This window comes from Perissodus microlepis, chromosome 1 (genome assembly GCF_051167445.1).
Source record: "Perissodus microlepis isolate ML-2025 ecotype Zambia chromosome 1, ASM5116744v1, whole genome shotgun sequence".
NCBI lineage: Eukaryota > Metazoa > Chordata > Actinopteri > Cichliformes > Cichlidae > Perissodus > Perissodus microlepis.
The window spans coordinates 26639810-26867958 of NC_140461.1; the positions used below are offsets into that span (position 1 = coordinate 26639810).

General features: G+C 39.7%; 12 protein-coding genes across 22 annotated transcripts; 3 read left to right on the top strand and 9 right to left on the bottom strand.

The window, feature by feature from the left end:
• Positions 1 to 1417: 1417 nt before the first annotated feature.
• Positions 1418 to 4887, bottom strand: LOC146393942 (coiled-coil domain-containing protein 42 homolog). The gene is made up of 7 exons (XM_084924141.1): positions 4637 to 4887; positions 4425 to 4530; positions 2765 to 2857; positions 2496 to 2687; positions 1900 to 2121; positions 1639 to 1797; positions 1418 to 1543 (listed from the first exon to the last, which is right to left on the bottom strand). The coding sequence occupies exons 1-7, from the start codon at positions 4672 to 4674 to the stop codon at positions 1424 to 1426; spliced, it is 930 nt and encodes a 309-aa protein (XP_084780267.1). The 5' UTR covers positions 4675 to 4887; the 3' UTR covers positions 1418 to 1423.
• Positions 4888 to 6268: 1381 nt separating this feature from the next.
• Positions 6269 to 26729, bottom strand: LOC146393943 (uncharacterized). Of its 4 annotated transcripts, XM_084923880.1 has the most exons (11): positions 26569 to 26729; positions 23080 to 23466; positions 19999 to 20118; positions 15773 to 15829; positions 13696 to 13842; positions 13410 to 13577; positions 13054 to 13182; positions 12352 to 12697; positions 11551 to 12274; positions 10515 to 10547; positions 6269 to 10184 (listed from the first exon to the last, which is right to left on the bottom strand). In XM_084923880.1, exons 1-10 carry the CDS (start codon positions 26612 to 26614, stop codon positions 10515 to 10517), a joined length of 2157 nt encoding a protein of 718 aa, XP_084780006.1. In that variant the 5' UTR covers positions 26615 to 26729; the 3' UTR covers positions 6269 to 10184. The 4 variants fall into 4 exon arrangements, with proteins under 4 accessions (XP_084780006.1, XP_084779930.1, XP_084780084.1 ...); XM_084923804.1 differs by lacking the exon at positions 10515 to 10547; XM_084923958.1 differs by lacking the exons at positions 10515 to 10547; positions 15773 to 15829.
• Positions 26730 to 31502: 4773 nt separating this feature from the next.
• Positions 31503 to 33303, bottom strand: LOC146393944 (cell surface A33 antigen-like). Its single transcript, XM_084924241.1, has 5 exons — positions 33027 to 33303; positions 32701 to 32920; positions 32241 to 32405; positions 31869 to 31985; positions 31503 to 31765 (listed from the first exon to the last, which is right to left on the bottom strand). Exons 1-5 carry the CDS (start codon positions 33210 to 33212, stop codon positions 31653 to 31655), a joined length of 801 nt encoding a protein of 266 aa, XP_084780367.1. The 5' UTR covers positions 33213 to 33303; the 3' UTR covers positions 31503 to 31652.
• A 27792-nt stretch (positions 33304 to 61095) lies between these two features.
• LOC146393945 (cell surface A33 antigen-like) lies at positions 61096 to 63163 on the bottom strand. Its single transcript, XM_084925430.1, has 5 exons — positions 63121 to 63163; positions 62513 to 62685; positions 62178 to 62397; positions 61815 to 61979; positions 61096 to 61244 (listed from the first exon to the last, which is right to left on the bottom strand). The coding sequence occupies exons 1-5, from the start codon at positions 63158 to 63160 to the stop codon at positions 61096 to 61098; spliced, it is 747 nt and encodes a 248-aa protein (XP_084781556.1). The 5' UTR covers positions 63161 to 63163.
• A 4098-nt stretch (positions 63164 to 67261) lies between these two features.
• Positions 67262 to 73008, bottom strand: LOC146393946 (cell surface A33 antigen-like). The gene is made up of 7 exons (XM_084924363.1): positions 72833 to 73008; positions 72074 to 72246; positions 71743 to 71962; positions 71255 to 71419; positions 70538 to 70654; positions 70295 to 70421; positions 67262 to 69902 (listed from the first exon to the last, which is right to left on the bottom strand). The coding sequence occupies exons 1-7, from the start codon at positions 72870 to 72872 to the stop codon at positions 69419 to 69421; spliced, it is 1326 nt and encodes a 441-aa protein (XP_084780489.1). The 5' UTR covers positions 72873 to 73008; the 3' UTR covers positions 67262 to 69418.
• Positions 73009 to 85201: 12193 nt separating this feature from the next.
• LOC146393947 (gastrin-releasing peptide receptor-like) lies at positions 85202 to 92344 on the top strand. The gene is made up of 4 exons (XM_084924476.1): positions 85202 to 85643; positions 86850 to 87201; positions 87515 to 87628; positions 88330 to 92344. The coding sequence occupies exons 1-4, from the start codon at positions 85273 to 85275 to the stop codon at positions 88597 to 88599; spliced, it is 1107 nt and encodes a 368-aa protein (XP_084780602.1). The 5' UTR covers positions 85202 to 85272; the 3' UTR covers positions 88600 to 92344.
• Positions 92345 to 97580: 5236 nt separating this feature from the next.
• vegfd (vascular endothelial growth factor D) lies at positions 97581 to 105834 on the bottom strand. The gene is made up of 8 exons (XM_084924586.1): positions 104885 to 105834; positions 101764 to 101968; positions 101564 to 101684; positions 100047 to 100116; positions 99787 to 99914; positions 99586 to 99698; positions 98555 to 98720; positions 97581 to 97850 (listed from the first exon to the last, which is right to left on the bottom strand). Exons 1-8 carry the CDS (start codon positions 104996 to 104998, stop codon positions 97832 to 97834), a joined length of 936 nt encoding a protein of 311 aa, XP_084780712.1. The 5' UTR covers positions 104999 to 105834; the 3' UTR covers positions 97581 to 97831.
• Positions 105835 to 106281: 447 nt separating this feature from the next.
• On the bottom strand, positions 106282 to 117982 carry pir (pirin). 3 transcript variants are annotated; one of them, XM_084924738.1, is made up of 10 exons: positions 117892 to 117982; positions 116736 to 116832; positions 116560 to 116652; positions 114991 to 115071; positions 112630 to 112836; positions 110730 to 110814; positions 109892 to 109936; positions 108392 to 108474; positions 107949 to 108015; positions 106282 to 107820 (listed from the first exon to the last, which is right to left on the bottom strand). In XM_084924738.1, exons 2-10 carry the CDS (start codon positions 116826 to 116828, stop codon positions 107702 to 107704), a joined length of 873 nt encoding a protein of 290 aa, XP_084780864.1. In that variant the 5' UTR covers positions 116829 to 116832; positions 117892 to 117982; the 3' UTR covers positions 106282 to 107701. The 3 variants fall into 3 exon arrangements, with proteins under 3 accessions (XP_084780864.1, XP_084780835.1, XP_084780923.1); XM_084924709.1 differs by having other exon boundaries at positions 116736 to 116854; positions 117892 to 117976; XM_084924797.1 differs by lacking the exon at positions 116560 to 116652 and having other exon boundaries at positions 116736 to 116854; positions 117892 to 117976.
• An 11709-nt stretch (positions 117983 to 129691) lies between these two features.
• On the bottom strand, positions 129692 to 134851 carry LOC146393950 (uncharacterized). The gene is made up of 10 exons (XM_084924700.1): positions 134764 to 134851; positions 134220 to 134430; positions 133410 to 133594; positions 133111 to 133326; positions 131804 to 132218; positions 131439 to 131560; positions 131104 to 131343; positions 130709 to 130870; positions 130432 to 130521; positions 129692 to 130344 (listed from the first exon to the last, which is right to left on the bottom strand). The coding sequence occupies exons 1-10, from the start codon at positions 134779 to 134781 to the stop codon at positions 130174 to 130176; spliced, it is 1830 nt and encodes a 609-aa protein (XP_084780826.1). The 5' UTR covers positions 134782 to 134851; the 3' UTR covers positions 129692 to 130173.
• Positions 134852 to 137960: 3109 nt separating this feature from the next.
• Positions 137961 to 148856, top strand: LOC146393951 (uncharacterized). Its single transcript, XM_084924965.1, has 7 exons — positions 137961 to 138937; positions 139068 to 139186; positions 140181 to 140277; positions 142103 to 142445; positions 142926 to 143051; positions 143219 to 143358; positions 146977 to 148856. Exons 1-7 carry the CDS (start codon positions 138926 to 138928, stop codon positions 147193 to 147195), a joined length of 1056 nt encoding a protein of 351 aa, XP_084781091.1. The 5' UTR covers positions 137961 to 138925; the 3' UTR covers positions 147196 to 148856.
• Positions 148857 to 148869: 13 nt separating this feature from the next.
• Positions 148870 to 160339, bottom strand: ace2 (angiotensin I converting enzyme 2). The gene is made up of 18 exons (XM_084924858.1): positions 160065 to 160339; positions 159827 to 159985; positions 159606 to 159699; positions 158820 to 158963; positions 158359 to 158474; positions 158093 to 158198; positions 157262 to 157359; positions 156926 to 157098; positions 154551 to 154777; positions 153725 to 153869; positions 152505 to 152603; positions 152199 to 152321; positions 151806 to 151978; positions 151158 to 151216; positions 150937 to 151034; positions 150739 to 150855; positions 150067 to 150261; positions 148870 to 149608 (listed from the first exon to the last, which is right to left on the bottom strand). Exons 1-18 carry the CDS (start codon positions 160251 to 160253, stop codon positions 149512 to 149514), a joined length of 2412 nt encoding a protein of 803 aa, XP_084780984.1. The 5' UTR covers positions 160254 to 160339; the 3' UTR covers positions 148870 to 149511.
• Positions 160340 to 164618: 4279 nt separating this feature from the next.
• nhsb (Nance-Horan syndrome b (congenital cataracts and dental anomalies)) lies at positions 164619 to 224527 on the top strand. 6 transcript variants are annotated; one of them, XM_084925318.1, is made up of 14 exons: positions 164619 to 165253; positions 211797 to 211949; positions 212035 to 212171; positions 214092 to 214139; positions 214368 to 214412; positions 214536 to 214577; positions 214931 to 214993; positions 215763 to 215955; positions 217021 to 217152; positions 217505 to 217657; positions 217937 to 219586; positions 219680 to 221125; positions 221337 to 221478; positions 221636 to 224527. In XM_084925318.1, exons 1-14 carry the CDS (start codon positions 164974 to 164976, stop codon positions 222267 to 222269), a joined length of 5118 nt encoding a protein of 1705 aa, XP_084781444.1. In that variant the 5' UTR covers positions 164619 to 164973; the 3' UTR covers positions 222270 to 224527. The 6 variants fall into 6 exon arrangements, with proteins under 6 accessions (XP_084781444.1, XP_084781214.1, XP_084781527.1 ...); XM_084925088.1 differs by having other exon boundaries at positions 217937 to 221125; XM_084925163.1 differs by having other exon boundaries at positions 164620 to 165253; positions 217937 to 221125; positions 221355 to 221478.
• The last annotated feature ends 3622 nt before the right edge of the window (positions 224528 to 228149 follow it).

Below are 228149 nucleotides of genomic sequence, written 5' to 3' on the forward strand. Positions count from 1 at the left end.
TACAGGAGAGGGAAAACTGAAGCTGGGCTTTGCTCTTCATGCCTTTGTTTCCTAGACTAATCAAAGTCTTCTCTAAGTCTTTCATAAAAACCTCAACAATAATAATCTGTGTTTTAGTGAAAACAAATTACACTCATATAACCACACAAAGATCCAACCTCTTTGGTATGTTCATATTCAAGTGTACTTACCAACTGCGCTTGTGTAAAACTATTGTAGCTTAACTGTTCTGAATGATCAGCATCATAATTTCTTCTATTCCAACTTCCAAGTGGAAACAGGTCTAATTAACCAAGTAAGTGAAACTGGAACAATTCACTGGGTTCATGAGTTGTGCACTGACATGTTTATTAGTAGGTGTCAGGGATTAAACAAGTGTCATTATTTCCAAGTTACAAGTTAACTAATGATTTGCACTGGCTCCCTGTCAAATACCATATTGAATTTAAAATATTGCTGCTTACCTTTAAAATCATAAACAATATAGCGCCTAGCTATCTCATTGAACTCCGTAGACCATACAGCCCTGGGAGAGCCCTCAGATCATCAGCCCAATTACTCTTGGTACAGCCTAGATCTCGGCTTAAGACCAGAGGTGACCGTGCATTTGCCCTGGTTGCTCCTAATTTGTGGAACAACCTTCCCATTGCTATTTGTGCGTCCGACTCCATCCAAACATTTAAATCATGACTAAAAACTCACTTATTTAACCTTGCTTTTCCAGTTAGTTAATACCCTATACCATCTTCATTTTATGTGCTTACCATTATATATGTCTCTTCACTTGATATCCATGTGTTTCTATTGATTATGATGTGATATTTACTCTTTATTTAACTTTTATTCTTGCCCAATTAGTGCCATTGACCCACTAGCATACTCGGTACATTGCTAATGGTCTTTAATTATTCATGTTTTAATCTGCTGTACTATTGTGAAGCACTTTGGTGTACCCTTGGTCTTTAAGTGTGCTATATAAATAAAGTTGTTAATTTATTGGATTAAGATCACATAAGAAGCTAAATGACTGTCGTACTGACCAATTAACTCATTATGTGTGTACTACAAGTGTTTGTTGTGCGTTTGTAGTTAGATGGAAAGTTGCTCAGTTCTGGCACATGGCTGCTAGTTTTATGCACCCCCTTATTACTTTAATCCTGACAGTACATAAATATACAGTAAACGCAAAGCAGCTGCTGATTGCAGTTCATGTTCATCAGTGTTTGCTGAATTCATTTCTGAAGTTGAGTCAGCGAATTACATTTTAAAGCCGTAAGCACTTATATATACACACATTACAGTACTTATTTCATCTTCAGTTAATTCATTCAAATCATAAACACACAAATGAACTTTAGATAAAAACAGTAATAACAATATTTAAACAGATCCAGTGTACAAATAATTTCATAAGACAGTCTGTTCACATTTCTTTATTTGTGGGTTTTTTGCTTTTCTGTTTTCCCTGATCGTTGTTACGCCTTTGTGAGTGAGGCTGATATTGTTGCACTATGTCCGTCTGGTCCTCGAAGAACTGCTTGACCTAAGGAAAAGACAGTAGGGAGGTGTGTGTTACAATCTTCATTTTAATGTTTCACTGTCAGCTGCTCACCGTCTCTGCTCTGTGAAGGTACACACCTGCTCCAGCTGTTTCTCAGTGTCATTCACATCCACACCTTCCTCTCCTCCTACCTGGCCACCAGTCATTTCATACAGATTTAAAATTGACATCTTAATCTGTCCCAGCTTCAGTGTTTTCCTGGCAGCCGTTTCCTGTATGTTATTCCATTTCTTCTCCTGCATGAACACAGGACAACCAGAGTTCATTCAGAAGACGCCAACATCTAAGGCCGTCTTAGCACTGAAGCTGGGATTTTGATCCAGGATTATGTGTCATACCCATATTAGACCTTCAGAGTGAGTTTTCTCCAGCTTGGTCTGGAGCTGAGACAGCTGGTTGTTCCTCTGCAGCAACAGCAGGTTGTGCTGTTGCTCCAGTGTCAGCAGTGCTTTTCTCTGCTCGTCAGCCTGCTCCTGTGCCTTACTCTCCCTCTCAGAGAGCTGGCATCTGAAGTGGAGGAGACTCTCTAAATGATCCGTGAGCGCCGCCACATCTTTAAACTGCAACACAATTACACTCTCATTAAGGATGTAGCCCGAAAAGCAAATTACCATCTATTTCAAACATGCCAGAGTTTGCCTGCGATCTGAAACAAATCCACTGCTATCATCAGCAATCGTTACCCCAAATCCCAAAAAAGATGGGACAGACTGTAAAATGCAAATACAAACTGAATGCAGTGATTTGCAAATCCCATAAATCCATATCCATATCCATCACATTCAAATTGAGCTGATATTTTTTATGAGACAGTCAAATATCTCACTTTAACCATATATGTTAAAAACAGGCATTAAAGCATCAGATGATGTACTGAATTGAGAATAATATTTGTCACATTTATTGTAATACTTGTATTCAAAAGCTACAGTACCTTAGTTATTTTGAGCAGCTGCTCCATGAGATCTCTGTACACAGAGTGTCTCTTCAGCTGATGCTCGAGCTCCTGTTTCTCCTCAGTCAGTTTGGCAAACTGCTCCTTCAGCCTCTCTATCTCTGCCTCTTTTTGAAGCACCCTTTGTCTCTCCTGCTCTGCTTTCTCGATTGCTCGATTAGCTTCCTCATCCTAGAAGCAGATTGAGGGCCTTACTTTTTTGTTCCTCCCATAACATTTATAGCATGTAACGTGATCTCCTGTCGTACCTTGTGATACATGTCAAAGCTTAAATGCAGGTCCTGTATTTCCTTTATCTTCTTGTGCAACTCCTCTTCACGCTGCTGCAAACTCTCCAACACCTACATAAACCCACATAATAGGGTAAAAAAAATAAATTATGCCAAAATTTGTATGAGACTTTTGCTACAAGAAGACAAGCATGTCGCAGTTCTGGGCTGTAATGAAAGTACAGTTTAGAGATACTTATATTTTACTTGCAAATCTGAATTCTTATGCTGTCCTACTCTTCTTCTTCCCTCTGAAATTATGAGCATGGGTAGCAAAATTAAGATATTTGTATACAAAACATATCAAGTGCTTATAAAATTAGTTGCTGTACATTAAGTTGCACTGTTTAAAACAATTAAGAGAAACATTTGATCATTACAGTAAAACACAAACTTAACGATCTCCATCTGTCCAGTTAGGAAGCATAAACCAATGTGAATCAATTTCACCTGCTTTAGCCCAAATGAAAGTGACAACAGGTACACTGGAGAGGCACAAATAAGACATGTCTCCAAAAAGGGAATGGTTTTGCAGGTGGTGACCACAGACCTCTGTTATTGTCAGGAAACATCAAAACTGGCACTGATTCACACTGAGCATATTTTACACACGTTAAAGAGTCTGGAGACACTATGGCAAATGTTATGCTGCCTGCAACATCAACCAGCATGACTGGTTTGGCAGTGGGTGCATGATAGTGTGAAGATGCCTTCATATTCTTTGTGAATTTCAATCCAGTTGGTCCCCCTCAACGAGGTGGGTCCCTCATGCCTCCCTCATGGAGTCTGATTCTGATAGTTTGTTCAGAAACATGCACGAGTAGCGTACTGGAGGTCATTTTGCAGGGCTTTAGCAGTGCTCCTCCTGTTCCTACTTAAAAGTGCAGATGCTGGTGCCCAGCTGGGTTGATGCCCTTCTACAGCCCTCTGGTATAGCCAATCTCCTATTATCCCTACTACTAAGACTGTGCTGGGAGGAACAACAGGCTTTTTTTGGGGGGGGGGGGGGGGGGGGGGGGGGGCACATACAGCTCCTCCAACATGTGTATTCCTGGAGGAGCTGCTCAACCAGTGAAACCTCAATGGGCTGAAGGAACCATCTCATGCAACCACTAGTGACAAGGACACTAGCAAAAACTAAATGTACAGAAAAATCTCTCAGGAATAAAGAGAGAGCAATGGCCTGTGACCACCACCTGCAAGCTGCATAGACATTACAATTCATTAGTGTTGTACTGCAATTAATGATCCCTTAATTCTTTTAAAGATTATGGCATTTATATGAATAGTTCCTGATATATCATATAATATAGTCATACACTTTTACAGCAAATAGATTTTATTTATTATTTAGAGTTTATTGTTAGCAACACTGAATGATGGGACAGTCCTGCCACTGCCTTTAAGTGGCAGATAACTGGCTGTTTAGATAATTGTTTAGGAATGAATAGATGCTCCCAATAAAGTGCTCTTAATTCGTTTGATTAAACTTAAATACATTTGTTCGTTTTTAAGATAAGAAATACTTATACATTCAGTATTGTTACAGTGCGTTGGTAAAGTTCACGCTACCCTTCAAACTGATCGTTCAGCTATCGCGAGAAGTGACTGCCTCGCGTCTCGAGAAATAATTCCGCACCTGTTTGCTTTCCTCGTACTTAGCTTTGAGCGCTTCCTGCTCTCGCTGTAATACTTGTAGCTCTACGAGGACATAGCTACTGTCGCGTCCCGCTGCTGTCCACATCCTGTTCACACACAAGCAGCGGCAGAAAGTTAGCAGCACTGACCGCTCAGATTGATGTTGGCTGGGCTTCACTCGCTCGGACGGGAAGAAGCAGCACACAAACTCACCGTGAAGCCGACTCCTCAGGCGTTAGCTGCGAGAACATGACTTTATGGGTTGTCTTTTCAAATTTCAGCCAGAGTAAACCGTACGGTCTCCAAGTTTTACTCTCCTTCCTGCAGAAGACTACATTCGAAACTTTCTAACGACGCACGCCTCTGTAGCGTTTCTATGGTAACAGTGCCGGGAACCTTTAAAGGCGCAGGTCTCCGCGGCAGCGGCTAAAGTTGGTGCGGGCCCAAAATGTCATGGCATCTGGCTGAAGTAGTGAAGACTCGTAGAGCAAGAGAGTAACCCTGAATCAGTGCTGTCAGCCGAGACCCGTAGAAAACTGTGCACCATTTTTGTGCATTTAATTTTATATCATACAAATGGAAACCTGCAATCATTTACATTGAATACTTAAACATTTGTGATTAAATTGTTGACTAAATAACTGAAATGCTATTGATTAAACAGGTAGATTTCTAGGTGTTTACCACTTGTTTAACCTACATGTGCAGTTTAATCAAATGACAGTAACCAAACAGTCCACTGATTGCCATAAGATTTTTGACCAGAAACAGTTGGTAGTGTGGACAAGAGATATTTTATTTTGTATTCTTATGGTGACAATTTATAATCAGAACTATCATTGATCAATCATTCATCATTGTCGAATCTGTTGATAGAATAATCTCTGAATTATATCTATGGTAATCTGAGCAAAATATTAATGTATGTATATTATCGTCACTTTAATTAGTCTATTGTTGTTCTCTATCATTCTTTCTATCTGCTTAAGCTGTTGCAAATGGTATCCATATCATTGTATTCACCCCTCTCGAAGCTGTGGGTCCAGTAGGGCCTTCTACATTCACCTACACACATATTCAGGCCTACACCAACATGCACATAGAGAGTCATGGAAAGTACGCACGTTCACTCCCGCACGTATTAAGAACAGGGAGGTCGTCTCAGGACAATCTCTCGGTTGGACACACAGTCTCACAAAGTTGCACAACATATCACACACTTGTTTGTCTCTAAAGTAGTATCGGATGTCTATATAAGGAGAACTTTTTGAACTGTTATCATTTCCAGTAAGATCTAACTGTGATGTCATCAGGGTAATATAAGGATGGGGAGCGGTCTGCTCGAAGAAGATTGTAAGATTGCTGTTGCAAGTTTCTTCCCACACTGTACTGTGTGTTTTAATAAAATAATTTGTGTTGACCCACTATGGACTTCCAGTCGTATGTCTCTTCCTCAAAATTCGAACCACGACAGTAGCTAATTACTTCCATCCACACCAAACCTTTAAGATCCATCCATGGCGTATGTTGATGTCATATTCCTCTGCAGCCATGCTTCATTACAGATGAGAGTTGCTCAACAGCATTCCTGACATTTCACAAGCTGTGAGTGGTCACTGAACCCTCCCATCACAAGCATGCAGTGAAGGAGCTTACATAAACTCACAGAATAATAGCTCAAAAAGTGAATTATTTCCTTCCTATTAATATCTTAAGTAATTACAAATTGTATCCAAATCTTTCACTTGGGTAAAAGTGCAACAGTAACGTAAACGTGCTACATCACGGCCACTTTTAAGTAAGTATTAAGTCTTTATCAGAAAGAATTAGACATGAAGGGGAACATTTCATTCTTTGGCCCAGAGTAGTTCTGCTGTTCAGTTCTTATTTATTTATTTGTACTGAACCTTTATGCAGCAATCACAGTGTTATGGGAACATTATGGTTCAGTGGTGGCAGTCTGTGGGCAGAAAGTCAAACTGCATCAAAAATATGTGGTACAACCAGTCAGTGGGCTAATCCTACTTGTGCTGTTGTTGGTCCATCAACGACCCATGGTGAAGAATGAAGTTATACAACAAGTGAAAAGTGTCTACAGCAGCCGCTGCTTGTACACTTCATGTTCTATTTTTTTGGTCTTTGATGGTCTTTTTGTGCTTCATCTAGATTGAGCGATGTGCAGCTGGGATTTTGGAGGACTCCACGGGAACATATCTGCAGTGGTTGAAAGCCCCTCTCTGTAGGCAAATACTAATGCAAACGGACACAAGTGTAATAGTGCAAACTAAGCATAATTCTACCTGTTTTGGATCTCCAAGGCTGCCCCCCCTTAAAAGCCACCTTTGTTTTGACTGGCTGCTCCTCACCTGCTAAACCCTCCCTTTGGAGGTGTGGCCAGATAACAGAAATCGCAACAAACTGATGTCGGCTTGGCACGCAAACAAAAATAAACCCCAAAAAAGAAAGAAAAAGCTTCCAATCAAAGTATTTCTTATGCAGGATTATAGATTTGATGATGTGTTGATTAGTATGGAAACAAATAAATGGCTATTATTGGTTTGTTTACACAGACATGTTTTTAGATGGACAACATTTTATAATCTCAACGTTCTGGTTAAGGTTTAAAATATTTATCCACTAAAGTAAGTAGAAACTACAATTACACAGTAAAGGCAGTAAAGTCTGCATACTTACGCAACAGAAATACTAACAGCATGAAAGAGAAACACCCTCATTCCACTGATGTCTCTGCAGTTTAAAACAAATAATCTGAACTTTCAATAAACCCTGGAGTTTTATTTCTGCGGACTTTATTTTGCTGCGTAGTCAAACACTGCTGGCCTTAATGTTTGCCACCCTGCAAGTAGGCACTTTAGCAACTTGCAAAGAAAAGCGTCTGGACTTCTTTAAGTTACTTGAGGCGATTAGAGGATCATCAGGGGGTCCTTTTGTCCCTCTGTGGGGGGATACTCCCACTAGGTTTATATCTGGGACTCTCCACCATTTGACCTTAGAACTGAAGAAGCTTCTCGGATGAGAGGTGAAACGTCTTCAAGTAACTTAAAGAAGTCCAGACGCTTTTCTTTGCAAGCTCCTTTGACTACGATGACCTGGATGACTGAGAACCTTCACAGACACTTTAGCAACCTATTGTCTGCAATTGTAACAAATGTGGTATGTCGGCGACAAACAGGGACAATATCTGCGGCTTAGCTGGAAGACCCGATATGTGAGTGTCGAGCCAGCTGTGTAGTCAAGACAGGCAGTCTGTGATTAAAACAATGAACAAAGACATGAGTCATACGCAATCACACATTGTGTCCTTAACAGAAAAATAAAGAGTCATCTCTCTCGCTCCTGCTAACTCCCGCACACAGAGTTGTCTGTACCAAACACAAGAGAAAACAAAGGGAGAATTTTTCACCAACCATTAAAAAAATAATTACACAGGTGTCACCAACATGGGAGCGATGAATTACTTGACAGTGTAATATTAGAACAAAAATATTTGATATGACCGTTCCATAAAGCACACTTAGTGTGTGGCTGCTGATAACACTGAGTTGGTTTAAGTGCTCACTCAACATTGATAAGCAATGGCTGAATTATGGTGATGGAAATACAGACTTCATCTTATGCACGCACTTGAGTGCTTACACACACAAGATCATTTACAAATTTTAAACACAAACACACCACGTGCACAAACAGTTCCGTACAAAAGTGTAGTACAAAAATCTTTCAAAGGCAAATTGCAGTTCAATACCTTTAAATGTTTACAGACAATACAAAATGTCAAAAAACTTTTAGTTATAAATTGTAACATGTTTTTATTAGAGGAGGGAAAGCTCCACAAAGTAATGTTACTGTCGCATAATAATCTTGACCTATGATTAAATCTCTAAAACTAATATGGGGGGAATTTCCAATGGGATTCATATAGTGAAAAAAAAAGTTGCTGTTGTCGTTTTTCTTTGCAAGGGGAGGGGGTCATTAACGATTCCCTAATTTTTCACTAATTTCATACAGTTTCAGTTTGTCATGTACTGCTGTATATTAAAATATTTTGATGGGAATCATGTTTTAGCATGTATCATGTAAATATATACCCGTCATTAGTGATAATGTTACAAAACTGCACATTAGTGTTCTGGGGTTAACTGCATCACCGCTGCTAATGCTGCAGCAAATGTGGGTCATATTTGGGTCAGAGGTCAGTATAGGTTAGTCCACACCTTCATTACTTTAGTGCTGCGTCAGTGCAGCTTTATGAGTTATGACTGATTTTCAAAACCATTTCTTATTTCTCACCATCAAAATATACTTTTGCTGTTTGGGAACAGATTATTAGGCCTCTTCTGGTGCTTCTACTTCTTTTCAGGGTGTTTCGTTCACACAGTGATGAAAAATCATTGTCTTTTTAATACAGTTTTTTTATCCAGACTTAACAGGTATTTTAAAATGTTTAAAAATGCATAGATTTCTGTCATATTAGGTCATTTACAGATTATATACAGACAGCTTAATGCTCACATTTGTAACCATCTACAAGAGGCCCATTCTGAGGTATCCTGTTGCCATAAACTTTTAATAATAGACATACGAAACTAAATCAATTCAGACGTTTCTAGCTGATACATGTTGCTACATGGAATTAAACCTTATATTACAAACCTCATTTGTATAAGTGACTATATCAGTCGAAGTTACCACAAGTTACCATTCATTTGGAATTTATGTTAGATATTCTTCTCGTGTAGCTCTGCTTGTTCCTCTCTGACTTCTGAGAACCTCCACTATGTCCACCATCTAATCACTAACTGTGCCTCTAGGTGATTTGGTGCTGAACAGTGTGTTTATCTCAGCTCTGATGAGAGGGAAGCTAAAGCGTTTAAAGAATTTGTTAGTCAGCATCACTTTTGCATTCGATCTACTACGGGGCAACTTGTTGACAGTCTTTAATTGTTTGTGTTGTTTCAGATTGCTGGTGCCGTGTCACATTGTCAGCACTGTCTTATTTCTCCTATTTTTATCCTTATTTTAAGTAGAAAAAGCTTTACCTCCTTTGGTCATTTTAGTTGTATTCAGATGATGGATCCACAATAGCTGTTGAGCTCTGACACATAAACACTGTTGTTTCATTAATGTCCACTGTCCCATAAAATAAATAAGCGTAAACATTTGGTAATACTGATTACTGCTGCAGAAGCTTTCTGACTAAGGTGCCTTAGTCCCTGAATATACTGCAGAATGACACAGCGGTCCTTTACAATAACCGTGCTGTCATACCGTTGTCATGCTACAGCAGTTCTTTTTCATTCACGTAACTCATCAGATGGAAATGAATGCATGCATTGTGCTGAAAGTGTAACGTAAATCTCTCTGCTTTAGAGCCTTTTCTGACAGGAACAAGGGGAGACCAACAGCACACTGCTCGCAGGAACGGTCCAGGTCATACTCCCTGCACGCATTAGCTCAGTCTTAGTCCACATAACACACAGCCAGTGACTTCACCATGACATCACAAGCAGCTGAGTAACAATCTCGGGTGCCTCTGCTGTCCTTGTCTTCACTCATCAGTACTGATTCAGCTCTCCCACAGTCTGCTGTCCTTGACGTTATCTTTATGAATCCAAGGTTGTCATCTTTTATCAGCTGACAAGCAGTTCCTGTAGAGCATCAAGGCTGCACAATGCTTTCAGTCTGTACTGAAGACTGAAGTCCATCAGACGATAAGGGAGTCTCGGCTGAGGAGAGTGCTCTGATGAGGACAAAAAAAAGTGTAAATGATCAAAGCAACAACACAGCTTATCTTATTGAACAGTGTGAGGCAGTAAAGAGAGAGTGGACATTAGCCAAACATGGTTATTATGGTGAAGTGGAACCTGGGACAAAGTGCCTTCAACTCTTTTGTGACTTGAAGATTCGTTTCAAGACCTTACTTGAGGTCAAAACACTGACTCTTCTTAATCGATGTGTTTTGTAGAAGACGTCTTTGACACGATATAACATTTTGACCCAGGTTTGTGAGTAAGGAGACAACCAGTTATTATTGTTATAGTGGAGTTGGAGATAGAACAGAATCTTCTACCTAGTTTTCATTCTGGTAGCATCTGAACCTGACCTGCCAAAGGTACAACAACAACACTTACTACAGGCCTACAAACCTTTTTTCAACTCTTCCCCAGCCAGTTCCCCGAAGAAGACATTTTAATACGAGGTATTTTCAATTATAAAATACATTAGCTTTTGTGTATAATTCAACTAGAGCTTTCTTCAAGTTCAGGTCACACGGAAACTTTGAGGCCTAAAAAGTTGCAAGTCCACATTAGCAATTTCTGCATATTTTAGACACTGTTGGCTTTATTTGAGGTGCAGAAATCGACCAGCCAGGGACCGGAGTCAGACAGTGTGTCTCATTTCAAGACTTTCTGCAAATGCAACAGGCGCACAGCAGCGTGAACAAATAGTTGGTAGCATACTCCCAGCCATATGCTATGAGCAGCCAAACTTTTCTAGCATGGGGTTGTGGCTATTAGCGAGTTCTTCATTGTGAGCGAAGACACAAAGTTTCCCAAAGTAAACCGTGGGGACAACCACCACGAAAACGTTTGTAACAACAAACCGAATGAGACACCCTCACTTTTACCAAGCTGAAAATGTTAAAGATGCTAACCAAAGATAAGCAGCTAAAGCTATAGCTACAGAATGAAGCTCTGCTTAGCTCTGCCCACTTTTTCTAGAAACTGAAAAGAACTTTAACCTAATCTGTAAAACCAGAATGATCAATTATTTCTTTATTTATAGAATGAAGTTGCTGCTGTGTTCGACTGCCCTTGTTAACGTGACACTTTGTCCTCAAACTATTGTACAGGATCTCTAAGCTCATGAGTTCCTCAACAGTTTTGTGGGCTCCTAGCCAAGTGCACTTTATGGGAAACACCCTCAAACAACGGGGAAATACAGCACTGGGTGTTTAGTGATTTGAAGCTAGCCTAAGTTATCATTTTTCTAGTCTGTATCTTCATTAATTACACACCAGTACCAAGAAAATATATTGAATATATACTCTATACTTTAAATCCTTAAATTTGCATACAATCCCAGTAATTCACAATGTTACTCACCACTTTCCTGGACTTGTTTCTGGGATCCTCTCTGTGACTCGCTAAGGAATGAACGGGCGGCTGAGGAGAGTGACAGTTTCCTGGTGACGACCTGTCAGTTCTTACTCGCTCTGTCTCCGTGTGAGGAGGCAGCAAATCTGTGTCGGGCCTGTTACTAGGTGAGCGACTGCAGTGCCGACTGGATTCCCCGCTGCTCTTTTTCAGGCTGCTCTTCGAGGGTGTGTCTGAATCTTCATCACCCCGGGCCCCAGTCCTCCCCTGGGTAACCCCTCGCAACTTAGCTTTACGCTCCAGCAGGCTGTTGAGGAAGGTAGCATCATAGTCCTTCTCTTGAGAAGAAGTTGAAGGTGGACCTGCTGTGGGAGGAGGTGGGACGGCGCGCTCCCTGTCTGACGTGTCCCTCCTCTTTTTGGGTGAAGGTAGTGGGCTGATGTCATGTCTGTTTTTCTTGATCCGCCTGGGTTGCTCTTCGCGGTCGCTGATGTCCTCAACCTCATTTTCATTACTGTGATAATGCTGAGGTGGGGCAACTCGGTGAGAAGGGTATCGGCTGTACTCCAGATGCTCCATCTCATACTCTCGCTGTTCTTCGTCCCTCCTCTCTGCCCCTCTGCCTCCTCTCTGCTTGTAACAAGCAGCAAACTCCTCCAGCTCGTCCAGTGAGCCGGTTCGCCCTGCAGTTCGGTATGTTTTCCTGTGAAGATGTTCAGAGCGAGGGTTCCACCTGTAAAATACGACATGAGTTAAGTGTACGCCTGTATCTCTGCATAAGGCATTATGTGTATTCAGACAGTCCTCCACCTGTTGTGGTTTTCCTCATTGTTGTGGTTTTGCTGCCGCTGATTCCGTCCGGGCCTGCGCGACTGAGACGAAGATGGAGGGTCATCGCTGTATCGCCGCGGAGGAAGAGGCTCGTTCCGTACGTGGCGAGGCTCTGGGTCAGGGTCATCCTGATAATGGTGGGGAGATGGGGGATTATCGCGGTAACTCTCTGGCTCCGGACTGCGGTTTTCACGGTAGCGCTGAGGTTCAGGCTGAGTGTCGTGATCGGGGATGGCTGGCAGAGCGTTCTTCTGAATGTTGCGATATGTTTGGCGGAAGCCACTTTCTCCCTCATGGAGGGAGCTCAGTTCAGACAGGGCACAGGCTAGATAGAACAAAATTAATGAATTAATCAAATAAGTAACACCTGCCAAAAAATGAATTAAAAGCGCCCTTCTCCCAGAACAAGACCCTGCAGATGAAGAACATCAAGGTTTTAAAGAAGCTGCCTTAAGTGTGAAGTGAGAGTCATTAAAAAAATACACTTTCAGGGAAGTAGGCATGCAAAACGGCAACTAGATAACATCCAGACTAGAGGAAATTTAGAAGGCAGATTTGCTGAGTGAAGAGAGTCATGCCAAGAGAAGACAAAAACAAATAAAAGACACTACCAAAGCTGCAGACAGCATCAGAACACTTTAGTAGTACAGTAAAGCCACAGAGCAGGTTTATGAGGCTTACACTGGTGGCTGGTGGACCTGGCAGGGTTGAAGTGAGCCAGCTGTTTCTCTACATACTGCAGCACCCTGAGAGAATCCTGATCCTGAGGTGAAGGCACGCGGTAGGGAACCCCTACAGCGCGCATGGGCACTGCAGATACACACTCGAGTCATCAGAAAGGGAACTTGGATGTGTGTTTTATTAGTTTGAGGACCATACTGGTGTTTTTCTACTTTACCATAAACTGAATAAATCACAAATAGTTTATCACAGGGACATTCGGGCTGACTACATTTTTTTTAACCTTTTTTTCTAGCTCAAATGACAAAAAATATAGTTAACACATGGCAATCAGGTAATCAGGAGTAAGTCCCCACCTGCTGTGAGTAGGGTCCCATCTGAGCCGGGGACTGAAGATATCTTGTCCACCAGAGAGGGAGGAGCAATTGGGACCATGGTTGGGACACCAGAGACGAAATACGGTGGGTAGGGAGGTGTCTGAGGTGAGGAGGTGGTTGTCTTTATACCTTTTCCTGCCTCATACACTTAAAGAAAAAAGAAGAAGAAGAAGAAGAAAAAAAAAGCAAAATATAATCTCATTCAGACATGCGTCAGTTCTCTGAGCACAAACCTGTGCATTTCTGAGTGTATGTTCATACTCACAGTGTCTGGGGCAGCAGCACGTGTCGGGGCAGCACCAGCAGCTGACGTAGCAGCAGCAGGAGTGAGGGCAACACTGACACCAACAAACTCCAATCAAGAGCAGGAATAACACACTGCCAAGTGCCACTGCCACCACAAACACCCACTCTGCAAGCACACACAGCACAAAATCCTGCACATAAATAAATACGTATGTCCTACTCAGCACACCGATACAGGATCAGGTTCATTTGATCATTCTGGAGCCATACTGTATTCTGAGAATGCCACGTGAAAAATAATGAGTAAAAACAAAACACAAAAAACTTTTAAAAATGAAAAAGTAGTGTAAAACAGTTCAAGCAACCTGCTCATAAACACAATGGCCGTAAAATGTAATGCTGAGAGAAACTGAAGGCTAAAAATGTTATTATCAGCAGCAGCCTTTATTCTTCATCCGTGTTTATATAATCTCTAAAGCAGGGGTGTCAAAAAAGGTAGGGACTAAAATTGGCTCAGCAAAGGCTCCAATCCAGCCCCAGTGCATGGCTTTGGAAATGTGGTAAGAGAGCATACATATTGGACTTTTAACTGTTTTCTTAGCTCAGCTTTGGCTACATTCATACTTCACCAAAGCAACTAAGTAACAGAAAAACAATTAAATGACATGCGGGTTCTGGGTTTTTTTTTTTTTAGTATCTACTTACTTTGTATCTAGAAATGGCAGGGGAGGTTTGTTCGGTAAGACAAAAACATTTGTTGTGAATTAACAGAACTCTGTTTTATAATTACAGGACAGTCTGACCAGTGAGCTACCAGAAGATTCAGGACTTTTATTTTATTTAAAACTTTTATTCATCACAACTGCAGCCCAAGGAGTCATGCTAATAGATTTATTTTAATCACTAAAGCAGCATTTCTCTATAAGGTAAAACACTGACATCTATGACTTTGTGTGTAGCCTGATTTCATTCTACCATTTTTTAATGTGATGTATTTCCTGTCAAAGCAGGAAAAAGGAAAAGTGAACTGGAGCGCGCTGGGACATCACAAAGGAACAAAAGGCTGGAAAGCTGCAAGTTTATGTCCCCTCGTAGATTTCGTAGATTTTCTTGCACTTATTAACCTTGTCGGGTTGTTTTTGGATAGGAAAATGGGAACAAATGACATCTTAGTTGGAATATGAGTTACAGGAAAAAGGAATGATTGTACAAACTGTTATTAAATACCACAGCTTTGGAGAGAAGGATAAAGTGAGTACAAGAGATAACCTACATGTATCTGTCTGGGGGGAAGGCAAAGGAAAGGGAAGGCGAGCGCAAATAAGGAAGTCTTTAACAATATAAAACTAAAGATGTTTTCTCTCATACAAACAAACTAAAGGACACCAGAAGAAAACACACACTCATGTGCAGGAAACCTGTTTTTGCTACAGGAAGGAAAAGGACAGTTTACTGAACGCTTGGCTGCTACCACCAAATTGCTTGTTATGTGATATCGTTTGGAACCGTAATGACTCCTTAACACACGCACAGATACACACACGCACACTGTGGGAGTCATCGTGGACAGCAAATCATGCTGGGAGTTGCTTCCATACAATCTGCACATTTATACATTTATACAAAAGAATCCAATGCATCATAAAGCCCTCCTCTCCTTTAGATTACTGTGTTTTTGACTGGATATTATCCAAATGGTGTGGGAATACTTGCTGACCACAACCACAAATAACTTTAATGACCATAATAGCTGTTTTCCAGAGCAGCTCATCTTAGTGGGAGCAACGACCAGCTCATTACTTGATGGGTGTGGATGAGTCTCTGAGTTAAAAGAAGGTGAATCACCAGCACTTGCTGTATTATTAGATGTTGTGGGTGAAGAACAGGTTAGACCATTGACTGTAGAAAACAGTCAATGGGTTAGACAGTGTTACAGGCAGTATTAGCACAGGAACCACTGAACATGGTGTAAAAAGTGATCTTTTTTTATTCTTAAACCCATCTACATAGTTCCTATATTCATAGTCTGAGCAGTCAGCAGTGTTAGTATGAATGAAAGAAAGCAGGTGCAGGGGGGGAATGCACTAAGCCCCTACCTGGCATTATCTTCAAATCAAAGTCTGGCAGGAGGTCTTCAGGAACACCTGAGAAACCTGGAGAGAGAGCACAGTGGACGAGAGGAGATTGGAAAAGAGAGAGGAGAAGCAATGGAGTTGATATAAACTGAAATGACTGATTCAAAGAAAGTTATTGAAGTAGCGGCATGCATGCATTAAAAGTGATTTAAGAGAAAGACAGAGCAAAATACGAAGAAGGAATGAAAATAGACAGATAAACAGCATGCATGAGAGGACATTGTGGTTTTTCACTGGAACAGGGGTGTCAAACATAAGGCCTAGGGGTCTGAATTGGTCTGGCAAAGACAACAATCCAGTCCACGAGACAACTTTCGAAAATAGGAAGGAAGATCCAAATCTTTTAGTTTGAACTGTATTTTTAATGTTTTACAGCTTCTATTAGTGATAAAAACCTTCCCCACGGCTTTTCATATCACACCAAAGTAGCAAAGATAAACAATTAAATGACAGAAAAGAGCTACCAGAGCTTAAACTTTGTTACACATCACCAGCACTTATTGTTATGTTGAAAAGCTGAGATCTACTATTAAAATTACATGTCTTTTTCTTATATCTCAGGGATTAAATATGTAGTTAAACATCTTTACACTGACAGAAATGGAAGTTTTACTGATCTGACACACTTAAGATCAAAGTGGGCTGTATGTGGCCCTCGGCGTACAGTTTATGGTCCCTGCTCTAGAAACATTTCAAATCAACTGATTAGAAGATTGATTGCCTGACTGCTGAAAAAAAAAACGAAAACAGACTGGAGTTTGAACGAGTCTCATCAATATAGCTGCCAAGTCAATGAGACTTTGTTTTTATAGAAGACGACAAATTTTCCTGAGAAAGTTCAAGTGTATCACGTAGCTTTTAGCTTCAAGAACTATAAATATCTTCATTCATAGTGCTGAAAGATGCACCTGAAATATTGAAGTATTTCCTGAAATGCCAAACTACTCCAACTATTCAGGTCAACCAAATGGTGAAGATTGGCTGCTGAGGTCGCTGCTATAGCAAAAAACACTAAAAATGTCGGCTGAAATCAGAACTCCAGATGGCTCTTCTTTTACTGATTCCTATTTATACAGTTACTTTTCTTATGCTGTTTGTAACATTTTGGAAACAATTTACCTATTAAGCAAAAGTTTTCTTCCAAGAACTTAATAATTACATTAATCCCAGGCCAGCTTTATTAGCACTGTTTATTGGGGTGAAATAAAGACATATGTTAGATGCCTAACTGCACAATTTTACTCTTTATTTAATTTAATGTTTTCCACTAAAATGGCAGTGTGCTTGGTGATGCATGTTAAGGCTGATGTGTTGTCGATAATATTACATATAGAGTTTGTGCCTTTTGTCTTCCTCCCCTCACCCCCAACCAGTCACAGCAGATGGCTGCCTACCCTGAGCCTGGTCCCACTGGCGTTTTCTTCCTATTAAAAGGGTTTTTTTTCTTCCCACTGTCGCCAAGTACTTGCTCATAAGGGGTCATTTGAGGTGGGTTTCTCTTCAATTTATTGTAGGGATCTTACAATGTAAAGCACCTTGTCATGTCTATTGCTGTGATTTGGTGCTATACAAATAAAATTGAATTGTACTGAATCGATTTTAGATCATTTTAAGCCTAGTCTAACCCTAAGTTTAGGGTTAGACAGATTAAAGTACATGGTAAATGGCCTGCATTTGTATAGCGCTTTAGTCAGTCCCTAAGGACCCCAAAGCACTTTACACTACATTCAGTCACTCAAAGTCATATCAAGATAAAAAATAAATACTAGTTTACTAGTTGTTTTTTAAATTTCTCAAATGTTCCGTAACACATTTTTAAAGAAGAAGTCAAACAAATGTCTGAATGTAACATGTTACATGAGAGGAACTGTGTCACGAGCTGGTGCAGAAATGTGTGTGAATGTGTTTGGTTTGGGTGCGCAAGTGAAAAAGCCAGCATATGAGTGTGTGATACAAACAAACACTGGTATTTTGCTGCTGAGTGTGTCATTCTGGCAAAGAGAGGAAAGGAGTGGTAAGTATAAAAAACTGTTTGGAAAGGGTGCAAGCTGGACTACTTTGGCCTGACTCTAGCTGACAGTGCACATACCTTATTTAATATCTTTCTAGTAGGCTATACATGTTCTTTGCTGGATTTGAAAACAGAAAAAACCTATTAAGGTTATTGCATTTAAAAACGATGTCGACATTTATATTGCTTTACTTCAGACCGCTGCAATTTTTGTTTTTATCTGCTGCTATGTCTTCTGTGATTCTCATGCTGTTGAAGGATAGCACTTGTCCAGCTTCTACTAAATCCTGAATTTGCCCGAAGGCTGGTGATAAACCAAGGTTTTCTTTCAGATATGCAGGGATTGCATACTTGACCCTACATGCGATCCTGATAGGTGCCGTTTAACAAAGCCATATATACATCTCCTTCAGAGATTAAATGTATGGGGAAAGTGAGACTATATGTTGGGGCTGTTTTCACACACTGAAACCAGACAATATTGATACATACTACTAGATACAATAAAATAATTCAAATCTTTGCATTTTAGGCCATTAAACATGTATCAATAAGTATTAGGACCAGATTAAGAAAAATAAATATATTACTGATCATCTTTTCAATGTCCTTATACTGATCATCACACTATGTTTATGAAGTAAAAGAGAAATTCTTTCCTTCCTTTTACTGAAACCAATTCTGAAGTACGATTTCACTAACTCAGCGGGTATAGCAACCGCAGCAGTTTGTCTTGAAACAACAACTGTAATCTTCACATCTCGACTTTTTTCTCAAAGTGGATTTTCCTTTTTTTTTCTAATGTGACCTAATACTCCATCGTAAATGTGCACTGTGAATTTCTTAGATGCTATTTTTGTAAATATCCAAATAGACTGTATATCTACCTTTCCTAACCCTCTCAGTTGCCTTTTATAGTCTATGGACTGATTTCTTTTTTAAGGATGGAGGTCGGACTTTGTGCAAAAATGAGCAAGCCGGCTGCGGGTATCAGAGAATTTATCTGTGTTAGCGGGTAAGCCAACACTAGTCAGAAAAGCCTGTATTATCTAATGAAACCAGTCTGGTCAAAATTTATCTGAAGGGGGAAAACTACAAATATCAACACAATATTTTAATTCAGATGTTAGCTAATGTTAGCTAACACGTCCTTGCCCAATGATAACATCTGGAACTGAAAAATGAAACCAATATCAAAGTCCCAAAAGAGACCACATGAGAAACGTGGACTGGCAGAGCTTGACCAAAAGAGGGAAGTCTAGCTGACCCAGAAAAGCAGCAGAAAATTGTTGAATTATTTTCTCTATGTGCATTTTGTTTTTTAATGAAAATTTTGTATCAGTATTCTGACTGTAAATTTAAAACCAGACTGTTCGGCTGCAGGATTGAGCTCTCAAAGGCCCACATTAGCATCACCCTCATCTATTGTCTATCACTGTGCTCTGCCGACCCTCCTCCACATCATTAAATCTTCCCTGTCTTCTTTGCTGTGAACCCATTTGCTCAAAAGACAAAAGATCCCCTCAGTCATTCACTGTGGCCTCAACTGTTGTTATGGAGACACAAGAAGCGCTTCACATGCCATATTAGCTACACTAAAACCAGAAAATATAGCATTTTAGCACCATGGTGGATTTAGGGTCTATCACATCAGGGTGAAAACTCACAGTTATGGAACCTGTAACACAACTATGGAGTGGAACTCACTCTGTCAAGAGGAAACTGTAAAAGCTTACTGCTGATTACCTCTGTGTATGTGTGAGTGTGTGTGAGAGAGACTGTGTCCTTTTGTGCATACACATAAGTCTTTGAGTGCCAGCCTAACAAAAGTTCAGCCTGAGTGTTTTAAGGCACCAAGAGCTACATAGCCTCTCAACAGTTTCTCTGGTAACATATAAGTGAACAAAGACAAGTACACTGTTACTGTAACACAACACCCTACTGATACATTCAAAATACACACGTGTGCAGACACACAGTGATGCTGAAGGACTTAGTTTTCAAGTCTAACATTGTACAAATTTCTGTGAAATCAATGACTTTTAACACAGTGTTTCAGTTGATTTACAAGCTACATATATTTGCAGGTTACATCAATAATTATGACACTTCTTAGTTTTGACTGCAAGTTCTTATCTTTCATTTAAAAATGCCATGTAAATTACAAGCAACTCACCAAGAACCAAAAGCTCCACAGACGCTTCGTTCTGTCCCTCCAGATCATCAGATATGACCACTTTGCAGATGTATACTCCACTGTCTCCCCACTGGACCTCTCCTATCCTCAGGTCAGCCTCTGAATTGGGGGAGTTAAAAGAAAAACAAGTGTCTTACAATTTTTGGCACTCTGGAATCAAAAATAATAATAATAATAATAATAATAAAAAAAGCATGACTTTCAAAAGCACATGAATGATGCATGGTTGGAATTATTACCCTGAATAAATCTTCCCTGTTTGTTTGCATTTCTACAAAGTTCAAAGACTCAGATACAAAGTACTACACACATTACACTGCCAAACATCTCATTGAATACCACAAGCATTAATTAGGCTAACTGCCATTGTGGAAAAGCTTTCAATAAGATCTCAGAGCCTGGCAGCAGGTTTGTTTCCTTTCAGCCACTTAATGGTCCCTTAGTGAAGTGGCCACTGATGTTGGGCAATAAGGCCGGTCTCACAGTCTGCGTAGCAAAGTAGTTCAGGGATATGTGTAGGCTAGTTAGGTTTTTCCAGTATATTGTCTGTGAGCTCAGGATAATGTATGAAGTTATTTGTTTTTATGTTTCCATGACTGTGAAAGGATTCAGAAAAATGTCATTTAGCATATTTGAAAATCCCTGACACATTAAAAGAGCAAAATACAGTTAGGATTTAAAGGTCCAAGCTAATCGTCTACACTCACTAGCCACTTTATTTTGTAGAACTGTTAAACTTCTTCTTAACAAAACTAAGAAATCAGCCAATAACACGGCAGCAGCTCAGTGCATTTAGGTATGAAGACATCTCAGTGGGAAAGAAAGGTGATTTAATGTCTTGATGCATGCTCAATCATCCAGGTAAGGAAATCCCAAAAAGTTGATTCTGTTCATTTGGACGTAGCGTTTTCAGTTGAACAGTAAGATTGGGAAAACATTGCTTATTGTCAATTTCTCTACCACATTCAGATGGTAGCAATCACAATTTGGCATAAACAACATTGCTGCATGGCTGCATCCTGCATTGCATCAACAGTAGAATAGAATAGAATAGAATTAAACTTTATTGTCATTGCACACGTCACAGGTGCAAGGCAACGAAATGCAGTTTGCATCCATCCAGAAGCTTTAGCCATACTATAGATATATCACAAATATATATTAGCAATAATATAGGTATATAGATATCTATAATACTGTATATATAGATATATTACAGTACAGGTTGGTGGTAATGGTATAATGATATGGGGGTGTTTTCTTGGCACACTTTGGGCCCCTCAGTACCACCCAAGCATTATTTAAACCCCACAGCCAACATGAGTATTGCTGCTGACCATTTATGACTACAATGTACCCATCTTCTGATGGCTGTTTCCCGCAGGATGATGTACCATGTCAACAAGCTCAAATATATAATAAGTGGTTTCTTAAACATGACAATGGCCTCCACAGTCACCAGATCTCAATTCAGTGGAATGGGAGATGTTTCTAGAAACCTGCTGAATCTATGCCACAAAGAATTAAGGCAAAGTGGGTCCAACCCAGCACAGCAAGGTGTACCTAATAAAAAAAAAACAGTGATTGTATGTTACATATAGAAATCTAGTGATAAAAGGAACATGTCATTGTCCATTGTCACAGTTGAGGAAAATCGCGGAGCTTAGCTAGGGGGGGGGGGTTTGGTGTAAGATGTAATATGATGGTGATATGATGTAAAGAGGGAGAGCCATGTGCATAAACATGATTAGCTTGCAGACTTTGCTCCATTTGGCTCAGGAGTCAAAATAAAAGACAATGTTGGTCCAATGATTCTATTGTGAGGAGGTTGACATATAAATACAGACAGGAAATGGGTTGTATAATTCACTTCCTTTTCCTGCTAACTGAGGAAGGGGAGGAGAGACAAGCTGCCACCAGTCTGGAATACAATCTACTTTTACTACTTTTTTCATTTAAAACTACATCTCCTTTTCTTTTCTTTTGATTCTTGCTGTCTTCAGAGTATGTTATAATTTCCTTTAAACTGTGCGCGTACCATGTACGCCATTTAGTTAGCAGAACACCCCCTACCCAGTGCATGCTGGCACAGACTCCAACCTCCCTGGGACCCTGAATAGGATTACATGGGAATGGATGACTGGGCGTCTCCAAAGGCAACAAGGTTGAAATTTTTCACTTTTTTTTGTCCATTTACAACACTGACCTGTTTCGTGATAGGAGGTGGAGTGGGGACAGAAAGAGGCAAGAAGAGAAGGAGAAAATAGGAACTCAAAGAGCCTTACACTGAGAGAAGTGACTGTTGGTAGGGTGGGATGTCCAGTGATCAAGAGAGTGAAACTAAAAGCGGGACATTGAGGTACATCAGAGGGAGGAGTCAGAGGTCAGAGTGAATAAGTGAACAGCGTGAAAACCATTTCTTTTGTCTGCAGCCCTGGCTGATGAAGAGAAGGCCAGTTCTTCAAGAAGCTTCATAAATCTGAGGCTGGCACACAAGACTACCTCTCTGTATTCAACAAGAACACACACATACAGGCACACACAACTACACACAATCCTGTATACACGGCGTTCAGATATTTATATACGTATTTTACGTCTCTGCTGATCTCTGAAAAGATGGTTTTGAAAAAGTATTCACACTCAGAACAACTGAAAGTGTTAAAAAGTATGCCGATTTTAGCAACAGGTTAATAGACTCCACATGTTGCAGCATCTGACTTGTTCCTTTTGGATATTTAAGTATTAAGGAATCTGGGAGAAAGGTGAGCCTGTGCCCAAGCTGTGGGTTTTATGAACCTTGCCAGGCTTGGCAAAACAAGAAAGAAGAACATAAGACTGAATCAATGCACTGAGGGAAATCTGTGATGCTGAAAATATTGTTCAGACATTATTTTACCTTTGCAGCCCTTGCCAATTGCAAGCAAGCGTGCTGTAATTCCTTTTATAATGCTGGTGAGCTCAATTTCAGCCTGTTATGCCACAAAAAAGTGCTGCTGTATGACCTGAATGTATCTTAGAAAATAAAACACAACCAGAGGTAGTGCCACAGACGCTTACTGTTAATGATGGAGATGTCTCTGTTCTTGTAGTACTCTGACAATGTGACTGAGGAACCAGAGATGGAAGCCACAGTTCGGACGGTCCGACTGTTGTCAGAGCAGTCGAGGTAGCTGGCTGTCATCCCCTTCTCGTACCCTCCGCTGATTCCTCCCGTTCCGCTTGTCAGCCCTCCTCCACCCAGGCCTCCGCCCAAGTTGTCGGGAAAGCTAAATGAATCCCTGGTGCGGTCACGACAGTACGACTTGTAGACCCACTGCACCACGGCGGTTTGGTAGGACACGGTGGTGTACTGGCACGGCAGAACCACTGACTGGAACAGCACAGCATACTTCTTCTCGTCTCTCACAAACACTTGGACGCCAGAGCTGGATGGAGGGAAGACACCTGTGGGAGAAGATGATGAAGGCTTAGTAAAGTGTGAGAGATGTTCTTCAAAACAATCCAGTGACAGCTCTCTGCAGAGCTGTCACTGGAGGATTGAAGACATCTCAGGATTCAGAAGGAAGACACTCCCTCTGCTTTTAAGATTAGACTGAAACCTTTCCTTTGTGGTTAAGCTTACAGTTAGGCTGTAATGTGGGAATTCATGTGAGACCACTAAGCACTTCTTCTCCACTCACCTCGTTTCACTCCCCCAGTGTGCTACTACAATGTTGTTACATTTTGTCCAATTTACTCTGTCAGCCATGGCAAATGGAGCCTGGGTCTGCTAGAGGATTCTTCTGTTAAAAGATAGTTTTTCCTCCTCACTATTTTAGGAATAGCACTGCAGACAGCAACACAATGATTCAGATATTGAATAGAGCCCTGAAGAGACACCTGCTCCTGTTTGCAGAGTTTAAAAATATCTGAAAAACATGCTACCAGAGGATGGTGAATGACGTCATCTAGATATACCAGCAGACTTAAAAGAATTCCCAAGAATTCTTTCCTCCTTTAGCTGTAATGAAATAAAGCAGCGTGTGTGTTGGTTTGAGTTGCTTCAGCTCAGTGAAATCTGACTCTGAGCTGACCTGATGTTGCTGTGGGGCATCTGAAGCTGTGCTTCTCAGGGTCACATGATGATGGTGGGCCTGGGATCGACAGTCCACTAACAACATTACACAGGAGAGGTAGTCATGTGAAATAAAACACATACACACACGCCCAGGAACATATGTGCCCATTTGTGTATATGTGTCAAGCCAAGCTGTGGGAGGACTGGAACAGCGAAGAAGGGCAGAGGTAGGAATGAAGAGGGAGGGGACTTGGCTTAATCAAGACCAGGCCCTTTTATTTTCATTCTGTTACTGAGAATGAAGCACGCCCGCTCCTGAGGGAGAGAGCTGAGTGAATTTATCCAAAATGCCACAAGCTACAGCAAGGGCAAGCACAGTGTTGTGTTTACTAGCGGTGTAACAACTGCAACAGAAACACTACACAAATGTTCATATTATACCAGAGTTCCAACATACCCACATATATCTTTTGAAGCTCAATTAAAGCATACCACCCTTGTGAAAGCTGTTGTGTGTAAAGATCGCTCAGTTTGGAAGAGAATACAACAGAATAATCTATTAGTACTGCGCAAAGTTTTAGGCAGGTGTGAAAAAATGCTGTAAACAAAGAATGCTTTCAGAAATATACATTTTTGTTCATTGGCCCCAAATGTATTCTGCAGCAGGACCACGACCTCAAACATTCAGCCAAAGTCATTAAGAACTATCTTCAGCGTCAAGAAGAACAAGAAGTGCTGGAAATGATGGTATGGCCCCTTCAGAGCCCTGATCTCAACACCATCGAGTGTGTCTGGGATTACATGAAGAGACAGAAGGATGTCTCTTCATTTATCTGCATCCACAGAAGATCTGTGGTTAGTCCAAAATGTTTGGAACAACCTACCAGCCAAGTTCCTTCAAAAACTGTGTGCAAGTGTACATAGAACTGATGCTGTTTTAAAGGCAAAGGGTGGTCACACCAAATATTGATTTGATTTATCTACTGTGGTTTTGGAGAACTTTTAGATTTCTAATGTTAAACAATGGCTTAGTACAATTTATTTACATTATTTTCATTACTTTACATTATTTAGTACAACAGGAACAATTAGTCAGCTGACTGATATGGACTTTTTTGGATTCAGAAGTTCAGCAAGCTGCAAAATGCTTGGGGACCACTTGGTTAGCTGATCAACCAAAAATCAAATGACACATTATTTACATGTATTTACCATTAATTCAATTATGCGAAAGATATTCTGGTTAAAATGATTATTTTCTTTGTTTTAAATACCTGTACGCTGAATATTTGAAGTTGTCCTCTAATTCATTTTTATTATTAGTATCATCAGCTCATATTTTCAGGTAAAAGTCTTAGGTTTTTAAATAAATGAAGCAATGAACTGACTCAAACTAAAGTCTGCTGAAACATAAATTCCTCAGGTGGGAACCTCACTCTGATTTCTAAGAACTGGAGCCCAAAAACAAACAAACCCACAAGTCAGCTCTTTCCGGGATCACAGACTGTGGGGTCATCCTGGCTTTATTAAGTTTTCAGAGCCGTTCTTGTTCCAGATGAGAAAATAAAAGTCAGAGGAGGGGCTCTGTGTTTTGGATATTAGTACTGAGGAGATGGGAGTGGCTAGCAAATGTTTTTTCCTGCTGTCGGTCAAACGTGTTGCCTTCATGTGAAAAGAATCGGATGAAAACATGTGGCACTTAAAAATCTGTAAATCTGCTTCTTAAATGATTTGCCATTACTCTTTCAGAGCTGTTCTCCAGTCATAGTCAATAATGTTGGTACCCCTAATTAATATAATTAATATATATGTCGGTTTGATTAAAGATAGCACTTTAAAAAACAACTTTAAAGCACATAACATTTACTTATAGCTGGCAGCTCCAGTGTGTCTATATAGTACTATAAATTTCATAAACATGTTACATAAACTGTAACAAAGAATGTAGGTGTTTTATGGAATATTCCACATACTCCTGATTACAGTCACTTTGCATGGATCAGGACATAAATAAAAATGATGAACTGCAGTTTTCTAGTTTTACTTGTCATTTGTAAACATTTTTACTTGTTGTTTGTTTTTTTAAGTATTGTAGGGATTTCTCTCTCTCTAATTTAGACCCAGTAAACGTGTCTGATGTTAGACCTCCTAATCCACAGCCTCCTTTAAAGCTTCTGGTCGGATCATTCACACATGACTGAAGCCCACAAAACAGTCGACTGCAGCTCAGCTAGCTCAGCGGACCTACAAGCATTAAAACCCAAGTTAAAAGTTAACTGATGTGACTATTAACGTGAGGGGAAATGTTTGCATCTAAATGCTTAATTCTCCCCCACTACATAGAGTCATTATCCCACAAAGTAGGCAGGGCACCTTACTTATCCACAAAGACTACGTTACCGTTACTCCAATCTCAGTTTAACAACCTGTTGCAGCGCTGTACACGCACGGGAATCACATTGGAATTTTTTAATGCTCCTCTTTCTTACCTGCCAGAAAAACAGTAACAATCCAGCACTTATGGGAGGACAACATATTCCAAATCTTGGAGTTGAATTTCGTAACTGTTTTCTGACCAGTGCCGCCTTCTCTTCGCCTCCTTCTCGCCCCTGAACCGTATCCAGGCTCCAGTTAACTGGCACTTAACGGGACGGCGTCTCCACAAAAGCGGGACCTCCGGCAAGTTTATCAAAATAAGACGACTTCCGGAAACTGCTTTCGAAAAATAAAAGCCCAGATAAACCAACATTTTTCGGTAGTGTATTTATTTTAGTTTACTCAGGGTGTCATGGAGAGCATTCTATAAGACTATATAAATACAAATTTACATTACATTAAATAAATGATAACTTTAGACAAGATTTTCAGTTCATTATACATTTATTAACCGACTGCAGACGAAGTTCCAAACTCCACTCAGTATTTAGGTTATATAAAAATAATAATAAATATTCAAAATATTCAGTAGTAACCACCTTTTTCAAAATATATTATTCTGGTGTTGTATTGTAATCACTCAATATTTTTAATATCTAATATCCTGTAACAGTTTTATATTGTGACATTTTGAAGTAAAACGTGTTGAGATAAAAAAAAAGCAGATCACCTCCATGGCTTCTCAGATGTTACTGAGGGAAGATTTTCACCGCTGACCGATTGTAATTTTATTCTGAAGTTCAAATGTTGCCATATTCACTATCAGTTGTGCAACTTTACACAGGCTCCCAGTTGTACCTTCCAGCGTCTGCAACAATGGATGGCGGCAGTGAAGTCTTAACCACGGTGAGTAAAATAAAATTAAAGTTGCTGTTGAAAATATGTCACCCTTTCCCACCCTTAGTTAAAAGCTCAGTAATCACTTTAATGATAACAACGGAAGTGCAGGTTATTTTGGTTATCAGCTGATGAACACAGCTTTTTGGGAGGTTCTATGTTGCCATCTAGTGTTTAGAAATCAAAGATATTGTTTTATTCATTAATGTATTCATCCTACTACAGCGCTCCATGTGTTTCTCTCGCCCATGATTCCTTAATCAACCCCCTTTCACCCTTCAAACTCCCCAACTTTGTTATCGCTGATATATTTTAATTATTGCTAACACTACATAGGGAGATAAACTACTCTGCTGGTTTATATTGTACTTTTAAATCCTTTAATTAATTAACAGATTAATTAAAATGAATTAAAAACAAGAAATTCATTAACACCTCCCTTGGTACAGGTGTGTCCTGTCATGTTTTAAGTAGGCTATATTTCTCTTCTTAAAAACACAGCCTGGACCCGACTGTTCTGGCTAATTACAGGCCAGTTTCGAAACCCCCCTTTCTCTCAAAAGTTCTGGAGAAAGTGATCTATTTACAGTTGCAGGCACATTGATCTTAATCAATATTAATTAATCACCTTGCTTGCTGCATCTTCAAAAAATAAAAATAAAATAACTGAGCCTTACAATGGAGTATGGTTGCAACTTGTTTACTGAACCGTCTTGTCAGTACATGTTCAGAACATCAGTGTCCATTTTTACTGTCTCCCAGAGGACACGCTCTTCTCCCACTTTCTTACAACATAAATGTAACACAGAACCTATACTGCCTCTCCTGGCATTACCATTGTAACGACACACTCATTCTATCTGTTTCTTTCAGATGAATAACAGGAACTTAGGATGTAGGTATCTATGAATAATAACTATTATGCATACTCATATATTTATATAACCAACTAATTTCTTGCGATACCACACACCTTGATCTCTGAAAAGCTTCAGTCTGGTTTTAAATCACTACACAGCACTGAGACAGCACTTTTAAGGGTTTTTAATTATTTTCTCTTAACTCTGGATTCTGGCAGCTCTGCTGCCCTCTTGTTGTTGGACCTGACAGCAGCCTCTGACATGGTCGACCATGATATGCTGCTATCATGGCTGGAGTATGCTAGGCTAAAAGGGTCTGCTCTCCAGGGGTTTCGGCCCTACTTATCTGGAAGGACTTTTTATGACAACATGGGCCTCCACAGCTCCAAAATAGCCCCTCTTAATCATGGTCCTGCCCTGTTTGCACTGTATATGTTGCCTCTGGGCTCTGTTTTTTCATGGTACAACCTTTCATTTCACTGTTTTGCAGATGACTTGCAGATCTATCTGACTTTAAAAGCAGGGACAGACCCACTTCAGCTGTTATTACGTTGCCTTGATGACTTTAAACATTGGATGGCTTTACATTTTTTTAAATGAATTAAAAACAAAACAGAAGTTGTCATTTTTGGCAACATTGTTAATAAACAGTGACAGTGCTCTGGGCCCCTTATCTTCCTACTGTAAGTCAAATGTAAAAAACCTCAGTGCGTACCTCGAAGGTTCCTTTAAACTGTGTAGGCAGCTGAACCTAGTAATCCAATCCAGCTTTTTTCATGTGAGACAGCTAGCCAAGGTTAAGCCATACCTTCCAGCTAATGTCTTTGAACATGTTATTCATCTTTTTATTACTTGCAGACTGGACTACTGCAATTCTCTATATTTTTGGTTTGAACCAGGCTTCTATCTATCGTCTCCAGTTGGTCCAAAATGCAACTGTTCATCTGCTAGCTGGTACAAAACAGAAGGAGCATATTATCCCAGTTTTGGCCTGTCTACACTGGCTGCCTGTTTCTTACAGGATCCTATTTAAAAATTTTCATTTTGTTTTTAAATCACTAAACAATCTGAGCTCCTTTTTATTTACGCTCCAGATAGAACCACGAGGTTCTGGTTAAAACTAACCTTATCTATTCCACAGACTAAACTTAAATCTTGTGGCGACAGAGCCTTCTCTGTGGCAAGTCCCAGATTCTGGAATAGTCTGCCTCTTAATATTAGATCTGCACAAACGCTCGAACATTTTAAATTGTATAAAGACACATTTTTATGGTGTGCCTTTTAGCACACATCAACCTAAATATTTTGGTATTAACAACCTTAGTTTTTGTTGCTGTTTTAATACTTGTTTCTTGACTTGTTGTATTTTTTCTCTTTTATATTTTACTACAACATTGTTGTGCATTTTATTTGTTAAGCACATCACTCCATGTGCTCACAGTGGGATGTCTTCATGTCAAACACAGGATCACCAGCAGATTGTGCTACGAGTGCACCAGGCATAGGTCACTGCTCTCTCACCAAGGGAAAGTTAGCTTACTGTATTTATAAGTGATCAGTAGATGCTGAAGTGCATGCTTATCTTTTATGAGTCTGTATATAGTTTTATATAAGATACAGCCATGTGTTTGTATTCATGTGTGATTAGAAATGTATTTCAGTTCAGTTTCACTTTTATTTGTCATATGCAAGTTAGGGTCAACACTGCAATGAAGACAGTCACTCAGCAGTATAGTGCAGTAAAAAAAAATGTAAAAGAGCAAAATATTTATAAAATATAGTACAACCCCCCCCCCCCCCCCCCAAAAAAAAAACAAAAAAAACAAACAAACAAAAGAAAAAGAAAAAGAAAACTAAGTGCCTTAGTGCTGACCATAATGAGATTCTTAAATCAATGCGATTGCACAAATTTACATGGACTTACAGATAATGTGCAAATGTGTGTTAGAAAAGCATAATTAGAAACCCAGGAGCTCTGGACAGACAGGAGGAAAAAGAGGAGACACTATCAGGGACTTCAATAGCCATTGGCTGCTGCAACATGTCTATCCAGCAGTTACACAGCTGCAGATGTGAAGACCTGCATATAGAAGGTGGGTGCCGCTAACAGGAAAACAAGTGGTTAGATATGTGCTAAAATACACACAGCCATCACACCACAGACTACATAAGACTGTCACTTCTTACAGTGCAAAGTACTATAACAAGAAAAATCACACTCCGGAGTAAAAATGTCACACAGGAGATCTCAATCACATGATTTTACATTTTAAAGCCATATTAGTCCCACGCTGTGGTATTAAAGCAGTAAACAAGTAAGTAAAAGAATAAATGTAAATAAAAAAGCTAGCTCAGCATCAGCAAGTAGACCAGCTTCTCATCAGCATGCAAACACACCGATTTGAAATGCATAAGTCTAGGTGAGGTCCGTCTGTCAATCGATCCATCTTCCTTTTGAACAGCCACCCTCACACTTTCCACTTCTTTAAATTTATTTCATAAAAAACGAAAACCACATAGATGTTGCAAACACTTCATTGGAAAGCCTAATGCAATTGCACAGTCAGACAGTTGTTTTACTACTATACACTGCTTCCCCAACTTGTGCATAAACATATGCAAATATAATTCAGGGGATAAATTGTTAGTGAGAGTACTTTGGCTGACAGTAATAACCATTTTGTGTATCTGGTCACTCTCCTGATGCTCTTGGGATTAAGTAATCGGAAAACGAAATCCATGTAGTTAGCAGCAGCTAACCGCGACTGAGTCCTGAAATTCATACAGTCAAAGAAAAGTAGAAGTTCTAAGTTTTGTTTCCCTAATACTGTGGGTTTTTTTTAAATACAGAAACAGAAAGCACTTGATAGAAAACTGAAGGTAGTCGATGTTTCTGCCTTTACGCAATCGAGCAATGACTCACATCAGAATGTGACCAACCCAGAGTGAACGGCAGCGAAGTCACAGTTGTACACAGTTCACAAATAAACCTAATGCATGTACAGAAATATCACACAGAAAGAATTAAATAGGCTAGTGGTAAAATTGTGTGATAGTAATAAATTCCTTAATTACAAGAAAAGAACAAACCTCATATATAGAGAAATGACACAGTGTTGGTCGCATTGTCCTCTTTCTGTACAGCTTGGAAAAGAAATATTCATCAAATATGTGTGTAGACTCTGGTCTGGTTGCAGTAAAGGCATCATAAGACAAATACGTGACTTTTTAAAATATATATATATATATTTTTTGGGTGGGGGGTGGGGGTGGGGGTAAGAAAGAACAGGGGGGGAGAAATGCACCGAATGTCCCTGCTCCTCTGAAAAGGATCCTGAAGTGTCTTCTTTCTCCCAGTCATCTCATAAAAAATGATTTAAAAAGATGCTTGAATCTTCCAGAACGAGGAACATTACCCTGCGGTGTAATTCTTCTCATTGCTATTTATTTTGGCAAAAGAAGAAGAAGATGATGATGATGATGATAATGAGAAAGATCAGGTAAGCAAGAACTCTGCCTATTATTCCTCCAGTAGTAATAGCATTCATGGATGCTGCAGGGTTGAAGACAGACAAGTTAACAGGGGGAACAACAGGGGTATGTATCATAATAATTTTCTGTAGAATTTTCTCTATGAAAAAACATGTTTCTCTTACGTGGCATGAGCGAGAGGGTGAGGTTGCAGGTAGCAGCGCGGAGCTTGTTCTGTGAGGTGCAGATGTACAATCCTGATGTATCTTTGGAGATATTGTACAGTGACAGGATGCCGTCCTCTGAAACACAAAAAATGTGGTTTGATATACAACAAATTTTATACAATAAATGAATAGAGGCTTTGATAGAGAAGAGTGACATTGTATATCTGACTGCTCACTTTCATGATGTTTAATATCCTTCAATATTAAATACCAAACACTGGCTGTGAAACAAAAGATAAGCTCACTTGTACACCAAGCGTAGCGTCGCTCTGATCATGTCCACATTTGTTCTTGTTAGCAAAGATTTTAAAGGATCAAAGTGTCACTTACTGTCAGTGGTTTGGGGGTCTTGAGGAACAGGCTGATTATGCTCACAATAACGTTTCCAGCTATAAGTGGGCGTTGGAGATCCTTCTGCAGACGCACAGGTTAATGTGATATTCTGGCCATACTGTGCTGTTCCCTGGATCTTACAGACGGGTGTAGAGGGAGCCACTAAAAGAAGACAAATATAAATGTAGTGTGATTACTTTAGTAATGGAATGCAAGGCGTACACGAGATGGACTCAGCAACAGTTTTATCTCTGAACAGCAGGTGGAAGCCGACAATCATTATGACCATTAAAAACATACATATACAGGATACAGTAAGTGTTGAAACATGCACAGACACTCTTTTCGATAATTAATTGCACTAAGAATAACCAACATATCAGAACATATAAAGGTTAAACATCAGAGTGTAACATCTCATAATATATAAAGGCAGAAACGACAGCTGACATATTACCTAGAACCACCAAGTTTGTGATGGCAGTTTGTTTGCCCTTCTTGTCACCTGGGATCTGCACACGACACTCAAAATTTTTATTGTCAGCTAGTGAGATGGAGGAAAGCTTCAGGTTAGCCTTTCCCTGAGTGACATCTACATCCAGGGACAACCGACTTTCATAGTCAGTGTCTATGTCAGTAGTTGGGCTAGCGCTGTGATAGTACGTGGCGATCACTGTCTGTTAGAAAATGACAGGAAGAAGAGTAAAAAACACAAGGACATGTTTGCATCTCAGGATTTTAATATTTATTTAGAGAGAGTCATAAAGATAGGTAGATGCCAACCTCTTCAGTGGTAGTTTGCTGAGTCAAAGAAGACCAAGTGATGACGACTTGTGTCTGGGAGGTTATCGAAGCTGTAGTTATAAAGGAGCAGGGCAGTGTGATGTTGTCCCCTCTGGCATACTCATACTGACTTTGGGGGATGGTAACAGTAACGGCACCGACACCTGACAGCACTGTGATGGACATACAAACAAATCAGACAGACCCATATAAAGCACTCTCAGCTATCCTGTATGTATAAAAACACAACATTCTGATATTGAATCATTTGTCTTCATGGATTCTTTACTAATAATCGTTCAGCAGCAGAAAATCAAAGTTGAAAACCTACTACTCCACCCTCACACCCACCTACTAAGTACAATAATCATCTGCAGTTTATAAACCAAGCCTGAAAAGTTGTGATGCTCTAAAATAACTATTGTTTTTTAGTTTCAGAATAAACTTTATTTATTTTTGATTTTGGGGGAAAAAAACTCATTAAAATCTCCTCTGCTGTATCATGATGCTCATTTTATTTTTGATTTTACTATTTTCTTTGCCAAATGACACAGAGAAAAATGTTCAGTAGTAAAGATAACGGTCTGTTGAAACCCTCTTCTGTGTGCTAGCTAAATTTTAAAGCAAGGCTTGAATCCAAAAGATAAACGAAAAATGATAACAAGAAGTCTGGCAAAATTGGTTTATAGGCGTCTTATTTCTACTTTGTTGGTTTTTGACTATTGAACAAGTACTTTAAAGCCCACCAGTAAGACGGATCACTTCTAAGCAGGGTTTTTAGGCCAGTTTCCTTTTTTACACAGTGATGTCGGTGAGGTTCTGAGGAAAGAGTTGAAATATTATTAGATGAATACTTACATAGACACAGAAGCGTACATGGAAAAATCCTCTCCTCCATGGCAAGCAAATTTTTTTTAAGCAGAACCCCACTGACTCTTCCTTGTTTTCTGTAAAATAAAAGGGAAGCGAAACTGCCCTGTGAGTGATGTTGTACCCGCTGGGTATGCCCTCTGCTGTTCGGGTAACATTTGTTTGTCCCACTTGAGTGTGACTTTTCCTTTAATGTAATATACCTGTCTGTTCAGGGCTATTCTTTGATTGAAACATGTGTCCTTAACAATGAAGTGAGATAATTATACGGAGCCTATCGTTTTGCTTTATTAGTTAACCCAGAGTTCTACCAGTACGATGTTTTTTTTTATATCTGATTGCAATCTGCTGTAAGCCTTAATGTTTAATTGGATCAGAATTAGGGTTTGAGAGCTCTCAGAGTGCACACAGCCATCAAATAGTTCACTTGAATTAAAATGTTTGTTTTTAATTTATTTTTTAAAGCTTTAATTGATTAATCGATTATTTAACCTCCATCATTTGATAATGTCTCTGTTTGAAGAAGGCAACACTTGTAGGGATGATTTTTTTTTTCAGAAGAACAATCACATGACACTAATAAAGACTGGCTTCTTTGAAGCCAGGAAAGAAAAGGGAAAAAAATGCTGATTGTGAAAGTCAACAGACCTGCCAATATCACAACTCTACCATCATAGGCATAGGTCCAACAAGACTGCCCAGGGGCCAGAGGGAGGATGGGTCCTTTCAAGACTGGAATGAAACATTTGTGTTTGTTTTTCATTTTTTAAATTTACAGTGTCATTATGAAATCGACTAAATAAATCAGTTGAGTGCCTGAACTTTGATTCCATCAGATTTAGTGGAGGCTGTCTGATTTCACTTCCTGCACCCTCTGCTTTATTACATCAAGGCGACTGCTAATGCACGCTGAGTCGTGTCTTTTTTCCTTGACGTATCAAGGAAGAAAACGAAAGAAAGGCGAGCAACAGGAAGAAAACTGGTGAACACAACTAACAGGTTGTAAGGATGATTTAACTACCAGCAGCTATTAAAGGCAGTGAAGCCACAGTCAGATGACACTGTAGCTGTGTGAGTCCCTTTTTGCGGCAACATTTTAGCTTCATAACTTTTGAAGAAAAAAAAAAAAGATTTATGTTTTATATTTTGTATAATTGTTTTCAATACTGACATGTTTAACTATATGAAATCCATTATGGTCAAGCATAGGGCTCGATAAAATAGTATTTACAGGTAGTTTTCTTAACCATTGCCTCTGAATGTGTTCCACCCTGTTAGGGACGTTTACATATAGACCAGAAATAGTTAAACATGTAAATATTGATCAATAGTGACTTTTTCTTAGACAAGAGTATGTCCCTTTTGTTAATATAATGTTTTATTCTTGAAACTGTAACAGGTAATTTAATTACAAATACTGTGTCATACAAAAAAACAATTGATTTTTAGCCCATTTTTTTCCAACAGCATGGAAAATACTTGCAGTTTTAAAAACATATACATAATTGTGCCTTTTAATATTCTTGACTTCTCAACATTCAGCCACTGCACCTAGTGCATTGACTCCCAAGCTGGGACCACTGTTACCTTCACCCTCCACATGTTCTCGACCTCTTCTCTGAGCTGTTGGTATTTCTCACGCTTCAATTAGCTTCAATGTGAGGAAATACATTTGAGAACACAGATGTTGGATCATAAGCTGTGGCTGAAAACTTTGGCATGGTGTATCAAGCAGTTTTATGCAATCGTAGAGTAACGGTTTAGTTTTCTGAGTGAACAATGAAATGAAAGTAGCGTTGTCCTCTTCATCCTAAGGGGTGCGCATCTGGCGGTTCTGCCCCCACTACAATGACACTATGATACTCCAATGTTCCCCATGTCATCTGATAGTGGTACCAAAATAAGAGCGCTCTAAGTGCATCTTCTCCTTCCTCGACCTCTTCTTGTCCTTATTCATAATCGAAGGAATCCCCCCCCCCCTTAGTCTTCTCTTTGAAATCCCGAGTTCAGAGTAGAAAGCAGCAAACTCAGCATCAAGACCGCCGTTTGCATCAGTGGTCAGCTCTTTTTCAAACACCAGGCTGGCCTCAGGGTCTGGCCTGAGGTCTATAAGCTGACAGAGCTCTTCTATCAGTTTGAGCAAGTCTGAGTGCTGGGTGGGGTCCAGGTCAAGAGACAGGGCTGTCTCCACCTGTTGCAACTGTGCACCATAGGCAGTGATGGCTGCCTCAAGGGATTCTTCATCCATGCTGACCCTAGGTATGAGCCAGGGCAGGAACGGGCAGCTTCACCCCCTGCGGGGGAGAGAAAAAAACAAAAAAACAACAACAATAACAAAACCAAACAAAAAAAACACATGCAAGATGCATAAGATATGGAAAAAAGATCATTTTGAAAGTCACACTTTATATGCCACCTATTTCAAGCAAGAGAAGCAATTTCCAGATATTTGAGTGACAACGGAAGGACAAAGAGGAAGCATAGCTTTGCGAATGTTGGTAAATCTGAGGAACACAACAGAAACAAATCTAAAAGCTGCGATTTCACTGTAATAAGAGCCCCGACTGTGTGTTCTGCTATATTACGAGTTACCACTCTTTCTAGAACTGAAGGAAAATGTGTCAATATGATAGGACAAATGCACTGCAGTGATCGGTTTATGTGATCACCTGCTGTCAGGTTTTGTCCACCTGACAGCATGGAGGATTATCATGGAGGATGTCCAGCTTCAGTCCAATGAGTCGTATCAGACTCCCTCTGCAGACCTGGGGAGGATCGGACAGCTGATAGTCCTTCGGACACCGGAGTGGGTGAAGAACACGGCAGAGAGGCTGTTCAAGATGATAATGTCGCGCACTTCAGTGCACCAGCACTGTAGGGTTAGGCCGCCAATGGTGGAGTTGGCCGATCAGCTGCTGGCCAGATATGGTCGGTCACTAACTGAGTGTGTAGGATCTCTACTAGAAGCACTGGTGGGGGCAATTAATGATGTGGTATCTGGAGTCAGAGAGGTTTGATTTGATTGATATTTTTATAAAGAAACAAATGAATCATAATTAATGGATACAAGATTACTGATAGTGCTGTTTTCTCCTCTAGGTGTGAAGTCACTCTCAGAGAGGTATCCCAGAGGAAACAGGGACACAGTGGCAGCAGTGGCACTCAGACCTTCACTGATCTCTTATCTGAGAATCTCCACTCTTTGGCCACCTCCCTACCCAGACTGATGAGGACCTCTGATGACCAGAAGCTCTTTGTTCTCAACGTGTTTTTGGGCTACTTAAAAATCTTAGGACAGCTTGTCTCTGTGGCGCTCAAGTCTGCTGCACATCTGGAGAGGTTTTCCAAAGCCTTAATGCAGGTAATGTAAGTAAGTGTATCAGATTCAGTTACACTGCTTTTGCTTTTAGCAAGAAAAAAACAAAAAACACAAACAAAGAAACCATTCACCAAAAGAAATAATATCCAACACTGTCATTTTCTTTTTACACAGCAACAAATTCTTGTCAAAGCTTTGGAAAATCTTTAATGTAAACATGAATATCTGTACAGTTTAAAATAAACTTGGATATCCAGATACAGTAAGCACAATAAACAATATAAGAATTATCATACATGTGGAAACAAACATTCTCACAGCATCATGTTATACCATGGAAGAAAAAGAAGCTTCTCCACCATTGATTATGCAATTTCATTATCTTTGAGGAAGTTAAGGTTACAATGCCAAATGAACTAGACAGAAAATAATATATACTTCTAAACTATTTGGTACTGAATACAGAAACATGGCAATTAAGGTTGCAGTGCGAATACATTGTTTAAGGCAAGACTTTACTGATCCCACTGGGAAAACATCTCTTATTAAGCGCCATCAACTGGTAGTAGTTCTGTGTGAGAAAGCTCCCTAATTGTTCTTAAGTGAATAATTTCTTAGCTGATTTAAAACATGAGTGAAGATTTGAATAAGAGAAGAGAGAGCCAATCTCACCTTATTATTTTCCTTTTTGATGCAGCAAACCTGTTCAAAGCTCTTTGCAGATGATACCACCGTGGTGGGGCTCATCTCTGGGGGAGATGAGACAGCATACAGAGCTGAAGTTCAGAGGCTGTCAGATTGGTGTGTAGATAACAACCTGGACCTCAATACCACCAAGACAAAAGAACTGGTAGTTGACTTCAGAAGGAGGAAGTCTGAGCTGCAGCCTGTCAGCATCAATGGCGAGTGTGTGGAAAGGGTCTCCAGTTTCAAGTTTCTGGGTGTGCACATAAACACAGACCTCCAATGGAGCTCTAATATCTCTGCGGTTTTAAAGAAGGCCCAACAGCGTCTCCACTTTCTGAGAATCCTCAGAAAAATGGACCTGAAGAAGGAGCTGCTGACTGTCTTCTACCGCTGCTCCATTGAAAGTGTGCTGACATATTGCATCGGTGTGTGGTTCTCCAGCTGCACCACAGCACACAGAAAGGCACTCCAGAGGGTCATCAATATGGCCCAAAAAATCATTGGACATCCTCTTCCCTCCCTGAAGGACCTGTACAGCACTCGCTGTCTCAAGAGGGCACGCAGCATCCTACGGGACGGTACGCACCCAGGACACCGGGTGTTTAAGCTGCCGTCTGGCAGGAGGTTCAGGCTGCTGAGGTCCCGAACAAATAGACTCAAGGACAGCTTTTACAACAGGGCAATAGCCCTAATCAATGCAAATAGCTGACTTGACTGGCTACCTACCTGGACTTTTTTTTTGGGGGGGGGGGGGGGGGGGGGGGTAACAACGGTAAAAACAGTAACAATAATAATATTTATATTTATAACAAGGTGCAATAACAATTAATGTGCAATAATAACAGTGTGCAACACAAATACACTTCTTCTTCTTTTTTTATTACTAAGTTATTATACTGTGTTGTTTGTGTTGTGATGTGTCGTATCGGGTCGTGTTGTGTTATATGTAGTGCCGACGTAGGACAGTTTTCCAATTTCATTGTACTATTGTACTATGTATGACTGTGCAATGACAATAAAGAGTTATCTTATCTTATCTTATCTCTTCTGAGCTCTACTGTCAGTCTTTTGCTGACTTCCAAATGAAGCAGTCATTTCCTACAGATGTCAGTCACCTTATTACTGCTGCCTTCATGTTTTCTTCCCTCAAGGCTGGTAATGATCACAAGATCACACAATTATGTTGAAGTTACCCAATTCCTTAAAATGAGAAGCTTGCAGTTGTGCATGACTCAGTTGAACACAATCCCAGTGATTCAGTCATTTAGCTGGTTTAGTTCATCTCTTTTTAAGACCAGAGTTTATAATTATTCATTATTAGCACACATCATTTCAGGGTTGGTAACATAGAATGTGTTTGTACTTTATTGTGTTACTTGTGCAAAGGTACCTACTAATCCCTTGACCCCTGGGGGACCCTGGACATTGGAGCCTGCATCACCTTTCTCCCCAGGCACACCTTTCCTTTCTGTAGAGAGGGAAGAGAAAAAAAGTCAACATGATAACTCAAAAGCGGTAGGGATGGTAAATGCTGAATAGTCAATTTACACATTAACTTCACTTTGATATTGACAGTGTACTTATACACACAGGAATGGTTTCATTGTTATCATCTCTTGAAGAGCAGGAAGCACACTGGCAGCTTTCTCCAGGTATGGCCAATATTTACAAGCCTCATCCACGGCAAAAAAACTGAGCCTTGGCTGGCACAAGCTCTTTTTGAAGATACATAGGGTAAGGAAATCTCTCTCCCCTGTACATATTGAGGGCTTTTAGTAGGAATCTATGTCTTTATCCAGTCTGGAGGCCTTCTGTGAAGTCTCCCTTGTGGCTGTCCACTGGTAATCTCCACATGTGCCTTATCCCTGTGTCTATGACATGTGACAAATAGAACAAAATAGCAAGGACAAAATTTTCTATTTATTTTAATTCAACAGTAGTCATTTTGCCAAAGACAGTCATTTGGTTACTATAAACAAATAACCTCAACAATGAGCACCTTTCGTTTTGCTGAAAGCGTTATAGCTTTCTCTTACCATTTACTGAAACCTCCAACATTTCAGGTGTGCATGCTGGGCAGCTGAAGTTCAGCTGGTCTTCCTCATAGAATGTATAAGAATATTCAAGAAAGCTGTGCTGCAGTCTGTAGGTACATAAATGTAACAGAGGAATAAATATTTGCATCTGCTTATGGAAAAAGAATATCAAAGAAATACTACACTCACCCTTCCCCCACACTTAGTAGGATGTTCCAACAGTTTTGCAAAAGCTTGACTGGAGAATCCTGGAGAAATTACTTTTAGTTCCTGGAAGGAGCTCGAGAGGTCTAAAGTGTAAAGAGTAGACATTGATAGATGCTGACCAATATACACTCCTTCAAATCAGGGCTCCACTGGTGCTGGCATGTTTGACATCTGTATATCGGCTGGTGCACATCATAACGTCCTTGGACCAAAAAGGCAAATAAAGAACATAACTAATACACTATTGCCTTCTCAAATGACTTCTGTAGTGCAATACCATGTTCTGATTGTAAAGCAAGGGTTGAAGACATGCTCAATCACACTATGTTCAAATCCTTCACAGAAACCTAAATAGCAGATTGCTCTTTACCATTAATGTTGATTAAAATCACTGGCCTTCCTGCTGACACTGTGAAGTTTAGGCCCCTACAGGAGCACTTTCGAAGCTTCACTGTTGGCAGAATGCAAGCTGCCAAAAAAGAGAAAACCACTTATATAGATTATTTCTAACTGGTTGTAGATGCATATGAAAATCAAAATTGAGGAGGTATTTCTCATTAGGAAATACCTTGAATATGGGTGCAATGTTTACCATTCACTCAGATAATACATGTGGCTGGAGAAATGGCTTTAAAAAACATAAATAACACTTTCTCTGTTGTGGAGTGGCTGATGTTTGTGGTGTAGAACATCACAATCCCCACAGAACCATTCCTCTGGAAGACACTCTCTGCACATAGACAGGACATTTTTTACCAAATTAAGCAAAATGTAATTAACAGTAGTATGCACACAGATTTAGCCATTCTTGACAAATGTAGCAGGTTCTATTTTCTATATTATATAAGCTCAGGGTGGCTCAGTGTACTTTACTATGAGCTGACAGTTCAAAGGATATTTGTGAAATTCATATGGTTTTAGAATTAATAAAGTTCTCACACGCTCAAAGACATAAATGTCAGCCAACAAGACATCGCTCAACAAGCTTAGCTATAATAGAAATGTATGTTATTCAGATGAGACATAACAACAGCAGGCTGAAGACAGTGGCAACACAGAGGATAACCAACAGTTTCTGTGTCCGTGAGGCATTTCAGCTGGTATGGCCGTGCTTCTTCCTCCAGCGCTCAGCAGCTTTCTGCTGCCGAAAGGACCGTGACAATGCCCAGTTAATTGACACATAACAGGACAGCGTCTCCACAAAAGTGGGAATTTACCAAAATAAGACGAATTCCGGCAACTGCTTTAATAAAAATAAAAGTCCAGATAAACCAGATTTTTTTTGGTAGTGTATTTTTTTATTCTACATTTCATTCAGGGTGCCACGAATAGCATTATATAAGACTGTGTAATTATCATATTACATTACATTACATTAAATAAATGATAACTTTAAACAAGATTTATATGCAGTTTATTATGCATTTATTCACTGGCTAGAGATAAAGTTCCAAACTCCACTCAGTTCTTAGACTGTATAAAAATAATAATAAATATTAAAAATATTCAAAGGTAACCAGTTTTTTGAAAATAATTATTCTGGTCTTGTATGATATTATTTTTTTTTAAATATCTAATCTCGTCTTATATTGTGACACTATGAATAAAAAACATGTTTTTAAAAAAGGGAAAAAAGAGAAAAAGCAGATCACCTCCATGGCTTGTCAAATGTTACTGAGGAAAGATTTTTCCACCACTGACTGATTGTAATCAGTCAGTGATTTTCAAATGTTAGTGAAGTCAGTAAAGTTCAAATGTTGCCATGCTCACTATCAGTTGTGCAGCTTTACACAGCAGGCTCCCAGGCGCACCTTGTAGCGTCGGCAACAATGGATCTCGGCAGTGAAGTCAAAACCACGGTGAGGAAGAATAAAATAAAATTAAAGTTGCAGTTGGAAATAAAGCACGGTCTCTCACACTCAGTTAAAAGCTCAGTAATCACTGTATTGATAATAATGGAAGTGCAGCTCATTTTGGTTGTATTCTGTTGCCATCTAGTGTTTATTACTTTACTATGTGATCACAGTGGGATGTCTTCATGTCAAACACAGAATCAACAGCAGATTGCGCTAAGAGTGCACCAGGCATAGGTCACTGTTCTGTCACCAAGGGAACTTTAAAAAAGATCTTTAATAAAGTTAGCTTACTGTATTTATAAGCAGTGTTGGGGAGTAACGGATTACATGTACCGCCGATACATATTTAAAATACAAAATATAAGTAACTGTATTCCGTTACAGTTATCGTTTAAAAGGGTGGTATTCAGAATACAGTTACTTTGTTGAAATAAATGGATTACAAGGCGGTCTTTTCCTGTTTCATATATTAGGCTATGCTCTCTCTATTTTGGGGGGTAATTCCACGCTGGTGGAAACCCAAACAAAACGCGCATTAAGAGGCTCTGATGCCTGTGTCTCAATCTAGCGGCCCATGTCAAGAAATATATATATTTTTTAATTCAAAAAAAATTATTTAATATGAAGGCAACAGGCAGAGTGTTACAGGCATGGCCCTAAAGCATGTAGCCTCATGGGCAGTGTAGCCGTGCTGCAGGGAGAATGGACTGCCATACCTGTTATGTGTCTGTGAGCGAGGGAGGGAGTAAAAGGAGAGTGGAAAAGTAGGAGTTGTCACCCACCAGAAACGGGAGCTGGAAGCATGTAAATATAATAATAACCACTGCAGCCAAAAAAGAGTGCCTGACCAGCCCAGTTGTAAGTACGCTATTAAGACTCGACTGTACACTGTGTTCGTGTTTTCCTCCAAAACAATAAGTTCCGTTGGAGCAGTCTTTCAACGCCTCTCTCTGTCTCTCGCTAGCAAAGTTGACCCAGACAACAAATGGTAAATGGTAAATGGCCTGCATTTGTATAGCGCTTTTCTAGTCCATAGGACCCCAAACAAAGTAAACAAAGTAAAGTAAAGCTAGTTTTCAGCTATGTGCCCGACGTATTACACATTACGGTTTTACGCCTTTATGGTTCGGAGCCGCGGACCTGTTTTATATACCCGTGGAATAGTTTCCTATACCAGATCGCTGCAAAAAGTGCAGCCTTACCTAATGTCAACCTACTGTTACTCATTTTATATTAAGATTTATAAAATCTAGTTGGTGTATGTATGGCGAATAACCTTCAGTAATAGTAATAAATCACACAGCAATAGTACATTCATGTAGTTGTAAAAAGCATGATAATATATTAAGTAATCCAAAGTATTCAGAATACGTTACTCAATGAGAGTAACGTATTCTGAATACGTTACAAAATACATTTTGGGGCATGTATTCTGGAATCTGTAGTGGAATCTGTAGCAGCCAAGTCTGGACCAGATCTGGTGTCAAGCCGGCACTGCTGGCTGACTTCTGGCATGGTAAGTGGTGTCATCCAGATATGGGCCAGGCCTGGCGTAGATGGCACTGTTTATGTGATGGCATGCCATATCTGGCTCGATTGTGGCTCATCTGGCTCATAGAAAACAGGTATTCCGTAGATCCGGCATCAATCTGGCGCTTCTGACTGACTGGTGTCATGGCAGGGTGTATGTCAACCAGATGTGGGCCAGGTCTGGCAATGATGAAACTGTTTATGTTCCTCTTTTAGTTAGAAGACCCAAATGCCATGTTGCAATACTATACTGCTCTATTAGCCAACGTTTCAAACGCAGGTTTGTGAGTGTGCCAGCTACATTTTGAAGAAAGTCTTGAATGTGTGGTGGCGCGAAGGAGGATAACCAGTAAAGGTGACTAAAGGATGTTGACAACGCCACTTGAAACACCCCAGAAGAGATTTCTATAGCCAATGCAAATGTTATACTAGTTACAAAAGCCCCACAGGCTCGTTATTAGCAAGCAGAGGTGAGGCAGGTCAATTTTCCAAATCAAAATTTATTAGGAAGAACTACTAAAAGCATAGAGCTATAAAATCAGAGAACCTCTTAAGGTAGCAGGGCTGACAATGCAGGACCATTAATTAACAAACATTAATTAAAAAGACAAGGCTGGCTGCCACAGTGCTACCCCAGTTAAAATAACAGCTTAGTAAAATAACTAAACAAAATGGTGGAGACTGGCCACGTGAGGAGGCAACCTACAGAGAGCAGTGACCGAAGGTGCCACCAATTACTCACTCATGTAGTTTCATTGCAAACCTCACTGTCACTCTCACTGTAGCATTCCAGCCGGACTTTATTCAGACGATGCACTCAATGATCGTTACGGATGGACCATGGTGGGGTATTCCAACCCATTTATTCACAAGTTACCATAGACACATCGTAAGAGCTGTAATCATGACATAAAACAAAATAAACATTCACTTGATATAACCACGTTTCCGTTGTGCTAATTAATTCACAGAAGAGGCACAGGAGGTGCTAGCATCAGCCTGCTAGATCACTCATAAACTTATTAACAATCAAGTAATACATTTAGAAATTGTCCGAAATGCAAACAACAAGTACAACACACAAACATACCTGTTCGCCTTCCAGCTAGATGCTAATTTAAAGATGGATGGAAAACGATAACCTTCTCATTAACCTTTTCTGCGGCAAGCAGTAGCAGTATGATCTTCCTTCCCGGAAGTTGCCCGTTCCGAATTTCAAAATAAGAGTCTAATCTATATTATAAAGTATAATTCGTTCAGGGATTTAACTGTTTGAAAAATATCAAATAAACAAATAATCTGGGTCATTTACACTCCCACCAAATCATTAGTGTTCAAAACATCATAACTCCATAACCATAGGAAGAGAGAACACAAATGATTTCATAATACAAATAGTGACCAAACAACAGAAGCATAGTATGCAAGGAATGAACTAGTCATTTTCCAACAATAAGACTAGTTTTTGAACTGGCCGTTCGAGCACTGACCGCTTAGTAAGACGTTCACCATTTTTGCCAAGTTTCCTGTCACCTAGACATAGCTTCACTCTCCTAACCAGTCCATCTCTGTCCATTGTAGTCTCTACGACTCTTCCCAACCTCCATTCATTTCTGGGCAAGTCTTCATCCTTCATTATGAGTATATCCCCGATCTGCAGGTTTCTCTTTGGGGTGTGCCAGCGTTGTCTAAAGGCAATGTTGGCCAAGTACTCTTTCCGCCAACGGCTCCAGAACTGCTCGGCCAAATATTGTACGTGGCGCCATCTCTTTCTCGCATACATATCTTCCCTTATGAACTTGCCGGGGGGAGGAAGGGCCATGGTAGACTTCAGGGTAAGTAAGTGGTTTGGTGTCAGTGGCTCAAGACTGTTGGGATCATGTAGGTTTTCAATAGTGAGAGGACGACTATTAACTATCGTCATTGCTTCATAGAAGAATGCTCGGAGGGAAGCATCAGGTAGGTTTCCAGGTGAGAGTCCAAGGGTCGCGTTGAGAACACTTCTGACTGTTCTAATTTGACGCTCCCACACTCCACCAACATGACTTGAACCAGGAGCATTTAGGATGAAGTCACACTGCTTCTTAGAAAGGAAGTTTGTCAGTTTATCCCCATCTAATTCCGTGAGGGCTACCTGCAGTTCATTCTTGGCTCCTAGGAAGTTACTGCCTTGGTCAGATTTGATCTGGCGCACGGCTCCACGTATAGCAATGAAGCAGCACAGTCCAATTATGAATGAGTCTGTAGATAGGTCCTCCAGCATTTCAATATGGATGGCTCTAGAGGAGAAGCAGGTGAAAAGGAGACCATATCGTTTTTGCACACTACGTCCTTGCTTGCTATAGAAGGGTCCAAAGCAATCCATTCCACAGTAGGTAAAGGGTGGAGATGGATTTACTCGCTCTGGAGGGAGATCGGCCATTTTCTGTTCTTCTGTCCGTCTCCGAAGCTTCCGACAAACTACACATCGGCGAAGATAGGATGCAACCGTCCTACCAATTCCTGGTATCCAGTAACCTCTTGTCCTAATTGCACTGAGAGTCATCCCCTTGCCTTGATGCTTGACTTCTTCATGACAGTATGCTATGATCATCCTTGTAACATGATGGTATGTTACATGATGGAATGATGGTAGGGTGTTTGACTGAGAGAGGAAGGTTTGAATCACGGAGTCGACCTCCCACCTTAATCACACCATTGTTGTCCAAGAAGGAGTTGAGGTGATGTAGCTTGTTACGAGGTGGCAGCTGACAACCTTTCTTCAATAGCCGCACTTCCTCCGAGTATGTTTGTCTCTGCAGATCTTTGATGATGAGGCGCTCGGCTTCTTCTCTTTCCTGCACTGTAGAGAGGCTGATTGACTTATCCTTGTTGATCCTTCGAAGAATGCAAGCCACTGCACAGATGGCGCGAGTCCAGGACGAGAACTTTGCCAGCCGATAAGTAAGAGAATCTTGTTCTACAGTTTCCGTGTTTAGAGTCCGTGTTTCCTTAAGTTCTGGATCTCCGACTGACAGTTCCGGAGCCACCTCTTCTGAGAGGTCAACTCCCTTTCCCCATAGAAATGCAGGGCCGGTAAACCAGTTCGATGATATTAGCTCATTGACGAAAAAACCTCTAGAAGCACGATCCGCAGGATTCTGGTCGGTAGGGACGTATCTCCATTGCCTTTGATTCGTGTAGAGATGTATCTTCTGGATACGGTTGGCTACGAATGTGTGAAAACGTCGAGCCTCGTTATTGATGTACCCTAGTACAACCTTGGAATCGGTCCAAAAATGCTCTTCAATGTCCGCATATCCAAGTTCTTCCTTCAAACCATTGCTGGTTTTCACAGAGATGACTGCAGCCGTCAACTCTAATCTTGGGATCGTGGTGACCTTTGTTGGGGCGACGCGAGATTTGGCCATGACTAGTGCACAGTGGATGTCTCCTTCTTCATTGCTAAGCCTCAAATATGAACACTGTCCATAGCCAGTAGTGCTTGCGTCGGAAAAGTGATGTAACTCACGTTTGATAACCTTTCCGAAATCTGCCGGGGCGTAACTTCGGGGTATATTTATCCTCTCCAAGTTGTTGAGGTCGTTTTTCCATTTCACCCACCGTGGACGAAGTTCGTTGGTTAGAGGGTCGTCCCAACCTGTTCCATGGCAGCACATCTGCTGCAGCACTTCCTTTCCAATGAGCAAAAAAGGGGCTATGAGACCCAAGGGATCGTACAGGAATGCAACAATGGACAATATGCCTCGACACGTTGCCGGCTGTTCCTTAAGGTTGGTGCTGATCTTCAGGCAGTCTGATTCGACGTGCCATTGGATACCCAACGCTCTCTCTGAAGGTAAGTTATCAAAGGAAAGGTTGAGGTCTTCAATGTCTGATGCACGTTCAGTTGCTGGTATGCTTTCCAGGACAGCTTTGTCGTTGGACACAAACTTGTGGAGCCTAAGACCACCCAGGGCACAAAGTCTTCTGGCTTCTTCTGCTAACTTGATAGCCTTCTCTGAGCTGTCTGTACTTGTGACTCCATCGTCGACATAGAAATTTCTCAGAATGAACTGAGAGCCTAATGGGTATTGGTCTTTATTTTCTGTAGCCAAATGCTTCAATCCGTGGTTCGCACAACCAGGTGATGAGGCTGCGCCAAAGATATGCACCCTCATACGGTATTCTTGGGGTTGTGCACCGAGATCTCCTTTCTTCCACCAAAGGAAGCGCAGGTAATCCTGGTCCGACTTCCTCACATGAAATTGGTGAAACATTTTCTCTATGTCGCACATCAATGCAGTGGAGTGCAACCGGAAGCGAAGGAGTACGCCGTTGAGATTGTTCATCAGGTCAGGACCAGTGAGCAGATGATCATTCAGACTGGTTCCCTGGTACTTGGCAGAGCAGTCAAACACCACGCACAGTTTGCCTGGCTTCTTGTCGTGGAATACACCGTGATGAGGTATGTACCATTTTTCGCCCTCTTTCCCATCATCGTGGACTTCCTCTGCATCACCCTTTCCTATGACCTCCTCCATGAACTTGACATACTGTTCTTTGTACCCTTCATCCTTTAACAGCTTCCTCTTTAGATGGCTCAGACGCATGACTGCAAGCTGTTTGTTGTCAGGTAAGGTAGGTCTCTTCTTAAAGGGTAGCGGCATCTCGTAGTGACCTAGACTGTTCTTTTTGATGTGGTTCTTGAGTTTGTCCAGGAACAGGATGTCCTCCTGAGACACTGGTTTGCCGTCTTCCTTAGCATCCTTAAAGTCAGACTCTAGAATGTGAATGGCATCTGCCGGGGTGACTGGTGGGAGCTCCCTGACTGCAACTTGGAAGCACTGTCCCGCCGTACTTGAAGTGTCGGGGCATATCGACGCACCACCAACTATGCTCCATCCTAAGTCGGTACGAATTGCGTAAGGCTCATCGTCTCCTTCCGTTATGACGTCTCTTGGTGCCATTGCTCGTGCACAGTTATAGCCTATCAATAAACCAACCTCACAGTCCTGTAGAGGTGGAATATCTTCTTTGACCTTGGAGAGATGATTCCATCTTTTAGCTGTCTCACATGTTGAGATATGGGCTCTGTTTACTGGTATGCAATCCTTGGTATAAGCAGGAGGAAGGTTGATGAGGAGGGAAGAGCGATAACCCCGAACACAAAGCCCTGAGACTCTTTGGCTCTTTACAATCACGTCACGTCCGATCATAGTAGTTAACTTCAGCTTAACTGGACAGGAATCTGCCTTTAGTACATCACTCAGTTCCTGGTCAACAAATGTCGTGTCGCTTTGTGTGTCCAGCAAGGCGTAAACCAGTTTCTCAGTTCCTGCATCCTTTTTTGACACCCACACAGGAACAATCACTGATGTGTTAGTTGGCTGTCCAGTAATCACTGACATTGAAGTTGCAGCAGCCTCTGTTTGGCCGGCGTTGCTCAGGATAGTGGTTTCCTGTGGCAGGACCCTTTCCTTCTTTAAATAGTTGTAATCGTGTAAACAAGTGGGATGTTTACCCTTGCACGTGTTGCATGAGTGTCGATGTCGACAGTCTTTTGCACTATGTCCAGGTTTGGTGCAGCCATAGCAGAGCTTATGTTCTCTGACAAAATCTCGACGCTCCTCCAGAGTTTTAGCAATAAACTTGGGACATCCATGTAGTCTGTGCTGATTATTTTGACAGAAGGCACAAGGAGGCCTTTCCTTTCCTTTAACTGGCTTGAGCCTCTCGGTGTCAGCCTCAGTCTGTGTGTTTAGAACACTTGCCTTGTTCCTCTTAGGGTCTCTGCTGCCTTGTTTTGCAGTGCTCGACTCAGAGCTGCGGAGGGCATAAGCTGAGGTGATTGGATTGCAAGCGATCTCTGCCTCTGTCGCCATAAATGCGGCGAAGTCCTTAAAACTGGGGAATTCCTTATTGCCCTTTAAGGCTTCAGTAACCTTCCTGTCCCACTCTGGTAGTTTAATAATAATAATAATGGATTGGATTTATATAGCGCTTTTCAAGGCACCCAAAGCACTTTACAATGCCACTATTCATTCACTCTCGCATTCACACACTGGTGGAGGCAAGCTACAGTTGTAGCCACAGCTGCCCTGGGGCAGACTGACAGAAGCGAGGCTGCCATATCGCGCCATCGGCCCCTCTGGCCAACACCAGTAGGCGGTAGGGTAAAGTGTCTTGCCCAAGGACACAACGACCAGGACAGAGAGCCCGGGGATCGAACCGGCGACCTTCCGGTTACAGATACGCTTCCCAACCCCCTGAGCCACGGTCGCCCCGGATTAGCTTCTTATTCTCTTCACAGTCGTTCAGTATTTCGAGGCTCTTCACATGTGTCATTGCATCTTGGCAAGCGTTTAAGAAATCTGAGAAGTCTCTTAATCCTTCTGCATCTCTTGGTTGGATCTTTGGCCAATCTGTGAGCTTATCTCTGAAGGCTTTCTGTATAATAAAGGTTTGGCCAAATCTGTTATCCAGTTTGTTCCACGCATCCTTATAAGCGTCGCTGTCATTTCTATAGAAAGTTCCTTCTAATGTTTTACGAGCTGGGCCGCCTACATACTTCCTCAAGTAATAAAGTTTGTCTGCTGGGGAGATGGCCTTTTTGTCAATAAGTGACATGAATGAAGTTTTCCACTCAATGAACTGAATGGGGTCCCCACTAAATACAGACGGCTCTGGAACTGGAAGTCTATTTAGAGCCATACTGTCTTGTAGGGCTTGGGCAAGGGATGACACGTTTAGGTCGGGTGGCGATGCTGTGACGGTGGGAGTTGGAGGGCTGATAGCAGGGGGAACATGATGATTTCCCACTGAACTATTAGAGGAATGGAGACTGCCTTCCTGCGAGGCTACCTGGCTGTAGACTTGCAGTTTGGCCCGAGCAGCCCTCAAATTCTTTTCTGCTTGAAGGCGTTCAAGTCTGCGCTTTTCTACTTCCATTTTTCTCTGCTGTTCCTCTATCTTCTCCATTTGTCTCTCTTCTTCCAGCAACCCTTCAAATTCGACTTCCTTAGCAGCTAGCTCTGCTGCTGCATCCGCCTGTTTGAGTGTTAGAGTAGTGCTTTTGTGACTACGGATTGACTTTGTCACTCTAGATGCAGTGGATCCATAGATGGAGCGTGTGTAGCTGTTCTTAAGCAGCTCCCTGAGACGGCGATGTACTTGTTCTGCATCATAATCACCATCGAGATCTGACATTCTCTCGTAGGTAACTTTCATAATTTCGGCTGTAACTGCCTCACAACTGTCAACATGACGTCTTAATTCTGGAGGTGTAATGTGACTTCGTATTTCAAGGTAAGTGTTTAACACAGTTTCTTTCTCTTTCTCCAAAGCATCCATCAAAGATGCCAGCTCGCCTTTACTAATGTCTGACTTGAGCTGCTCTCTTGACTCTCGGGCTCGAATCTTCCATCTTTCGTACGTTGAGATGAACTTTCTTTCCCTTTTTCTTGCTTCCTCCTGTTGCATTTCGAGCGCCTTTGGAGTTGGGATTTTTGTTAGAGTGGAGCGTCGTAGGCCTTCTTTAAGCTCGCCTTGTAAGTTGTTCAACGTTTCTTCTCTGCGTTGAATTTCCTTCTCTGCGTTGAATTTCCTTCTCTAAAGGTTCTATTTCCGTAGTTTCTGATGTGTCTTCAAGAGAGGCCATAAGCCTTTCGATTTTATTCTGCAGGTCGACTATCTGATGCTCTAGTTCTGTTTGTGAGGAGGGATTCTCCATTTCCTTCATGTTTATGTTATTTACTTATCTAATTTGCAGGCTTTAGTTAATGAGCTGCTTGTGGTTACTATAACTTACAGGCTGCATTAACAGAAGGGAGGAGAATCTTTGCACTTTAAACCAAGTTGAAATAGAAGCAGATAACCAACACAACGTTGAGAAGAAATGTATAAAATAATGAATGCAACCTGCTAGCTGTTGCAAACTGATGTGGTAAAGTAAACCTCTTATGCTAAACACAAATCAATACACCATTACTACTGTACAGTTACAAATTGAACTAAATGCTCCCTCTTTCACCCCCTTTTGGGTCAGTAGAAAGAATGATAAATATACAGTAGTGGTGGTAAATACCAATAAACAAAATTACTTCACTTGTTATTACTTCATGTCCGTTGTGTCTTAATGCAGCAGATGTCCACAGTAGTTGACGACCTTCTCTCTCCCTTTAACCACCACTGATGAGAATGAATGTCCTTTCCTTGTCGATTAGAATGAAATGTTCCATACCTTTTCTGACCGTCACATCAAACCATTAAGCCAGCTGCATGATGATTATAAAGTCTCTGTCTAGAAGACCCATAGAATGGCGCTGAGCTGCTCCGTGAAATGTCTTGTCAATCCCAGACGAATAGCAACACAGCTCCGTGACTCGTCCTCGTGGTTCCGTGGTGCAGAGTGGCAGCAGGATGATGCGGGGGATCAGCTCTTACTGTAGCATTCCAGCCGGACTTTATTCAGACGATGCACTCAATGATCGTTACGGATGGACCATGGTGGGGTATTCCAACCCATTTATTCACAAGTTACCATAGACACATCGTAAGAGCTGTAATCATGACATAAAACAAAATAAACATTCACTTGATATAACCACGTTTCCGTTGTGCTAATTAATTCACAGAAAAGGCACAGGAGGTGCTAGCATCAGCCTGCTAGATCACTCATAAACTTATTAACAATCAAGTAATACATTTACAAATTGTCAGAAATGCAAACAACAAGTACAACACACAAACATACCTGTTCGCCTTCCAGCTAGATGCTAATTTAAAGATGGATGGAAAACGATAACCTTCTCATTAACCTTTTCTGCGGCAAGCAGCAGCAGTATGATCTTCCTTCCCTGAAGTTGCCCGTTCCGAATTTCAAAATAAGAGTCTAATCTATATTATAAGGTATAATTCGTTCAGGGATTTAACTGTTTGAAAAATATCAAATAAACAAATAATCTGGGTCATTTACACTCACTGCAATCTAAATGGTGCAATCTACCCATTTCCCAGTGTGTACAACCTCATGCATCAGGGGGGACTCAATCTCACGTGCCTAGCCCCACAACAAGTGGCTGTACCTAAGATAAGACTTTATTGATCCCACGACAGGGAATTTTTTTGCGTTACCTCAGCTCAGGTACAGATATCAGAAGGAAATACAAAAATACAAATAAGTACAACCAATGAAAAACAGTAAGATAATATACTATATACAACGGTAGTAAAAAACACAAAACATAAAAAACATTAAACAAGTCAGTAAAATAGATATAAACAAAACAAGAACGAATACACCCTAAGATACAATTCTTTATACAAAGCATGATTAAAATATATCAGAGTGAAAAAAGACCATAAAACAAGGAGCCAGTCAAGACTATAAAATAACAATAAGGGTACAACAAGGCAGCAGCAGTGTGGCACGATCCTGTAACAAAACAGAGGGAAGCAGTCGTCAAGGTCCACCCTACCGCATGCCACATTATAAAAAACGTGCAATAGTCCCACTTAACACTCTCTAAAGGGCAATACTAAAATGTGCAGCTTCCTTGAAGAAATAAGACTGCTCTGAAGTGCTTAGCCACCTAATGCTCTCGGCCACCTTGGATGGGAAAGGAATGCCAAATGCCTCCGTGTGGTAGTGAAGTGCAGCTGTTTCTTATAAGGCCTCTATAGAGATTGAAAATGTGACGTCACTCAGGGGTAAAACCGCAAAGAATTCTGGGAACTCGTGGCAAGAGGTACTAGCGCATGCAGGCTTTCAATTGAAATCAGTTATACAGCGATAAAAAGAAACACAAAAAATGGCAAGAAGCTGTTGTATTATTAACTGCAATAGCCGGTCGCATGACAGCCACGGAAAGCCGACGGGTAAAGAGATCAGTTGTTATCGGATTACGTCGTTGAAGAGAAATTGTTCGAGCCATGTTTCTGAAGTAACAAAGAGGCGACTGGATTGCAGCCATTCAAAGACAAAATATAACGTCCCAGAACACTCCAGCTCACAGGTTAGTCTGCTCCAAACATTTCCACAAAGGTCAGTCTGCTGTTGTAGTTAATGCGTCATTTTTCTTAACATAATTGGTGATATAGGTTACAAGCAAGTCTGGCGCTGAACAGAAATTGTCGCGCTATGCTCCTTTGTTTATTGTGCATAAATAGTAAATTGTCCTGACACAATATTGTGTTTCGCTTCTGTTATTACCATGGTACATTGACAAAAACATATACTTTTATTCACAGGGTAAAACAGTTGTTTTGTATCACTAATTGCCCAGTACGATTACAGCATACAATATTATTGTCACTGCTACATTTCTGTGATGCGTACCAGAAATTATTTCCACTACTAATTAATTACCATTGAGCTCAAAGGTCCTATTAATAAACGGTTAACGAATGTGTATTTATGAAGACGATTTGTGAGACTGGTAAACTTATGATATGTACAATGGTCTTTACTTTCTACACGGTGCATTTCAAGGTCCTGTACCCATCTGTCGGTAAACTGTACCTGGGCTTGTTGCAGTGACCTGAAGTTACTAAACTTCACGAGTGTATGCACTCACTCCAAGAACCGTATAATTATAAATATGAGCGTGGTGAAAGTTGGGCAGCACGCTAACGTATTTTGTCCCTCTGTGTGCTCGTAAGGGTCTAACCCTTTCACTGGTTTGATTTTTTTCCTCGTATCTTTTCTTTGACTTTTCATCAAGTCTGTCTTTGTACGGACCGGCATTGTTCTCCTTCGTTTTGTACATACCTTTTTGGGGGGCAAAGAAAAAGCAAGAATTTATTGGAACCGAAGAATGAACGTTTTGCGGTGCTGCAAATGCTTGCATTTGATGCAGGTACTTGGATTGTTTTGCCACGAGTTCCCGGCATGCAATGCGCGAAAGTCACGTGGTCTGTCAATCTCTATTAGAGATTGAAAATGTGATGTCATTTCCGGGGTAAAACCGAAAAGGATTCTGGGAACGAGTGGCAAGCGGTACTAGCACACGCAGGCTTTCACATGAAAACAGTCACACAGCGATAAAAAGAAACACAAATAATGGCAAGAAGCTGTTGTATTATTAACTGCAATAGCCGGTCGCATGACAGCCACGGGAAGCCGACGGGTAAAGAGATCGCTTTTTCGGATTACATCGTGGAAGAGAAATTGTTCAAGCCATGTTTCCGAAGTAATAAAGAGCCGACGGATGGCCTGGATTGCAGACCAAATATAACGTTTCAGAACACTCCAGCTCACATGTTAGTCTGCTCCAAGCATTTCCACAAAGGTAAGTCTTCTGTTGTAGTTATTACGTAATTTATCATAACATAATTGTTGATGTAGGTTACAAATAAGTCTTATATTGATTTGAATTGAATTCGTTGCGCTATGCTGCTTTGTTCACTGTGGCTTTGCGGGCTAATGTTTGTTGTGTTTTGTAGGAAAACCAGCCTACAAAATGCTGGAATGCGATCCAGACTGGGCACCCTCTATCAACCTGGGTCATACCGAGTTTAAAGCTGCTACCACATCGAGATTTGATGGGTTAACAGAGAGAGAGCGATATCAAAACAGCTACGAAAAGTCCCGCATATATGTGCCCAAGAGTTGTATTGAAGCAATCAAGTGATGAATAACTGTTTTCCACTATGTTGTTTTGCAACGTGTTTTTTTTTTTTTGGTTGCATTGTTGATTTGTTTTTCACCGACGCAGCTAATAAAGCATGATGGAATATAATTTTGCCTCTTTCTTGTAAGATTCTATAATAGAATGAAACAATAATGCCAGTTATAGATAAAGACAATAAATTGAATGAATTACGAAACACTAATTTTATTTCTATTAGATCTGAAAATGTTGTGTATACAACTTGAAACGACAAATAGATTGTGTTGGCCTGTACAGGAGATAGAGGAAAAAAATTAACAACCGCTGTGAAATGGAATAGTCCAAATCACCAAAGTAAACTGGACCTGGGCTTGTTGCAGGGATCTGAAGTTACTAAACATTTTGTGAGTGTATGCACTAAAACTTAGGACCATATAATAATAATAAATATGTGCGTCATAAACGTCGGGCAGCACAGTAATGTCCTAACTTCACACTGTATGCTCGTATGGGTCTAACCCTTTCACTGCTTTGATTTTTTTCCTCGTACAATTTTTTATTTTTATTTTTTCGTTTTCGTCAAGTCTGTCTTTGTAGGTACCTGCCGTGTTCAACGTCGTTTTGTACATAAGTGTTTTTGGGGCAAATAAAATGCAAGTAGGGATTAAAACCGCAGAATTAATGATTACCGGTGCTGGAAATGCTAGCGCTTGATGCAGTGTTTTGATTTTGTTGCCACTCGTACCTACAATGCAATGCGCGAAAGTCACGTGGCCTGTCAATCTCTAATAGAGTCGAGTGGGAAGGTGTCCGCGCTGCATTTGCGGACATCACGTAAAAGCCTACCCAAAATATGCTTCACTACAAATGCAAAAGATCCTAAATAAAGCAGAAGGAGCTTTTGTGCGTTCACGGGCCAAGTGGATTGAGGAGGGGGAAAGAAATTCCTCATATTTTTTTAATTTAGAAAAGAGCAGACAGAAAAGAAATTTTATATCTTCCCTGTTAATTGATGGCATTGAATGTGACGACCCTAAAATTTTGGAGAATGAAATTTATACATTCTATTCCAATTTATACTCCTCACAGTTCTCCCAAGCAGATTGTGATGTCTTTTTTGATCAAATAGATAATCTGATCCCTAAAATTGATGAATCATTTAAGGAATTTTGTGAATCTGACTTTAGAATTGAAGAGTTAGATACATCTGTTAAGAAAATGGCGCTTAATAAATCCCCTGGTCCAGATGGGCTTACAGTTAATTTCTTCCAATTTTTTTGGGAAGACTTAAGGGAAATTTTATTCAAAGCTATACTGGCAAGTATTGAAAAGGGAGAATTGATGTCTAGCATGAAACAAGGATTAATTACATTAATTCCTAAACCAAATAAAGATAAACGACAATTGGATAACTTAAGGCCCATAACTTTATTAAATACAGATTATAAAATTTTCTCTAGCTCAATTGCAACAAGGCTTAAACAAGGGGTTTCAAGTATAATTAGTGAGACACAATCAGGGTTTTTGAAAGACAGGAACATTCATAATAATATCAGATTGGTTTTAGACTTACTGGACTACAATGATCTAATTAGTGATGACAGTTTTATTCTTTTCTTGGACTTTTATAAAGCTTTTGATTCAGTAGAACATCCCTTTATTTTAGAAACAATAACTCTATTTGGATTTGGGGATAAATTTAGGAAGATAATAGATGTACTGTATAATGATATAAATAGCTCTGTGTCGTTAGGCTATGGCACTGGTAAAAGATTTAGCGTCAAAAGAGGAATTAGGCAAGGGTGTGGAAGCTCTCCGTTGTTATTCATAATGGTTGTGGAGATGCTCGCAATTCTAATTAAGAACAGCAGCGTTGCCGGTATTGAGATTGGATAATTTTTTAATAATTAGTCAACTTGCGGATGACACTACTCTTTTCTTAAAAAATGAACATCAGATTCCCCTGGTAAAACAAATAATCACTACATTCTCAAAAGCTTCAGGCTTAAAGTTAAATTTAAATAAATGTGAACTATTGGCGTTAAAGGAGTGTCATTCACAATTACTGTACGATATAAAGGTGAAGAAGGAGGTAAAATATTTGGGCATCACAATTTCAAAAGATCACAAAGTCTTAGAAAAAGTAAATATTTCAGATAATGTTGACAAATGTAAGACAATCTTAAATAAGTGGTTACAAAGAGACATCACAATTTTTGGAAGAATATTATCAACCAAAATGGATAGTTTATCTAGATTTATATATCCAGCTTACTCTTAATCAATATCAAATAAAGTTATTAAAACAATTAATAGCTTGAATTTTAATTTTATTTGGAGGAATAAGTGCCACTATATATCTAAAGATGATTTGGTTAAACCATACATTGAAGGTGGTGGAAACGCAATTGACTTTGATATAATGAATGGTGTTTTGAAACTTAAATGGTTAAAATTCTTCATAATCCACACTCCATTTGGTTTTTTATACCAAGTAAGGTCTTTAACACACTGGGGGGTATCGATTTTCTCCTAAAGTGTGACTTTGAAATTACTAAGCTACCTGTTAAACTCTCTGAATTCCATAAACAGGTCCTTCTTTATTGGAAAATGTTATTTAAACATAATTTCACTCCACATAATAGCCCAATTTGGAACAATAGATATATACTGATGAATAGAAAATCTATTTTTATTCAAGATTGGTTATCAAAAGGTGTTTGGGCAATTGCCCATTTTGTAGATGAGGAGGGACATGTTCTAGGACATCAAGATTTTTGCCAAAAATTTAATATCCAATGTTCTAAAAGTAAATTTAATCGGGTTATAAAATCCATTCCATTGTCACTTAAAAACATAGTTGTAAATGATATAATATATTCTGACATCTCCCCCAAGTTAAGGCAATTATATATAGATGGTATTCAGTTTTGTGATGCTAAATGCAACAATAAGTTTCTAAGATCTTCATTAAGGAGTCTTTATTCTCCAAATTTACTTAGACGTAGTTACATATCAAAAGATTTCCAAAGGGAAGAAATTGAAAGAATAAGAACTAATTATATCACCTTCCCTATCCTTCCTAAAGGGAAAGAAGTCCAATTTAAAATTTACCCGACAAATAGACTCCTTGGTGATAGATTCAAAATAGAAACTGGTAATTGTGTATTTTGTGAAACAGAAGAGGATGATTTGGACCATCTATTCTTTTTGTGCAATTTTATACAAATATTTTGGTTGGATTTTCATACCTGGCTTTATTTCAGTGGGATTCAAATTACCCCATTTACCTTAAATATGATATTGTTTGGAGTGTTTTTGAAAGAAAAGAAAGCTAATTATGGTGTTAATGTGTTATTAATCTTGTGCAAGCAATTTATACATAAATGTCGTTTTTTTAAGACCAACCCAACACTAGCTTACTGGAGAAACGACCTAAACCTGTTGGTTAAATCTTTGACTTTAGTTAAAAAGAAAAAAGGCTGCTTTTTTTGTTTCCTTTTTGGAAGATTTTGATTTAGTGAGTTAATAATCTGTTAAATTATATGACCCCATTTTTATATCTTCTTCTTCCTATGTATGAAAGTTGCTAATATGTAAGGAATGTCTATTCTCTGAATGTGTAATATATGGTGCATTTTGTTTGTATGTTGATTTTGCTAATAAAAAAAAACAAAAACAAAAACAAAAAAAAAAAAAAATGCAAAAGATAAATGAAAAATGATATGATGAAGTTGGAAAAGGCAACTAACATCTGACTTTTTTACACGGTGATCTCGGTGAGGCTCTGGGGAAAGAATCAAATGATTTTTAGAAGAATGTTCACACAGACAAAGAAGTATACATGGAAAAATCTTCTCTATGGCAAGCAACATTTTTTAAGCTAAACCCCACTGACTCTTCCTTGTTTGCTAGTTTTGTGTAAAATAAAAACGAAACGAAACTGCTCAAAAATATAGCCCTGTGAGTTACGATGCACCCGCTGGGTATGCCAGCCTCCTCTGGGTGATTGGTGGTGCTTTCTGCTGTTTGGGTAACATTTGTTTCGCCCACTTGACGAGTTTGGCTTTGCCTTTAATTTAGCTTACCTATCTGTTCAGTCTGCTTATGCACACTGAGTTGTGTTTTTCCCCAAGAACGCAAATGTAATCTGTCAAGAAAAAATAACTAAAGCGAGCGACAGGAAGCAAACTGGTGACCTGTATTAACTAACAGGTTAAGAATGATTTAAATACCAGCAGCTGTTAAAGGCAGTGAAGTCACAGTTAGATGACACTATAGCTGTGAAAACGACCCAGCACAACTTAGCTCTGTGAGCTTCATGGTTCTTAATTTGAGACAACCACCTGAGAGTGAAGCAGCAGCAGGAAAAATGATGAGACATAAGCTGAGCTCATAGAGTTGGATCTAAGTTATTCCAGTTTGCAAATAGTCACTTATTTGTCACTTGATGCATTTATTTAAGCTTGTTAGTTATAATACAACACTATCAGATAGCACACCAACATACAACACATCTTGTACACTGTTTTGTGATTGCATTTTTGTGAATTACTTAATCATTCCAAAGTCCAGATCCAAATCAAAGAATCATCCCCAAGTCCAACAGACACCCATATATATTTGTGTTTGATAGCACCCACTGCTGGTACTGCAACCCAAGCATGCATAATTACTTCACGCCTAGGTAAAGTGTGACACACATGATGCCCTCTAGTGGGCATGTGAGTCTCCTACATACTGGGGTGAAGATGATCTCACTCTCGTATAGCGTGATCTGTGTAGCGGAGATTGAGCAGAAGATGTAAAAGAGGGTGATTGTAGCAAGAAACAATCAGATCTCTAACCCAGGGCGTGACACAGCATCCACACAATGTTAGTGTCACGGCTGAGGAGCAGTCGTGTGGTGTATTGAGAAAAGGATCCAAAATGCAGGCACTGGCTAGGGTGCGAGTGAGTGTTTATTTACAGAAGTGACAAAGTGACAAAAACAGGACGAGCAGAGCGGGGAGTTAACAAACCTAAACTGGGGAAAACTAAAGAACGAACCAGAAACCAAACACTCACGGGAGGAGGGGCAAAATGCACAGAGAAGGATGGCAGAGAGACGCAGAATGAACACCGGGTTACACAGAGTAGTGAAGACTGACACGGAGTGCGACAGAGAGCACAGGAAAACACAGGGCTTAAATACACGGGGAGTAATCAGGGAATGGGCCACAGGAGGGAGAAATTAGGCTAACGAGGCAGGCGAGAGGTAAAACTGAACACACTGACATGAGACATGAACTTTCAGAATAAAACAGGAAACTAACAGACACAGAGAACCAGACAGGACACTGAACTTGACAGGCAGACTCGTGAGCAGACACAATAACACCATGGACAGACAGAGGGAACACAGGCAGGCATGAAACAAAAACACTCACATAGCAAACCTAAACAAAAGACAAAACAGAATAAACGAGAACAAAGAATAATATAAAGAACACAAAACACCGAGTCCTCAGACTCAGGACCATGACAGTTAGGAGAGCCAAATGAGTACAAAGACTCCTGTCATGAGGGAGGCTGATAATGTGATGTTTGGAGAATCATGTGGATATTTCTCATGTGTAAAAAGTTGCATCAATAGCTACTATAACTCAAATAAATAACTCAGAGAACATTTCAGGTCACATGAGCCTGGTTGCATAAACTGGTGTTAATCCTGAAGTAGATAAACTACAGCTGTAGATGATTACAGAACAAATATTTGAGAACACAGCAGACTTAGGCTCAACATGAAGGAACATAGCTCTGGTGTCACTACAGCTTCAGTTTTATACGGTGCCATATTTCATCTAACAATTTGATTCACAATAACACAATTTTAATAATACACAACATTATCTTTGCTACAGAAATACAGACCTAATACAGAAATAGTATTACATGTTTTTATTTATGCAAAAATGTACTAATTAAAAAAGTTCAAAGCCAACCTAAAGAAGGGCTTATTTTAGGTGGGCTGACTGACAGGGTGATGTTGCAGGTAGCAGCGTGGATCTTGTTCTCTGAGGTGCAGATGTAGTATCCTGATGTCCAGATGGAGATATCATACAGAGAAAGGATGCCTCCCTCTGAAAGACAACAAATTAGTCACAAATAATAAGTGAGTGTATAACAGCTATCATGATTTAGTTATGAACGAATTCTACAGTGCTATTGCTTGGGGAAAACATGAGCTTGGTATTCTGAACAGCGTGATCAGTAATCAGTATATGCAGGGTGCAATGCAGCAGAGTGAAGCCTCTGAGGCAAGGAAATCCTCCTTGCCTATGCCACCTTCTGTCCTTGAATCTTTTAAATGAAGTTGTCATTTAGTTATTCTTCAGTGACCAAAATGAGCACTGAGCAGGTCATCGGGCTCAATCTGTGACTCCTCCAGTCTGTGTGGTGACGTATTCTTAGGCAGATGCTGAACCTAGAGTTTTCCCTTGATCCATTCGTTAGAGTGAGAGATTGTGAAAAAATGTTAGAAATCACACAGGCATAGATAAAAGTGCTGCATGTGTGTGATTCCCAGAATGAGATTTGCAGTAAAAAGAACTTGGTCAACTGAGTAGAATAAATTGAAATAAATCTTAAAACTCTGTGTAAGCCAATCCCCGTTATGTGACATAGATTTACAGGATCAATGTGTTTCTTACTGTCAGTGGTACTGGGGTCATGGGGAACAGGGTTGTTCTTTATGTCATGACGCTCCCAGCTATAGGTGGGGGGTGGAGAACCTTCCTCGGGCACACATATCAAGCTGATATTCTGATGGTACTCTGCTGTTCCCTGGATCTTGCAGATGGGCTTAGAGGGAGCCGCTAAAAGAAAAACCCATTCTTGTTTATCCTTTCTTGGGTTAAGAATGACCCGCTTACATATTAGAGAACAGATAACAGGTAAACAATGCCTTTAAAGTGTTATATATGAATATATGATGTACAGTAGGTATGCTATATAGAAAAACAGAAACAATTAACTTCAGAAGAACATTTCTTTGAAAACAAATGAAATATTACCTAGAACCACCAAGCGTGTGGTGGCAGATATTTTGCCCTTCTTGTCACCTGGGGTATGCACACGGCACTCAAAATCTTTGTTGTCAGCTAGTGAGATGGAGGAAAGCTTCAGGTTAGCCTTTCCCTGAGTGAGGTCTAGATCCAGGGACACCCGACCTTCATAGTCAGTGTCTATGTCGGTACTGGGGGTAGGCCAATGATAGTAGGTGGCGATCACTGTCTGTTAGAAAATGACACAATTAGTGGAATAATAAAAAACACAAAGACATGTTTGCATCTCATAATTTTTATGTTTATTCTGGTAGTTTGATGTAGGTAGATGGGTAGATGCCAACCTCTTCAATGGTAGGTTGCAGACTCAAAACAGACCAGGTGATGACGACTAATGTTCGGGAGTTTATGGGACTTGTAGTTGTAAAGGAGCAGGGCAATGTGATGTTGTCACCTCTGGCATACTCATACTGCCTTTGGGGGATGGTAACATCAATGGCACTGACACCTGACAGCACTGTAATGGACATAAAAACATTCACTTATGCCATATTGGGTATGTGGTTGTTTTACATTTATAAAGACAGTAATTTGTGAAATTTTTCATGTGCAGATTCTTTGCTGGAAATGGAGGGGTTGTGAAAAAAAGAAGTTACAGCCATATGGTAACACAGATAAATTGCACACGAAAATATTAATCTGTTACAATCCCGCGTTGAATGAATGTTGTAAAGCAATCCATCTATGCTTTGAGGGAAACAGAACACATTCTTATCAACGGCTGACACAACCAAGTCTTTGTTTGCTCATTTTGTTTTGGAAAAATCACACTTTAAATAATCAATTTAGTAAATCTGTAAGTTTCAGGTAGACTCACATCTAAACAGGCTTCTCAGGCAGCTTGGTGCGGCGCAGTGGAAAAAAGCAAATGTTTGTCAGTAGAATAACTCACCCAGACAAAGAAGCATCAAAGCATAAATCCTCTCTTCCATGGCAAACCCAAAGGTGGAAGCTGAGCTGCTCCTCACACACATCCAAACTCAAAATCCGTGTGAGGGATGATGCGAAGTTGCTTTATAAGTTTACTTTGTTAACTCAGGCTTTCTGCTTCAGGGTCCGTGTGCATAAAAGTGGGTGTTTGATGATCACTTGACTCTTCGTCCCTTGTGACACACAATATACATAACGTCTGTACCTCCTACTCCGGTCAAGGATTCAAGGACAGTACCAGACAAATGGGTCATAGAGATCTATTTTTTAAAAGGTATGAAAATGATTACAATACAGTGGAACACTGGCGCTGAAAATAAGATGTGAGAGTAGGCCTACTGCTGCAAGTGCAGAGAGCGTAATTACATCAGTCAGCGCTGTTCTGTTTTTGTTTTTCAAATATAAAAGGTGTACATAAGAGCTCTGAACCTTTAAAGTAAATATAGTTAAACATCAACCATTAGTCAGTGTGTTCAGGTCTGTCCTGTGGCCTAAAAAGAATGATATCATCAGAACATCCACCGTACCTGCTGCTGAATCAAAAGAGTGCAGAGTACGCTGTTTTTCTTGCATTTCTAAATAGTATTGCACATACACAAAAACAATATACATACACTGTATATTACTCATGCATATTTAAAGTAACCAGTTAGTCATCCCAGCTAAAAGAGGGACAGTAAGGACAGAGTCCAATGAAACAGTAATAGTAACTTTATTAATAAATTTATTTATACATACTTGTGTAAGATTCCTAAATCATAAAACCAACTAGCAGATGAGTCCTTCCAAAATGTCACGTCTGTCGGAGCAGCGGCATGGCATGAGAAGATTGTGGACCCAAATGCAGGCGCAGAGATGAGGGGTGGATGATAACAGAAAGTTAGCCTTTATTTCTGGCTGCAAAACACTGTAAACAGGAGGGTGTGAGAAAACTAACACAAACCTAGACTGGGGAAAACTAAGCATAACACATAACCTGAGAATGGAGACCAGAAGCAAGGAATGAGAAACCAGGAAACATGGGGTAAACTGATGGAGAAAACACAAAGGCAACATGGAGGAAGAGATGCAGACAGTCCAACAAGGAAAGGAGGGAAACACACACCATATATACACACAAAAGGGTAATGAAGAGAGATAGTAGACAGGAGGGGAACACAGCTGTGACTGATCAGACGAGCAAAACGGAAGGACAGACTGTAAAAGTAAAACAGAAAACACATGAACATAGAGACAAGGAATGACTAGACACGACACAATGGACACAAGGGAAGTCCATGACACAAAATAAAACAAAAAAACTCAATAACAAAAAAGGCTGTAACGGGGCCGTAAAAAATAAAATAATAAAAATCTAATGAAGACAGCATCATATAAAACACCTATGCAGAGAATGGATATGCATTCTACTCCAGAGAATGCATATTCACCTGGAGGAGTCTGTAACTCTTCGTGTGTATTTATATTCAGATGGTGATACACACATTTTGTTTAATATTTGGTGGTAATCATTATTGATGATGATGGTAACAGTAAATAAAGTGGCACCAGAAGATTTTATGTGTGTAGTTGTACCCTGCTGCAAGATTTTGTAAAAATAACAAGTCCTCTTTCATTTCACCCTTGTACTCAGACACAAATGGACACAGGCACAGAAATGCACACATGTGCACACACACCTACACATATCTACACACACGTACCCACATTTCAAGATCATTTCACGCTTGTTTTGCCATCGCTTGTATGCTTCTGTATTTCTTTTATGTCTGTCTAAGTGTTAGTAGTTGACACATGACTAAAGCAAAAAACAGTTGACTGCAGCTCGGTGGACCAACAAGCATTAAAACCCAAGTTAAGAGTTTATCATTGTTAAAGAGAGACATTTTGGAATCCATGCTATATTCTCTCCTTCCGTCCTCCCCAGTCATTAACACAAAAAGGTGAGCAGGGCAGCTTCCACAAACATAACTGTTAATACAATCTCAGTTTAACAACCTGTTTCAGCACTGTGTACATAACTGTGTGTAATGAAACGCATGCCTTTCAGACAAGCGACCACTTCTGGAGCAAAAACATATTACAAAATCCTCAAGGTGAATTTTGCAACTGTTTCCTAATGTTTGGCAACCGCTAGCAACCCACTTTGATCTTAAGTAGTCCGGAACAAATAAAGTCAGCTTTCCTTCAGTCTACAGAATTTTAACTATACATTATCTACCTATATAAAAATGATAAAATTCTGTAGTAGATAGTGAAAAAGCTGAAACTTTTCTATCATCTAATTTTTTATTTAGTTGGTGTAGTATGACTAGTGCTCCTCTCATTCAGGCACACTTTTCCTCCCTGCTCTGCTGTGTTTAGCTACCCCATGACTCTGAACCATGGCAAGGAAAAACAAAGAGAAAAGTCCCAGTTGGTAATAAGCCAACCTCTTCCACCCGTGGTTAAAAACGTCAGTAACACTGGTCGTGTAGCTCTTTTATCAGCTGATAAACATCTGGTTTTGTGCTGCTACCCTAGTCTTTATGTATGATATTTAGTGTTATGAATGTAAAAATAAACTGTGACTCCTAACAGAAATCTGTTTAACATTTAAAATTTTGCTTCTAAAATCTCCCTGAATAAAATTAAACATGCTCACAAATGATTGAACAGTGTTAGCAGGTAGGACTGTATGTAAAGTGGATCTCTTAAATGGTGTAATTTTGTCCCCTCAAATGCAGTCTGAGAATTAGACTGCATTTGTACCAGTAGCACCAGTAGGAATGACAGTGTGAGTATGGTCTGAAAGTAAATGAACAATGAAATAGCAACTACATTAACAGAACACAATATACAGATAAATATGAATATAATATCCTAAGTTACTTAAGCTGTTAACAGATCCTAAATAAGTATTAATCTAGAGATTTGTCTTCAAACCAAATTTCCTAGCAATATAGGAATTTAAGGCATTCATATTTAAATATAATCAACAGTGTCATCTAGTGGCTATACAGGCCATAAGCGAGATAGACATGCCCTCACATGCCCCCTCCACAAATATGTTGTCTAGTTTGCCACTAGTTTCCACCTGATACAAACATTACATACAAGCCACAGACAAGTTAAACTAAGTTTCTATCATCTAATCGGTATAACGGTTAAAGACTACACAAAGTCTACATAAAGAGAACTAAACCTCAGATACAGGGTAAAGTGTCATAATTAATTGCAATGTGGAAAACAACGTAGTCTGCATCACCCTATAAACAACACACTTACAACTCTTAAATATTAAAAAAAGAGGCATATGATCAGGAAAAGAACAGGTAAATCAATAACTTCCATCAACTTCCCTGCAGCAATGACGCACACCACACACAGAAGATTTCTCCGCTTCCACCCACTTCAGCCTCCACTTGGGTACACGCTCCCGGCGTCCTCCGACCTCACTACTAAGGTGCGTGCCTGGAGTATGCTCAGAAGGTCACTATTTCTAAAAGCATATTCTAATACAAACCATATGTGCACTGTCTCGAACACCAGTTACACAGCTACAGATATGAAGACTTACATATAGGATGAGGGTACCACTGACAACAACAAAAGTGGTTCTGTGATAAAAACACACTGTAACATACATACCACAAACCGTCATGTGTTAGAATTTATTTTTTGTCTCTAGGGCTTCTATACCTCACTATTTTCCTTTTTATATTTATCTCATAATTTGTATCACTCATTTGTGATTTATACTTTACTGCACACAATGATAGAGGGAAAATAAGGCTTACTCCGCTAACTGTAAAACAAGCTATAAATTCTCTCTCTGCCTCTACAGATGCCATGGTGAAGTGGGAAGAATCATTTCCCATTACAGGAGGATGTCTGAAAGGTGCAGTAGATGAAACTGACATAGGATCTAAGGACTTCCCACAGCTTTTAGAGAGTAAAACTATTTAGAAATTCTAATTGTTTAATAATACATTTTGGAAACATATAATTTGAGCGTATTTGTCTTCTCTCAAAAAAAGAATTTCGACACATGTCAAATAGATTGAAAATGTTGCCTGAAAAACTTGCTTCTTGATTTTTACAATTAAAGCAATATCAGTGCCACTTACATTGTATGTGTGTGTAGCATTAAAGCAGTATAAGCTGCTTTAATAGAATAATACATTTCAGCTGGTTTAATTAAACTAAAATTGATACATTTAAAATAAATCTGCTGTGGTAAGTGTGAGTCCTTGATGTGTTTATTAAAGTCTAAAGTTATTCTGAGAACAAGGAGATATGAGACACATTTAGTGAATTTGTTCAGTTCCACATAGAGCAGATGATTCAGCTCCTGAGCAAAGGTGCCAGGGTGTAGTATTTCCAGGTACACACCTTTGTGGGTCCATCCCCAAAAACGATTACCCTAATTCAAAGGCACATGACTTTGTCCTTCCTGCATTGCAAGGAGAGAAATTACACTTGAGTTATTCTGTTTTTTTGTGGCCCACACTCCAACTTCATTTGCTCTGTGACAGCAGTGAGAGTTCATGTCATTTTTAGTTATACTTAAGCTTTTATCAAAGACAAACTTGTCCACATTCTGTGCTCCAGCTATTCAAATATGAAGACTCGATGTGTGACTCCTTCACTGTAAATAGAAAGAAAAACTGCGTTCGCTGTTGTGATCTCTGCCGGAGTAATCCGAGCACTAGATGTCTCTGTTTTTCTTTTCAGTTGCAGTGCAGGTACTGACCTAAATGCGATTACCTGGATGAATCACACTGGGGTTTAGTGTTTTTCTACTTCTCTTGCTTTCCATATAGACTTAACACACAGCCATACTTGTTTTACACCACTGACTTGATGAATACACCTTCTTTAATGTTTATGTTACTAGAGTTTTGCTTTCTAAGTTATCACCTTGTGTTTTCTCCTAGTCCTTTTCGTAGTATTAGAGTTCAGCTGTGGCGCTGTCTAAACTATGTTGCATTATTTACATCCATATGCTTTTCAACTAGTCATCAAATACATGTGTAAAATGTAACACACTAAAATTTAAATCGACATAGGCGGCATGACCACATCATTTGAAAACCTGCTCAGTAATGCAGTTGCATAATCAGCCAATTATGTAATGACCACACAGATATAATTAAGGGGTTTAGTTGTTAAAAGCATATATGGAACTCAACATTAAGCAACTGAGCTCTGGAGTCACATGTCGAAAGCCAAGCCTTGTCAACTTTATTTATCGTATATAAACAGCATATTTCATAAGAATTTGATGATTCTCAGTAAAAGTCATAACATCATCAATGCAAAATGTACAAAACAGCATCTAAGTATATATTCAGTGTACAAAAACAATATTTGAATTTGATGGAGAAAAAACAAAAAGAAGTCATCAATCTTCTAGTGCCAGTTTTTGTTACATATACACACATACATATGTATGTACGTATATGCAACAAAAGCTGAAGAGTTTTTGCTGTGACTACTACCAGTAATACCAACGTAGAAGGATGTTAAATAAAGAAAACACCAAGAGAGAGAAAATGCCCAAAAACAAAAGTAAAAAAACAGCTTCAATAAAACATATCTGTTGTGCCTCTGTGTTTGTGTGTTGAGCCATGATTCACTTCAGAATGTGACCAGACCAGCGTCACACTCGCACACAATTCACAGGAAAACATGACACATGTCACTCATATCAGAGAGAATGACTTAAAACATGTTAGATTTTAACAACTGTGATAGAACAAAATTATTTATTTACAAAAAATGCCTACATAAAACTAGCAGTACAAAGAGACACAGCCACTTAACTGTTCTCTTACTGTACAACAAAAATTTAGTCAACGCTTGTATACTGTGAGCGAATGTGTGCATAAATCACCACGCCTGCTCAGAATCTTAATCAGGAGAATAAGCTGCTTATCTAGTCTTTATCCTAACGTTATAAGTTACTTAAGACAAAAATTCAGAAAATCGGAACCTCTAAAACATACATTTAGCAGGCGCTCTGTCAAATGTTTGTCCAGTTCTCTATATTCGTAGAATAGGACGTTTGCATACAAATCTTTTCCTGGGCAGTGTTCAAACTTTTTAAAGATTAACCCCACAAATCTCTGTCCCTACTCAAAAGGATCTAAAACTATTCCTTCCGAACAGATTACTCTTTCAGCCCTAATTTTGCTGTTTCATGGGGGGTCCATTTTGATATAGCTAGGTCCCCCTCTCATGTAACAAAGCTGGTGCTTTGCTACAGGTTGGAGGTTTTAGTCATTGTAGTCCCTCCTTGGGGGCTTACTGTTGGGCACTGGTGGTCTATCACGGTCACGATCATCATAGCGGTTGTCATCACGGCGACGATCTTGATAACGGCGATCGTCATCATAGCGCTCACGACGGTCACTGTAGTCGCTGCGTCGATCGTCGTAGTCGCTTCGCCGGTCATCATAGTCGCGGCGCCGATCGTCATAGTCGCGGCGGCGGTCGTCATAGTCGCGGCGGCGGTCGTCATAGTCGCTGCGGCGGTCGTCATAGTCGCTGCGGCGGTCGTCATAGTCGTCGCTCCGCCGATCATTGTAGTCGCTGCGGCGGTCGTCATAATCGCGGCGATCTGGTTGACTCTTTTCCTCATTGCGTTCAGTCCTCTTTACACTGGAGTCCTCATAACTGTCCTTCCCCTGCCCTTCAACACGTCGAACCTCACCGTTTCTATCCGGCTCATTGTCGTGGTACTCATCCCCCTCACGAACTCTAGAAAGTAGAAACAACAGACATCAAGAGTGGAGAAATTATTGGGAGAACCGATGTGGTTTATTCAGCTGATTTCTTTTGCACCATCTCCTTTGTTAGCATCTGTTCCTGTCACCATTAATTTATTATGAAGTGGATTTTAAAAAACAAAGTGACTTTGCTTTTTAAACCAACAAAATTCCTTTTTTGTCTTTTGCATGCTCAGCAGGAATGGCCACTTCCATTGATTACAGCCATATGGAACCTCAAACACAATATGTACAAATTTTATCATTTTTTTAATCACTTAAAAAGATTTATTCCAAAAGAATACTGCGCAGAAAACATCCCATTCACTCAGTACGAGCGTCTCTGTGTTAATTGCTTGTATCTATAATAAAGAGGAACATTACCCCATAGCGTATTCCTCATCTTTGTTCTTCTTTCGGCAACAGCAGCAACAGATGACGATGATGAGTATAACCAAGGCAGCAGCAACTGCAGCAATTATTCCTGCAGTGGAAGCAATGTTCATGGATGCTGCAGGGTTGAGAACAGACAGGTTAAGTGCAGGAACAATACAGAGGTTTGCATCAAAATAATTTTCAGTAAAGATTTATTTATTGAAAGAAAATAAATAAAAATGTTTCTCTTACGTGGCATGACCGAGAGGGTGAGGTTGCAAGTAGCAGAACGGATCTTGTTCTGTGAGGTGCAGACGTAGTATCCTGATGTATCTTTGGAGATATTATACAGAGACAGGATGCCGTCCTCTGAAACACAAAGAATTAGTCACATATACTGAAAAATATATGACCTCTATCTTTGGCCATTCTGAACAGTATGCTGAGTAAAGTAAGTATGCCGAGTAAATAGATAAATACGGGATGCGATAGAGAAGAATGAAACCGTACATCTGACTGATATCATTCTTGGCCTCTGTGTCTCTGCCACTTCTCCTTAAATTTTTTTAAAATAAAATAGACACTCAGCATTGATTCACTAATAAAACTATTTTTAGCAAACTAAAACAGAGCTGAATTTAATATTTTTACAAATATTTAAGTGTCACCTCATTAGTGAGACCAAACTGCAGCAGAGACTAAATACCAGCCATTGTTGAGACAATTCTGAATCTCCTGTGGTTTTTCATCTTTAGAATGTCATTCAGGTTACACCTCCTGCTCACTTTCATCATGTTTAATATGCGTCAATATTAAATACCAAACAGTGGCTGTGTAGCAAAAGCTCACTTGTACACCAAGCGTAGCGTCTCTCTGATCATGTCCACATTTGTTCTTTCAAGCAAAGATTAGTAAAACTTTATGTTCTGATATGGGACATAGATTTGAAAGAATCAGAATATCACTTACTGTCAGTGGTTCTGGAGTCTTGAGGAACAGACTGATTCTGCACATTAAAACGTTTCCAGCTATAAATGGGCGTTGGAGATCCTTCTGCAGATGCACAGGTTAATGTGATATCTTGGCCGTACTGTGCTGTTCCCTGTTGCTTACAACCAGGTGTAGAGGGAGCCACTAAAGAAGACAAATATAAATGTAGTGTGATTACTTTAGTAATGGAATACAAGGCAAGCCACATCCCGAACAGGGCTGACGTATAGCAGATGGATTCAGCCATTAACAGTGATATCTCTGAACAGCAGGAGCAAGCCCACAATCATTATGACCTTTCAAAATATGCATATACAGGATACAGTAAGTGTTGAAACATGCACAGACACTGTCGTTAATAATTCATTGCATTAGGAATAACCAACATTTTAGAACATATAAAGGTTAAACATCAGAGTGTAACATCGTATAATGTATAAAGGCAGAAACGACAGCTGACATATTACCTAGAACCACCAAGTTTGTGATGGCAGTTTGTTTGCCCTTCTTGTCACCTGGGATCTGCACACGACACTCAAAATTTTTATTGTCAGCTAGTGAGATGGAGGAAAGCTTCAGGTTAGCCTTTCCCTGAGTGACATCTACATCCAGGGACAACCGACTTTCATAGTCAGTGTCTATGTCAGTAGTTGGGCTAGCGCTGTGATAGTACGTGGCGATCACTGTCTGTTAGAAAATGACACGATTAGTGGAATAATAAAACTCACAAGGACATGTTTGCATCTCATGACTTTTATATTTATTTGGAAAGATTCATAAAGATAGGTAGATGCCAACCTCTTCAATGATAGTTTGCTGAGTCAAAGAAGACCAAGTGATGACGACTTGTGTCTGGGAGGTTATCGAAGCTGTAGTTATAAAGGAGCAGGGCAGTGTGATGTTGTCCCCTCTGGCATACTCATACTGACTTTGGGGGATGGTAACAGTAACGGCACCGACACCTGACAGCACTGTGATGGACATACAAACAAATCAGACAGACCCATATAAAGCACTCTCAGCTATCCTGTATGTATAAAAACACAACATTCTGATATTGAATCATTTGTCTTCATGGATTCTTCGCTAATAATGGTTCAGCAGCAGAAAATCAAAGTTGACCAGTAACTCACTGCTCCACCCCCACACCCACCTACTAAATAAACCAAGCTTGAAAAAGGAACTTGTGATCATTATTTGATTATATTTAAAAAACAAACAAACAAACAAACAAACGAAGGTCTGTTACAGCCATCCACTGAGTGTCAGCTCAATTTTGGAGCAAGTTCCGTGTACAAAAGATAAACGGCGAAAAACAATCGGTTCTTACTTTTCAAAAAGCCTGCCATTAAATAATTGTTTTCATGACTTTTATCACTACTTCATTTGCTTACACTGGAATATGGTACTTTAAAAGCCATTTAAAAATAAGAATGCCTTCTAATCAGGCTTCTCGGGCCTGCTCCCTTTTTAGACGGCGATCCTGACGGTGCGCAAACAGGTGTGGCAGCTAGATGAGGCGCAGAAAAAGAAGCGTTTATTTAAAAAGATACTCACTCAGACACAGAAGCGTCAAGGAAAAGTTCTTCTTCTCCATGGCAAACACTTAATTGCTTCAACCTAAAACCCACTGACTCTTCAGTATCTACTTATTTCCTTTATAAGAAAAATGAGAAAACAACATTTGCATCGAAACCCGACAGTCTGCGAACAATGTTGCGCTCGCTGCCTCCGGTTGACTGATAGCGCTCCCTGCCAATCACGTCACCTTTGGAGGTTCAGGTGACATTTTTGTTCCGCCCACCTGACGTGTTTTAGTTTGTAGTTTGCTCCAGCATACCTGCCTTTTCAGGGATACTCCATTATTTAGATTCGGCTTCTCAGGATTTGACAATAAGTTTATTTCCACCACAGGCCTAATTTTAAAATATTAAATGCACAATTTTGACAGTTGGACCTCGAAATCTTTAGTTTGTCTTGTTGAGAGAACAAAATATGAAAATAATCACTCTTTCACTTTTTAAGTATCTCCTTTATTTTATTTTATTATTTCTTGTTGTTTGTCTTTTTTTTTTTTTGAACATTTGGTTTTAGTTTGTAAGAGTGAGAAAAACGAAGGGCGTTAAAAAAAAAAAAGCACGACGAACACTCGACAGTTTGAGTAGGCGGTGCGGTTGTTTGTTTCCCCGTCAAACTGGTTTGACAGGGGTTACCACCCAAAGGCATCACACGCAAAGGCGCAACGCTGAAACTAAAACCAAGTGTGCTGTCCTCTTAAAATGGCTGATTTCGAAATAATAATTAATAGGACTGTGTATATTTGGGGTTGTGTGGGACTCACCCTTAATTTCCGTGTTTGTGTCCAATAATCCTTTACAAATGATTTAATGTATAAATATGGCTAAATTGAACAAAAAGAAAAAATGGGGCTGACCCAAAGATGGAAGCCAGTGTGTTATCTGTGCTGCATGGGCATCGATGGTGGCCTGTTTGCCTTCATTATTAAGATTTTAGCATTTAGTTCTTCATGACTATAGCTCAGTTACCAACTCCATTACCAGAAGGCAACACGTGCAAGAACTAAACCCTAGCCACATCCCTTTTTACTGTGCAACCTGCACAATTAAAATATTGCTGACGATTTCCTGTGTTGACTAAATGTCATCAGTTGTAGCTTTACAGCTGAATAAAAACTGATAAAAATAATTGTGCGTCTCCAAAACTTGTAAGTAAGCACTGTAATCAAATAAAGACATGACACCACCACTGTCATCTGATATTTTGTAGGCATGAGTCTGATACCGACTGTGTCATGTCAGCTGACTTCCTCTATCACAGTGTAAGGATACAGTGTTTTTCCACGCTCTCCTTCAGGTCTGTCAGGTGGTTGTTTGAGTTTCTAAGTGCATAACCAGTCATAGTCTCCCAGTATAGTTGGTCTGGCTCTGTCTGTATTAGGGAATTAGATTTGAGCATTTTGATTTGATGTTATTTTTCTCACAGTAACATAACTTCTGATATTTTCTAAGTCGTATTTAAAAAAGGTCATGGCATATTTTTATCCCTTCCCTGCTACTCGCTGACTTCCTACCTTTCACTTACCCTTGATGTTGTTTTTGCTACCCAACCATCCTGTCCCAAAAAATTAAAACTGCTATTACCAGTTGGTAAATTATAAAAAAAAACAACAACCCACAAGCGTCAGTCAGCAACACTGCACAGAAAGTTGGCACAGCTAATAAAATCTAAACTGATTCAAACAGAAGGCTACCTAAAAACCCAATCGTAAAACTGAAACAAAACCAAGGAAGTAGAGAAAATAAAAGTGTATGTCTATATTTAACTGATGTGTAACACATAGTGTGAGAATACTTTCATGGTTATCATCTGCATGTGGTACAACAAGGGCACTGTTACCACTTCCTCTCGGTGAGGAGTGCCTTTTTTGACTTTGTTAGGGAGCAACAACAGTTAGGTCTCAGCACATTAAAACAGATAAACATTTTTCTCACGCTGCTGAGCATAATAACGTATATTTTTAACTTTCAAAAAGACTGTGGGCATGTCATGAGTGTACCTGCATCAGCTTCTTTATGTGCTGTCACTCACTGGGTGGTTCTGAACATGAAAACCGGAATCCGGGTACAGTCGGTGTTCTTGGTTTAGAGGTTTTGTTAAGTCACCCATGTGGTTGTCTTTCAGTTAAGTTTTCCAGACCGGAAAGCCTGACTAGCAGTTTCCGCTCTAATTCATCTCAAAAGGGGGGGTTCTATCAGGACTCTGTGCACTTATCCATGGCTTTATGGACCTGACTCTGCAAGAAGTTGGTGACCTCTGCGTCCTCTGCTCTAACCCTGTACGGATAAATATAACAAAAACAGAGTTAACGATAAAAACTATTAAAAAATAACGATAACACCTGATAAAAACCCTGAAAACCATAAATTTCACACCCCCGAGCCTCACCGGTGATAGTCCATGCCCCCATCTTTTCCTACTAATGCCCCTTTTCTTGTTTTCTTGACTTTATTATCTCACCTCCACATAATGGCTTCAGACCTCTCTACAGCATATTAAATTACCTGGCAGTTCTTCAGAGCAGCATGAATTGGATTAGATATGTTCTTTATCCGTGACACCTTGCTAGGGTTTTGGTTGATTTTTCTTTCTGTGTTTGTACCTGTGAAATCTGTGTAGTATAAATGTTTCTGTGGATCAACCATAATTGGTCTCTCACAGTTAAACTTTCTGCCTGACTGCTTGCATCTATTGGCTCTTTTTTCTCCCTGATGCATGTAAGGTTCCATTATGGTGTGGCAGCTGAGAGTTCATTGCGTTCTGCAGGAACCTGCTGGGTAACTGGCAGATTTGAGGCCACAGGGAAAATCCTCTGGTTAGTAGATAAGTGCACAAGATCTCATATACAATCCCGATCAAAAGTTTAAGGCCATTTGAAAAATGGCAGAAAATCATATTTTGCATGGTGGGATCTTAACAAGTTTCCAAGTAGAGCTTCAACATGCAACAACAAGAAATGGGAGTGAGACAAAACATTTTTTTGAGAATGCAATTCATCAAAAACAATGCTTAAACTGAAACAGGCCATTTTACAGCTGATCAAAGGTTTAGGACCACATGCCTTTAAAAGGCTAAACGTGTGCAAAAATGAGGGTTCATTGACATTTTCTGTCAGGCAGTCACACTGCCATGATGTTCTGATGGCAAATGCAAAAAGCATTCCTGTTTTGAATATGGTCAGGTTGTTGAATGACATAAACAGTAATTTGGAATTTCTTAAATGATGCTAAAAGTTATGGAACAAAAAAGTCAGGTGAAAGACCCAAAAATATTTCACCAGCACTGAGCGAGAGGATCCAGTTGGCTGTCTGTCAAGACACTGCACGATCCTCGACCCAAATTAAGTCCATTACTGGTGCCGACTGCAGCCCTGTAACCATCAGACGGCATCTGAGACTGAAGGGCTTAAAAAAACATCTTCAATCCCTCGTCTCCTTGAATGCCACAGAACTGACCATTTGGACTTTGCAAGAGGGCAGTATAGTTTAAAATAACTGGCTGAAATGTTCTGCAGATTTAAAAGACTTTAGACCACAGTCTGCAGTGACAAAGGTAATCACCCACACAGCCACTATGCAGTATAATACCTGATGCTAATTGTAAGATTTAATAGCTTTATTAATGGTGGCATTGTAACATTGCACAATATATGCATTCACGCCACCCTCATGAACCTTAGAAATGCAGCTAATCCGTTATGTTGTCTTGTAGCGCCACCTTCTGACTGAAATTAAATGTGATGACTAATATCCCACAAGGGTTATTCCTTCTCAAATCAACAAAGGTCTTCTGTCTGAATGGTATACATTTGCCTTTTGCAAAAAGGCTAAAGAAAACATGTTGATTACTTTTAACATAAAAATCCTTCCATTCTATTCCACTTACCCTTATCAGGGTCATGGAGGAGCTGGAGCCTATCCCAGCAAGAGGTCACCAATCTGCTACAACCACCACACCACCATGCTGACCAAGTAGCACCAGAAAAACAATAACATCAGAGATAGTGTAATCTGAAAGGAGTTTCCAGATGGCCCGATTATACAGGGAGTGCAGAATTATTAGGCAAATGAGTATTTTGTCCACATCATCCTCTTCATGCATGTTGTCTTACTCCAAGCTGTACAGGGAGTGCAGAATTATTAGGCAAATGAGTATTTTGTCCACATCATCCTCTGCATGCATGTTGTCTTACTCCAAGCTGTATAGGCTCGAAAGCCTACTACCAATTAAGCATATTAGGTGATGTGCATCTCTGTAATGAGAAGGGGTGTGGTCTAATGACATCAACACCCTATATCAGGTGTGCATAATTATTAGGCAACTTCCTTTCCTTTGGCAAAATGGGTCAAAAGAAGGACTTGACAGGCTCAGAAAAGTCAAAAATAGTGAGATATCTTGCAGAGGGATGCAGCAGTCTCAAAATTGCAAAGCTTCTGAAGCGTGATCATCGAACAATCAAGCGTTTCATTCAAAATAGTCAACAGGGTCGCAAGAAGCGTGTGGAAAAACCAAGGCGCAAAATAACTGCCCATGAACTGAGAAAAGTCAAGCGTGCAGCTGCCAAGATGCCACTTGTCACCAGTTTGGCCATATTTCAGAGCTGCAACATCACTGGAGTGCCCAAAAGCACAAGGTGTGCAATACTCAGAGACATGGCCAAGGTAAGAAAGGCTGAAAGACGACCACCACTGAACAAGACACACAAGCTGAAACGTCAAGACTGGGCCAAGAAATATCTCAAGACTGATTTTTCTAAGGTTTTATGGACTGATGAAATGAGAGTGAGTCTTGATGGGCCAGATGGATGGGCCCGTGGCTGGATTGGTAAAGGGCAGAGAGCTCCAGTCCGACTCAGACGCCAGCAAGGTGGAGGTGGAGTACTGGTTTGGGCTGGTATCATCAAAGATGAGCTTGTGGGGCCTTTTCGGGTTGAGGATGGAGTCAAGCTCAACTCCCAGTCCTACTGCCAGTTTCTGGAAGACACCTTCTTCAAGCAGTGGTACAGGAAGAAGTCTGCATCCTTCAAGAAAAACATGATTTTCATGCAGGACAATGCTCCATCACACGCGTCCAAGTACTCCACAGCGTGGCTGGCAAGAAAGGGTATAAAAGAAGAAAAACTAATGACATGGCCACCTTGTTCACCTGATCTGAACCCCATTGAGAACCTGTGGTCCATCATCAAATGTGAGATTTACAAGGAGGGAAAACAGTACACCTCTCTGAACAGTGTCTGGGAGGCTGTAGTTGCTGCTGCACGCAATGTTGATGGTGAACAGATCAAAACACTGACAGAATCCATGGATGGCAGGCTTTTGAGTGTCCTTGCAAAGAAAGGTGGCTATATTGGTCGCTGATTTGTTTTTGTTTTGTCTTTGAATGTCAGAAATGTATATTTGTGAATGTGGAGATGTTATATTGGTTTCACTGGTAAAAATAAATAATTGAAATGGGTATATATTTGTTTTTTGTTAAGTTGCCTAATAATTATGCACAGTAATAGTCACCTGCACACACAGATATCCCCCTAAAATAGCTAAAACTAAAAACAAACTAAAAACTACTTCCAAAAACATTCAGCTTTGATATTAATGAGTTTTTTGGGTTCATTGAGAACATGGTTGTTGTTCAATAATAAAATTATTCCTCAAAAATACAACTTGCCTAATAATTCTGCACTCCCTGTATAGGCTCGAAAGCCTACTACCAATTAAGCATATTAGGTGATGTGCATCTCTGTAATGAGAAGGGGTGTGGTCTAATGACATCAACACCCTATATCAGGTGTGCATAATTATTAGGCAACTTCCTTTCCTTTGGCAAAATGGGTCAAAAGAAGGACTTGACAGGCTCAGAAAAGTCAAAAATAGTGAGATATCTTGCAGAGGGATGCAGCAGTCTCAAAATTGCAAAGCTTCTGAAGCGTGATCATCGAACAATCAAGCGTTTCATTCAAAATAGTCAACAGGGTCGCAAGAAGCGTGTGGAAAAACCAAGGCGCAAAATAACTGCCCATGAACTGAGAAAAGTCAAGCGTGCAGCTGCCAAGATGCCACTTGCCACCAGTTTGGCCATATTTCAGAGCTGCAACATCACTGGAGTGCCCAAAAGCACAAGGTGTGCAATACTCAGAGACATGGCCAAGGTAAGAAAGGCTGAAAGACGACCACCACTGAACAAGACACACAAGCTGAAACGTCAACACTGGGCCAAGAAATATCTCAAGACTGGTTTTTCTAAGGTTTTATGGACTGATGAAATGAGAGTGAGTCTTGATGGGCCAGATGGATGGGCCCGTGGCTGGATTGGTAAAGGGCAGAGAGCTCCAGTCCGACTCAGACGCCAGCAAGGTGGAGGTGGAGTACTGGTTTGGGCTGGTATCATCAAAGATGAGCTTGTGGGGCCTTTTCGGGTTGAGGATGGAGTCAAGCTCAACTCCCAGTCCTACTGCCAGTTTCTGGAAGACACCTTCTTCAAGCAGTGGTACAAGAAGAAGTCTGCATCCTTCAAGAAAAACATGATTTTCATGCAGGACAATGCTCCATCACACGCGTCCAAGTACTCCACAGCGTGGCTGGCAAGAAAGGGTATAAAAGAAGAAAAACTAATGACATGGCCTCCTTGTTCACCTGATCTGAACCCCATTGAGAACCTGTGGTCCATCATCAAATGTGAGATTTACAAGGAGGGAAAACAGTACACCTCTCTGAACAGTGTCTGGGAGGCTGTGGTTGCTGCTGCACGCAATGTTGATGGTGAACAGATCAAAACACTGACAGAATCCATGGATGGCAGGCTTTTGAGTGTCCTTGCAAAGAAAGGTGGCTATATTGGTCGCTGATTTGTTTTTGTTTTGTTTTTGAATGTCAGAAATGTATATTTGTGAATGTGGAGATGTTATATTGGTTTCACTGGTAAAAATAAATCATTGAAATGGGTATATATTTGTTTTTTGTTAAGTTGCCTAATAATTATGCACAGTAATAGTCACCTGCACACACAGATATCCCCCTAAAATAGCTAAAACTAAAAACAAACTAAAAACTACTTCCAAAAACATTCAGCTTTGATATTAATGAGTTTTTTGGGTTCACTGAGAACATGGTTGTTGTTCAATAATAACATTATTCCTCAAAAATACAACTTGCCTAATAATTCTGCACTCCCTGTATCTGTGTATTGTGATCCATCATAGATCACGATACACGCATGCAGTTTGAAATACACAAGCGCAAATAGTTTTGCTACATTAATAGTCCCATATAATGTAGGCTAAAAGCACAGCATTTGAAGAACCTCCTCTCTTTGCGTTTCTAGTGACTGTTATTAATTCAGACGTCCATTAGGTGGCACAATAATATCAAGATATACATAATAAGGTGGAGCCGCAAATCGGCAACACTTAAAAACTAGTAAATGAAAAATCTTTTTAAAATAAACTCAGCAAATGACTACATGTGTTCAGTAGGAGATCAAACAGAGAAGATATAAGTTAATTTCTGTAATTGTGACTGATTTTCAATGTTTTCAGTTAGCCCTTATATGAAAACAACAAGAAAATGATAAATTTTGACATATTAGCATACGCATGGTAAACCAAATGTTTAATTTTTATATAGTGCCCTCTTGAAATGGATGAATCTCATAAACTAAGAGTATCTTCCATATAAAGCATCAGTATCTATATGTGCCATCACATATATAGTCACAGACTTGATGAATCCCACACTTTCCCCAGTAAATAAAGAATTGTAAGAAAAAAAAAGAAAGAAAAAAGTAAATACTTTACAGATACTACAGGGAGTGCAGAATTATTAGGCAAGTTGTATTTTTGAGGAATAATTTTATTATTGAACAACAACCATGTTCCCAATGAACCCAAAAAACTCATTAATATCAAAGCTGAATGTTTTTGGAAGTAGTTTTTAGTTTGTTTTTAGTTTTAGCTATTTTAGGGGGATATCTGTGTGTGCAGGTGACTATTACTGTGCATAATTATTAGGCAACTTAACAAAAAACAAATATATACCCATTTCAATGATTTATTTTTACCAGTGAAACCAATATAACATCTCCACATTCACAAATATACATTTCTGACATTCAAAAACAAAACAAAAACAAATCAGCGACCAATATAGCCACCTTTCTTTGCAAGGACACTCAAAAGCCTGCCATCCATGGATTCTGTCAGTGTTTTGATCTGTTCACCATCAACATTGCGTGCAGCAGCAACCACAGCCTCCCAGACACTGTTCAGAGAGGTGTACTGTTTTCCCTCCTTGTAAATCTCACATTTGATGATGGACCACAGGTTCTCAATGGGGTTCAGATCAGGTGAACAAGGAGGCCATGTCATTAGTTTTTCTTCTTTTATACCCTTTCTTGCCAGCCACGCTGTGGAGTACTTGGACGCATGTGATGGAGCATTGTCCTGCATGAAAATCATGTTTTTCTTGAAGGATGCAGACTTCTTCCTGTACCACTGCTTGAAGAAGGTGTCTTCCAGAAACTGGCAGTAGGACTGGGAGTTGAGCTTGACTCCATCCTCAACCCGAAAAGGCCCCACAAGCTCATCTTTGATGATACCAGCCCAAACCAGTACTCCACCTCCACCTTGCTGGCGTCTGAGTCGGACTGGAGCTCTCTGCCCTTTACCAATCCAGCCACGGGCCCATCCATCTGGCCCATCAAGACTCACTCTCATTTCATCAGTCCATAAAACCTTAGAAAAACCAGTCTTGAGATATTTCTTGGCCCAGTGTTGACGTTTCAGCTTGTGTGTCTTGTTCAGTGGTGGTCGTCTTTCAGCCTTTCTTACCTTGGCCATGTCTCTGAGTATTGCACACCTTGTGCTTTTGGGCACTCCAGTGATGTTGCAGCTCTGAAATATGGCCAAACTGGTGGCAAGTGGCATCTTGGCAGCTGCACGCTTGACTTTTCTCAGTTCATGGGCAGTTATTTTGCGCCTTGGTTTTTCCACACGCTTCTTGCGACCCTGTTGACTATTTTGAATGAAACGCTTGATTGTTCGATGATCACGCTTCAGAAGCTTTGCAATTTTGAGACTGCTGCATCCCTCTGCAAGATATCTCACTATTTTTGACTTTTCTGTGCCTGTCAAGTCCTTCTTTTGACCCATTTTGCCAAAGGAAAGGACATTGCCTAATAATTATGCACACCTGATATAGGGTGTTGATGTCATTAGACCACACCCCTTCTCATTACAGAGACGCACATCACCTAATATGCTTAATTGGTAGTAGGCTTTCGAGCCTATACAGCTTGGAGTAAGACAACATGCATGAAGAGGATGATGTGGACAAAATACTCATTTGCCTAATAATTCTGCACTCCCTGTATACACACTGTTGTGGGATTAAAGGTTTTTGTCCGTCAGTTAGATTTCCCATGACTCTTGTGAAACCTGTAGACCGAATTTCTGTAAATCCTGCAGAATTATGTGCAGTTTCATAAAGTTCAGCACAGCATTTCATGCTGTATCACATAACTGGAAGGGAGCTGTGGTAAAAGGTTATTGAGCTGTCTACCTCCACTGTAAAATTACACACAGTGAATCTCTGTAAGAGCATCACAATATTGCTTGCTTGATATTTACATGACATTTAAGGCTTTGTGTAACCTTTTCCTCGTGAAATGATTAATGATTTTACAAGGTCAGAGTCATTTTTATTAAGAGTGAAAAGTAATCAAACAGTTTTGGGTTGCATAAATGTGTTTTCTGTTGTGAAGTGTAAACGTCTCTGTGCTTTCAAATTTGGACCAGATCATCCTTTCAGCTCCAGGTTTTCTCTCCAGGCTCTAATCCCCCTTTTTCCTTGTTCTCTTGACTTTATCTCGCCTTCACATAATGGCTTAAGACCTCACTACCATCATTTGCTATTACAGTTGAACCATATTAACTTACACTTCTCGACACACACACACACACACACACACACACACACACACACACACACACACACACACACACACACACACACACACAAAAACAGGGATTAGATTAGATATGTTCTTTATCAGTGACACATCGGATGCTCGCTGGGTTCTTTGTTATTGTTCTGTGAAATCGGTGTTGAATAAATGTTTCAGTGGATCAGCAGTAATCAGTCTCTCACAGACCATTTTTTCTACTTGAGTGTGTGCTTTGGTTTTTCTCTCTGATGCCCGTGAAGTTCCATTATGTTGTGGCAGCTGAGAGTCCATTGAGACATCACTTTCTACAGAAACCTGCTGGGTAATTGTCAGATTTAAGGCCTCCAGGAGATCAGGAAAAATCACCCAAGCAGCTAATCTGTGAGCACACGGCATCTGCTTAAAGAAGCAGAAGAAAGCCTGCCTAATAGAGTTCAGGCTACACTGAAGGATAGAGGTGGTCATACCATACATTGACTTTCAAGCTTGTTAGAACTGTACAAAGTCTATTTTTGCCTTATTTCTATGTATGTATGCATATGATTCAACTGATTTTCAGTCCCTCCCTTAAGGTTCTGATTTCCAAGCTCCTTAGATTACCATGACCTGGATGACTGAGAGATTTCTGATGAGGCTTCCGTGAACAGTGGATGAATCAACTGAACAGCCTGATGCAGCTCGATGCTGGATTTTCTTTTTTTAGACCTGCCACCTTTCTCCTCCACTTGTCCAGTTTCTTCATTCTTTTTAAGCACAGACTGCACACCATGTCAAGTTGTCAGGTTTTTCAGCCGATCTTTTGTTGGTACCAAAATACATTTTTATGCCTGTCAAACAGTTATCTTTGGCTGTATGACATTTCTCCCTCTCTCCCAATCTATATGCACACAGTGGTGGGAAAATGTGTTTGCCCACTTCCTGATTTCCTTTTTTCTATATTTGTCACACTTAAATGTTTCTGATTATCAAGAAAAATGTAAATATTAGACAAAGATAACACAAGTAAACACAATATGCAGTTTCTAAATGAAAATGTTTAGGGAGAAAAAAAATCCAAACCTAAATATCCCTGCGTGAAAAAATGATTTCCCCATAAACGTAATAAATGGTTGAGCCACCTTTGGCAGCAAGACCTGCAATCAAGTGTTTGCAATATCTGGCAGTGTTCTGGCAGTGTTTTATAGTGCTGTGGAGGAATTTTGGCCCACTCATCTTTATAGAATTGTTGTAATTCAGCCACATTGGAGGGTTTTCAAGCATGAGCCACCTTTTTAAGGCGGTGCTAAAGCATCTTAATCTGATTCAGTGCAGGACTTCAGCTAGGCCACTCCAACATCTTCATTTTGTTTTTCTTAAGCTATTCAGAGGTGGCCTTGCTGGTGTGTTTGGGATCATTGTCCCTCTGCAGAACCCAAGCGCGCTTCAGCTTGAGGTCAAAAACCTCTTGGATGAGTAGTTGATGGAGCAATTTTGGTTGGCCATCCAGTCATGGGAAGGTCCACCGCTGTTCCAGGTTTTCTCCATGTGTGGATAATGGCCCTCACTGTGGTTCGCTGGAGTCCCAGCTTTAGAAATGGCTTTATAACCTTTTCAAGAGGGAAAGATCTGAGTTACTTTGTTTCTCACTTGTTCCTGACAAGTGTCTGGCTTTTGAGGATCTTTTGGTCAACTCTACTTTCCAGGCAGGTCCTATTTAATGTTTTCTTGTTTGAACAGGTGTGGCAGTTATCAGGCCTGGGTGTGGCTAAAGAAATTAAACTCAGCTTTCCAAAGATGTGATACACAAAAGTTAATTCATGTCGTAATAAGGGAGGACGTGGGGTGTGGGTGGGATAGAATTTTTCCCCGTAATAATAAACAGCTCCCTTTAGAAACTGCATTTTGTGTCTACTTGTGTTTTCTTTGTTAATATCAAAATGTAATTGAAGATCATTTTAGTGTGACAAACATACAAAAACATTTTCTATCTATCTATCTATCTATCTATCTATCTATCTATCTATCTATCTATCTATCTATCTATCTATCTATCTATAGTGTAAAAACAGACTTAATATGACCTTTGTTTACATGTTTTCTACAGTACATACCCTCCGTGCTTCATAAAGTAAATACATAGACAAGACTATTTTAGTGATACTTAAAGTTATACAATTATAAAACGTCTTTCTATTTTGATCCACCTTTAGAGAAAAATGTAACTGTGAAATAATAGATTTTTTTGCTTCTTTTGTGTGTTTCATTTTCAGGCTTTCTCTCTAAACTCAAATACCACTGACACACTTAATATTGGTGCACTTTGAGTTCCACTAAGCGCACCGGGTGGCCGCTTGAGACCTGCACACGTCATCAAAATATCACGATAACTTCTCCAGTTGTTTTATTTTTTGGAAACCCTGAAAGGACGTGTTGTCATATCTCAGAGTTTAAACATTTATCCCAAATTATCTCTGGAACAGTCCGTTGGTTTGACGGTGGGGGAGATGGAGCATCAGCATACAAACGCGTCGCGCAGCCTCATTTCTCCTCCAACCCCGGCGCAGACGATGTTGTACACCGGTGTAGCCATCGCTTCTGTTTACGGTGTAATCATTGTGTTGGGGCTAATCGGCAACATCACACTCATCAAGACGTTTTGCTCTGCCAAATCCGTCCGAAATGTGCCGAATCTCTTCATGTCGAGTCTTGCGCTCGGGGATGTTTTACTGCTGGTGACCTGCGCTCCGGTGGATGCCAGCCGCTACCTGTCAGAGGAGTGGCTGTTCGGCAGACTGGGCTGTAAAGTCATCCCCTTCATCCAGCTCACCTCGGTTGGGGTTTCTGTGTTCACTCTCACAGCCCTGTCCGCTGACAGGTAGGTTTTTACCAGTGTACCTCACCATAACTAAGGATAACTTAAAGCAGCATCCATAAAGAAGTTAAACGACTGTATGTCTTCTATTGAAACCACAGGACGTAAAAACTTAATGTCTAAGTAGATATTTACCTGTGTATCGATCCTCGGAAAATTACGCATGACAGAGCTTCTGCTCTGGTCTGTTGCCACGTGTAAAGCTATAAATGCAATCAATAGCTACACAATCATAATTATTTGCTATAAATGTATTAGTTAGAATTAGGAAACTTTTGCTATTATATATAACAGTCACTGGTACAGCTTCGTAAAGCAATTAAAAGATGTTCTAAGTTTCGGCTTTTGGTGAAAAACATAAATGCTGCACCTATAATGTTCCTGTGCATCCTGTGCTTCAAGAGTTTGTTATCTGAATAGCCTATAATGCAATCCTAAACCTGATAGAGGAAAAAAATACCTTAAACGTATCTTTGACAAGAAACACGATTGTTTACATGTTTGAATGTAAGTATGCGAGGACAATCAATTCATTTTGCTGCACATTTCCTAGACATCATTTCTCCACTCCTCTTTAAATAAAGAATGTTAAAGGATTTTACATAGAAAGTTTGTTCACACTGCATTTTTCAGAAAGTGAAATCTCAGCTTTAAAGATGGTAATGTCACATCTGCACTTGTGTACAAGAGCAGACTGATATCTATGGTGCTGATTATGATAATGCCCATCGAATGTACTGGTAGCATCTGAAGCAGGTGTCTCAAACCATTGAGAGCATAAACAGTCAAAGACAAGAGATTCATTCACCGTATGCAAATATGCAAATAACAAGGAAAAAAAAGCTGCTGACCTCTGAGTTTTCCCAGCTCCAGACTGTTAATGGGACAGGAACACACCTTTGAAAACAAAAGAAGCTGTAGATTCCAAACTGGTCTGAGTCAGTCACTATTAAGGAACACTAGTCAATAAGATGGAATTAACGTGAAACGTACTTTGATGGAAACAGCAATGGGACATGCTTTATGGGACAAAACCCTGTTTTAGATGCAAGGATGTGGTAGGTTTAATTAATGTCTACTTTTAGATTTCACTTAGAAAGCACTGACTGCCTTGCATGCCTCTACAGAACACACAAGGTCTCTTTGTCTCCTTGTCTAACTGCGCGTGCATGTGTGTGTGTTTAATTTACCTCTGTCTGTGTCTTTTAGGTACAGGGCCATTGTAAGACCCTTGGATGTTCAAACATCAACCTCCATTACCAGCATTGTCCTGCAAGCATTGCTTATCTGGGTCTTGTCCCTGATCCTGGCAATACCGGAGGCTGTGTTCTCTGACCTCCACACCTTCAACATCACCTCCACTAATGAGAGTTTTGTTACCTGTGCTCCTTATCCCCATGGAGTTGAACTGCACCCTCAGATTCACTCCATGGCCTCTTTCCTCATTTTCTACATAATACCACTGCTGGTCATATCTGTGTACTACAGTTTCATCGCTCAGAGCCTGATGAGGAGCACCTGCAACCTGCCAGTGGAGGGAAATGTGCATGCAAGACGACAGGCTAGTGTTAAATTTGTTACTTGGCAAGCTATAGATCAGTTTGGGTTATTCTTATGACATGAATCCCCACTAGAAATTTACTGCCAACTTAAAAATGATCGTTGCTTGTCTGTTGTCTTTATTACGCTACCAAGGAAACAAAAACAGTCAAAGCAAAAAATTAGGGGAATAATTCTCCATACTGGAAAAAAATGTATTTCTACCATGTTTGTAGTCTTTTAAAATGTACCATATATTTCCCCTGTAAATGTTTGTAATGGTCCTCAAAATCTGAATTAATCTAAACATTTTGTTTTTTGTATGTGAACAGCAGATTGAATCAAGAAAACGCTTGGCCAAGACAGTGCTGGTGTTTGTTGGTCTGTTTGCACTATGCTGGCTACCCAGTCACATTATATACTTATACCGCTCCTATCACTACTCCCAGGTAGGCAAATATTATTATTATTATTTTTTTTTTTTTTTATCAGAATCAGAATACTTTATTGATCCCTAGGAGAAATATTGTTGGTTACAGTGCTCCAGTACAAACAGTAACAAAAATAGACAATACAAGAAGTAAGAAATAGCCCAATATCTATCTATCTATCTATCTATCTATCTATCTATCTATCTATCTATCTATCTATCTATCTATATATATATATATATATATATATATTTAAAAGTCACTTACTAATAAATATCTGAATAACAAAGAAGAGCATGTGCAAAACGGGTGCAGCTATTGCAGTATTTGCACAACTCATCCATCTAACACACTGTGTGTAAGGTGGATGAGTTGTAACAGTGCAAATCAGTTTATATGTTTCTGTCTTTTTGTGTATTGTAAGTGGAACATATCTCAACTTTTAAAAAAATCTATTCTGCACAAAGTTATCTGATATATCCATTGATTTATTAATTTTGGTTCCATCCCTGATCTGAAAATGCCGTCAGCGCTTTTTGATTTAAAATATGCTATTTAAATAGAAATTGTTGTTTTGGAGTGTATGAGAAATCTGTTCCTGTTGGCTCACATAAAGTAGATCTTTTTAAAAAGAGTCAAGTCAGATGAATTTAGGTTTTTTTTAAAAATATTTTTAGATACCTCAAATCGAATCTTTTAATCTCTTTCTCGCCTGCCAGGTGGACACCTCGTTGCTTCATTTCGTCTGCAGCGTTGTAGCTCGTATCCTGGCCTTCACCAACTCCTGCCTGAACCCCTTTGCCCTCTATCTGCTGAGCAAATCCTTCAAGAAGCAGTTCAACCAGCACCTGTGCTGTTGCTGTCGCATCATCATCAAACACTCACAGAGCCCGATACATTACAGTACACGTGTGACTTCTGTCCGCAGCTCAAATCACTCTATGACCATCATTAATGGTAGGCAGCTCGGTCAGGAGGACTGTGTGTGAGCGTGAAAGTGAACTGCATCATGCATGTAACATATGTTTGTGTGGTTTTCTTGTGGCTTCAGTTCTCCACATGATACAATAAGCCCAAATAGTGATGTCTTCTCGAAAAACATTACACATCTACACAGTCAATTCAATCAATCTTTTGTTGATGTCCTTGAATCTTTTGCGGTGTGTAATATTTGTCTTTGTTAACTGTTAACTGTCACACAAAACACAACAGAAATAGGAAAAAACACAAGGAAAGTGTTTCTGGGGAGACAATAAACCGACGGACCAGTTGCAGGAACCCAAAACATGGTAGGTGTGTTTTATCATGATTCATATAATACTGATGACGGATTTTTAGGCTAATAGTTAGGCTAACACACTTACCTCTCATCTTTTCTTTCCTCACAAAACTGATAAATCCTTCACTTCTTTTAAGTGTCTCCCAGTGCAATTCTTAGCATATTTTGGTTCCTGCAACTGGTCTGTTGGGTTATTGTCTCCCCAGAAACACTTCCCTTGTGCTTTTGGAAATCAGTTTTTTCCTATTTCCGTTGTGTTTTGTGTGCTTTTGCAGCGTTTTTCTTATTGCTGGTGTTTTCTTAAGTTGCAGTCCGTTTGGCCTCTCAGGGCCACCGTAGGATAATCATTTTCCTTAAATAAGAAATTTACACAATATATTAATGTTTTCTATAACTGTTATAGGAAGCGAACAGTTATTCAGTGCAACTCAGTTTGAATTTTACAGGGCCGATTCACAACAGTACAACACCTCAAAGCGGTTTGCATTGCTGGGTAACGACCCTGCAATACTAGAAGGAAAACCCCAACATTCAGTTTAGCTCCTGTGAGCAAACACTTGGTGACAGTGGAAATGAAAATCTGAAAAGGAGAATACGTGGGCAAAGTTAGCTTAAAGACACCAGAATTCAACAAAAGCGAATCTTGAACTAATAATTCAACAGTGTCCTGTTCTTTTAATGACAAAGAAACGGTCCCTAGTGAAAATGTGACCTTTTCATTTCCTACAGACTTAGTGGACTTGCTTTTTTATATAGAGGAGAGGAACAAAAGAGTTGTTTCCTCTCTCTCTTATTTCCCTTGTCTCATGTTGCTGTGTCATCAGCAACATGACTGATTGGTTGGCCAATCATTTTAATTAATATGATGAATTAGAAACAACACCAGCACTGTGTAATTGGATATATCTGGTACTTTTGTCTTCTCCCTTATTTCCCGAAGGAAAATACCACAAGAGGGTGAGAAAAACCTCAAGCCTGGATAAATGTTCTGCTTCTTGAGAAATATCTCAAGCTTTATTTCCCAAAGGGAATGAAGCAGACCATTTATCCAGGCTTGAGTCTGGTAGTAGAAGCATACTAGTTTGTGACTCCCCAAGGTTGTTTGCGTCTCCTCCTGGTTTGAACCAGGGATCTTTTGTGTGTTAGCTACATGTTTCAACCACTGTACCACAAACGGGAAAACAGCTATTGAAACGTTGACACATTAAACAGTATTGTATGCATTTGCTATTATTTTGTTTTTAAAAATAAGCTTATCCTATGTAATCCGTATGCAGCCCCATTGATTTATATGTAAAACTTTGAACAAACCAAATACAGCTGTGATGCTCACCCTCAGAAATGTATTTTGAATGTTAACTGCCTCATTTGGCATCGTGAGTAGTAAACAGTGAATGTAAATCCACACCTGTGGTATTTGGCAGCACAATCCACAGCGATATTTTTGTTATGTAATTTTGCATTTAAATGCATTTCTTGGGCAAGTTAAATTTCAAAAATGTCATATAATTTGTCAGACTATCGTGTATTGATCACTTTTCTCTTACAATAGGATAAAACTCATTCAAAACCAGAGCCCTTAGTCCTGTTGACCCTGTATATGCCACATATCTTCTACACCAGTGTGCTCACTGGCCATGATTATTCTGTACTGTCACGTAATTAGATTTACCATCAGCATGTCACATCCCAATGTCCTAATTTGGTGTTTCACAGTGGGAGAAGATGTTGCCTGTAGTGTTTGTTTAGTTGTGGTTTGAGCACTTTGCCAAATTTCTGTCCTGCATGGTCTTAACCCCCTACTTAACATGTCATCTGTACAGACAGGCTCATTCGGTGAAGAGTCTCAAATGTAAATAGGTTATTAACTTTAACAGTTAAATAATGGAGAAAGTCAGATACAGATACAGACCAAATCCGGATGCACACTTTCATTTACGATCTGGAGGCTCCCCTAAATAGCTCTCGGGTTATTTGTTGTATGTTAAATGTTCTGCCAAATGGTGAGATGTCCTCCCAGCATCTCCTCCTGTTCCTCTGTTGCTGTTTGACTTGCTGCTTCTGTAAGCAGTGAAATTATCAATAAATTCCAGCGTGTCTGTTCCATTTGCAGCTGTATACAATGTGTCCAAAGTGTAAATAGACCACCATGTTTGGCAGATAAGGAGGCATGGTCTGGGCCATGAGCTGTTCCTGTTCCTGTTTTTTTTTTCTGCAGTTTTTACTCTCTGTTAGCTTTGTTTCTGTTGATTGTTCATCTGGAAATGTACATCTAAATCCTGCAGAACAGCCTGCATCTTAATGAGCTGTGCAGTCTTACAAGGGGTTTTCTTCACCATCAAAATGATTTCTGTTCATTTTTTAGTTACCGCTGCGCTCTGGTTAAATTTAAGTAGTGCAATTCAATTAACTTGGTACAAATTTTAACTGTAATTCAACCACTGGCTCTCACTCCTGTTCTCACTGAATGTAGAAAAACTGGGTTTACAAGCTTAAAAAAATCTAACTGCTGTTAAATTTCCACGGTGGTTTTTTCAAGCCTGAAAATATGAATCTTGGTGTTTTAGTGTGCATGGCTTTCCCAAGATGCTGACCACATCGAGACATGCTTTAATAAACAGTTTATAATAGTTTAGTGAAAAGTTTATTTTGGCAAATTAACCACCTCTGAAAGCTCTTTTCGTCATCTGCACGGTCACGTCTGTCCTCCTCATACATGCCTGTGCAAAAGTCTAAAACCCCTCTCATTGCCTTATACTTTGCTCTCAAAAAGTCACACTTTCTTGCAGCTTTTTAAAAAACGATCCCGAGCAATCGTTCTCTAGGCTTTTGGAAAGTCTTTCGAAGTTTTGGCTGATTTTTCACTCATTTTAATTCTCGTCCTTGTATATGACCGAAGGTTTTGTTGTTTGTTTCTTAAGCCACTTAACACCGACCTATGAATTATTCAAGCATAAAAAGGCATCTAAGTGCTATTAGCTGAAGACTTGGCATATCCCATCATAGCTTGCAGCATGTTCATAAAAACTTTAAGGAAATAGGCAAATGGAGGGGAAAAGAAGAATTGTAAGGCCTGAAAAACTATCTGCAGCAGATGAACATTATCTGAAAGTCATGTCCTTAAGAAATAGGAAAAGACAAAGGAGAGATGCATCTGCTTATTCATCTACTCTTTACTGAAGTCTCATCAGAGTATCAGTGGTAACAGGTCTGATGTAGTGTTTGCGCACTACTACTGTGATCTAGTGACAACTCATTCTCAAGCTAACTTATATTTTTTATTTTCATTTTTCATCTTCCTCCTCTTCTTTTGTTTTAAGAGCGTCGATTTATGAACAGAGCCTGAAGAACACTTTGAGTTCTCCTGAACTCGTCACACTTTTCACTCAGCTTCAAGGTCTGCGTTTGTGTAGGTGTGACATCCGTTCACTGAAATCTGTATCGATCTATGTGGCTGGCCACCTTGTTATAGTTAAGTGTTAGAAGACAAGCACATGTGAAAACTGTCAAATGTCATCATGTTTCCTTTTTGTCTGACTTGATGTCAGTATCCTTTAACATGAACTGTGTCTGTAAAATCAGTAAAATTCAAAATTGATGAACTCACTCCTTTAGTCCTCCTGTAACAAAAGAGTGACACATTTTCAAATTCCATGTACATTTTTACCTGATAGTTGACTGATCGATCAGTGACACAAATCCAGTAACCAATCTTTAAAATGTGACTTAACTTTTAAAATATCACAATGTCTACTGCTCACCTCTGTACTGTATCGGACCCAGTAAATTAATGAAAAGGTTAAAGAAATGAAGAAATACTGTGATGCCCCGACTCTCTGAAAGAAAGATCATTCATGCAGAAGCAAAAACCTTTCTCTGTTCAACAATGTGCTGCACTCTAACAAAATTACAGATTATTTCCAAACACTTAATGCACCATATCTTGAATCTTGAATCTTTTAAACAACAGCGCTTTATTTAGTTATTTTCACTTTGTTCACCTCAGGGAGTCAATGATGTAGCACCAATCCCTTCTTTTGGCCGGTGATGTGAGTCTTATATATGGCTGAACACCTTGAGCTTCAGGTAAGATAAGAGATTGAATAAACTGACATCCCTAGAATGAATAAGTTGATCTAACTTAGTCACCTTAGGCAAATTGTACTTAGTTTTTCAAAGACAATGAGTTAAGTTCTGGGAATAAAATTAGATTTTGCAGTGCACCTGTTTCTGACCAGCTAACACATGTTTTTCTCCTTAGACCCTAAATTTAGTTTTTTTTAAAAAATAAATTTTATTTGAGTTTAAAAGTTAATTTTAGGTATAATTGAAATGAGTATGTATATAGAATACTGTAGTTCTGCATTGCTACAATGAATACTTACATATTGAATCTTTTACATAAGTGGTTGTTGTGCCCAAAATGTTGGACAGGATTGGAAGAACAGAAGATAGAAGTTTGAATTAGTTCAAGAAATCTGCTCAAATTTCAGGTAAAATAATGCATAATAATGTCACACAAAATATTCACATCATTTTAGTCGAAATTAAATCATCACTGTCATTGTTTCAGTGTTGTAGCTTTAAGTTCATCATGATATGAAATTTCTACACTTCTCTCATATCCATTTAATATTTTCGAGAAGTAAGAATTAATGGATTTTAATGGATTCAGTTAGAAGGAAATTAGTGAATTAATGCTTGCTTGTAAAAGTGCAAAAATAGCTGTTTCCAATTATGTTTCTCTGCAATTAAAACAGATGAGTGAGGAAAAAGTCATCGATCAAATTCTGCAGCAAGGGGGAGACAAAACTCTGTGTAGCTGAACTGACCTTTATGAATTCGTTTCCCTGAACTGTGAGACGCGATGACATTCAAACATCGTGGCATTTTGACTCTTTGTGATGAGTGCAAAATCAATTCTGACGCTGCCTAAAACATGTAGGAGACAAAACTGGTGTGCACGACTGAAAATCAATACATCCGCTGAACAACAACAGTAACACATAAATAACCACATTTACAAATGAGAAATTGTGTTTGTTTTCTGTCTGATTAATTTAAACACTGTTAGAGATGATGGAGGTTATCTGGATGCACATATATAGGACGTCAGATAACAGACAGTATGTCAAATATCACACAAATGGAGATGTTTATTTATATGACAGTCATCAACAATGGAAAAATGGATGTCACGGGTAAATTTCTACAAAGTTATCTAAATTAAAGACAAATATAAAATACACAATAGGTTTTTTTGCAGTTAAATTCACTTTCCCCAAACCAGCATTCAGTAGATGCAGCAGTTTCAGTCTCGAGTGAGGACAGGCCTCTAACACATAGCACATGTGCAATCACCTCATTCTTTGCAAAATTGATTAAGCTGTCAGTTTGCATTGGGGTTGTGAATGAACAACCTTTTTTCAAGTGCAGTTATTGAGCTGTTGTCTCAGCAGCTGCTCAAGGACACAAAAAAGCTGTTTTGAAGTGAAGTTCTTGTTCTTGCTTCGTTAGAAAACAAGCTTCAGGTTTCCCGGAGACAGCATTGGGTTTTCTTTCTAGAAACGCCCTTTAATACATTCATTTTAACCTCTAAGTCAGTGTATCCCAACTACTGACTAGGTGCGCCGTGGAAGATTATCTGGATCCACCTGGTTAGTACTCTAAGCAATCAGCGTAACAGGTAGAACAATTACATTCTTTTCCACTAGAGGGCAGTACAACTACCTGCTTTAATTAAATGGGTTGCCAACTTCCAGTAAAAAAGAAGAAGATAAAGAAGAAATTACATAATAGTCATACTGTGTTACAAAACCTATTAGCAATAGATAAACATTTGAAAAGAAAGAGTAGTCAGTCTGAGCTGGATTCTGGAGAAAACTCAGACCCATATGAAGGCCCTAGCATAGTGGTCAGAAGAAAGCAAAAAAGGTATACTGGGGACAAACCGAGCCAATTCCACTATGTCTGGTGCGTGGGGAAAAAATTATCAATTAGTTTTTTGTGACATTTTGGTTTGGTGGTGTGCTGTGTGATTTTTCTTATGTGAAATACAAACAATTGATTGTTTGTATCTTCCTTTAAATGCCAATTTTTTTTGCAATGCTCCTTTCAAAACACTGCAAATTGTCACGTTTATGAATAAGTAGATTGGGTGAATTTGGCTCCAAATGGTCTTACTGCTCTAAGCAGTGGCACAGCATGTCAGCAGGGTAAGAGGGCCTTGGCAGTCTCTACTAGCAAAGATTCCAAGGCTTGCTTTTGATTCAATCTTCCACTGATATGCAGATTCTGATTATGTCATGTTTCATCTGTGCAAATGCTTCAAGAGAGTCCGATGTACGCTGTAGAGCAGGGGTGTCAAACTCAAATACACAGTGGGCCAAAATTCAAAACTGGAACAAAGTCGCGGGCTAACATTAATATTTATTGAAAAAAAAATCTTCCTCCAGATTTAAGAATGAATCTTTTCTTATGGACTCAAATAAGTTTTGCTGGAAAACTGAATATGGAACAAGCAAAGCTTAATACTAAACAATATATATATTAGCTGTATAATACCAGTAGGCCAGCTCTAATAGTAATTTGGTATGGCTTCGCGGGCCAAATGTAATTAGGCTGCGGGCCAAATTTGGCCCGCGGGCCAGAGTTTGACACCTATGCTGTAGAGTAATTTAACATGTTTGCCAGGTACCAAGAAGAACCAGAACCAGGAAGTCTTCATTCACAGTGGGTATTATCATGTTAAATTCTCCTGCTTGGGACATTTTTATGCTGAAGTCAAATATTTTGTTCATCACTTCATGCAGATAGGGTACTTTCTCACCTTTGCCCACAGCTCAGTTTATTGAAATCTCCATAGCTGACAATGCAAGAGTACTCTTTCCAGTAGAAAAGGGGAGATCTTATCTTTAAAATCAGTATGACTCACTCACCTCCTTAAAACATGCTGCACCTTTCACAGTTAATCGCACTAATTAAAGAATAAATTCACCATCAATGGCTCTGTGCACCAAAGTGTTCCTTGAATTTTACAATGTCTCTATCTGATGGGATTAAATACAATGTAATATGAGCAGCAGATCATAAAACCTCAAAAGATCTGCAAACAGCCAAACAGGGCACAGCACTGCTTAAATGAAATGACTACTGGATTACACGCTGTTGCTCTGTGCTTGACAGAATCTGCAGATTTTAATAAGGAGGGAAACACCTGCTTTTTATCAGGGCTGGGTGAAGCACAGCTCCCAGTTTTAGCACTAGCAGGTGTCTTTGAATCTGTACGTCTGCTGCCACTGACGTTCCTGGGAATATTGCTTTCTTTTTTTCAGTTGCCGTTTTCTTTTTTAAGCCTGACCTTTGTGTTTATATTCAACTACTGCTCAGAAGCTTGTCTTTCTTATGAATGTGCATTTTGCTGTTGGTGGCAGGTCCATATACATCCAGCATTCTGCTTTAATGTCTTGAATTTAATCGATATATTTACACGAGTTATTGGCAAATGAATAGCATCAAGTCCTTGAACTCATGGAGCAGCAGACTTGGCTGTCAGAGGAGTATAACCAAGGGCTCATTCAAAGATTGCATTTGCAAAAACATAAACTCCTGATATAATCCTCACTGTATGATGTCAAACTGGCAAGATATGTTATAGCAGTGGTTCCCAAACCTTTTTTGCTAGGCCCCCCACATCCTCCAACAACACACACCCATATTATGTTTTCAAACTCCATAGCAGTTTATTCCACACCTCAAACCTTTTGTAAACAATTAAAAAAATAAAAGTTAACTGCAATAGAGTACAGGTTGCAATTAAATAAACCACTACCTTTTTTGAAAAAGCAGAAAAACAAACATCTTTAATTATTTTACGTATAGTTGTTTTTGTTTTGTTTTGTTTTTACTGTGTAAGAATATTCAACATTGCTATCAATATATTTTTCAAAAAATGTCTCTCTGTGCAAAATGGGTTTAAAAACAACCGTGGGATACTGTTTGTCCGTGATTTGAACCGAGCGAACAAATATTGGCAGGATCAGTGTTTTGCCAAGGTGGATCCGGTTTACTCCACCTCCATTACAGACAATTAGACGTGCAAGTAGTGATGTTTTTGGGAACCACTGTCTTATAGCAGTTAAGAGAAGGGCTTTTGAACTCGCAGGCCAAACATATTCATGTGCGTTTAAGTTTGAAACTTCTTGGGTCATCATGCAGGGGCCCTGCATTTAACTAATTACAGGGTTCAGCAGTCACAATTTACATTTCCCACACTATATGACAAATGTTTTCTGTTTTATTTTACAGATTAATATATGGCTATGCTGACATTAAAACAAAAAATTAACACAAAATATTTTTTTAATTAATTATTTTTGACTGAATATTTAAAAATATTTAAAAACATGAACTAAAGTCAAAGGAACAAGATAGTTGGGATTTAAACATGCATCTGAAATAAGAACCGTTGACTCAGTGGGTGTTGCTGACTGTATGACTGCATTTTTTAAGAGTGACATGTTTAAAAAACATTTCAAATAGATATCTAAGACAAGCTGAGGTTGTCTTATTTGCAGGGGCAACTTGTAATTCCTGGTTATATCAGTCTTTATTTTCAATAGGGAAAATTAACCAGTACCTAAAAGGAACAAAACCCTTTTTAGTTACTTATGAAACAGTCCAAACATTAAGTTCAAATTATAAAAATAGTCTTTTAATATAAACTATTCAGTGCATAAAACAAATGTACAAATCTTCAATTTTACACATTGATTAAAACAAAATTAAGCATGTTAAACATCAGTTAACATGGTCATGTGAGCTAATATAATTAGTTAAAGTGATCTGCATAAATAGGACTGTAAATAAATTATAAGTCTTTTTTCTCTGCCTCCAAACATCCTTGGAGGGAAGGTCGTTGTAGTTTATTCCACAGTGGACGTCTACTTGGGCCATCTGCATCTGTGAAGACAAGAGGAGTCGTTTAGTTCACGCCTCCTTCACCCCGCATGAACCTGCACTCAGCAGGAGTGGATGTTGACATTCATCCTGCATAAATAGCTGCTAGGAATAACATTATTTTACTTTATACAGCATCTCTCTTGTGTTTTAGTCATCTTCATCTCAAAATTTCAGTATTTTCTGTTTGAAGACTGGCTTGTTATATGTGTAATGATACTTTCCATTGCAGATTAGTATATCTGAAAAACCCATCATTAGTCAGACAAGCCTTGGAGACATGTGCCATTTGCTGTGGCACATCATTTCGGCTCAAACAAACTCTCACCCATCTTTGCCCATACTGGGCTAATCACTGTGGCAGTGATAAAGATGGCTGCTGCCAATGTGAATCTGCTCGCTTGCCAGAAAGTGGGAGGATATTTTTTGCTGAACAGAAGCATTTTGGTTAGCGGTAAGTACATTTGCCCTCAAGGTTTTCTGTAAGCAATTCCCAATAAGATCTAATCAAATTTTAAACCAAACCATAATCATTCCCCAAACCAATTATTTTTATTGCCTGAACCCAAGGAAACTGTGACTGAAATGTAAAATTATTATTCAATGAAGCTTTCTGGGAGGCTAAATTCTCCCACGAGTGCCTGTTGATAACTTCCCTTATAGATAAAAACTGTTATGCATACTGTTAAGGTCCCTCCCTGGTCTACCTGCATGATGCCTCGTCAAAGCGTTGATGCTTGTGGGCACAGATAGAGGAGTTCACTTGACAGCGATGGGTGGTTCTTGACTGGAGTGTTGGCTCAGTTCTAGGAAGACAGTCACAAAGTTCCACGTCTATCTCACAATCTGGCATCCACGAACTGAGCGGAAGCTCTAAGAAAGACAAAATAATGAGGTAATTTTAGAGCACAACCAAAGTACGACACGATTAGCTGAATCACTGTATTGTCACAAGGTTATACTTTGATAATCACCTTGCTGAAAAATGAATTTACAACTTTGATTAAAAAAACTGGAATTATGTGTAAAATGTAAATAAAATCTTAATAATAAATAACCCCTATTTTATTCACAAAAGAGCACAGAAAACATATCAAATATTTAAACTGGGAAAATGAGTTATTTTAAGAAAATATTAGCTAATCCATCCGGATTGTTATCAGTGCTCATTTCAAAAGCCTCCATCTCTGCTGGTGTATCTGTGCATTAGTGCCTCAGGAATTGTCAGTTTGCACATCTGGAAGGCTGAAATGTACTTTTAAGAGCCACATATGCTCCCATTGACATCATTCCTCTCCCAAATATCCATCAGCTGAACTCATCACTTTCCTGACCTTTACAGACTGTTGTTAAAAGAAGAGTGGACGCCAAACAGACATGGTTGTGTTCCCATTTTTTTTGTGATGTGCTACTGCATCAATTTCAAAATAATTTACATTATTTATGTATTTTATGTATGTTTAAAAGTTGTTCTCAGTTTAAACATTTGATAGGTTGTCTGTGCTATGAAAATATGGGTTTGGAAAATTTGCAAATCATCACATTCTGCTTTTATTTGCATTTTACGCAGTGTCCCAAGTTTTTTAGATTCTGTGTTGAAGTACTAGTTCACACAAACAGAGAATTAGACCTTGTTAGGTGGGATCTCATGCCAGTCCCGTCTGTTGCTCACAGCCACACATTTGATCCTAACAATGGAACTATTTGAAACGACAGGAACATGTTTGCATACACGCACCCGGTGTACTGGAAGGGTAAGGTATGCATCTTTCAGATGAACAGTCCCAAATGAATCCACTGGCACACAGTCTCTTGGAGTCCTCTGCCTGTGACAGCTGGCCCAAAGCACAGCTGCCAACAAACAAAATCACTTGAAAAAGAGGAAAACAAAAGATCAAACAGATTCAGCTGAGAGACACGAGTGGGGTTTGGGACTCACCCATTGCCCCTGTGAGGTTGAGCGTTCCGTCGTATTATTGCAGGCTCCAAACACTTGCACTCTGTATGGTTCGCAACTTTTACTAGCACAGGTTCTGGTACAAACTTGAATGGGATTACACTGAGGACCTAATAATATAAAAATACACACACATAATCACAAATATGCAGGTTTCACTGACTGACTGATGACAAATCGTGGTATAATTAAAGGATAACTGAAAAGAAAATCTCTTAGTCTTCTGAGATGTGATCACTTACAGTTTTATTGACATATTCAGTAGTTGTGTTTCTGCAGGTGACACCCTCTTGATTGCAGCAGCCACTACATCTGTCAGCAGCAGCAAAACAAGTAAAGTGAAATGTATGCACCTCCAAGTACGCGGACTGAGCACCTAACATTTTTCTTGTTTTAAGATAGTTCTTCATGTCTAAATGATCATAAAATATAACAGGTATGGAGGACCAAAACTGCCAAAATGAAATGGATGTGCTTGTAAATGCATCAGAACATCAGCAATGTTCTTGGAGAAACAACCGTTGGTGTCCATCAGTCTGGGAAAGTTTATACAGCCATTTCCAAACAATCTGACGTCTGCCATTCTACAGCTAGAAAGATTATTCGCAAGTGGAAAACATTCAAGATTGTTGCCAATCCTTCCAGGAGTGGATGTCTCAGGAAACTGAGTCCGAGGTCAGTTACTGTAATGCACGGAGGCATTTTTGCAGAACTGGAGTCTAATTAACTCCTCTCTATACAGTGTTGGGGAGTAACAGAATACATGTACTGGTGTTATGTATTTAAAATACAAAATAAAAACTGTATTCCTTTACAGTTACCATTTAAAAAGGTGGTATTCAGAATACAGTTAATTGTTGAAATAAATGGATTACATGGCGGTCTTTTCCTGTTTCATAAGGCTATGCCGTAGAGGTAGGTTAGCAGGGCATAGCCTTATGAATTGTTTTTCCTCCAAAACAATAAGTTCAGTTAGAGCAGTCTTTCAACGCCTCTCTCTCTGTCTCTTGCTAGCAAAGCTGACCCAGATAACAAAGTAAAGCTAGTTTTCAGCTACGAGCCCGACACAGTACCCGACGTATTAGCCAGAGGTGCCTTTACTATGGTTCGGAGCCGCGGACCTGTTTTATATACGCGCGGAATAGTTTTCTATACGAGATCACTGCAAAAAGTGCAGCCTTACCTAATGTCCACCCTACTGTTACTCATTTTATATTAAGATTTAAAAATGTAGTTGGTATTGGTATGGCGAATAACCTTCAGTAATAGTAATAAATCACACAGCAATAGTACATTCATGTAGTTGTAAAATACTAATATAATGATAATATATTAAGTAATCCAAAGTATTCAGAATGCGTCTCATTAAGTAACGTAACAGAATACATTACAAAATACATTTTGGGGCATGTATTCTGTAATCTGTAGTGGAATACATTTTAAAAGTAACCTTCCCAACACTGTCTCTGTATTAAAGTATAGAGATTTGAATGTGAAGTGATCTGTCCAACATCTAAAAGTTGGATCAAAAAGGGTTATGCAACAGGACAATGATCACAAGCACAACTCTATAACAGAAAGGCTGAAAAAGAAAAGACTCAAAGTGTTGCAGTCAAAGTCCAGGCCTTAACCTGATTGAAATGCTATGATGAGAACTACACAAGTCCTGTGAAAACCTTTCAGTTTTTTCAGTGTATACGGTGATGATCCCTTTTGTTATTGGTGTAATTTCTGGATTCATGCTCCATCTTAAACAAACCTGTGGACAGACACACAAGGTGGCTTGAAGAACACTGAGTGGTCGGTGCCCAGCTCCTTAGCCACGTCAACACAGGTTTCCCTGGGCATGCACTGTGTACGCTGCCACTCTTCGTCTATGGCTTAATAGGAAAAATGCAATGTTTCAATGCGAATAAAACACAAAGCCTTGCACATTACATGAAATATGTAGATATCAACCTGTAAGAATCTCCAAGCTGTAGGATTCAGCAGCAAAGCGTGTGGAACGGTGTGACCCCACTGAGAGAGGAGAAGTGAGGGTTTCTGGCTGCTGTAGTCTAAGTCGACACTTCCACAGTTTCCAGTCAGGAAAGTCTGCAAGTCGTAGCAGCTCATCCAGGCTCGAGGACGACCGCACCTTCCTTTCCCACTGTTGGATTACTCGCTGCAATGACAGACATTCTATTTGAGATCTTTGGTTGTTTTGGGATGGAGGTTTTAAATCGATCCAATACTGGGCATTTATATAGCTTAAATAGGTACACTAGATCTATTAGGAGGAGCGCACAAGTATGATTAGAGCCACCTCAGTGATAAATGGAATTTCTTATTCAGCAAGTTTAATTAAGAAATTCCATGCTTTAAAAGATAAAATACAGGTAGCTCCTTAATTTTGTTTTTATTTATTTATTTTTTTAATTTTTCTAATTTTTGCCTCACTAGCGCCACAAATGTGTTTGAAGTGCAGACTTGGAGCATCAGTTTAAGGGGTTTGACAAAAGTTTTGGAGTAACTGCTTAAGGCTTACAACCATTTTTAGAGGCTCAAAACTAAAGTACTAGAATTTAAGGATTGAGTTTAATACTTGGATGAAAATCCTTTGCAGTCAATGAATGCTTTAAGACTGGACCCTGTGAACATCATCATGTGCTGCATTAGGTCTTTACTGCAGCCACCTTCAGTTTCTCCCTGTTTTGGGGTCTTTCTGCCTTCAGTTTTGACTTTCCTAACTGCCAACCAGATGGTTGACTAGGCCACTGAAGAAAATCCAATTTTCCCATTATCCTTAGTTAATCTTGGTTTCATCTGTCTAAAGAATTTTGTTTCTACCAGAACTGATCAGGCTCTTGTAGATGTTTTAAGGCAAATTGTGTATTTAATGTTCTTGAATGTGACCAGTGGTTTGCATCACATTGTATTCACTCTGCAGTTACATTTATGAGTCTATTGATTGTGGACTTTTTTCCTATTCAAGTAACTTCAAGGTAAACTTCAAGGTTAACCTTGGGTTTTTTGTACTACAAAGGTAGCTCAGTGTTAGACACCATGGTAATTTATGCTGCAAATCTAGATTAGAGATCAACAGGTATGGATTATTCAGTCACCACATACTGATTCGGTTTTTCAGAGAATGCTGATACTACAGCTGATCTCTGTGCATGAATAGTAGGAGGGTCTACAGTAATTCTTTAGTGTCAAATGTCTGTGTTTCCCTGGTGATCGGTAAGAAACATATATTAGATGAAAGTTACCAATTTGGTTTTTTCCCGCTGTTTGCAAACAATTTTACAACAACTAATGTTGTTCTACTAGAAGAAATCTATTATCTTAAACAGAGCACCTATTTGCAACCTACTTGCTGAATTTATACGAAATGCATATGTAGACTAAGCCTACATTTGAATTTTATTTTTAGAATTTATTCTGTACTCCAACACTAAGCCTGCCGCGAAAAAAAATTGATCTGTCTTTCAATTTCATTTAATGAAATACTTTCTTTTAATCCACTAGACAAAGTCAGTCAATTATTCAGTTATGTTTTAGCCTCTAAAAATGGGGAACTATTCATAAAAATGTCTGTTAATTAGGAAAGTTTTGTGAAATCCCTTGAATTAAAGGTGACAGTCTGCACATCTTGATTCTTTGATTTAAAATCCCCTGTAGTGGTATACGGGTGCAAAACTGCAACAAAAATGAATCTTTGCCAATAAATTATAGGAGTAACTTAATTCTTTTCACTTCATGTTAGGCAAAGTTTCATACTTTCAACTTCCGACATCTTGACAGTCACATGGGGGTATAAGCAACTTTTAGTGAACAATGAAGGATCTCCTGGGAAAATCCCATATGCTAATCATTAGCATGTTAGCCGTTTCACCGTTAGCATTCTACAAAAACACTGCCTATCCTGTATGCACATCCTTCGAGAGCTGCTAGTGTGGCGTCAGACTCACTGGATTAAAAAACAACCAAATGGAGCATAAAACTAAATTCAGTAACAGCTGCCACAGAATACTTGCTTGTTACATTTCCCTACCTCTGAAGACTGCTTAAAGTTTCCTAACTGTGCTTCCTGTAAGCGGTTTCCTTGTTCACCATTTAAGCCCATGTTGGCCAAAATGCATATGCCAGACTTACATGGACACTTTTTTTCTTTGGAACTACATAAACAGCTGTGACTCAAAACCAAAACGCTGTACGTCATGCCACCGCAGAAGTGATGATGTTGACAGAATAAATTGAAAATACAATGAATAAGACATGTGAGTAACCTTTTATGAAACACAACCAAGTTTTTTTCTCACTCCTTCTCGTAAATCCTGTAAAGGATTACAATTTTTAGCGCTCAGTTGTTGTGTTGACATGCTAAAATAGAGTAAAACACTAAAGAGCAGAGGATGTGAACTACCCAAGCAGGAGAAAGGAGAGAGTTGAGTTAAAATTTTGGAATTCCCAGTCCCATTTTTTGTGGGGTGTAAGTCAAAGCGTGACACCAGATGGTAGGTCTATAACAGGGGTGGCAGCACGGCAGGATGGATGGTCACGGGCTCCACAGTGCTCGGTTTATTTCCTCTTGACAGCTATATGGATCGAAACCCTCTGATGGGATCAGAGTGTTACAAAAGAGGAGGGTGGGGCAGGTTTGATTCTACTTAAATGTGAAAGACGTCAACAAAAAAACGGGAAGGGACAGAGAAGAAAGATGGGAACCTAAAAGAGGTTGAATTTTTTGGTGTGGAAATGACTGGTGATGAAGGAAATTATGTAAAAAAAAGAAAGAGTTAAATTCTTTTTAAAAAATCCCTCAAATGTAACTACCATGTTAGCTGCACATTTACAATTGTGGTTTCAGCTGCAAATAAACATGTTCACATGTGAATTTAATGGGATCGCAGTAACTGTGGCAGTATAAGTTTGTAAGGCAAAAACAAGGATGAAAGAAGGAAAGAAGCAGCAAAAAAATGAAATGGCTCACTTCAATCAGCTGAAGTTACAGATCAACTTGCACTTTTTCTCACAGACGTTTTACATGTTTTCATAGTTTAGACAGAACATAAACGTACAAACGAGCCACACTCACCCTGTTTGGTCCCTCCCTGTGTGCGCTGTGGCCCACATGTATCCAGCTGAGCTCCACCACTAGAGTCACCAAGCAAGAAATTCTCCACAGAGTCCGTTTCATCTTCATCATCATCCTTTGACTCTCGCTGTTCTTTCTGAGGAAGCAATATGATCTTGGTTCCTTATGCTGCTGGCAGAGAGCACTTAGAGCTGGCTGCCTCTCTGACTCGGTTTCCCAGACCAGCTGAGTCCTTCAGACCACACACAAACACAAAGTCCTCTCAGACCAGGTATGTCCAAAACAAACTCTTGGTCTTACAGACGAAAACTAGTGTGTGTGAGCCAGGCGTAACCTGTCACGGCCACCCAGACACCCTCAAGCCAAATGGAGAAAGGGGGTGTTTAAAACAAGCACCTCTTCCTGTTGAAGCTTTAATAAGAAGCTGAGATGTCCAGTTAAGTGCTGAGGCTATTACAAGTTAAACGTTGCAAATGACCTCAGACAAAAAGAAAATGAAGGTTATCCTGAAGACTTCTTATCAAGACACTCTGTTTTAGATTCAAGGCCGATGATATGCTTAAAGGCCTGTGGCTGGATAAACTAAACAAAAACCTCTGTGTTCAGACTTCTAGGTTCCTCGTAACTGCTATGTTACAGTATCCGTATTGCAAATTCACCACTATCTGTCTTCATTTCTTCCTGCTGTGGTGTTTCGATGCCTCTTGAGTTCCAGGAGGCTTGAATGCCTGTCTTTCTTTCACTGCTGCCGGTCCTGCAGCCTCAAAGTGCAGCTTTTTATCTTCCTCGTGTTCCCGTTTTCCCTTTTTTAATGTCCGTCGGTCAAGTGATCAAGTCCCCTGCCTGTTAAATCCCCCTACCAATGTCCTTTCTTCTGAAGCTGCCAAACCACACACAGCCAAAGAGCAATACCATGTGTTTTAAATGTGATCCAGACCGCTATAACATGTAAGGGGAAACAAGATGCCGGCACCACCCCTGTCTCACAGACACCACACCCACACACCCTTCCAAGCCCATTTGTCTTTGAATGTAATCCACTAGCAACATGTGTGCTGTGAGGACATATAAATAAAATCAATTATTTGTATGACTATGGATTGCTTTAAAGACTTTTATGTGGTTTATTAGGTTTTAACTGGGCACACACCAGTACATTTAAAGAATCTCACTTTACTTTTGTTAAATTATTCCCTTATAAAAGCAGTGATCCTAAAACAAGAGCACATGCTAAGTGTCCCCCAAAATATCATGTTATATTATGCTAAAACTTTTATTTGTGATGTTGAGAGAGAGGAGAAGGCAGAGCAAACTGGGAATTGAAATTGTGTTTAGATGTTTGTGGAAAATGTACCTCAGACGCTGGCTGAGAAGAGACAGCAAGAAGGGGAGAGAAGTAGGAGCACAAGGCTTGCAATTATGTACATTTTATTTAGCATAGAAACTTTTATTGTGGTTAAATTTGGACAGAAATGCTGACAAACCAGTGTGTAAAACAACACGGATGATTCTTATAGTGGTCATTGATCAAACCTTAAATCTTTCACTTTCATTTCCGGCACCAAAGAAAGCATGAGTACATCTGAGAAGAGCATTTACACATGGCATCTAGTCTATTAATCTGCTATGACTATGCAGAAGTCACCACTCATGTCTTTATATTTTGCCAGGAAAATGGGAAATAGGTGCAACAATTTACTGAAACATATTTATACATACATGGAAATACAGTATAAGGCAAATCTAACAAGTTTGAAGGTCAATTTGTGCTTTAAAGCTTTCCAAAGATGGATCAAATGAAAGGTCAGATACATCTCTAAGCTCCTGTGTCAGGTTTTTCTCCTATTTCTTAAGAACATGACTTTCTGATACTACTCATTTCCTGTAGATAATTTTTCCGGCTTTGTTCTTTTGTCCTCCATTTCTCCAGCCCAGTTTCCGCAGTTTGTTTTAAGGACACACTGCACATCATGCTGATACCTCTTCGGAAATCACCTTGCTGGTACATAATTACTCATTTCTGTCTGTCAAACTATGTTTTCTTTGGCATTTTTCAGAGATTCAGCTACAAAAATGGGAATAAATTGTGTGTTTTTGTGAGAGGCTGCTAGTAACAAAGTGACAATTTAAAATAGGTTCTTTGTTAAGTTGCCTGTTATGTGTAACAACAACACTGGCTTGTCTCTTGAATGATTAATTGGTCAGTATTAAATGGCTTTACAAAAAATAAAACAGTCAAGAAAGTCTGGAGAATTGTTGGTTCAGACTTTGGAAGCAAAATATAAAGAAATGAGGTGTGGCTCAAGACTTTTGCACAGTGCTGTAACTCTCACATAAATGATAATGATTGCCCCCCGATTGAAACAGCTCCACAGGTTGTTTGTGCAAACAGCAACCCTTTGAAACACTTTGTTGACAGTGACCTGTAGATAGAGTTACTCTCAGTTGAGTGAGGAGGTCAGGGTAGTCTATCCATTTCCTGTTTCAAACTGATAGCCAGTGTCTCTTCTTACCATGGCCACTGCATTACCGTAACCTTAACTTCATGTTAAATGCAGGTCCTCTCCTTTGATTCAAACCCTGCTACTTTGTACCAAAACACAACGAAGTTCTTACAAGCATATTTCCTGCTGTGGTCATTTCATGTAACAAGTTTAATTTAATCACACATAAATCAAAGATTAATAAATAAAAACAAGTTCTCAAAAACTAAACTTTTCCCATCTTTATATGATTATCCCAAACTAAAACCACCTTATGTTTTTTCTGTAGTAACAAATGTTTTCTGAGGGGTAAAAGAGTGTCAGGATATGGTGGTCAAACAGAATCCCTGATCTTGGATCTCCAGTTTGGAGCCCTCTCAAAGCCATTTCTGCCATTCTGGTAGTCTCTGAAAGCTTCTCTGATCTCGTCCTCTGTGGTCATGACAAATGGACCTGAACAGCAGACACAACACGAGTGTTACATCACAGCTGTGTTACATCAACTATACCCTAAAAACACAAAGCATCTTTTTTGTCTGTCAGTGACTTTGTGCATGGAGGAAAGGGCACCAATGACTAACCGTGTTGTACCACAGGCTCGTTGATTGGTTGTCCAGCGATCAGCACAAAATGGGAAACCTCGGAGCCCTAAGGAAAAAAACACAAGAAGAAATGAAGTAATATTTGTTCGAATTTAAAGTGGACAGACTAAAGTTTTTCATGAACAATTCAAAGTCAGTAGCTCCCCACTTAGAGATAGGGACTACAGACATGTTCACCATTTGGTAAATGGACTGGTGCTTAAATAGCACTTTTACTACAAGTCTCATTTACAAGGCACTTTATTCTAAAGCTTTAAGTGCTTTCTACCAATCACACTGCATGAGGAAAGATCTAGGGTTCAGCATTTTGCATCTTGACAGTTCACACTAAAAACACCTCACAAAGGCAGAAAAATCACCACTAGATGACATGAAGTGGAAAATTCCAATAGCATACTACTGGTGAAAGACATTTTTCTAACCTTGTTTTCAAATTTGACACAGTCTCCATCCCCAAACACCACAGTGTGATGTGGCTCCACCTGCTGCTGCTCCTCATCTGGGCCTTGAAAAGAAAGGGAAGTCCAATATTCAAGGCATGATATTTGTGAGCGAGTAAAAGCAAAGCACAAGTTCAGCTGCGTGATATTTGTATCTTTTACCGTGCTGCAAAACAATTCAATGTGATGATCTCACGTTTTATGCTGACATCAGTTTATATATTTTTTTGCTTTGAGTAAAGTTATTCATACTTGTTTTAAGATGCCATAAATTATCTCAAACATATTATAAGTTTGACATATTGATAATGATAATAATAATATTTGTTAAATTCTTCATTTATATTTCTAAATGTGACAGTTTCCCAGCATTTTGCCACATTAATCCCATTTTTTCTTATGACGAATGAAACTGAGTACACATTTCATCCATAGAATTGTACTTCGTCATAAATCATGTACAGAGCAACACAAAATACAAATACAAGTGATTAAGTTTGTGGCTTGTGAGTCGAAATAAGCATCATTAGCAACAAAGAGTAAATTTGCCACCTCCACGTTTCAGCCATTTACACTTTCAACCTGCTTGAGCAGTTTGTTCGCAACACCAACACTAAATGCTGAGAAACACAGCCAATCCCACTTGTGTTGGATTCATTCATCAAAGCCAGCTGGTGCTGATTTGGGAGGACTGCCTGTAGAGTTAGAGACTTTAAAATCAAATAACTTCTTTAATCTTAGCAGTCATTTTCATCCTCTTGTGTCATCAAACATCTGCTCGAAATTACAGCCAGTCTGAGAGACCCTGCAGTGTAACAGAATTTCCCACTGAATCATAATGAAGGATATTAAAAGGGAAATTCTGACAGAACACAACAGGTTTCAACAAACTAACAAAGCCTCTGAAAATGAGTTCATTCTCTGAGAGGGTTTGTTCGCATGTGAGGGGAATTCCCTGATCACACCATGCTGTTCAATAAGCATGAAACAATATAGTTCACAGACCAAACAGGAACACTGACGCAGCATACTGAATTATAACATGAACATAAGCTCACTGATAAGAAGCCAAGCAGTGAGATGGTGGTATTTTACACACAGGTGCACTATTATATTTCCAGAGATGCTGGATCACCTGCAGTGATCTAGTCTAAGGAGATCATAGCTGAGTGACAGTCGATATCCATCAAGCTGAAAGGAAGATGCAGCTGGACTGAGATCACACACATTTTTGTAACGTTGATAAGGCCCCAGGACGAGCAAGGAGGGAAACCAGTGCACAAATCCAAACAGAGCGCTACCCTCGAAAGGCTGGCTGTCTGCCTGCCAGCAAGCTCACACAAAAATGACCAGATCAACTTTCAAAAGAATTCAGGTGGAGCACAACCAATCTCCTTACATTAATCTGAGCTGTTAAACAATAAGAAACAATAAAATAAGTATTAGGAAAGTAATAATTAGTCAAATAAAGAAGAAACTTACCAACATGAGTGGATCCTAAAAGTGTGTAGATGAACGTGGTCCAACCTGTCAAGCGCAGAAACATCATATCTTAAGTACAGGCGTAATAACAAAATAGGTCAATCGTTTTAAAAGACAATTCACCTCCACCTGAATTTATTGTGTTTTTGGACATTTGTAGGCATCGGAAAAAAGGTTGTCGACACTGACACAAATAATTTTAATTCACAACTTCTCAGTTTTAACATTTGACAGGTCATTTATGTTTTAATGAAATAAAGCCTTATTATTTGCAGATGCATTTTGCTATTTACATTTTGTGCTGTGATCTAGGATTTGTATTTATTTATTTATTGGAAAAAGGAACATATGAAAATTTGAAGATTATAGAATACCAAGTCTCAAAGTAACTAACTAAGAGAATAATTTATATTTCGCAGTCACAGTCACCAGTAACATTTATCCTTTCTTATGCAATCCAACATGGATAGAAACAAGAGGCTTTATTAATCATGGATTCAACCTAATTTTTATCCTAAAAAGTCTTATTTTAAAAGCCAAACATTTGTTTTGAGTTTGTTTTTCTGTTGCTTTAGAAAAAAGTAGGTTGAAACACTTCTTATATCCAGAAGCATTAGTCATTGTTCTGTCTCTTTTACAAATAGGCCAATATTCAACACAGCCTGTGGAGAACACAGTCCCCTCCTGGCAACAACACTGGAGAACCAATATTTCAGTAACAGACGGCGTCAGTCCCAGAGTGACCACAAGATGTTTATGTAAGCATCATCAAAGACATGATTAAGAATTTTATTATTATCAACTCATGTTAGAGAAACTAGTTTCTAATTTTTCCTACCTTGAGGGACAGGCTGCACATGCGTGGCCCCTGCCTGCAATTTGAAGTCCAGGTATAACGTCGGAGTTCTCGTGTAGATCCTGGACTAAACAAAAGTAAAAGGAAACAGAAAAAGAAAACAAGAGAGAGCAAGACAGCAACAAGGAGAGTTACACAGTTATTCTTCTGTTTGAAGATATAAAATATTTGAGTATATTTGAGTAATTGTTAAACAGTTATTAAGACTACTAGTCTTAATTTACCATAGCTGACTCCACATCGCACTCCACCAGACACCTATGTAACACGTACCGGTGCAATACTCGCAAATATAATTTCTTACAGCACATGACTGAAAACACAGTTTTTATGAGTTTTGTATTGCAGTTTATCAGCTGCATAGCTAACTGCTGCATATTCTCTTTCTCCATTGTTGTTATCTGTAACAGGCAGTTGTTTTAACAGAAAAGAGCACTACACCTGCTCAACATCAAACAGCAAGCAGATGTTTTTAACAAATAGCTGGTGAAGCATGTGAGGCTTCACGCATTTCCCTCAGACGCTAGTAGAGACCAAGAATATTGCCAAAAGCAAGCAAATACTGGTCAGTTAACCAGAAAAACAATTCCACTGTAATAATTATGTTAGTCTATAGTTCAGACACATGATTAGTGCTTTGACATAAATGCATTAAGATAAGGAAAAAAGTCTGCTTCAAATGTGAATGTCATCACATTCATGTAGTACTTTGTTTATTTATGTCTTACTTTGAGGGACTCAGTAACAGTCATAGGCTACATTTTTTCCACTTTGGTCTCTTTATTTTTGTTCCAGATGTGTATTGTGACATGATTGCTGTCCCAAGAAGGCTGTACTGTAAACAGCAATTAAAAGTATCTTGTGAAAACATTTACAAAGTGTGGGAATAAAACTGGGCACAATTAAATTTAAACTAACTTGCCGGTTTAAAAAATAGATACGATGGCAGGAGACCAAAGTGATGAGCTTAACCAATAAATGTAATGTTGGTGTCATTTGAGGCTTTTAATGCTTTCTTTGAACTGTTCTTTTTACACAGCACACATCAGAGGATTTAATGTTACCAGCAGTAACCTTGTTCATTACACACACACACACACACACACACACACACACACACACACACACACACACACACACACAAGTATATCACAAGCAGCAAACTGTTTCCAAGTCCTTTTACTATGGACTTGGGAACTTTGATCATTTCTCACTATACAATCCCTCACTGTACAAGTGTGTAATATATTGTATTATTTAATTTAGTTTGTTTAGTTACTTTTCTTACTGTCGTGAGAAACACTGACAACATAATGTCTTCTGGTATTAATAAAACATTCTGATTGTCGGTATATTAGAGTCCACATACATGGATGAACACAAACACATACTTCAAACAACGAGTTGCATCAGTTTCCTTCACTTTCAGTCTTACATTTAACCTAAAATGTGTCAATAGTGCCCACTTCCTTAAACAACCTCCACATCAACTTCCACCGATGTTCACAAAAGTATTAGAACAAGCACAAAGGCAAACCACAACTAACTAACAAGTCAACCCTCACAGCGCCGAACAATCTGCTTCTTATTTGTAGTTTCCTCTTTTCAGACACTGCTTACACTCACTCTGGTCAAACAGTGCAGTAACAGGCTCCTTCCCCTATCTTAGATGCACACACACACCCACATACTGTTTGTAGGTTTTTCCTTTTTGCCTCAAGCATCCAGCAAATGAGCAATCATCATGAGATCAGCAGCTAACAGGAAACTAAACACCATGCCCAGTTTTAGAGTGCTAGTCTGATAGACTTGGTAGGACAAAGGTTTTAGTGATATCAGATCCCTGCAGATGAATTATAAAAACAAACACACATGCACACACCTTTGCTCCTAAAGCTTCTCCAGATATCACAGTGACTGCAACTCCTCCCTGGCTGGGTTTGGGGATATCTGAGCCTTTAAGCTCCTGGTATGCAGGTTCCACCATCTTTTCTTGCCTTGACAGGTTAACCCACAACTGTAAGCCCACTACCGGCTCCTCTGACATGGGCATCTCAGCATGGACCACCCCCCGTCCTGCAGTCATCCACTGGTGGACAAGGAGAAATAATTCACATGTACAAAAGACACAGTCACAAATGATGTGCAAGCATGTGTATGATAGGACTAATGAAAAAAATTACAGTTTATTATTGTCTGTTTGAATTTTGTGTTTGGATTAGAGGTGGGCTGGATACTATTTGCATTGCAATGGTTTGGTGTAGGGCCTAACACTTGTGGATGGTGGTGATCAGCGACTGATTCATCACTTTGGAAAAAACAGCTTTGAAAAGCTGACAGTGGATGTTGAAATTTTGTACAGACATAAATCTCCCTGAGGGGATGTGTTGAAACCTTGGTGATCCCCTCATTTTTGGTCTGGTGTCACCAGTATGCCAATGTGTGTTTTTTAGATAGAAGAGATAGAAGGCAGGCAAGCAAACACTTCCACTGAGTGTGTATGTACACAAATAATGAAATATAAGTTAAACTAAGTGCAACTATGTTTATTGGGTTCTTCTAGGCGGGTGTCCTGTAATACTATTTGACAGCCACCTAAACAAAACAAACAAACAAACAAAAAACAAACACACAGCACAGCCCAGAAGCAACTAGAACCACTGATAGTCTTTGAAAAAAATTGCAAATTTAGATTGGGAGTCTCTCCTCATCTCCTTTAGAAATTTGAGATCACAACCTTGTTTAACTATATCTGCCCACTTATCATTTATCTAAGAGTGTTCATCATGCAGGTTTTTATTTATCAGTTACTTGATGTAAACTGGAAAATTAAAGATGTATTAATGTAGCAGAAAATTAGTACAAACCCTTTGGAAATCCCAGAGAATAAAATTTGAAAATAATTTCGAAATATCTGTAATCATTAAATAGGCATGAAATATCTGTAACTTAGAACAAAGCTTCTGGTTTGGATTTAAAAAAATGAGTCACCATCTAAAATCATTACGACGCTCCATCATATCTGAACTTAACCCAAGAACATTCTCAAACATTTTCTTTGCTGATCGCTTCGTCACCTCTTCCTCTAATGAAAACCTGCTTTCATCTACATCGTCTAGATTTTCAGTTAGGACAGGCAGGCATCTGTTTGAGCATCTGCAGCTCCCACAAGAGCCAACTGAGGGTGCACGGGGTGGGTTAGAACAAATCCAGCTGAACTGACTGAACCTCTGCTGCACACTGAAGCTGAGTCAGTGGGCTGTGTTTGTGTGAATATTGCTTTACTACATTAAAACAGAGGAAACATCCCAGAGGGCACAATATCCAATTAGTGTGAGTGCACAACATTGTAATGCATATGTAATGAGTTTTGTGAGGATTCATATGCTCTCATAAACTTAAGTCTTGTTCTACTGTTGAAGCCTTACTGAATCCAAATATGAGGCTATAGTCAATAGCGGCTTAGCGCAAACACTGGATATACTGGGAAACAGCTGTGCTTGGTTCAAAATCCACATATCAGTGCCAACTGGCAGCCTCTGGGACTGAAAAATTAAGCCACTGTGGGAGTGAAAAAAAAAAGAACAGCTACCTGAATGACCACTTGAGGCTGTCTTGAAGAGTGAATGAATCCATAAAATCTCCAGATTTATAAGGGCTATATCCAAGTTTGGTTTTGGTCTCTAAAACTAATTTCCCTTTTTATGACAACTATAGAGTGTTGATTTTTTTAGCACTCTTGTTTAAATTGTTATCAAAATATTGAACTTACCAAATGGAGTCAGCTAAAGTCTTAGTTGTCTCTTAAAACTTCGGCATTGCTAATTCAAATGGCTGAAATGTACCATGTTTGGCATTGGTGGAACATTTTAGTTGAATCATCTGAATTTTAGTATTTTCTTTGACTGTTGCACTAACTAGCTGGTATGTCATATATGGAGGTATCTTGCTAGCCAAGCTTAGCTGGTAACTTATGAACTCTGTCACTTTCTAGTCGAAGTCGAGTTACAAAAACGCGGCATACAAATTAAAGGGTGACATCATGATGGCTCTTTCCATCTTTTATGTACAGTGTATGATTTGTTGAACAAGGTCTGAGGTTTTAGCTCAGAGGGAATACTCCTGCCAGTGCAGAACTCCTTATTTGAAACTTTGACCTTGTTTAATATGAGCATCCACCATTTTAACAGTATACTGTATAGATAGGAAAAATCATTAGAGGTCCCCTTGTAGAAAGCCATACTTGCAGATCTCCAGATTTCAGTCGTCCTGAATGGCCGCAAAAGTCTTCATGAGCTATGCTCCCCTCTAAAAGATATGTTACCTGAAAGACACATATAAACAGCATAATCACCCATTATCAGTATTTAGTCACAGTTAAAATTTAAAAAAGGCATGATTAGAGTTTTTCTCTTTTATGGTACCTTTACTAAACAGGTTTTGGCAAAATCCTTTATAAAACATAAACATTTTTTCATTAACTCTACCATTGATTTATTTGCTTCATTATCACAAAAAGGCTTGTTTTCACTTATTTTTAAGCAGGAACTTTTAAGAATATGGATTTTTTTTTCAGAGTGGTCAGAGTAGACAGGAAGAGAAGTACTGACAGTAAGGCCAAAAGCTCAAAGGTGAACATCTGTGTAAGAGAGGAACGCTTGGGCTCCCGCAGTGAACTGCATGCGATCTGTCTCCACAGCTGTGTGATTTCAAAAGTCATGTAAGTGTGTACAAACACACCTGCTGAAAGGCATGCTGGGAGTGAAGCCTAGTCCTGTCCACCCACACCAGGAGATTTAAGTCGCATCTGCCAAATCAAATAAAGTTGGGGGAAGTCCGGCAATCTAAGGACAACGTCTGGGTTTTCAAGACTATGAAGACACAAGTCAAGCCTGCCACACTTCATTGATTCATGGCTATGGTAGCAGCTTTGCTGATGTTTTGTGTAAATTGTGATGTCCATTCTAGAAAGAGCTTTGGCTACTTCATATTTAATTTGTGTGATCCATAAAACGATTAATGAGTAAAATGCAAAAGGTGAAGACAACATCACCTTTTAAAAAAAATAATTTGCTATAAAAAAAAAATCACATTTAGAACTTCAAGCTTCTAAATGTGGATCACAAATTCAGTAAAAAATATGCACAAATATTTGGCATTTATTTTAAAATGACCTCTCCCACAAAAGTAAAGCTGCTCCACTAATAGCTGGGGCATTTGGTCATTTCAAAATAGGGGATTTTTTTTTTTCTTCATTTGATTCTTTGCACGTTTCCTTGCAAAGCATTCTGGGTAAAAGGTGAGTTTATGCAAACTTTACAGTGGCATGAAATATTAGTGTTTTTTCTACCTTGGACTTTAGCTATGTTTTAAAAAGGTCAATCAACCTGAAATAATGTTTGTATAAATGAATGTGGTACGTTTATCTCCTGGGCCTTGTCCTGATGTCCCCATCTAGTGACGAAAGAAGGAATTTCACCTGCTGGTGATGTACTAGTTAAACTGTGTGATGTTTAGTTGAAAGGCTGACAACTGCAGTACTTTCACGTTGTACATTCATACGCTGCTTTGCAACCTGCAGTGTTGCAGATTTTGATTTTAAAAATGTAAATTTGAAATCTTTTCTTTTTTTGTCTATTAAGTGTTGTAAAACACTGAAAGAATTCTCATAATTTTCTAAAGGAAAAATACAAAACTGATTGCTTTTTTCCCCCCAACAGAAAGACCAAAAGCAGGAAGGAAGAGCAGCAAATTCCCAAACTTGAGAATCTGGAACTTGTAAATCTTTGGTCACACACTCACACAGCATCACCGTCTCAAATCCTCTGTGAGGATGGTCTGGAAATCCCGCTGGCTTGCTCACTCTAAACTCATCCAGCATCAAAAAAGGATCCAAGTTCCTCAGCTGGAAATAAAATATGCAGCATATGTTTGAAGAGTGTTGTTGAGTGCATTTTCAGCAAGCAGCATGACAGCTGAAGAGCGTACCTCCTTTCTCCCAATGCTCCTGCGGACCCGAGCGCCGAGCCCCTCTTCCTGTTCCACACTCAGAACTGTCTTTTGCACTCTCCTCACATTCATCGTTCTGGGGAAGATTTCGGTAGTCACTACAACGTATACAACATATACATAAACATTCAAAACAATGATATAAAACAATACATAACATACCTCAGCATTCACTAAAAAAAGGATAATAATAAGAAGAAAATCTTTATTTTACCCGTGACATGCCTTTTTTATTTGTTGATTCGCTACTTGTAATAACTTTTGTGAATAATTTTCATTTTATATCTGTTACTCAGATTTCAACTCTCCATCTTTATCTATTAAAGCACTTCCTTACTCTTAAAATGCACCAGTGTAAGTTTCAGTTCACCTCTCTTTTCTAAAAAAAATCTGTATTTATTGACTGTAGTGTCTCAAATGACTTAGAAGTCTCAAAGTAAAAAAATTTTTTTTAAATTAATTTTTATTAATTATTTCATCCTAAAGAAAAAAACTCAACTCTGCTGTAGGCGACTATTCTGAAATAAAATACTGTAAAATACCAAGATATGACAAAATAGCCCCCATTTCATTCCCCGATTTCTAAACACTCGATTGGGCGAACTGGAGGATCTCAGCTGATCTGGCGCCACTGAGAAAAGCTCATAGAGTCTGACGGCAGTGATCAGCTGATCGGTCAGCTGATCATCAGTTCTCGCTGTCGGCTCGGTCCTGTAACTTTCGCTGTATTCATTTGATACTTCTTCAGACCTTGTTAGGCCTACGCCGTCTCTTTTCGCTCCCGGCTCTGTTGTGTGATCATTTCCTGAAACGATGTCCGTTGATGATTTAGCGTTGAAGCTGATTTGCAGTCTGGTCTGGTGATCACGTGACCAGCAGTCCCTTCTTTTCTGTCTAGTGAACAACTTTAATCACACTGCGTCATTTTCTAGGAAATAAAGGCGCACCGTACTGCATTACCTGCCATGAAAAACCCTTTCGGCAATGTTTAAATGCGACTCGAGAATGACGTTTACAGAAAAAAGCATACCACGGTAAAGAACAAGCCCGTTTTCACTCTGTGTAGAAGCACTAGCCGTCTACTTCTTTTTAGAGGCTATATCCAGCTCATACAAGCTTGTTAGCTTGTACTCACCTGCCGGACAGGAGCAAGTTTTTTTCTGGAACTTCACCTGCTCAGATTGCAGCCTACTATAACAAGCCAGGGGCGGAAGCGTGTGTTTGTGTTTTGGGCGGAGGGATGACTAATCATTTTTCAGCCTTATGATTAAATGCCGCAACGGTTGTGTCCCTAGGCGCAGGTATTTGCCCACTGCGGGCACACGGAGCGCGGTTTTCAACCTCTTTAAACCGTTTCTATCGCCCCTGCCATCTGGCTGCAGTATAGGTCATAAATTTAGAAGCCACAGTCATTGCTTCAAACCTGCTCTCCTGCAGTCCTCCAAAATCCCAACAGCAGGTGCTTGAGCAGTTTCGTGAAATATACTTAAGTATCGAGTCCTCCCATAGCAGATATTTATGTTCAAGAATCGATTCTCATATTAACATATCAATATTTTAGTAATCTGGGCAAATTTGGATTTTATCAGTAACATGAACAAAATAGAAAGTAATTAGGAATGGTAGGAACTACTTCTCCCCCCCCGTCGTCGTGATACGCAAAATCCATTTATACAGCCGTATAAATTTATACAGGCTCATGCGTGTTTGCTCATTTAGTTAGTCTTAAGTGGAGTCGTGTAAACAGCTAAGATACAGTCTGTGACAAGACCACAAACCTTTTCAAACACAAAAAAGTAAATTATAACACAGAATGTGATGATGACTTTATGATGGACAGGCGCTGCTAGCGCGAGACAGACATCGCTCGCGCTCGCTTTGTTGCAGGCAGGCACTATCGAGTAGTACAGAGGGAGAACGTGGAGCTGTTGGCGGACGTGTAGTATAAATATGGATGTGAAATTAGTAATGAAATAAATACATGCTACAAAGATATATGTATTAGTTTAGCTTGGAGTAATATGTGTCTCTGAAATCACCTCACATCAATTCAGTTGTCCTGATTCTGTCAGTAAGGTTGTAGAGCAATTAGAGTGACTTATATAGGGTAGGTCTCATTAAAGTATACAGCATACTTGCAGTAAAATAGTTACTGTTATGTTGTGGCAGGGATTTGTCCACCAGGGGGCAACAGTTGTTGGAGAGTTTTCAGTCTGTGGGGCGCATGCCCCGGTTCTCATAATAAAGAAGTAACGGTGAGCTAAACATGGTCTCCGTGGTTCCTTAGTCCTAGGATATCACATATGGCGACGAGGGTAAAAGCCAGGTGTTGCTGTGAAGTTACACCGTGATAAGTGACTTATGAAGTGAGGTTGGCACTAGCGCTAGCATCTGTTGGAAGCGGAGCGTAACCCTCGGTGTGGAATAATGGCTACCACTTTGGGCTCGGCACCGTTCGACAGCGAGCTGCAATCCTGGGAGGAATATTGTGAGATTTTGGATTACTTCTTTGTGGCGAATGATATTAAGGAGGAGGAGAAGAAGCGAGCGGTACTGTTGAGTTGCGTGGGCGCACAGACCTATGCCCTGATTAGGAACCTACTCAGTCCGGTCAAGCCAGGGGATCGTTCTTATGCTGAATTGGTGGGATTGTTGAACAATCATTTTCACCCTAAGCCGAGTGAAATTGTGCAGCGGTGGAAGTTTAACACACGGAATAGAAGGCCGGAGGAAAGTGTGGGCGATTATGTAGCGGAGCTGAGGAAGCTCACACAGGACTGTAACTTTGGAGACTCCCTGACGGTGATGCTGCGGGATCGTTTAGTATGTGGAATAAGCGACGACAGAATACAGCGCAGATTGTTAGCAGAGGATTCGCTAACATTTGAAAAGGCGCTGAAGTTTGCTCAAGCAATGGAGGCTGCTAACAGAGACATTGTGGATTTGAAGAGCATGACGGAACAGTCGCGATTCACTAAAGGATTAGGAGCGGTGAACAAGATGGAGGACGGCGGCTCGACGTCACAACAGGTTGTCAGGAAGTGCTACAGATGTGGAGGGCTAAATCATGTGGCCAAGGACTGCAGGTTTGTTTCAGAAAAATGCCACAACTGCGGCAAGGTGGGACACATAAAAAGGGTCTGCCGAATGAAAATGGAACAAAAAGGAGGGCGTGGCAGACAAGGTAAACAAGCCCATTTCTTGGAAGAGGAGAATGTAGAGAGTGAGGAAGAAGGAGCTGAAATGCACCACATAAAGGCAAGTGTGACTATGTATAATGTGCATGAGGAGATTAGCATCCCAAGGGAAGAACCCATCAGACAGAAGCTAAAAGTAAATGCACAGAATGTGACATTTGAAGTAGACACAGGCTGTGGCTACACTATCATGTCGAAGGAGTCATTTAAAAAACTTTTTGAAGGCATTAATGCGCCCAAAGTAAGCAAGTGTGGAATCAAACTGAGAACGTATGGAGGCCACAAGGTACCTGTGTGGGGAGCAGCCCAAGTGCAGGTGGAATTCAGAGACAGTAAAAAAAAACTGGATGTGGTGGTGGTTGAAGGGGCTGGAACTAGTTTGATGGGTCGGGGATGGATTAAGGCCCTCCAATTAGACTGGCAACCTGTACATAAGATAGAAGGCAGAGATGATGCCTTACAGCGGGTACTGGCCAGACATGAAACAGTGTTTAAGGATGAGTTGGGAATGCTGAAGGGGTTTGCAGCAAAGATACACGTAGCCAGTGATGCCAAACCGTGCTTCTATAAGCCCCGATCAGTTCCGTTTGCTATGAAAAAGAAAGTGGAGCAGGAACTGGAGAGACTGTTGGAGGAGAAGATCATCCAACCAGTGAAATTCGCAGAGTGGGCCGCACCCATTGTACCCATACTAAAGCCAGACTCCAGCGCCAGAATTTGTGGTGACTACAAACTGACTGTTAACAAGGTGTCGCCTGTAGAACAATACCCCATTCCACGAATGGAGGACATGATAGCGGGGCTGGCGGGAGGAGAAAAATACACCAAGTTAGATATGAGTCACGCATATCAACAGGTTGTACTTGATGAGGAATCTAGAAAGTATGTCACAGTGAACACACACAGGGGTTTGTTTACATACACCAGGTTGCCATTTGGTGTGAGTTCAAGTCCTGCCATTTTTCAGCGCACCATGGAGAGTGTGTTGCAAGGTCTGACCAATGTTGCAGTGTATCTGGATGACATCATCCTGACGGGAAAGAATGACAAAGAACATCTTCAAACACTGGATGGAGTGCTGCAGCGCTTGGAGGAGGCGGGCCTGCGCTTAAAAAGGAGCAAATGTCAATTCATGGAGAAGGAAGTGACATTTTTAGGACATCGGGTGGATAAGACCGGTTTACATCCAGTGCCAGCAAAAGTGAAAGCAGTGCAGGAGGCGCCACTCCCAAACTCAGTGACAGAGCTCAAAGCTTATTTGGGGTTGTTGAACTTCTATAATAAGTTCTTGCCAAACTTGTCCACACTGTTGGCCCCACTGCACAAGCTTCTGAGAAAGGGGGAACCATGGTGTTGGGGACCAGCACAGGAGAAGGTTTTCTGCAAATCAAAGGAACTGTTGCAGTCAAGCAGTGTATTGGTACACTATGATGAGCAAAAGGATTTAATTCTTTCTTGCGATGCGTCCCCCTATGGAGTGGGAGCAGTACTAGCTCACCGCATGCCAGATGGTCAGGAAAAACCCATTGGGTTTGCATCGCGTACCCTGAATGCAGCAGAAAAGAACTACTCACAGCTGGATAAAGAAGGATTGGCTGTAATATTTGGTGTGCAGTATTTTCATAAGTACCTGTACGGCAGGAAGTTCATGATTATCACGGATCATAAGCCATTGATAAGTTTGTTCCATGAGTTGAAGGCCGTCCCTCAGATGGCGTCACAGAGGATCATGCGATGGGCGGTGTTATTAAGAGCCTATGAGTATGTCATTAAATACGGAGAAGGCAAAAATAACAGTAATGCTGATGGTCTGAGTCGTCTCCCTCTTCCAGAGAACCTCCCTAAAGAGGTGGCAGCTGAGGACCAAGTGTTGATGGTAGATCAGGACCAGGACGGCGTGATGACATCTGAGCAGCTGCAAAGATGGACAACCAAAGATCCCATACTCTCCAGAGTGCGTGAGTATGCTTTGAGAGGATGGCCCACTACGCAGCATCCTAATTTTCAGCCCTACAGACAGAGACAACAGGAGCTGAGTGTGCAGGATGGGTGTGTGCTGTGGGGGGCGAGGGTGGTGATACCAGAACGAGGTCGACGTCCCCTTTTGGAACAGCTACATCAGTCACACCCAGGAATGAGCCGCATGAAGGGCCTGGCCAGAAGCTACATGTGGTGGCCGCATATGGAGAATGACATTGAAGCCAAGGTGAGGTCCTGCAGTACATGTCAAGAACATAGACACAGGCCGCAAGAGGCACCGCTACACCCCTGGGAGTGGCCAGAAAAGCCCTGGAGAAGGATACATATCGATTATGCGGGCCCGTTTTTGGGTAAAATGTTCTTAGTAATAGTGGACGCCCACTCCAAATGGTTAGATGTGTATCCAGTTCCATCCGCTACAGCAGCTGCAACCATAGCCTGCCTGAGAAACTGTTTCAGCACGCACGGCCTTCCTGCGATGGTGGTCTCTGATAATGCCCAGTGTTTTGTAAGTGCACAAACTAAAGAGTTCATGGCAAAGAATGGAATCACCCACGTCACCTCCGCTCCATATCACCCAGCATCCAATGGGTTAGCAGAAAGAGCAGTGCAAACGTTCAAAGAACTCATGAAAAAGAGTACTGGAGACACACTGGCAACCAAGTTAAACAGGGCTCTGTTTAGTTACAGAATCACACCACAGTCCACAACAGGGAAGTCTCCCGCTGAGTTGATGATGGGCCGGAAGTTGAGGTGTACTCTTGATCTCATACACCCTGACTTGAAACAGAAAGTGACAGCAAAACAAGATAGCCAAAGACTGTATCATGATAGACATGCCAAGGAGCGCATGTTTGTTATTGGAGACACAGTATATACCAGAAACTATGGCAGAGGACCCAAATGGATACCAGGACTTATACAGGAGATGACGGGGCCTGTTTCCTACTTGGTGATGCTGGGAAACGGGACAGTGGTGAGGCGTCACGTCGATCAGCTGTTTGCCCGCCTGGAGCCGTGCCTGGCAGCAGGAATGCCTGAAGGCCACCCAGGTGAGCCCCCAAAGGCAGCCCCAAACATCAGCGCTGAGACAGGAGACGAGGATGAGAGCCACATGGAGGTGGTTATTACACCAGTGGTGAAGCCACATATGGAGAGTAGTGATTCACTGGAATCACCTGCCACTGGGTTACGGCGATCGCAAAGAACCAAGAGACCGCCGGAGCACCTGAGAGACTTTGTGCCGTGATTACGGTGAACTGTTATAGGTTAACCTAAGACTGTTGGACTAAAGGTTCATTATTACGGAGTGAAATTTCAATAAAAGCTGGGGACGGGGTTGTTGCATTTTTATAAAGGTGAAGTTTTTGTTTATGGGTATTTTCTGTAGTGATTAAAACTACAGAGTAGTTCCAGTTTAAGGGGGAAGGAATGTTATGTTGTGGCAGGGATTTGTCCACCAGGGGGCAACAGTTGTTGGAGAGTTTTCAGTCTGTGGGGCGCATGCCCCGGTTCTCATAATAAAGAAGTAACGGTGAGCTAAACATGGTCTCCGTGGTTCCTTAGTCCTAGGATATCACAGTTACTGTGGGCTTTAAAAAATAAAAATGCAACTCAAAATATTTCATACATAAAACAGGAAGATAGAACTTGAGAAAATCTTTCTCAGCTTTATTATTATTTTCAATCAGTCACATTTGTTTTGAATGATTGTTAATTGAATATTCTAAAATGTGGGTATTGATGTTTCAGGTTTTTTCTTGTAGGATAATTCTTCATAATTAGACAATAACAACAAGTAGTCTGATGTCTTGCATTTATTAAGTATTGCTATCAGTATCGTATTTGTATCATCAAGCCTAAAGTAAGTAAGAGAGGTGGTGGATTGGCCAGATGCTGGTCGGTGTGTAAAAATAACTCAGTTGTTTGGTATGGCGTAGCTTCCACAGATTCAGTAACATTTGCAAGTGGTGGAGGCCAGCAGGTGGATGAGGGAAAGGGGAGGCAAGAGGAGAGACCCGAGGCCGGTCCGAGTGTCAGGTGAACTGAACCTCACGTAAGACGTTATGACCTGCAGTCTGTCTGGGTCAGATATAAACCAAGTTTAGATGTCGTTTATTTTCGTTGTGCTAACTTTTTACAGCCAGTTACAATAACTCCTGCGTACTAGCTAGCATGACGGAGTTTCTATACAGCTGGTTGGGTGCTATGATGTTACTGATAGTGAACTTTATTGTATTCATAAGGTTTGTTAGTAGAGTTGCCAACCGTCCCGTAAAAAGACGGAATCATCCCGTATTCAGAGAAAATATTATGCATTTCGTATTGAGCTGAGAAGGAACACAGTTTGTCCCGGACTTCAGCTAGAATGGAAAAAGACACAAAGCTGGAGTTATTCTGTCGTTATGCTGCACAGCTGCTTCTTCTGCTCTCATTCTCTCCCCTCCCTCTCCTGTTGCTACTTCAATCATGAAACTGATCAATGATCAGCTGATCGGCTTTTCTCTCTTGTTTGTTTTGCACCAGAAAGTTGTTAGAATTTATTTAACCTCCTAGGACCTGGCGTCCACATATGTGGACATCACATTTTGGGTTATTTAGACCAAAATACTCAATTTTGCTCTACAAGGGCCTGATATCCATTTACAAGGACATTATACTGCTACTGTTCTATCGAAATTTTAAATGAATATCCTCATATGTGGCTCTAATTTTTCCTAGAAACAAAAATCAGGTAAAAAAAAAAAAAAAAAAATTCTGGTAATTGTTTGTTTTTCCATTCATCAGGTCCCAATATGCCCAAATATCAAAGGGAAATTTAAAATGCATGCCGTGGAAAAGTTTGGGTCTTAGGAGGTTAATATTACTTTCTAGTATCAGCTGATGTTTGCTGGAGCCACAGCTGTAAAAGCTGCTGGTCATGATATCGGTTTGGTTATGTGGTGAGAGGGAAACATGAAGATGAAACCAGGAGATGTCCTTACTGAATCATCAGAGCTGAACAGGTGATGGAGAAACATGTTTACCTTTTAGGTGACATGAATGAGTTGAAGGGAAGTTATGATCTGTTCCTGAGAGACAAATGCAAGGAGCTGCGACTGCAAGATGGTTGGTGCTTGTCGTAATGGTAATTACTATGAGGGTGAAGAGGGGTCCTATTAGGCTTGGATAAGCCATCAAGTGGTGGCCTGCAACTCTCACTGGAGTTTAAAAGAAACATAGTCAAAGGAGCTTGCAAAGAAAAGCGTCTGGACTTCTTTAAGTTACTTGAAGACGTTTCACCTCTCATCCGAGAAGCTTCTTCAGTTCTAAGGTCAAATGGTGGAGAGTCCCAGATATCCCAGATGTCCAGACGCTTTTCTTTGCAAGCTCCTTTGACTACGATGACCTGGATGACTGAGAACCTTCACAGACATAAAAGAAACATACTTTCCATACTCAGTGGATTCATTATGGCAAACAGATATTTTGGACCTCAGCACTAGTGTTGTGTGGGATGGTGTTTGGGATGTGGTCAAACATTTTGGAAAATAGTTCAAGAAAATCGGTCAACCTCATTGGTTGTAATTTCACACATTTAGAAATGGCAGGAAAATTCTGTCAAATTTTTATGAAACAAATCTGTTAAATTACAGATTTGTATTCATTCAAGTCACAGACAATAAAAACAAGCAGAAGTCAATATGTAATATTTTTAGATTTTTATTGATGTTAAATTGAATTTCCAGATTAGATATGTTCACTTCAATGTGTATAGCACCAAACAATGGTGTTTTCAAGGCGCTTCACATTGTAAGGTAACAACTTTATTAAAAAGAAACCCCAACAGACAAACCCCTCTGAGCAAGCACTTGGCGACAGTGGGGAGGAAATCTCCCTTTTAACAGGAAGAGACCTCCGGCAGAACCAGGCTCAGGGCGGAGTGGCCATCTGCCGCGACCAGTCCTGGGAATTTCAGAAATGACTTGATCTGATGTAAATGTAAAACTAGCTAATTTAAAGTGTCCAGTGAGTTTTCTCAAATATTTTGCAGTTGATATCACAATGTCACTACAGGGCGAATTACTGGAAAATGACAGTTTTACTGAATCGACTCACGTTTTTGCTCCTGAAGGTGAGGTAACAGCGATAATAAGCGATATTTTGTTGAGTGTGGCTGTTTCTCCTCATAGTTCTGTTCAAGACAGGGTTACCTTTGGTCTGTTTAATAAATGTTCATCCTGTTTGGCAGCTTAACACATAGTTTCAGTTTTTTCACCTTCTGTGATTAATTCTGGTTTGGAAGTATCAGTATTTAAATGTAACTAGACTCAGACTAGGAGTGGAACAAAAGTGTCATTAACCCTCATTCTGAGTGATTACACTGTCCCTTAAATGTATTTTCCATTTGTGTACTTATTTTGTGACACAAAACTCCTCAGTGTTGAGTAAAGTTATGAGCAGCAGAGGATTTGACCGGGGGTCCTTTCAGGTGCCACATCTCCATGCTAGCTACTGCTAACATTTTATGTATGTTTAAATTGAAATAAGCTGTTTTAAAAAATAAAATCTGTTCAGGTACAATAATATCTGAAGAAGTCTTTTTAGTTATTTCTAGACAGGTTCTGGTTTAATTTAGTTACCAAAACAACATGTTTTGGTCTTTTTCTTTGCCTTAGTGAAACATTATGCAGTTCGGCCTCTTTTCTTTGGGCAATAATGGAAAAGCAGTTTTTCTAATTCTGGTCCTTGGGACTGCTTGTTTTAGGTTTTTAGGTGTTTCCCCACTCCAAAACACCTGATTCAAATGATCAGATTGGGCAGGTGCAGCACATAATACCCAGCTGGTCATTTGCATTATTTGAATTGAGTGTGTTGGAGCAAGGATTGGAATCACTGCAATGAGTGATGGGATGTCCCTGCCTGCTCTAGTCTGTATCCCAAAGAATCCTTGGGCAAGATACTGACCCCAAGTTGCTCATGTGGTGTTCATCTGTGCGAATGTGTGTGTGAATCAGAAAGCGCTTAGCTGTAGAAAAGGTGCTTTTATGGATGTTTGGGTGAATAGGTAAATGAGGCATTTTGTATAAAGCGCTTGGAGTGCTCGAGTAGAATACAAAAGCACCATATAAAAGCAGTCAGTTTACCATGTATTTATTTGTTCCATTAAACTCTTCAAATAAAAATTTGGAATCAATTATTTGTTTTCTCATGCATTTACTAAATGGCTATATACAGAAAACTGTGACACTGTGGTACCCTTATTGCTCATTGTTGCCCTAAGGCAACAAACCAATTTCTATGGCATAGAGGGTTCAAATAATTTAAGGAAAAAATGAACTCAAATGATTTTCTGTAAATGACTTAAATAAGACAGAAGTACACATTCAGTGCATTTTGTCAGCAACAGGCATGAGGTTTGTTCAATATTTGTTATGTCTACAAGGCTCAGCTGCCCTCATGAAGGTTCTTCTTTGTATTGAGGAAAGCATAAAGAAGGCTAAACTAAATTAGAAGGAGCAGTCCCGCTGTACATATGATTAGAATTCATGGGACTTTCTGGTGTGTGACAGTTAGTGTGGCCCTTTTATGATTTGTGGGTCCAGCATCAAATTTCGAGTCCTTCCCATCACATACGAGGTGTTAAATAATCGTCTTATTTTTGCTGTCATGTTCTCTGTAACAACATCCCACTAACTCTGGTCTGCTATGTGGCAGGTAAATCTCACCCCAGATCATCTGGAGATCTTTGTGATCCAAGTCAGAGCGCTGAATAACTGTCATGTGACTGTCAACATAGAAACCGACACAACCTCCATGCCTGTCTCGACCCTTCCCGTAACATCTGAAATTCTCTGTAGATATCTGAGGACTGTTGTCCAAATGAGTGTCAGTCAGGGCCAGCACATGGATTTTATAATCTGTTAATAGTTTCTCAACTTTAAGAAGCTTATTTCTCAGACTGTGTATGTTCAGATGAGCTAAGCATAAATTTCCGAGTTCAGAGTCAGCTGAGGGATTGTAGTTTCAAAGAGAGATGGGAGTCACGGGTTCTCTGAACCTGGTTTGTCCTGATGGAAAGTGTCCTCTCTGCGTCCTTCAGCTGAGAAGCTGTTGGCCTGATTCTTAGTCTCCTGGTCCAGGTCCAGTCTGCGGCACAAACACCTCACGGTTATCATGCAAAGAGTATAAATAGAGCTCACATACACGAGATGATCTCAGTGAGTCTAAATATCATGAAAAAGATTTTTTTCTGGTAAACTTGAAAGCAGTTCCTCTCTTACTCACATCCAGAGAACAGACACACACTCTCCATCAGTGTCACAAGACTGAAAGGTCGGTACCAAAACTGGACTCGGGTGCAGGAACCCAGAGCAGAGACAGGTCGTTTTACAAAGTTAATTAGTTAAACACGTGACAAGGACAAAGGCAAAAACACAGAGCTTGACGTGGCGAGGCCTGGGTAATGTGGCTTATGTGGGCGTGGATATAGAAAGGGGGAATTGGGCCAGAGATGCAGACTGGAACGGGGCAGTTAAGCAGTCGCACTGAGGAGTTAGGGAGGTAGTGGAGAGAAGCTCTGAAGTTGGTGAGTATATTATATAACTATTCTTACTTGCAGGAGGAGGATGGGAGTGATGTGAATCCAGAGTGAGCTGAGCGGCGTGGAAAGGCTGACCTGAGATCCGGAGGTTCGTGACAGTGTGCGGTGGCAGGACGGCAGGCAGATTAGGCGCAGTGTGTTTCCAAAATGGAGGATTGGTATCCTGAGTCCGAGAGAGAAGCTTAAGCCGAAGGTTTAAGACAAGGTGAGTCCAGGAACTGTGGCACAAGAAAGCAAGGTTGGCAGTAGTGATGGCCCGCTTGAAGCTGACGCTGCGGTGCGTGTGTCAAAAAAAACACAAGGAAGTTTATAAGGAAGTGAATCATTCGTGGGATTTGTGGAGTATTTTGATGGTGAGAAATATCAAAACACTGATTATTCTATTGAGGGATACGGAAGAAGAGAGGACGTTCTGTCGTGTGGGAGCATTTTGAGTTGATTTTTGGTCAGTCGGGTGGGTTTGCCAGCTTTCAGTTCTTGTTTGTTTTTGTTTTGTGTGTTTATTTTTATTTTATCTTAAAATGTGAAAAGCTTAAAATGTCAGAAAACTGCTTTTCATAATATAAATATCCTTATATAACTTAAGAAACACTTCCATTTGACTTAAATTTAATATTAAAAAAATATGTATTTTTAAAATAATCTTAAAATGTTATTCTACAAAATGCGCAACAATTTAATTTTTTTTATTCTTTTTAGCTGACCCAGGAAGACGGTATACCTGCATCTCTACACTTTCTGCACTCCAGCGTCTTCTGTTCCATGTGAGAGGATTTTCTCTGAAGCAGGAGAAACTATCTCCAAGAATAGAAACTCGGCCCTCACACAGTGGAACAAATTCTCTTCTTAAATAAAAACCAAACGGGATGACCTTAAATGCATCACGTTTTTAATTTGCAAGTTCATAAGCATTTTCCCTTTCCGGTTCACAATCAATTCTACCCTCAGGTCAAAAATATGGATAAGAAAATTGGCCTAATTTAATATTATTTATAAACACACCTGTCCAGCTGTCCTGTGATTAATTGCATAAGTACATGGAGGCAGGACCTCAGAGCAGAAGCATAATGTGTTGAACATTATTATGTATATTATATATATTTTTCACTTACTGTATTTATCAACATCAAGAAGTCACAAGTAAAGAAAGACCACACCATGGGGCATAATTAAACAAGGAAAGTTTGTTGATCAAAATTTATTAAACAAATAAACAACAATTTTTTCATCCAATTTTTTCACTCAGTGCTGGTGAAATTTTTTAGGTCTTCCACTTGACGTTTTTGTTCCATGATCCTCAGGATCATTTAAGAAATTCCAAATGACTATCTTACTGTGTCCCATCTCAGTAGTGATGGCGTGCTGCGAGAGACCCTGTTTATGCAGTTCAACAACCCCACAACGTTCCCATTTTTCTAGTGGGCTTAAACTTTTGATCGGGACTGTATGTCTGACAGCCCATAAATAAAATACCCATAAAAATCAAAGTTTTATTAAAACCACATTTGTTGAAGTTCCCAAACTTGATCATATATTCAGTCATCCACATTTATTATTCTCCAAGTACACCTTGACCAGGATAACCAGGAAGAGATGACTTCTATTTTTGATCAATGGCTAGCAGCTATTTTTGACTTTCTCAGGCTAAGTGGTCATTTTACAGCCACAACAGACCTCGCATCTGTTGAATGTATTCTTCAGTTTTTGGTTTTTGTCCACTTAGTTCAAGAGCCTGCCCACCCTTCTGCTGATGACGGCCTATAATGTCCTTGGCAATCCTCATGCTGGCAGCCTGTCCTCCAGCGAGGTTTACTGCATGAGGTCCAACCTATGTGAGAAATTGGGGGTAAAGGCATGGACAGCCTGTAATATAACTAAAAATAAAATTACTTCAAATACAATTTGTAAAACTTACCTGAAGAGCTGCGTACTGCCCCATCAGGTAGAGTGGGCATTCTTCTGCCCACTGTAAGCTTTCCGTTATGCACGGCCATCCGTCTAACACCTAAAGAACACAAAACACATGTCATCAATAATCTATTTTTATATCCAGAGACTGATTGCAGAAAAAACTACATGAAAAAATAAAAAAATTCCTCATCATCCAAGTAATTTCCAAAACTTTTGTGCATGTACAATACACTTCTGTGTTGTACATGCACAAACACTACACATTTCTCTACATAACACACCTGAATTGGGAATTCCTTCATCACTTCAGAAAGTAATGGGTCCTGTTTCACATCAAGTTTGCAGCCGGTGGCAATCCAAATCTTATCTCCAGTCCAGTGCTCCCCGGTGGTGAGGGAAAGGCTCCAGACCTGGTTTCTGTAGCACCAGCTGGCTTCACTCACCTAGACGGTGTGAGATTCAGGTTCGGATTCTTTATCTCCCTGTTCATTATAGGCCTTATTTGACATACAATGCACACATTGTCAAGCCAGTGAGGTAACTGCATTGTGCAACTCAAACATGGGTGACATGTCCACATTAGGATGCTGGAAAGGTAGTAGAACTCAGAAGTTTGTCATTACTTGGTGGATCATATCTCATTTTACTCTTGGGACCTTCTACACTGAATACAAACCTGACAGTACGTCTTCACATCCACCTGTCCGTTCACTATGAATGGCTGCAGTTGGATGTAGGCCTCCGGGGTGACGGCCCCTCCCTTCCTTGCCTGATGAATCATTGCAAGACGTTTGTGGAGACTCCTCTCATTGTAGAACTGCCGTAGGTAGGCTCGGCCATCCATCTTGATGCCGTGCTCCACATGAGAGTAACGACCCACCAAACTCTCAACATCACCCACGTCAAACTGTTTCAGCTGTGGAAGAAAACAACACGAGCTAAAATGTGTACTCGAGTTGGACAGAATTATTATTAATTTTTGGTTCACGTGCCGTTTTACAGTCTCTAAACCTGGAGGTGTTTTCTCATAACCCATGTCACATGGCTGGCACCTTGTTGCAGTGCAACTGAGATGACGTGAGCGCTGGTCAGACCTCCACCAATGACCATCACTCTCTGGCCGGGCTCACAGACTACATACAATGACAGAAACACACAAGCACACAGTATTTGCACAGGGAGGAGCAGTTGTGAGAATAGGTGCCAAATGGCCAATGAAGTCTGCAGAAGCAAAGACATTTATCAGAAAGCAAAGGTTATAACATTCTAGGAAATGTGCAAACAACTCACAAAGCGGAGTTTTACTTTAAGGTACCGGGGCACTAAAGCTTTAATGTTTATGTAATCAAATTATTTCTAAAAGAAATCTCACATACCTTGAGGAGCGAAAGTATCTTTGTCTCTCACACAATTTGTTTCTCGAGGTTTTTGCTTAGAATTCGGCAGATGATGCATGAGATGAACTGTATGCAGTAAACGCTCCTCTGGGTAGCTTTCACCAATGCTTTTCACCCACGATGGGATGTTCGCCATCTGGGCACGGGTTGGACCTGTTGCCATGACGACCTGGTAGGCTCTTAGGATGGTGCCATCTTCAAGTTGGACTTGAAAATATTTAGCTCTCTTCCCCGCCCCATTTCTCTTTGCATCAGACACTTTGAAGACGTCACTCTGATTTTCCTCCTCCTGTTTCAAATTCTCGTCTTTCATCTCTGTCTCGTCTTCCTTCACAGGGGTGATGTGCTCCACTGTTCCCTTCAGCAGCACTTTGTCCAACTTGTATCTCTCCACCTGTGTTTTAACTGAAATAGCTAAGGAAACAGCAATTCTCAAATTTTGGTGCTCATGCTGCTTAAATTTGGTAGGATAAGTAGTAGCAAGTACCAAGTGTTTTGGTGAGTTTCTCGAAGCAGCAGAAGATGTCATGCAACATTAGTTACATTGTTGCAAAGTTTTTTTAATAGTGAAAACTAAACTCAAACCTAAAAGTAGGTGTGAAAAAAATATTTTAGTTGACCAAAATAAAAGATAAAAACTACAACTGTTCAAAACAAATATAACATTGAAACTAACTAAACTCATTTTGTGAAGTTGTAAAACTAACTAAAATAAAATATGGAGGATATAAAATTAGTTGGATTATTTCTTAAATTATAAGAATAAGGTTTGATGAGTCTTTGATCGATGTCTAGAAGACCACGAGTCAATTGTTTTCAAATATTGATGTTCTTATTGTATTAGCTTGCTGGTTTTCTTACATTCTTAAATGTTGCCTCTGGCATATGTCCTCCATACATTAAAAATTAAAAAGACTAAGCTAATAAAAACTAAACTAAAACTAGACATCTTCAAAATAATAAAAGCTGACAAGAAATCCCACTGTTTGAACAAGCTGAATCTAAAAACAAAATAAAATCCTAAAGCACAGCTCTGTTCCAAACTTTGATGCTCCCCCAACAGCAACAGTTAAAGAAGAAATCACACTGTCTAAAAGAAATATCTCATTTTAGGATTCAAAGTTTCAAAGTTTATATTCTGTTTTACATGCAAACTTCTCTTATTCAGTAACACAAATGTGGTGTTAAAAGAGCAGCAATCAAAGCTTACAAAGTGTACCAATCAATGCAGTGCACCTTCAAACAAGACAAGCACACATGCTATTTACACGCACAGCTGCTCTCACCTGCTCCTTGAAGAAATCCACACTTAGTTTTGCTCCTGGCAGACTGAAGGACAAACTCTTCTTTAGCCCAGAGCTGATGTTTAGACGTTTCCTCTCTTTCTTGCCGAGCCTCATGTCGTTAAAGAACGCATTTTCATCCAGAATATAAACCTGCTCTGGGAGGCTATGAAGCTCTGCCGAGCGCTCGCACCTTAAAGCAAATTCCTGCAGCGCTTTCTGTCAGGACAAATATTCACACGTTAACACCGTTCTTATTCGTACCTCATTTCCACAGTAGGTGAAGTCGATTGTGCTTCTACCTTATTAAGAGGGTCTGTGTGCACCAGCGAGTGTGAGCGCAGATGAGGGATGTTCAGAGCTGTGAACTGGCTCTCCCACAGAGCAGTCCACTCTCCATAGGTGTCCACCACTCTGAGACTGAGCGGGGAACAAACTGTCCTCTCCGATGTGGTTAACTTTGCATGTTGCATCTCCATCGCCTGGCCTGCAGAATATTTAATTTGTCAACAAAGAGAACAGAGAGATCTGTTCATTCTTATTTACAGCATCAGTGGATATCAAAATAAGTGCGTCTTCATTCTCATTATCATGTTCACATAAAACTCAGTTATGTCTGAAAAATTAGTGAATTACAAAAGCCGGCTTTTTTTTAAACAGTCAATTTAAAAACTATCCAGAAAAAGTCTAAATGACTAAAGAAAATCTAAATTATCTGGTTCAGTTTGTGTGGATACTTGAATTTTATTTATTCGTAATAAGATACTTTAGATTTGTATCATTTGTAGTTTAGTTAACAAAATATTACAAAACTATGAAAAACTCCCAGTTTCTCATCACTCATGTTCTTCAATCTACTTGTTTTGTCTGACCAACAGCCCAATAATATTCTCTGCTTTTTAAAATAAAGTGCAAGCCCTCACGCTTTATAAACAGATCTACATTACGTCTGGCATTTCTGCTTAAAACGGTTCAAACAATCTGTCTTCAGTTCATTTTGCCTGGACGGTTTGGTTAATTGCCTGAAAATGTTTCCCTGTGAACACTCAGATTCTCAGTAACAATCCTAACATCTTCCCAGTTTTGAGAAAGTAAAGATAAGCACACCATACCATCTGTTACCCTCTTCTTCCTCTTCATCTTGCTAGTATTGGGCGTGTTGCTGGATGTTTCTGTGCTTAGCTGAGACTTGGTGGTGGAGGTGGAGAGCAGTGAGTCATGTCTAAGGTCTGATTTTGGGTCCCAGTCATTGCTACATAGCAAGCTAGCCAGGGTTAGGGCATGAGGGCCACTTCCTATTATTAACACATCGTGTATCACCATCTGAAACACAAATACAGTAATGATGTCAAACAGTACAACTCTTACATTGCTGATTTTATTAAAGACAACACCGAGAAAGTCGGTATGAGTTTCTGAAAAGCAATTTAGGAAACTTCAAACAACACAGTTTGTCAAAGTTCACTCGTACATGCAAATACAGACTTAAGCTGTCTTGTTTTCTTGCCAAGATTTAAGCAGATAAAATGCTACATACTTATCAATACAGTAAGAGTCTTTAAAACTCTCCCAGGTAGAGTTTTAAAAAACTTCTCAGGAGTCAGACACACACTTTCATGCACAATTTCTCATTGTATGTTTGGTATGTCACAGTACCTGTTTGGATTTATTCATCAGCTTATTTTGGCTTCTGAGATGGTGAAAAACTGGCCAGTACACTGGATTGAGGGTCCACCGTGTGCCGCTGTTACCAATGTTGCGACAGTGGAGTGGGCTTCTCATGTAATTCAATCCACCTGAACATCTACGGATTTAGCTGGATGTCAGTGGCTCCACAGGGCACGCTGGAAATAACTGCAGAATGTGTGGTTGCTTGTTTGTGTGTGTGTGCGCTTGTATAAATTTAGTAACAACTCATCATAGCAGCAAAGCATCAAAGTCACTGCATAACAGATATGTTTGCAGTCATACAGTTATGTGAAAAAGAAAGTTTTTACAGGCTTCTAGCTGCGGACAGCGCTGATATTCTCTGGAGGCTTTAAAACAGGTGTGTCAAACATAAAGCCCAGGGGCCAGAATTGTCCCAACAAAGACTAATAATAAGTGAAGGAGGGTATACATTTTCATGAGTTTTACAGACTTTCTTATTGATGAAGACCTCCCCCAAGGCTATTTATACAGCACTAAAGTAATTAAGTAACAGATAAATAACTAAATGAGAAAAAATTTATTTTTTCACTGCCTAAAGAAATTTGTTTGTGTGGGGTTTTTTTTGTTTTCTTTGGAGAAAAACAATAAATGAAGACAAAAAGAAGGACATTTTCTGTGAATTAACTTTCTGTTTCATAATTACAGGACAGTCTGCACAATGAGCCGCCATGACCTTCTTGTCACAAACTGTCTCACTGACCATTATTTTTGTTGAATTACTAGGTTTGGGTCCAGGTGACCTTCATCTTTACAATAAAGCAATGTTCACGCAGTCGCTTACAGACAGTAATATATATTCACTCCCATCCGCCAAAGCACAATGAAATCAACCAGTTAGAAAATACTAACTCACTTCTGGTGGCCGATTGGCAGGACCTGGTGCCTGTGGCCCGGCTGGGCCCCTTCCGGGGGGTGGGGTGCCCTCAAGCCTCTGGCTTCTGGGCCTGAGGCCTGGTCCTCTCTGGCACAGCTGGCTGCCGGCAGAGCCCGCGGGCACGTCATCGCAACCCCCTCTGGCCTCTGCTCCGTGGCCGCTGGGTGACCTCTCGTTTGGGGCTCTCCTCAGCTCTTCCCAGGAGGGTGGCACGGTTGCCCCTGTGGTGGTCCTCCTTGGGTCCTCCTACTCTGGGGCCTCTGGATGTCTGGGGCCTGGATCTCCTCCGTACCTGCTTCATGCCCTGGGGGACGGGGCTATGGCTCCCCACACTCCCTAGCAGATCGTTACATGGAGAAACCTTTTGAATAGAAGCGTGCTGATCCACAAAGGTGTGCACACAGGTGTACACACGGGTGTTCACAGACACAAACTACACCTTTCTTGGCTGCTACCTCAAAGCACATTGTGCGCTGTCGATCTTGCGTACTGCACAATAACATTTAATATTTAGTATCTACTATTATCTACTGTTAGCTAGTTTATTGTGATGGTGTTGTATTTATTATGTTGCTCTTTTTGGTTTGTTTTCTCTTCTGTTTTTTCTTATACAGGTGATCCAGGTGTTGTGTTTGTTTTTCTTTTTTTTCTTCCCCCCTTTCTCACCATCTCTTCTCCCCTCTATTTTTCTTTCTCTCCCTCTCTTTCTTTCATTCTTTCTCCCTGTCCTATCCCCCAGTCATGTCTGTCCCGTCTGTAACAACCGAAAATCAAATCAAATAAATACATAATTATAATAAAGGTCAATTAAATGGACCAATATGGCAAGGCCATGATGATCCAATTGGTAAAGTAAATCCGCTTGGCATCTTTCTTGGCCTTCAGACAACAATTCTGATGGCTAAAGATCCAAAAGGGACAGGAAAAATAAATAAATAAATAAATAAAAAATTTAAAAAAAATGCCCAAAAAAATAGAAAAAAGAGAGAAAAGAAAATACTAACTCTTACAGACACATCACACATGTGTGACTGGATAATTAGATTCAAAAACAACATTGGTTTTGTTATTGGGTCTCTAGAAGGCAAAAGAAAAGAAAAGACATTTATCAATAACATCAAGATCCAAAGAGGGATAAAAAAAAAATCTATTAAATATTCTAAAACCATAATTTAAAATGAGTTCATATCAATTGTTAATACTTTCTTTCATCCATTTGGTGATGATGTGCAGTGTTAAAAGAATGAAAAACAGCTTTATGATTTATCCAAATAATAAATCAAACAATGATCCACATAAACAGGCTCTTGTGGAAAATTTCAAAATTACTTTAAATAGGAGTTCAGCAGTCAATGCAGTAAAGTAAATATCCAGAAACCCTCTCTTCTCTTCTCTAATAAATCATGGTGTCCTCCACTAGGTGGTGCTGGAACACAAAATTGTGAGGACACTGAGCTTGTTCTCACTCCCGAGGCGGAACATCCCGACGTTTTTGTTGGGACACTATATCACGTTTCATGTCATTAAAGTGGGCTAAAACACTGTAATTCAACACAAATAATGATAAGCAATACACTGTGTGGAGGTCAAATTATAAATATGTATATACATTATAAGCTCAGAGATTTGTGCTGACTTCTTTTTTTTTATAATGAGATAGTAATTAAATGTGTATTAAAATGACAACCCTGCTTTAAATCCATCTCTCTCAGTTGGGTAGCCATGGCTGCTGGTAGCATGGAGGCATCACAAAAATCACCTTCTTAAAATAAACTTAAGAAACATTGTTTTTCTGAACTCATGATAGGTTGACCTTTTTTGAGCAAGAATATGAAATATGTACTGTACAGCAAGGGGTGCATCCAGAATTCTTTCATAGGGGTGGCCTTATAGGGGCCACTAAAAATATGGGGGGGCACACCAAAAACTGAATTTCCAGTTTTAGTATGCTGTCATCAAATATAGGTTACTTGAAAAACATGCCCTATATGAGACTGAAGAAGTTACTTGGATGAGTGACATAATGTTTCTCCCACTGAAAAAAGTCCAGATGAACAGAATCCACTTTTTGGGAGTTGTATGCCTGGTTAATTTCCCTCTATTTAAGTTGATGTGACATAAAATAGGTACATATGAAAATCAAAAAACATTTGGAAATCCATGTTAATCTGTTTTAATTGACTGGAAGTCCCAACCATCACTTTAATGATTGTCAGCAGAAGCAGCTTAAGATTCACTTTCTCAGAGTGGAGTTAACTTTAAGAAGAAAGAAAAATAAGCATTCGATCATGTTGCCTGTCTCTGTGTTGTCCCTGAGATGCACCAGCAATCTGTCCAGGAATTGGCACCAGCTTTTCTGCAACATTTTTACATTATTAGGACAGCTTTGCCAGGGAGTTGGCCAGGGCCCCCCGCCCCCCCGTTGGTAGCACCTCTGTTTAAAGCAGTGAAATGTACAAATTAAGAAGTGGCATCTTTTTACTTTTTAAGCGTTAAATTAATAGTGAACGCTGTACTTATGGTTTTGAATGGAGGAATTTTACTTGCATTAGACGTTCACAATCTGGTACTGTGTTTTTTCTAATGTACAGGCAGACACGGGTAAAAATGAACTGATATTTAGTTACATTATATATTCCCATCATAACTGTCACAGGGGAAGAGATTTTTTTTCCAACAGCTTACATGTGATCTGTGATACACTGTAAATCTGACTGCTGGGATTTATATTTGAAACTTTTCAGGTTTTCATGCTAATTTTTTAATCCTTATTATTGGTGTTTTTAAGGAAGTTTAAACGCAGTGAAAGGAAAAAAAAGGGATGTTATCTGAGTAATATTATATAGTAATACTATGTGATAATATTTTAGTCTTTATCAGTTTTGAAAAGGGAAGTGTGTGACTTATCAAAGCACTGTATTTGTTGCTATTGAAAAGATATTTTACGGTTAAAACATTACCTTCTTCTTCCACATGCTTCACAAGTTCTGCTTTCAAACAAACCATACACTGTGTCCACTTTTCATCAGAAATGTTCTAATCTTCTCTTACTTCCTTTTTTGACAGCAGTTCCCCATCCACGACAGTGTCAGTGTTTTCTCACTCACAGTTCCCCTTTTTGTTCTATAATAAGTTGAAGCACAGACACACTGGAAGACTTAAAAACTGCCACTTTCACCAGAGTCTGTTTCAGTCAGTGGTATAACGCTATCTAGAGCGGACATTGGTGCCACCATGGACATGAAGGTAGGTGACAACGCTTAACTGTCCCCTAACAATAAGCACTACATGTAGTGAGATACACTTAAAAGATAATCCTGACATGATTGTCTTTGTTGAGAAAAGTTAAAGTTTGTGTTCTTTTTGTACATTTTAGGATTCTCTGGTTAAGGGCGGTGTGCTGATTGCACACAAGATCCATGAGGGAAAGCATCAATATGTAGTGGAAAATGTGGTGAAGTACAAAATGGAGAATGAAGGAAAACTTTATGTCAGGTATAATTTGCTCTCTGTTTAGCGGATTCTTTCTCTTCAACTATTTTCCAGGTACTACTATGAAAGAAGTTAATACAGTTTTACTGTAGAGCCTCAAAAGTTGTAGTCATATAACGTTGCACAGACATCCAACTTCATGTTATGGATTTTTTTTTTTTTTTTTTAAGCAAGACCATGTTTTTGGTAAAAACATATAACTCTCTTAGTTTTTATTTATATTTACATTGAGGTTTTCTCTCCAGCTTACATGTTGAGCCTTCTATTTTTCACCCTCATTAAACATGAAGCAGTGATGAAAGATGTTTATTTATTCCAATAATTCATTCTTAAGGAATAAACTGAAATAAACTTGGTATAAAATGAACATATACCAGTCAAGTACATTGACATTCGACCAGATCCCATTAAATGTAACATTTTACATCGTAAAATGTAACAAAATTACAAAATTTAAATGTGATAAAATTACTTAAAGTCAGCATTTTGTGCAGAATTCCTTTTTCTTTTTCTTTTCTTTCTTTCTTTGAGCGTGAGTTCAGTTTGGAGTATCTTGGTTTGTTGCATACCTAATTATGTAATCCTGTTTTTTCTCTTATTTTCACTGTTTTCAAATTCTACCACTTAACCATTTCAACATGATGCCAGAAAAGTTTGAAACTGTGAAATATTATAGGTGAATTGAGCAAATGAACTAAGATGTATTATATAATTCTGTTGCCTTATTTTGTAATTTTATTCCAATTTTGGGTTGGATTGTTTTCTTAACTGCTAAGAAATGTCTGAAGATAGATAGATTTTTTTGTGTTCATCTCTAGCTCAGTGTACTCACGAGACCTTCTGTAGTGGAAAAAAATAACCCCTTTAAAGAGTAAAACTAGTAAATTATTATTTATGAACACACTCTAACTCCTTTTATTACATCTGCCAAACACAAAAGGGCTCAGTAAAGCACATTGTACATTTATTTTATTTATTTACTGTTTATTTTTATCAGAAAAGGAGACAAGCTTCAGCAGATAAATGGCATGGACCTGAATGATCTTACACCTGAGGAGCTGGCAAACATGATAGCTGAGGGGAGTCCAATGCTGGTGAGTTGACGACTTCTAGTTTAGAGATGTTATTTCAGATACAGTCTTAGAAGATTAAAAATAAAATAAAATAAAATAAACAATTCATTGTGTTTCACTTTATACAGGGAGTGCAGAATTATTAGGCAAGTTGTATTTTTGAGGAATAATTTTATTATTGAACAACAACCATGTTCTCAATGAACCCACAAAACTCATTAATATCAAAGCTGAATGTTTCTGGAAGTAGTTTTTAGTTTGTTTTTAGTTTTAGCTATTTTAGGGGGATATCTGTGTGTGCAGGTGACTATTACTGTGCATAATTATTAGGCAACTTAACAAAAAACAAATATATACCCATTTCAATGATTTATTTTTACCTATGAAACAAATATAACATCTCCACATTCACAAATATACATTTCTGACATTCAAAAACAAAACAAAAACAAATCAGCGACCAATATAGCCACCTTTCTTTGCAAGGACACTCAAAAGCCTGCCATCCATGGATTCTGTCAGTGTTTTGATCTGTTCACCATCAACATTGCGTGCAGCAGCAACCACAGCCTCCCAGACACTGTTCAGAGAGGTGTACTGTTTTCCCTCCTTGTAAATCTCACATTTGATGATGGACCACAGGTTCTCAATGGGGTTCAGATCAGGTGAACAAGGAGGCCATGTCATTAGTTTTTCTTCTTTTATACCCTTTCTTGCCAGCCACGCTGTGGAGTACTTGGACGCATGTGATGGAGCATTGTCCTGCATGAAAATCATGTTTTTCTTGAAGGATGCAGACTTCTTCCTGTACCACTGCTTGAAGAAGGTGTCTTCCAGAAACTGGCAGTAGGACTGGGAGTTGAGCTTGACTGCATCCTCAACCCGAAAAGGCCCCACAAGCTCATCTTTGATGATACCAGCCCAAACCAGTACTCCACCTCCACCTTGCTGGCGTCTGAGTCGGACTGGAGCTCTCTGCCCTTTACCAATCCAGCCACGGGCCCATCCATCTGGCCCATCAAGACTCACTCTCATTTCATCAGTCCATAAAACCTTAGAAAAATCAGTCTTGAGATATTTCTTGGCCCAGTCTTGACGTTTCAGCTTGTGTGTCTTGTTCAGTGGTGGTCGTCTTTCAGCCTTTCTTACCTTGGCCATGTCTCTGAGTATTGCACACCTTGTGCTTTTGGGCACTCCAGTGATGTTGCAGCTCTGAAATATGGCCAAACTGGTGGCAAGTGGCATCTTGGCAACTGCACGCTTGACTTTTCTCAGTTCATGGGCAGTTATTTTGCGCCTTAGTTTTCCACACGCTTCTTGCGACCCTGTTGACTATTTTGAATGAAACGCTTGATTGTTCAATGATCACGCTTCAGAAGCTTTGCAATTTTGAGATTGCTGCATCCCTCTGCAAGATATCTCACTATTTTTGACTTTTCTGAGCCTGTCAAGTCCTTCTTTTGACCCATTTTGCCAAAGGAAAGGACGTTGCCTAATAATTATGCACACCTGATATATGGTGTTGATGTCGTTAGACCACACCCCTTCTCATTACAGAGATGCACATCACCTAATATGCTTAATTGGTAGTAGGCTTTCGAGCCTATACAGCTTGGAGTAAGACAACATGCATGAAGAGGATGGTGTGGACAAAATACTCATTTGCCTAATAATTCTGCACTCCCTGTATATGTAAACATTATGAAAATGTGTAATGTGATTCAAATTTCTGTGCTTATGTTCTTCATAATCTTGGTAAATGCTAACTGCGAACATCTTTTTTCTGTGTTTATTTTGGTTTTTGGGGGGTATTTTATATTATCCTGTTTCTCTTCGTTCTCTTCAGACAGTGTGCAAACCAGCCAAGGAAAAGGACCACACTGAGCAGACATCCCTGACTGAAGACACTTTACAACCAGTCTCCAAAGAGCCCACACTCCTTAGCTTTAGCTGGGAGATGACAAGGGAGGATGACCCGGCGGGAACTGTAGTGGAGCCGCAGGAAGAAGAAAAGGAGACGGGGAATATTGAAGAGGATCTTTGCCAAGCGAAAACTGAGGAGAATGAGATGTTTGTTGTTGAGATGACAAAAACTAGCATCTCTCTGGTGAGAGGCAGGGGCTGTGATGCGACAGGATGTACCTTTAATGACATCATCATGGTGGCAGAATCCAGCACGGTGACGCTCGGTGAGTAAAAGCAGTTTTACTCTCCTGCCTTTTCTCCCAGCTTTTCTTCTTATCTCATAATTAACTTTGCTAACAGCAATATTTACAGTATTTAATGCATTAAAGTGTTTGAATGTTGTGAGGCAACTGGGTATTCCTTTTGCTTCTGTATATTTGTGGTTATCTAAAGAGGAAGCTACTGAGAATGGTCGCATGTTTACACCCATGAACCAAAATGTGTCCTGGCAGCTGTTATGACCTTGACTAGGCAGTTTTTCTGCAGACCCCTATAGATAACTTATGTGTTGTACAACTGCCTTCAACTGGCAACATTAAATCTCATAAAGGAAAAATGAAACCTGTGAAAGTCGAGATCGATGTAAAGACCACAAGACCACTACTGTGAAATCACAGTTTGAAAACGGTCAGTGCAGTCACCTTTGTTTTTAAAAAGGGATATAACTTATAAACAGGGGCCCTTGTTCCCATTCTTACTTTCAGTTCCGAGAGGAGGCGGCAGTTTCCGGCAGGAAAAGTTGTCGAATGTTTTAATTGAAAATCTGGCCACTCGCCAATACCTCCGAGGTATCTGTTCTGAGAGGATCGTCTATGCTTCTCCAAATCCAGGTTTGTCTTTCAGAGCAGGACACATCAACGTGGCACTCGTGGTTTTCAGATGAGTTTTTACTGAAGCTGTCATCATTCACATTTACTCCAGTGTTAGGTAGAGTAAGAAAATACTCTGTTCTGATAGGGAAACTGCTCTCATTATTTTGGTTTCCTTTTGTGCTCAGAGAAAATTACCATCTACTACTACAAGTCAAGCGGTTTCAGAAGGGGTTCCAGTGGGATGCCAGTGGTGCTAAACCTCACCGATTCCAACTGCTTCCTCATGTGCTGCAAGCAAGCGGACAGAGTGCTCCTAAAAGTGGAGGTAATAAGTGTACGCTCTTGATTTTGACTGAATCATGGCAGTGAAAAAAAAGGCTTGATAAACATTTGTTTCTCTGGACTCAGCCATCATTGTTCAGGGGATGAAAGCATTGCATGCCCGTTTCTGTCCTTTGTTCTATGTAGATACACTTCTCACTTTAAAAGATTTGCTTAGACAGAGTTATGTTACAAAAAATATATAATGGCAGAATAATTAGCATCTCAAATTAGTAGTAATATCAAAATTTTAAATATACACAGATTAGGCATAACATTATGACCACCTGCCTAATATTGTGTTGGTCCCAAAATTAGCCTTCCCCACTGAGGCATGGACTGTGGTATCAGGCACCAAGATGTTAGCAACAGATCCCTTTAGTTATGAGGTGAGACCTTCATGGGTCAGACTTTTTGTCCAGCACATCCTAGAGATGCTCAATTGGATTTAGATCTGGGGCAATTTGGAGACCAAGTCAATACCTCAAACTGAAGATATGCTCCTCAAACCATTCCTGATACATTTTTGCTTTGTGGCAGAGCATTTTATCCTGTTGAAAGAGGCCACAGTCATCAGAAAGTACCATTTCTATTAAAGGGTGTACATGGTCTGCAACAACACTTAGGTATGTGGTACTTGTCAAAAATTACATCCACATGAATGGCAGGACCCAATGTTTCCCAGAAGAATATATATAAAAGCATCACACTGCCTCACTGGCGTGCCTTCTTCCCATAGAACATCCTGGTGCCAGGTGTTTCCAGGTGCGTAATGCACATGCACCCAGTCATCCACGTGATGTAAAACAAAACCAGGCCATCATCTGTAGCTGCTCCACAGTCTAGTTCTGATGCTCACATGCCCATTGCTGGTGTTTTCAGTGGTGAACAGCAGGGGCTGTGGCTATGCAGTCCCTCACACAACAAACTGCGATGCACTCTGCATTCTCACGCCTTTCTAGTTCTTTCACTTTGTTTAGGACCAGCATCGACTTTTTCAGCAGTCTGATGCATGTAGGGTCAGCTTTCGCTCCCCACGTTCATCAGTGAGCCTTGGCTGCCCATGACCCTGTCGCTGGGTCACCGGTGTTCCTTCTTTAGACCATGTTTGATACTGACCACTGCAACCCAGGAACACAAGAGCTGCAGTTTTGGAGCTGTGCCACTCATCTAGCCATCACAATTTGGCCCTTGTCACACTCACTGAAATACTTACAGTTTCCCGTTTTTCCTGCTTTTAACCCAACAACTTTGAGGACAAAATGTTCACTTGCTGGTGAATATATCCCACCCACTAACAGGTGCCACAATGAAGAGATCATCTTCATCAGAGTGGAAATCATTCGCAAAATGAAATAATTAGGAGATTGAGTTAGAGTTAAGTATTAGTCCGAGAAGCTTCTTCAGTTCTAGTTAGTTAGAACTGAAGAAGCTTCTCGGATGAGAGGTGAAACATCTTCAAGTAACTTAAAGAAGTCCAGACGCTTTTGTTTGCAAGTTCCTTTGACTACGATGACCTGGATGACTGAGAACCTTCACAGACAGTTAAGTATTAGCTTTTGCAGGAGCAACCGCATGGGTCGTGGCTCCCTAAATCAGCCTTTAAGGAGCCATGAAATGACAGGCTTAATCTGAGGAAAAATTATTATTTTCACAACATCAAAAAGTCCAGTAAATCTGGGTGAGGGTTTCTTAAAGGAGTCAAAGTCAGTTTAAAGGAATGTCTTTGGGAGAGAGCCTGGTGGTGAGCACTGTGGAGCTGGAGTCCTCCAACCAACCATTCTGGTCAGCAGTTCTGAGGAGGGCAGGTTTGGCCTGTTTCCACAGATGGCAGGGGCATACATCGTGCTGAACAGAAAGAACTGTCCCCTCTCCTTCTTGAGTTGTGAACAAAGGAGGCTGGTAACCAAGAGACTCTTCAAAGGGAGACAGGGACAAGAGACACAGTTCAAATGGAGCAGGAAATTAAGTACATATTCTTTAAAATCTTTGTCAATTTTTGGCCATTAAACAGAGTGTCTGAAGAATGAGACTGTGTAATTAGTGGCAGGAACCGGCCACTTGGTTACTGCTCTAATTTTCTCCAGGTCAGCTGCACATTCTGGAGAATATAGCACAGAACGGGCTAAAAGCATGAAAATTACATTTCTCTGCATTCATATGCAACCGAAATAATGGCCTAATGAGAATGGCAGAAATAAAGAGAAAGCGGTTACAGAGAGGAGAGAGAAGGAGAAAAAAAATCCACATGCCTGCCAGAATCAAAACAGTACAAAAATTGCTACATTAGAGGTCGCACTAATCTAATACCAGTTAAATATTAGATTCATCTTGTTAATATTATGTTGGAGCCCTTTTATTTTCAAAATTGCCTAAATTTTTGTGGCACAGATTCAACAGCCCTCTGGAAACATTCCTCAGAGATTTTACTATCATTGACATGATAGCTTCAGACAGACGCAGCAGATTTGTCAGCTGCTCCATGATGAGACTCTCCTGCTCCACCACATCTCAAAGGTCCTGCAGTGGATTAAGATCTGGTGACTGTGGAGGTCGTTTGAGTCACTGTCGTGTTGAACAAACCAGTTTGAGATGATTTGAGACCTGGCACATTATTCTGTTGGAAGCAGCCATCAGAGTACAGTGTAGTCTTGATGAATTGACAAGGTCAGCAGTAATACTCGAGTAGACCGTGGTGTTTAAATGATGCACAGCTGGTACTCCTAAAGGGTGTTCAAAAATGTCCATTACACCACCAAGCTGAACTGTTGATACAAGGCAGGATGGATGCATCCTTTCATGCTTATGCCAAATTCTGATCCTACCTTCCAAATGCAGCAGCAGAAATCAAGCCTTATCGGACCAAACAATGGCTGTCCATTCTTCGGTTGTACTGTGTGAACTGTAGCCTCACTGCTTGTTCTTAGCTGACAGTAGTGGAACCTGGTGTAGTCTTCTGCTGCCATAGCTCAATTGCTTCAAGGATGAACATTTTGTGCACTCAGAGATGCTCTTTTGCATTCCTTAGTTGTAACGTGGGTTTATTTGAATTACAGCTGCCTTCCTAAGCTTTAAACAGGCTGACCAATCTCCTGTGAGCGCTGACATCATCAAGCCATTTTCACTCAACTCGGCACCTGATTGATATTTTCTCTTTTTCAAAACATTATCTGTAAACCCTTGTGTGGCAAATTGCAGCAGATCAGCATTTTCTGAGTGATCAAACAACCATGCGATATTCAGGTCCCTTAAATCACCTTAATCCCCGTTCGGATTGTTTGAACTTACGCAGGTCATCTTGACCATGTAACACACGCCATGGATTGAGTTGCTGCGATCTGATTGGCTGGTTTGATAGATGCATTAAAAATGTTTAGGTAATAAAGTGGCTGGTGAGTAAACATTGGTTTTGAATCGTGGCTCATGGATAATCTTGAATGACCATCATAACACATCATAACAGTTTTGTGAATGTTAAAGTAATGCGATGCAGATTCAGTGTAACGGTATAAGTTTAAAGCTTACTTGGGGGTCAGTTGTACTTCATTTCATTGTGACTTGAAGATGTTTATAAGGAAATTGCCATTTTCAAGCAAACTAATCCACGCTTTCATCCCTTTAGACATGTGAGAAGCAGAGGCTGAAGCAGATCTCCAAGAGCGATGAGAGTACCCTCTCCTTTGTGTTTTACATGAAGGGTGACTCAGCGAGACGACGGAGATTTGAGTCAGCATTGTATAGCGGTTGGTTCATCAACGTTTGCAACACAGACACAGTGGGCGTGGCAACCCTGGATGGACATACAGTGGATCAGTCCTTCCTCTTCATCATTCAAAAGTGATGGAGAGTCATTTTCTTCTGCATTTTCAGGACTCAGAAAAGTCAGTTACATTTTTAAAAAAATTCTTGTAAATATTTCGTGTGACCTGGTTTAACAACACAAACCAACATCCATGTTTCAAATTCTGCTGCTGCAGAAATCCATAGTTCTCCATCTCTTTAAGGCTATGCCTTTACACAGCTGTCATTCCACATGTCCCTACCTGAGAGATGACGTGGAAAATGATCTCAGACACCAACTGTAGTGTTACGCTTTTGTTTTTTACTTGCCTCAGTGACCTTACCCCAAGTGATGAATGGGTCATACTTCTTGTACCCAGGCTCTGCTTCCTCTACAGAAGGTAAGTCTGTGGGATTGAGGAGATCCTCAAAGTATTACTTCCGCCATCTGACTTACATCCTCAGTTGAAACTGGCAGCACCCGTACCACACACCGCAAGTTTCTGAGTTGCCTGAAGATTTGCTAGAATCACTTTGAGGCTGACTGAAAGTCTTAATGCATGCTCTCACCAAACACATTCAAGTTTTTGCTTCAGAGCCACACTCCACCTGGCCCTACCAAGAAGGGCACCACCCACCTTGCAGCCGCAGCTCATTGCAGCAACCTCAACAATGGAGGTTGGGAACATGGCCAAGGGGCCTCACTGTTCCCTATTTCCCTCACAATGTTGTCAAATTTCTGCTAGAAGTGGGAATTTGACATTTCACAGACCAGAGCATAAACCCAACACTCCCAGCACACCCTCACTCTGTGTTTAGATATGCCACGCCCATCCAGCATCCTGTCCCACCACCTGATCCAGCTCACCACCAGGCGAACGTGGCGATCAGGTGTTCCTTGGTGTCGGGAATATAGGGCAGCAGTTCCAATGATACGATTACAAAATCAATCATTGGCCTGCGACCTAGGATGTCTGATATGTACCGTGTACTGATACGTAAACAGAGCTGGGGTCCGTTGTTGTTTAAAGTCTTTCAAGCTGAATTTTTTTGTTTGTTTGTTTTCTTTTTTGAACTCATATTGTATAATCTATATGTTTGATACAACAATACTGTTTCCAATATATTATAAGACATTGTAAGGAAAAATGACACATTACATGAACGATAAATAATGGCCCAATGCATTAAGACAGCGGTCCCCAACCTTTTTTGCGCCACGGACCGGTTTATGCCCGACAATATTTTCATGGACCGGCCTTTAAGGTGTCGCGGATAAATACAACAAAATAAAACTAGTACCGGTACCGAAAAAAAGAAAATTTATTCATAACACACGTGAAAAGACCCAGGAAAACCGAGTAAACGATAAAAACGATAGCAAAATAACGCTGAAAACTGATAAAAACCCTGAAAACTATACATTTCACACCTGAGCCTCAACTCTCGCGGCCCGGTACCAAACGACTCACGGACCGGTACCGGTCCGAGGCCCGGGGGTTGGGGACCGCTGCAACACAACCAAATATATTTAGAATTCTTTTTTAATAACACATCTCAGACGTCCTGGAAATCACACCTTTAGGCTTTGATTGTATAATATCAACTCATACAAATGTACTACTCTCCTTTTCGCTTAATGGTCACTCACTGCTTGCGAAAGAAATGTCTTTTTTTGTACACATGCGCAGCTGACAAGTAAAAAAAAGTTCCATTGGTAAACTGTGTAGCAGAATTTTTTTAATGCAACATTCATGTTTTTATTTGATCATTTTTCTTTAGCATCTAGGTGTATAATGACAAGATTTGATACTTTAGGAAATCTCTCAGGTTTGATATGAAAACACAGTAAACTAGACTAAAACAAAATGTGTGCTGTGATTGAAGTGTGCATTTTGACACGTAGGTGGCATCATCATAAATGTGACTTGAATTTGCCTAACTTTTTCAATTATGAACTTTATTTTTAAAATGATACTTTAAACTGGTTATTATTATTATTATTATTATTATTATTATTATTATTATTACCAAAACAGTTAAATATAAGGCAGTGTGTTAAACTTGTTACTTATTGTATCACAAAATACTGTATAATAACACTTTAATGACATTCACATGGAAGTATATTATGTAAATGGCAATTAAGGATACTGTTCATTAACAGGGTTATTCACTGTTGCCAATTAACAACCTTCAGCATAATGCTTCACATTTAGCACTGTTAATGTTCTGTTATTGTTGATTGGAGGCCACGCAGCACTGATGAAAGAAGAAGAGAACTTTTAAAGCTTTACTTTCCCATTTCTGGGAAGGCTATGAGATTACTGGACACAAGTACTGATCTTCCCTCTGATCTAATACGACAGCGGTAGACTCAGAATCCAGTTTGCTCATTGTCACTGTCATCATAGGCTTTGTTGCTTTGTCCATCAGTGGATGACTCATAGGGGTTCTCCACACCAGGCTTTTTCCTATAAACACAGAAAACAACATTCCTTAACATTATGCACATAATTAATTTAATTGGAATATTTTTATTTTACTCATTTAGTCACCGAGTCTATGTGAAGTCAAGATATCATTTGTGAAAAGGGGCAGACTAAACCTCTGATGGTAAAAACATACAACTGCATAGACAGACTTGTAATATCTACATATAATTAAAACACACATACACAACTTGTCCTGTCAAACCTGCAGCTCGAAGTCTTCTCTTCACAGTTGAAACTGAGACTTGCAGAACAGCTTTAAATTTTAACCCATTTTATGTTCCCTGAAAAAGGCTTTTTTGTATAATTCTGAAATGTACATTATTTTTCAGTTATCAAGCTATTCATTGGACTTGAATGACTTGAATTGCAGTAAATAACTGGAGAAATTGAGCAGTTCTAAAACTTTTAACCGGTAGTGTATATTTGGGTCTACTTACTTCCTGCGCTCCTTGACACCAGAGACGACAAGGTAGACGCCGGCTGCCACCACGATGCTCATAAGCACACCGAATACCACGAGCCACACCTGCACAGGTTGCTCAGTGGGTGAGGCCAGTGTTGGTAGGATACCGGCAAACTCCAGAGTATTATCACCTAACTTGAAGGCGTCGTTGATCCGGCCTCGAGCTAACCTGGAATAGATTTTAAATGACTTTACTATTGCTTTACAACTCATAAACAGGCACAGGCGACATTACTGCCAGGTTGGTTATTTCAGGTGTAGCAGGAGGCAGTTAAATTACAACTCTTATAATAAAAAAATAAAAATAATATGTTATAAATGTATGCTGTTGTTATAGCTGTGCCAAGACATTTTTAAAAATATTTTAAAGCGTTCACAATTCATTTCATAAGAAAAAGGTTTGAGCCATAGATCACCAAAGACACCTGCGACTAATCCTGTAAAGACCATGGATGTGTGAATAAAACAGCAATTTGATGGCAATTTGTGCCATGTTACTGAAGTTCAACATTTCCATCCAGCTAAAAACTGCAACTAAAAAGATTTTAAATAAATGAATTTGCTTGGCTACTGCAGCTACCTTAGGATGCTGAGCTCAGTGCTTTCTGATATTCTGTATTTAGCCACTCACGCACTTGATCCTCACCTGATGGCTTCCTTCAGCTCATTCTTTGGGATGAATTCAGTGGATGTATTTGGGTTTTTGGCAACAACGTAGAAAGAGATTCTGGGAGTCTCCTTATAGGTGATGACATTAGTTGTTCTGCATGTGCAAACAGAGAAAACTCAAACCAAACAATTTTTTTGTTTTGCTTAAAGCACAAAATATCGACCGCATACTGACGTGAAAGGAAGAGTCTTGTTCTTCTGGCTGTAGTACTGCCTCAAGGCATAAGCAATGTTGGCCCGGAACAGGTAAAGCTCATTGGCATTCCAGGGGTACTGAAACACATAGTAGATTAAAAAAACAAAACAATGGGCATGACGTTAAACAGACAGTATTTAACTTCATAAGTGCAGAATTCCTGCAAAATTTCTAGCTCAATGACAATTTTTAGTACTCACAGCATCATTGCCCATTGCAGAATTTAAACTTAGTCTCACTTTAATTGAATATTCTGGATCTGTAATGGGAACAACAATCAGTTAAAGACATTTTAAAGATGTATACCTGTATGATAAATGTGCTCCAGCATATTACGTTAACTAGCATAAAGTCTAGAAATAAGGCAGAACAGATAGCTGTAGGGGTGAGGACCCAAAAGCAGACTTTTGATTTTAAGATTTTAAGAATCGATGAAAGCTTAAAGGCTAACAGGACCAGGAAAAGTGTGAGAAGTTAGGTGATAAATTAAGGACATATGGTTGGGAACAGAAGATTGTGACACTAATTAAAATGTTGTCTTCTTTGAGTATAAAAAGCAAATTGTAAAAAAAAAAACGGCATTTTGAAAGCTGTATTATGCTGGACGATGACAACTAGATTCAAGTAAATTACTGTCAGTTCTAAAGTTTGTGTACAAATCATTCAATGCACTTTAGACGTGCAAGTCCAGACTACAGAGAGTTTCCTTCCCACGTTCAGTCTTTTATCAAGTAGTCAGGAAGGCATCAGGAAGAGCGGTATCAATCTCAAGAAACACTAAATACTATTACTCCAGATAGGTGATTTTAGTGCTAATAATTTTCATTTTGGGTATCTTTTGTACTTACATGGATCTTCACTCCAGCCTACCACCCTGTTGTGTTTCTTGTTATCTGCCTGCAACCACTCATAAAGTTTATGGAAATAGTCCAGCAGAGGTTGGGCATCCATCTTTGTGTCACCAGATATTGCTTGCAAAGCCCTGGTCCAAGACTTAGACCTTCCAAGTTCTAACATATTCCTAGAAGAAAACAATGAGGATGATGATAAATTATTCCAGCACTTTTAGACGTGAAGAACAAAAAAGTAATACAATGTGCTAGAGCAAAATTGAAATCCTGCACCATTTATGCTGTAATTTCAAATAGCTACATGGACTTCCTAGAAAACATAAACAGACTGTTGTGATAAGAAAATCAAGCGAGCGAGGTTAAAAATGAAGAAAGGGAAGTTGTATGCACCTTAGCTTGGTTCCTGCTTTGGTAGAATTAGTGATGTCACATGCAGACAGGTCGCCCGTGTGACCGGCCGCATTGCAGAGCGCTTTTTGGAACTGAAACTGGTAGATGGTTCGTGTGAAGTACCTGGATTGAAAGCAGTAACAAATGGACACACACACACACACACACACACACACACACAGGTTCAGTTTAAAGTGAACTGAGAACTGCACCAAATGGTCATAACTGCTATAATTTAAGAATTAAGTCAATCCACAATCTGTAGTGTTATTGACACAAAATGCAGCTTTAGATTGGGATTGTTACCTGATGAATGAATAGTCTCCAGACACATGGAACAGAGCGGGTGGGTCACAGTAAGTCTCATCTCTTGGCACTGGCTCCATCACCCCAACCAGCTCTCTCCTATTAAAACAACACAGAATCAATAATACAAGCTGTCAGGCCTGCAGTGAAGCAGCTGCTAAACTGCACAAAATGAAGACCTTTTTTTATTTCTCCAGTTTTTAAGTCACTTCCCTACAGTTATGCCCACTTTGTAATAACATTTCTGTTGTGTTTTTATTGTAATTTTGCATGGCTGCCAGCAGAACCAATCCACAATGGATTTTAACTTGAACAATTAAGATGTGGTTGAAGTGCTGACTTTAATTCGAAGGATTAACTACGGTTTTGCATTTACAGTTTAGGAGTTAGAGACAAAGGCAGAGGCAAACTTTTACATTTAAGGACTGTTATTAAAACTTGGATCAAAAACTCCTTTGTTCTTGGTGGCTGCTTGAAGTCTAAAACCCATGGACATCAAAAACCATGTCTTCACTTAAAATGTTCTCACAGGTCTTTATTGCATCAATATTCAGTTGCTGCATTGCATTTAATAACTACAAAGAAGGCTCTGTTGTGTTGAGATTAGGTGACTGGTTTGCACCTTGTTGTAAACTCTTTGCATTTCCAGTCAAGAAGGCACATCTACGTTATAGACTTCCATAATGGTACAATGACCTTCTTGAGAGTGTTGTGATGTTGTGGAGGAAACATTTTTGCCATGATCTCCTTTAGTTGTCTTCTGTGCTCTTTTAAGCCTTTTGGTGTTATCGAGCTGGCCTGTGCATTAATTCTTTTTAATAACTTTGATTTGGTCACTCCTATTCTTTTTAACAGGTTTATGTTGGTTTATTGAGCATAATTTGGCCTACTTTACTTTAAGTCTTTGAACATCAAATTGAGATTCTAGTGAAAAGCAGACAAATTTAAATTCAACACTTCAAATGAACTCTAAATCTTTGGATTCATTTTTCATGGAATTTAATTCATTTTTTTTTTTAAATGGCTGTAATTCCTAAGTTTGCATGAACAGTTTGCATTAAGTGCAAGAAATTCTGCACCTCATTTGCATATTGTTTGATTTTAAAATCTCTATAGGGGTGCACAGATGCAAAAAAATAGTTTAAAAAAAGTATGAACCTAACTGTAATCTGATGACATTGAAGTAAACTTTATACTAAATATTGCATAACTCTGCTCACTTCATCTGCCACCAGCGTTGCATCCATTCACCCTTGGTGATGTTCCCTGCAAACACCTGCCACCTCCATTCCTCCAGCATGTAGGTGAAAGGCAGGGTGGCCACAATAGTGAGTGCCTGTTTTAGCAGAAAGTTGATCTCTGTGTCTGTAAAGCATTAAACACAAAGACAGTTTATGATTCAGAGTGAGAACATAATTAAATTTTACAAATGCTTTATTTTTATGTTTATGGCCTCTTTATCAGAGACTGTAAATCGATGAAAGTTTGAATACCAGTTAGCATAAGGCTGCAGGTCATCTTATCCTGATATCGCATGTAGTGCTTAAGTTATCTTAACTCTACATTTAATAATCCAGACACATTGCAAAATTAAATTTGCAATAAATATATATTTTTTTGCCACGCAGAGGCAATAAAAACAAGGTCAACGTGTTCATAATATCTAGGTTCATGTTGACAACTTGGTTACTGGCCAACAGCTTATTATCCAACAAGGGGCAAGCATCAGGACAGAAAAATCAAGCCAGAAACAGCACTTCCTCAGGTTGTCATTTGAGGTTGTCTGTAGAAGTGAGACACCAGCAATTGCGACTACCTGAGATCTAATGTTGGGTATATATTGAATGCTTTTGCTCCTGTAAAATTGAGGGGACAGAAAACTAAAACAATGAGCTGAAAGAAGTTAAAATGCTGCATACAAAAACTGCAGAGTTAGGTGATTGCTCTCTGTAGCTTACTCGTTCACCTGTTTCTTGTTATTATAAATCTATTGATTAAAGCAGCTTTAATGTTTTGAAGCACCAGTGCTGCCCGCAACGGCTGTACCTTGATCATAAACAAAGTCAGCAGGCAGGAGATTCAGGCTCTGTAGGTGTTTGGGTGTTGCAGCAGAGAGGGACATGATTTCTCCAACAGCCTCATGGAAACCCTCATTGGCTCCATCCCTCAGAAGATAGGACAGGTTGCGGTAAGCCATCTGGTACTGGTTGTGTCCCATTTCATGGTGTGCTGTGAGGTAGTTGTCCATGTTAACCTGGGTGCACATCTTGATCCTGAAGATATTACAGGAGAAATGCTGATATCAGCAATTATATTGTGTGACAGAGACACTTCATACTACTGTGACCAGTGACCAGTAAAAGAGCAATAGTGAACTCAGTGAACTCCAAGCACTAAAAGCAGAATAACTAATTAAAAAGACAGGTAGAGGGCTTCAGTTTTACACGCAAATTCTTTTCCTGTAATTTTAAACCAAACTGACACACGAGTAACTATAAAATTATTTTGCTTATTTTGCATTTTGAGAAACGTTATTCTAGGCAGTGTTGGAGAAATTATATTAATATTTTACAACCTAGACTTTGGTTATCTTTATCAGCAGAAAAGGATGATTCAGCGATTAAATAGCATCACAACATCAGTGTTCTAATAGGTTTATTTTTATGGCTATCATAATTCCCAGCTGCCAACTTGCTTTAACAAAAGTCGAACCTAGATAAATAGACAGATGGATAGATAAAGCAAAAGTTATGAGCCACCTCTTGTTCTTCATGTCTTGCTAAGTTTTGCTAAGACAATGAGCATCAAATAACTGAAGTATGCAGGCTTGGAAATACAGTATAAATGGCAAACACAGAGTTTGTACAATTCGAAGGAGCTTGAAAGTCGACATCTTGTATATACACCTTTTTTCCTCTTGCCTAGGAGAGCTTGAACTCTCTTAACAAGCTTTCTGTCATTTCTGTCAAGGACCCCTTGCCGCCTTTCTTTCTGGCACTGTTAGCAACTTAGGTGTTCTCTTTGCCAGCTCCTTTAAGTTTGACAAGCAAGTATCCACTATAGTTAAATCTAGTTTCTACCAATTGCATCAAATCTCCAAGGCCAAGCACTACATACCGCACAAGGACCTTGAGAAACTAATCCATGCTTTTGTGACCTCTAGATTAGACTACTGTAATTCCCTTTACTTTGGTCTCCACTCCACCCTTCTTCATAGATTGCAGGTTGTCCAGCCTTCTGACTGGAACCGCAAAGTTTGCCTCTATCACTCCAGTCCTTGCTGACCTGCATTGGCTCCCTGTCAAATACCGAATTGAGTTTAAAATTCTGTTGCTTACCTTTAAAATCATAAACAATACTGCACCGTGCTACCTCACTGAACTCCTTAGTCCATATACCCCTAGGAGAGCCCTAAGATCATCAGGACAATTACTCTTAGTGCAGCCTAGATCCCGGCTAAAGACCAGAGGTGACCGTGCTTTTGCCCTGGCAGCCCCGAGCCTCTGGAACAATCTTCCTGCTGCTATTTGCGCTTCTAAAATCTCAGATTTAAATCTCGGCATTTAAATCTCAGTTAAAAACGTACTTGTTTGACCGAGCATTTTCAGTTAGTTAGTGCACTTCCCCTATATTTTACCCTTATGATACTTATCTTCCTACTAATGTCCCGCTGCATAAATACCCCCACCTTATATTTATGAATACCCTGTAATTTTATCTTCTAAACCATGCTCTAATGTTTTACTTTTATTCTGTCTGTACCTTTGGGGGTTTTTGTACTCTGTTATAGCCTTTTATCTTTTATCTTATGTTTTAACCTTGTTGTGAAGCACTTTGGTGTACCTTTGGTTTTAAATGTGCTATATAAATAAAGTTGTATTGTATTGTATTTCTTTGTGAAGTCTTCAGGAATAGTTCTCCAGGCATCTTGGAGGACATTCAAAGCTCTTCTTTGGATGTTGGCTGCTTTTTGTTCTGTTCTCTAAGGTGATCTCACACTGCTTCAATAATGTTAAGGTCCGGGCTCTGGGGAGACCAACCCATCACTGATAGTGTTCCATTGCATGCTTTTCCATCCAGTACGCTTTTACTTTATCCGAAGTGTGTTTGGGATCATTGTTGTTGCCAACCAGACAAATACCACATCCCACTGTGGATCAAAATCAGAGTCTCACTGTATCTCTCTCCCGACCTCCTCTTTATATTTTGACACTGATTTGAACCAGAAAATTCACATATGGATTCATCGCTGCGTGAGATCTGCTAACACTGAGTTTCAATTTTACAAGGTGCCTTAAGAAATTTAAGTTTTGTTCTTTGCTAAGTTGTTAGTTGTCTGTAGATACAAAACTGGTTAACTCATAAAGAAATGACAGGTGTCTTAAGACTGTCGCACAGTAGTGTAGCTGTGTATACTCTACCTAAAGTCCTTTCTGTTTCCCATGTCCCAGGCTGTGGGGTGACAGACCACATTGCGTCCATCATTGGGATGTACAAACATAGAGTCATTCCAGAAGTTGTCAAACATCTTGTAAAGGCCCACAGACATGAAGAACTTCTCAGCTTCTTGGAAAAGCTGAAGCTCGGTCCAACCCTGAAATTTAAGATGACAGGTAGGAATTTCTGAGTATACATATTTATTTTCCATCCATCCACTCTATCTACCATAGGACAAGACACAGGGTACACCCTGGACAGATAACCCCAAGTCACAGGGCTGTCTTTTTTTTATATATAAATAAAAAGTTCTGCAATACCTTGTCCACCATAGACTGACTGACATCGATATCTGGTTTGGCAGGATAGGGCACTGTTAGAGAATAAAGGTTGGTCCAGAATCTTCCCCACATGTCACCTGAACAACCAACAAATAAGAAAATTATTTTTTCATAAATTTTCTCCTTCTACAGCAGACTGTAACTTTTTATATGTGCACAATACATGTGGGTGGATCGGTTATTTCCAGCTAAAAGCCACATGTACAATATAATAAGTCTGTTGGCATTATTTTTCTGTAGCACAGAGAGGTAGTGATAATACATGAACAGCAGAGGGAGACACACTTTCAGTTCTGAAATTATGAGACCTTGCATGAACTATCTGCTCTGTCAACAACATTTTTGTTGTTACAGTTTACAGATTGCAGTTATATGTTGTCAATTACTCTTTTTTTGTCATCAGGTATCCCACAAGCCCCATGAACAAAGACTCTACACTTAAACCAAGGATCAAATAAGAAAATATTACAGAAAGTGCAGACATGAGGGAGCGATGATAATAGAAAATGGGGGGAATCAAATGTAATACCCTCCCCCCCAACTCAGACGTTTTCTTTAAAAGTTATTTGTAGCCTGAAGATCTTAATTTTCTGTATATGACGAAACAGATTTGAATCTTGACTCTTTCATGATAATGATAAGCTCCTGATGCCGCTCTCAAATTTGTTTCGCAACTGTGCTGAATTTATGCCAAAAACACTAACTCTGTAAAATTAAAGCATATAAAAAATGTAATTATGAGAGTAGTAGGTGGATATTTCGCATTCAGTGTCTTTGGTTTCATTATTAGCTTTGAAACCAGAAACATACCCAGCAAGTGGGCTGGGAGAAATCCATCTGAATCAATATGCCCTGGATAGACCTCCATAAGCTTGGCTCTCACATAGGTATGCAGCTCCTTGTATAAAGGCAGAATCTGTGGGGGAAAAAAACCCCAGTGTATTATTCTTGTTACAATTATTATAAATAATTTATGTTAATTACGTCACACAGTCAATAACCAACTGCACATTCTAACTGTCTTTAACACAGAGGCACTGAAGCGTGAAGCATGGGTCACACAGACATGGACGTACCTGTTTGTATATTACACGGACATCTTCCATTAACTCATCGCCTGTGTAATGGTACATGATGTCGTCCTCAAGAGTCTCATAGTTGTATCTCCAGTAAGCGCCATAGTCTTCAAAACCTGCACACAATAAGCGTTTGTGTCAGAGATCAAGAAAAAACACCAAATTAAATGCTTTTTTACATTTTTTGGTGTTTTTAGCATTGATGGTAATCACACTTAATAAGCATAATGTAAGATATGACACTACTAGTGTTACATGAGCGAGATGCTGCCAAAGCAAAATTAGACCTCAGTGGTGGAGGAGTGGTCATGATCGCTGAACACTATCAGCTCTTGTCTCACTATCTTCACTGAGAATCAGTTTATATCTCTACAGGTCCCTGATAAAGTTAGAGTCTGCATCAGGACACACCGCAATGAAGCTTGTCTGTTATTCATTATTTTTTCATATTAGTTCCTCACCATTTAGCTTGGCAGCTTCATTCTTCAGATCCACGTAGTCTTCGTAGAGAGGTCTCATCCTCTTTCCTACTTCTTTCCTCCAGCCCTCCCACACATGGAGACGTTCGTCATAGTTTCGACTAGTGGCCATTATTTTGTCCAGTCCTATAAACAAGTAAAGACACAGAGCGGTGTCAGGGCAGGCTCACACTGAAGTGAGAAAACAGAAAAATGCCCATATTCTCCCCCCAAAAAACTAAACTAAACAAAAACAAAAAAAAAGTAAAGTTGGGTTTGTTCCTGTATCCATTCTGACACTGATCAAGAACAGGTGTGCGCTTTGGGCAAGTAGGCAGTCCATTACAGGCTTAAAAAAGACAGACTACCATCCACACTCACATTTACACCTACGTCAAATTTAAAATCGCAAATGCATCTAACAGAGAATTCTATTGGATTACGGGAAGAAAGTCAAGAACCCGGATAAAAGCTGTGCAGGGCAAACAGAAAGGCCCTCACCAGGCCACAACATTCAAACCCAGAGCCTTCTGACTGTGAGGAGATAGCGATGAATTAGTGCTATTTTATTATTTTATGATGATTTAATTTACTAATCACACGTGGAGCTGCCCGCTGCTGCGATCCCTTGTGACGAAAGTAGCTTTACTGCAACAAATACAAACTTTTGTCCCAAACAGACATATTTTCATCTTCTTAGCGAGCGTGATAATAATAAACTGCTCTGCCTGTCTTTGACAGCAGCAGGCAGCCACTTCACTACAACAGGTCCTAATAAGGAGAGCTTACCTGGCTCCAAAGTCAGACAGTTAAGCGGGTTGTCAAGCATACACACTGTGGCTGTGCTGTAGATTGTACTCATCTCACTCATGACTTTATTCAGCTACAGGAAGATATGAAAGAATACACAGCGATAAAATGTTTCATTTGATGTGGAAGACTACTATATCTGTGCAGTTTGTCCAAATGAAAATTTGCCAAAGTTGAATTTAATATTTAAATAGTCTTACATGTGCAGCTTTATCTGCGGACAAAGCACCAGAGCCTTTGTCTTGTAGGGAAATGAGCTGTAATTTGATTTCCAGGTCGTTGACCTGGTCAATGGGGTATTTCTGGGACTCTTCAGACATTCTGTTGTAAAACGTGCCCCAGATCACTCCCTGTTCTGCCTGTGGAGAATGACTTCAGGTTTTATAACTCAGTAACAAAATAACCACATTTTAAAGTAAGTGTTTTCCAAGTGCTGACCTCTTTGTCTGCGTTCTCCTGTGTGATGTTGGTGTTGTAGGCCCATGATGCCAGCGAGTACTGGTACATAAGGTCACTCGCCTCCTTGTCAAACCTGTCCAGGAACTCCCTCGCTTGGCTCTCCACGTCTGACTGAGCAGAAACAGCACAGGACACGGCCAGGAGCGTTACAAGAATCCTCGGAGACATGCTGGCTGCTTCAGCTCCACGCAGACAAACTCTCACTGAGAGGGAAGGACTCTGTTATACAGTTTCATTAACCTTCTGTGCTGCCTTGGCCTTTGGACAATAGAGCCATAACGGAGGGTGTATCTGAGTTTTCATTTACAGATACAATGTTTCAGAGAAGCAGCAAACATCAGTGGGCCGTCTTCACAAGAGGGGAAGTCTTAGTTTTGCTTTGATAATTATCAAGATCTTTTGTAAGCTGTACAATTAGTTATATGTGCACAAAATGTGCTGTTTTGATGGGGCCACTTCCTCAAAGGTTTTATATACTTTGGCTGGAAGTGAAAGGGTTGTTGTTATGAACAAGACATCAGTCTTATCTTAATTTTGTATACTTCATTTTGTTTTACTTCATTATTTATTATTACTTCACTTTATTACTTCTCCTTTTTGGCTTTTTTCTTGTGTCTTTAATAAGTTTATTAAGTTCATGTTGTTTATTTTACTTCCCATTTGGAAAAGAAATAGAAAAAACTTATAAAAGACTTGCATCAGCTTTAGCTTGCTTCATATAATGAATCGTATAAGGCTTATATGATTTACTCATGAAAGTGGCCACTTTCTCATTACTTTCATATATTGTTTTAGGAAGTATCCAAAACATACAAGTTTCATTTATATAATTTTTCAAGGGATCTTATATTTGCTTTCACTCTTGTATGCTTTTCATACAAGTTCAACACAAGAGAGATACAAACTTTATAAGATTTATATATATCTTTTCCGTATGGGATTCTTGTTGCTTTATGTGCTCTTTTAATCTCAGAACCCCAAAATGCAATTATTTGCTGAGGTAATTTTACATGTAAAGCAGAAAAACAGAACACAGTAGCTTTAGATGAGCCTGAAACCACTTTATCAGTTGGTGACAAATTTCCGAGCACTAGATAAAATTGCAAGTCATGCGCTGTTAGGCCCTAAATACTGATAAGTAATCAGCCATAAGGACAAAGTTTATGCCATATTTATGTTTATTACTAACTCCAAAGATTATTTAATACTTTCTGGCTTTCTCTGCTACAAACCAATCAATAATTGACTAAAACATCGGTAAAATAACAAGATAAAGGCCGTCTGAATTGTTACTGCATCGACAGCAGCAAATTCGACTTTCGAAAGACTTTCTGGTTGAGACTTGGGCTATTCTGAGGAAAGCTTGATTTTGAATGTTACATTTGTTATTTACTTCTGCTATTAAAGTGGCAGTTTCCAAATATATGTTTCTACCTTAGCAGTAATTTGAAACACTGGTGCAACAGTGCCCTCCTATGGAAACTAGCGGCATTACAGCACTTTCAGCACTTAGAAATTCTTTCCGTCTCGCGGTTAAAAAATATTTAGATCCTCATGAACCCTAAAAATCTGAGGCTTTATTGGTACTTCCTCCTGTCTACACTCGGAGGGAATCTATTCTATCAACAATTTAGACATAAAAATGTTTTGTTCCGTATAAAAAGCACAGCCAGGACGATGTGAACCGTTTGTTTCATTATTACGCCACCAAACATTATTTATTTATTTAGGACACGCAGTCTGTGCAAGTACAAAATGGGAATTTGGGACAATAAAGCTACAAACCAATGCTGTGCAGGATGTAAAGATTTGCAGTTCACTTTGACAATGTTTTCACACACACACACACAAAGAAAAAACCGTAATTTATGTTTAAAACCAGGAACTTTTTTTAATGACTGGGAAAAAATACTTGTGGAAACCTGTAAAGTTCTGTAACTGTATCTCGGGTAGCTGCAAAACCATCATGTGGACAAACCTGCCAAAGTTCTTGAACATGCTTTTTGTGCTAGTTCTCAACATTTTAGATGTCTCCAGGAAAGCATTTCTCCGTGATGACACAAAAATTCAGACCACGGACTGTACATAGGGTTTATGTTCGGACACAGTAAAACTACCCTATTCCAGGTGATAATCAAATCATGAGAAAGACTTGTTATGGTCAGATATCATCTGATTGAGTTATCAATTTTATGACAGAGTTAAGTGACTTCAACTGATAAACTAGCTGACTGCAGATGTGTGAGTTCACTCTCACACCAACACGTTCTCACTCCCAACTCGTCAAATGTGTGACGCATGGTCAGGACCCGGCACGTCAATTCTCGACGCGAGGGGGGTACCCTGCGCGTCGATAAGTGAAGCAGAGGGAGCCTGACCATGCGTCACACATTTGACGAGTTGGGAGTAAGAACGTGTTGCTCACACATATCCCTGTCTTAATACTTCTCAAATGTCTAATTGATTGAATTGATCTCCATGACAAATCCTGTCTCATTATAAATAATAATAAAGGATATAATGCATAACTGTATCGGGAACAATTGTAGCATTCTTGTCTTCTTGGCATTTCGGAGAGAGGCCCGTGACAGGTTCCTGTTAATCTGCACTGCCTCAAATTTGCAGCAACAGCAAGTTTACTGCACACGTCCATATACAGACTGAGCCTAGAGGCTATAGGCTAATCACTGTGAATGAAACAGACAACGGGCAGGCTTAGCATCCTGGAAACAGAAATTCAGCAAAAAAAGAAAAAAGGAAAAAAATAGGTTGACAGAGGATCTGCTGTAGTTAAACTTTTTGGAGAGGTGTACAGGGTTAACAGTTTATGAATTTGGAGCCTCAGTGCATCATGAGAAGATACTGTGCAGTGACGTGTGCATTGCAACATGGTCACACAATTTAATTTTGTAGTTTGTGAGTTTATATTCATTACCTACTATGTCCACATTATCTATAATTGTGGTTTTCAGTCTTTGCATGCATTTTTTTCTTGGGGGGCGGGTATCAGAAAAACAAAGCTTAACTGTAACTTGTTTAAACAACAACTCCAGATTACAATGACATAACAAAACACCATGTTCTTTGTTCAATGGGAAATATAGTTTGATATTAATTTAAGACACAAGCTAGCAGTCTACAAAGAGACACCCAGACCTCTCTAGGTGCACCCACCTCCTTTGGCTATTCTGGGGGGACACGAAGCTGGTCCCACACTAGCTGAGAGGTATAACCTCTACACAGAGGTCTTCTTGTGATAGGATATCCCAAAACACCTCAATTCAGAGGCGCATGCACCACGTCTGCCGGCTCCTTTCCATTAGTAGGAATAGCAGCTCTAGCGCCTCTTCACAAACAGGAAGCTCATTTCCGCAGCTTGCATCCACAATCTTATTCTTTCTGCCAACATCTAACACCAGTGGCCACAGGCAAACGTGGCAGAGCCTCAGAACTGGTGCTAATTCTCCCCCCAGCCGCTCCACACTCAGCTGCCAACTGCCCCAGTGTGAGCTGGAGTTCACTACCTAATGGCACCAAGAGACAATTATATTCCAGCTATATTTGGGGTTTAGAGAGTTGTGAGAAACATTGTGTTAAAAATCAAACACAGCTAAAGTGCTGAACACACCTCAGTCAGAGGAGCTCCATCCAAGCTTCAATTTTACCACCACCTCCAGTGTCCGATCCTAAATCCTATCACCACTGAGATTCTTCTCTGCCATGATGGGTCATCAGAGTCTAATTGCCAAATACATTAATTTCTCTATCTCAATAAATCGTGTTCAATTCTTCCAAGTGATCTCTCCTTATTGAATTGCTTTTGGCCCGTTTAATGACACTGTATGTAAATGAAACTGTTTGCTCAGTACAGTATAGATACTTAATTAGTTATTTAAGTTTGTAAGATATTCTCATAAAATTAGAAAAAGCTGTTTTCATGAATAATTAGAATTGTTTCAGTACACCGGAAATTTTATTAATTAAAATGAGTTTAGAAATTATATCAACTTGTGTCCCCAGCTCCGAACATCCCCTTCAAGAAGTTTTGGATGCTGAAAACGATGTTTTCCCCAGACTTACCTGATCACCTGCATTTAGGCCAAGTAAGACATTAATATTTTTCAGAATTATCATCTTTCAGTGTCTGCTGACATGCACGACTGTCACGACCATTCCCCATCTACTCATATCTGCATCTCCGGGTTTTACCTCAGCCTTCTCCCTCATCTTCTCTGCCTGCACATACTTCAGGCCACGGAGCCAGGTTGCATCAAATACCAGAAGAATTACCGCAATATGGGCGGAAAAACAAGGGAAGGCCTAAAAAATAAAAGCTCCAAACGCGGAGCTCGGTTATGAAGTAACCTTTGTGTATTTAAAAACAGGGCTTTGCAAGACATGTTTTCACTTTTTGTCGTATCCACCTCTGTATCCTGTGTAATTACCATCAATTTTGACGACACCTCTTCAGTGATTTTCTATTACCTTCGTTGTCCCAGATTCTTATTTTGAAACCTTTCAGCGGCATTTCCTTTTCGCTCTGGCTGATTTGACGCTGGACGGAGGCAACCCATGATCGCAGACTCAACACGCATCCTCACACCACTGACCTGGGCTTAGCTGTGTCCTGCATGTGTGTGCATGTGTGTGCGTGTGTGAGCGGGAGTGTGAATGATCCCCAGAAACCAGCAGCAGGATGGAGGATCTCAAGGAGAATCTGGGAACTTTGGATTGACGCCCGGGGATAACGAGCAGACGGCCTGAACCTCATCGGGCTTCTCGTGGATTTATATATTTGGATGTTGTCCGTTTTACCCTTTTACCTTTTACTTCTAGGCAGCGGGATTTTACGCTTGGCTTACAACCCTTATCATCTTTGGCGTGCAAAATGCCATTCGCCAAAAGGATTGTGGAGCCGCAGCTTCTGTGCAGACACCCGATCCCCAATGATGATGGTCTGCTTTTCGAGGACCTGTGTGCCATCAGTAATGTGGTTCTTTCCCGGACCTTGCGACAGCTCTCCGACCTGGCCCGACACGCCTGCTCCTTATTTCAGGAGCTGGAAAACGACATCATTAGCACCAACCAACGGGTCTGGGTCCTTCAGAATAAAATAGGCCAGATACAGCAGACTGCCAGTGCCCTAGACCCCAAAAAGGAGGCTGTGCGTAAGTAGACGAACACATGTGCATACCCCCATATTATGGGGAGAAATCGCTCCATGATTTACACCTGAGCGTTTTGGCTTTGGTTTCCATACATTAACATCCCTCATGTGTCCCCTAAAGCTTCTTAGTGTCCCTTCCTCAAAAAAATAAAATAAAATAAATAAATATATATATATAATTTTTTTAACACAGCTGCACGCGCGCCCGCCGTAGACTCGGCCGCGCTCGCACCCCCACCTTCATTGAAATGTGTCACACGAGTGCGTTTGCACATTTGCCCATCCAGATGCATGTTTCACAACGCAAGATGTGTTGACTGCACATTTATGTGGCGTTGGAGACTCGGATGCGCGCGTCTGTGTGTGTGTGTGTCCTTCGACGTGGAGGGGAATCTGTGTGTGTGTTTTGACAAGCAGGCAGCGAGAAGCGGAGCGGAGGGGCGTGTGTTGCCGCTGCATTGGCTCAGCATCGCAGTCTCGCTACTGCGGGAAGCGCACACCTGAAGCATGTTCAGGCCGTGTTTCCCGGTCCCCCAACAAGGCCTCCTTCTCTCAGAGAGGGTGTGAACAGGCCAGTCTGCATGAAGTTAAGGTTCGAGTATCTGTTTAAAAAAAAAAGGGGGGGGGGATACGTGTGTGTGTTTGTCTGTGCTTTTCTATCTGTGTGTGTGTGTGTGTTAGAAAGAGAGAGAGATAGGTTTTTCGTAGACGACTCCCCGTGCGCCAAACCCACCCTTTCCACATGCAGCGGCACCAACACAGCATCAATAATGAATCCAGATGTCTATGTTGCAGGGTAAATGTTTAGGCGTCGCATTCATTTCCAGCTTCCGCGGATCTCACAAGGAAAAAAACACAGAAAACAGACAGAAAACCCGCCTGATTGGCAGCGATGAGAGAGCCTGCAATTGACTGTAACAGAGCGTTCTGTGCAGCAGCTACATATTATTTATGTTCTCTGCAGTGCCGTCAGTATACGTCTTGAGATTTTAGAGGTTCGTTTCAGAGATTTTAGGGCAGTTCTGTACGCTGGGACTCATCACTGCTGCATGTTATCATAGTGTGGGGACAATAAGAGCTTCTTGGGGGTGGGTGGGGGTCTGATTGTAGGAACATAAGCACCCCTCTTCAGATATAACCCCCTCAACACACATCTCTGAGCGTGTGGTACGGCGGCCATGTCTGTATTACATGGGAATCTGTTCTGCTGTGTTGTTTTTGTTAATAAGGGTTGGTTGTCTCACATTCAGCAAGACAGAAAATATGTTCAGTTGTGCCACATGCAGTAAACAGTAAACTCATCTCTCCATAATGGAAACTCTTCAGACCTGACACAAGCAGCACTAAACCCAGAAACCTGTCACATACTTGTTGGGCACAGAAGACTGATTTGTTTAGTGGATTGGGCTTTTTTTTATCCCCCTATCCAGTCAAGACATCAAACACAAGTTGTTGTTTTTTAAACATGCACCACCATCAGAGTTTTGAAAAGTCTTTGCACTCATGCTGTCAACTAGAAATTCTCTATTGTGAAATGCTGTTTTACCCTTTCTGGCCCTTTAATGTTCTTTAAATCTGACAACCTGAGATGTTGACATCAACTTTTTACATGCTGCAATTTTAGGCGTCCAAGAGAAAAAACTAAATTGCTGCTCATATGTGCATACACTATAATAAAAATATAACTTGAGCTCCTCTTCACCATTTGAATTGTTGTCGTTTGAGAATTCCAGTGCAATGTGGCCAACTTTGGCAAAACAGGAGAATGATGCCATGCCGTATTCTATTTTTTCTTTAACTGTCCCTCGTACAGTGTTACATGCCTACAAATCTATCACACAATTAAAATGTTAAAGATATCTTGCCCAGTTATATACACTGTAAAACATTTTCCCCTTTCTGATCCTTAGATATTTAATTTCCCACAAGGGTATTGTTTTGAACTTACCAGTGACTGGCATCATTTATGATCATATTCTTGTTATGCAGAGATTATGCAAAGAAGTGGCTCCATGGTCTGAAAACTCCCCCCGGTTCAGAACTGGGAGGAGACACAAATCCACCCTCTGGGTGTCACAAGCTACTCTTAGTGCTGGTCCTAAGCCTGGATAAATGGGAGGATTGGATCAGGAAGGGCAAAATATGCGCCAAATTAAACGTGCAGACTCATTTGCTGTGGTTAACCCTTGGGAAATAAGGGAGCAGCTGAAAGCACCTTCTAATATGGATACGGAAAGAAAACTTTGCTTTTTACGGTGTCTTATAATGCAAAAACACTTAGTGCTGGAATATCCTGTGAGTGGTGGGGATAGAGTTAATGTGGCACATTTTGAAGACAACTGACAAAATGCTCTTTGACTTCAGATTGGTTGCAGGGAGAGTCTGACTTCTCTTTGGTGAATGCTCACTGGACGAACACCAAAAATGTTGCTATTTTTATTCAGCTATCAAAAGGGCTATTATCTTCCTGTGTGCTGATAAACAGAAGCAATAACCCCGAGGATGTAAAAGTCACTGTTTAAACACAGACGGAGATTCAGTGTCGCTGACAACAGTTTCCCCACCTGATGGTGGAGCGTATCAAGATTCCAGGGAGTCAATATGGTGCTAACTTGGATTGATCCTGAACATAGCAGTGGGCAGTCTTCAGACGGCGTTCAGACCACCTGCGTTGTGTGAGACACTGATCAAAACATAATTAAACAGTCTGTACTTGTTGTCATCTGTTGGCACTAGCACGTGGTGTTAACTTGCAAATGTACAACTTTCTTTTGTTTGATAATGCGTAACGAAAAGAAGGTGACCTACAGCTCAGTGCTGCTTTTCCGCACTGATAGAGGACTGAAACTCCCGCTGCTCTGATAATGCGCTTATGATACTCCTTGTCTGTACATATGGACTGAGGGATAAGCCAATCATGCAGGGGAATCTCACGGCAAATGTATGAATATCATAGAGGAGGAAATCAGTGGAGATGTGACAACCAGAGATAACAGATTGTTGGGAAATTTGAGGATTTGTAACAATAACAGGACAAACAATAGCTAGTGATGGGAAATGGGCACTTATCACTTATTTAACTTTGAGGTGAGCAAAACTAGGCGTGAGAACTACTGTTGACTGACATGTGACAGGCTGCAAAATATACCAGAGGGTTACGTAAGCACCCACGCCTGGAATATCCAGTAGCAACTAGATGTCAGCAACAAAAGGGATATCACTTTATATGGGAACACGGCTTAAGGCTGAGGGATATTTTTACTGTTGGCCATCAGGATGTCAGATTGGAGTAACGGCTGTCTGTACTTTCCTGGGACTCAGGGTGCCAGATTTAAGTATCTCACTGGCAGCCCAAGGCTCAGTGATACTCAGTGAAACTCAGATACAAACAAATAAACACACACACACACCTCTTTGTGACTGCTTTCGTCAGTAGCGGATTGATGTAGTCACCTGTAGTTTGTATGGAAGACACTGCAATCACTTGGCAGATAATTTCCAAGTCTGAGTGAAACTGAAAACTCCAACACAAACAAGAGATGGCACGCACTGGTTGCAGCGCTAACGCACAACTTTTACTTTGAAGGCAAATTCTCTTATTTCTGGGTTGTGTCTCATTTTTTAAAGCTTTAATAATCTTTGGCTGGTAGTTACTAAGTGTTTGCAGACAAATTGGTGTCTTCCATAGGAATTTATAGGTGACTACAGCAATCTGCTACAAAGGACAAGGCAATTCATGGTGCAGCACCCTCTTTGCAATTGATTTCAGCTAGTGACAGCCAGCAGCCTCCAGGAGCCCCATTTTGCCCCCATGATCAGTGGTTGTATCTGATCTAATATGCCAGACAGCTTTTGAAAAATGTGCACATGATGTCATGTGAAAAGCCAATATAAATTAAGTCCCCTTTCCTATACATTTTTATTCTATACATCTTACACTTGTCACACGTTTTTTAATACACCTTTTTTGGGGGGTGGCAGGGTAAGGGTCTTTACTGGCATGATCGTTCAGCAACTATATTCTGTTGACAGAATATAGACTACCTTTAATTACCAGTTAGCAATAGCATAGTAATTATACAACAAGGGTCATTAAAATATCAAAAATATACTGGTCGAGTAGCTAAAGAAGTATTTCCTGTCTTAGTCCAAAAAACACTAACACATTGTTTGTATATTGCCTTTTACAAATCAGTTATCATTCCTTGGTAACCCCCCAAGCAAAACACACTTCCATATCCCATATCTAACTCTGACTTTCTGCAGTAGTTGTCTTCTACTTTCTTTGGTACTTGTGGGCTTCAATCTTTTTCTTCTTCAGTATGTAAGGATAGAGCACTCTTTTAGTACTGGAAGAACTGCTGCCTTGATACATATGCTGCCTGATATAAAAAAATACAGTTACTGTTGCATTTTCTATTAAACGGTACTGTAAGCATTGGCTATGGTGACATCTCTATATACAGCAGGTTGATTATTTCCCTCAGTGATCACCTTCTCCTACATTTTGATGCCAAACGGTGTTATCAGCCAACCAATGACGCTCTCTGTGGATATATATCACAATAAACAAGATGTGATTGGCTGATGCCTGCAATGGTGCTTCAACAGTTTTCAACAGTTTCAAGCAAAGCGACGGATCCTTAATTCACCTCAGCATTGCGAGACATCCCCCCTTTAAAGTGAATGAGAAGCGAAAAAAGTCAAAGCCCAAAATGCTTTTGTGTGAATCCTCCCTAAGACAGTATTATCTTTCTAGCATAATGATAGTGTACTTCAGGTATATTGTTTATCACTCATCAAAGCTTCCCCAATCAAATTTTCACATTAAAAAAATAACTCAAATGTCCGTGTGAAATCGCTCACAGCTTCCACAGCCAGCCAGCTGAGCAGCTTCTGGACCTCTTGTATCTAATTTTTCAGATATTGCTGTTAAATAATTCTGTATGGTACAACAGTCTTACTCTGATTAGCCCCATTTACAGTACGGCAGGTGAAGCAAAAGGCACTGAAACTCTTTAATACTGTCAATGTAAATCACCTGCCCAGCACACAACATCAGACTTAATCAGTTATTAAGAACTAATATAACTGGTCAGAAAAGTGATATTAAGAACAGACAACATCTATACAGTATTTTCAGTTAATGGACTATTTAACAAAATCTGTTTTAAAAAATAACAAATTCCAAATTAATATTTACATATTTGATACAAGTACAAGCATTCGGGGTAAATAATGGAATAATGTGTGAATGCTGGCAGACCAGACTTATGTATTATGTACATTAATTAAATAATGCTGTGAGAATTACAGGTAAGTGCAGTTCACCTCTGTAAGGCTCACATACCCTGACTGGTTTGGATTCAGGATCTTCTGTTAAGTAGTAATCTACACCATACACTCTCCACTGAACACACACACACACACACACACACACACACACACACACACACACACACACACACACACACACACACACACACACACACACACAAGGTGGAAGGGATTTTAATGTGAACATATTGGACTGTGGGGACTGTGGCAAATATATTGTACTGCTCTGGCAACACTAGTTTCTTTGTGGTATGCCATTAAAGCAAATTTGACTTTGAGTTTCAGAGCGTATGGCCTGTGGCAGCGGGAGGCTGCTCTATCTCTCGCTAGTCTGCATAGTAACAGAGGACAGAGAGGGAGGCCTGCTTTAACCTTTCAGCTGAGTCAGTCCCTTTCTCTTTAATGCGTGTTGTACATTTTAAGTCGCTAGTCGTTCTAACAACTAAAACTAGGATCGCTTCTGAAGCAAACAGCATCTCTTTGTTTGAGATAAATTGAGGAGAGCGACTGACAGAGAGAGACTGAGAGCCTGGCAGTACACAGTAATTCTCAGTGGTTTGAATGTGTATTTATTATTAATAAATAACCAACTATGCTAACCAACTCATAAACAAACTAGCAGAATGAACTATTATCTATGGAGAAAAACATAACCACTCTAGGAGAGGTACGTCTTAGTACGATTGGATGAGTTCTCAGCAGGGCTCAACATTGATTGGTTCAACTTGGAAAAAGTGCCATTTTTGAAAACAAGCAATCTATCAGAAGCTAGATGATAAAAACTGCCATCAGTGACTGAAAACTTGGCTCCATTCTCTTGTTTGCTGATGTTGTTGTGGTCTAACAGATCTATGGTTACAACCATGCACTGTTTTGAGATGCATCATGGTTGAAACCTTTCTTAAAGCTATCGTCACCCCACAAGTCCGGTGGCCTGAATTCCTACAATGGAAAATCACCTACTTAGAGATATTGACCAACGTCATAGGGTGCTACTGGTTTACAGGCTTAATCCATTCAGTGTGTGGTTCTTGGAGCAGTGCAGGTATTTGGTTTCAAACACGCATTGCACATCAGAATACTCTGCGTCTAGGCACCGTTTGTCTGCCTCACACCTTACCACAAACAACCCAAGTCAGATGCATCGATTCAGATGTTCCCAGTTCAATATGTGTGATGATTTGTGTGCAAAGCTTTTGGTGACTGTCTCCTTGCCTCTCTCATTCCTTTTTTTTTTCTGTCCTCCATCTTTTCTTGTCTGTATCCATTCTCATCCCCCTTCTTCTCCTTTGCTTTCTCCACTCCATCTATACCTCTTTCCTCACTGCCCTACTTTCACCATCATCAGCAGCATGGAGAGTCTTCTGCCTCTTGACAGCATATTTAATGTTTAATGCACTTTGATTTTCACGCAGACACTTACAAGCCGGAGAGGAGAGGAGAGGAGAGAGTTTGATAGCTAAAAGGAGAGATGAGGAGAAATCAAAGAAAATGATGACAAATTCTTAATAGTATTAATTAAGAGTGTCCACAAAAATGGGAGACATGAGTGGTGTAAAGTTATTAAAGTCACACTTTTATTATGGAAGTATGCTTGTATTGACAATGCCGGCATGTTTATGAGCGTAATTTTTAGCATTTTCAAAATCTGGTGGTTAAGTCAGAGATAAGCTACAGTTGGAAGCTGGCACATTGTAAGAAGAGGGTACTGAAGATGCTGTCCAGTTGCTTGAATGAAAATTGTTTTCCTGTTCCTTGGTTTGCATCTATGTTGCAAGATCCACTACAAGTGTGCTTTAGCGTGTCAGCCTTCTACCCCAACCAGTCCTGCTAGGGTCCAAATATTTTTCATACAAAATTCAAGTCCTTAGAAGCAGAGTTTATTTATGGGGCAAGCGTAGTGTAGCATTAACTGTTTAAACTAAGATTGTGACATTAAAAAATGTCATTTTCACAGTCAAACCAATTATTGCCAATATGCATTCAAAAGAGATTATTCTGGGAGAGCATCCAATCAGTGCAGCAGAAAGACAATGATCTGTATGTGCGTTGGGTAAGCAGAAACAAACAGGCCTACTTCTGTAATGTTTAAGAGTTGTATTTGAGCATGCATATGAAAATAGTTCATCCCTCTCGTTTAATGCACATTAAACGAGAATCACTGTGCTTGTTTAATGTGAATCAGTGACACAGAACCTACAGAAGGCTAATTTTTTTACACATGGACACGTTCATTTCAATCATCAGTGCGAGGACAGGTAGAAACATAAAAGATCTTAAGTGAAAAGGAGGCTTCAGAGAGGGAGGATTTCATAAAATTACTAATAGTGTTAGATAAAGACCTTACAGCACCTTACAGAAAACCCCAACACTTATGTGACCTATGAGCAAGTGCTTTGGCCTCAGTGGGAAAGAAAAATTCAGTTTTGACAGGAAGAAACCTCCAGCTGGCCATCGGCCACGACCTCTTGGGACTGAGGGGAGGAAGACAGGATACACACACGCTGTGGAAGAGAGCCAGAGATTAATATAGAGTAGTATATAAACACATGGTGCGTGAGAATAAAAGGTGAGTGAGATACGAAGAACTAAGAAAGAGAGTCAGAGATACACACGAGCTACAACAAGTAAACCAAAGCATATGGTCAGCATATGTCCACTTATGTTGCCACAGAAACATGTGGACACGACATGTGGGGAAAGCACGAGAAAGGGATGTGACGCCATACTGTGTTGTTATTACTATCTGCACAAGACAACAGAGCGCCCGGCTGTCCTCGACTTACACACGCACACACAGACACACACCACACACACATACACACACAATGTATTTTATTCAACTCCTCAGAGTCTCTTATGTCATGGAGAGTAAAATCACCACTGCACATTTTCTGTTCTCGTGGCCCAATTACCTCTATGCTAATTTTGGCTGGAGTGATTCCATTGCCTCGCGCACAGTAGCACACAAACACACACAAACACACGCAGACATCTGTCACAGTTTTGGATCAGCCTTCCTATGCTAGCTGGTAAACACGCACATACAGCTGCATACAAAAATAAGCACAATTAAACATGAAAATACATGCACACTCTCTCTCACATGCACACACACTGGCATAACATACACACCTAACCTGCTGAACTCTGAAAGCCTCATCGTTTTCCCCTCATGTTATCATTTAAAATTCTGCTTTAAGTGCCTGTGGCTCTGTCGCCATTGCAGCCGGCGATAAAACATGTATGTAGGACTTCTAGGTCTATACAACCCAGGAGTCAGCCAAGTGGATTCCTGGCATGCCGACTTCATGAAGGTGATTCTTCACATGTGCACACTGATCTCTGGCATATTCATGTTATCACAGTTATGCCTGAATGTGGACATGAATGGTTGTTTATCTTCATGTGTTATCCCTGCAACAGACTAGCAACCTGTCTAGGATATACCCCACCTCTCACTGGGATAGGTTAGGGTTGGATGGATGGATAAATGGAAGGATGGATGGACTTATTCACAGATATTGCACATAGAGATTGGACTGTAGGGTAGAATGTAGAGTAAAAATGTGACCCAAGCTAAAATATTTTTTGCAGAAAATAGAACTATTTCCCCAAGTGAGCAGACACTATACTAACTTGATGCCATTAGTTATCAGTCAAAGTAAATGTTAATAATGTCCCAGCATTATTTAAATCAGATCAGCTTAACCAGTTTCCTTCAACAAATAACAACTGAAACCTCAGAGGACTGTTTTCTTTTTAAAAAAATGTTAAAGCGATCATTATACCCAAATAATAAAACTGCATTCTCCTTCATTCTTTTAGCACTATGCTCTAACCGTGCTGGCACCTGCCATTGTTTTCATTGCTTTGCATTATGTGTGTGAGTTCATTATGATAGCAGCCACATTTGTCCAGCAGAGACCTGCCATAGCAAAAGCTGCCACGGCAGCTGTTTTAATTGTGTTGTATCTAAAAGTCTATTTACGACAGAGGCGGTCAGCATGGCAGCGTCACGCTCTGCAAGGTGGATTCACAAAACTATACAGTAGTTTGATATGAAAATGAAGGATTACTTTAAAGATCGGTACTCACGAGTACTGAGTACCAGTATAATAATGTAGTAATGACAGCATCATTAATGGATGAGCATTACAGGTGATGTGCTACGTTGCAAAATCTGCTAAACTGAACCTCTTTGCATGATTATTTTGTCATAAAGTATAGTGATGGCAAATGCTGTCGTAGAGACAGCCCGTGTGTAACAGACAGCAATTGTAGCAATCTCATGTCATTGCAGCTCAGTCAAGAAAAACTCGCCTGTGTGTATCCAGTAGCTCTGCCCATGCATAACTCTGTCCCTGATGTGTGTATGCGTGCCAGCCTCCTGTGACATGCTAAACTGAACTGTGCTGACCTGTTGTCATCTCTGTCTGGAGATCCCATCATCATCACCATTCACCCAAAATCTTCGAAAGATGGCCGGGGACCAAAAGAACAAACAAACAAAAAAACAACATAGTCAGCAATCACTCTCTGCTCTGTGTGTGTGTGTGTGTGTGTGTGTGTGTGTGAGGGAGAGAGAGAGAGAGAGTGAGGAAGCACACCAAGAGGACATCTCTGTAATCTAGCATTTCCAGCTGATAACCATACAAACACCTTTTCTTTGTTTTTCTAAATTTTAAAAACTCTCGTTTTGTACAAAGAAAACCAAGAAAAATCTTAATTTAAAGCATGATTTAAAGTGTTTAAACTATTTATCTTGCTCTCTTTGAACATTTAATAAGTTAAAAAAAAAATGGTGAAAGACAATGGATAAACAGGAAGTGGTATCCTCATATTTGTCAACAAAGCTAAAATAAGTGGACAGGCATATCTACCAATGACAAACCTTTATTTTTGTGTAACATATAAAACTGAAGTCAGAGAAAGTTTCAGAACGATCAGATTTATAAAGTGTTAAATTATCAGTTTCAGTAGTTTTTTTGCTACAGAAGGCAGGAAAATTTTACAGGAAATATATTATTTTCTTATAAACACTGTAAATAGACCTGTGATAATCACTGGGTTTCTTTTCTGAATTTAAATATTTTCTGGCATCCTTGCTCTTATACCACTGCGAACAGAATTTCTTGACACTCAACAAATTTCAGTAGGTGCTTGTTGACATCTTACCAACCAATGAGCCATCATAATGGTAATATGTAAAATGATATTGAAATAATTTGTGATCAAATTAATCAGCAAGAATGTGAAAAGGAAAAAGTCTCTGTTTAAAACGTATCACATTTGGTCTTGTTTTTTGTTTTACACCACAGAAAATTTGGTTTTTGGTTTTATTAGTATTCAATGGGAAGAGAAAAGTATTTCCAACATAATGTTTAATATTTTATCTGCTTTTAAAATAAAATAACAGCGATCGTTTCATTGTACTGGCTCCGATCCAACAGAGGAAAAATAGGACAGCAATCTCCTTGCGACTAGCAAGCAACCAGGTGGTCACCCAGAAGTTAAGCATGCAGTACCTTTAACCTCTAAGCAACCACTTTCAGTTGCAAGGCAACAGGCCCGATCGCCTTCCAGGAAGACTGACTGACTAACTGACTGACTCTCTGGTGTAGGTTTGCAAATGATCACCATCTGATTTATAAATTCAGACAGACTGTCAATGTAGCAATCAATCTGAATGAGTCTGCACCAGTGAGTGAAACTCCTCTGCGTTATATCTCGTTGCAATAGACCATTTGACTCATCTGGATGCCAACTGGTTGTATTCTGGTTTTATTCCTGTTTAAAAGAAATGTTGCTGGAACGTTCGCCATTTTGATGTTATGCAGCATCTTTTTCACTTTTTGTGAAGAAATTTCTGTTTCAGATGTATGAGATTCTGGGTAAGTTCGTAGGACATGATTTTCCCTGGTGTCACTGTTACATTAAAGATTTCTCTACATGCTGTTGCAGATCATTTGTTCAATTAATGTCAGTAAAGGTGTTTGAATTTGGAGATCTTTTTAGTGTTTTAGAGATAGAGTCAGTTATTGCAGAGCTTGTGAAACTCTTTCATTGTCTGCACCACGCTTTTCTATGCCGGGGCTCTTACAAACAGGTGTGGTATTGGGTTGGGGTGTTACTGGAGGAGCTGCCATGTTATAACACAGAAATAAAAAGATAGCTGGTGAAGAGATTGGGGAATATGAGACTATGTGGGGAAAATTTGTTAACAATGAATGAGCAGAGTTGAGGGTTGTTCAATTATCCAGAATGCTCTTATGATGAGAATTGTTAAACTGAGCTTGTTTCATGTATACTGCTACTTTCACCTACAAGTTTTGGAGAGTCCCCAAAAGAGACTTGGTTATTCCTTCCTTGGCTCAGCGGGGCTGTTAATACTACTATACAGCTGCAGTGATCAGAGCTGTCAGTTGTTGTAGTCTTGTATTATCAGATGGCAAAAATAGGATGGGAAGCCAATTATATCAATAATGTTGTGACCATGTGCTTTACTCATGCTCAGAATATGGACAACAGAGATTATGGGTATCAACTTGGGATTTAGGGGCAAAGCATGGCAGATGATTTTCAAAGGAAAAACTTCTGGAGAGACTTAGTTGAATATCAGCATAAAAATAGAAACAGATGGAGTCAGAAAAAGCTTAGTAAAGGTTGCCTGGTGCTTGTTTTAAGGACTGATCTGCTCTTAAGGAGCTCCATAGAAACAGATTGTCTCTGTAAGAACCTTAGCACACCGTAAAGACGAACCAGCCTAATTGGACTATAAGGAACCCCTGCCTTGAAGTCAACATGCTTAGCTTCCTGTGTGCATGCTCATGTATGTGTGTGAGATGTGGAGCAAGCATTAGCACGACAGGTAACGTCACTGAAATATGCAGAGAAAATTTTAAAACGCGTCTAGAAAGAAATCTGTGCTCTGTGTAACAAACTTGCTTTTGGTCAAATTCCGCAGCCAATGCGGTGCAATCGGGTAAGTTAAATTAATCCAATTTCACAGCGGGCTGGTGAGAGGTGAGGACAGCCCAGCCATAGCTGCACTAATTAGCCGTGTATCTGTCACTATCAATTCTATCAGAGAGCATACCAAAGCCTACCGTTTTGCAAACACATGCATATCTGTATGCAAAAAAGTGCAGTCCCTCACAAAGCGCTACTTGTCTTCCTTCACAGATGAGTTCTCATATTCTTTAATTTTTAAGGAGTCTGTGATATTTCATATAAGATTGAAAGAAAAAGTCACCCTATAAGCATAAGAAGTTCTTGTAGGTTTTGCATGCATGTTGTGTGTTCTGTGGCTTGCTCGATGAGTGTGCTAATGTACCTCTGGATGACAGGCCAGAGATGCGTTAGCTCAACGCTGCAGGCAAGCACAGCTGTTACAAGGGAGAGGAGAGCAGAGGAGACGAGAGTAGAGGAGATACGGGAGAAGGAAGATGGACTGCTGCTGAGCATTGAGTAATGTAATAAGATAAAGAGACTGCGCACGCAATACCTTCTCTGTAACGTCCTACTCTACTTTTATCGTCTTTTGTAGCATACTTAACAAAAAGTAGAGCTAAAGAAAATATGTCAAATCAGGTTATTTAATTGTTGCGGTTACATAAAAAGTTGAACACTGACCAAAATTGTTACAGTTAATCCTGAGTGGAACTCTAATCTTTGAAGTAACAGTTGTAGTGTATCCAAAACATGTCACCCAATTATCCATGTTTTAATATCCTGAGAGGAGACATTAAGTCACCAAAGCCAATGGGATCCATCTTTAGGGAATCATTAATGCCCGTACCAAATTTCACAACGATCGATCCAGCAGTTGTTGAGCTATTTCAGTCTGGGCCAAGTGTTGGACCACCTATCAGACAGAAGCACTGTCACGGGGAGAAATATACAATAGGAAGGAAAATTGATGTTGTTTATCCTTTTTTTTTTTCAGTAATAATACTCCACATACAATATGTGAAAAATAATTACAGTACGCTGACAGAATCTGCTCCCTGTAATTATCACCACACAGTCAAATAATTACAGTGGCAAGAAATTACAATTAACCAATTGTTTGACTTACAGGGGACTCCTCACGACTAGTGTGTGTGTGTGTGTGTGTGTGTGTGAGTGTGTGTGTGTGTGAGTGTGAGAGAGAGAGAGAGAGAGAGAGCCAGAGAGAGTGATTGAGCCTTACCCAGAAGATTACTCCAGTGAGGCCAAGTCCCTACAGATGAATTGTGATAGCAGATTAATAGCCTGTTAACATGTTAAAGCCACATTTCTTATTATTTTCCTTTGTATCAGCACCTAATCAATTATGCTACACTAACACTATGAAACACAGACATTGGAGACTTTGGCATGAATACAATTATTCTGACCAATTAAGGTCCAGTGAACTTGTGTGTTGCTGCCTTAGAAATGGTTCCTTCGAGCACGGGGACCAGGCCTGTGACCACTCGCAGTCAGACGCCGTCTTCGAGTATGATGACTTTGATGCGATACTTCAGCATCTAGCTAGCCATAAAGCATAAAGGGAGAATATTTTTTAAGTGTCAGGTAATTTCAAATCCAAACTGTTTGTGTGCAGTTTGTCGCACACAAACAGTGTTTGTGTTGCTAGCTAAAGATCCAGCTGCTGTATTTCACAAGTGGAGAATCGGGAAGCGAGCTAACTTCACTCAGAGATGGAGAAAGATAAGAAAGAGGACGGAAGAGAAGGAAGAGAGGTTAGATTTAAAGGAAAAAACTGCTCAGTGGTGTTTGATAAACTAAAAATGTAAAGGTTACATGTAAGTCCTCTTGTTTTCAAATCACATATTGGGTCTGTACATGTGACATTATGGTTTTTTTTTTTCATATTGTAAAACATGCTACAAAGCAAACTGAGGTAGACTAACTGTTATTTAGAAGCTGCATGAAAATAATCTGCAGGATAAACAGGTTAGTTTGCTGCACTGTGATGGATTTAAAGCAATGAACAGTGTGTGACTGGTGCACTGTGGCTGAGGTTTACATCAAGTGTAGCAGAGATTCATATGAAGTTAAACTAATAATGCTGAGATTCATTCGCTGAATACCACCTTTATACCATCTAGCAAATGAAACAGCACAAACAGTGTGTACTGTCAGTGTAGAGGATGGAAATCAGCCAGGACAACTCATTAAACATCTGCTGACATCTGGTTGAATTCAGGTGTGTAAATCCACAAAGAGCAGCAGGTCAGCTGATCACATCCTGTACACTAAGGAAATCTATCTGATTCTTTTCCCCACACTGAGCCACTATAGCTGATTTTTAGGGTTCCCCACCTGCTGAATCCCACTTTAACCGTTCATTCATTTTCCTGTTTAGACACAAAGTCACCCTCTACAATGTAGGCAACAGAAACAAGCTATTTTTTCTCCGCTTATGTTCTACTTAACTGATTCAAACTGAGTAATATTATCAGAATTAAAATATTTAGACTAAAATAAATTTGAATTTCTGTCTACTAATACTATTTTATTATTACATTAAACACAAGGTTCAGTTAGCTTTGCATAAAAGTAGGTGGTAGAAATGTTCTTAGTTACTTTTCCTTTCTTACTTTGAGTACTTTCAGAGCCTGTACTTTTTCATTTTTAAGAAATTGAACTTGAATCAGTACTTTAACTTTTACTGGAATATTTAATATCTGTACTTGAACTTAAGAACAGAATGTCTGTACTTTTGCCACCTCTGCATTTAATCCATGCGTGTTAAAGTGAAGCAGAGCCATATGGTTTGCAGTGGATCACAATCACAGTGATCCTGAGGATGAGACTGACCCAGCTGAACCTTTGTAGAGATCATTTACACAATCAGTGTTTATGATTGCTACATGGTCACTGATGAACAGCGCTGATGTCACACAATCACACTGCTTGTTACTACAAGCAGGAAGCATGTCATGCATGCAGCTGAGGCTGTCAAAGATTTCACCAGCAAGAAAACATGACCAACACTTGGATGTCCCACAGAAACTGTCCCTCCTCTCATCATCAGGATAAAAAGGGAGATAATGCATTATACATTTTCTCCTCTTTTTAACAGCTCATTACGGTACTCATTTAGAGCCTTTGCCTAAAAACAGGCTGTTCCTAACGAGACAAGGTTTGCTATGTAAACCCGCCATTTTTATTCAAGTGTCGTGCTTGTTCTGGCATCAAACTGTTACTGTTCAGCTGCAATGACCAAATAGTTTATTGTATTATTCGTAGTTGTAACCATTCACAACAGTGAGCACATTATTTGTTAACACATTAAGCTAAGTCTATGGACTTCCTTCTTGTTCCTTAAAATCCACTGGTGAGGTGAATCTAGGTGAATGCTAATAACTCGCAGTAAATCCATAGACATCAGCAAAGTCGCTGAATGAGGGATGGATTTATTTTTTTTGCTTTAAGATTATGTTAATGTAGATTATGCAAAAGCACAGACGATTAATTTTTTGTAACAATCTTGTGCTTTAAATTTGAATTTTTTATAAGAGAACTGCAATCTGGACTGAGTTCTCAAAGTTGTTTAATGTCTGATATCTCTAAATCCAGCTAATCTGAAACCCTGGAGTTCAAAGTTTTAGGTCTATAGATAAATGACAGAGATTTATTAGAGGTTTGTTTAGTACTAAAAAATTTTTGGTGTTTTTTCAAGTTCATTCATCTGTGAAATTGTCTGAACAAAATCTCCTTGGCAGCATGGTCAGGATATGTTAAAGGGGTATTTTTTAATGAACATGGAAAAATAGCACCTTCAGCAATTAAAGTGGTTGCCTGTAAATTATTCTGTAATTGCTGCCGCCAAGCTGGAATTTTCCCACGCAAAATCAGATTTGCTTTACAGCAAAAAGGAAAGGAAACTGCACAAACAAGTGCTTAGCAGCTAGCTGCTAACAGATAAGATAAGATAAGATAAGATAAGATAAGATAAGATAAGATAAGATAAGATAAGATAAGATAAGATAATCTTTATTAGTCTCACGTGTGGGAGATTTGTTTTGTCACAGCAGGGGACAGTGCAAAGTTGCGTAGAAAAATTATGCTGCAGAGATACATTACATGAACAGTTATTGAAACGCAACCGTCCTCCCCCCAAAAAAGAGCTGCTTTATGGAAGGAAGTAAAGAAAAAAAAAAGAAGATATTTTCACATTTTCTTAGTGTTGTTTTCTATTAGCATTAGATATGCCAGCTAATGCGACCATGAGGTTAGCGTTTTACTGATCCCTCTATGTGGTGAACATAGATAATTCCTGTGTGCTAATCATTCAGTGTGCTCTGTTGATAGTTGTGGCTAGGTTAATACACACACACACACACACACAAACAAACAAAACAGGAAAGTGATGTGTTATGGTGCAACACTACATGCTGTAACATCATTTAGAGGGCCAAAGATGATCTATTATAGGTCATAGCTTCTTTTTTCTATGATAAACTAAAAAACACGCGAAAGGTCATATTAAGGTTTCTCATCGCATTTAGATTTTCTCAAGATTTGTCTGCCATATTGACTGAGGCACAACCACCTATTACTGGGGAAAAATATGTGTACAGTGAGCAGCTAGGAGTGGTTAACATCACATGATTAGTGGTCATTTTCCATTTGATAATGAAATGCTTTTAATTTAAACTGCACAGAAGCAGGTTATTACCGAATATGACCGAATATTCTTTCTAACAAAATACCCAGTTTTGCACTACAATATCTACGTGCAGTGACTTCAACAATATCAGACTTTTTATGATTAGGTTTCAGCAATCGCCATTCTTAAACACAAACAAATGCATTGTGATGTTTTCCTGATGTCATCCAAGTTGTTTAAAAATAACCTTTGATGGGACTTTATATGTGAACCTGTCTGCCCTTCGTATACCTGCTATCCATCCCAAACATGCATTCAAAAGGTTGCCTCTAAATGCAAAATGTATATGCCATCAGTTACCCTCTAAATATACCCTGCAACTTGGAAAAACTATGGTATAAGCAAAAATAAAGACACGGTGAAGTACTGGTTCTTAAAGGTACAGTAATGTATAACAAAGCTATAGCTTCAAATCCTTTAAACAGATTTAGACAGTAAATACCTCTCTTAACCCCATGGTAAAGAGATAGATTGGATACGACTAAAACTGATCTTGTTATCTCGTGTCCTGCTGTAGCAGATGAAGCTCCATGAAAGTCTATTGTGGGAAGTCTAGATTTTTAATTTCGAGAAAGAGCAGTCAAAATGTTTTGGGGTTTTTTTCATATATTTTCTTATTTAAACTCTTAGAACAAAGGAACACAAATTCTAATTTATACATGTCAGCAGAGTAAGCACTATGTTTAATTCCTGTGCAACAAATGGTACCTATTTTAATATATAACTCTACCATTCTATAATAATGATTTTTTAAATGATGTAATTTGTGCTATATGTTTTACTAAATGATGCCCAAAAACCTGAAATTCATTCCATCAGATTACGGACAGAAAATTATTTAGGAGTTTCTCTCTCACAGGTCTGTGTTTACACACCAATATGCTCACTCTTGAGTCCAACACTGACATGATCTCTCACTTGCTGCTTGTAGCAGCTTGCTGGCCGTCACTAGGTAAAATCAATCACAGAACCTCTTTGCTTTGGTTTCCATTTTTATCAGTTTGCATTAAAGTTGCTGACTTGTCTGCAAAAACTCACCATTTACTCTCCAAGCAGTAGTGAAACTTGAACTGGAAAAACAGAGTGCTCACCTTCAAAATAGAGAATGCGCCTTATTTTCCACTGCAGCCAACATATTTCAAAAGGCACACCATGTGCTTTGAAGGTCTCAGTCTCCATTTGTGATTTCTGTAGCACTTTTCACTGTTTCACTACAGCTAGCCAAGTCATTTGGAAGTGTTTGCAGACAAGTCAACATCTTCCTTGCAAACTGCTGGTGACCGTAGAAATTTATTATTAACCAAAGCAATCGCAAGAAGGTTTGCTGTACTGCACCATGTACCTTTTTACATACAGAATACAAAGATTTCCCTAGCAACCTGTTGTTTCTCGATGGTCGCCGACTGGTCTCTAGTCCTACACGACTGGCGCCTAACATGCTACTGATCAAAATTTAAGCATAAAAGCCTTACACAACGTCAGACCTTGTAAAGTCTTTGGGCACAGGAGATGAACAAATAATCCTTAAGCGGGCCATGATAAAGACATTCTAAACTATGGCATGTATGGCAGGTGAGAACACTATGAAGACAATGCCTGAGACTTTTAGGCGATTTCTAAATTTATGCATTTAAGCAGATTAATAGCCTCAAATGTTTTATCAAAACATTTCAAGCAGACAGCAGATAAAGACGGTTATAAAAAGAAGTATTTCACTATAAATACACAACACAAATTAACTGATAAAATAAGAGATGCCTGCCCTGTGATGCCCGTGTGCTTTCTTTTTTATTTATATGAATCACCGTGGATATTGACATATACACCTAACCTGGGAAATACTTATTTATAAAGCAGTTTCACCACTGAGTCTGTTTAGTAGCTGTACAAAGCTTTTAGTTGTATGTTCTTCAGCCGATTGATTTTGCTCAGAAGTCCTGAAAGTTGTTGGAAAAAACTGAAAACTAAGTTGAAAAGTTAAGGCAAAAATTCGGGTGATATTTTGGATTGTTCCTAGGCAGAAAAAAACTGTTTTGTTTTTGTGAGTGGTGTATGTCTGAGTCAAGCATGTGCTCCTCATCGTAACACCCCGACAGTTTGAGAATTCTGTGAGGAGCTTTGCTGAGCCTTGGCTGAGATTGGCTGTTTCAAACACGAACAGTAAGAGCCACAGAGTTTATTTGTTATATATTATATTTGTTATATATTGTTATATTTGTTTTATGTTCAGTTTATTTTAAGAGTTGGGACCTGCAGACAGTGTAAATTGGCAGAAGTTTTTGGTAAAGCCAACATACTCATTAGAAAGTCAAAATCTTAAATTTAGCGACAGCATGCTAAAAAAAAATAATAGCATTTTAAATAGAAGCTCCACCACAGTCTGCTTAAACTCTGAGGGGATTAAATGCAAGCACAATCCCCCACTGGGGGGTTAAAATCTGTGTGAGTATCTCCTCAATCCGCTGCCATCTCTTCCCAGACTCAAACTGCTTTATTTTCTTTTCAGCTCAGAAAAGTTGTGTTCTCCGCATAAAACAGCGAAACCTTTTAAACACTTGCCAAATAAGATCTGGCACAGATGAGGTATTAATGTTTAGTACATTGAAATTATTACTAAAAATTGATAATAGATTTTTTAGGGATTATGTACTTTTTACTGAATTTGTCATTATATTATTGCGCTTGCTCTTTTTTTCTGCTTCACTTGCTTTTAATAGCCAGAGAGATATATTTGCTAAAAAGCCTGTTAGCCCAGTAACTTGCAGAACACATCTGCTAAGCTTATGCTTCTAATAACTTTCTGTACACCCTAATCTTTATTAACAAGCACACATGGCTATGTATGTGATCACTTCATCAGTCGTGATGTGTGTTCTGACTTGACACACACCTCCTTAAGACTAGAAATTTGCATCAGGCCTAGAGCAACTGCAGAGATACTGCATGGACACCACGAGACATCCATTGTTGTTTGCATTGCTAACACCAGGATCTCCACTGCAAACAATGATTCTCTGTCACAACAAGTGATGAAAGAAAGCTCAAATATAATTACAAAGACTTCACTGTAGTAGTATCTCATTCATAGGAAAGAAATAAACTACAGTCATGCAAACAATTTTCACAGAACTCTACACGCCATGATTCAATACCCCCTTTTAACAGCAATAACTTGAACTAATCGTTTTCTGTATGGCTTTATCTGTCTCTCGCATTATTGGTCCAGTCTTCTTTGCCACATTGCTTCAGTTTATTGAGGTCTGAGGGCTTCTGTTTGTCTGCACAGCTCTCCTGAGGTCCACAGCATTTCAATAAGGATAAGGTCTAGACTTGGTTTTCGCAAAATCTTAATTGCTTTCTTTTTCGGCAATTCTGTACATAAGCAGATGGCTTCACACTTGAGTCTAGAATATTTTGGTATACAGAGGAGTTCATGAGCGAATCAGTGACTACATGGTCAAGTCCTGTGTCTGCAAAACAAGCCATGCGTTGTACAGTTGTTTTCTTATTGAACTGTCATGAATTTGAGCTAACTGAGATCTGTAAACTCTGGCATGTAACGCTGGTATTTTTTAATTTTTTTTATTTGCAGTTCCTGTGAGCATTGCTGACATAGTTGCATTGCTTAGTTTTTCACAGGATTGTGTAGGGTCTTGTGAAAAAAAACTATGGAAAACGTCCAGAAATGCTTTCCCTGGAAGAAACAGTCACTGTGGTCAGTGGTCACAGAGTCAAAAGGACTGTTTTTGAGATTTTGTATTTAATTATTTTCATATTATTCTAAAATCCTGCAAGATCTCCAGATGCATTTCACCTTTACCTAGATGAAAGAGGAAATCTCCAAGACAGATCTCTCATAAGAAGTCAGCTGAAAAAGATTTCCCTATTTGCAGATTACAACGTAACTCCTAATTATTCGTGAAAAATTTGCTTATGCACTGAGTTTTTTCATAGACCATATCTAAAATATTTGCAAATTATTTTCATTAGGATGACAGTATGAGATATATTTGGTGTTTTTAGCATTTTTAGAGGGGGTCTCAGGTATTTCAGCTAATACCAAGGGTCATCTGTATTGTGAATTTACCCTGATTGTTAAACTATCAGTGTCTGTTTGGCTGCTGCAAGCAGCTGTTTTCAAAGGAAAAATCCCCAAAAGACACTACCTGCACAGCAGCAAACATCAGACACACAGTCTTCCACTAATGCATATGGCTGAGTTGAGCCTTCCACAAACAGCTGTTAATAAAGACTAAAGTAGAGTTGTAAGATTGCCGAATGATTTGATTTCCATTCATTAGGTGGACAAACTCAAATTCCATATGAATGCTTATTCAATAAAGACATCCTTATGGTGCAAATAATCATGTAACCAGTGATTTAATCTGCGATTCTGAGGCCACTGGGTGCTTTGTGTCTTTTAACATGAACGCTAGTTGTTCTCTGTAAGCCCTGGATCATTGCCCTGAAGTGCACAAAAACGGATTAAAAGGTTTCTATAGAGCTTTCTTAATCTGTTAATCATTTTGGTTTTTGCTTGCTTAGTGATCAATGTGTGAATGAAGAACAATCTCTGTCATTACATGATCACATATTTTTATAAAACCAGAGCTAGTGCCATTCCCTGACAGCTCACAGCTTCAGGAACTGGACTTATAATATCAATACTGTAATAACTTCTGCATTTCTACATGGAGTGTTCCTCCTGTTTGAATTTGAAGTAAAAGTTGTGATAGTTTAGATGCTGAATGGCTGATAGTGACCAGTATGTAGTCAGCGGAGAACATAGAGCTGTGAGCCCGTGATAACTAAAGCTAGCTTCCAAGATTCAACTGTGATGGAATAATGGGGAAAAAAAGACGACAGATGGAGGGAGAAGGAAAGAAATCTGTAGTCATTGTACAATGTTGTATATGCGTGTGTGTGTGTTTGACAGTGAGAGACAGAGTATGTCATGTGTGTGAAGGGACAGCGTGGAAGAGAAGAGCAATAAGGCCAAGCTTCTTCGAGGAGACTCACTCTCACTGTCACATCGATCAGACTACGGCATCGTACACTCTCATGCAGCCGACACCCTGCTCTTCTTGCACTCTCATTGGTGGAAATACAACATGGAAGTAAAGACAGGATTTTCTTATTTATGTAGATGTACTAGTCTAGTGAATAATAGCTATAAATCATTTATATACCTATAAATTATAGGTATAAAAGCTGCAGATTTTATTTACTAAACATCAAAACTATAACCTTGCAGCTAGTTGGTTTGAAGCAGGGTAAAAAAAGGTAGCCTCGTGTCAGCAGGAAGCAGGATCTGTAACATATCTGCCTGGTGGACTTCATGCGACTGCAGAGATGTAATCAGCTGTGGAAAGTTTTCATCCAGTACAACAACACTTACTCTAGGAAATATATCTACATAGATGTAGTGCAGTCTGCCTCCTCAACGAACTGCTGTAATCACATAAAACTTGAATTTAATTATGCCAACTTATATTAATATTTGATTCATTTATGAATATTTTAAGCATTATTCTGTACATAGTGATGCATTTCCACGATGTACTTAGGTCCTGTTGACAAAAGTACACATATTGGCCACAGACACCAGACACTGAAGGGATAGTTAAAACAAAAATCCTTCACAAATAAATTGCATTAGCAAAAATAACGTCCTCATGTCACCTTCGCCATGATGCGTGGGTATATGATTTTATTTTTTTGACGCTACTCTCAGTGTAAAAAATAATGTAAAACCACAAATTCATTTGGTACAGATCGAACCCGTTATTAATTAGTCAGCTTGCTGGTGAGATGTGCTGGCAAGTAGATTTTGTTACTTTTGCACAGAGCCAGGCTTTTTGTTTCCCACTGTTTACAGAGAAAAGTTGAGCTATGCAGCTCCTGGCGGTATCATTATTCTCAACTACCTCGCATCAAGGTAACAAATAAGTGTACATATACAAAATGACCCTGGAAGGCAAAGTAATCTGGCAGGCTAAAGTCAACAGAATTAGAGCAAGTAAATGAAGAAATAAGTGCATCAAATTTAAAGACGCACACAGGTACACGGGCTTATAGAAAAGCTGCAGAGGTGCAGCGGTTATTTATAATGCAATGACAATATGGGTGCGGAATGTATTATTGTTGTTGTCTTTGTTCTCCATCGGCTCCCGGGAGCAGATTTAAAAAGGGGGCAGGGTAGATGTAAAATAATGGAGGCAAGAATTTTTAGTTAAAAGAAAAAAATCTTTCCTTTGTGCACTAAAAATATAAATAATCATAAACTTTGTATACACATTAATTTTATAGGCACTGGCAGGGACGTGCGCGCGCGCACACACACACACACACACACACACACACACACAGAGGGCTACAGGGTGTGCCCAGCGTCAGCGAGAGTACTCTCTGTGTGCCTGCTCTCTTACTCCCGGTGCCCTTATTGGTTCTTGCCCAATCTGGCCATCCAATCGCAACAAGCGGAGCGATTCTGTGCACAGACTTGCAAATAATCTGCAGTTTTACACACAGCTCTCCACAAGCACCACAATTATCTTTGTTTTTTCCAATATTCATGGCTCATTCTGTTACCCTGCAGAAAGTGATGAACGTCACGTGATGAATGCAAATTACCTGCCAAGTTCCACTTCTCACAGCGACAAGTTACTTACATCTTTTGCCAATCCCTTTCCAAACTATTTATACTTCCTTTAATACAGTAGTTCCTATACTACACACGTTATTCTATTTATGTGGCTTTCCAAAACACATCTGTGAAAACTGCTTTTTTTTCCTGAGTCTGTTGTTTAGTTGAGTAGAGGCTTATGAAGCTGTAGTGAATTATTAAGCAGGGTGAATTATGGGGCTGGAGTGAGTGAACAAGAGAGAGAGAGAGAAAGGGAGAGAGAGAGCGAGGTCTGGACAAAAATAGGTCAACCTAGCAGTGGCAACCCAGGGAAGTAGAAATGATTCGTTCTCTGAGGAGGAGCTTTGTGTGTATGTGTGTATGTGTGTATGTGTGTGTGTGTGTGTGTGTGTGTGCAAGTGTGTGTGTCAGAGATGCTGTATATTTGTCAGCCGCTCGTGGTGTGATTCTAATTCATATTCTACAACAAAGCAGCTTAAAAGAAAAGGTTCACCCCTTGAGCCATGAAAGGGAGTCAATTCACATGTGAATCTGGAAAAAAATAGTGGGAAGTATCAGTTGACACAAATAATTTAAGGTGGGATACAATTATATAGTATTTTTTTTTTCTTTTCGGGGGGGGGGCTGTGATGGAAAATAAGCAGTCAGAACATTTCTATAGCTGCCTGACATGATTTAGTTTCAGATTTTTAAAAGTAAATGAGGCTGATTGTTAAAATTTCACCAGCTCCCTCCGCCTACCACCACCAGCACCACCTCTTTGCTACCTTATTCAACAGCACTGTCTTGCTGTGGCTCTTTGTCTCATGTCAGATGAGTAACTTCCCCTCTAGACATAGCTCTTCATTCAACAACTGACAACTTGTAAATCAAATCCTCTGCTGAGATGTGAAAACAAAAGTCAAAAATATGAATACACTTCTTTTCCTCATGTTTTTTTCTTTAATGTCTTTTTAATCATTACACAGTCCATCACATTCATCTTCTGAACCTTGAAAGAAATCCAATCCCAGGGTCGTGAACCGCTTGCTCTGACAGTCTGTGCATAAACGTATTCATTCATTAGCAGATGCTACAAACATTTTAATAATACCTATTGATATGTGATTTGCACATGTCATTACTCTTTCATCCATTTTTGGGTTATATGTCCCTCCATCTGTATGACTCATGCACATCCATATGTATTTGTGTCCATCTACCTATCTCTTGAGGGAAATTCCTTCAAATACAGCTCAGACTTTCAGTTGAAGCGATGGACTAATCAGATCTTGAAAGTCAAAGGTCAGTGATGAAGGTCACTGTGCGTGCTTGTAAATGCCATATCTCAAACACACCTGTTGTTCAAAGGTCACCATTACCCCTGAAATTAACTTTTGGCCATTACTCTAAAAATTCACGTGTCAGTTATTGCAAGATTTCACACACATTTTTGCTAAGTAGGATGAAATAATGACAATGATAAATGATAAGATTTTAGTGCAAAAGGTCAAGAACATAAAATTGTGCTGCAGAAACACATTTCTTGCCATTTTGCAGCAGCTTAGCTCAGGAAACGAATGGGAGATGTGGCCATGTTATTATTAGTCTAAACAACAAACACGAGTCTGGACAGGCAATGCAAGGCATGCAACTTCAAGTTGGTCGATATGTTCATGACTACTTTACATTACAGATTCATTCTTTTAAAAGGTTTTGTTTTTTGTTGTTAAGGTGGGTGATGTTGCACTGTGGGGATGCAACAGCAATGCACATCCCTCTTCCGGGATTTAAACAATTTGATTTCTTTAATATGACACACAGCTATTGCATTATTTCCTAAATCCATTCAGACTGCTCAGTTTAGGGCTCTGATTAGTGCCTGGTATAATCTGCGGACTCCTACCGCTGCTCTTGACTTTAAAATCCTGCTTGTGTTATACAGACAGAAGCAGTTCAGCAAGAGTTCAGGATAATGTAAGTTTAATCGTTTGGCTTTTATTATCAGCGGAAAAATGTAGGTTTAGATGGATCTGGGCAAGTGTTCATCCTGTAGGGAAGAAACCCGCCAGTTATTAACAGACAACCAAGAGCATTACCACCAAGCACAGCGTCACCCTGCCTCCAGTGAAACCCACGAGAGTGTTGGGATGAATTCTGCATGTTTGCATTAGTGAATGTACGAGTATGAACACCTTTGTGTGTCGCTGGCGCTGTGTGCGTGTCTACTTATGTGATGAAAATACACATTTATCTGTTTCCTGTGTATGTGTTCATCGTGTATGTGTTCATGTGTGAAGGGGTGAAGAGGTTCATGTGTGTGGAAAGGTAAGAGAGAGGGAGAGAGAGAGACAGAGAAAGAGAGAAGCATGACCTACATTTGGCAAAGCTCATCGTATGAAACTGCCTAACATCACCCCAGAGCTCCTCAACGCAGAGCCACACGATTGGCTGCTTTTAGCTCCAGCCTGACAACAGCACTGGCATCACCCAGGGGGAGGGGGAAGGGAGAGAGAGGGTAAGAGAGGGAGAGGAGGACATGGGGAGGATTCACATACATTAAATCCAAAAGAAGAATCAAATTGATGTAGTAATAGAAAGAGACAGAGAGTGAGGAAAACACTCTAATTACAGACAGTGATATTATTAAAGTTTGTGTGTGTGTGAGTGTGTTTTCTTCTTTTATTTAAGAGTATATTTGACATGGTTAGTGACAGTGTGATGGTCTATTTCATAGACGGCCAAATATTTTTTTCCGAAAAACTCCATAAATAGGGTTAATAATTTGGTTGTAGTGGCCCTTTAAATAGCCCAGCAAGCCCCAAATCCCACAACACAATAACACTTTAATAATTTTCTGCCATAAACTGATATATCTATGTAGGTTTTCATTCGGTCAGGTCATGGTAGCCTTAAGCACTTGAACTAAAGGCAATTGGACTTCTTTTTTTTTTGGTTCTTGAAAACATTTATTTACTTATCCTCGAGGCCTTGGTCTTTGATGCTGACAAAAATGTATCATTTTATGTTCAATTTCTCAATTTCAGAAATACTAACATTTCTGCCAATATAATGACAATTTATGTAGCTATATTGTTTTCAAAAATTCCTGCAAAAATACTTCAGCAATAAAATTAAGTAGAGTAATAAAGTAAATTACCTACCAGTATGATCAAATACTTCTGTAATACAAATAAGCGGCTTAAATTTAAAGGAAGATTCAAGCATTATTTGGTTCTTTTGATCCAATTTTATGCAAAAAATCTTACATTTAATCCATTTTTAATGTTATAAAATGATATACGACCTATAAAAAAGTTCAAACATTATAAGACTCAATGGCTAAATCTATTATAATATATCTAAGTGTTGACACATAACTCTCCATAAAAAATGTTGTAAAAATTTGTGATTATTATTAATTGTTACTGTTTAAAATGTACGTTTACATATACATATAACAGATTACCCTTTTAGTTTAAAAGGTAATTTAGTTTTACAATTACAACAATTAGGACACAAAAAATTACATCTAGCAGTTAAGTGAAGGATACCTAAAACTTTAGAATAACACTAAACATGAAAGACGTCATGATCCAGGCTCAGAATGTAAATGTTTTTATCATTTAGAATTCGGTTTCCATGCATTTCCTTTTGTATCTTATATCTTTTAAAGCTCCAGTTTCTGTGGGTATTAGATTTTAGTATCCTTGTTCATCTATCTCTTGATTTGTGTTTGTTTTTATAAGAATCTCAGGGTTCTGTGTTTAAGGTTAGTATTCTTGTTTATGTTATGTTTTTTAGTTTTTTATTCTTCATGGTTAGAGTGTGATTTCTGTTTATTCGATAAATCGCTATGGTTCTTGGTTTCATTCTTGTTTTTCATTCACATGTACTCAACAGTATGTGTGCTTAGTTCCTATCTGGCGTTAATTACTTTAGTTTTCTGTTGAATTTACTGGATTCTTCCTTTTTTCTTCTCCTGTTTTTCTGCTGTTAAGTTCACCTGTCTGCAGTGTTTCGGATTTGATTGTCAGTCGCTTCCTGTTTTACTTTGTTAGTCACTGACTCTAGTGTCTGGTATCTACTTTGTACTTTCTGTCTCTTGATTGAGTCCGACTGTCTGTAGCACCCCTGATGTCTCTACTTCAGGTGTCTCCTTTTCCCTCATTACTTCCTTTGTATTTAAAGTTTGTGTTCTTTGTCAGTGTCTGTTTCCTTGTCTACTTTCATGACTTGAATCCTGCTGGGTAACCCTGTGAAGCTGGAGGTAGTTAATGAACTCAGAAGTAAGATTTTTACAGCTAGTACCAACAATTACACTTCAGTAAACGTTAGTGTTTTCTCTTATAAGTATTAGTATTATTTTATAGACTGCAACTCAGACAAGTTAATTAAATAAACTGTATTTTGTATTTCATTGGGATTTTTTATCGGTTAGTGTTGATGCTGTGAAGTGTACAGTGAAACACAAGTCTCTTTGTGTTTGTGAAATTTCAATGCCAGACAGGGATTTTAAAACATTAGGAAACGATGACAAAACACTGGAAAAGTGATCTCTAAAAGCACTCCAGGTGGAATATCTCAGAGCTTATCAGTTTAACTGGGTAGCAATGAATTAGTATAAATAGGAACTCTTGTCATTCTTCCATAAAACTGGACTAAGAGCGATGTTACGAGGTTACTAGGTTGGACTTATAATATTTACAGTACTTTCACTTACAGCACCGCTAGCTCTAAAAGTGAGTCACTCTCTTCCTTCCCTTTCTCTTTTCCTTTCCTTGAGATCCCCAGGCACAAGGCATTATGGGAATCACTCTGGCACAGCTCTCACTCTTCGCAGCTTTAATCTTTAAGTTGTTTCCATAGAAACAACTAAATTCACTCAGCTGATAACTGTTGGATCATTTCTAAAGCCATAAATGAATGTCTTCATCTAACATAAAGCGCCTCTGTAACCCAATAGCACAGGAATGTCTTAGCCACTGTTATTCACTGATTATAAGGAACGGAGAGTCAGTGCTGATGACGGTGTGTAGGACAAAAAGAAGTCCAGTTGTTAAGGGTTTTTTTGTTTTGTTTTCTTGTGTCTTTTGGGGAGATTTTTTTCAACATTTCCCAGTATGACCACTGCCATATTTTTGTAATTGGTGAACCCACTTCCTTAGATTTGGTTATTTCAGGTTAACATAGCTGCAGCAGAATCCCACCTGTCGTCTTCTACAGCATGTTGGTGTTTCTTCAGTCACCTCAGAAGCCCTCTCCTCTCCCCCTCAGTATCTGCCTGTCTCTCTTTGGTCTCTTCTTCTGTCACACTCTTAGACTTGGCATGTCATTAGAATTACAGACAGACAGAACACTAAAAAGAAAAAGAAAAACATAGCCCATTAGTGTGATTGGAATAAAGACCAGTTGAAAACAGACTCAGACAGACACACACACTTGCGCATGCATGCACACAGACACATACCCATTCACGCTGTGACCAGGGTAGGAGTCTTCCTCGGCACGTGCACAGCAGGAGATCACCCACTCCTTGCAAATGTGCCGGTTTCCATGGAGACACACAGTTAAAAATAACATGGGCGATGGCTTGTCTTGTGCCATTCCACTAACATGGCTGAAGCGCTCTCACACACACACACAAACACACACACACACACACACAGAAATGTTGGCAGCAGTGTGTCTGACAAGCACACAGAGAACAATATGAAATCACACACACATACGGCCACAGTTCTTACAGTATGATAGTGGCATTTATTCCCACCCTCCTGCCGCTGGCCTATACAGAGGTGATCTCTGATATTTTTGGAGAGAAACAAAGACACACTTAACTATGGTTACTGTATAAAGCAGATGGTATGAGTACACCATTATAGTATATAAATCTACCTTCACATTAACAGTTAACTTTAATTCTTTGGGGAAAAGTCATCCTGTTACTCATCCAGCAGATATACACCAACATAAGTGTTTATTGTTTTCTTATTACTTGAGGAATCTCCAGTATTTGATCACTTTTTAGAGAAATGTGACTTTGTACCTGATGACACACGGTGCTAACAGTGTGTGTCTCCCACCTGGTAATGTGCAGGTACTTTATTAAACATTTATAAGAACTTTTCTCAAGTTAAGCAGTTGCCTGCTTTGCCAAAAAAACAAAAACAAATTATCTATGTATAATTTTCTCTTGATAATTCTCTATTCATGTCACATCAGGTAATTTCTCCTAAAATTAAACTACCTGTAAGTGAAGCTTTACAATTGTTTTTTACAGTTATAACGAACGTTTTTGTCCCTAGTCTGGTTAGGGATGCATTAAGGTATCATGGATCACTAGACACAGTGATGGAAGATGGAACAACAGACAGCATTAAGACAGGAATATGAAACTAGGATACTAAACAGCATCAGTAAATTAAAAAAAACAAAACAGTCAGAGCAGTCAGATGACACAATTTGTAAGAGAAGTTCAGAGAGTCTTGAAACGGAGTCACTGAATACAAATTATTCTAAATGACTAACATCAGTTAAAAAGACCACTTTCCTTTCCTAGTTGCTGTCTCTTACACAAGTTCACCTATCTCCAGTCTGCACAAAGGACTCAGCCAATACTTTTGATATTATAAAATGACCATCTTTATTCATAAAGGTCTTTATAAAAACATGCAGATAACATTTTAAGTAGGTCAGGTGTTTGGTAGAAAAAATACAAAACATGTATTTACTTATATATTTACTGAGGCAACGTGTAGACTGCCATGTGATAATTGCCAACATTAAGAAACAAAGCGTACTTGCCGTCTGGTATAGAAATCCTTTGATGACATATAGCTTTTTTATGCCTTTATAACAATTGTGCATGAAGTGAATGTTTGTACAACGCACCCCAGTAATAAACTCACCATAATTACAAATACACAACATTGGCTCTCACTCTATGTAGTGTTCATGCAGTACCACTAAGGGGCAGCACAGGAGCTTTCCACTGGTGTCTGTTAATACTGAGCAAACAGCAAGTACAGAGCCAGGAAATAATCCCTTGAACATTTAACCTGCTGTTATATTGTTGATATTTTCTCTGGCTCGTCTGACCCATTGTGACGTAGTGGATGCTATAAATAAGCCTACGCCTGTATTGACAGATGCTCTGCCTCATCTCTGTTTGCCATTACGGCCAAGTCCCGCAGCCTTATAGAAATGGGCATGTAGCTATGATAACATGAATGTTGTGCAGGAGGGAAAGAACAGAGGGATTGAGGAGGAGGGAGACTGAACAATGGCGCAGGTGTGCAGCTTTTGAAATAGGAACAGAAACAGAGAACAGCAGTAAATGTAATGATTTGAGAAGATACACACCGGAAGCAAGTCACATTATATGCCAGCGCATTGAGATAAATTACACTACACCAATAAATTCTAAACTAGCGACCTTTACTATTTTGTTATAAATTCAGTGAAAGGATCTTAAAAGTGTACCGAGCAAGATGGTTCTTCGAACATAGATGTTCAGCACTTTTGCCTTTGCAAATGACTTTGGACATGGAAGAATTATGACATACAACATGAAGTCACTGCAAAGTGGTTTATTCTTAACCTCCTAGGACTTGGCGTCCACATATGCAGACATCACATTTTGGGTTGTCTAGACCAAAATATAAAATTTTGCTCTACAAGGGCCCGATTTCCACTTACGAGGATGTTATACTGCCACTGTTCTATCGAAATTTAAAATGAATGTCCTCATAGGTGAATATATTTTTTCTCAGAAACAAAAATCAGGTAAAAAAAATCTGTTTTTACATTCATCAGGTCCCAATCAGCCCAAATAGGAAAGAGAAATTAAAAATACATGCATGTCTTAGGAGGTTAAAGGTAGCAAGTACATTAGTGAAAGGTCGGTAGTGCTTACTGTTTTATTTTAAATTTCAGCTTTAAAGAACTTTTAGCAACATGACGTTGCTGCTGTTGATCATACATTATATTAGCAAGTCAGTCTCAAAAACAGTGTGTATCTTTTGACAAAAATATACACAGAAGTAGTCATTTATATGGTATCAGAGTTACAATCATAATCATCAAGCTAAGAAAATGCAAGAGAAAAATACAGAGCGTGATCCCTCCATTAAAACAAGTCGGTAAAAGCTTGTTTTAAGTGACTTAAAAGATGAGACGGATAAAAGTGATTTGGTTAAGCTTCTCAGGCAGAGCAACCCATTAGGGTCCTATCTGAGAAGCTCAGGTTACGAAGCAGTTAATATGTGGTTGAAAGGTCTCTGATCTTGCACTGATGTTTCATAGATCACTCAGTACCACAGCCCCTGACAAACAACCCCAGGGACGCCAAGCTATTAAGGACTTCCCAGCAGTCCTGTTTAGGAAATGTGCTGTAAATAACTGAGGCAACCCACGAGCAATGTCTGTACATTTAATATTCGGAGCCATGTGCTCTCTTTGTCTGCATATTGACCACTGTGGGGAAGCGTGCAGGGACACGTGGTGGCTTTAGATGTGTGTTCAAATATTGCTGGTGTGTCTCCCGGGCATGGCAGGAGGCTGAAAGCTCCTTGATCAGACTGCCAGCTCCACCAGCTCTTCTCCAAAGTCAGAGCTCCAGATTACAGCAGATTACCAGGCGGGGTGCGCTTACACTCTCTCTTTCTGTGAGTGCGTGCTGTTTATTTTACACCCACATAGGGATCATGACCCTGATAGTCAGTTCAGACAAAGACAAAGTTTCTCTAAAGAGGACACTGCATTATTGAAAAAAAAAGCAAAAAAAAAGCACCATTGAGCTCAGCTTTTCAAACAGTAGACTCAATTTTCTCCCCTCTTCTTCAGTGTTGCAAAGTTCTTCAAATGTTTGACTGCATCAATGAGAGATGTTATAACCGCACAGCATGTCTTTTAGATCACGGTCATACATATTCCCAGCATGTGGTGGATTAATACATTAATACGTTGACGCTGAAGCCTCCTTCCACATATTACCGCATCATAAAGAGATTATGGTCAGGGACAGGCCATGCCCAGGCAGGAATCTACCATCTGATACAGGCACATGGGGGTGAATCACAGGGACAACAGGGATGGCATACAGACGTGTAGTCCTGTCACTCTTTGTTAGTGTCATGAGGCTGTCAGTAAAGCAGTGGAACATCCACATATTCTGTGGACAAGAAAGAAATAGTCCTTTATAGTGATATGTTGGGTCAGCTGAAGGGAGGAGAAAGCAGGGATAGCAGGTGGGTGGGTGATGATGAGGAGGAGGGAGAGGTCTGTGTATGCAGATGTTGTTAGTTGTTGTTAGATGTTGGGCTTGCACAGGAATGGTTTAGAAAGGTCTGTAGCTTTAAATAAGGTGTTATTACTGAGAAACAGATGATAAGGAGTCTAAAAGAGAAAGGAGGACCAACAGACGAAGACACAGAGGGAGAAAAGAAAAAGAGGAACTATACAGCTGCTGACTATGGCTTTGGCTTGTCTTGGTCTAGGGTGCGTCCCTGTGCGATCCAGAGGTACTGTCTCCAACATCAAGTGTATCTTAAACTTCTTTCTTCCTGTTTAGTCCCTGTTTTGATTGTCTAAAATGTTCATTGGATTTTTATTAGGACAGGACCATTCTCCTGTGTTGATTTTATATCATTTGTAGAATCAATGTAGAATATTGCCGTATCCATATTTTTGGGAGGGAGTGGTGTGTTAGGCTGTATATATAGAGTGCTCATACACAGATATCCATTTAGTGTTAATAATGCATAACTTTAAACCTTTGTGTATACTGTATTCACAAATTAATTTATCTGCCTTCAAATTCATATAAATTTGAGTGACATCCCATTCTTAATCCAAAGGGTTTAATAGGATGTCGGTCCAACCTTTGCAGCTATATCAGCTGCAACTCTTCTAGGAAGGTTAATTCAAAAGGTTTAGGAGTGAGCTTAAGGGAATTCTTGACCATTCTTTCAGACACTAATGTTGGATGAGAAGGCCTGGCTTGCAGTCTCCACTCTAATTCATCCCAAAGGTGTTCTATCAGTTTGAGATCAGGGCTCTGTGCATGCCAGTCAAGTTCTTCCACACCAAACGTATTCATCCATGTCTTTATGGACTTTGCTTTGTGCATAGTCTATGTTGCACAGTCATGTTGGAACAGGAAGGGGACGTCCCCAGAATGTTCCCATAAAGTTTGGAGCATGAAACTGTCCAACATGTCTTGGTATTCTGAAGCATTAAGAGTTCCATTTCTTCTGGAACTAAAGGACCCACCCCAACTCCCGAAAGAGAAACCCACACCATAATTCCCCCTCCATCAAACTTTACACTTGACACAATACATTCAGACAAGTACTGTTCTCCTGGCAACTGCCAAACCGAGACTCGTCCATCGGATTGCCAGATGGAGAAGTGTGATTCGTTCCTCCAGTGCTCTAGAGTCCAGTGGCGGCGTGCTTTACACCACCGCATCCAACGCTTTCCATTGCACTTTCATATAATGTGATGTAAGGCTTGGATGCAACTGCTCGAACATGGAAACCCATTCCATGAAACTCTTTATGCACTATTATTGAGCTAATATGAAGGTCACATAAGGTTTGGAAGTCTGCAGCAACTGACTCTGCAGAAAGTTGGGAATTTCGATGCGCTATGCACCTCAGCATCTGCTGACCATGCGCTGCGATTTTACGTGGCCAACCACTTTGTGGCTCATTTGCTGTCACTCGCAAACGCTTCCACTTTGTTATATACCATTAACAGCTGACTGTGGAATATTTAATAGTGAGGAAATTTCACGACTGGACTTATTGCACAGGTGGCATTGTATCACGGTGCTACGCTGGAATTCACTAAGTTCCTGAAAGTGATTCATTCTTTCACTCGTGTTTGTAGAAGCGGTCTGCATGCTTGATTTTATAAACCTGTATTGTCTACCAAGCATTTTGTCACATAGTGAAGCAGTGGTAGTACTGTTGTTTTACAGCAAGAAGGCCCTGGATTCAAATCCATCAACTGGTTGGGGACTTCCTACATAGAGTTTGCATGTTCTCCTTGTGGGACAAATGGAAGAAAATCTATGCATGTGGTTAGAAAAGAAAAGAATTAAGTCCTTTTCAGTTGTCAAGATCAGGGAAACTAGCGATTAGAGAACCAGGAAGAGATAAAAGCATTTTTTTGTGCCAGGGTATAAACATGTTTATTTCTGCCATGAATTTTTTGGCATAGAAGTCAAAGGGACTGGCTTTTAAGCACTTCCATGTTGGTATCTAAGTTGCCACTTTGTATAAATGTTTAGTTGATTGAGTTTTGTACTGTTGGTCACAAGTTTAAAAATATATATTGTATGCCATTGTATATTGTATAGATTAATAGACATTAATCAATAAATCAACCTAAAGATTAACTGATTAAATTAATTCTTAGTTTTTATAACAATAAGAATTGTACAGCAAACGATTATACTGCCATTTTTATAGGGGTTGGAAAAAAACTTATACAGCATATATAAGTATATTTCGTCTGGCAAAATATAATACAAAATATTGATACAGTCACACAAAATATTGATATTTTATTATAATAAATTAAAATACTCCAGGAATACTACAAACAAAAGGGCCCATCTTGCCAATCTCTCAGAGAGATTGTCAAAGGTTGGCAAATAATTGGTACCTCATTTATAAATGTAGACAGACTGCCAACATGTTGACTAAGTATTTGTAAAATGAGCGCAACTTGAGGCAACAGGGAGGTTGCTTTGAGTAAATGTTAAAATTAAATGTGAATTTTTGTCTATGTAGACAGCAACAGATATGTGATTTTTGACGATTAATCACTGATATTTGCTGTATTATCAGAAGCTGATTTAATTTAACTGCAAACTTGATCCAATTCAATCGCAGACTGGCAGTCTTATGACAACATTTACGGGACCTTTTAGTGACAAAGACTTTTTTTCTCAAAAAAAAGTTTGATAAATTGCAATAAATGATAATGCAACAATCATGTAGAATATCGCAAAATGTTAAAAATTGCAATAATATTGTATCGGGAGCAGTGCTGGGGTAAAGACTCGAGAAAAATAATGTATTATACAATACTCGTTATTTCAGTAATACATTTAAGTTAAGCAGTATGTTACTTGGTTACTCACCGCAGAAAGTGATTCATTACACTACTTATTATTGTATCATTACTCTATAAAATTACCTGAAATTATTACATCATTACCAGTTAACAATATAAACCTATAGGCTACAGTCCCACACACCAACACAAATCCCTACCCTAATGGTGACACACGTAGGATCTTTCTTTAGTATTTGCACATGAAAACACAGCCGGCAACACAAAGCAAAGATGAAAAGCAGCCCAAAGAGACTTTAAAGCAATCACCACAGTGATTCTACTTTAGAAGGATGAAAAGGTAGAAACGGAGGCTACAAGTCTGAGTTCTCATTCAATTCAACAGTGTTGGGAATAGGGCTGCCACGATTAGTCGACTAGTCACGATTACGTCGACTATCAAAATCATCGACGACTGATTTAATAGTCGACGAGTCGTTTGAAGCTTTGTAAGATCCCAAAACACGCAGGAATAAGTAGTAGGATTTAAGAGTGTAATAACGGACTGAAACAGAAGATGGCAGCACTGCATGTACAAGGATGCCAGCTGCCGTTAAACTCCGAAGAAGTAGTATCTCTGTCCCAGAATTCATAGCGCAGCCCAGCTCAGTTTCCAACAATGGCGGCAGCTAGTTAGTTTTAATATTACTCTTATTATTCTTTCTGGGTCACAAAATAAACGTTTAGGCGAGAATGTAACTGTGTAAACCTCAAATATCTGCTCAGTTTATCAAGACACCACATATTTTCAAAAGCGCTCCGACGTTTTCGGAGATGTCTGTTACCCACTAGCTCGATAGCTAGCCGGGGGCAAGGCTCACTAGAGCCCGTGAGAACACCGGACTCTCACGGGTTCTATACTTAAAGGTATATAAGTCACTTAGATAACTTAAAAATGTTATTGTTTGGCTTTTTTTTTTTTTAGCATTTTATTTGTTCCTGAGTAAATCGGTTTGGCTGAGATTAAAGTTATAGTTTTTACACAGCTAAATAAACGTCAAGCAGACAACTGATTATCAGAAGTGTGAGATGCTCGAGAATATACTCCGGTGTCCTGTTATATTTTAGATAGCAAGGAGTTTATTAAACTTCACCGAAACAATCTGCAAATTTCATTAAAATTTAATAAACTATCATCTTGTCTTTATTTTTAGTTAGCACGTACCTTAAACACTTAAAGCTGTAAGCTAATGATAGTTATATAAGAGCAGATGCGTGCTGGTGCAATAAGCTGTACGTTTTACATCCAATGGATGATGATCTGATTAGTCGACTAATCGCAAAAATAATCGGTGACTAATCGACTATCAAAATAATCGTTTGTGGCAGCCCTAGTTGGGAAGGTTACTTTTAAAATGTATTCCATTACAGATTACAAAATACATGCCCCAAAATGTATTCTGTAACGTATTCCGTTACGTTACTCGATGAGAGTAACGTATTCTGAATACTTTGGATTACTTAATATGTTATCATGCTTTTTACAACTACGTGAATGTACTATTGCTGTGATTTATTACTATTACTGAAGGTCTGCGGCTCCGAACCATAGTAAAGGGACCTCTGGTTAATAGGTGGGTTCCGTGTCGGGCTCGTAGCCGAAAAATAGCTTTACTTTGTTGTCTGGGTCAACTTTTCTTGTGAGAGACAGAGAGAGGCGTTGAAAGGCTGCTCCAATGGAACTTATTGTTTCGGAGGAAAACACGAACACAGCGTACAGTTGAGTCTTAATAGCTTACTTACAACTGGGCTCGTCAGGCACTCTTCTTGGCTGCAGTGGTTATTATTATATTTACACGCTTCCAGCTCCCGTTTTTGCTCGATGACAACTCCTACTTTTCCTTTTTCTCCCTCCTCGCGCTCACAGACACATAAAGGGTATGGCAGTCCATTCTCCCAGCAGCACGGACTACACTGCCTATGATGCTACATTCTTTAGAGCTATACCTGTAGCATTCTGCCTATTAGCTTAGCACAACAACAACAACAACAACAACAAAAAGGCGCTCTCTCACCCAGGAAACACGCAGAGAGAGAGAGCGTCACCCTGTAACCATGGCAACCGCAACGCTGCCGCCTGGAACAACAGAACATCACAGCTGTCAAACAAAACCCAAACAGTCCTGACCCGCCACAATATGAAACAGGGAAGTACTACCGTGTAATCCATATATTTCAACAAAGTAACTGTATTCTAAATACCACCGTTTTAAATGGTAACTGTAACGGAATACAGTTACTCATATTTTGTATTTTAAATACGTAACGGCGGTACATGTATTCCATTACTCCCCAACACTGCAATTCAATTCCATTTTATTTACATACAGCGCAAAATCACAACAACGTTCAACTCAAGGCGCTTTATACTGTAAGGCAGAGAGCCTTCAATAATAGAAATCACTCCCTTTGCTACCTGGTGAAGATCAGGGTCTGGCTGCTGGGCAGGAGACAGCAAACAGCGATAAAGTCACTCTGGATTCTTTGCTAGCTTTGTGTTAGCATGCTGTCTGTGCAGGTGCTTGCAAAGGGCTAAAGTTGTATGAGCAGCATAATGTAGCTGGATGCCACTTCAACTTTACCATCGCACTCTCATCCTATTGTGCAATAAAAATTAAAGTAATTTCTGTATCTCCACTCCTCAAAAGCTCTATTGCTGTACCACTGTGCCATTTTTCTCTTTCCACACATGAAATAAAATCAGCTGATTGTAGCTTGTAATTGTAACTGTAATGTAAATACAGTAACGCTTTACATTACCTTGTTACTGAAAAATATCATGTAATCACAGTAACGTGTTACACTCAGCAAAGATCCTGAGTGAAGTATTGTGATAATATCATATCGTGGGGTGTCTGACAATTCACACCATTTACATCTTTATAGTATAGTCATTTGTACTTACACTGACCACTCAAAATACTTTAATACAGTACACTATTCCATGCATGAGCATATTATCTACCTCACATTCTCAGCCGGTTCAGAATCACCAGTTGCCCACAGAGACACAAGGAGACCATGCAAATTCCACAGAAAAAGGCCACAGTGGACCAGGAGGAGATACAAAAACAGAATCTCAGAAAATATGAGATGTTGCACTGTTTGAGTTGCCATACGCTCACAGTGCAATTTTCCTCAGCAGAACTGGCTGGCTTGTGTTTCTTATATAACAGCTGTCTACTATGACAAGATTCTGCAGCTACTGCCTAGGGAGTATACTGCCTGACCCAGATACACCCTAATACATTCTACTAATGACTTACATTCACTCACATCTGCACAAGAGAGATTGAAAGAGATTAAAAAAAGAGAGATACAAAATCTGTATCTGTATATATATATATATATATATATATATATATATATATATATATATATATATATATATATATAACTATATATAAATATAGCTGGGCCAGTAATAGAAAAGTTAATGCTAAATCTGGGACATGTGTAGTTGTCACAGATGATTATGTCTGGTTGTAGTCCTGCTTCATACAACCTTGATACAAGTATAGTTGTGACACTGTGTAAAATGGTAATAAAAATACATTTTTAGATCATTTAGCACATATTGAATCAAAATTAGCACAAAAAACAACTTATAAAATGTTGATTATTTTTGACAGATATATTGAATTTGCTGGTAAAAACTCTTAAATGAAACAGTGATATAAAGGCAACAAACAGTTTTGCAGTTCTTAAAAAAACACCCGGTGAGACATCTCACAACTAGTTCATTAATAAAGCTCTATTAATAACATGACTGAGTCTAAAAAGAGCATCCCAGATAGGCATGGCATCCTCTTTCCATCCCTTTTGTTTCACAGATTACGAATACTATTGCCAAATCTTTGATCAAATCTATCAGAAGTGGGAATAATTTATGATGAAGTTAAACATCTGAAGTTTACATCAAGCAAAACTGGAAAGAAAGAAAAGATCTTTTTCAACTACTGTAAAGCAGCTGTAAAGAGTGCTGTTAAAAAAAATGATGCAACACTGAGGTAAACATGACTTGAATGAAACATGTTGCCAGTATCAGATTTAAAAGCATGTATTTCAAAAGGTTAAGTTTCATGATTTCTAGATTAATAAGCTCTGTTTGTTCAATTTTCATTTGAATTCAATTCATTTTTTTAAATTTAAAAGGATTATTTATATATATATATATACATATATATATATATATACATATACATATATATATATATACATATATATATATATATATATATATATATATATACATATACATATATATATATATATACATATATATATATATACATATATATATATATATATATATATATATATACATATATATATATATATATATATATACATATATACATATATATACATATATATATATATAAGAAGGCAGGAGAATAAACCAGCTGTTCTCCACAGAACCAGCAAAGGTGTACTCTCAGTGGCAAGGGAACAATAAGAGAACAGCACCACCAAGGCTGGAGACGGAGCAATACTGGAAGAGCATATGGGAGAAGGACGCAACCCATAACGGCAATGCTCAGTGGCTAGTGGATCTGAGGGCAGACCATAGCGACCTCCCTGAACAGGGACCAGTAACCATCACAGTGGCAGATATCCAAGAAAGGGTCTCCAGTATGAAGAGTTGGACAGCACCAGGGCCCGACATGGTTCATGCCTACTGGCTGAAGAAGCTGACTGCACTCCACGAGCGTCTGGCAGCACAAATGAACCAGCTGCTAGTTAACGAGAGACACCCGGAATGGCTAACCGAAGGTCGAACGGTCCTGATCCCCAAGGACCCCAAGAAGGGACCGGTCCCATCCAACTACCGACCAATAACCTGCCTCAGTACTACATGGAAGCTCCTGTCAGGCATCATATCGGCTAAGATGAACAGGCACATGGGTCAATACATGAGTGGGGCACAGAAAGGGATTGGCAAGAATACCAGAGGTGCAAAACACCAGCTACTGGTAGACAGAACAGTCAGCCGAGACTGCAAGACCAGACTGACCAACCTGTGCACTGCCTGGATTGATTACAAGAAGGCCTATGACTCAATGCCCCACAGCTGGATCCTGGAATGCTTAGAATTGTACAAGATCAACAGGACCCTAAGAGCCTTCATCAGGAACTCAATGGGGATGTGGCGTACAACACTAGAGGCCAACTCCAAGCCCATAGCACAAGTCACCATCAAGTGCGGGATCTACCAAGGAGATGCTCTGTCCCCACTGCTGTTCTGCATAGGCCTGAACCCCCTCAGTGAGATCATTACAGAACTGAGGGGATTGAACTACCAGAAGGCAACATTGCAGACATAGAGGACAGTTACAAGTACCTGGGGATCCCGCAGGCGAATGGGAACCATGAAGAGGCCGCTAGAAAGGCTGCAACCACCAAGTACCTGCAGAGGGTCAGGCAAGTCCTGAGGAGTCAGCTGAACGGTAAGAACAAGATCCGGGCCATCAACACCTACGCCCTGCCCGTGATCAGGTACCCTGCTGGGGTAATAGGCTGGCCAAAGGAGGAGATAGAAGCCACTGACATAAAGACAAGAAAGCTCCTTACCATGCATGGAGGGTTTCACCCCAAGTCCAGCACCCTGAGGCTGTACACTAAGCGGAAGGAAGGGGGCCGGGGACTGGTGAGTGTCAGCACCACAGTCCAGGATGAGACAACGAACATCCAAGAATACATTGGGAAGATGGCCCCAACTGACCGAGTGCTCAGTGAATACCTCAGGCAGCAGAAACCCAAGAAAGAGGAGGGAGACGAGGAACCATCATGGAAGGACAGGGCCCTGCACGGTATGTACCACCGGCAGATAGAGGAGGTGGCTGAGATCCAGAAATCCTACCAGTGGCTGGACAAAGCTGGACTGAAAGACAGCACAGAGGCACTAATCATGGCAGCACAAGAACAAGCTCTGAGTACAAGATCCATAGAGACTGGGGTCTATCACACCAGGCAAGACCCCAGGTGCAGGCTGTGTAAAGATGCTCCAGAGACAATCCAGCACATAACAGCAGGGTGCAAGATGCTAGCAGGCAAGGCATACATGGAACGCCATAACCAAGTGGCCGGCATAGTGTACAGGAACATCTGTGCCGAGTATAACCTGGAAGTCCCGAGGTCAAAATGGGAGATGCCCCCAAGGGTGGTGGAGAATGACCGAGCTAAGATCCTGTGGGACTTCCAGATACAGACGGACAAAATGGTGGTGGCTAACCAACCGGACATAGTGGTGGTAGACAAACAGAAGAAGACGGCCGTAGTGATCGATGTAGCGGTTCCGAATGACAGCAATATCAGGAAGAAGGAACACGAGAAGCTGGAGAAATACCAAGGGCTCAGAGAAGAGCTCGAGAGGATGTGGAGGGTGAAGGTGACGGTGGTCCCCGTGGTAATCGGAGCACTAGGTGGGGTGACTCCCAAGCTAGGCGAGTGGCTCCAGCAGATCCCGGGAACAACATCGGAGATCTCTGTCCAGAAGAGCGCAGTCCTAGGAACAGCCAAGATACTGCGCAGGACCCTCAAGCTCCCAGGCCTCTGGTAGAGGACCCGAGCTTGAAGGATAAACCGCCCGCAGGGGCGAGATGGGTGTGTTTTTTTTTTTTTTTTAAATATCATTTTTCACACAACCATGAATTTCTTTTCATAGAGAAACTATTTTGGAGTGTGCCCAAGCTCTCAGGCTGTTATAAGTGCCACCAGTCCTCCTGCAGATATTCAGCACACCCAACATGGAGAGAAAAAGGAAACTGCATGTGGCAAAACTGTGTTCATCCAACACTGTCAGTGTAATAAAAGCAGCTGTTTGACATATATGTGCTTCAATTTGCTGTTAATTGCAGTGTTACAGCATTGCAATTAATTTTGGGGTTGTAACATTGAACACACAATAATTGTCCAGTTGAAACAAACTGACATTTTTCTGCCTTTAAACTTAGATAAACATACTGTTGATCTAAGAGTTGATACAACATAAAATGCTATCTTTTTCTCATCTGTTTGTTTTCTCTGTTTCTCATCAACACTTTTTGGGGGGGGTGTGGGGGGGGGGAGTTATTGAAGTTGTTCAGCAAATCGTTTTGAGATCTCTCTTTACCGTCTGCATGCATTTATCACAAAATTTGGTTTGATATTCTCAGGCATTTACTCTCTTTTGCACTTTTTTCTTTCATACTTCCCCCTCTTTTGTCATTAATGGTGTTTTATGCAATTCTTGGCAACAATGTTGCAAGTTGCTGACACTGCATCTGCAAATATCACAGTTTTGGGAAACAGAGACTTAGACGTAGAGTAAAAAAGAGAGCAATGATGGATAAAAGTTGGCAAGAGACAGGACTTTAAATCAGCATTCATGCAGGCACTGCTTTCAGTTTGTTCAGTTTAATCTGACTGTGTCTTTAAGACACAATTATAGTTGTCTATAACTTAAACTTGATTAAGATCATACCACACTTTATGAGTACTCATATAGAAATGCTGGTTGTACTAAACAGCAACAATGTACCAATTTAATGGACATAATGTGGTCAGCAATGTACAGACACTCAACTTTTCTTCCAGCTTTGGTCAATATATTTTGCTTGTTTGTCCTACTTGTAATGAAACTAAAATATATTTCAGTTTCTCTTAAAAAAGTTCAAGTTCTTTTCTTCGGCTGTGTGAAGTCTTGTTATATCTTCAAAAACATTATCTTTATGAATTATACAGATGTGAAATCTAAAAAAGTGACTTTGTCTGTAACTGTAATTTGTAATGGTTTGTTTGATGTCACTGAACTGACTCTGTGTTTTTTAACCTTGTACTTTACATGAGCCAAATGCTGTCTGATTATAATTGGATGCAGGCACATATAAGGAAGGTTGCGTGGCTACTGACATACAGTGTGGCTTCCAAGGATGCAAGTGCATTTTGAATTATGAGTTATAAGACAATTGATTGCATAAGCTAAAGAGCTTAACAGCACGTATCGGTCATTCTTTCACTTCTTGTGTGAACATCAACTTTGAGAATTATATACAAATGATATAGATATATCTATATATCTATATATATATATAGATATATCTATATATAGATATATCTATATATATATATATATCTATATATATATATATATATATATCTATATATATATATATATAGATATATATATATAGAGAGAGAGATATATACAGGGAGTGCAGAATTATTAGGCAAATGAGTATTTTGTCCACATCATCCTCTTCATGCATGTTGTCTTACTCCAAGCTGTATAGGCTCGAAAGCCTACTACCAATTAAGCATATTAGGTGATGTGCATCTCTGTAATGAGAAGGGGTGTGGTCTAATGACATCAACACCCTATATCAGGTGTGCATAATTATTAGGCAACTTCCTTTCCTTTGGCAAAATGGGTCAAAAGAAGGACTTGACAGGCTCAGAAAAGTCAAAAATAGTGAGATATCTTGCAGAGGGATGCAGCAGTCTCAAAATTGCAAAGCTTCTGAAGCGTGATCATCGAACAATCAAGCGTTTCATTCAAAATAGTCAACAGGGTCGCAAGAAGCGTGTGGAAAAACCAAGGCGCAAAATAACTGCCCATGAACTGAGAAAAGTGAAGCGTGCAGCTGCCAAGATGCCACTTGCCACCAGTTTGGCCATATTTCAGAGATGCAACATCACTGGAGTGCCCAAAAGCACAAGGTGTGCAATACTCAGAGACATGGCCAAGGTAAGAAAGGCTGAAAGACGACCACCACTGAACAAGACACACAAGCTGAAATGTCAAGACTGGGCCAAGAAATATCTCAAGACTGATTTTTCTAAGGTTTTATGGACTGATGACATGAGAGTGAGTCTTGATGGGCCAGATGGATGGGCCCGTGGCTGGATTGGTAAAGGGCAGAGAGCTCCAGTCTGACTCAGACGCCAGCAAGGTGGAGGTGGAGTAGTGGTTTGGGCTGGTATCATCAAAGATGAGCTTGTGGGGCTTTTTGGGTTGAGGATGGAGTCAAGCTCAACTCCCAGTCCTACTGCCAGTTTCTGGAAGACATCTTCTTCAAGCAGTGGTACAGGAAGAAGTCTGCATCCTTCAAGAAAAACATGATTTTCATGCAGGACAATGCTCCATCACACGCGTCCAAGTACTCCACAGCGTGGCTGGCAAGAAAGGGTGTAAAAGAAGAAAAACTAATGACATGGCCTCCTTGTTCACCTGATCTGAACCCCATTGAGAACCTGTGGTCCATCATCAAATGTGAGATTTACAAGGAGGGAAAACAGTACACCTCTCTGAACAGTGTCTGGGAGGCTGTGGTTGCTGCTGCACGCAATGTTGATGGTGAACAGATCAAAACACTGACAGAATCCATGGATGGCAGGCTTTTGAGTGTCCTTGCAAAGAAAGGTGGCTATATTGGTCGCTGATTTGTCTTTGTTTTGTTTTTGAATGTCAGAAATGTATATTTGTGAATGTGGAGATGTTATATTGGTTTCACTGGTAAAAATAAATAATTGAAATGGGTATATATTTGTTTTTTGTTAAGTAGCCTAATAATTATGCACAGTAATAGTCACCTGCGCACACAGATATCCCCCTAAAATAGCTAAAACTAAAAACAAACTAAAAACTACTTCCAAAAACATTCAGCTTTGATATTAATGAGTTTTTTGGGTTCATTGAGAACATGGTTGTTGTTCAATAATAAAATTATTCCTCAAAAATACAACTTGCCTAATAATTCTGCACTCCCTGTATATATATATATATATATATATATATATATATAATCTCATTTATGATGGGAGAAATTTTTCTTTGCTGAAATCTTTGTTGCAATAAAAACATGAAGGACTGAGAAATTTACAGTGGTCTGTTGGTATGTTCAGAGTTTAAGGTGTGGGTTTAGCTGCCACCTGCTGGTGTGTCAGGGCTTTGTCTCGTGTTTTCACCCACAAGACATACAGACTAGAGACTGGCAAATTCTGTCTGTAAACAGATTTGAAGAAGGTTGACTGGCTGAAGTCTTTCAGTGTGGAGCCTGCATGTTCTCCCTGTGCCTGCGTAGGATCTCTTCGGGCACGCCAGCTTCCCCCTGCAAGCATGTCTAAATATATACTTGTTAGGTTAACTGGTGATTTTAAATTGGTCAAAGGTGTGAAGGTGGGAGTGAATGCTTGTCTTTCTGTCTGTGTTAGTCCTGTGACGGCTGGAATAGGCTCGAGCCTCCAAGCGACCCTGAACTGAACAAATAGTTAAGAATATGGATCGAAGGATATACTTGTATGTGTGTGCGCAAAGCACTCTGCAAAAGCCCTATGTTCTAAAAGTAAATAGAGATTGCCTTCAAAACTATTTAAAATATCAAAAGTGAAGTTATTTATGAATTAATGTCATATTAAATGAATGAAGACTACATTATATCTACATTTATTGTGCTGGCCTTCAGCACAACAGCAGCTTTCCTAATTTTATGCACAAGCATTTGATGGGCAGGTTATTCAAGCATCTTGGGGAGCTTATCATAGTCTTTCTGTGAATTTAGTGCATCTCTCTCCTGTTTCTTCACATGGTCCTCAATGATGTTGATCGCTTTTCCTTCTTCTCCTCATCATCAATTCATAGCATTGTTGTTTTGCTTCAAATTTTTTTGGAAACAATTTTGATTTCTGCGCGTCCTATTTATTTATGATGTAGAAACCACGCAAACTCAAGAGTCCAAAGTTAAAACTTAAACATGGATAGTCACATCAAAGATTCTATTTAATTGTGTCTCTCTCCTCTCATCTTAGCGGTGTCAAACCTCGACATAGAGAGCAAGCTGGCGGTTCACTATCAGGCTCCATGGCACCAGCAGCACAATGTATTTCATCCTTGCACCCGACCGCCGTGTCTGGAGGAGCTGCACAGAAATGCTCAGCTTAGTCTCAGAGCTCTGCACCGAGGTGAGAGAGGCAAAATCAGGGGCAAAGTTGCATTATGTACAAAGTATGGATTGGAAATTTGCACTCGTGTGTTCGGTTTTCACAGACGAACAACAGCGGCAGCGGTCCACGAGTCGGGAGAGAAATAGGGTGACCATCTCTATCTCAGTGGCGCCCCCCATGCCCACCTTCCCTTCGCCCCACACCATCCGGCGGCAACAGAGGAGTCGCCTGGCAAGAGCGGTAAGGATGACTCACTGAGAGTAACATGGACTAAGAGTATGTTACATTTAACAAACAGGGTGGAGTTAAGATGCGGTTCACTGTAAATGACAGCAACTACACCAGGGACTTCCCTTGCTTCATAAATCCTCGTTTAGGACTGTGCATCTTATCAGTTGTCAGTTAATATCTGTAGCAAAAGTTGTGATAAAATTTGATATTTGGCATCAGTATCTCCAAGATTCTTCTTCAGTCAAATGCATGTATTTTGATATTGCACCTTAACACTTATTGTTGACTCCTGTAAAACAAAATAAAAGGAGATAATATTTTCATATACTTACAGTGTCAGAGTTCCACCTCCCTCCACCCATATTTTGATTGCGATTCCTATGCAACACAAGTAATCAAACACACAAAGAAAGTTAGAGATTAATTTGATTGATATAATTTTTTGCTGCAATCACATATTTTTATAGCCTGATAAAATTCTCATTGTGAGTTATTTTGGCCATGATAGTTGTGTAAACCCGTCTTAAAACAATTCTGCCGTGTGGCTCCAAGTAGGAGAAACTACTCCATGCTCTGAACCAATATAATGTTTGCATTTGTGAATGTTGTGTGTGGAGCACAGATGCAACAGATCCACTTGTCAAATCAGTAACAGTTTTGACAATTTTGAAAACATAGCTTTTAAGGGAACTAAAAATACTCCTAATAGAACTCTCAGGTCAGCTGATAAGTCTAGTTGTCCCTAGAAGCAGGCTAAAAAACAGAGGAGATCGGGCCTTTGCGATTGCTGCGCCCAAACTTTGGAACAATCTGCCTCTTGAAACTAGGATCTCTTCAACACTTGACATTTTTAAAAACCCATTGAAAAACACATAATTTAATTGTAACTGAGTTTTGTTCTTTGTGTGTGTTTGATCTACTTTTTACTTTTTTGTCATGACAAAAAAAAAACAGACATGGTTAGGAATGTATTCCAAGCTGCTTTATTCTTTTAAATAAATAAAACAGAAAAGAAACCCTACTGTCAAAAACAAACAGTCTTAAGTGTAATCAGTACCATCAGTAGTGTGTGAAGGAATGGATGAGTTGAAGATGATGCATCTAATAGTGTCAAAAGTAAAACACCAAACCTAATGCAGCCAAAGTCCAACCTGGTGTCTCAGAGCCAACCAAAACTATGCCCTAAAGGCTTTTTATATAGAGTCCTGGCACACTGGCCCAGGTGTTGCCAGTGTCACTGATTGTAAACGGGAACTCCGCCTCTCCAATGCCTGCAAACAAGACACACATGAGCCAAAAGGAAGGCAGGGTGCAGTGGGTCGTCACAACTATGTACAGCACTTTGGTCAACCTGTGTTGTTTTTAAATGTGCTTATAAATGGTAAATGGCCTGTATTTGTATAGCGCTTTACTTAGTCCCTAAGGACCCCAAAGCGCTTTACACTACATTCAGTCATTCACACACTGGTGATGGCAAGCTACATTGTAGCCACAGCCACCCTGGGGCACACTGACAGAGGCGAGGCTGCCGGACACTGGTGCCACCAGACCCTCTGACCACCACCAGTAGGCAACGGGTGAAGTGTCTTGCCCAAGGACACAACGACCGAGACTGTCCGAGCCGGGGCTCGAACCGGCAACCTTCCGATTATGAAGACAAACTGCCAACTCTTGAGCCACGATCGCCCACATAAATATTTCTAAATAAATTGATTGATTGGTTGATTGATATGAAATCAGAAAATTGCTTACTTTGAATTCTGTGTACAGGTGACAATAAGCTGCTTAGATAAGCTTAAAGTGTTTCCTTAACTGGTTCAAATTGCCGTGTGGTGCTGTTTGCACAACTTTTTGTTGGTTTTTATGTAATCTGTACTTCGTGTCTTCCAATAAAATGATAAAATATCTTATTCTAACTTTTGCATGCAGCAAGAGAGAGCAGAAAAGGAGCGAGACTTAGACTATCAACCCAGGAAGGTAAAACAGAAATTTGTTTGTGATTTTTCTATTGACACATGCTAATGTGAAATTTATGTTATATGCACATTTGTGCACAGTTAAGGCTGTGTCTGGAACTATATGTTATCATGCTACATCTTTTATACCACTTCTACTTTTTTAATTGCTTTGGAACTTTTTTGTGTAGAGGTTGTGTGTTTTTAATTACACTCGCTCTACTCTTTCTTGTTTCAAAAACTCTTGAAGGAGAGGCCTGTGAAAGAATCAGAAATCCAGACCATACAGAGAAAAGTAAGAAAGAACATTTACACTTGGCCAAAAACTGATCATTTTCAGTCCTGACAGACTTTACAACATTTGCCTGTGTGTGTAAAAAAATGCTTGCTTTTATGTGTGTGTTTCTTTCTACTACAGGAGAGGCCAAGAGAAGCAGATGTTCAGACGATCCAAAGAAAGGTAAGAAAGATGTGTCAGAGTGACATACCTGACATCTGATGTCAAATATTTGTACACCTTTTTTTTCTTTTTTTTTTACAGCTTTTATGTTAGGAGATAAATGCAGGATTGTTACTATATAACATATGTTTAAAAATTTCCTGGGTTGTGGGTTGAAGAACAGGAACATGTAGCAGCATCGATTAAATATCTGTTGGGGAGAAAAGGTTGAAAAGAGTGCACTGCCTTGTTCAGTTGTCACCTTTTGATTTTCCTTTAATCTTTTTATTTGGAATTATTTTAAATCTTTTGGATTTCACATGTCACTTCATCGACTTAATTAATTTATTTTTTGTTATATTTTGTGTTCTTAGTTTGAGTGCTTTTACTCACTTCACCCTATTGAAAGTTGCATCTTCATTCCATGGAATAGAAAGGTACCAAGCTTTTTCGTTTTGATTTCTTTAATCTTCCTATCATATTACTTGTTTAGTAGTTTGAGTCATTCAGCTACAGCTTTCAGTTTGGAGTACTTTGAATTAGACTTAGCTATTGCATAGATTCATTGGACACTTCATTACGTACGCCTTACTAGTACTGGATTGGACACTTTTCCCCCTCAATTCTTCATATCATAGATTCAACATGGCGCTGGAAACATTCTTCAGAGGTTTTGGTCTGACAAGATAAACTCACAGTTGCCACCACCACATCCCAAAAGTGATCTTTTAGAACGAGATCTGATGACTGTGGAGGTCATTTGAGTACAGTGAACTCACTGTCATGTTCAAAAAGCCAGTTTGAGATGATTGGCGCTTTGTGACATGATATGTTATCATGCTCAAAGCAGCCATCAGAAGATGGGTACACTTCTGTCACCAACAACCATACCACATTCAAAATCACTTCCCCATTCTGATTCTTGAATTTCATTTCTGTTGGGTAATTTTGACAATGTCTACAAACCTAAATATCTTGAGTTGCTGGCATGTGATTGGCCGAATAGATATTTGTGTCATTCATCATTTGAACCAAGTGTACCTAATGAAGTGCCCATGAGTGTATATGATATTGTTAGAGAAAGTGTAAAAAAAAAAAAAAAAAGATTCACCTCACCAATGTAAGTAGTTACTGTTAATCTGTAACTTTCTTAAATTAAATCCTAACGCACATTTAATGCTACCAATCTCTGCCTGTTTCTTACAGGCTACCTCTACAGGGGAAGGTGAAGGCGGTGAGGTCTTGGGAAGCAACAGAGCCCAGGCCTCAGCCCCCAGTGCACCTTCAACCCAGGATAAGCAGACAAACTGGTCAAAGGAAAACGTCCCACCATCAGATCACAAGTCATCTGGCGATTCTCATGCTATCTCTTCCTGTATCATCCCGATCAATGTCACAGGTAAGTTAAAGAAGAAAGAGAGAATAAAGTTGAAAAATAAACAGCATTTTAATCAGTTGATAATCTGAAACATATAATGCACAGACCTTATTCGGTATGTGCTACAGCTCATTCATGGGCTGTTACTGTTAAACATATCTGTTCTGTTATTTGTAAATGTTGAAATCATAAGCTTTAATAGCTTAAGCTCTATTTAAGAACTACATACAGACTACATAGTTACTAGTAAATATGATTTTCAACACTGTTTTAAAGTACACGTTTGCACAGTCACTAAAAGAGGAAAGGGCAGTACTTTTACCATTTGCAATAGGTCAAACGCTTTAAACCGCACATTAATAGCAATAATAGGAACTTTTAATTGTAAACACAGAAATTAAGATGCAACTGAAGTGGCAAAGAAATATATTGCCTCAAAGGAAAGAACAGCCACACCTGCTGTTTGCAGCAACTACTTGCAGCCTTTTACAACTATCACGGTTCTTTGGCCATACCATGCACATGTCTGGAAAGATTCCCCTTACTCTGCAATCTGTTGTCACCCATAGTTAATGGTATAGAATCGTACCGGATTGAAAATAAAAACTTGACAATTCTTATGGCTTAAACCCTATGGTGACTATTAAAACGCATGTGTAAGGAGCATATGAACGTGAAAATGTTAGATTCTATTTACATGCATAGAAAAGGTGTAACTGGCCTTGATTGTGCAGTTTCTATATACACATACACAGAAAAAGAAACAGTACAGTACAGTACAGAAGTAAATATTCTAATCAATTGCCATATAGATGTTGTGAATCTTGGTACCCTAGGCAGTTTATAGGGTAAGTTTAATCAAGATTGAACCAGTCATCTTGGAGGACTTCAGGAACAAACATACAGCCTACGCTAAAATTATTATAGCACGATGATGATGATGATGATGATGACTTTGACTGGCCTTTGTCAGGACCCAAACAGAGACTTTCTCATCTAGATATTCCCAAACCTGGGATCATACCAGATAGTTTCTTTAAAAAGATTATTAAACAACATTTTATATATACATTGTTGTTATTACAGGAGTTGGGTTTGACAGGGAAGCAAGTGCTCGATGCTCTCTAGTCCATTCTCAGTCAGTTCTTCAGAGGAGAAGGAAGCTAAGGAGGAGGAAAACCATAACAGGAATACCCAAAAGAGTACAGCACGATATGGGTATGTTATAATAAAATCCTTCTCACATAGTATTTTACTATACTATGTATTTTTGTACTTTTGGCAATAAAAAAGATGACATGTATTTTTTGCAAACAGCTAATTTGGTTCTCCGTTTTTAAAGAGGCTTAAATGTGAATTATTTTGATCATGAGTTAAAAAACTTCACAATTATGTGTAAAGTTTAAAGATGCGAGCCAAAAGGATATTAAAAAACAAAGTTGTTGTTTATTTAAGGGTTCGTCTTCCTGCGGGGTTGTTTGTGGATATCACGTTCTGAAGAAAAACTCAGATGAAAAAGTTAGCGCAGGATATTTCCGAAAGTAAAGACGCTTTGATTCTTTGCTTTCAGATTCCGATGAATCACCTGTGGCAAGAGAGCGCACAGTGATTATCCATGCCAATCCACATCAACTCTCGCTCTGTCAGGAAGAACTCTCAGTCAGTGGTCGCCTCCATCACACTCGTGACTCTGGCTGCCAGACAGATGATTTTCTTATAGCATGTAAGTTTCTGATACTGGAGGAGGTTCTTTAGGGTGAGCACTTTTACCACACATTACAGCACGGTTCCTCCTTGATTAATCTACTCTGTTTTCAAAGACCCTCTAGATCCCATTGCATGAAAATTATCTCGAAGCTGCTTATCTACTTTCATCCCTAAACTTGATTAATTGATCTGGAATTATAATTAATTCTTTTTTGCAGTTACAATCTACAGGCCACATGCATTAAGAAATATCTCCATCTGTTCCCCTCTCTCTTTTCTGTTTTTTCATTTTCAGGTACAGCTGCTCCCTCCAGAAGGCGTATTAGAGCTCAGCGAGGCCATCAGGGAATTCCTGCCTCTTTGTCCCATTCAACAGGAAATATTTCTTCTCTTGGTGACCAGTCAGACTCAACATACACCACAGCCACATCCCATGGTGGGCGATTGCGCTCCCGTAGCCTTCCACGAGAGGGTGGACGTCTGATGGATAGTGATGAGGATGACGATGACAATTATGACGATGATGATGAGGATGAAGAATTGTCACCTTACGAAGCAGAGGACTTTATTCCAGCTGGCCCCAGTCCAAGAATGAAGATGATGATGATGAAGGATGAAGAGGAGAGCACAGATGACCAAGCAGCTCCAGAGCCGCTACAACTTGGAAGCCTAAAAAGGCTGCAGCGAACTGGGGAGAGAGACAGAGGAGGTGGAGGAGGTGGAAGCCCAGAGCATAGCTGGATGGAGAGGGGTCGTTCACGGTTACCACGCAAGGCTGACATGGGCAGCTGCGAGATCTCGTCAAGCTCAGATACTTTTAGTAGCCCTATTCATTCAGTGTCTACAACAGGAGTCTTAGGTAGCCATGTGGATCACAAAGAAGACCACCAGTCATCCAGCGGGAACTGGAGTGGTTCTAGTTCTACCTGCCCCTCACAAACATCTGAAACCATCCCGCCACCCTCTTCTCCACCCTTGACAGGCTCATCCCACTGTGATTCAGAGCTGTCACTCAACACCGTGCCCAATGCTATTGATGAGGGATTCTCCCTCGATCCCTCATATCACTCTGACCTCAGACCCCAAGGCCAGGGTCACAGATCAAGCTCATTCACATCCTCAGCCACAGACCAGCTGGATGATGCAGGGGTCAGTACAGCCAGTGAAGGAGAGTGGACATACCCTCCAGACCAAGATCAGACTGACCAAGATCAAGACCCTGACCAGACCCAAAACCTGAGCCAGAGCCATGGGGTAACCCAAGAGTACAGCTCTAAACATAGCCTTGAAGACCAAGCTGGCTTCAGTGACAAAATGAGCAACACTGAAACAGAGCCTGGCTCTCATTACCCATCTGATAGAGAAGGTTTCTATTCCTCCTCTGTGCATATCAGAGAGTGTAATCAGAGTTATAGAGGATACATGTATAACTATGCAGACCAAGGGCCTGACTGTGGTCAGTCCAACACTGTGGCAGCACCACTATCACATGGAGTTTACCCTGAGCCCTCAGCTGACTTCAGAGCAGGCACTCTAACCCTGGGGAGGACATCTCGTTCATTGAGGAAACCGAAAGTCAAACCTCCACCACCCAAACGAACCTCCTCACTAAAGGAACCCAGTGGTAGTGTTGATGTCGGAACGGACACACAGGCAGATCAGGATCAACCAAAGATGGTTATTGAGCAGGAGCTTACTTTGTCTTCCACAGATATGAAGCTGGAACTGGACCTAGAGCTTGGAGTTGCTCCAGAAGCATTACAGACATCCTGTTTAGTGGCAGAGCCTTTGGGAACATGGGGAATGGGACTGGGGGAAACCGTGGACATAGTAGAGCCCATGTCTTTCAGCTCTGCAGATACACACTCATTTAAAGATGAAGGTGCTGTGCAATCTGACTATGCAGACCTTTGGCTTCATAACAGTGAACTGAAGTCCAACAATGGTGAGTACACATCCATGTCCAACTCAAGCACCGCCACAGGCACTACTGTCATGGAGTGTATCAAGTCACCAGACAGCTCTTCCTCTTCCACAGAAACCCAAACCCAGGCCCCTACCCAGGCTTCAGACACCGTGGCAACTAGTTCACCACTCCCACCTGAAGACTTCAAACTAGGGTCTCCTGAGAAACTGGCTGGTCTGGCTTCACCATCAAGTGGTTATTCCAGCCAATCAGAAACACCTACATCAACCCTGCCCACATCTTCGGCAGCATTTTTCCCTGGACCATTGTCTCCTTCAACTGGCAAGAGGAAGCCCAAAGTGCCAGAGAGGAAGTCTTCTCTCGCTTCCCTGCAGCATTTCCCCAGAGATGGAGCTTCCATTTCCTCTTGCTATAAGAGAGACCCAGACTTTCCACCTCCACCTTCTCAGCTGGATCTCAGTATCCTTCATGGTGGCTATGTCAGACACACGTTATCCCACCGGACTTACCACATGCACACATTGCACCATAGCAAACACAGAGCTGCAAATGTTTTAGCCACTGGCACAAAGTTGTTGGCTCCTGAAGCATCAAATACCAACCCACCACCAAGTTCAAACTCTACATTAACAATTCCTAGTTCAAATCTGTCAGCGATAACACCGTCTGCTCTTCGATCAGTGCAGCTTCATTCTGTTAGCCAATCTGCAGATCCGCAAATTACTTACACTACAGACCAGGAAACACCAAGTGTAACAGAAACTGCTACAAGACCCAAATGTCCTCCTAGTGCTTCTACTCTGGCTCCGCCACCTCCTAACACTAGGCCTCTCCCTCCTCGCAGACCTCCTCCTAGACCACCAGGTCACGAGCACACCTCCTCCCCTGAGCATGCACAACCAACACCTCCTGGCCGTCATCCTGATGGGCCTCCATCTTATGAAAGCCTGCTACTTAGACAGGACCGCTATGGACCTGGAACTTTCTGGGCTATGACTGCCTTCCGAACCCGAATGGACCCATCATCAGACCTCTCTGAGGACAGCTCACCTGTGCATCGACCTGTCCCACGTGCTCCCCATCCATCTCCTGTGGATCTACACACACATATCCATTCTCATAGAGAGTTCAGAGGGCTCACCCACTCATCTCGTGCACATCCTGAGTTTAGGGTTTTAGGAGAACGCTCCTTCTCCCAGGATGATGATGATGATGAAGATGAAGAGGAGGAAGAGGAAGAGCACGTGAAAGAACCCCCTAGACCTGTATGTCCCAGAGGAGGTATGCGATCAGATCATCCTCCACCCCCAGCATATGAGTTTTCTGGGGGATCCCACTCAGACTCAGGGCCCTGGGCTAGTCCAATCAAAGTGCCTGGTACCACAATGGAGACATTGCATTCTTACCTAATCAGTGACCCAAGAAATAGAGGACACGAAGAACAGGAAGAAGAGGAGGAAGTGACATCAGGTGCTACCAGAAGTGCCCAGCAACAACAGCCACAGGAAAGCAAAGATGACTCCACGACTCCTGACACTGAGGATTACTTCAGTAAAGGTATGTTTCTAAACAAAATACCACGTCCAGAAGAAGTAGGGTATTATTTTGTAAAAAATAAAGAAAATCTCACAAAATGCCATGATGTTTATTAATATTAAGCTGTTGTATCACAAAACAACATTAAAATTCTAAAAAAAAGGTAGTTTAAGGGATGGCTATTTCGTCGACTGTATACTAAGTGATCAGACAGCCAGATGACATGTGTTAGGGCTGTTGTGTGCTACAGATTCCACACCCAGTGATAATTCGCTCTCCCCTCTGATGGATGACGCCAAAGTGGATGATGACATCATTATCACGTCACCCAATAAGACCCGGACAACTGAGGACCTGTTTGCCATGATACACAGGTACTGGTCAATATATTTAATTACAATGTCTATGCAGTGTTTGTAATATATCTATTTTCTAGATTATTTTTTGTACTGACTCTGCTACATGTTTATGTTTTCTGTTTATTCCTTGTCTGGACTTTAATTGTGACTGTATTGTGATTTCCTTATTTAGATCCAAGAGAAAGGTCCTGGGTCGTAAAGATTCTGGCGACTTAAATGCTAAGTCTCGTCTCTGCCCTCCAGTACCAGTGACCCCCAGCAACGTGTCCACCGTCATTATCCCTCCAGCACCTCCTCTCAACATTCCAGCTACCTTAGCCACTGCTGTTGGGTCACAACGAGCCCCTGTGCCAATCTATCGCAGCGCCAAGAAATCAAGTACGTCGAACGAGGAATTTAAACTCTTGTTGCTAAAAAAGGGAAGCAGAACTGATTCCAGCTATCGCATGTCAGCTACAGAGATTCTGAAAAGCCCTATTACCCCTAAAACACCAGGGGAGTCTGTCCAGGAAGGGCCCATTAGACAGGGAGAGGAGCCACCCTCTACGCTCCAGGAGACCCCCATTTCTGGCCTCGACCCAATCCAGATACCAGGTCTTTTTCCCAGGGCCAACTCTGAGAGTTTTGCATCGAAAACCCTGCCTATGTCGGCTGCATCTCGACAAGGACGTTCTCGGATACCCCCTGTAGCCAACAGTAGTCGCTACAGTACACGCAGTCGCCTCTACACAGCCCCCATGCAAGCCATTTCTGAAGGAGAGACCGAGAACTCAGATGGGAGCCCCCATGATGACAGATCATCCTAAAGCCACCCGATGCATGATGTCCTCTATTCTTAGCTGTGCCCTGCATTTCAAGCGGCCCCTTCTACTTTTCTTGGATGGCTGTGTCATCAAGGCCAATGGTATAATTCTTATGACACACAAAATCTGACTGTTGCAGAAATAAATCTGGTTGTGGATATTTTATTCTATAAAAAGGTGTCAAACTGTTGTGAGGATTTGAACCATAAAGGTTATGAAAAACTATGAAAAAATAGTCTATTAAATAAATAATTCCCTCATCGACAAAAAAAATGCAAGACTTATTTTGATTGAACTATCTTTTTAAAAAAATAACGAAAGAAAGAAATAACGAGTTCAAAATGTTTGAAAAATTATAAAAAGAAATTTTGTGGAGTGTAGACAAGGTGCGTTTGTGTTTGCATGAGCAAGCACATGCAACATCCACTGATATTTCTACTTCTTGTGTTGTGAATGATGTGGGTGTGTGTATGTCATTGAGGAACTGCTTTCTTATTCAATTTAAAAATTCTTATGACAATTAATATTCTTTTAACTTGTGGTGCCCAAAGCATCAACTTCCTAGACTCCATATTCAATATTCCTGCCAACCAGCAAGGTTTGTCTCATTGTGGAAGTTATCTCTCAAAACAGCATTGACTTATTAGACTGGATTTCCATCTGCAGACCTGGCATAGAGAGTATATCACACAGAGCCAATCATATATTTCTTCACATAAATTATATCCAAAAAGATGACATGATGCATGTATTTTTGTAAAATTGCTTCTCAGAACATGATGATAAAGTTTCACCATGTTGCATGAACCTATATGGAAACATCCCCTGGATCCTGGTTTCTGTTGACATTTTTGTGGTTCTTTTGTATTATATGAATCTTTCTCTGCAGAAAGATTTGGTTGACATTTGTACCACATTGCCGGTGATCTAAACTGATTCGTCTTGGATTTGAGTGTTTAATAAGAAGGAGCAAGGGCTTGCGCCTATTTGTCTAAGATACATGCTAATTCTGGACAATCGCACAGTGGCCTTTCTCTACCAGAGGTGGTTTTAAGCAGGGAATTTGTAAATCTCTGCATGTATACATGGAGCTGTGCCATGTTTCACCAAAAGTCAACCATGAACCCAACCCTGAAATCTAGTATGCTTAGACTGATTAAAGATTTTCCAGCTGCTGGCCAGTCTTGCTGTGCTGACTTAAGTGGAAAAAAAGGTACATTTCAACCAGATTTAAATACACCACTGAGTGCAGATGGTGAAAATGCTTTAGATGGTTCTCAATCGGTTTGACTAGAGGTTCATTTGGAAAGGTATCAACTTCGCTTTTGCACTTCATGATTATTCAAGAATATTCCTTGAAAAGAAAATATATCTTATAGTGAAATGCATATGTATATTTGTACTGAATATAAAGAAAACTCATATCTATATAAAATGACAAACAGAAATTTTATAAGGAATCAATCTGAGTGTAGCAAAGAACAGGTCTCACTGAAAACATAACACATAAATCTTAGCAATGTACACTGTTCTCCTCTCCTTGTTGCCTCTCCTTCATTTGCACTGACCCAGTGTAGCATTAGACAGGTGAAAGCTCAACCCAGTGTCAGGTGTACACCATTTTGTCTTGCACTCCAAACCTCATATATTTCAAAATCTGAACGAGAGGAGGCAAGAGGAGGAAAGGACTGCATACATCCAGTGTTCAACAGTCAGCAGGGTACCGATTGCCTCGCTGCAGCCTTTTCTCTCCCACACCCGGTTTCGAGTGTGCTGTGAACTCTCTCTTATCCTTCAAATAAACATTACACAGTGTTTTACAGAAGCAAACTACCATCAGTGGAAAGCTTGAACTCTCACCTGCCTACCACAGCAAACGCAACACATACACGTCTTACATTCAGAGACCGTACTTCAATTGAAACCACTCACTGTATTCTGTGAATACCTCAGCAAGCATATTACTGTTTTATTGTAAATGATAGATAGATAGATAGATAGATAGATAGATAGATAGATAGATAGATAGATAGATAGATAGATAGATAGATAGATAGATAGATAGATAGATAGATAGCAAACCACAACTGTTTGATACTCAGCGAATATCAATTGCAGAACTGACACTGTGTAAGATGGAGAGAGTAAAAAGCTGTGAACTGATTACTTTGACATTTATCATACTCATACTGCTGAAGCGCACCTGTTCCTGTTCACTGTTTTATTTGTTGTGTTTTCTGTCGCATGCAATAAGCAACAGTGGGGGGGGAGGGGGGGGAGGGGGGGGGGGGGGTGGGCGAGGGAGAAGAAAAGAAAAGGACACCGCCAAATCATTATTTTTATCTGAGGGATGTCTCCATGAGAAGAGATTTTTGTATTTTCTGTTCAAACGTCAAGTTCAATAGTGTGTTCTATAGATGTACAAACTGTCTGGCTAATTCTGTTCTGTATAGTCGTGATCACAAACAGGGGTTTATCTTGTACTGTATATCTACTCACTGGACAATCATAGGTTATAAGAGACTGTAAAGAAAATTATCTAGAATCTGCTGGGAGGGAGAAATCTGAACACTTTTGGTGCTGGGTCCTAGTCCTGGTGGAGCTGTGGAAGTGAGAGAAATATTTTCCAGGAGAAACTGCTGATTATGTTTAAAGTGCATATGTGTACACGCCAGTTTCAATACAATGTACAAATAAAGAGTAAGCAAGGAAAAACATGAATTCGTAAATACAAAAAACTAGTTTGGATGATCAGAGTGTCACCATCTACTTTTGACTAATAGCTAAATATTTTGTTTCCCACTAATATTATTACTGAATAACTGAAATAAAATCATTTGTAGGGCTGTAACAGTATTACATGAAAAATGCAACGTGACTGTGAATTGCCATGTGAAATTCTCCAAACACTCAGTATTTGAACAGTTAAGTATTTGGCCTTTAGTTTAGTTTGTGATTTTTCCGTACTGTACCTGGCACTGACGCCTTAAAGGTATTCCAAGACTGTTTCTTTTATTTGTAAGGAGTGGACAGAGGGGTTGACACATTTTGTAAGAAAGAGAAACTCTTGAGGTTGCCATGCAGACTCTAGTTTAACACTCTTTTCGCCCTCTAAAACCTAAGTCCTCAGCAGCTTGGGAATACAACAAAACAAGAATCTGTAACCTTTATGGATTTTTTTTTTCAATCTGTTTCCAATATCTGCACGCAAGGGGAAGTTTGATGACAACCACTTGATATTTTTATTCAGAAGTGTACAGTATGGAATAACACTAAACAGACTTTTAAAAAAAAGTGACATAGAGGAGAAAAAATAAACACTGAAAACAAACTGTAAGTATTTAAAAGATGCTCCATGCTTAAAACTAGCTAGGACTTATCAGATTTGAATCACTTTTGTATTTTTGTATAAAAATGTAAATAAGTTTTTAAAGAAAAAAAAATGTTGCAAATTCTTTCTTTTGTAAAATAAACAAATAAAAAAATTAAAAACAAAGAAAGTTTTTTTTTTCAAAGTTTACATGATTATTTCCAAGCCTTTGTATATTATGGAGCTGTGCAACACCTTCAGTCTTGTATTTATTTTGGGGGGCTTGGGGGTCGGGAGGTGGTTACAACATTGTGAAAATTCCATTACTCTATATCTAATTCATTTTAACAGCTCATCGGGCTGCTTAGTAACTGTGCGTAGAAAAAAAGCCAATAAATGTGATTGCAATGAAATGAAAGGCCTATTGTGTGACACTTCATTTCATCCCCGTCAGATCCAAAAGCATTGAGAGACTCTTCCCACTAGATGGTAGTGTTTTAACGTTCAGGCTCCTAGCTGCTATTCAGATTTTTCATGAGAAGGACCCAGCATTAAACTAACTTTCCTTCACTATGGTTGGACCTCATGCTTGAATCCAGTCATACTAAATTAGGTACTGATACTTAGACAGTCTTCATTTTAAAATGTAAGGAGTAAAAAAAAGAAAAGAAAGAAAAGAAACATTGCCATATCTGTTCTGACCAGTAAACCTGACCGCACTTTCCATACAACAGATCTTGAATATTTAGTTACTAACCCAATGCAATAAACCGGCAGTCTCAGTCTCGAGTCTGCAAATGACTATTAACACAGCCATGAAGAAAAATATTAAATGTTTAATAAGAATCTTAGACTAAAGGTGATGTACACAAGCTGAGATCATTTAATCAAAATTTGCACTTGTTCAAAAGATTTTGAAAGAGTAACTTAATACATTTACTGTATTTTTCGTTTGTTTGCTGGTTTGTATTTCGGGGTATATAATTCTACATTGCCACATCTCAAAATCTACCAGTTGTTGCCTACTGTCCATATTTACAGTGTCTCTGGTTATAAAGAAATACATGCATTATGTTATTTTATTTATCTGTTTTAAAAAGCTTTTATTTTCTCCAGGGTTTTTTTTGTTTGTCTTCTATCCCTGGTCCACAAATAGCCTGCTAATTATTGAATAAATAATTAATATCTTATCTCTCTCTCACTCAGACTCCATATATTACCCCTTTTCAGTCCCTCCAGCTGCTGTCCTCCTTTCACATTTATGAAGCTGTTAATAACTAATCGTGATGTCTTTATGTAGCTATGGTTACGATAGTTTAGCTATCTGACAACTACAAAGAAAGTTTGAAAAAACAAACTGTGGCCTTGGAAGGGGTATTACCACCTTTATATATTTACAATTACTGTTTCAAAGGTAAATATTATAGTTTTACTTTCACAACGAGTTATAGTTGCTTCTAAATCTCATACTACAGCACATTTTGTCAGTGAGTGCAGTGTGAACTGAACTTTCTCTTAGGGACCCAAGTCTCAAACAGCTCTTTGTTTACATATCTTGAAGCTAGCTGTTAGCCTCTGCAGTTAGCTAATGGTTAACTACCCATGTGCTCCTTCCTAACCAACCCCCGCTGTTACGTTATGTACTTAACAATTTTCCCTTTACACAAAAAAATAAATGAAATAAGATGATTTAAACTTTAAAAAAAAATACCCGTATTGACGAGAACTATACACTGACACTGACTACTTCAGCCCAACTGAATTAGACGGTAACATAAAAAATAAATAAATAAATACATACATAAAAACACTCGGTATATATATATTAATGTTCTCAGTCTGATTTATGAATGTTACGTGATTACTAACACGCAAAACAGACACATCACCTGTCGGGGCGCTGTTTGGCTTCAATTTGAGTGTAGGAACACTCGACGTCGTCAGGACTTAAGCATTCCCATTTTAGCGACCATGTTCAGCATATGCGTGTATTTCTGTTTGCAGTTTCCAGCAGCAATGTGAATTGAATGTGACTAATTCAATTTGCACTAAATAAAGAAAAATTGAAGTGTTACTGAATATTTTGAAGTCAATTTATTTGAGTACACACTGTTCATATTTATGATCACTGTAATTATGAGAAAACCTACATTTATCTTCAGTGAATTATTTGCCCCAAGCCAAGGGCATTTGTTTTGGGGGTTTGTTTAGTTTTATTTTTTTAAACCCCGCTCCACAAATAGCCTGCATATCTGTTTGATTCACTTTAGGGAGCAAAGTGCTCTCTGAGGGCAGTAATTTAGCTCTATTGCTCATTTTTAACCGTTGTTACTTCATATTAAATATATTGGCTGATTTCCCCAGATAGTCATGAGAAGAATATGATGTGTGCGTGTTTTTGTTTTTAAAGATTGTTTCTCACATAAATAACTGTGAATGTGAGACTGTAGCCTCCATAGGGGGTCATTGGACTCTGAGCACACAACCAGGAAGCAGCACGACTCCTAAAGAAAGAGTACTGCTGTTGAGCTATTTGAATTTCTTGATCTTTTTAACAATGACTCCTACTGAAC

What these genes read in the sequence shown, in the direction of transcription:
- LOC146393942 (XM_084924141.1), bottom strand. Translation starts at nt 4,674, where the DNA reads ATGTTCTCGCAGCTAACGCCTGAGGAGTCGGCTTCACG. An exon ending in AGTACGAGGAAAGCAAACAG is followed by an intron (nt 2,858 to 4,424) that starts GTGCGGAATTAT and finishes GGGTTTATGTAG; the next exon opens with GTGTTGGAGAGTTTGCAGCA. An exon ending in AGCTGCTCAAAATAACTAAG is followed by an intron (nt 2,122 to 2,495) that starts GTACTGTAGCTT and finishes ATTGTGTTGCAG; the next exon opens with TTTAAAGATGTGGCGGCGCT.
- LOC146393943 (XM_084923804.1), bottom strand. Translation starts at nt 26,614, where the DNA reads ATGTTGTCCTCCCATAAGTGCTGGATTGTTACTGTTTTTCTGGCAG. An exon ending in TGATTTGAAGATAATGCCAG is followed by an intron (nt 13,843 to 15,772) that starts GTAGGGGCTTAG and finishes GTGTGCTTGCAG; the next exon opens with AGTGGGTGTTTGTGGTGGCA. An exon ending in AATGAGGAAAACCACAACAG is followed by an intron (nt 12,275 to 12,351) that starts GTGGAGGACTGT and finishes CGTATTTTACAG; the next exon opens with GTGGAACCCTCGCTCTGAAC.
- LOC146393944 (XM_084924241.1), bottom strand. Translation starts at nt 33,212, where the DNA reads ATGTCCATCACAGTGCTGTCAGGTGTCGGTGCCGTTACTGTTACCATC. An exon ending in CACAAACTTGGTGGTTCTAG is followed by an intron (nt 32,406 to 32,700) that starts GTAATATGTCAG and finishes GTCTTCTTTTAG; the next exon opens with TGGCTCCCTCTACACCCGTC. An exon ending in AGACCCCCAAACCACTGACA is followed by an intron (nt 31,986 to 32,240) that starts GTAAGTGACACT and finishes TTTGTGTTTCAG; the next exon opens with AGGACGGCATCCTGTCACTG.
- LOC146393945 (XM_084925430.1), bottom strand. Translation starts at nt 63,160, where the DNA reads ATGGAAGAGAGGATTTATGCTTTGATGCTTCTTTGTCTGG. An exon ending in TTTGATGCTTCTTTGTCTGG is followed by an intron (nt 62,686 to 63,120) that starts GTGAGTTATTCT and finishes TGTCCATTACAG; the next exon opens with TGCTGTCAGGTGTCAGTGCC. An exon ending in CACACGCTTGGTGGTTCTAG is followed by an intron (nt 61,980 to 62,177) that starts GTAATATTTCAT and finishes TTTTTCTTTTAG; the next exon opens with CGGCTCCCTCTAAGCCCATC.
- LOC146393946 (XM_084924363.1), bottom strand. Translation starts at nt 72,872, where the DNA reads ATGGAGAAGAAGAACTTTTCCTTGACGCTTCTGTGTCTGA. An exon ending in AGACTCCAGAACCACTGACA is followed by an intron (nt 70,655 to 71,254) that starts GTAAGTGATATT and finishes TTTGTGTTTCAG; the next exon opens with AGGACGGCATCCTGTCTCTG. An exon ending in CACCCTCTCGGTCATGCCAC is followed by an intron (nt 70,422 to 70,537) that starts GTAAGAGAAACA and finishes TCAACCCTGCAG; the next exon opens with CATCCATGAACATTGCTTCC.
- LOC146393947 (XM_084924476.1), top strand. Translation starts at nt 85,273, where the DNA reads ATGGAGCATCAGCATACAAACGCGTCGCGCAGCCTCATTTCTCCTCCA. An exon ending in ACAGCCCTGTCCGCTGACAG is followed by an intron (nt 85,644 to 86,849) that starts GTAGGTTTTTAC and finishes TGTGTCTTTTAG; the next exon opens with GTACAGGGCCATTGTAAGAC. An exon ending in GCTCCTATCACTACTCCCAG is followed by an intron (nt 87,629 to 88,329) that starts GTAGGCAAATAT and finishes CTCGCCTGCCAG; the next exon opens with GTGGACACCTCGTTGCTTCA.
- vegfd (XM_084924586.1), bottom strand. Translation starts at nt 104,998, where the DNA reads ATGATGATGAAGATGAAACGGACTCTGTGGAGAATTTCTTGCTTGGTG. An exon ending in CCTTGTGTGTCTGTCCACAG is followed by an intron (nt 100,117 to 101,563) that starts GTTTGTTTAAGA and finishes TGCTGCTGACAG; the next exon opens with ATGTAGTGGCTGCTGCAATC. An exon ending in CAACCTCACAGGGGCAATGG is followed by an intron (nt 99,699 to 99,786) that starts GTGAGTCCCAAA and finishes GTTTGTTGGCAG; the next exon opens with CTGTGCTTTGGGCCAGCTGT.
- pir (XM_084924738.1), bottom strand. Translation starts at nt 116,828, where the DNA reads ATGAATGTGAGGAGAGTGCAAAAGACAGTTCTGAGTGTGGAACAGGAA. An exon ending in TTTAGGATCCACTCATGTTG is followed by an intron (nt 108,475 to 109,891) that starts GTAAGTTTCTTC and finishes TTTCTTTTCAAG; the next exon opens with GCCCAGATGAGGAGCAGCAG. An exon ending in CGAGCCTGTGGTACAACACG is followed by an intron (nt 107,821 to 107,948) that starts GTTAGTCATTGG and finishes TCTGCTGTTCAG; the next exon opens with GTCCATTTGTCATGACCACA.
- LOC146393950 (XM_084924700.1), bottom strand. An exon ending in ATGTGAAGACGTACTGTCAG is followed by an intron (nt 130,871 to 131,103) that starts GTTTGTATTCAG and finishes CACACCGTCTAG; the next exon opens with GTGAGTGAAGCCAGCTGGTG. An exon ending in GGCAGTACGCAGCTCTTCAG is followed by an intron (nt 130,345 to 130,431) that starts GTAAGTTTTACA and finishes TTTCTCACATAG; the next exon opens with GTTGGACCTCATGCAGTAAA.
- LOC146393951 (XM_084924965.1), top strand. An exon ending in CTGAGGGGAGTCCAATGCTG is followed by an intron (nt 140,278 to 142,102) that starts GTGAGTTGACGA and finishes CGTTCTCTTCAG; the next exon opens with ACAGTGTGCAAACCAGCCAA. An exon ending in GAGTGCTCCTAAAAGTGGAG is followed by an intron (nt 143,359 to 146,976) that starts GTAATAAGTGTA and finishes TCATCCCTTTAG; the next exon opens with ACATGTGAGAAGCAGAGGCT.
- ace2 (XM_084924858.1), bottom strand. Translation starts at nt 160,253, where the DNA reads ATGTCTCCGAGGATTCTTGTAACGCTCCTGGCCGTGTCCTGTGCTGTT. An exon ending in GTCAGTCTATGGTGGACAAG is followed by an intron (nt 157,099 to 157,261) that starts GTATTGCAGAAC and finishes CTTAAATTTCAG; the next exon opens with GGTTGGACCGAGCTTCAGCT. An exon ending in GGTGTCAAGGAGCGCAGGAA is followed by an intron (nt 149,609 to 150,066) that starts GTAAGTAGACCC and finishes CTGTGTTTATAG; the next exon opens with GAAAAAGCCTGGTGTGGAGA.
- nhsb (XM_084925088.1), top strand. Translation starts at nt 164,974, where the DNA reads ATGCCATTCGCCAAAAGGATTGTGGAGCCGCAGCTTCTGTGCAGACAC. An exon ending in TAGACTATCAACCCAGGAAG is followed by an intron (nt 214,140 to 214,367) that starts GTAAAACAGAAA and finishes AAACTCTTGAAG; the next exon opens with GAGAGGCCTGTGAAAGAATC. An exon ending in TTCAGACGATCCAAAGAAAG is followed by an intron (nt 214,578 to 214,930) that starts GTAAGAAAGATG and finishes TTGTGTTCTTAG; the next exon opens with TTTGAGTGCTTTTACTCACT.